We start from the raw sequence: 288358 nt of genomic DNA on the forward strand, positions 1-288358 counted from the left end.
CAGCTGTAGAACCTTTTGAGGATCTGAGGACCCATGCCAAATCTTTTCAGTCTCCTGAGGGGGAATCGGTTTTGTCCTGCCCTCTTCATGACTGTCTTGGTGTTCTTGGACCATGTTAGTTTGTTGGTGACGTGGACACCAATGCACATTAAGCTCTCAACTTGCTCCACTGCAGCCCTGTCGATGAGAATGGGGGCGTGCTCTGTCCTCTTTTTCCTGTAGTACACAATCATCTCGTTTGTCTTTATCACGTTGAAGGAGATGTTGTTGTCCTGGCACCACACGGCTAGGTCTCTGACCTCCTCCCTATAGGATGTCTCGTAGTTGTCGGTGATCAGGCCTACAACTGTGATCAGGAAAACCATCGGCTAACTTAATGATGGTGTTGGAGTCGTGCCTGGCCGTGCAGTCATGAGTGAACAGAGAGTACAGGAGGGGACTGAGCACGCACCACTGAGGGGCCCCTGTGTTGAGGACCAGCGTGGTGGATGTGTTGTTACCAACCCTTACCACCTGGGGGTGGCCCGTCAGGAAGTCCAGGGCCATTAGTCGTGTCTCATAATAAGAGCAGCCTACAGTCAATACCTGTTACCATACATCTGATTCTGTGGTCATTCATGCATACAGCAACCTAAGCGCTGGGCCAAATGAGATAAATGTCTGTGTGTGTGGATGCTGGCAGCCTGCTGCCTCCTGTTACAACTCTACTCCTCCTATCTGTCTTGCAGATGACGGCCTGAGATTAGATTACAAACACAGCACATTTTGTTAATTCACTAGCCATGTCAGTGACAATGCTAATTTGAATGGCATCTCATCTCCTTCTCCTCTTGTGTTGTGAATTTGACCAGCTTAAAAATTGAGAGTTAGGCAAAACTATGATATTTCTGTGTCTGGATACAGTGTGGTTTCCTGCAGACAAGGGAAACAGCAACCAGCAATGATGGAGTTATATCAGAAGGAGTCTGTGCGGTGGATGAGAAGACACAGCCAGAGTCTCCTTCAGGATCTCTTCTACATGGGTGTTCAAGCTGGGGACAGAGACACACCTGTAAGTGCATATGTCAAAGAGGGTGGAAAAATGTGTCTTAATTTATCTTAATTTTATCTTAATAAGTGCTTAATAAGTGCTAGAGGTGTCACTACAGACCCTGGTTCGATTCCAGACTGTATCACAATCGGCCGTGATTGGGAGTCCCATAGGGTGACGCACAATTTGGCCCAGCATCATCTGGGTTAGGGTTTGGCCGGGGTAGGCCATCATTTTAAACAAGAATTTGTTCTTAACTGACTTGCCTAGTTAAATAAAGGTTAAATAAGATGGAAAAATCTTGACGACCTGACATGTATGTGATTTCTACATCTTCCTACAGATACCAGTACAATCTGGAATTGCTAATAAGACTGTAGCTGCCAGCATCATCAGTGGGAAGAGCAAGCTTCTTCTGCTGGAAAGCCCTGACACTGTGGAAATCTACAGTGTATGTGACAATAAAACAGATCATTTTTAAAAATGTACTATTCTGTATTTACTGTCTTATTCTCATTATGACGGACCTAGTCATAGGTCAGACAGTTCTTCCAGTTTTGAAGGTGCATGTCTGAAGGATTCAAATCCAGTCTACCGTAAGGAGTGTAAGGACATATAACCAAAACATGTCAAAACAAATAATCAAACATCCTTTCCACACTAATTATAGTCTAAATACTCACTCTGGTCTCTTGGTTTGTTTCAGCTTTCACCATAACAGGTTGTGACATCATTTTTCACAGCTTAATAAACCAGTGGCGCACCCAGGGGTAGGAGGGACGGGACATGTCTACCTCCCTGCCATCACAGCCAAGGCCTCCAGTCTGGCTTCAGTCAGAGGCTCTCTGAGCGCTTCCTGCCCTTATCTGTACAGCGAACGCAGAGGATCCTTCTCTTCCATAGGCTCACAGAGAACTGCAGACTATAACAAGAACAAACAGGTAACTTTAGTTTATTTAGTAAATATTATCTTAACTCTATTTCCTGAACTGCATTGTTGGTTAAGGTCTTGTAAGTAAGCATTTCACCTGTTGTATTCAGCGCATGTGACAATGATTTGATAACTAATCTGACTGACTCATAACTGAGATACTGAGATGCATTCAAACAAATATGAGAAAATGTTATCTCTTTTTAAGATCACATCTCACCTTCGTCCGCTGTACCAGAGTAACCTAAAGGCATTGAAGGAGGCCAAGCGATCCAATGTCACCGTGACGATGACCTACCTGGGGTCTGCACGGTCACAGCAGGACGAGCTGAAAGTGCTCCAGCAGATCTGTGGAGGAGAGAACATCTGTGTCTTCAAGGGCTTGGTACAACCAGGAGGTAGGTCCCCTTAAATCCATACAGGGCTCTAAATTCACTTTAAAAAGTTAGAAGCACAAAATAGTATTTAGCACAATTTTTTTATTTATTTAAATTGATTATATAGCTTAGGCCCAAGCTTACATTAGTAACTATACAGGAGCCCCCCTTCTTCCAGTGCCGTCAAGTTACCAGGTATCTACCCCATTCATAGACGCTAACTAATTTAGCGTCTGTTGACGATAGTATCTTCTTTACCGGGGGAGTTTTGTTAGGAGCCCCGACTCTCGGTCTGAAAGTTAACACACATTGCTTGCGGTACTGTTTTGGAAATATTTTTTTAATTTGTATTTTATTTAACCTTTATTTAAGTAGGCAAGAACAAATTCTTATTTACAATGACGGCCTACCAATAGGCCTCCTGTGGGGATAGGGGCTGGGATTAAAAATACAAATAAATTAAATAAGAATATAGGACAAAACACACATCACAACAAGAGAGACAACACAACACTACATAAAGAGAGACCTAAGACAACAAAATAGCATGGCAGCAACACATGACAACACAGCATGGTAGCAACACAACATGACAACAACATGGTAGCAATACAACATGGTTGCAGCACAAAACAGGGTACAGACATAGTTGGGCACAGACAACAGCATAAAGGGCAAGAAGGTAGAGACAACAATACATCACACAAAGCAGCCACAACTGTCAGTAAGAGTATCCATGATTGAGTCTTTGAATGAAGAGATTGAGATAAAACTGTCCAGTTTGAGTGTTTGTTGCAGCTCTTTCCAGTCGCTAGCTGTAGCGAACTGAAAAGACGAGCAACCTAGGGATGTGTGTGCTTTGGGGACCTTTAACAGAATGTGGGTGTTGAATGTGGAGGATGAGGGCTGCAGTAGATGTCTCAGGTAGGGGGGAGAGAGGCCTAAGAGGGTTTTATAAATACGCAACAACCAGTGGGTCTTGCGACGGGTATACAGAGATGACCAGTTTACAGAAGAGTATAGAGTGCAGTGATGTGTCTATAAAGAGCATTGGTAGCAAATCTGATGGCCGATTGGTAAAGAATATCTAGCCGCTCAAGAGCACCCTTAACTGCCGATCTCCACAATCTAGCGTGGGTAGGATGGTCATCTGAATCAGGGTCAGTTTGGCAGCTGGGGTAAAAGAGGAGCAATTACGATAGAGGAAACCATGTCTAGATTTAACTTCAGCCTGCATGTGCTGAGAGAAGGACAGTATACCATCTAGCCATACTGCCAAGTACTTGTATGAGGGGACTACCTCAAGCTCTAAACCCTCAGAAGTAGTAATCACAACAGTGGGGAGATGGGCATGCTTCTTACCAAACAACATGACCTTTGTTTTGGAGGTGTTCAGAACAAGGTTAAGGGCAGAGACACTAAGAAAGCTTTGTTGTAGAGCGTTTAACACCAAATCTGGGGAAGGGACAGTTGAGTATAAGACTATCATGTGCATATAAATGGACGAGAGAGCTTCCTACTGCCTGAGCTACAGTGGGGAGAACAAGTATTTGATACACTGCCGATTTTGCAGGTTTTCCTACTTACAAAGCATGTAGAGGTCGGTAATTTTTATCATAGGTACACTTCAACTGTGAGAGACGGAATCTAAAACAAAAATCCAGAAAATCACATTGTATGATTTTTAAGTAATTCATTTGCATTTTATTGCATGACATAAGTATTTGATCACCTACCAACCAGTAAGAATTCCGGCTCTCACAGACCTGTTAGTTTTTCTTTAAGAATCCCTCCTGTTCTCCACTCATTACCTGTATTAACTGCACCTGTTTGAACTCGTTACCTGTATAAAAGACACCTGTCCACACACTCAATCAAACAGACTCCAACCTCTCCACAATGGCCAAGACCACAGAGCTGTGTAAGGACATCAGGGATAAAATTGTAGACCTGCACAAGGCTGGGATGGGCTACAGGACAATAGGCAAGCAGCTTGGTGAGAAGGCAACAACTGTTGGCGCAATTATTAGAAAATGAAAGAAGTTCAAGATGACGGTCAATCACTCTCGGTCTGGGGCTCCATGCAAGATCTCACCTCGTGGGGCATCAATGATCATGAGGAGGGTGAGGGATCAGCCCAGAACTACACGGCAGGACCTGGTCAATGACCTGAAGAGAGCTGGGACCACAGTCTCAAAGAAAACCATTAGTAACACATTACGCCGTCATGGATTAAAATCCTGCAGCGCACGCAAGGTCCCCCTGCTCAAGCCAGCGCATATCCAGGTCCGTCTGAAGTTTGCCGTGTGAAGTTTGCCAATGACCATCTGGATGAACCAGAGGAGGAATGGGAGAAGGTCATGTGGTCTGATGAGACAAAAATATAGCTTTTTTTGGTCTAAACTCCACTCGCCGTGTTTGGAGGAAGAAGAAGGATGAGTATAACCCCAAGAACACCATCCTAACTGTGAAGCATGGAGTTGGAAACATCATCCTTTGGGGATGCTTTTCTGCAAAGGGGACAGGACGACTGCACCGTATTGAGGGGAGGGTGGATGGGGCCATGTATCGCGAGATCTTGACCAACAACCTCCTTCCCTCAGTAAGAGCATTGAAGATGGGTTGTGGCTGGGTCTTCCAGCATGACAACGACCCGAAACACACAGCCAGGGCAACTAAGGAGTTGCTCCGTAAGAAGCATCTCAAGGTCCTGGAGTGGCCTAGCCAGTCTCCAGACCTGAAACCAATAGATAATCTTTGGAGGGAGCTGAAAGTCCGTATTGCCCAGCGACAGCCCCGAAACCTGAAGGATCTGGAGAAGGTCTGTATGGAGGAGTGGGCCAAAATCCCTGCTGCAGTGTGTGCAAACCTGGTCAACAGGTTTCTGTACCAAATATTAAGTTCTGCTTTTCTGATGTATCAAATACTTATGTCATGCAATTAAATGCAAATTAATTACTTAAAAATCATACAATGTGATTTCTGAATATTTGTTTTAGATTCCGTCCCTCACAGTTGAAGTGTACCTATGATAAAAATTACAGACCTCTACATGCTTTGTAAGTAGGAAAACCTGCAGAATTGGCAGTGTACCAAATACTTGTTCTCCCCACTGTATGTTGTTGATGTAAATTGAGAAGAGTGTGGGGCCTAGGATCGAGCCTTGGGGTACACCCTTGGTGACAGGCAGTGGCTGAGACAGCAGATGTTCTGACTTTATACACTGCACTCTTTGAGAGAGGTAGTTAGCAAACCAGACCAAAGACCCATCAGAGACACCAATACCCCTTAGCCGGTCCGCAAGAATGGAATGTTCTACCATATCAAAAGCTTTGGCCAAGTCAACAAAAATAGCAGCACAACATTGCTTAGAATCAAGGGCAATAGTGACATCATTGAGGAACTTTGAGGTTGCAGTGACACATCCATAACCTGAGTGGAAACCAGATTGCATACCAGAGAGAATACTATAGACATAAAGAAAGACAGTAAATTGATTATTGACATGTTTTTCCAACACTTTTGATAAATAGGGCAATAAGAAATAGGCCTATAACAGTTAGGCTCAGCTTGATCTCCCCCTTTAAATAAAGGACTAACCTTGGCTGCCTTCCAAGCAATGGGAACCTTTGGAGGAGAGAAAAGGTCAGAGATAGGCTTGACGATTATAGGGGCTGCAAACTTAAAGAAGAAAGGGTCTAAACCATCTGATCCAGATATTTTTTTGTGGTCAAGTTTAAGGAGTTCATTTAGCACCTCGGACTCTGTGACCGTCTGCAGGGAGAAACTTTGTAGTGGGGCAGGGGAAAAAGAGGGAGGAACATTGAGGCTAGTTGCATTAGCAGCTGTGGGAGATGAGGAATTGTTGGACGGGCAAGGAGGCATGGCTGAGTCAGGTAGGAATCCTGACTTAAAGAAGTGGTGATTAAAGAGCTCAGCCATGTGCTTCTTGTCAGTAACAACCACATCATCAACTTTAAGGGACATGGGCAGATGTGAGGAGGGTTTATTCTCCATGTCTTTAACCGTTTTCCAGAACTTCTTGGGGTGAGACCCACAGAGAGAGAACTGCTCCTTAAAGAAACTAACTTTGGCCTTCCGGATAGCCTGAGTGCACTTATTTCTAATTTTCCTGAATGAGTGCCAGTCAGCCTGAGTATGCGTGTGCCGAGCCTTTCGCCAAATGCAATGCTTGAGGTGGAGTATCTCTGCAAGATCACAGTCGAACCAGGGGTTGAACCTGTTTTTAATTCTAATTTTCTTTATGGGGCGTGTTTGTTAACAATATCACTGAAGATATAAAAAAAGAAGGTCACTGTGTGTTCATACAGTTCTGTCGGGTACCAACAACCAATATATATATATATATATATATTGAAAAAACAACCTTAGGATTGATTATAAAAGGAACATTTATTGTGTAACTAGGAGTCTCGTGAGTGCAAACATCCGAAGATCAACAAAGGTAAGCGATTTAATTTATTGCTTTTCTGACTTTCGTGACCAATCTACTTGGTGGCTAGCTGTTTGTAATATTTTGTCTACTGAGAGAAATGTTCTTACATAAACGCTTGGATCGCTTTCGCCGAAAAGCTTTTTTGAAATGTGACACGCCAGGTGGATTAACAACAACAAGCTAAACTGTGTTTTGCTATATTGCACTTGTGATTTCATGAAAATGTAATATTTGTAGTAATTTAATTTGAATTTGGCTCACTGCAATCCAGCTGATGTTGACGTAAATGATCCCATTAACGGGATGGGTGCATCAAGTTGTAAGAGCATTTCTGTTGCAGTATTCTTTTTGAATCCTGTGCTTTGTTTACGTGAAATGGGGAGTAGGTTTTGTTTCAACTCCCTGGAGACAGTATTGACCTGAGAGAAAATCGTAGCTGCTCAATGCATTTCATACCGACAAGCTTTTGTGTTGTTTTAGATGTAAAACTGATGTACTGACCAGGATGGCATTCTGTTCTAGCATTAGCCAGCCCAGACTATGCTGCAGGATATCTAATGCTTAAACAGACTGCCATTTTTGCTGTTAAACCACTTTAAGCACACATTAGCCTATGCTGCTGTGTGATCTCAAGATGCATGTTGTGTGCAGCACTGACACGTACACGACTCTTCTGTTGATTTAAGTATCAACACAGTGACTTGGTATTTGTCTGGTGATTATCTGCTCTTGTACTTACTCCTCTATTTGCCCAACTCTCTTGTCTTGCAGCTGGTCCCAATTTGCTCCCTATCACTACAGATCTGTAAGGTGGACCCTCCACCACTACACTGCTTATACTTTTCCAAAGCCTTCAGATCCGCAGACATCAATGGGTTAGGGCCAAGGGGGGGGGGGGGGGGGATATGGAGCACATTGCGACCAACTGATAGTCCTCACTAACTATCTGATCTAGTTTTGCACAATTCCGCTGTCACGCTGGGTCATTTTAATGTGAATTTGTTCATTCCTCAACTGTGGAAAATGAGAAATGCCTTGCAAGATCACGTCTCAAGTTTGTTAATACCAATAAAAGTTTTGAACTTACCTGATGCGCTGGAGTGCTAATTCTGTGTGTTTACCATTCACTGCTTTCTGAAAACCAACTGCTCCCTGTCCTTGTAGTGCCTCTCCATCCTTTCATGGAAGTTTGTGTCAATTGCAGGTGTATGCTACAACTCTTTAAATGTGATAAAGAATATATTTTCCCCTATGGCTGCTCTATGGCAAGGTCACAGCACATTCTCAACTGGTGGACCGCAGGTCGTAATCCCGACCCAGAATGGGTAAAACAAGGACTGCGGATCTCAATAAAAAAAGTTGGGTGGGGGGCATTCAGTCAGGTTTTGACTCCTAGTATCATATGAACACACATAAGCCATGGAAAATGTCTTGAATTGCATGAAATTAGCTTTAACTGCTACATTTTCCCTTCACTCCATGGCCTAATGTGTAGAATTACAGAAAATGAGCCCCAATGTTTTTTTTTCTCTCTGCCAACAAATCAACTCATTCATTGAATCAGATGGCTCATTCATCACAAAACCGACTGTTATTGCCAACTGCTTTAATGATTTATTCTTTGGCAAGATTAGCAAACTTTGACATGCCAGCAACAAACGCTGACACTACACATCCAAGTATAGCTGACCAAATTATGAAAGACAAGATTTGTAATTTTGAATTCCATAACGTGAGTGTGGAAGAAGTGAAAACATAATTGGTGTTTATCAACAATGACAAGCCACCGGGGTCTGACAACCTGGATGGACAATTATATGATAATAGTGGACGAAATTGCCACTCCTATTTGCCATATCTTCAATTTACTTGAAAGTGTGTGCCCTCAGGCTTGGAGGGAAGCAAAAGTAATTCCGCCACCTAAGAATAGTAAAGCCCCCTTTATTAGCTCAAATAGCTGACCAATCAGCCTTTTACCAACCCTTAGTAAATTGACTTTGGTTCATAACAGGGCAGCACGTCTGGCCCTTGGATGAACACAGAGAGAAAACATTAATAATCTGCATGTTAATTTTTCCTGGCTCAAAAAGGAGCAGAGATTGACTTCATTCCATTTATGTTAGTCACATGTCTGTGGAACTTGATCAGTTTATGTCTCAGTTGTTGAATCTTGTTGTTCATACAAATATTTACACATGTTATGTTTGCTGAAAATAAACGCAGTTGACAGTGTGAGGAAGTTTATTTTTTTGCTGAGTTCATAAGCATCCGGATTAGTGTCCCGTTCCTTGAAAGCGGCAGCTCTAGCCTTTACCTCGGTGCGGATGTTGCCTGTAATCCATGACTTCTGCTTAGGAAATGTACGTACTGTCACTGTGGGTACGACGGCATCGTCTATGCACTTATTGATGAAGCTGATGACTGAGGTGGTCTACTCCTCAATGCCATTAGATGAATCTCGGAACATATTCCAGTCTGTGCTTGCAAACAGTCCTGTAGCGTAGCATCCGTGTCATCTGACCACTTCGGTATTGAGCGAGTCACTGGTACTTCCTGCTTTCGTTGGGATTTGTTGTTATTCAACAACAGATGACTAGTTGTCATGCTAGTTTTGCTTGAGAAATATTGCACCAAACATCTTAGATGTAAAATTGCGCGACTAAGCCCTCCTTGGCAAAGATATCAAAATTAATGACAGATTTCTTGATTTATCTTAGATTGATTTGAACTATTTTGAGTAGTTCTACTGAGTATGTTGTTGATATGGTGTCTCAAGAGGTACAAACAGTAATATTGTCACTTTCTTTCTTGTTTTTCAAGCTAATGTCTTTTTAAATGTGAAGCCATGACCCAGACATGTGAGGGGGCTGTGCAATCGAACCATAGGGACATGCCTTCCCGTTCGGCTGCGGCAGTGTATCGAACCTTGCTATATGAGCCAAATTACAATTCCTACCAAGTGGGTTAACTCTATTGCCTTTCATGCCAGATACCTGGGTTTGCTTCCCTGTCCCACCGTTTGCTATAATACTCTTCCCATCTGCTCACACAGTACTGAATCTTTTGCATTTATCACAGTGGATGGGCTTGAGCATAAGTATCTCACAAAGCCTAAATATACACTACATGACCATAAGTATGTGGACACCTGCTCGTCGAACATCTCATTCCAAAATAATGGCCATTAATATGGAGTTGGTCCACCATTTGCTGCTATAACAGCCTCCACTCTTCTGGGAAGACTTTCCACTAGATGTTGGAACATTTCTGCAGGGACTTCCTGCCATTTGCAGGGACTTCCTTCCTTTTGTTTCCTTTCTCATTCTCACGCTCATCTTTTCCAGCAACTTTCAAATAGAACATGTTTACTTCAGCCATATAATGGTGTACGCCATCTACTGTACAGGTGGATAAAAAGATCCCAAATGGAAAAAATGTGGGATAATGTTATTTATTTTATTTTATTCATATTACATTAAAAAAATCAAAAAAATCCATACAAACTATCAATATCAACATTTGAATGAAACTAAATCAGCCTTCTTTTCTGTTCTAATCAGGTCCCTACACAGACTAAGAAGGATCCTGTGATGGCGGGACATTTCCTGGTGACAGTAGTCCTTGTAGTGCTTCTGCCGTTAAATCTTGGCGGCCCAAAAACTTCTCGGTGCAGATATGATGTCCAACTTCTTGGAATTCTTGGACACTTGTGCAGTACAATTAATAACTGTGGCTAAGTAGAATTCTTGCCACCTCCATATTTGGAGCATACAATCATCGAAGCTCTGCAGATTTTGTTGTGAGGATACAGAATCAATAGACCATTTATTTTGGTATTGCCCTCAGGTGGCCTGTTTCTGGTCTCAGTTTCAGGAATGGCTGAAAATCTAAAAATTACCCTAGAAATAGTACTGTTGGGAGATCTGGAGGGACCGTGTCAGGCCATTCCTAATATACTAATACTCTTAGTAAAAGTATTTATCTTCAACTCGCAGTCTGTGGATTCTATTCGATTAGATAGATTGAAATTGTATGTTGAAAAATACATAGTTTAAAGATATTTGGTGCATAGAAATCTGAAGAGGGTTTGCCAGCAGAGATAGATGGGATAGGCTGAGGGAAGCTGAGGGTTGTGATGTGTAATTGGAGAGTGGAGTTTCTGGGCGGGGGATAGAATGACGGTCAAAGATAAAAGTATACAAAATAAAGTCACAATAAAACATAACAAAAAGTAAGTTTGAATGACACTGCGGGGGAAGTGTTTTTACAGCTAATGCTGGTTTGCCTGAGGCTGATGCCGTGCAGGTGTTTGTACTCATGCATATACACACACTCATTCAAATGCACAAATGTGCACTTACACAGACACACACACATGTTAATAGTGCCATACATGCACTCAAACATATTCAGTTGGCCTTGCTGTTATGATTCTTGTTGTCCTTGATGTATTTAGTTTTTTGCATTGTTGTTTTCTGTTTTCCTTTGTCTTTCTCTCTTTTCTCTTTTGTTCATTTTATTGGTTATTGGGGAGGGTCTTGGGGGTGAGGAATGTATTTGTATTTATTTTTTATCTTACTTTCTCAGGGGGTGGGGGGGACTGTGGGAGGCGTCTCGGATGGTTGAGGGGCAGCTCTTGGGGAACTGTGTGGGGGGGGGGGGGGGGGGGCTGGTGGCCTGGCGGTTGGGAGTTTGGGAGTTTGGTTGGGAGTTTGGGCCAGTGGCTGATGGATCACTGGTTCGGGTCCCCGCTTTTGACCTTGTGGAGGATCTGTCGACGTGCCCTTGAGCGGGGCGTTGGCCCTGGTTGCTTCTGTGTGTCGTTCTGGATGGGAGTCTGTTGGATGACTCCCTCTCCTTTTGCTCTATATATATACACATGATTTGAGACCTTTTTGTTCCATTCTTGGACTTCACTGTTGTCCACTACTTTTTCTGGCTAACTGTACTCGACTTGCTTTCAGCTAAAAAAGACACTTCTGCTTCCGCCATCTCCCCGTGCCTCCTATCACCCCAAAGAACGGCGTTGCAGTTCGGAAAGTGGAGGCTTTTATATATTTCAAAATGGCATCCTGTTGGTCAGATTTTTTTCCGTTTACCATTCACATCATGTTTTGTTTTCTATTCCCATTGTGATTGGTCCCTGAATCTAGGCCAGTTTGAAATACATAAACCCTCCTTCAGTTCTTGGTCTGTAACACCTTGAGTTGATGATGACGGCTTCAATGTGCGCTGCTGTGCGCTGCTCAAATGATACAAATGTAACAACTCTTAGAATACGTAGAATTTTGCCATTATCTGGGTGAATATTTGTTAGGTGCACAGTGCTACCAAATCAATCAAATGTATTTATGAAGTCCTTTTTACATCAGCAGAGTGCCTTTACAGAAACCCAGCCTAAAACCCCAGACAGCAAGCAATGTCGATGTAGAAGCACGGAAAAACTACCTAGAAAGGCATGAACCAGTAGTATTCTACACCACTACCAAATCAAAATTCCTAATCACAGCAAGAATAGTTAGGAGCATATGCAACCAAAATGGTGTTGATTTTATTTTTGGGCTATTCAACTTAGTTAAAAAAATAAATAAAAAAAAACTGAATTTTACACACCACTTCTCTGTATGTGGAGTTCTCCCTATAGCGCTGCATCTCAATTATTTGGGGGAAAAACTGCGTCCTGTAGATGACACAGCCCTTCATCTTAAATCGAGATGCACCGTGGCTTATCCTGTTCTCATACTCCAGCCTCTCTGTGAGCTGTTTTTATGTGTGTGTCTCAGGGGAGTGGGAATAAAGGGGGTGATGGGGAGAGAACAATGTCTTACGGGTGAACCAAGGTAAAGTTTTGTAGCATGTAGACTCTTATGTTGAACTGATCCTCTTATGTCCCTTTATATCCTCACCTCTAACTCCCCTGTTCTGTCTCCTGTGTTCCCTCCTGCAGAGCAGTTCCAATGGGTCTCCCAGAGGCACCGGGGTTACCCCTTTAGCGGCACCATGTATGTGAACAGCCTCATCGCTGCTAGGATCAGCTCCTGCTGTGAGTACCGCTATGCCCTGGGCTTCCAGCAGGGCAAGAAGAGCTGCTTCAGACTCACCTGGCTGGCTGGAGGGATGCCCTGCTATAGGTGAGCATTCAACCCATAGATAGACAATATATTGATATTACATATATGATTCAACCTCTCTCAGATGATGGAGTAAGACTACAAATTAATATCATGTCAGCTCAACTTCTTCACTTACAAATTATTGTCAGTTTAGGTAAGCATGCAACCTAGTTTAAGCTTATTTATAGCCATTTGTTGGATTTTTCTGTTCGATTTCTCAAACAATAAACACACACAAAGCCAAACAAGCAATAAATAGTCAGTAGAAATTGCTTATATATGATGGGCTATTTCTGCTTAAAGGGATACTTCGGGATTTTGCCATGCTAGGAGATACCCATAGACTTCCAGTCATTGCGCTAACACTATTTAGCATTGGCTCGCAAACCTACCTCTAACTTCCTTCATACAGAGACATACAAATGGTATCCACTGTCCTCATTGCCAAAATCCTGAAGTATCCCTTTATCCTCTAGCCATCAATGTCACCGTTAACCAAAGCCCTGGTTATAACAACGTTTGATGTTTACTATAAAAACCTGAACACAGACTGACAGAAAGCGAGAAGATCCCTGCCCATGTCTTATGGCAGTGAGCAATGACTTTTACCCACTGTGTTCCTATTGACCGGCCTACAACAGGAATGTTACAAGTCACGTTCAAAATGTATTTTTCATTATTTTCAGATGTACAAGTTTCCGAAACAAATACAGCTCCTACCAGCAGCTGAACAATGGCACACAAGAGAACCTCAGTCTGCCTCCAGACCAAAACCCTGGCAATGGTATAAAGCACGGAAATGAAGGGCTGTCTCAAAGTCATCAACTTTCCTACTCATTCATCAACAATTCCTGTTTTTAATGTTCTGCGTGGTCCTCATTTCAGAAACAAACCCGCTGCCTCTCAGAAGTCTCTGTTTGAGCATGCTGTCGGCTATTTAAGAAACAAAGCACAGCAAACATTTTGAAAGTTATTTATTCAATAAATGACACATTCAATTGCATGATTTATTTTATTATTCTAATAGCATGCTATGTGTATGAATGGATTTAATATCTAGTCCCCACTAAGTTAGTTTTTTAAAAATCGCTTTGATACTACTTCAAAGGAATATGCTGAATTTTGAAAACTCGTACAAAACTCCAAACAGGTAACACTGTAGTCTTAGATTCAAAACCTTTCATTGTGTATTCATTTTGTTTGTAGACATCTTTCACCACACAGCCATTTATCCAAAACACAGTTTCACTGTGAAATATAACGAGAACATTGAACTATTCACCAAAACACAACATAATGACATCTTCGCAATTGAGTTATTTTTTAACAACCAGTTAATCCAATAGCACAAAATGTAAGATACTGTACATGTTTCAAAATTGCCCTTTGAATGTCGTATGCTACAGTACTGTAAATTACAGTACATTACACTGTTTTTCACATTAGGAAATACACTTGCACTACCCATTACAATTGACTGAACATCACTGTTCCATGTGTGATCGAAGGTTAGATCATTGAATGTAATCCAATGGGAGAAAAAAACAAAAGAAACAATGTTTAGCAGGCACGAGTTGGTGTAAAGCTTGTCTTTATCATTTGGCCACAGGTTCTCATCGTGCACTTGGGGAAAACATTTTGGCATGGCGAATCCAAGCCTGACATACAGTAGGTCTGGATTGAAATCATTGCATGCCTCCATCCATGGCCTGAAGGAGGGTGGTACGCTCATGAGGATAGCAATCATGCATCTTCCACCTCTATTGTAATTGTGTATTGTACTTGTGAAAATAGTACCAAAGCGATAAAAGAAAACTGTATTTGTTACATACGGTATATACGGTTTGTACATACGGTTTACGTTTACAGTACAGTACATTGTATGATGGCGCCGGAGAAGATGGCTGACGTTTTACATGCTCCTAACCTAATGTGTTTTTTGTTCGTTTTTTTCATTGTTTGTAACTTATTTTTTTAACTTATTCTGTACATAATGTTGCTCTTATGACCGAAAATAACTTCTGGACATCATAACAGCGAATACTCACCACGAACTGGCAGAAGCTTTTTTTTCCCATTAAATGAGTCCGACGAGCCCGACGTGAAGGACATACTGCTTTCCCGGGAACAGGCTCAAATCCCCGTCATTTGCATGAAGAGAAGACGGAAAAAAGAGGACGGAGGTCGGGCTGCCTTCTGAGAATTCTTAGGCGATCAAATAAACACCCACTTCCTTCCGTTCTACTAGCTAACATGCAATCATTGGAAAATAAAATTTACAACCTACGAGGAAGATTGAACTACATTAAAAACTGTAATATCTTGTGCTTCACGGAGTCGTGGCTGAACAACGACATTATCAACATACAGCTAGCCCTTTATGCGTTGTATTGGCAGGATAGAACAGCGGTGTCTGGTAAGACAAGGAGGGACGGACTATGTATATTTGTAAACAAAAGCTAGTGCACGATATCTAAGGAAGTCTCGAGGTTTTGCTAGCCAAAGGTGGGGTATCTCATGATAAGCTGAAGACCACACTAACTACCTAGAGAATTTTCATCTGTATTTTTCGTAGCTGTCTACATACCACCACAGACCGATGCTGCCACTAAGACCGCACTCAGTGAGCTGTATTCCACCATAAGCAAACAGGAAAACGCTCACCCAGAGGCGGCGCTCCTAGTGGCCGGGGACTTTAATGCAGGGAAACTTAAATCTGTTTTACCAAATTTCTATCAGCATGTTAAATGTGCAACCAGAGGGAAAAAAACTCTAGACCACCTTTACTCCAGATGAGTACAAAGCTCTCCCTCACCCTCCATTTGGCAAATCTAACCATAATTCTATCCTCCTGATTCTTGCTTACAAGGGACAATTAAAGCTGAAAGCACCAGTGACTGGGTCAATAAAAAAGTGGTCAGATGAAGGAGATGCTAAGCTAAAGGACTGTTTTGCTAGCACAGACTGGAATATGTTCCGGGATTCAAGGCACTTAACCCACTGTTCCTAGGCCGTCATTGAAAATTAGAATTAGTTCATAACTGACTTGCCTAGTTAAATAAAGGTCAAATCAATAAAATAAAATAAATATTATTCCGATGGCATTGAGGAGTACACCACATCAGTCATTGGCTTCATCAATAAGTGCATCGACGATGTCGTCCACACAGTGATTGTACGTACATACCCCAACCAGAAGCCATGGATTACAGGCAACATCCGCAAAGGGTAGAGCTGCTGCTTTCAAGGAGTGGGACTCTAACCCGGAAGCTTAGAAGAAATCCCGATCTGCCCTCTGAAGAACCATAAAACAGGCAAAGCGTCAATACAGGACTAAGATCAAATCGTACTACATCTGCTCTGACACTCGTCGGATGTGGCAGGGCTTTCAAACCTTTACAGACTACAAAGGGAAGCACAGCCGAGAGCTATCCAGTGACACGAGCCTATCAGACGAGCTAAACTGCTTCTATGCTTGCTTCAAAGCAAATATCACTGAAACATCTCATGAAGCATGAGAGCACCAGCTGTTCCGGACAAATGTGTGATCACTCTGTCCACAGCTGATGTGAGTAAGACCTTTAAACAGGTCAACATTCACAAGGTTGCAGGGCCAGATGGATTACCAGGACGTGTACTGCGAGCATGCGCTGACCAACTGGCAAGTGTCTTCACTGACATTTTCAACCTCTCCCTGTCTGAGTCTGTAACACCAACATGTTTTAAGCAGACCCCCATAGACCCTGTGCCCAAGAACACTAAGGCAACCTGCCTAAATGACTACCGACCCTTAGCACTCACGTCTGTAGCCATGAAGTGCTTTGAAAGGCTGGTCATGGCTCACATCAACACCATTATCCCAGAAACCCTAGACCCACTCTAATTTGCATACCGCAATAACAGATCCACAGGTGATGCAATCTCTATTGCACACCACGCTGCCCTTTCCCACCTGGACAAAAGGAACACCTATGTGAGAATGCTATTCATTGACTACAACTCAGCATTCAACACCATAGTGCCCTCAAAGCTTGTCAATAAGCTAAGGACCCTTTGACTAAACACCTCCCTCTGCAACTGGGTCCTCAGATCCTCAAAAGGTTCTACAGCTGCACCATCGAGAGCATCCTGACTGGTATGGAAACTGCTCGGCCTCCGATCGCAAGGCACTACAGAGGGTAGTGCGTACTGCCCAGTACATCACTGAGGCCAACCTTCTTGCCATCCAGGACCTCTATATCAGGCGGCGTCAGTGGAAGGCCCTAAAAATTGTCTAAGACTCCAGCCACCCTAGTCATAGACTATTCTCTCTGCTCCCACACGGCAAGCGGTACCGGAGCGCCAAGTCTACTGTAGGCTTCTAAACAGCTTCTATCCCCAAGCCATAAGACTCCTGAACATCTAATCAAATGGCTACCCAGAATATTTGCATTGCCCCCCCCCCCCCCCCCCCCCACCACCTCTTTTACGCCACTCCTACTCTCTGTTATTATCTATGCATAGTCACTAATAACACTACCTACATGTACATATTACCTCAAATACCTCGACTAACCGGTGTCCCCGCACATTGACTCTGTACCAGTACCCCCTGTATATTGTCTCGCTATTGTTACTTTACTGCTGCTCTTTTAATGACTTATTAATTTTATTTCTAATTCTAATTCATATTTTTTAAACTGCGTTGTTGGTTAGGGGCTTGTAAGTGAGCATTTCACTGGAAGGTCAACACCTGTTGTATTTGCGCCGCACGTGACTAATACAATTTGATTTGATTTGATCTCTGATCTTGTACATACAGTGCATTCAAAAGTATTCAGACCCCTTGACTGTTTCCACATTTTGTTACGTTACAGCCTTTATTCTAAAACTGATGAAATCCTTTTCTTTCCTCACCAATCTACACACAATACCCATAATGACGATGCAAAAACTGTTATTTTTTTATTTTGCCCCCCCAAAAGAAATCACTGAACTATATCACATTTACATAAGTATTCAAACCGTTTACTCAGTACTTTGTTGAAGCGCCTTTGGCAGAGATTACAGTCTCGTGTCTTCTTGGGTATGACGCTACAAGCTTGGCACACCTCTATATGGGGAGTTTCTTCCATTCTTCTCTGCAGATCCTCTCAAGTTCTGTCAGGTTGGATGGGGAGTGTCACTGCACAGCTATTTTCAGGTCTCTCCTGAGATGTACTTTGCTCCCTTCATCTTTGCCTCGATCCTGACTAGATTCTCTGTCCCTGCCGCTGAAAAACATACCCACAGCATGATGCTGCCACCACCATGCTTCACCGTAGGGATGGTGCCAGGTTTCCTCCAGACGTGACTCTTAGCAATCAGGTCAAATAGTTCAATCTTGGTTTCATCAGACCACATAATCTTTTTAGTGAGGATTGGCTTCCGTCTTGCCACTCTACCATAAAGGCCTGATTTGTGGAGTGCTGCAGAGAAGGTTGTCCTTCTGGAAGGTTCTCCCATATTCATAGGGGAACTCTGGAGCTCTGTCAAAGTGACCATCGGGTTTGGTTTTGCTCTGATATGCACTGTCAACTGTGGGATCTTATATAGACAGGTGTGTGCCTTTCCAAATCATGTCCAATTGAATTTACCACAGGTGGAGGAGACCAATCAAGTTGTAGAAACATCTCAAGGAGTATCAATGGAAACAGGATGCACCTGAACTTAATTTCGAGTCTCTTCTTAAAGAGTCTGAATACTTATGGTTTTTATTTTTAATACATTTGCAAAAATGTTGATAAACCTGTTTTCACATTGTGATTATAGGGTTTTGTGTGTAGATTGCTGAGGAAAAAACAAATTTTCATCCATTCTAGAATAAGGCTGTAACGTAATAAAATGTTGAAAAAGTCAAGGGGTCTGAATATTTTACAAATGCACTTTATATATATGGTTTAACTTACTGTGAAGAAAAATTATAATAGTCATCATCATAGTAGTATATTCAAACATTTATCATACTTTTTATGTTTCCACTTTACAGACATACATTTTCATTACAGTTGAAGTCAGAAGTTTACATACTCCTTAGCCAAATATATTTAAAAATGTAATCCTAGTATAAAGTCCCTGTCCCTGACATGACATAACTTTCTGGAATTGTTCAAGCTGTTTAAAGGCACAGTCAACTTAGTGTATATAAACTTCTGACCCATTGGAATTATGATACATTGAGTTATACGTGAAATAATCTGTCTGTAAGCAAGTGTTGGAAAAATGACTTGGGCCATGCACAAAGTAGATTTCCTTACCGACTTGCCGAAACTACAGTTTGTTAACAAGACATTTGTTGAGTGGTTGAAAAACTAGTTTTAATGACTCCAACCTAAGTGTATGTAAACTTCCGACTTCAACTGTATATTGTTCTCAAAATTTGTAGTAGACAAACCAGATGGAAAATCTATAGGTTTACCAAATGTTTACGTGATCATCAATTAAGAGCAGTTCGACTAAAATGTCTTTTAGCAAAAAGACAAGACAATCATATAAAAAATGTTGTGATAATTGTACTGTGAAAGGCAATTACTTTATTTAAAAAATCTTAATGTATTTCTTGATGAAACACTGATTTATTTTGGTGAAAAGTGACTGTATGATTTTGGGTTGTGTTTGAAACAACTGCCTCTTTGATGATCTATTTTGAGTTTTGTACTAAGAGTTGTGAAAATGTACCATATGCTGTACTTTGCACCAAAGTGATAAAAACTGTCCCATAATAATATGTCTTCTGTACAGGCACAGTAGTTGAATGTTGTCCCTCGTCTCCTATGTTTCTCCCAGCCAAACCAGAAACCAAGCCAAAGAAGGCTGTGAGGAGGAGAACTAGGAAGAACCTGAAGGATGGGAGCACTGGTAGCTGGTCTACAGACACTGAAGATCCTGCTTGTACCAAAGTGAAGGAGAACGTGAAGGCAAGGAAGCCCAAAAGACGCAAGAGCCAATCCCATCAGACAAAAGACATCAAGGACACTGCCAATGAGAGAGAGGACAGCAAGGCTCCAGCCAATCACAGAGATGACAGCAAGGCCCTGGTTAATGAGAAAGAAGACGGCAAGGGGTCAGGGTTCACAGGTAAGTGCGAGGACCTATCCCTGTCTGGCCCAGAGAGCAGAACACACCAGAAAAAGACCAGACAAGTTAAGAAGACCCCAGAGAAAGACAAAGACAATGCCAAGACCCCACAAAAAGAGTCCAATAACAGAGTCAACATCCCTGGTGAGTATTATTTTACTCTTTTCACCTCCTGTGTGTGTGTGTGTGTGTGTGTGTGTGTGTGTGTGTGTGTGTGTGTGTGTGTGTGTGTGTGTGTGTGTGTGTGTGTGTGTGTGTGTCATTCCTGGAGATGAGTGAATGGTTAATGGCAGAAGAGTCTGGCATCATGCTACTGTACTTTGAAGTTAAGATACAGATGACCCGCCATTAATCTTCATGAAGGTATTTCCATTTATGTACTTTGTGAGTTGGAAAGAAATTGGAACGAATCAGAGTGTTGCTTTTTAAAGATTCATTGCAGGATGAGGAAGCTCTGAGTAAGCAGAACGGGAAGAAAAATAAGGATTTGGGATCAAATGGGAAAAGCAGAAATGGGGAAAGACTGAAGGACTTCTATGAAGAATGTATGGAAATGAGCACTGGGCTGGACCTGAGCCCAAACAAACAGCACTGGTTCAAGGCAAACAGTGAGTAAATAAACCCCGGCTCAATACGGGCTGGTATACCCCCAGAGTACTTACTGTAACTGATTTATATACACTGCAATACACATATTAATGCGTTATCTAGAATATAAACCTAATATCCATGGTTTTCTGAATTGAGAATGATGAAGTGTTTCATGCTTACATCCACCACTTTTCCATTTCATCCTATCAGTGAACAGGTGGTGCATTATTTGATTTCCATGTCTGTGTGTCCAGTACTGGAAAGGCGGCGTCTGGAGAAGAAGTTGTCATCTTGTCCCAACCCCTCGGGCTCAGATGTGGAGCTAAGTGAGGAGAGTGACAGTGCTCTGCACCCTGACAGGCAGCCAGGGGACCAGGACCGAGCTGTGCTCAACACGAGTCAAACACACATCTCAACGATAGAACAAGATCTACAGGCCCAGGTAGGCTACATGATGTGAAATAAACAAGCTGTGATTATAGTAACTCTGTACACATGCTTCTAGGAAGTGAAAATCAACGGAAACAAGCACCAGAAATAGAAATGGTGCTAATTTGTTGAGAACAGGTGTAGAAAAACCATTAGAAGCTGCCCTTTGGAAGGTACTCCAAAATACACCTCATAATGACATGAAGCTAAATACATTACATTTACACAGTGCAGTTTGTCATAGGGCATCTGTCTGTGTTTGTTAATGTGGGGTCAACAGGCGCTGGCCTCAGATGATGAAGGAGCGTTCAGTTCAACCGCATCCATCATATGATCACCTGATATAGCATGCCGAAACAATCCACACAGTCTAGCAAGGTGGCCTGCTGCATGTGGACAGTGGCCAGACCATAACGTTAGTTTCTCAAGTTAGGTAGTGTCTCCCCCCCCTGTCTGGAGTGGCAGATCGGCGGGGTTTGCACTTTTGGGACTTTTCTATTGGTTCCATTGCAACAGGCAGATCTTAATGAAGCACAGTTTGAGTAAGTATTTTAAATACATTTCAAATAGTATTTGAACACAGGTCTGCTCACTCCATACCTACATACCTCCTTGGTCCATACCACCACTGTCCAAGTCAGATACCTGTCTAAGACATTCCTCAGTTATCCTCACAGACAAACAGAAAATGTCTTGATCCTCTGCTCACAGATTAAGGGTCCAGAATCTGTTTAATATCGATCAAATGTGACTGGGGTGCCGACAGGAATCGCTGAATTTATTGAACTCTGTGCCAATATGAGGAATTCCTGTCTGAATTCTGAAAAGTCTCAGTATTACATAATTCTAGCCAGAAGATATGGATTGTAATTCCTCAATAGGATGAGACAGATGTATTTCAGAATGTGCGCACTGTAGAACCTTCCAAAACACATAGCTGGATGTCATAAGTTGATGATGAGTTCTGCTTATTCTCTAAATCATATAACACAAACAACCTCTGACAGATCTAATGACAAGTCTAAATAGAAGAGGTATCACTGCCTACTCTCCTTGTCATCTCCCTAGCTGGACTCATCATGAGGGGGCTACTTTTTCATTCAATAGAAAGAAGAAAACAAATGATCTGCTTTCATTGACATCCGTCTCTCTGTTTTTTATCTCTCATTACTTTTCACTGTCTTTATCTCTGTCTCTAGCTGGATGTGATGATGCAGGTGTTGAACACGTCTGACGAGGTGGAGCAGCTGGTGCTGAGGAACACTGGCTTGACAGACGCACTCCTACTGAGCCTGGCCGCAGCCCTGAAGAGGAGCCCCTCGGAGGTCACATTCCTCAATCTCAACCTCAACCACCTCGGACCCCAAGGGGCCCACATCCTCCTGGACCTACTGGGGGCCAAGCCCCAGGTCAAAGGACTGCTGTGAGTCACTGTGTGAGTGAGTGAGTGAGTGAGTGAGTGAGTGAGTGAGTGAGTGAGTGTCTAGCCCCAGGTCAAAGGACTGCTGTAGGTGACATTCAAAGTATTTGTTTAGCTCCAGCTTGTATGTCATATTCATAAATCTGTGTCCTGTAAAAAAAAAAGAATATCTCTCTTTTTTACATAAATTGTTCTGTGAACGTTTCATGAGCCTAGGACATTGTGAATGAAGTTGACTTTTTGAAGATACAAGGTTTTTCCAGGACGCCAATGTCAAACCCATTTACCCATTCATGATCAGGACAAGTGTAGGCTCCATATCTCCCAACAAGATCCTGCTGTGGGCCAAGCCCTAGGTCAGAGGGCTGCTCTGACTGTGTCACGGAGCCTTTGATGTTTAGTTCCAGCTAATATGTCATACCTTTAGCAACTATTGCTTGACCCATGGACGCACAAGCATACACGTTATATCTCTCAAGAAGATATGTCAGGTGAGAATGCCCTCAGCGTTCCCTTGAAAAATAGATGTTTGGACCGCAAAGGGAAAACCTGGTAACAACAGGTGGACAACGGCGGCGGAGGGGATCGTTGCCATTTTATGGGTTCCTAACAAACTGTGCTGTTTTGTGTGTTTTTTTGGCATTGTTTGTAACTTATGTTGTACATAATGTTGCTGCTACCATCTCTGATGACTGAAAAGAGCTTCTGGATATCAGAACAGCGATTACTCACCTCACACTGGAAGAAGATTTTTTCTTTCATGATTCCGACGTGAAGGATAGATTGTTTCCCCGAGACCAGGCCCAAATCCCTGTCATTCGTGTGAAGAAAAGACGGAGGTACAGAGGGCGGAGATCGAAGTGCCTTGTTAAAATTGAATCGGCGGGTGGGCAACCAGCCCCTACCATCCGTTTTATTGGCCAGTGTACAATCACTGGAGAATAAACTGGATGAGCTCTGTTCGAGACTCTCCTACCAACGGAACATTAAAAACTGTATGTAATATCTTATATTTCACTTAGTCGTGGCTGAACTACGATACGGATAATATACAGTTGGCTGGGTTTTCTGTGCATCGACAGGACAGAACTGCTAAATCCAGTAAGACTAGGGGTGGTGGAATGTATCTATTTGTCAATAACAACTGTTGCGCAATGTCTAATATTAAGGAAGTCTCAAGGTATTGCTCGCCTGAGGTAGAGTACCTCATGATAAGCTCCAGACCACACTATCTACCAAGAGAGTTTTCATCTATATTTTTCGTAGCCGTCAATTTACCACTACAAACTGATGCTGGCACGAAGACCGCACTCAACGAGCTGTATAAGGCCTTAAGCAAACAAGAAAATGCTCAACCAGAAGCAGCGCTCCTAGTGGGCGGAGACTTTAATGGAGGCAAACTTAAATCTTTTTTACCTAATTATTACCAGCATGTCACATGTACAACCAGAGGAAAACAAACTCTAGACCATCTTTACTCCACACACAGAGACGCATACAAAGCTCTTCCTCGCCTTCCATTTGGAAAATCTGACCATAATTCCATCCTTCTGATTCCTGCTTACAAGCGAAAACTAAAGCATTAAGTACCAGTGACTCGTTCAATACGGAAGTGGTCAGATGACACGAATGCTACATGACCGTACTTACATATCACAATCAGAAGCCATGAATTACGGGCAACACCCACACCGTGCTAAAGGCTAGACTGCTGCCACTTTCAAGGCTGCCACTTTCAAGGACCGGGACAGTAATCCAGATGCTTATAATAAATCCTGCTATGCCCTCAGATGAACAAACAGGCAAAGCATCAATACAGGACTAAGATTGAATCCTACTATACCCGCTATGACGCTCATTGGATGTGGCAGGGCTTGCAAACTATTACGGACCACAAAGGTAAACCCAGCTGTGAGTTGCCCAGTGGTGCGAGCCTACCAGACGTGTTAAATACCTTTTATGCTTGCTTCGAGGCAACACTGAATCATGCATGAAAGCACCAGCTGTTCCGGACGACTGTGTAATCACGCTCTCTGTAGCTGATGTGAGCAAGACGTTTAAACAGGTCTACATTCACAAGGCCGCAGGGCCAGTTGGATTACTAGGACGTGTACTACGAGCATGCGCGGGCCAACAGACAAGTGTCTTCACTGACATTTTCAGCCTCTCCCTGACCGAGTCTGTAGTACCTACATCTTTCAAGCAGACCACCATAGTTCCTGTGCCCAAGAAAGCGAAGGTAACCTGCCTAAATGACTAACACATCAACACCATCATCCCGGAAACTCTATTTCTTGAACTGCATTGTTGGTTAAGGGCTTGTAAGTAAACATTTCACGGTAAGGTGAAATGTTGTATTCAGCGCATGTTAGGTGAGCCACTTCAAAGAAAAATGAAAATGTTAGTTGGAAGTTGTGATTGACGGCTGATTCTTCTTCTTCTCTACAGCTTGTTTGGAAACCAACTGGGAGACCCTGGAGTTCTGACACTACTTAGTGGACTGGCTCAACTCCAGGAGATAACAACGAGACACCCAATATCACTACCATGGATTGAAGACCCCCAGGTCCAGGGCCAGAACCCGTTAACACACTCAGTTGTCCCCCTCCCTCCAACCACAAGGGGCACTCTCTACCCCTTTTCACTGTTGGAGCTGGACATAGGAGGAAACGGGCTGAGCAGCAATGGCCTGAGGATGTTGACATCCTACATGAGACTCCACTCAAGACTGCAGTACCTGGGGCTGGCCCGGACCACTGGTGCGGACCTAGAGGCATGGCGGGAGCTGTTTGACTCTCTGAAGGGAAACGTGACCCTCAGCCATATTATCCTGGATGAGAGTAACCTAGGAGACCAGGGAGCCAGGCTATTCGCTGACACGCTGAGAGCCAATCAGAGCCTGAGGCAGGTGGATCTGGACAGTAATGGGATTGGTGAGGTGGGAGGATGTGAAATCATAGAGGCGCTGCTTTGTAGGACACAGTTTCCGCTGAGACACCTGAGTCTGGAGGGGAATGGTATCAGCACCGGACTAATGGGTAGAATTCAACAGGAAGTGAGATTTAACTGACAGAAACATGTTTTTTTGTGTGTTTTTTTTAAACATATTACAGAACTGGAATTTATCCAAAATGATGAACAATGTAGGGCACGGCGCATAGCACAAAAGAGGAACAGTCAAAATAGATGTTGCGGAAAAGACTAAATAATATGGATTTGTCTGACTATTTCTACACAAGATCAGCATCTAGCTACTGTACACGAGACTAGACTATTCTTCACTGTTAATAAATTACTTCTCACATCTATGTTGAATCATCTCAATTGGAGCTCAGTCAGTGTAAATTGCAGGTCAGTGGAATAAAACTGGAAAAACATTTGACTCTCTTTGCCAACTCACATGGAGGGCCTTTCCCTCTGCTACTGGTGGGCCTGATTTAAATATCTTTGTAGAGCTCACAGACATGGCCATCAGCTCAGCAGGTAGGAGTGCGTTGGGATTTAGCTAGGCTTCTCTGTGGTATGGATGAGACGTCAGAGAAAAGCCCTGTAAAGTAAGTCTTTCTTCCCAGAACCTGTGGTGAGGCCAGGCCAGGATGTTTACCTTGTGCTATTTTCTTCCCACCCTGATTTATTCACAAATGCTGCCCTCAGGACCACACTCTCCTCCTTGTTGACGCTTGTTATTCCCTAAAGTTTAGTATTCCCCTGGAAAATTTGGAGAAATATCCATATCTCGTTACCATGGTGATGCAAACATGAAGTGGCACAATTAAACAGTACTTCCTATTAGATACTAATGTAAAAATGTATTTCTACAGTATCTACTGTATTATTTTTAAAGGCAGGAATGAAGAAAATCGAATAAAAAAGAAATATATCCATCACATAATATATCCATAATTTTGTTGACATAATGACCAAACGTGTTTTGCGTGTGTTTGTGTGTGTCAATAGGGAGAGCAAGAGAGAGAGAGAGAGAGAGAGAGAGGGAGAAAGAGAGGGAGAAAGAGAGGGAAAGACGGGAGAGGGCAGGGAGTTCTTCCAAGATGCAGGATGTTTGGTTTCAGTAGGAAATGCACTTGACAGAGCAGCCTTAGGTGGACTGAAGGTGGAGTCATAAGAAACACACAAAGTCACTTGTCTCTTCGAGTGAAATGAGATGTTGGATAGTGGGAACATGAAGACCCTGTAATACAAAACATTTGCCCAAAATAAGCTGCTGGTTCAAATATACCTTTTTCTTTCCTAAAAAAAAAAGACACAATGCTTTTATTATATGTGGATCAAGATTTGAGGGGAAAAAGTCACATACATGTGGGAGTGTTCAGAGGGGCACACATTTAGAAATGTTAAGTAGAGCATTTGGATATGCTTTACATTATAGGGTGCTATTTACATGGTATTTACCTCGAAATTACACTTTAAAATGGTAATTACTCAATAATTACCAAATAACAACTTTTAAGTGATATTTGAGCTTAATAGACATTAGGTAAATGAAGACTTGCAAAACTTTTTTTGCAAGGCACTAACTGTTTACTGTTTACAGTGTGGTAGAATTTTGTAAAACTGTATCTTCTATCCTCTCTATCTAAATCTGAAATGTACACTATACACCGTATTTGAACCCTTTAACTGTCTCTTCTTGAAAAACATGTTCAGAAAAATATTTAATCTTAATTTCCTGTAACTAACAACTCAAATAAGAACTTCCAATAAAAAAAAAAATGTCTACTTGATGTTTATTTTGGAAATAACAGAGGGTCATTCCAGCAATGCCATGACAGAAAGTCAATTTGCATAGCCTTTTTACTAATCAACAATATTACAAAAATTACTTTAGGTCTGCGTCAATGGCTTATAGGTTTGTAATTAGGGTAATTTAGGGTAATTTTGTTTGTCCAAACATATTAGATTACATTGAAATTAATGCATTTCCAAGTGGTGTATAGTGCAATGTCCCTCAAAATGGTTTTCTTAAATTTCTAATGATCCAGACTACATTTTTAGATAAAGTGCAGTCTTGTATTACTATTCTATCGGCATTCTTTTATAGCCCACCTTCAGTCTGAATAATGATTAATTGACTCTGTGGGTCATGAAATGTAGTTTAACCTATTTATGTTGCCTAATATAGTGTTGTCAACAATTCAAATCATATTATTCACTAAAATAAAAAAAATTATATCAAAAATAAATGTAGCCTATTCTTAGTCCGCTGTACTTTCTACTCACATATGAACCGCATGGTTGAGCATATCTTACAAAAAGTATTGCTTTTTACACTTTCTACACTTTCTACACTTTCTACACGATTTGTTATCATATTCCTGCTCTCCAAGATCTCTACTAACAGGAATGGTGCAATATTTATCCCTCACCAACTGAATTCCTGCTGTCTTTGGTGACTGATTTTGAGTTTCTTTACAGCCCTCTAAATGGGCAAAGTTAGAGTGCCACAACATTGAACTGCAGCAACCCAAAAGGATACAAGTTATGTTTTTTTGGTGAAGGAGGGCTCGGGGAGTTGACCAATCAAGTTCAAGTGAAAAAAAAAAATAATATCCACTTCTAAATACATTGTCAAAACATGCTCTACCAACTGGTTGAGAATAGGGATATAGGGTTTAAATAGCTGTCAGTCAATAGATCATTGTCTCCGGTCTAAGAAAACAAACTTTTTACAAATCAAAAAGGGATTACTAAGAACTAAGCCAAACCAGGTCATGTATAGCCTACTGTAATTTCAGTGTTCTCAGTCCTTCATAAGTTATACAATACTTCCTTTCAGAATCAGACGAAAACAAGCACAAAATGTAGGCTATCAGAGAGAGAGAGAGAGTCTTGGCCCCGGTATGGACCATGGTATTGTTCTTTGGACCAACTGACATACTGAGAATAACTGTAGAATGACTGTATTCGTCTGATCAAAGCTTGTCGTCATAGTGATTACCCCCAGGCTCAGGGTCAGGGCTGCTGCCAATAGTTGCTCTGTTGAAACCAATCCCTCTATCCCTCCATTCCTCCATGCTTCTGAAACCAATCCCTCCATCCTTCCTCTGTAGTCCTCCTCCCCTGGCTTGGTTTCCTCTCTGCAGCCCCCGATAAGAATCCTTTATGAGCATCTATGTGGGCTGACAGAAGGATGGATGAGACTGACTGACTGACTGACTGGTGCACCTGAAGATTACAGAGCTTTGCTGAGGATTTCAGTTAGCTCAATTGGTTAGCGCAATATGTTTGTACAATAGCTCACACTGACAGGATGGTGTGGGAATAATTTTGGAATGTACACTACTGATCAAAAGTTTAATAACAACTACACATTCAAGGGTTTTTCTTTATTTGTACCAAATACGGCTATCTTCTGTATACCACCCCTACCTTGTCACAACACAACTGATTGGCTCAAACGCATTAAGAAGAAAATACATTCCACAAATGAACTTTTAAGAAGGTTAATTGAGATGAATTTCAGGTGACTACCGCATGAAGCTGTTTGAGAGAATGCCAAGAGTGTGCAAAGCTGCCATCAAGGCAAAGGGTGGCTATTTGAAGAATCTCAAATACAAAATACTTTTTTTGGTTACTACATGATTCCGTATCTGTTATTTCATAGTTTTGATGTCTTCACTATTATTCTACAGTGTAGAAAATAGTTTTAAAAAATAAAGAAAAACCCTTGAACGTGTTCTAAAACTTTTGACCGGTAGTGTATATCGTCTTGATCTTGTCCCGTCATGCTCTTTCAGTCATGATATACATTTTGTACAACTTTTGTTGTATCTTCACTGGGATATTATTTCAGTTCTGTGAAACTCCTCATAAATCAAATCAAATGTTAATTATTACCTGCTTCGTAAACAACATGTGTAGACCAACAGTGAAATGCTTACTTACGGGCCCTTTCCAATAATGCAGAGAGAAATAATAGAAAAATAATAACACGAGGAAGAAATAGCTACCCGGATGATTAACAGTAACTTACTTGGCTATATACACAGGGTAACAGTGCCGAGTCGATGCTCAAGGATACTCGGTAATTGAGTTAGATATGTACATATAGGTAGGGATAAAGTGACTAGGCAACAGGATAGATAACAAACAGTAACAGCAGCATGTGATGAGTCAAACGAGTTCAAAAATGGTCAATACAGATACTCCGGGTAGCTATTGGTTAACTATTTGACTAACTGTTTAGCAGTTTTATGGCTTGGGGATAGAAGCTGTTCAGGGTCCTGTTGGTTCCAGACTTGGTGCATCGGTACCACTTGCCGTGTGGTAGCAGAGAGAACAGTTCATGACTTGGGTGGATGGAATCCTTAACAATTTTTAGAGCCTTTTTCTGATACCACCTAGTATATAGATCCTGGATGGATATTGTATCACTTTGATGGGAAAGTCAAAAGATTGTTATGTTCTATTTCTGAACCATTTTCATGGTGGCACTATAGGGGCCTACTAAAATGCATCTGTGCTCTAACCAGCATAGCTTTTTTTTTTATACCTTAATCATCAAAGGGGTCATTCCTACTCTGCAGTGCCTTTTCTGTCCCCAGGAAATCTCACTAATTATTTAGTGTCAAATGTATCAGTTGACCTTTACTTCAGAAACACAAAAAAATGGATCTCAAAAGGAAATTGTATGCATTTTGAACACATTTTTTCAGTGGATGTAGGCGTTTTTGCCATGTCCCTGTGTTTTATTCATCAACTTCCATGAGAAAATATAAGTAATAAATTAATAAAATACTTCTGTCTTAATTATTTTATAGTCCTGGTTAAATTCTCTTATTTTATTTCAGGTTTTCTGTGTGTCCCTGATATCCCTTTCCACCCTGTTAGTTTGTTCTCCATTTAAGAAAACAACCCCTTCCTACAATGAAACCACATTCAGGAAGTATCATCATTTCTGTGGTGGGAAAACAATGGAACCCAGCTAAATAAATATGAACACTCATTTTTATCTTATTTTTCCATGTTTCATTTTTGTCTGTATGTCCCACAACTTAAATGACTGTCTCACTCCAATGCATTAACATTGTTTCTTATTGTTAAACCAGCCCGGTCAACAAGGAGAAGGACTGTAATCCGCTGACGAAAGATAAGACCTTCAGACTTTTCTGTTACAGCTGGACCCATATGAGTGACCCCCTTGTCTCCCCACCAATGTTATCTAAATCAGCCCTCAAACGAATACTGTAGTGTTACAAGGCTCATTCAACTGCTCTCTCTCGCTGCCTGCAGACCACTGTAATGTTATAAGGCTCTCAAGACTCTTTCAACTGCTCTCTCTGCCAAATACAGGGCCCGATAATAGATCCTCCATCTTCAAGGCATTTACAGGTATGCTTTCTATTTAATGCTTGGTATTGTATCTACAGGGTACAGTATTTGTAATTGACTTTATCATGATTACAGACATTACACAGTATGAAGTGAAAAATGACCCTGAAAGAAATGTAGCATCTTCGTAACAAACAAAACCGTCCTTTTTATAGACATTAACAGCCTCCATTCAATATAGGCCTCAACATAGCCTCAATCGATTAACAATTTTTCTACGTTTCAAATGGCAGATTGAGTGAGTGACTGAGTTAACATTTAGCTTCAGTTTCGTCAGTCAGTCAGTCTGCGCGCACGCACACACACACACACACACACAGGTCTCTCTCTGTACCTCTCTGTGCATGGATCCGTCTTACCTTTCATGGTTATGTCTGAGCTGGTTACACCTCTTTTGTCAATGTGTGGATGTCTGTCTGGGCAGCGGGTGAGAGTTTATGCCCGTAGTGAGTGAAATCAGAATTACTCTACAGTAGGTTTACAGTAGCAAAACACAGACATGTCAACAAGCTGACTGAGACAGGTTTAATGAGGTTTAGATGAGGAAATAAGTTTTGTTTCTTCCAGTAATTAAAATATTCTCTTAACCTTTCTCAGCCAACTGTAAACACTAGGATGCTATCAAACACTCAATAAAAGACAGACATAATAATGTGACTGTCCAGTGTGGTTAATAGAATATACCAATACCTTCAGACAACCATCCCATTCACAGCACCACCATAAACAAATAGTAGGGACCATAAGAGGACGGTTTGTGCCCATTCTTTGGTCAGTGTGGCCACTGAGGGTCAGTCAGCCCTCTGTCTCTGTCTCGGAACAGGAAAGGGTTCGGATGGAGTGAGTGTGTATGTGTGTGTGTTTGTGTGTGTGTGCTGTACTGTACTGTAGACCTGGTCTCTCCCAGTCCCTCCATTTAAAGAGCCAGTCAGTGTGTTTGTGTGTACAGAGGCCTGGAGGTGGTGTATAGACTAGTACCTGTGGCTGAACAGCAGAGCCTCTGTTGGGTCCGTTTGGGTTCACGCTGTACTGGCTCTACACGTACACCAGCCTCATTTGTTTTTGTCTGGTCGGAGCCAATAAGATGTTACTGGCATCGTTTGACCAACACATGTTGTTTACTTTCAACTCTAAATACTTATTTAACAAGTGTCGTGAAGAGCCAGCAGAGCCAGTGCTTAAGGTAGCCTATCAGTTAGTTGTGTAACAGTAAGGCATTCCTGTTTACCATTCAGTGGATGCAGGAATAAAACATGCAGTAAAAGTTTTCCATTTGACACTGTGTGCCTGATATTGCTCTGATATTAATAGGATGACACAAAATCGGGTAACCATTACGATGATATTACAGAACTCTTCCATCTCCCAACAAATGATAAAGTTCTCTATTCATCATGATCATCCTACTCATTCTCCTCCTCATCATAATCACCACAAGAAGAAAGATCTCCATCCAGTAAGTGAAAAATAGCTGTCCCATAACTGGCCCAGCCATCATAGAATAGCTAGAGGCCTAGAGGCCTGCCAGTGGAGAGGATGAGAGAAAGGGATCTATATATCTGTGAGATTTAGCGCTACAGTGAGATTTCTCCCGTCGGTAGGGCTGTTTATCTGCTGGGCACCCCACCACCAAGGCTCCGGCTGGGGAGGGATGAAGGCTCCGGCTGGGGCGGGTTTTGGAAAGATCTCACTGTACAGTGATTTATATAAGGGCTCCGGCTCTGTGTAGAGCGGTCAGAAGATGACGCACTGGGGTATTGTAAAACCAAAACAAATAGAAAATCCCATTGCACATCATGAAAATGGAGCTATTCTGTACTTGACTTCAGAGATATTACTAGATGGCATTTGGGGGATATTTGTTTGAAACAAAAAAGAACTAGTTAATCAATACCATTTTTTTTTAAATGACCACTGAGTGAAACGTGAAAATCTGAAATTGAGGCATGTCCCACTCCCGGATATGGGTGTTGGAAGTTTGTAAGCCACTTTGCCATTCATTTTCTATTCATGACCATATCCTAGTAATTTCACTGGAAAATGCCAGGGGCCTGTTTTACAAACAATGGCTCATGCGACTGTTTCATATTTGGCAAAAAGAACATGCTTTCAATGTACAGTAGTTTATTTGTGTTTGATCCGCCCATAAAATGTCACCACAGCAATCTCTATGACTTGGCAACTACATATATCTTCTGTCTCTCCATAAGCTACATGGGGCAATATATCAATGGCTATCTATCATGGGAACTTTTACAGACCTTCAAGAATTGCCTAAATGTACATATCAATATTTCAACATTTACACTAATAGTATTTGACAGTCATGTATTGTGCAACTAGTGGAGAAATTCTTTTTCACATTTGTTTTGATCAGAACAGGACCAGTTGAAGTCCGAAGGTTACCTACACTTAGGTTGGAGTCATTAAAACTTGTTTTTCAACCACTCCACAAATTTCTTGTTAACAAACTATAGTTTGGCAAGTCGGTTACTTATCATTAATTATAAGTCATTTATAAGTCATTTTTCCAACAATTGTTTACAGACAGATTATTTCATTTATAATTCACTGTATCACAATTCCAGTGGGTCAGAAGTTTACATACACTAAATTAACTTTGCCTTTAAATAGCTTGGAAAATTCCATAAGATGATGTCATGGCTTTAGAAGCTTCTGATAGGCTAATTGATATCATTTGAGTCAATCGGAGGTGTACCTGTGGATGTATTTCAAGGCCTACCTTCAAACTCAGTGCCTCTTTGCTTGACAACATGGGAAAATCAAAGGAAATCAGCCAATACTTCAGAAAAAAAGTTGTAGACCTCCACAAGGTGGGTTCATCCTTGGGAGCTATTTCCTGAAGGTAGCACGTTCATCTGTACAAACAATAGTACACAAGTATAAACACCATGGGACCACGCAGCCGTCATACCGCTCAGGAAGGAGAAGATAAACGTAAATTGGTACAAATCAATCCCAGAACAACAGTAAAGGACCTTGTGAAGATGCTGGAGAAAACAGGTACCAAAGTATCTACATCCACAGTAAAACGAGTCCGATATTGACATAACCTGAAAGCCGCTCAGCAAAGAAGAAGTCACTACTCCAAAACCGCCCAAAAAAGCCAGACTACGGTTTGCAACTGCACATGGGGACAAAGATCGTACCTTTTGGAGAAATGTCCTCTGGTCTGATGAAACAAAAATATAAATGTTTGGCCATAATGACCATCGTTGTGTTTGGAGGAAAAAGGGGGATGCTTGCAAGCCGAAGAACACCATCCCAACCATGACACACAGGGGTGGCAGCATCATGTTGTGGGGGTGCTTTGCTGCAGGAGGGACTGTTGCACTTCACAAAATAGATGGCTTCATTAGGAAGGAAAGTTATGTGGATATATTGAAGCAACATCTCAGGACATCAGTCAGGAAGTTAAAGCTTGGTCGCAAATGGGTCTTCCAAATGGACAATGAACATCGTCATACTTCCAAAGTTGTGGCAAATGGCTTAAGGACAACAAAGTCAAGGTATTGGAATGGCCATCACAAAGCCCTGACCTCAATCCTATAAAAAAATGTATGGGCAGAACTGAAAAAGCGTGTGCAAGCAAGGAGGCCTACAAACCTTACTCAGTTACACCTGCTCTGTCAGGAAGAACGGGACAAAAATCACCCAACTTATTGTGGGAAGCTTGTGGAAGGCTACCCGAAATGTTTGACCCAAGTTAAACTATTTAATTGCAATGCTACCAAATACTAATTGAGTGTATGTAAACTTCTGATCCACTGGGAATGTGATGTAAGAAATAAAAGCTGAAATAAATCATTCTCTCTACTATTATTCTGACATTTCACATTCTTAAAATAAAGTAGTGATCCTAACTGACCTAAGACAGGGAATTTTTACTAGGATTAAATGTCAGAAATGGTAAAAACTGAGTTTAAATGTATTTGGCTAAGGTGTATGTAAACTTCCAACTTCAACTGTACTTGCCAGTACCTATAGATGTCACGACTTCCCCCGAAGGTGGCTCCTCTTCCTGTTCTGGCGGCGCTCGGCGATCGTTTCGTCGCTGGTCTGCTAGCTGCCACCCATCCCCTTTTCCTTTTCTGTTTGTTTTGTCTTATTGGTTGCACCTGTCTCTTCTTTTGTTTTTTTGATTCAGTACTATTTAAGCCTGTTAGGCCCGCCTGTTTTTGTGCGGGCTTGTTTTCTGTTAGTCAGGTTGAGCGTGTAGTGTTCCTGTCCGTTTGTGCCCTGTGTTGGGTTGGACATTTTGTGATTATTTTTGCCTGTTGTTTTGGGCGTTCGCATTGGAAACCGAAATAAAGTCCGGTTTTCCCCGTTCCTCTGCTCTCTGCGTTTCACTCTGCACCCACCACTCCAGGCTTTGTGACAATAGTCTAGGAATGCTTGTAAATGAAATGATTTTGGGATGAAAGCGTTCACACCGCATTTACAGCACAACATGCCACACGTTTTGTAAGCAAACATAAATACTCTGTGTACCTTCCTGGCCTCAAAGTTTTTCTAAATTGAGTTAAACTACTGTTCAGTGAAGACTCTCTCCTTGAAGGTCCCACCTAGAGCCTTAAATTCAAAATAAATAAATAAAGGGCTGAATAAGGGTATGGTCCCACCCAACCCCTAATTTTCCTTGAGATCAACACCATGTGTGTTGTCAGTATTCAGTGAGCTCTGGTGAAGATTATGTCTTATACAGTAGATAGACTGGCCTTGAATCTGACTGACTCAGGGGGATGGAAAACCACAGAACACCCAGGTCGAACCTCTCAGTTGTGACATCATTCCCCCTTCCACCTCACACAGTGGGCACTCTTCTCCTGAACAAGTCTATGTGGAACGATATCAGCAACATTATTCTTAACTACATTGTTAAGAGCAGTATTATACACAATTCACATGCAACAGACCTTTTCTACATGACCCTCAAGAACAAGTTAGAGTAGGCCTAATCAAGTCCAAGACATATACTTCACATGAACAAATCTAAAAATGTACTTTAATACAAAAATGTATATGATATTATAATACACTAAAAAACACTAACACGTTAAGATTGGTCTCTGTCACCGATAGCCGTACATAATACAATTAAAATATTTTTAGTACAGTCATGGCCATATTTATTGCTGTCAATTTCAACACATTTTCTGGTATGTAGCCCCCTCACAGGAATGACCACACACACACATTAACCAACCACTCAAGTGCCGGTCTGCACACCGTTCTTCCCTTTCACACGTTCACAAGTAGGATCTGTTCATGAACCACAGACATCCTCAACACCTGGCATGCCTGGAATACCACCCAAATGGCGTCTGTATGGCTCCTCTGCAGACCAGATGACGTCATGAGATATTCACTTAAAATGTTCAAGTCTTTACTCTATTCCGGACGCACAAAACAAACATACAAAAATGCGTCTGAAAATGACAAATGACAACATGGTATTGTTCTTTTGTTCTTCATCAAAAGTCAAGGTACTAAGTCATTCTCGGAGGTGTGCTAATATGAACTGTACTTACCTCACGCATTCACCATAACACAAAACTCAGTATAGGCTTACACATCAATATTTTATATGGTAAGGTAAGAAGCCAAACTTTTTCACTCTGAATGAATAGATATTTTCTCCAAATGTGCTGTTTAAATGTATGGAATGGATAAACAGAGTGTTGCGTCGGGAGATGCCATACTGGATCCAGTTGTGTCCAGATAGAGGCTTTCAGCTGGGCCTAATTCCTAAAGACATGGGAGTAAAAACAAAAGTATCTCCGATAATCCTACAAGAATTCCCATTGTTATCATACTAACCTGACATGAAACGACTGCTGCATCTGATAGAAGATGCCTGGGGGGGTAAAATTAGACTAGGACGTGTAGAGATAACAATATCTAAAACTAAAAACATTGCATTTGATACGTTCCTTAAGCTCTAAACCTCAGCAGAAGCTGGTAATGATTTATGTGGACGTTGAGCAAGTTGAGGAAACTAAACTTCTTGGTGTCACCTTAGACTGTAAATTGTCATGGTCAAGGCATATTGATTTGATTGTTGTATAGATGGTCTGTCTGTGATAAAGAGATGGTCAGCATTTTTAACACCACAGTCGACCAAACAAATCCAGCACACTCTAGTTTGATCTAACCTTGACTATTGCCCAGTGATATGGTCAAGTGGCGCAAAGAAGGACCTAGAAAAGCTGCAGCTGGCCCAGAACAGAGCAGCAGATCTTGCCCTTCAATGTACACAGAGGGCTAATGTCAAAAGTATACATTTCTGTCTCTCTTGGCTCAAAGTAGAGGAGAGATTGACTGCTTCAACACTTTTTGTGATAAATATGAATGTGTTGAAAACTCCAAATTGTCTGTATAATCAACTTACATATAGCTTGGAGAGTCCACAGGTCCAGAACAAATTCAAGAAAACGTATAGTATTATATAGAGCCATGATTGCATGGAACTCCCTTCCATCTCATATAGCGCAAGTGAACAGCAAACCTGATTTCAAAAAACAAATAAAGTAAGACTTCATCGGCACAACGCCTTTCCCACATGTGGCCTAATTCCGAAAGTAAACAAAATTCCAATTCCACATTTTCCTCATTGAAAAGCATTGAAGAGAATTGGAATGGGAATTTCAGTGTACTTTCTGAATTGACTGTAATTGAAATGGATTTGACACCAACCCTGGTATGAATTGACATGTATGTGTAACTGATGATGCACAAACACGCACTCGACACTTTACACTCATGATTCTTTTTTTGTTGTATTGTTTATTTTTTTATTTGTGTATTTACTTGTAGTAGATGTTTTATATGTTTTATATATACACTACCGTTCAAAAGCTTGGGGTCACTTAGAAATATCTGTGTTTTCCATGAAAGCATATATGAAATGAGTTGCAAAATGATAGGAAATATAGTCAAAACGTTGACAAGGTCATAAATAATGATTTTTAATTGAAATAATAATTGTGTCCTTCAAACTGCTTCCGTCAAGGAATCCTCAATTCGCCGCAATTACAGCCTTGCAAACATTTGGCATTCTAGTTGTCAATTTGTAATCTGAAGAGATTTCACCCCATGCTTCCTGAAGCACCTCCCACAAATTGGATTGACTTGATGGACACTTCTTACGTACCATACGGTCAAGCTGCTCCCACAACAGCTCAATAGGGTTGAGATCCGGTGACTGTACTGGCCATTTTTTCTGCGTCTCACAAATGTTCTTCTTTGTTACTGAATTTAATTGAATTTATTTTTGGCAACAGACATATCCGAACACCTCAAACTTAGATTCATCTGTCCATAACACTTTTTTCCAATATTCCTCTGTCCACTGTCTGTGTTATTTTGCCCATCTTAATCTTTTATTTTTATTGGCTAGTCTGAGATATGTTTTTTTCTTTGCAACTCTGCATAGAAGGCCAGCATCCCTGAGTCGCCTCTTCACTGTTGACGTTGAGACTGGTGTTTTGTGGGTACTATTTATTGTTATGAAGCTGCCAGTTGAGGACTTGTGAGGTGTATGTTTCTCAAACGAACCACTCTAATGTACTTGTCCTCTTGCTCAGTTGTGCACCCGGGCCTCCCACTCCTCTTTCTATTCTGGTTAGAGCCAGTTTGCGCTGTTATGTGAAGGGAGTAGTACACAGCGTTGTACGAGATCTTCAGTTTCTTGACAATCTCTCACATGGAATAGCCTTCATTTCTCAGAACAAGAATAGACTGATGAGTTTCAGAAGAAACTTCTTTGTTTCTGGACATTTTGAGCCTGTAATCAAAACAACCAATACTGATGCTCAAGATACTCAACTAGTCTAAAGAAGGCCAGTTTTATTGCTTCTTCAATCAGACAACAGTTTTCAGCTGTGCTAACATAATTGCAAAAGGGTTTTCTAATGATCAATTATCCTTTTAAGATGATAAACTTGGATTAGCTAACACAACGTGCCATTGGAACACAGGCGTGATGGTTGCTGGTAATGGGCCTCTGTACGCCTATGTAGATATTCCATTAAAAATCAGCCGTTTCCAGCTACAATAGTCATTTACAACATTAACCATGTCTACACTGTATTTCTGATCAATTTGATGTTATTTTAATGGATAAAAAAATGTGCTTTCCTCACAAAAACTAGACATTTCTTAGTGACCCCAAACTTTTGAACAGTAGTGTAAGTCTGTAATGTCTATTAATTCATGTTTTAAATGTATGTACATTTTAAAGTTGTTGTCTTTTTCGTTATGTGTCAGACCCCAGGAAGACTAGGTGTTGCCATTGGCGTCAGCTAATGAGGATCTTAGCAAAAATCATCATCAGGCTTGTGACTGCAAACTTGTTGGATGCATTTGCAATGTTTTTGGGTGAGTTTCAGATTATGAGTGAGAAAGTAACGATCATACCCCCAAGACATGCTAATCTCCCCTGTTATTGGTAATGGTGAGAGGTTAGCATGTCTTGAGGGTATGAATTTTGACCTTTGTAACTCTCAATCATCATTATTTACGATTCATTCAGGATTATAAGTAATGGTAGAATCCACATTGACGTAGAAGTGTTTAGAAACATATTCTATTCTTATTTATAATAAAAGTGACTCCAAATGACACAATACATTATTTATCAATCATTTCAGGGCGGCAGGTAGCCTAGTGGTTAGATCGAATTTGTTCTTAACTGACTTGTCTAGTGAAATAAAGGTTAAATATTTTATATTTATTTTGGGCACAAAATAATCTGAAATACAACCAAAACGGACTGAAAATGTCACAAGCTTGATGCAGGAATATGGGACCAAATACTACATTTTTGACTACATTATTTATAAGAATCTTTAAGGGTATCAAAACCTTGACCCCTAAATTTTTGAGAAAAAAACAAAATCTCTTTCTCTGAGCAATTGTATTTATTCATTTCCCATTTTTTGGAGCATACAAATAGCTTAGTATTTGAACTATTTATTTTACACCGTCATTATTGCTCATCTTTATCAGGGGTGTCAATAATTTTAGATTCTGCTTTATATCAATCAAATTTAACTCATCAATTCTATACATGACTGGTCTAGTATGTGCATGTGATCCATATGGACACTGGACAGATAGGGCATATTGTTACTGGCCATACACATTGACTCTGTCTGCAGGAAAATTCTCCAATTTCCTGCAGACACGGAACTTCTAGCTTCCATTGTAATACCAGGGTATAAACGGCCAGATGACTTCCATTACTTCCCTAGTCTGGAATAAAGAATGATCAGAGAGTCGTCCACACCTGCCAATAGTTAAAGACAGGGGTTCCAACATGGCAGTCATAAGTGATTAGTGGTGGAAAATCAACTCATAAAACACATATATGAACTGGCCTCCGGGTCTTGGCCTTTCACTCTTTTGAAACCTGGTTTTACTGTATGATATTTGTTGGAGCTGTTTGCTACAGTGCCTTCAGAAATTATTCATACCCCTTGACTTATTCCACGTTTGTTGTGTTACAGCCTGAATTCAAAACGTATTAAATTATTTATTTTATTTTTCTTTCCGATCTACATGCAATATCCATAATAACAAAGTGAAGACATGTTTCTAGAAATGTTAGCAAAATGATTGAAAATGAAATACAGACATACAGTGCCTTGCGAAAGTATTCGGCCCCCTTGAACTTTGCGACCTTTTGCCACATTTCAGGCTTCAAACATAAAGATATAAAACTGTATTTTTTTGTGAAGAATCAACAACAAGTGGGTACAATCATGAAGTGGAACGACATTTATTGGATATTTCAAACTTTTTTAACAAATCAAAAACTGAAAAATTGGGCGTGCAAAATTATTCAGCCCCTTTACTTTCAGTGCAGCAAACTCTCTCCAGAAGTTCAGTGAGGATCTCTGAATGATCAAATGTCTACCTAAATGACTAATGATGATAAATACAATCCACCTGTGTGTAATCAAGTCTCCGTATAAATGCACCTGCACTAGTCTCAGAGGTCCGTTAAAAGCGCAGAGAGCATCATGAAGAACAAGGAACACACCAGGCAGGTCCGAGATACTGCTGTGAAGAAGTTTAAAGCCGGATTTGGATACAAAAAGATTTCCCAAGCTTTAAACATCCCAAGGAGCACTGTGCAAGCGATAATATTGAAATGGAAGGAGTATCAGACCACTGCAAATCTACCAAGACCTGGCCGTCCCTCTAAACTTTCAGCTCATACAAGGAGAAGACTGATCAGAGATGCAGCCAAGAGGCCCATGATCACTCTGGATGAACTGCAGAGATCTACAGCTGAGGTGGGAGACTCTGTCCATAGGACAACAATCAGTCGTATATTGCACAAATCTGGCCTTTATGGAAGAGTGGCAAGAAGAAAGCCATTTCTTAAAGATATCCATAAAAAGTGTCGTTTAAAGTTTGCCACAAGCCACCTGGGAGACACACCAAACATGTGGAAGAAGGTGCTCTGGTCAGATGAAACCAAAATTGAACTTTTTGGCAACAATGCAAAACGTTATGTTTGGCGTAAAAGCAACACAGCTGAACACACCATCCCCACTTTTAAACATGGTGGTGGCAGCATCATGGTTTGGGCCTGCTTTTCTTCAGCAGGGACAGGGAAGATGGTTAAAATTGATGGGAAGATGGATGGAACCAAATACAGGACCATTCTGGAAGAAAACCTGATGGAGTCTGCAAAAGACCTGAGACTGGGACGGAGATTTGTCTTCCAACAAGACGATGATCCAAAACATAAAGCAAAATCTACAATGGAATGGTTCAAAAATAAAGATATCCAGGTGTTAGAATGGCCAAGTCAAAGTCCAGACCTGAATCCAATCGAGAATCTGTGGAAAGAACTGAAAACTGCTGTTCACAAATGCTCTCCATCCAACCTCACTGAGCTCGAGCTGTTTTGCAAGGAGGAATGGGAAAAAAAATCAGTCTCTCGATGTGCAAAACTGATAGACATACCCCAAGCGACTTACAGCTGTAATCGCAGCAAAAGGTGGCGCTACAAAGTATTAACTTAAGGGGGCTGAATAATTTTGCACGCCCAATTTTTCAGTTTTTGATTTGTTAAAAAAGTTTGAAATATCCAATAAATGTCGTTCCACTTCATGATTGTGTCCCACTTGTTGTTGATTCTTCACAAAAAATACATTTTTATATCTTTATGTTTGAAGCCTGAAATGTGGTAAAAGGTCGCAAAGTTCAAGGGGGCCGAATACTTTCGCAAGGCACTGTATGTCATTTACATAAGTTTTATCACCCCTGAGTCAATACTTTGTAGAAGCACATTTGGCAGAGATTGCAGCTGTGAGTCTTTCTAAATCTCTAAGAGCTTTCCACATCTGGATTGTGCAACATTTGCCCATTATTATTATTATTTTAAAAATTCCTCAAATTGCTTGTTGGTCATTGTGAGGTAACCATTTTCAGGTCTTGCCATAGATTTTCAAGTAGATTTAAGTCAAAACTGTAATCACTCAGGAACATTCACTGTCTTCTTGGTAAGCAATTCCAGTGTAGATATGGCCTTGCATTTGAGGTTATTGTTCTGCTGAAAGGTGAAGTGGTGGAAAGCAGACTGATCCAGGTTTTCCTCTAGGACTTTGCCTGTGCTTAGCTACATTGTTTCTTTTTTATCCTGAAATTATTACAAGCATACCCATAACATGATGCAGCTGCCACTATGCTTGAAAATATGGAGTGGTACTCACTAATGTGTTGTATTGGATTGGCCACAAACATAACACTTTGTATTCAGGACAAAACAATGTATAGCTTTGCAAAATTATTTGCAGTATTACTTTATTGCCTTGTTGCAAACAGGATACATGTTTTTGATATTTTTTTTCTGTAAAGTCTTCCTTCTGTTCCCTCTGTCAATTAGGTTAGTATTGTGGAGTAACTACAATGTTGATCATTCTCAGTTTGCTTGCTCTCACGACTTACGTACAGTAACCTAAGCTATCACTCATCGCAAACTTACAGTGCTGAAACAAAAAACCCTCAACACTCAAAACCGAACTGCTCTGCTGTGCCTGCTCTGCTTCGACTTCTCGGACATTGCCTCCATTGTCTGCGAACTAAAAGTTTGAAGTAACAAAATCTACCATCAGACATGTAAGCTCAGACAGGTACATGGGATGTGCTCTTTCAAGGTGGTGTGCACTTTTCCTGGGATGCATCCCAAATGGCACCCTATTCCCTTTATAGTGCCCAGAGCTGGTCAAAAATAGTGCACTATATAAGGAATAGGGTGGCATTTGGGACGCAACCCTAGTCCTAGCTGGCTGTGAGTGGAGAACTGTGAGGGGCTCTGTGTGCTGGGAGCCCAGGCTCAGGAACGGGGGATCCAGTTGCAGGGAGCTGAATCAGCGCTCTGTTGGGGCTCGGCTGGACACTGTCACTGCGTGTTTGTTGAGGGCGGGTCAATGAGGACAGAGGAATTTCACAGCACACGACTGCAGCAGCAGCAGGGTAAGCAGTATCCGAAAGGCCAGCAGATGGCGACATTTAATCTGGATTGATGGTTTCATTTTACCGTCCAAACACATTGTATGCAGCCGGCAATACACTCGTATCCGTGTGGACTGGTTAGTACCTAAAACATTCCCCATTTAGGCTGCAAAGGCATCAATTTCCTCCTTAGATAATGTCAAGAAAGAAAAAAAACTGGGAAAACCTGCATACTTTCTTTATGAAACACCATTTTCCACCACCATGCTAGTGGCTAATAGTACTCCTGATGTTGCGCCCCGACTCGCATTCCTAGGCATTAGCCACTTTAGCATTTAATGGAAAATTGTGTTTTATAATGTCTGCATATTTCCCCCTTTTTTTTCACCTTCTCTCCAATAAATCTAGTCAAGGAAGAAATCGATGCCTTTGCAGCTTGAATGGAGAATGTTTAGGTTCAAACCGGTCCACGGGGTATAGGAGTGTATTGCCAGCTGCATACAATGCATTTGGATGGTAAGACTGAAACGACTCAATATCGCCATCTGCCGGCCTTTGGGCTAGGTAGGCAGCAGAGCTCTACTCTGGCTCCGGCTCACAGGCATGAGCGTACATACAGTACTGACTGTAGGTAAGGTGGGCAGGGAGGATAGGCAGCTATATGGCCTGGAACACTAAAAAGTCATTGAACAGCACAGGATACAATAGAAAATAAATCAAACAAATAATAATCATTTATTCAACTTCTCTAGCGCTGTTCATTACAAATATTATCTCAAAGCACTCGAAAAAGCAAAACAAACAAGAATCAAATAATACAGATATATGATAGAGTAGGTCTGGAGTACGATTTTGAGCCCGAGTTTAACGTTTTGGGTGTTTCAAGCCTGCAACAGATGGAGCGACAGTTAAGTTGGAACCAGAGGTAGGAGTTCAACAGGGGAGATGAGCATGTCCTCTGCAGGCAGGCAGCACAGTTCACTCTTCATTGAAGGCATCTCACAGGCACCTCGCCACCCGGCCATTTGACTGTGACTTCTCCGTAGCAATTGACTCTCTGGTTTTGTAGAACAGGATAAGGATGACAGGCAACTCGTAACTTCAGAGGAAATCTCCTGAGCAATGAAATCGTCACTGTCAGCTTGTCAGGCATGCATGGTAGTCCTCTTCCTTGGGTCGGGAGACCGTAGAAATAACCAAAAATTGGCTGGTGTACTGAAATCAAAATACATTATCTAACTAGCCTGGTACTGCAAGGACTAAGAAGGAATAAGGAGATACTTTTTTTTGTAGCAGGTATTGCATTTTTTTTTGTTGCTATATCTGTTTCTCTTTTACATTTCCCCTAATGTAAATGTAAATGTGCTGTGTTGGAGAGGAGTAAAACACCAAGGTGGCACCAGGCACCTTGTCCCAGACAAAACAAGTGTGCTGGGTAAACAAACAATCAGCCATCCAGCTGTCTACAGTCTAGACCTGTCACCTGGCCCATAAATAACTGGACAGCTGAAGACTACTCTTACCTATCCAGAGACAAGGCCAACCTCGACTCAGTAACATAGTAAATCCAACACTCACTTAGTATGATAGGTATGGTATGTATTAATTTGTGCATGTCCATCATCCATTTCACATGATATGTATTACAATTTGTATGATGTTATGAATTGAAATTCGTACAAATTGTTACAATTTGCAAAACGTATGATATGTTACGAATTCGAAATTGTTGTCGCTAATGTTAGCTAGGTGGCTAATGCTAACATTAGCTACGCTAGGTGTTAGGAGTTAAGGTTGGGGTTAAGAATTAGATTTAGGGTTTAAGGTTTAGGGGAAGGGTTATCTAACATACTAAGCTATGCAAAGTAGCTCAAAAGTAGTAAGTAGTCGCTAGTTTACTAATTAGCTAAAATGCTAAAGTTGTCCGTGATGAGATTCAAACACACAACTTTTGGGTTGCAAGTTATATGCCCAACCAACAACCCTATTTTCGTTTTTGCCTTATTATTAAGTACCCTTCTGTCTTGTGTAACCATCCCAAACATAACATATACTAATTTGAGTGTAATGGATTTACGTTTACTATGTTAAGTCTAGTCTATGAGACCAGGCTGACAAGACTGTTTCTGATGAAGTCAGAGGTCTAGGTCATGTATGGCACTAAATTAAATCTGCAAACATGGTCTACTTACTAAGGAAAAGTGCAAATGTAGAAGGTTTTGCTTTCCAAGCAAGACACACTTTCCAAAGAAATGTCTCTTCTTCTTTACACCATTCATGTGTGTTACATTTGTTTCCTCCTTCAATATCAGCTGAGGCGAAAGAAGGAGGTGTGTTTCTCTGAGTCCCGAGCAGAGAATTCCCTCACTCACTCCATGATATCTTGTATATTAGAAACGTCGGCGTACAAGGCGGTCACCATACATTCATTTCACCGTGCTCGTATGAGTGTGTAAGAGATTGTACTTCTCCCCACAGACATTTACCTGGTGTCGGTTCTTTCGCGCGGAAAAGTAACACTCCGATGGAGCTCTGTAGGTCGAAGTTTCTTCTATGTAAAGAACTCCCGAAGGAAGATAACGGAACGACATTGAGAAAGAAGGAAGACACGTTATTGATCTCTTATTACCGGTGCTTTTTTGGTTCCCTTTCGAAGTTATAAGGACCAGCTGCAATGGAAATGATTTGCGTATGTCTCCTGCCACTCTGGACCGTTGTAAAAACTCTCAAGAAAGAATGAAGTAACCGCTATGGAGCCGGACAATGCCCTGTACTCAAAACTCAAAACAGCTGGAGTTGGGGGGTGAGTACAAATTATCCAAACAAAACAGCTCTCCCCTTCATCTCTTATCTATCAGATTGATCAAGATTTAACTCACTTCTGAACATCTGTGCAGCTGTTTTAACTCCAATGCGTTTCCATACATTCCAGAAGAAATGCACGTGTACTTTCTTGAGAGCACACAATAATACAAAGTGGGAATCATGTCTGTGTCAATGAATGAATGATCCCTATTTTGTGATCCCAATGTGTGGGCTAGTCTTTTTCCTTACTATTTTCATTTTGGATTTCTCAGCTATGACATAAACACGTTATTTGTCTGAACTAAAAGCCTATATTTTAGAGTAGGGGTTCCCAAACATTTTTACTGAAGCCCCCCTTCCAGCATTGGGGATCTATATTTCTGTGGGCACAAGCACTGTTCATGACACAAACTGTTCACACCTCTCTTGTTGGCAGAGAGAACATTTTGCAGGTTTAAAACGTATTTCCTTTAATTCTACATATTTCGTCATGGGGTGCCGAGAACATCTAGCCGTTTTAAAGCAATTTTTTTGTAGCAATTCTATACATTTTGTCATGTCTAATGTGTATTCATGTGATATTTGAGTGACTCAAATATTATAACAAAATCTGGCTGACATGGGCTAGTTGATTTTGACATTTCTGACAGGTTATAAATAGCTCTCTAAGGCAGGGTTTCCCCAACTCGATCCTGGGGCTGATTCAAATAACCAACTCACAATCAAACTCGATCCTGGGACTGATTCAAATAACCAATTTACCATCTAACTTGGTTCTGGGGGCCCAGAACCGAGTTTGGGAAACCCTGCTCTAAGGTATGCACTGACGGACATGACAGGAGGAAAACTGGTGATGCACTACCCAATTTTGAAAATGCATTCTACTATTACAACTTTCAAGAGTCCGTTGAAAGCCGGAGTTGCTTTAAAAAAAAATACTGTTGAAGAAAAAGCCCTTTTAATAAAGCCATAATAACATTTGTCATGTGTCCTAGGCTACTGTTGAGGAGAGGCATTTTTGGGAGGGTCCGAAAAAGCAGGGTCCGAAAAAAATAGGATTTTTAAAAACGAACTTCATGCAATTCTACGTCATTTACATGATAAAAGACATGAGCTGAATCTTATTTAATACCACACAAATGACCGAAATGAGTGGCTACTCTGACGCTGACAAACTGAGATCAATCTTGAATTCAACAAACAATAGCCCAGGCCAATGAAGAGACAAAGAGATTGTACAATATTAGGAGTTAATGTACAGTAGGCTTCTACTCACTGTGATGACCGATGCACACGTCTTGGCAATAGCCTATCTCAAGATGAGCTGTGTTGTCGATTAAAAAATATATTTCTATTGGTTCACACGTCTTCTATTTTCAGCAGTAGCCATTTCCAAACTGTATGTTTTTTCCCAGGGGTTAAGATTTAGGTGTGTTAGGTGTTAGGTGTGTTTTGAAATTTGCAAAAGGCCAACAGACAGCCACAACCAACCATAGAAATATAATCCATAGATGGCAGTTCCTATTCAAGTCAGGCAGCTCTTGCTAGTATACCCATGAGTTTAATCGTCAAATTGCCAGGATAAGAGGATCCAAAACCCTCCTATGAATTGATTATATGTCTATGGCCACAACCGAACAAGTTGTATATTTGGCAAGCATGCTGGCCAATTTGCGGCCTTCCCGACTGTAGGCAACCAGTACATGCCAGAATGAAAGGAAAGTGGTGCATTTTCCTGGCATGGTTTAGGTCCACTTGTAGAATCTATGCCAACTCGCATTGAAGCTGTTCTGGCAGCTGGTGGTGGCCAAACACACTTTAAAATTGAATTTATGTTTGATTTGAAAATGTGTTTGGAGGGTCCATATGACGCAATTGCGGAGCCTCCTGAGGCATGCAGAGGCCAAATTGAGCTCCATACAGCATCGCCGTGCGCCTCCCAAATGTCGTAACAATGCGGAGGGCTCCGAATAGCTCTGCATTGACATGATTGGTTGATGGTAGGTGGGGGAGGGAGGTCCTGTATAAACACAAACTCACTTCCTTCACAGCAGCTCTGCCCTGCTTCGGGAAGCGCAAGAAGTATGAATGCCCTGACTTCTGCAGAGGCCGTATCCGCGTAAACTCTGTGGCTAAATTATGCTCTCTGGTATATTTTGAACATTGAGAACGGGCTCCTGTGGTTGCATAAAAAAATTATAATAAAAAAAAGAATGTGATTTATTTGATTTTATGTTTTGCCTCATGGGCCCCCTGTGTACTTGTGCCTGCCCCTGACTCAGACAATTGCCCAGTCACATTTATTTATTATGCAGTTTATTTAAAACCTTTTATCCACAGTTACCCACGTGTGCCCCTACCTCCTCTCCTCCCGCATCTGATGATTAGCAGGGCAGCAGCAGGCTGTACAATCATTGAGAGCGGGCTCCTGAAACATCTTGTGGGGTTTTTCTACCTCTTGGGCCCACCACGGGACTGGGCCCAGGGGCTTCAGGCCCTGGAAGGCCCTGCATTAAACCGGCCCTGCTTGCAGAAACATTGTTAGAGAAAAGTTGAATAGCCTGTGAAAAGTGTTCTGGATTCCAGTAGAGCTGGTGGCTATATACTATCAATAATTATTATAGTTATTAATGATAGCGATAACATATTTTGGATTTCAGACTGTGCATTGCAATGTCTAAGTAAGATACAACTTCCAATTAAAACATTTACTTTTGAAAGTATAAGCATTCCCCTTTTATAAACTCTGCCAATGGACTTGAAGTTGCACTCTCTTGCTTATGCAGTTGTGCACTGCTGCCAAATGAACGCTGTGGGAGTGAGTTGCTGGGATGGTTTAGAGCAGGGATGGGAAACTTTGATGGCGATGGGGGCCACAAAAAAATCTGAACTCATCATAATGGGCCGAAGTTGCTCGTGAGGTCTGCGTACCCATAAACACACACATTGTGAGTAAAACATTTTAGTGGCACCCCTCTTGACAGCAGAGAGACATTTTTTAGGTTTTAGAGTTTTTTTTTGTGTGTTTTGTTGTTGTTTTGAATTTTACCCCTTTTTCGTGGTATCCAATTGTTTAAGTAGCTACTATCTTGTTTCATCGCTACAACTCCCGTGCGGGCTCGGGAGAGACGCCATGCTTCTTAAAACACAGTGCGCATCCAACCCGGAAGCCAGCCGCACCAATGTGTCGGAGGAAACACCTGGCAACCTTGGTTAGCGCGCACTGCACCCGGCGCTAGGCCAAGTGTGCGTCGCCCCACGGACCTCCCAGTCGCGGCCGGTTACGACAGAGCCTGGACGCGATCCCAGAGTCTCTGATGGCACAGCTGGCACTGCAGTACAGTGCCCTTAACCACTGCGCCACCTGGGAAACCCCGTTTTAGAGTTATTTTTTAAGTGTGCTGCAATTCTACACATTTTGCCATGGGGCAGAGAGGAAGATCAGCTGTTTTCTAACTCATTTCCTGCAATTCTACACATTTTGCCATGAGGTGGAGAGAAATGTTTGCAGTTTTTAATATGATATCTGAGTGAAACTGCCAATCAAAATAGATGTGGGCACCCCCGGCCGGTAATTCGACCATGATAAGAAGTTTAGATAGCTGGCCGTTAAACTAATTTAGCAATTCGATTTTATTTTGCTGACATTGGCTAAGTGACTGACAAAACAAGATAAAATCTGCTGATGCACAATCACATTTCTAAATTGCACCTTGTGAATTATACTATTGTAACTCGCAACAGTAAATTGAGACTAGGGCTGTGCGGTGACCGTCTTACCGCCACACCGGCGGTCACGAGTCATGAAGGCAGTCAAAGTCCACATGACCGTTTAGTCATGGTAATTAGGCTTCTCCAAGCTCTGATGCTGCTGCTGGTCATTAGTAGCCTACCAAACCTGCTAACTGCCTCATACTCAGCATTCAATTGTCCCTCTTATCACTCTGACATCAATGCAAATGATTTCAAAAACCTAATCAAACAGTTCATGAGAGCCCATGAGCTCATGTTGTGCAACATTTCTACAGGCTATGCAATTGCGGGTGATGGCCACTAATAAAAATAGGAGGAGCCCATCATCTTTCTATAGGCTAGGCCTACTATATTTATTTCTCATCTTTCCTAATATTAAGCACATTGCTTATATTTACAACAGAAGTTTAGACTACCTGGCTGGCATGAAAATAAACCACGGGGAAATGGGTCCTCCATACGCTTTTAAGTGACGTATTTTTTCTCGTTGCCCCTGGTTCGATACAGGTGCATGATAAGGGTCCATTCTAAATCAAAACAATTGTCACACATATATTATTATGTAAAGACAAGATTAAATCAAGATTAGTCTGATTGGTGACAATATTAGCCTATCATTTGAGAATTATATATTATCACTTGTGAATGATGTGCAGCATAAGAAACAATGCCTTTTTTTGCGACTTGTTCGAATCATAGTTGCACACCTCATGTAGACTAGCCCATAGGCCTATATGTTTCAATAAGGTTTGTATCGCAACTAAAGTTGCCAAATAACTTCTTAAAATTAAGCACATTAGTCCGCTTTACAAGGGGTGTAGTGCCTAACTGTTATACATAAGCAGAGTGTGAGTTCTAAGTTTGGGGAAGATAATTTGACTATAAAAAGCACCTTTATAATACAAACATTACATACATAATTGTATTCGCGGTCACTTTTGATAATGCTGTTTTCCGCTAATGGAACATTCGCGCTTGTAGCCTACTACCATGTGCGCATTGCTGCGCGTATAATTAGAAGAAATAGCCTAATAGTTTATCAACATTTTAAGCTAAACGTTCTGATCTGTTGCGTCAGCCACATTGCATAAAAATGTTTTTGGGATGCTAGTGGTTGTATTAATTTGTGATCGCATTCCACAACTGTCTCAGACTATGTTTGGAATATTTATTGATTTTACAGAATAGAATAGATCGGCTTTTGTACTATGGGGGATAGTAGATTGACATAGGCTAGTGCTTTTGCTGTTCGCTAGGTCTACGCATCTTGTTGGCTGACGAAAAGTAAATGTGGACAGTTCTTCCAATATCTTCAATATGCACCTCGGAATTGGATAAGGACACGCGCAGTTGCGTCCTGGATGTGTCTGTTTTAACTTGTAGTCTGTGACAAAGACCCAATCACGTAAAGGAGAGCGGCGTGAGTGAGAGACAATTTGGATTGCGCAGAACACTCAGGGAGAAGGGCACAACGCAGCACTCCGGGTCGCAAGAGGCATATATTTTTTTTGAGTGCATTACAGCCACAAAGGGGATTCCACCGTGAAATTCGAGGCATTATCAAGTGCTTATCAAATTGTGAATAAGATACTTTTTGAGTGTGTACAGGCTGTGCAAAAAAAAACAAAGCAGAGCTCACGCCTTTCAAGCGACTTTTTTCAAGTCATCATTAGAGTCTCATCATGCAGCCTTGAAATGTATAAAAATCTAGTCATATAGCCCAACGTTTGTAGAACGACTAAAGTTACACGAATAACTCTAAATTAAGGATATAGGAGTACCTATTTATTTGTTAACCGCTCAACACAGAATAGCCGCATTTGTGCACTCCCTCAAATCGTTTGGAGAAAATATCTATATTTTAATTCATCTTTGTTCAATAATGTATTCTTCATACTATAAAATAATGCCACGGATTTATAAGCAAATCTTATCTGCTAAATTAACTAGTGTAGCCCACTGCCATTTGGCATTGCCACATCAGGACCTAACATAAGGACAACTCAGATTCTGTTCTTCTGAAATAGACTACATTTTCTTCATATCATGCTTCTTTAGACCGGTCTAAAATAAATATTTAATTTATTGTGAAGGTGTAGGCTATATTACATGGATTTATTATACTTTTTTAAATGGCTTGTATGCTATGTGTGAATCCAGGAGATGCTAAATGTGTTTATGTTAGTTAACGGTCAATTACTGTGAGAACGACAGTTATTTGCTTGACGGCTGACGAAATTTCGTGACTGCCACATCCGTAGTTGAGACCCTGACGGAGTTCGTAAAAAAAATCACAAAACAATGTATTCTTAAATCTCACTCTGCTGATTGGCTAGTTCAGTGAGTGGGTGGGGGAATACACAATTCATCAATGCATTATAAGCTCAGCAAAAAATTGAAACTCCCCTTTTCAGGACCCTGTCTTTCAAAGATAATTCGTAAAGATCCAAATAACTTCACAGATCTTCATTGCAAAGGGTTTAAATACTATTTCCCATGCTCGTTCAATGAACCATAAACAATTAATGAACATGCACCTGTGGAATGGTTGGTAAGACACTAACAGCTTACAGACGATAGGCAATTAAGGTCACCGTTATGAAAACTTAGGACACTAAAGAGGCCTTTCTACTGACTCTGAAAAACACAAAAAGAAAGATTCCCAGGGTCCCCTGAACGCGCCTTAGGCATGTTGCAAGGAGGCATGAGGACTGCAGATGTGGACATGTCCGTACTGTGAGATGTCTAAGACAGCGCTACAGGGAGATAGGACGGAAAGCTGATTGTCCTCACAGCGGTAGATCACGTGTAACAATACCTGCATAGGATCGGTACATCCGAACATCACACCTGCGGGCAGGTACAGGATGGCAACAGCAACTGCCCGAGTTACACCAGGAACGCACAATCTCTCCATCAGTGCTCAGACTGTCCGCAATAGGCTGAGAGAGGCTGGACTGAGGGCTTGTAGGCCTGTTGTAAACAACGTCGCCTATGGGCACAAACCCACCGTTGCTGGACCAGACAGGACTGGCAAAAGGTGCTCTTCACTGACGAGTTTTGTCTCACCAGGAGTGATGGTCGAATTCGCGTTTATCGTCGAAGGAATGAGCGTTACACAGAGGGCTGTACTCTGGAGCGGGATCGATTTGAAGGTGAAGGGTCCGTCATGGTGATGTGTGTCACAGCATCATCGGACTGAGCTTGTTGTCATTGCAGGTAATCTCAATGCTGTGTGTTCCAGGGAAGACATCCTCCTCCCTCATGTGCAGGCTTATCATGACATGACCGTCCTGACAATGCCACCAGCCATACTGTTTGTTCTGTGCGTGATTTCCTGCAAGACAGGAATGTCAGTGTTCTGCCATGGCCAGCGAAGAGCCCAGTTCTCAATCCCACTGAGCACATCTGGGAACTGTTGGAACGGAGGGTGAGGTCTAGGGCCATTCCCCCCAGAAATGTCCAGGAACTTGCAGGTGCCTTGGTGGAAGAGTGGGGTAAGATCTCACAGCAAGAACTGGCAAATCTAGTGCAGTCCATGAGGAGAAGATGCACTGCAGTACCTAATGCAGCTTGTGGCCACACCAGATACTGACTGTTACTTTTGATTTTGACCCCCGCTTTATTCAGGGACACATTAATCCATTTCTGTTAGTCACTTGTCTGTGGAACTTGATCAGTTTATGTCTCAGTTGTTGAATCTTGTTATGTTCATACAAATATTTACACGTTAAGTTTGCTGAAAACAAACACAGTTGACAGTGAGAGGACGTTTCTTTTTTGAGTTTTTTACATTCAAACTAGTTGTCACAACTCAGCAAACCTCAATGCCTTATATGCTTTTCTGCAAATATAAATGTTGAATGTAGTGTTAAAATATTGAATGAGGCAAAGGTGCAGAAAGCTGAGGATGTAGAAGTGACTATAGACGTAGTAAGTGTAATAAGCCTGTGGTCACTTGGTGACTTTCTGCTGTTATTGGGCGCTGGAGTAGCACTCAGTGTCTCCCTGCCTCCCTGGCTGCCTGGCTGGAATCTCCAGGCCTGCAGGTCATTGAGAGGCCTCACTCTGTAAGAGGAAACCGCAGAAGTCAATGAGTTTTTCAGATTGTGGACAAGTAGATGTGCCGTAACCACATACTGTAAAGCATTCTCATCCAGCTCAAGTACTCATTGCTGGCGAAACCAAATACAGGCATAACATGCACTTTTACACTTTGGTCTTGATGGATTCCAACACTTATCCAGGCTAACATCCAGGCTGAAAACTACTCAGTGATATTCCCAGTCCATCATTGAGACTCATCCTTTGGCCACATCCACTTTCCTTATCTTAAGTTTGAAGTACGTAGTCACGGTACTGAAAAACAAACTCACAGGATAATACAACCTCGTTATGTATGTGACGTCACTGTCTGACTCTGAACTGGAAGTGCTGACTGATGATTTAGTGTGTTGAGTTTCTTAGTGTTGATGTTTCCAGATGTTTGTCTCCCCCTGCCCTTTTCTTAGTTTTCCCCTTATCTTTGCTTCCTTGATTTCTAAGAACCATAGGCGGGGGTAATGCAATACAAGCCAATGGAGGCCTTAGTCAGAGGCTGTGTCACAAAAATACATTTTCAAAATGTTGTTACATTACAGCCTTAATCTAAAATTAAGGAAATTGTTTTTTTGCCCTCATCCATCTACACTCAATACCCTAAAAAGAGAAAGCAAAAACAGTTTTTTAGTATTTTTGCAAATGTATTAAAAAAAATGAAATATCAAATTTGCGTAAGTATTCAGAGCATTTACTCAGTACTTTATTGAAGCACCTTTGGCAGTGATTACAGCCTCGAGTCTTCTTGGGTATGACGCTACAAGCTTGGCACACCTGTATTTGGGTAGTTTCTCCCATTCTTCTTTGCAAATCCTCTCAAGCTCTGTCAGGTTGGATGGGGACCATCACTGCACAGCAAGTTTCAGGTCTCTCCAGAGATGATCGATCAGGTTCAAGTCTGGCCTCTGTCTGGGCCACTGTAGGACATTCAGAGACTTGTCCCGAAGCCACTCCTGCATTGTCTTCCCTGTGTGCTTAGGGTCGTTGTCCAGTTGGTAGGTGAACCTTCGCTCCAGTCTGAGGTCCTGAGTGCTCTGCAGCAGATTTTCATCAAGGATCTCTCTGTACTTTGCTTTGTTCATCTTTCCCTTGAACCTGACTAGTCTCCCAGTCTCTGCCTCTGAAAAACACCCCCACAGCATTATGCTGCCACCACCATGCTTCACCTTAGGCATGTTGCCAGGTTTCCTCCAGATGTGGCGCTTGGCATTCAGGCCAAAAAGTTCAATCTTGGTTTCATCAGACCAGCGAATCTTGTTTCTCATGGTCTGAGAGTCTTTTGGCAAACTCCAAGTGGGCTGTCATGTGCCTTTTTCTGAGGAGTGGCTTCCATCTAACCACTCTACCATAAAGAACTGATTGGTGGAGTGCTGCAGAGATGGTTGTCCTTCTGGAAGGTTCTCCCATCTCGACAGAGGAACTCTGGAGCTCTGTTAGAGTGACCATCGGGTTCTTGGTCACCTCCCTGACTAAAGCCCTTCTCCTGCAATTCCTCGGTTTTCTCGGGCGGGACTTGGTGGTTTCAAACTTCTTCCATTTAAAAATGATGGAGGCCACTGTGGTCTTGAGGATCTTCAATACTGCAGACATTTTTTGGTATCCTTCCCCAGATCTGTGCCTCGACACAATCCTGTCTTGGAGCTCTACGTACAATTCTTACGACCTCTTGGCTTGGTTTTTGCTCTAACATGCAATTGTCAGCTGTTGGGCCGACAGGTAATGTCCAATCAACTGAATTTCCCACAGGTGGACTCCAATCAAGTTGTAGAACTTTTCAATGATGATCAATGGAAACAGGATACACCTGAGATCAATTTTGAGTTTGACAGTAAAGGGTCTGAATATCTATGTAAATAAGGTTTATCTGTTTTGTTTTTTTATAAATGTGCAAAATGACAAAAAATCTGTTTTTGCTTTGTCATTATGGGGTATTGTGTTTAGATTGATGAGAAAAAAAGTTAATTTAATCAATTTTAGAGTAAGGTTATAACGTAACAAAATGTGGAAAAAGTCAAGGGGTCTGAATACTTTCCGAATGCACTGTAGTGCACTACTTCTGACCAGAGCCCTATGTGTTCTGATCAAAAGTATTGCACTATATAGGGAATAGGGGCTCAGATGCAAAGCAGTCAGAGGGAGACTAAGGGGGAGCAGTACTCACCTAGCCCCCCCTGTGGGTCAGATTATCTGCCATGTGGATAGGAAAGTTCCCCAGTGACTTGAACCAGCTGGATGGGCTTTGGGTAGAAGCAGTACTTCTGATGCTAGTGCTGCTTATGCTGCTGCCTCCATGGGTTACTATACATGAGATCTGACTAGGAGCAATAATGTCATAAACCACATATTTACTACTTAGAAACTAAGGATGAAATGAGTGCAGAAATGAATTTTTAAACCTTTTACAAACCCTGTTATAACCTATACTCTATGGCAGTGGTGTAAAGTATTTAAGTAAAAAGTATTACTTTTTTGTGGTATCTGTACTTTACATTGCTATTTATATTTTTGACAACTTTTACTTTTACTCCACTACATTCCTAAAGAAAATAATGTACTTTTTACTCCATACATTTTCCCTGATACCCAAAATTACTTGCTACATTTTGAATGCTTAGCAGGACAGGACAATTGTCTAATTCACACACTTATCAAGAGAACATCCCTGGTTATCCCTACTGCCTCTGATCTGGCAGACTCACTAAACACAAATGCTTCATTTGTAAATTGTGTCTGAGTGTTGAACTGTGTCCCTGGCTGTCCGTATATTTAAAAAACGAGAAAATTGTGTCATCTGGTTTGACATTTTAAATTATTTATACTTTTACTTTTGATACTTAAGTATATTTAAAACCAAATACTTTTAGACTTTTACTCAAGTAGCATTTTACTTTGTGACTTTCACTTTTACTTGAGTCATTTTCTTTTAAGGTATCTTTACTTTTACTCAAGTATGAAAATGAAGTACTTTTTCCACCACTTCCCTATGGATGAGTGTGTGTAACCATATTCTCTCTCTACCCCACAGGAGAACTCTGATACTCTGGACTATTCTCTATTGTACCTGTTTCCTGGGGCTTGCTCAAGCACACCCTGAAGGTGAGGTTTCATTATTTCATTCTGAAGTTTGGATTCAGAAATCCAATCATGTATTTTTATTGAGTTTTATTATAGCTGTACAGCAGAACATCGTATTGCGTATTGTCAGTGTCAAATTGGTACAGCCTAGTAAAAACACACTTGGAAAGTGCTGGGGCAAAACGTGTATGATTTACAGTAATGTAAAGGGGTGAAATGTGGACTGTAAAATGTATCATAACCCAGCTGAAACAGCTTTACTTCATTCAATCCTTCCAAACATAAGTCCTTTATCCTTTAACGTGTTTCGTGAAGTTGAGGATGAACTGTGACAGGGGTCTATCTATCTATCTATCTATCTATCTATCTATCTATCTATCTATCTATCTATCTATCTATCTATCTATCTATCTATCTATCTATCTATCTATCTATCTATCTATCTATCTATCTATCTATCTATCTATCTATCTATCTATCTATCTATCTATCTATCTATCTATCTATCTATCTATCTATCTATCTATCTATCTATCTGTCTGTCTGTCTGTCTGTCTGTCTGTCTGTCTGTCTGTCTGTCTGTCTGTCTGTCTGTCTGTCTGTCTGTCTGTCCGTCCGTCCAGAGGCTCAGCTGAAGCATGTTTATTCTGAGAGAGGCGACAATCCTTTCTCCAACAGTAGTTGCTATCTCCTTTACTTCTTTCTGGTGTGGAAGTGAAGAGATTGTGGAGACAAAACGCTCTCTGTTCTATTGTGGGAGTGGGAGATGTGTACTGAAGATTCTACGGGGATTGCATCTTCTGAATCTTCTGATATCCTTCCCTCTTCTGTCTCTGATGCAACGGCTGCGTTTACTGTGGAACTCTGCCAAGATGTTCTAATAAAGGATGTTTGTGAAGATCTGGATGTAATAGGGTCAAACCTAGAGTTTTGGCATTCACTGTCCCCCTTCCTATAACAGACTACTTACTCCTATTATGTTATTACATTTCATCTTGTATCTAGCAGACTGTAAAATAATCTCTCAGAACCATTATACAGATAATTGTAAGCTACAGTATCATGGGATATTCTGCTGATGAAGTAAGTTTTTGTTCTTGTCTTCAAGTTCAGCTTCAGTTTGATGTCCTTTCCATGTGTAGGGAGGTCTGTCCAGTGATCATGCCCTCCCTGCCTCCCACTTGCCTGCACATAGAAATGTCACAAATGCCACCCTACTCCCTATATAGTGCACCACTACGGGCCCTGGTCAAAAGTAGTGCTTCAAATAGGGAATAGGTTGACATTTGGGACGCTGCATAATGTACAGCCCACCCCCTTCCTTCCCCCCTAACATGACTTATGGCTCAACAGCCCTTAAGAATCATAGCTGCAGTGTCTGTACTGTTCTGTATTTCCTCTCTATTGTAGCACTATAATTCAACTCAGTGTTTAGTTGACTGTTGCCCACATTTGTTTTGCATTAGCCAAGGGGAAGTTGTACTTTCACATCTGAAGCCATGTACTGTAGTCTTTATGTGGGTCACAAAGAGGATTAATCGTTTCAACCACCTTACTTCAACCTGGTGCAGAGAGTTAAACATTTTGTTTGGGAGACAGATACAGAGATGGGGAGATTGATGAGAAAGATATATCACAGAAAGTGATTGGCATAAACAGCAGTCAAACTACTCCCTCCAGGGACAATGTGTGGTTTAGGGGCGGCAGCACTACCTCTAGACCAAGCTGCGGAAACAGGGGGTTGTTTTAATGCTGATCTAAGAAGTTTTAAACACCAGATTCAGACTTTATTGGCCTCCAACAGCATGGTACAACCACTGTACCTGGTGGTAACCAGATGGCTTATTACGGTACCATATCTCAGCTACATTACTGCATGTTAGACAGAGATGATGGAGAGATGATTTGTATAAAGCAATACACCATTTACTGTAGGTGAGCCATACACCGTTAAAAGTGTTTTGTAACACTACAACTAGTGGCAACTGAGCTGCCACCAATGTTAAGGAGACAAAACCTTAACTTTGCTAGTTGTTAAAACTCATAATCCTGAAATGTTCTGGAACATGACATGGTGTTGTAACACCACTTAATCAAGAGTTGTGCAATACCTTGCCAGAGATTGGGAAAGCTACTGGAAAATGTTGAAAACACTATTATGGTGTTTCAAATCCTGTCCAGTGCAGAATTACATCCCTTCTTCTGGAGTTTTCAAATACTGTAAATGGGAGTCCCTTCTCTTATTTCGTATTCCCCGCTCTTATATGGTGTGTCACACCGTGTGTGTTGATAAACTCCTCATTGGTAACACCAAAAGGTCAAAGGTTAAGTATTATTCTCAAATAAAAGACACCAGAAAAGATCGCTCTATGAAAATGCAAATGAATAAGATTGTCCAGGAGAATAATGAATGAGTACATATGACTTTTTCAAGACCTGATTTTAAAGCATCAAATCCTTTATTTTTTCTTTGCAAATTATCCAATGACAACAAAACATTAACAGGTCTTTCACATGGTATATTGATAAAGTAAGACAGTTCTAAAATCTGTAAGGCATTTATCATATTCTTCAAAATCAAGAGAATATGACAGTGGAGACTGCTGAGGGGAGGACGGCTCATAATAATGGCTGGAACGGAGTAAATGGAATGGCATCAAACCATGTGTTTGATGTATTTGATACCATTCCACTGATTCCGCTCCAGCCATTACCACGAGCCCGTCTTCCCCAATTATGGTGCCACCAACCTCCTGTGATGACAGAGTACCACAGTATGAGTCATAATACCCATAACACCTAGCGGTCAAACAAGAAAAAATGGATCCAATTGTTTTTCCACCATTCATTTTCCCAACAGGGGATTTAAGTAACACTTAAAATAAGGGCTGCGTTTTGTGTAGGCTTACCCTGTCGTGACATTTTGATAACCGTGTAAATCTCTCTAGGACAAGGTGACTTTTATCAATATATTCAGCTGTATTTACCCCCTAGAAACGAAATGCTAATTAGCTGCTAATGTGGCTATCATAATGAACTACAAAGGCCATGATGATCTGGACGAGACTGCCAAATCGAGGCAAAGGTTAGAATCTCTGGATTATCTATCTAATGTCAGCTAAGTTTAGTAATGAATACATTGGCTACATTTCTTTAACCCTCCTGCTGTGTTCCGGTCGAATTGGACCAAAGTTTTCTCTCTAAAAAATGTAGTTAATTTTATCTTGATTGTCATAAGGTTCCATGACTTTGTCCACACAGGGCATCTGAACACACAAAATACATTTGGATGATTTTCATTACATTTTGGGTGTTTTATTTAACTTTTGTACACATGTGGTGTTCCCGGTCATTAGAAATGAATGGGTGAGACTGCAATTAGTGTATAGAATTGAGTTCAGCCACATGCCCATTCATCAGATGGACACACTTCCTCTCCCAGACCCCCACACGCATGTGTGTTTGAACACACACACACACACACACACACACACACACACACACACACACACACACACACACACACACACACACACACACACACACACACACACACACACACACACACACACACACACCTCACTCCACTTCTTGGCTTCCATGGCAACCCCCACAGGAACCTTTCCCCAATAGAATCTTTCCTCCACTGGAAACACACCTGTTGGCATTCTCACAAACAATCGCAACATTGTTTCAATAATATATAGAACTTTTCTTGCAGCTCTGGTATATTAAGCTTTTTTGAGGCCTTGCTCACAATTCATTCTGTGGCAGCACAATGACTAAACAATATACTGTATGTGAGGCTCTTGATCATATCTTTGATCATGACACTGGTGAGGAGGAGAGAGTCCTTGTTACACTTTGACACAAAGTAGCCTGTGATAAATAGCACAAAATGTTTAATCTGAGCATATGTTATAGCCAAAATAATCCATACATTATGCTTTTTTTAAACTCAAAAACGAGTTGTATGAGCTCAGGTCAATGAATGTAATGTAATGTTAAAAATAAATTAAGTTGATAAAAATATCTAACACAACATTAGGTGATAATACTGTATATGTATTATTATGGATTCATAATCAGCTATAATGGGGCGCTCATTTTGGACCGGGAACACAGAATTCATTAACATGAAACGAACACAACAGGAGGGTTAAATTCACAATTTTGTGAACTGTCTCGTGCAAGTTTTAAATGGACACAATACCTGTGAGCAAAGGTGTCAGCTAGAGATGACGTGCAGGAGCTTGCAGGGATTTGCAGTCTTGCATGATGTCTACTTTGATGCTAATTAGCTTCATTAGCTTTAGATTAGCTTTATCTGAGAGTAAATAGAGTCGAATATATTGACAAAAGTCACCTTGTCCGAGAGAGATTTATCAAAGGTTATCAGGGTAAGGGTAAGCCTACACGAAACATCAGCCCTTATTTGAAGTGTTTCTAAAATTCCCTATGAGAAAAATGAAAGATGGAAAAACTATTGGAACCATTTCCCTGTTTGAACACTAGGTTTTATGGGTATTATGACACCTCCACTGTGGGGCTCTATGATATTCAGATATATTCATATATACATTATATTCAGATGTATTGAATCACAGTACAGTTGAGTTACATGATATGATTGACGATTAACAGTTCAGCAGTGGTGGAAAAAGTACCCAATTGTCATACTTGAGTAAAACTATAGATACCTTTAATAGAAAGTTACTCAAGTAAAAGTGAGTACTTTGGCTTGTCAGGGAAAATGTATGGAGTAAAAAGTACAATGTTTTCTTTAGGAATATAGTGAAGTAAAAGTTTTCAAAAATAGAATAGTAAAGTACAGATAGCTCAAAAAATGAGTTAAGTAGTACTTTAAAGTATTTTTGCTTAAGTACTTTACACCACTGCAGTTCAGTTGGCATTAGTCTGTGATCCTTGATTGGCTTTGGATAGGATGGACCAGCCGGTGGCTAATATGGTTTTCTGCAGGGAGAGCAATAATGACAGTACACAAATGCATAATTAGTAACTAACTGTTATAATATAAACTGCTAAATTAATATACAATACTTAAACATATCAATAGCAATATGCAAATACATAATGAATAAAGCTATGCAAATATAGCAACAAGATAACAATATTAATGTCAAAAGTGGGATGCAATAACATGTAGCATAGTAAGCCAAAGCTTAGAACAAGCTTAATTGCAGTGGCTATTTAGTGTAGCATGTAACATGTGGGACAAACATCAAACAATAGATAAAGCGCATTAAGCTAGTAGGAAAACAAGCCAGCAGTATTAACTACAAATCAGGGTTAATTTTTATTTAAAAAATGAATGCAAGAAAGGTTCAAACAATGACGTACTGTATGAATTTACCAGCCTACATGTAGCATCAACAAAACTGATCAATGAATCAAAATGGCGGCTTGACTTGGACTATTAGCATGCTACGCAAAACAAATGTTCTTGTTGAATTCCTTGTGAATTCCTTTTCGGTTGACTTCTTCAATGTGATACTCACGTTTTCCCTAAACCACAGGCACCTGGAATCTTCCACTTCAGTTGATCCACTTAACGCCATTCCAGTTATCACTCCTTTCAACAGCGCCCTGCTCCAGAGAGGAAAGCAAGTCACAGTTATTGTCCCCATTCGCATGGTGCGGAGAGCATGCTCCCTCTGGCAAGCCAGTAATAATAAAAAATTAAAAAATAGAAACAATTCCACTTCTCTTTCACCTACACAACATTTCTCAACCTCTTCTCCACCAGGAGGTGCCTGCAAACTTGCCTGTTTTTATACTTGACAATATAGTTTTTTAGTAGAGGGTTCATCTGCCTTCATGCCCGAGACTGGGGGAATTCTGAACAGTACAACAGAACAATGTTTGAAGTTCATATTTTAATCAAAACATTTGTTTTCTGATATGGGGGCCCAGGCTTTAGCTCAATGGGATTAACAAGTTCCTCACATGGAACGTGTGCTTGAATGGGTAACATTACAAAATGTGTCATCTTACTGCCCCAGAAGTCACCGATTAAATAAACTGTCCCACTTCTTCTCTGTCTTCTCCTGTTTCTAAACTGTGTAAATAATGAATAGGAAAAGTAAAGGTGGAATACCACAAAAATATTCTCCATAGGCCCTGTAGATGGGTTAGCTGACAACGTCACGGAAACGATACGCACGATTCAATGGGGCAGAAGTTTGTTAATTGTTGTGATTGTGGATGGCCAGATAGCTAAACATCAATGACAAGAAACTGCCACTTGGGAAATCGGGACTCGTTTCTGCTAGTTTCATCTTGTTTTTGATACCATATTTTGTTTAGAGTTATTTTGACTGATTTCGCTAGCTAGCTAACCAACAACTGTAACGATATAGTGTATTTGATAGACCACAAGTGCTCATTGTGCAAATGTCTTTATGTTTTCAATAAACATTGGAGACAAAATATAGTTTACATGTTGTCAACAATCGAAGTCAATCCCGTCTGTTTTGCCCCATAGTTGCACGCACACTGGTTTTGTTGCTAAACAACCAACCCATCTATTTAGACTTGAGAGAAGTTAAAGTATTCAGCGAAAAAAATATTGACTTAAGTCCATGGTCATGTAACAATGGTCGTTCAGTTCAACCGTTGATTCCTGAAGACTGTCTGAGTGGAAGTCAGTGTCGTGACAAGCAGATACAAATCCACCTTGTCACACAAATATCAGATGCCCACATTATGTATGTTACCTCATGCTACTTCTGCTATAACTTACATAGCCCTAAACATTTGGATTGTAACGTCATTTTAACCTCACAATGGGCCTGACAACTGTAGTAGCCCTATACTGCTCTACCAAGCAAAAAGACAGTAACTGCTCATGACGTGGAACTGAGAAAAATGGCTTTTATTTACCTTGGTTTCACAGTAACTTTATACAGTTACTGCTAACATGACCCCCATTTTCCCCAAAACACAATACAATAGAGGCAGGATATTTGTCCACATGATTAAGCATGCATTTAATGTAGGAAAAATGACATTAATTCATTTTCGACCAAAGTGAGCAGTTACTGCCTTTTTGCTTGTTATGGCAGTATAATTAGTGTCATTGTCTACCCTAGGAAAAGTATTCAGTTCCCAGTGTCTTCTTTAGGATTTGTTTGGTGAATCATGGGTTACTCTGTAATTTGTAACAAGTTTCAGTAAATTATTTTCGGTAGCATTTCTATGTTGAAGATTTAAACATAATTTGGTGCATTTTCCCCCGTATTCCATCCAGTTGGCTTAAGGTTTTAAATATATTACACTTGATCTTTCTTGAATAAGTTCCTCCATTTTTTTTGTTTTTCCTCTAACTTATTCTGTGCCTCTACGGTACAGTTTTTATTGCCATCTATCTGTACTATTAGTCCTTCTATTTCCTTTGTTAATATGAACTCTTTTGACCTAAATTGCTTTTGTTTCAAAGATGAGCATCGAATTTCATGGCCTCTAAAGGCACATTTAAAAGTGTCCCATACAATAAAGGGATCTGCTGTACCTAAGTTATGTTAGAAAAAGCACGTTATAAATTCTTCTGTCCCAGTTAAAAACATGTTATCATCCAATAGGCTTGGATTAAATTTACAATATCCTCTCCCATGTGGAAATTCTGTTGCCAGTTATTTGATGGTCCGACCGCATTATGTCCCCTATCATCACTTTTTAAACTTTTGGTGCCAGCGAGAATGGAATAAGAACGTTGTCAAGACGACTAGCTTGATTGAGCCTCCACCATGTATATCTCACTAGATCCAGATATTTAAGCCTCCATATACCCACTAGATCCAATATATCCATCTTCTTTATGTTGTTAACAAGTTGTGGAAAAATACTGGATGACAGCTCTGTCTCTTGATCACTGGAAACTCATGTGCAAACTGTAATAGCCTACAATAAGTTGTAAAATATTGATTGAAAATGATCATCATTCAATCTTTAGGCTATAAAACCATTTGCATTTATAAACAATTTGATTGTATGTGTTTTGATGCTGCTTTTTAGGTGCACTGAAACCGCAAATGTTTTCCACAACACTCTCTTACAAACACCAATATTCCGATTGAAGAACAAGTGGATGTTTCAGAGCACATCCATTCTGTTTTCAAACACATTCTGTGTATCATAACCCTTAAATTGGGTTTACATTCAAACACCCTCCAAAACACCAGATCTCAGCTTAGGTGCATTACTTTCCATGGTTTTATTTCACAACGAGGGTGTTTTGAGTCATGCTATTTTAACAGTGTAGAGCCCTCAATCTCAACTCTGGACCTTGAAGCTAGTTCCACTGCGTTTTTTTTTCCATTTTACCCCTCTGATCAGGGACTGATTTAGACCTGGGACACCAGGGGAGTGCATTAGTTATCAGGTAGAACAGAAAACCAGCAGGCTACGGACCTCGTAGGGTAAGAGCTGAATACCCCTGGTGTAGAGACTGGACTGGACTGTATCTGGTTTATCTCTGGTGTATCTGGTTTATCTCCTATCAGCTATTTAAACCCAAGTGAGGTGTGACAATGTTGTAACAAGTGTTGAAAGTTTTTTTTTTTTCTACAACAACTCATCTGATTTATTATAAACTTTCTGGACCATTTGATCTCCTGTAAGTAAAGCTGCTTTTAAAAAATGTATTTCTTACTAGCAGAGGCGGCACATAGCCTAGCGGCTAAAGTGTTGGGCCAGTAACCGAAAGGTCGCTGGTTCAAATAGCCAAGCCGACAAGGTGAAAAACCTGTTGATGTGGCCTTATGCGAGGCACTTAACCCTAATTTGCTCCAGGGGCTGTCATTGTAAATAAGAATTTGTTCTTAACTGACTTGCCTAGTTATATAAAGGTTAAATAAAAAAGATGATGGCAGATGAAACTTCAAACTTTCACTATGGAGTATTTATAGTCTTGGTTAAGGAGTTAAGGAGTCATGGTTGTCGCTAGAAATCATATTTGAGTTCAATTCACCTGAAATATGCACTGATTTGAAATCTGCACATATAAAATATTTATGGAATAACTAACACTTTAAACAAAGCACTGTAACTGGCATATGGTTACAACAATTATATTTAACCTCCATTCATTCCCATAAGATGTCATTAAATAATGGTACATCCAAGCTTCTGTAATGTTTCCACAATGCAACTTAATAACCCTTAAATCTGGCCTCCTCTTACAGTCAGCTCCAGTCCTCATCTTTACACTCTACTCAGCAGAACATATTATTTCCAGACAAAGAAAATATTTTTTGTTATTGTCTGCGCTGTAGATCTGTGGATATTCGTTGTTGTTTAAAGGTCCAATTTTCAAATGATCAACATTAAATCATTTCTGAGTAACAATTCGGTATTGTTATTGTTTTCAATGAAAATGGTAAAACAAAACAAAAAATTGCTTCTTAGCAAAGTATCTATCTGGAACTATCTGGGAGTGTTCTGAGTGTGGAGGGGAAAACTAAAAACAAGCTGTTATTGGCAGAAAGGTTTGGAGCTTTCTTTCTTATTGGTCTATAAACTAATTTAACGCCTGGTGATGTCACCAGGTAGGCCAAAACTCCATCCCACAAAAACAGGCAGAAATTTCAGGTGGTGTTTTCAAACAGCTCTTACACTAAAAGGGCATTATCATAATTTTCACAATTTCACAGTATTATTCCTATCTCATAGTATGGAAATATATACAGTACCAGTAAAAAGTTTTGACACACCTACACATTCAAGAGTTTATTTTTTATTTTTTATTATTTTCTGCATTGTAGAATAATAGTGAAGACATCAAAACTATGAAATAACACATGGAATAATGTAGTAACCAAAAAAGTGTTAAACAAATCAAAATATGTTTTATATTTGAGATTCTTCAAAGTAGCCACACTTTGCCTTGATGACAGCTTTGCACACTGTTGGCATTCCCTCAACCAGCTTCACCTGGAATCTTTTCCAACAGTCTTGAAGGAGTTCCCACATACGTTGAGCACTTGTTGGCTGCTTTTCCTTCACTCTGCGGTCCAATTCATCCCAAACCATCTCAATTGGGTTGAGGTTGGGTGATTGTAGAGGCCATGTCATTTGATGCAGCATTCCTTCACTCTCTTTCTTGGTGAAATAGCCTTTACACAGCCCGGAGGTGTGTTGGGTCATTGTCCTTTTGAAAAACAAATGATAGCCCCACAAGTGCAAACCAGATGGGATTGCGTATCGATGCAGAATTCTGTGGTAGCCATGCTGGTTAAGAATGTCTTGAATTCTAAATAAATCACAGACCATGTCATCAGCAAAGCACCACCAATCACACCTCCTCCATCATGCTTCACGTAGGGAACCACACATGCAGAGATCATCTGTTCACCTACTCTGCGTCTCACAAAGACACGGCGGTTGGAACCAAAAATCTCATATTTGGACTCATCAGACCAGAGGACACATTTTCACTGGTCTAATGACCTACCTTGTCACAACAGAACTGATTGGCCCAAATGCATTAAGAAGGAAAGAAATTCCACAAATTAACTTTGGCCAAGACTATAAAATGAGTTGATCCTGCAGCTGTACTTGAATACAATGAACACTGTCCACGAGGCATCAGAAAGGCATTCTCCATCTATTTTAGTGCATGAGTGATGTCTGGTATCAGAAAATTAATGCATTGTTCACAGTAAAACTATGCTTCTCAGATTTTCACTGCATATTCACTGTTGTTTTGCTTAAAGTGCGCCATGATTGATGGACCATATTGCCAGTCTATGACTTTGACAACATTTAAAAGCCACTACTGAACACGTTGTGTTACAACACGTTGTTTACATTTTGCAACTCAGAAGAGGCTTTCAGAAATCCTGTAAAGATGGCTGAACGTCAAGTCCACATCACTAATAAGCACTTCTTCTTTAGTGAGGGCAGACAGAAAAGACAAACATCATGATAAATACCATGCCATCTTGCTGTCACATCACACCTTTGCAACCAGTAATCTGACATCATCGTCTTTGTGTCTATAACATGCCTGTTTTGGAACACTTTTTAACCCTATTGAAATTCCATTCTCTGTCTAGACTGTCTGAATATGTTTTGCACTCCTACTGTATGAGATAGGGTCATTGTGTGATCTGTGGTGTGTTTCTTCTGGTTCTCTGTAGAAATATGACATTGTGTGATTTGTCGGATGGTGTGTTTCTTCTGCTTGTCTATAGATGTAGACATGGTGGGATTTCTGTGATCTGTGTGTCTCTGTCCTCTTTCTCTGTAGATATGGCCATTGTGTGATGTGTCTGATGGTGTGTTTCCTCTGGTTCTCTGTAGATGTGGATGTCTTACAGCAGCTGGGGCTCACGGGGACAAGGAGCGGAGGGGGTTCATCGTCCTCAGGGGCCCGTGCTGCTCCCCAGGGGGTCATCCCCTTTAAGTCTGGGGTCATCCTCACTCAGCGGGCCCGGGTCCAGGCCCCCCTGTCTACCATCCTCTCCACTGCCTCCTATCCCACCACCAACCTCTCTCTGATCCTCAGCCTGAGCTCCCACCGCATCAACAGCGCCTTCCTCTTCACCGTCCTGTCCAAGAGGAAGAGACTGCAGCTGGGGGTCCAGTTCATCCCGGGGAAGGTCCTGGTCTACGTTGGCCAGAAGGACTTTGTCCATTTTGACTATGACGTTCACAACGGCCTGTGGCACAGCCTGGCCCTGGACATCCGAGGCCAGAGGGTCTCGTTATATACTTCTTGTGGGAAGACTAGTGTACATGCAGATCTGCATTCTAAAAAAGAAGAGGCCCTGGATCCCGAGGGCTCTTTCCTCTTGGGTAAGATGGCCCAGAACTCAGTGCAGTTTGAGGGTGCCATTTGCCAGTTTGATATTTACCCCTCTGCCAAGGCAGCTCATAACTATTGTAAGTACATAAAGAAACACTGCAGGGAGGCCGACACCTACAGGCCTGTAAATCTCCCACCCCTGCTACCTCTGATCCCCTCAAACCCAAACTTTACTGTCACCCTCAACACTCCTCTGCTGTCGACTGAGGTAACCAGGAAAGTCCAGAGTCCTAGTCTGGTCTTGACTGGGGACAGAACCCGGACTAAGCTTGTTGTCCCGACCAGCCGCCCCACAGTGGCGCCAACCCTCTCTGTGCGTGAGAGTTTTGTCACACCAAAGTCTGGAACTATGTCCCTGTCCCTTCCTGCGACTGTCGCCCCGACAATGGCCAGGCCAGGATTAGAGCACCCCTTAATGGCCAAGACTCACACTGTTACTGTACCCCTCAGGACCAGCGGAACACAAACATCCCCAAAGCCAACATCCCGTGGCGACAGCAGTGCTAAAAAGAGCATGGCGGTGGAACCTGGTGTTAAAACCCCAAAGCCCATAGGGAGCAGATTGGCTGCTGCACCAACCCTTTCCGCCACCACCCGGCCACTAAAGAGGAAGCCAGACCTCCAAACCACGGCAGCATCCAAACAAGGCTCTTCTTCAAACTCAAACACCTCCGTCCTCTACATCCAGAGAAAGCAGCTGACCGTGCTGGCTGCAAAGAAACCTGAGCCCAGAGTGACCAGTGTGGAGGCTGTCAAACCCACCTTGTTTATCTCTGTCACTCCGCCTGCCACGGATGGCTTCCAAACCTGGGACCTGGAACCGACCCAGTTCTCACTGCTGGCTGGGCCGGGACCACCTGGACTAAAGGGAGAACCGGGACCAGCGGTAAGAACACGTTTTTAAATAGAGATGTGTGTCACAGGAGGTTGGCGGAAACTTAATTGGGGAGAACATGCTTGTGGTAATGACTGGAGCGGAATCATTGGAATGGTATCAAATACATCAAACACATGGTTTCCAGGTGTTTGATGCAATTCCATTTGCTCCGTTCTGGATGTTATTATGAGCCGTTGTCCCCTCAGCAGCCTCCACTGGTGTGTGTATGTACAGTATGTATATATTCAATGTACAGGAGGGACTCCTAACCTGCCTGGCATGTGTGGCAGCAGGCTGATGTTTTAAACTCTATTTCACACTGAGCTTTGGGAGCTGTTCTGTACTGTTCTGCCCCTAATCCCTTCTCCACCCATTACGTTAAACAAGCAGGGAGCTTGATGCTAAGTCGCTCTGTGGATGGCGAGGCGGTAGGGGGTTGGGTGGGTGGAGTAGGTTCGGCCCTCTTAAAAAGCCCCTGACACGAAGTCCTTCCATGGGTTACAGACATAGAAGTGCCCCCCCCCCCCCGAGCCCTGTCTGTATGGTGTCATTTTTAATAGTTAACCGTATTTCAGTTTTGCATCTGTTCAGTTTATTGGAACACATTGCATAGGCTTCATCTACAGTATCTCTTTTTTTAAATTTATTCTTCTATCTAGGAATTCAGCAGGAGCTCAGCAAAATGTGTCCTACCCTATAGCCTGCTCGCTAGCGCCCCCCTTATCAAGTATAATCGGCTTGTGGGCCAGTGCTAGCTACTCTTCAGAGTGTTGCTTGCTAATGTGAGATTTCCTTTTTAGCGAGATGGGTAGAAATAGTCGGGTCCACAGAAGTGCCCCGCCAGCCAGTGGTCTGTGTGTCTGAACTGAGGGCCTGACGCCGGGGTGAGAGATTCCTCCCAGAAGGGTGTGTGACTGTAGGAAGAATGGAGACCTTTAGAACAGGTTCAAAGGTCATGGTGGATGAAGCACCTTGGGACATTTGACAGCTTCGGAACCCACCATGCGTTGCATGAAGTGCTAATATGAAGGGCAAGGAATGCTTGGCTTGATGGTTGGGATTGGAATGGGATTTGTTGAGTGTGTTAAAATGACGATTCTGGTCCATTTTGTTGAGTTAAACCTGTGTTGGGATTAGAAGCCTGTAGTGGAGGTTATGGTGGAGGTTTTTAAGGTGAAGTGTCTTGGGAAGTGTCTTTCTCGTCTTGGGAAATCAATGAAAATTATAAATGGATTTCCAAGAAAGCAAACTCACATTCTATTAAGAAATTACCTTTTTATGACTCATGTCAGATGTTTGAACAGCTTTCAAAACTATAACAAGCATGACTGTCCAGCTCGTAACAGACCATTGATAGCTCATAGCGTGTAGGTAATTTGTTCTTGTTGGAACCTTGCAATGTTATGGTGCCCAGATGTGATTGCAGGCTTGAGGCTTTGCTTGTTTTGAAAGATCTCATGAAATGTGAGTTATCAGTCATTTCAGACACTTCTTGGCCTTCACCATGTGTCCCTATGTCATAGACTATTTCAGATGTTTTCATGTATTAATATTGTGGCGTCAAGATCCAAAGCGACCAAAAATATTCTCACAATGTTTTATGTTGATGTAGTAGATGATAACACTTGCTTGTGCTACTATGTCAATGTCTTCCCTTAGCTCTGTCCAAAGCTAAATCAAATATTGATCTCAGACCTTTTCAGACCATTCATTGTACTTAAAGTATGGCATAGCTCATTTTTGGATATATATATATATATATATATATATATATATATATATATATATAAAATGAACGTTACTTGTTATATTGAATACATGTACGCACATTATGCAGGCCCTGCTGTGAAGAAATTCACTAGCCTGGGGTACTGATGACATTTACCCACATTTTCCATTGTTAACTGTGGCCCAAAGAGCCTTGCTCGTGCTTCTGCAGTGAGGGCATCCACACTGCTATGTACGTCATAGCCACCTAAGGCTGTGAGAAACATGCTTATTGGAGAGCTAGCTGATGCAGAGCTGGATCCATCCTCCTCATGCTTGGTCAAGGTTGATATTACAAGGATCTAGGCCTAGTGTGTGTCTCCTCTTCTGGCATGATAATGTGTAAGAATGCCTTTCAAGTTCCACTGCTTTGAAACACAGGACCGTTTTCCTAGGTTTACACCAGCTAGAATAACTCTGTGATTTAGAATGGACAAATCCCACAACTACAATTTGTTTCTATTCACGTCAGTAGAATTATAGAGTAGACATTCTTCATAGCAGTGCAATTCTACAAATTTTGATAGAACTGTCGCCAATCTTCGTTTGAGGGCCTTGCTCACGTGTGAGTTTGTGACCGCCAGTCTGACTATTGTAGTCTTCAAACACTGTTGAACCCCACTGCGGTGCAAGCTTGGCATCTGTGAGGCTACACATGGGTCCTGGCATAGCCCACAGTGGTCTTTGATATATTCAAGCTGTCAGTGTCATTTCAACTGTGGACCACACCAGAGCATAAACAGTCTTCTTTCAGCACTCTAGTCCAGCAGTACTCTTCAAGAACAGGTCTCCTCAATGGGTACTTACAGGCTTGTTCGATAGAGACTTGTTTCTATATCTGTTTAAAGAAGTCTTAGTAGTAGTCTTGTGGTGCATTTTCAGACTCAGCTCCAACTCCGAAAAAAAGCCCCCCCAAAAGTTAATAGAAGTTAAAGTCTTAGTAGGGTAGTTAAAATGTCCAAATATCAACAATTCTGTGAAATATCAAGCCTTCTCCGGGGCAAGTCTGTTATATGTACACCATTAAGTTCCTACTGTATGTTAACAAAACCGAATGTCATATTAAGCTGTTTTTTTTCATTTCCTCTTTCCTCTGTGTTTTTATGAGCCTGGTGCTAGTGGAAATGTGGAAAAGGGAACCAAACCTAACATTTCAAACTAATAGTCTGTTCTGCTTGGATTTGCAGAGGCTGACCCCTCATTAGCAATGACCTTTGAGAGCTGGGCTAATCCATGTGTGTAATTGGTTTAAAGCTAGCTGATGCCCATAATTAACAAGAGTGGCTGTGGTTGGACTCGAGCAACGCAGGCCCTGGTCCACCGTCCAGGCCAGGACCCCCTGCTTGCTCCCAGCACAATGACTCACACTTCCATATCCAAGCACTGTAGTGGTTTTGGAACTGGTATGATATTGGTTTCAGTGGGAGTGAGCCGTAGCAGGTTTAACAATACACTCTCAGCAACTCTGCCAACATTTAAACCAAAGACCTAAGCTGTACTGAATGTAATAGCCTACACAGAATGGCAAGGAAAAGAACGAAGCCTTGTTTCGATATGCAATTTCTGAAAATGGGTTTTGAGGCTGCCAAGTATAGCAGTACTGGGTGGATGGATAGGTGTTTTACTGCCAACTTAATTAAGGCTAATGAAGGCAATTATCTTACCTAGCAATGACATGTCATTATGTGGATTGCATGTTACATTTCCAACTCTCAAGTTCTTTCACAACTCTTTTTATTCAAGTACTGTTCTCCCACGTGGATTCAATCAATCAATTCAACAGTTGGTTAGTGTTCTTACTTCCTGCTTTGATTCATTGACATCTTTTATTTTCCCTTTCCAGGGACTTCAAGGACCTCCTGGGAAGCCAGGGATGCCAGGGAAGAGTGGGTCACGGGTGAGTTTCTCTTTGTTGTATTCCTGATTCTCTTGGTGCACACTAAAACAGTCATTTTCAACCAGGAAGCCTATGACCCCTGTGGGAGTTTCAGTGGACCTCGAAATGAAAAAGACTGAGAACCTATGCACTATAACCAACGACAGACAAGCTTCATAAAAAAAACCTCCCATCCTTCACTCTTTCTTTCCATTCAGAATCACGTACTGTAGCTAGCTACATTCTTTATGCTAAGCACTGTGGATCCTGTTCCCTTGTCTGATCCATTGTACTGTCTATATTCCAACATCAATACATACAAATAACACCATTAGAATGGCGCTGGAGAGGATGGCTGACATTTTACTTGCTCCTACCTAACCAACTGTGTTATTTATTATTTTTTTTTTTTACATTGTTTGTAACTCATCTTTTTACTTATTATGTACATAATGTTGCTGCTACCATCTCTTATGACCAAAAATAACTTCTGGACATCAGAACAACGATTACTCACCACGAACTGGTAGAAGCTTTATCCTTTAACGAGTCCGACCAGTCCGACGTGAAGGATATACTGCTTTCCCGGGAACAGGCCCAAATCCCTGTCATATGTGCAAAGATAATACGTACAAAAAGGGAGAGGAGGTCGGGCTGCCTTCTGAGAGTAAAACCCCACTGCCATCCGTTCTATTGGCAAACATGCAATGTTTGGAAAATAAAATTGATGACCTATGTACAAGATCATTCCACTAACGGGACATTAAAAACCGTCATATTTAATGTTTCACCGAGTCGTGGCTGAAAGACGAAATTAACATCATACAGCTGGCGGGGTTTACACTGTATCGGAAGGATAGAACAGCAGCCTCTGGTAAGATAAGGGGTGGTGGTCTATGTATACAGTGCCTTGCGAAAGTATTCGGCCCCTTTGAAATTTGCGACCTTTTGCCAAATTTCAGGCTTCAAACATGAAGATATAAAACTGTATTTATTTGTGAAGAATAAACAACAAGTGGGACACAATCATGAAGTGGAACGACATTTATTGGATATTTCAAACTTTTTTAACAAATCAAAAACTGAAAAATTGGGCGTGCAAAATTATTCAGCCCCTTTACTTTCAGTGCAGCAAACTCTCTCCAGAAGTTCAGTGAGGATCTCTGAATGATCCAATGTTGACCTAAATGACTAATGATGATAAATACAATCCACCTGTGTGGAATCAAGTCTCTGTATAAATGCACCTGCACTGTGATAGTCTCAGAGGTCCGTTAAAAGTGCAGAGAGCATCATGAAGAACAAGGAACACACCAGGCAGGTCCGAGATACTGTTGTGAAGAAGTTTAAAGCCGGATTTGGATACAAAAAGATTTCCCAAGCTTTAAACATCCCAAGGAGCACTGTGCAAGCGATAATATTGAAATGGAAGGAGTATCAGACCACTGCAAATCTACCAAGACCTGGCCGTCCCTCTAAACTTTCAGCTCATACAAGGAGAAGACTGATCAGAGATGCAGCCAAGAGGCCCATGATCACTCTGGATGAACTGCAGAGATCTACAGCTGAGGTGGGAGACTCTGTCCATAGGACAACAATCAGTCGTATATTGCACAAATCTGGCCTGGAAGAGTGGCAAGAAGAAAGCCATTTCTTAAAGATATCCATAAAAAGTGTCGTTTAAAGTTTGCCACAAGCCACCTGGGAGACACACCAAACATGTGGAAGAAGGTGCTCTGGTCAGATGAAACCAAAATTGAACTTTTTGGCAACAATGCAAAACGTTATGTTTGGCGTAAAAGCAATACAGCTGAACACACCATCCCCACTGTCAAACATGGTGGTGGCAGCATCATGGTTTGGGCCTGCTTTTCTTCAGCAGGGACAGGGAAGATGGTTAAAATTGATGGGAAGATGGATGGAGCCAAATACAGGACCATTCTGGAAGAAAACCTGATGGAGTCTGCAAAAGACCTGAGACTGGGACGGAGATTTGTCTTCCAACAAGACAATGATCCAAAACATAAAGCAAAATCTACAATGGAATGGTTCAAAAATAAACATATCCAGGTGTTAGAATGGCCAAGTCAAAGTCCAGACCTGAATCCAATCGAGAATCTGTGGAAAGAACTGAAAACTGCTGTTCAGAAATGCTCTCCATCCAACCTCACTGAGCTCGAGCTGTTTTGCCAGGAGGAATGGGAAAAAATGTCAGTCTCTCGATGTGCAAAACTGATAGAGACATACCCCAAGCGACTTACAGCTGTAATCGCAGCAAAAGGTGGCACTACAAAGTATTAACTTAAGGGGGCTGAATAATTTTGCACGCCCAATTTTTCAGTTTTTGATTTGTTAAAAAAGTTTGAAATATCCAATAAATGTCGTTCCACTTCATGATTGTGTCCCACTTGTTGTTGATTCTTCACAAAAAATACAGTTTTATATCTTTATGTTTGAAGCCTGAAATGTGGCAAAAGGTCGCAAAGTTCAAGGGGGCCGAATACTTTCGCAAGGCACTGTATTTGTAAACAACAGATGGTGCACGATATCTAAGGAAGTCTCAAGGTTTTGCTCGCCTGAGGTAGAGTATCTCATGATAAGCTGTAACTCTAGAGAGTTCTCATCCATATTTTTGTAGCTGTCTACATACCACCACAGACCAATGCTGGCACTAAGACTGCACTCAATGAGCTGTATACTACCATAAGCAGACAGGGAAATGCTCATCCAGAGGTGGTTCTCCTAGTGGCATGGGACTTTAATAAAGGGAAACTTAAATCCGTTTTGCCAAATTTCCACCAGCATTGTAAATGTGCAACCATCTGACCATAATTGTATCCTCCTGATTCCTGCTTTCAAGCTAAACTTAAAGCAGGAAGAGCCAGTGACTCGGTTAATAACAAAGTGGTAAGATGAAGCAGATGCTGGAATATGTTCCAGGATTCTTCCGATGGCATTGATGAGTACACGACATCAGTTACTGGCTACATAAATAAGTGCATCGATGACGTCCCCCCCACATTGACTGTACGTACATACCCCAACCAGAAGCCATGGATTACAGGCAACATCCGCACTGAGCTAAAGAGTAGAGCTGCCGCTCGTCGGATGTGTCAAGGCTTGTAAAATATTACAGACTACAAAGGGAAGCACAGCCGAGAGCTGCCCAGTGACACGAGCCTACCAGGTGAAGTAAAATACTTCTATGCTTGCTTCGAGGCAAGTAACACTGACACATGCATGAGAGCAACAGCTGTTCTGGAGAACTGTGTGATCACGCTCTCCGCAGCCGATGTGAGTAAGACTATTAAACAGGTCAACATTCACAAGGCCGCAGGGCCAGACGGATTACCAGGACTTGTACTCCGAACATGTGCTGACCAACTGGCAAGTGTCTTCACTGACATTTTCAACCTCTCCCTGTCTGAGTCTGTAATAACAACATGTTTCAAGCAGACCACCATAGTCCCTGTACCCAAGAACACCAAGGTAACCTGCCAAAATGACTACCGACCCGTAGCACTCACGTCTGTAGCCATGAAGTGCTTTGAGGCTGGTCATGGCTCACATCAACACCATTAATCCAGAAACCCTAGACCCACTCCAATTTGCATACCGCCCTAACAGATCCACAGATGATGCAATCTCTATTGCACTCCACACTGCCCTTTCCCACCTGGACAAAAGGAACACCTATGTGAGAATGCTATTCATTGACTACAGCTCAGCGTTCAAAACCATAGCGCCCTCAAAGCTCATCACTAAGCTAAGGACCCTGAGACTAAACACCTCCCTCTGCAACTGGATCCTGGACTTCCTGATGGGCCGCCTCCAGGTGGTAAGGGTAAGTAACAACACATCCGCCATGCTGATCCTCAACACCAGAGCCCCTCAGGGGTGCGTGCTCAGTCCCCTCCTGTACTCCCTGGTCACTTTTGACTGCATGGCCAGGCACAGCTCCAACACCATCATTAAATTTGCTGCTGACACAACAGTGGTAGGCCTGATCACTGACAACGACGAGACAGCGTATAGGGAGCAGGTCAGAGACCTGGCCGTGTGGTGCCAGGACAACAACCTCTCCCTCAATGTGATCAAGACAAAGGAGATGATCGTGGACTTCAGGAAAAGGAGGACCGAGCACGACCCCATTCTCATCTACGGGGCTGTACTGGAGAAGGTTGAGAGCTTCAAGTTCCTTGGTGTCCACATCACCAACAAACTAACATAGTCCATGCACACCAAGACAGTTGTGAAGGGGTTACGACAAACCTATTCCCCCTCGGGAGAGTGAAAAGATTTGGCATTGGTCCTCAGATCCTCAAAAGGCTCTACAGCTGCACCATTGAGAGCATGGTTGCATCACTGCCTAGTATGGCAACTGCTTGGCCTTCGACCGCAAGGCACCACAGAGGGTAGTGCGAACGGCCCATTACATCTCTGGGGCCAAGCTTCTTGCCATCCAAGACCTCTATCCTAGGCAGTGTCACTTGGAAGGCCTTAAAGATTGTCAAAGACTCCAGCCACCCTGCTCATAGGCTGCTCTCTCTGCTACCGCGTGGCAAGTGGTACCGGAGCGCCAAGTCTAAACAGCTTCTACACCCAAGCCATAAGACTCCTAAACATCTAATCAAATGGCTACCCAGACTATTTGCATTGCCCCCCTCCCCTCTTTGCATATTCACTTTAATAACTCTACCTGCATTTACATATTGACTAACCGGTTCCCCAGCACATTCACTCTGTGCCAGTTTCCGCTGTATAATGCCTTGCTATTGTTATTTTACTGCTGCTCTTTAATTATTTGTTACATTTATTTCTTATTCATATTTTTTTAAGGTATTTTTATTGTTGGTTAGAGCTTGTAAGTAAGCATTTCACCTGTTTTATTCGGCGCATGTGACAAATAACATTTTATTTGATTTAATTTGATTAATTGTGACTTGAAACAGACAGGCTTTTTGAGCATTGAGCATTAAGTACTCAATAACATCTTTGGATTATGGAGCATAAATCATCCTAGGTTTAGTTTCCATTGGCTCTGATCACACTGTTTGTCTTCTGCCAAAGTATGCCTCTAAAGCTGGAGAACAAGAAATAGCTGTAACACTATGATAGTCAATGGTGCCTAATCCAAATGAGTGAGTGAAACCTAGTCATTGAGTTCATCGCATAAGGTCTTCAATGTATGGGGAATATAGGAGCAATTCAGTTAAAGAATGAGTACGTTATGCAAAACTGCGATAAAGATCTCTGGATTAGTACGGAAATACCATACTATCAGGTATTTATACAGTGCTAGTGCTTCATTTTCACTTTGCTTCTATGTTAGGTACGTCTACTATGTTAGGTACATATCTTCAGTGTGTTGGTGCTGGACATCGAATTCTTCACTATTGCCAGTCTTCTCCACTTGGGGACCTATTTTCAATCGTGGACTGCGTTTGAAAACAGTATAGGAGTTTGCTTGTTATTATGAACAAAAAAAACGTGTTGATGTTTTGTCTTTCTGACAGTTGTTGTTGTTGGGGTTAGACTCTCTGTGACCTAATAGGGTAATCATTTTCTCTGTAGCTGTTGAACTTTCAATCTAACCCATGTTAACCCATCAAAGCCATGTCATATTAAAATAGATGCTCAGTATAGACTTTAATCAGGATTAAATCCACCCCCAGCAGAGTTATATCAGTATCACATGAAACTAGTGGATCAGTGGATCAAGAGTTAATATGTAAGATCAAGCATCAGCTCTTCTCTTATTTGGCTTGTCAGGGATTTTCTATTTTAGAAAAACAAGATACTGTATCTTCTGTGTTTGGGATAAATAGATGTCAAGGATGGAGTACAGGAAGTGAGTTAAGAAAGAGACAGATGCCCTCTGGCTAGTTTGTACTGTATGTGCGTGTGCAGGAGCTACAGTACCTGCCTACTCTGTGAGACTGCTACTATGCCTGCCCTGTGTCTCTGGGCTGGGGGCTGGGACGAGGCCTCAGAGGGGTAGGCTGTGGGAACCCAATCACTTTAACTGAAGAAAGAGGGCTTTGTTCCCATCTCATTAAATTAATTTAAGAGCTAACCTAGTGCTCACTACCACCTCCCTCCAGTACACTACCTCCATACAGTTCATTCATGATCAAGAGCCTGAGACCACTCACTCCAATTCACTATGGAATGATTGATTCTTGAGTGATTTGGCGGTGCAATATCTTATACTATATGGGGCGGTCGAATCCTCAAATGTTCACTTAGTCATGCATTGATGTCAATGTGACTTAAGTGAAAGTTAACATTCGCCCCCAAGACTGTATGATGGCTAAAGTAAGTGGTTGAGTTTCTGCCTGCCTGTCAAGTGGATCTGGATATCTCTTCTCTTTGGCTCAGCAAACAGAAGCACAAAGGAACCACTCTGATGCTTCTAATCTGGACAAAGACATGATACATCGTTTAAATAGTGCAATGGCATTGCAGTAAGACACTGCTTCTTTTCCATGACCCTCGTAAACTTTCTGAAACTGTCCTTGATTGCTCTGGAAGGTGGATACTAATTATGAAAACGATTTTCACAGGACTGAAGCAAGTAGTGAAACCTAAGCGTTTAGAAGCCCTTGACCTCATTTGACCTTTCACCTTTGACACAGAGACGTGATATGTAATCTAGCAATCGTCGCTCAACACACAGGGAGAGAGCACACGTGAGCTGTCTAGACGTATAACTATCCCCCATTTATCTTCACAGCTCAGCTTCTGTAGTAGCGTTGGTGGCGGTCGGTGCTGTGTAAACGTGAGCAAAGTCACTAGCTTGCTAGCTCGCTAAGCGCTATCTCTTCTTGACAGAGAGGTGTCATGTCTGACTGTGGGTAGACAGTCTCACCACCTCCACCACTACCTCCTCCACCTCTTCCTCTTCAGACACGTGATAGCATCACACCTGCGTTCCTCAGCCCAGTCGTCAAGCCTGCAGGCGGCTAGCCGGCTAGCGCTCAAAGAAAGCCCTGCCTGAGGACGATATCACCCAGCCCTATAGGGAAAGGCCTGGTGCCTTGGCTGCAGTCAAAGGAGGCTTTGTGGTAGGGAACTGACCCTCAGTGCAGTGCAGACAGCAGGGGCAGCGTGAAGGTGGTATATTGTGTAGTTCAGTAGCTAGCAGTGCAGTAGCTGAAGTAGGCCTTGAATGGAGTGAGAGAAGGGCATTAGCATGATTGCTAATTTAATTATTACGCTCACTGTGTCATGAAGAAAAGACTGTAGAAAGGAAAGTGAAACTGAGTGTAGTGAAGCCTGGTAGTGCCACTGAAGAGGATGTCAAAATGATTGTTCCTGGGTCCAAATCAGGACATTGCTGTTCTTTCCAAGGGGAGCTGCCTATCAGTGGGTTCTGACAGAATGCTGATGCAGGTCGATCGTAGTGCCGTTCGGCACTGTACTGGCATTCCATTCACTGTTTATAACATTTGGGGTATTGTTCATACAGTACACACACATTTTCTTCCAGGAAAAACCAACCACTGCAATATTAAGTTAACTGTATTTAACAGTTTCATTATGTTACTTCCTTGATGTCATTTCATGTGATCTACATACTCTCCCCTTTTATTTCTAAACCCTCATGTTGTAGAGCACAATCGAGCGTTGAGAAGTCTGTTATCTGACTTCAAGTCATCTGGCTCCAGGCGTCATGTTTCTCTCCGATCCGTTTGGCCTCCGAGCGTGTTAGAATGTCTGTTCTGTATTAATGGGCTGTAAAACTGCTTTTAGCAGTGCAGTCTCCCAACTCTGGAACTCCCCCTCTCTCCTTGTCAGAACCTCACAATCGATATGCATTTTCAAGTCCACACTAAAGACACACCTCTCCATACAGGCTTAGCTGATTATCTGTTGTCTTAGCTTTTACTCTCTTGTCTAATTCACTTTCCTGGTTAGCCTGTCATCTTGTTTAGTGTTCTCCATTTTTTATTCTGTCCTAATATCTAATGTTTAGTGTACTTTGAATATACAGTGCATTCAGAATGTATTCACCTTTTTTCACATTTTGTTACGTTACAGCCTTATTCTAAAATGGATTAAATAATACATGTTCTTCATCAATCTACACACAATACCCCATAATGACAAAGTGAAAATAGGTTTTAAAAAAACCGAAACAAAAACAGAAATACCTTATTTACATAAGTATTCAGTATTCAGACCCTTTGCTATGAGACTCGAAATTGAGCTCAGGTGCATCCTGTTTCCATTGATCATCCTTGAGATGTTTTTACAACTTGATTGGGGTCCACCTGTGGTAAATTCAATCGCTTGATTTGGAAAGGCACACACCTGTCTATATACTGTAAGGTCCTACAGTTGACAGTGCATGTCAGAGCAAGAACCAAGCCATGAGATCGAAGGAATTGTCCGTAGAGCTCCGAGACAGTATTGTGTCCAGGCACAGAAAAACAAACAATTTAATACATTTTTGAATAAGGCTGGAATGTAACAAAATGTGGGAAAAGTCAAGGAGTCTGAATACTTTCCGAATGCACTGTACTTGCTTATTTTAATGTGTGATTTTATTGCTTTTTATCCTGCTGATTTTCTTGTGTATTTAAAGTGACTTTGGGTGTCTTGAAAAGCACTTAAAATAAAATGATTATTAGTAAAGTATTATTATGATTGAAGAATATAACACTCTACGCGTCACCCCTGTAAGAACCGTTGGTCCATATTGTAAACCTGGTCAGGCCCAGGCCAGGGTGAGAGAGTCAGGTGTCTCCACATATCTCTACCTTCCGATTACTTGCACCATGTGTAAACTAACCTGTTACTTTCTGCATGTGTGTCTACTTCTAACGATATTGTCTCTCCACCATTCTGTCTCTCTCTGTCTTCTCGTTCTCTCTGTATCTCTCTGTATCTCTCTGTATCTCTCTCTCTCTCTCTTTTCTTTCCCCTCTTTGTATTTGGAGATGATGATTTCCATATGTTTTAATAATGTCAAGCTAATGCAAATCCAGTGAGATGCACTGAATGGTTGAATAGAGAAAATCTGTAGATGAGCTTCTGGTAAGTGTCTCCATATGTCCAGCCAGTGTGCTGTGTGCAGCTATTGTGCTGGGCCTGGGGCTAAGGGGACAGGGCAGCATGTGGAGGTGAGAGTGAGCTGCTGCCTTTTCTGCAGGCTGATAGTAAAGCATAGATAATAACAGAGACAGGCGGGATTACTAAACCACACACTTGCACTTGGCCATCCCCTGTCTCTCCACTGTCTTTTTTTTGGTCTTTTGTCAGTCCCTCATCAGTCTCTCCTCTGTCTCTCCTCGTCCTCTGGATGTGGTTGAAATGAATTCCCCCTGTCTCTTCTCTCCTCCACAAAGGAAACCTGGGGAGTCAGCGGGTTTTGTGTTCAAGAATGCTTTTAGCTCATTTCTTTTCATGTACAACTAAATCAACACATTTAAGTCTTAACTTCAACTGTCATCCTCCCTGTCACCAGAGGTGTTTGTGATGGACATAACCCCAGCACATCCAACGCTGTCTAAACTCAGCAGTTCATCTCACTCCAACATAATTTAATATTGACTTTTTTAAATCAGGCTACTCACAAGACACCTTCACTATGCTATTTTCCAAAGGGTCCTATCTAGGGCTGTGGCGGTCAAAATGTTGTCAGCGGGTGATTGTCAAGCAAATAACTGTCAGTCTCACGGTAATTAACAGTAATTAACATAAACACATTTAGCATCTCCTGGCTTCCACACAATCAACAGATGCATACCTTTGGAACATTTTAAAAAGTCTAATAAATCCATGCAATATAGCCTACACCTTCCCAATAAATTCATTTATTTTAGACAGGTCTAAAAAAGCATGACATGAAGAAAATGTAGTCTATTTCAGAAGAACAGAATAGCATACTCTGAGTTGTCCTTATGTTAGGTCCTGATGTGGCTATGCCAAATGGCAGTGGGCTACACTAGTTCATTTAGCAGACAAGATTTGCTTCCGTGGCATTATTTTATAGTATGAAGAATAAAATTGAACAAAGCTGAATAAAATAGAAAGGATCTTTTCTACAAATGATTTGAGGGAATGCACACATGTGGCTATTCTGTGTTGAGCAGGTAACAAAGAAATAGGTCTTCGTAAAGGCTTAATTTGGAGTTATTAATGTAACTTTAGTTGTTCTACAAACGTTGGGCTATATGTTAAGACATTGTAAGGCTGCATGATGTGACTCTAATGATGATTTGAAAAAATTGCTTGAGCTCTGCTTTGTTTTTTTTTGCGCAGGCTGTACACACAACGTCAGTAAATTGACAACCCCTTCATAATGCCAAGAATATCACGACGGAATACCCTTTTCTTCTCCCTGAGTGCTGCACGCTCCATCCATCACGGTCTTTCTCACAGGCTAAAAGTGAAGACACACACAATCGGGATGCAACTGCGCGCGTCCTTATCCAATTCGAGGTGCATGTTGAAAATATTGGAAAAACTGTCCACGTTTACTTTTCATCACAAAACAATATGAGAAGGCCTAACGAACATGAAAAGCACTAGCCTATGTCAATCTGCAATCCCACATAGTACAAAGGTCAACCTATTCTATTCTCTGTGAGAGAAAAAATATTCCGAACATAGTTTGGGACAGTTGTGCGATGCGATAGTTCCCAAATTAATACAATCACTAGCATCCCAAAAACTTTTTTTACACAATGTGGGTGATTCAACAGATCAGAACGTTTAGCTTAAAATATTGATAAACTATTAGGCTATTTCTTCACGTTATAAGCACAGCAAAGGGCACATGGCAGTAGGCTATGAGCGCGAATGTTCCATTAGCAGAAAAGACAGTTATCAAAAGGGACCGCAAATGCAATTATGCATAGTCCTCATTTGGACTAATCTTCCAAGAGTCCTTAAACATTAAAATACAATTTATAATACGATCACATTTTCTCATATAACACACTGTTACGAACAGACATAATACACTGACATAATGACCAGATAAATACTCTTAACAGTCTAAAAAGATAGATTGATTCCTTCATTTTCCATAGTCCCGCACAACCTTCCAATGTATTATATTTAAATGGCTCTAAAGTATTGTTTGAATGTGTATATTGAAAGGTTTCTGGGTTGCTCAGATAAATTATTCAATTTCTTTAATGCTCTAAATCGAAATGTAATGCTTTTATTATAAAGGTGCCTTTTTATATTGAAAATGATCTTCCCCAAAATTGAAACTCACATGCTGCTTATGTATGCCAGTTAGGCTACACACCCCTTGTAAAGCGTACTAATGTGATTCATTTTAAGAAGTTATTTGGCCACTTTAGTTGTGATACAAACATTATGAAACATATAGGCCTATGGGCTAGGCTACATTAAGGGTACAACTATGATTGAAAAAGTCCCAAAAAAGGCATTGTTTCTTATGCTCGGCATCATTCTCAAGTGATAATATATAATTCACAAGTGATAGGCTAATATATACCCATCAGACTATTCTTCGTTTCATCTTGTCTTTACATACACTAAATAATATATGTCTTATAATTTGTTTTGATTTGATATGGACCATTATTATCAGGGTCAGCAGGAAAAAAAATACATGTCATCAATGCACTTAAATAGCGAATGGAGGTCGCTTTCCACCATGGGTTACCTTCATGCCAGCCAGGTAGGCTATACTCCTGTTGTAAATAAGCAATGTTCTTAATATTAGGAAAGTTGAGTAATAAATATAGTAGGCCTAGCCTATAGAAAGCTGATCCTCCTATTTTTAGTAGAGGCCATTACTCTGTTTTCTCATGCAATTGTATAGCCTATTGAAATGTTGCGCAACATGAGCTCACCAGCATCAGAGCTTGGAGAAGCCTAATTACCGTGAATTTGATTTCCTTCATGACTCGTGACTGCCGGTGTGGTGGTAATACGTTCACCGCACAGCCCTAGTCTTATCGATCCCTGTCCCTGTTGAATGGGCCCGACTTGGTTGGTTTGGAATTTATGTTCTGTTTCCCCAAAAGGACTTATCCTACCATTAATCACCGGTGGATTTATATCTGGTTGTTATATTTAGTTTGTCCCCTGCTAAAACATTTGGCAGGCCTGGTCCAAAAGGAGTATACATGTACCCACAGTTTGTGGTACAACTTCTGTAAGAGAGACAGAGTATCCACTGTGACTATAGGAATGGGTGACTGGCCTTGCCTTCACTCTTCTCTGTGAGCCTCTGGGATGCTGTTGGAAAAGTGATGAGGAAAATCACATCCATATGTCAACTCAGACAGGCAGGCAGGCAGAGAAACAGTCAGACAGACAGACAGAAATACAAAAAGACAGACAGGCATTGGCATATGGCCTACAGAGCACCTACAGAAACACACACAGAGAGAAAGAGCTCAGCTCTGACCAGAGAGTGGAAACTCCACACGCGGTAACATTACTCAGATAGGGATTCCAGTGACTCCTTTGAAACAAATGTGTGGTTGATGAACCCGTTTTCTCCTTAATCTTAATTTTCCTCAACATTGCGTCTTCTTGTTTTGCAGGGTCCTCCTGGTCCCCATGGAAACCCTGGTCGCCCGGGACCCCCTGGACTCAAGGTATGTATTTATTAGATTGGGCCAATATTAGAGGGACAATATAGAGACTGATATAAGTGACAGTGTATGGGTGAGAATGAATAGCTTCTCTCTTTCAGGTTCTCACCATGCTCTAAAATTGTCTGGAGTGCTTGGTAATGTACAGCCTCCAAAATAATTGGCACCCTTGATAAAGATGAGCAAAAAAAACTGTATAAAATAAATAATACAAATACTGAGTTATGTTGTATGCTAAAATAAATGGGGAAATTATATTATTTTATAATAATACATACGCGAGGAGTAAAATATTTTGTTTAACAGGTAATATATATATATAAAAAATGTTTTTATTAGATGGTCAAAATGATTATCCGGCACCCTCCCATTGCAACTTGTTAAACAAAAAATGTCTTTCTCTTAGCAATTGTATAGTATAAAAGAAGATATTACAATTTTTGGGGAGCATTCAATATAGCTCAGCATTTGTATTTAAGCAATAAGGCACGTGAGGCAGTGCTCTATTACATATTTTCATAAAATGTTTATTTTAATAAGTAATTTCACACAATTTCAATTTTCCACTAGAAGATATAGTGCGGACAAAAATCTGGTTGGTCATGTTGCTACAGACGCTATTTTGTGAAGTGCACCAGTCCCTCCTGCAGCAAAGCACCCCCACAACATGATGCTGCCACCCCTGTGCTTCATGGTTGGGATGGTGTTCTTCGGCTTGCAGGCCCCCACCTTTTTCCTCCTAACATAACGATGTTCATTATGGCCAAACAGTTCTATTTTTGTTTCATCAGACCAGAGGACATTTCTACAAAAAGTACGATCTTGGTCCCCATGTCCAGTTGCAAACCGTAGTCTGGCTTTTTTATGGCAGTTTTGGAGCAGTGGCTTCTTCCTTGCTGAGTGGCTTTTCAGGTTATGTCGATGTAGGACTCGTTTTACTGTGGATATAGATACATTGGTACCTGTTTCCTCCAGCATCTTCACAAGGTCCTTTGCTGTTGTTCTGGGATAGATTTGCACCAAAGTACGTTCATCTCTAGGAGACATATCGCGTCTCCTTCCTGAGCAGTATGACAGCTGCGTGGTCCCACGGTGTTTATGCTTACGTACTATTGTTTGTACAGATGAACGTGGTACCTTCAGGCATTTGGAAATTGCTCCCAAGGATGAACCAGACTTGTGGAGGGCTACAATTTGTTTTCTGAGGTCTTGGCTGATTTCTTTGGTTTTTCCCATGATGTCAAGCAAAGAGGAACTGAGTTTGAAGGTAGGCCTTGAAATTCATCCACAGGTACACCTCCAACTGACTCAAATGATATCAATTAGCATATCAGAAGCTTCTAAAGCAATGACATCATTTTATGGAATTTTCCAAGCTGTTTAAATGCACAGTCAAATTAGTGTATGTAAACTGCTGACCCACTGGAATTGTGATACAGTGAATTATAAGTTAAATAAACTGTCTGTAAACAATTGTTTGGAAAAATTACTTGTGTTTTGCACAAAAGTAGATGTCCTAACCGACTTGCCAAAACTATAGTTTGTTGACAAGAAATTTGTGGAGTGGTTGAAAAACGATTTTTAATGACTCCAACCTTAGTGTATGTAAACTTCCGACTATGCAAAAGGACTGGTCACAGATAGAACAATTAGGTTTAGTAATAAAAATCTTTGGACTGGTCGTCCGTTCTATACAAAACAGTTGCGATGCAGGCTGGGTAAAGTTCTTATCACTTGCGCTAGCCAACTTCAGCTAACTCAGTCACGTCATACATTGAACCTGGAATGACCATACACTAGCTGCATTTCTGTTTGTTTGAGTTTTTTTTTCTATTGGCATTTACTTGGATATGTCCAAGATAATGACGTTGATGTGTGATTTCGACTTTCTCAGAAAAGGTTGTCTTGTCTGGGCAATGTTCATTCTATCTGTGGTACTACAGAGATCGAAGTTCAAAAGTGAAACATTGTTTCCGAGGTCAGACAGGCAGACAGCGAGGCATACAGTATATTAACCCTGGCTGTACCAAACTAAATGCTAGGCTGGAAGCAAGGGTAAATAATGTGCAAGTTGAGAAAAATACAAGAGACTCTTTGGACAGCAACATGAACATGATATTCTTATGGAGGCACAGTGATAATTTTCAGATGGAACTGTTAGCAGACAAAATGTAGGTGTGTCTGTGATGGCCAATACTGCACGGCTTGGAACGCTGCTCGTCCAAGCAGCATCCAGGATCCAAACAACCAGATTTATAATATTGTTTGCTCATTTTTATCAAGGGTGCAAATACATTCGGAGGTTACTGTACTTGAATGACATCTTTGAATGTCCCTGGCATGTATAGCTAATGTATAGTTAATGTATAGATAGTGTATATATTGTTAAAATTCACTACATGTACACTCAGATCAGTCATAAAACATAGCCTACTGTTCCACACTCTCTGAATCATTGATGGATGGATAACTGCGAGACTGTTGACTGCGTCTTTTATGAATTCACAAGTAATAAGTTACTAAACTAGAATGGAAACATTTTCATGTTATTGTTCCATACTTAATCCTTATGGGCACATTCAATTTCAACTGGTATTTTTTCCACTCCATGTTCACAATAGTAAAAAGTTATCAATACCAGCCTTTGACTGGAGCCCATGTTCATACCACCATAACGCTTATTTATGTGTTAGAATGGAAGAAGAGAAAGCGAGGGAGAAGGAGAGAGAGCGACACAGAGAGACAGAAAGACAGTTAGAGAAAGTGTGAGAGCGAGAAGAACATAGAGAAAGAGAGATGCAGAGAGAGAGAGAGAGAGAGGGGGAGAGGGAGATGTACATTGTTACATCATGTCAATATTGAATTGAATTGAAATTGATTTGCGAGAGAGAGAGAGAGAGAGAGAGAGATAGAGAGAGAGAGAGAGAGAGAGAGAGAGAGGATATAGCGAGTAGTAGTTGAGCTGGCGCGTCACCAAAGGTAGTCCATCTCACTTTGACCTACTGTCAATTGAGATGGAAAAAGCTCATTTGTGTGCAACCCCTGTCCCTTTTGACACAACCCCAGTGCAATTACCCAGTATGTGGTCTTGTCCTCTTAGAACTGTGCCCGTGACACTTCTGATATAGACAGTGAGAGGGAGAAAGCTGACTTTTGTAGTTTAAGACAAACAATTAAACAACTTATTTTTTTATTTACAGTGGGTCCTCAAGTGTAAATAAACTGCTTCACTTGTTTTAAATTTCCTCTCTCCGATAAAAGAGAGTGATGGACAGTGAAATCCTACATTGTTCCCGAGTGTAGATGTTGGCACCAGTTACAACCTCCTTTCCCCATTCGTGTCCAGGTGAGGCTGGTCTGAGGGACATTTAAAGAAAGACCTTGTCTGTGTCCCAAATGGCACCCTATTGCCTATACATAGTGCACGACTTTTGACCAGGGCTCACAGGGCTCTGGTCAAAAGTAGTGCACTACAAGGATAATAGAGTGCTGTTTGGGACACGTGCCGGTTTTCATGCCAAGTTGGGGCTCATATGGAAATGTATAATTGTATAATTTAATTTCCACCATCAATGACCTTGTGGAATAATTGTATTATTTTGTGTCCGTTTAAGCCTTTTCACCGTTTTAGAACCAACAGGAGCGTGACTGTTACCTGGAGTACCTGCTGAAATAGGCCTGGTGCATTCAGAGGTGGAGATGTAAAATCGCTCCCCAACCTTTTTTTTTATTGTAGGCACACAGGAAAAAGTTGTTAACTGCCGGAGAGCATTCATAAAAGTTACTCACATACAGTGTTTGTTCAGAAGCCCAGTGTTTGTAAAAATCATTTTCCTTTTGATCCAATTCCTTTGAACAAACACAGATTTTACAGCTGGTTGCAAATGTTTCTGTGTTAATCCTTGAATGGCTCCATTAACATGTGTTGAAGGTTGTTTTCCTTTCCACCTGACTTGACCAGTCAAAACTCTGGGCCCTACTTATAAATGAAAGGTCATCACGAGGGCCCCTACAAGGGTCCTGACTTTATATGTGATTGAGGCCATAGATGAATAGCGTCCAACGTCTTCATGGTACAGTAGTAATATTTAAAAGTAAGCCCTTCCCAGTTCCCTGGAGTACAGCAGCAGTCAGACCACATCCCACTGCTGCCTGAAAAGGACAAGGAATGTGCCTGGTCACTCCCAATGGCTTTTTAGAGGCTTTGCTGTAAACTGAAATATTAATGGACTCTGTCTTGTGTAAATACAACTGCTACTATTGTGTGCGAACCCATTCCCTCCCTTACACTGCATGCAAGCATGTACTGTAATGTTTCCACTTTTCGTGTGATTAAACAGCATAGCTCAGCAGAGAATGTGTAAATGCACCATTACGTCAAGCTATTGCGTGCGTGTTCCGGATCACTAACGTTGACCAGCAGTGAGTACCGTAGGCCTTTTCATGTCAACTTTAGCGCCTGAGTTCTGCATGACGGTAGAGAACATGTAAATAAAGCCATTATATTTAGACCTAACATTGACTCATAACATTGAGTAGGCTCTTTAAGTCTAAGTATGAGGGAGAAATCAACATCCGGGCTTGGCCGAAGCAGCTTGCACCAAAACGTATCAGCAATTAATATTATTGAGGGGAGGTTTCCGGCCTGAACCTTCTTTAAATATTTCAGAAATCTACATCTGTTCGTTATTTGGAGACTAAGACGTCATGGGAATCAGCGGAATCTGTCTAAACTAAACCGTTTGTTTTTTGCTCTCTCTGTCTCTGTGTGTGTGTGTGTGTGTGTGTGTGTGTGTGTGTGTGTGTGTGTGTGTGTGTGTGTGTGTGTGTGTGTGTGTGTGTGTGTGTGTGTGTGTGTGTGTGTTCAAGGGACGAAAAGGAGACCCTGGCCTTTCACCTGGCAGAGCACCAAAAGGAGAAAGAGTGAGCATCTTGTGTTTCGTGTTTCACTGTGTCGTTCTCTGAAAAGGAGAGTGTAACACCGGATAAAGTAATAATACCGGATAATGTCATGATTCAATAATGTAATAAGTTATCTGTTACAGAGAATTTTACTTCGGTCATAGAGAGTTACTCGAGAAAATGGAAACACGCTTTGCGATAACCCAATTCTTTCAATTGTCCGATATGACTTACTGTTTTATCTGTCTTAGCTGGCATTCAGACATGTTCCATGACATCACTGGTTTTACATGTATTCGCTACTTTACAATTAGCCTGAGAATGAAGAGTATATACTGTATAAATCATTATTATCTTTATAGGGAGACCGTGGTGCTTCAGGACCCCCTGGACTGACTGGTCAAGTTAGCAGAAAGGTAGGAAACCACTTTACCCGTAACCCCGCCACACATGATACTGTATGAATCAGATTCTTCGAATGAGTACAGAGGACCACATTGAAGTGCACTAAATCCTACGCTACACCCCAACCCTGCCTGCCCATTCCTAAATCCCTATGAGCAGTGTTCAGCAGGAATTTCTCAGAAAGGACTGTTTAGGAGGACCGAAGCCAAGAGCATTTTTCTCACGGGATGTTTCTTCTCTTGTTTGGAGAGGAGCCTAACATTGTGCAGGCGTAGTAGTACTGTACATTAGTGCACCTGTGTTCAGACCGACTCTTCTTCAGGCTCACACTCTGGAATAGCTGGATTGGAATATACTAGCTGGGTTGTGACCTCATCGTCAATGCTTCCAACACGATGAGGGTGATTGAGGAGAGTCTTTTTTTGGGCGGGAATCAGTGGGAATCACACGCAGTATAAAATAAATGATGTAATTCCCTCTCTTTGACAATTGTCCTCAATACTCAGTAGTGTTCTGCTGAAATCTTAATGGCATTTTGTTATAGAGCTTGAGTTCTTTTTCATGTACTGTCTCAACTCAATTTACACACATCCTATTGCTAGTGTACATTGTCTTAAGATGCACTCCTGCGGGCTTCACTCCTGTCCTGCCCTTGCCCTGGGCCTGTAATACAGCTTAATCACTTACCATGGGAGACTATTACACACACTCAGGTGGGAAGAAGGAAATCTGCTCCGTGCCCACGTACACATACTCATCATGCACTGACAGGCATGCACGCAGGCGCATGCATGAGCAGATACGCACACACATACAACCACACACATAGACATGCGCACACACACACACACACACACATGCACTCGGAAACACGCAGACACACACACGCACACACACACACAGTTTATTCCATGTTAGGGATACAGATATTTGTTGACTAATGGAAAACATAATTAGCTGTATGGATTTTCACAAGACTCAACACAAAACTTTACTTTAAACATCATTGCAAAAAATATTACATTCAAGTTACCTGATTGCCGTACAGCAAACACATGTTATTCATTACCAGAAAATACAATAAAAGCTGGTGGAAAAAGACTTGGAGACACTACCTCTCCTAAATTACTGCTGGCAGGCAGTGATTCATGGTTATTCCACACATGGTCCACTGCCAGAGGGAGAAGAAATCTGTGAATGCAGGAAGAAACAGAAACTCTGAGTACAGTACAGCCAGGGGAACTTTAGGCCTCGAACCAACTGGTGCTGACCGGGGTTCAAATAGTATTTGTTTTCTTTCAAATACTTTGAGCCTATGGTTGAGTCTACCTGAAATGACAGATGACTGTACTATTTAACTTGAGGGCTGATCCGGGTGCTAATTTAGAAGTTATCACCGGCGCCGTAATGATCTGTTTAGCAACACACACAATACTCATGTAGTCTGTTTTGGACACATTTGTACGAGAGCAGTAAAAGTCTAAACCTGGCATAACAACAATCTGTTACGTAGTAGGACAAGCTGACGGTGAAAGACCATCTGGTCTAGGCTACAGTCAAGGTTGTTTCATTCACTCTAAAATAGACTCCAATCTAAATAGGGAAGAAGGGGGTCTCTTTCAGCTCTCTCTGTTGTTGCGTCCTAAATGGCTCCCTATTCCCTATTGCACTACTTTCTGAATGCCACCCTATTCCCTGTTGCACTACTTTTGACCAGAGCCTACATAGGGAATAGAGTGCCATTTGGAATGCTGCCTGTATGATGTGAGTAATGGAAAGAGGAGTTTATTGGAAAATAGCCGTTCCTTTTTTCCATTAAAGAGGTGACTGACAGTTACTATGTATGTTTTAAATTGCATCATTGCTGGAACATAAAACGATAGTTTGTAAAGCAATGACAATCTCACACTTTACATTTGTTGCAGTTAAATGGTGCATTTGTTACCTAAACATCTAGTCCCCCCCCCGCCCCCCTTGAAGTTGTACCCCATGCCCTTGTCCCTGGCAGAGCCTCTCCCTCGGTGGGAAACGTGTAAAAGATTTAATGGGCGAAGTTACCCTGCAGTCAGGGTTGTCTGGCAAATCAGAAGAGGCAGTCAGGCGGTGGGGAAACTGACACACTATGTAGAGCATCTGGACGGTGTTGGAGCTGCGCGCGTGTGTGTGTGTGTGTGTGTGTGTGTGTGTGTGTGTGTGTGTGTGTGTGTGCTCGCTCACATGGGTCTGGTCCTGGCCGACCCTGCCCTTTCCACAGCCAGCCCAGCCGTGATGGCATTGGCACGGTGGAATTATTTTTATTAGATACTAGGTATTTTTTCTACTAGACTTTCCTCTCGTATTCCAGACTATACGTAGGTGATGATCTGACACATTTGGTGGCTGGGCCTTGGTTAGGTTTCCTATTTCTTCAGGAAATGTTGATTTGTGCAAAATGACATTTTCTAAAAATCCCTCTCACAGTCAATATTGAATAGTGGGGATGAAAGAGTTGAGAATATGAAACCAGTTTCTCATTTAAAATATATAAATCCAATGGAAATAATATTTTCTGTCTGCTAAAGTTATTTTACTGCTTCATACAAGAGGGGTTATACAATACCTTACTGCGTCATAAGTATGCTGTTTGCAAAAAATCTTTTGCATTCTGCCTTGAAATTATAAAAATTCCAATGTATACCAACAGATGCAAAACTGGGCAAATGTTTGTAATAGGACCATGGATTACACATCCGCTAGTCTAATAAATAACTCATCTTGAATGAGAGAGTACCAATATTCCTCTCTGGAGCTGTGAGCCATGGCTATGTGCACGGGACTGCACATTCAGACACATGCTCACACACTGCTCCTCTGTCTCTCTGGCATGGACTCTCAGATCAGAGACTGCAGCATTTCCCTCCTTTTACTATACTCAGCTGTATGTCGCTGGCTCTGGAGCTCAGACGCATTCTTCCCCCCTTCCCTTGTCCATGGTTGTGCAGTGGCTCAGCCATGACTTTTTACTCTGCTCCAGGGGGCTGGGTAGTGACGCTTTTATAGAACAGAGTCCCAAATGGCAGCCTATTCCCTTTGTAGTGCACTACTTTTGAGCTGGGCCCGTAGGGCTCTAGTCAAAAGTAGTGCATTATAAAAGGAATATAGTAGGGTGCCATTTGGGACACAGGCGAGGTCTGCTGAGGCTGGGAAATTGTCATCTCTGTCTTCAAGTGCTGGCTGATTGGTTGCAGGGATTATTTGTAAAAAAAAAGAAAAAAAAAAGAATAATAATAATCTGTTGGGCCTTCTGTTTAGAATCACCCGTTGAAGACAACGACTGGGCTTCATAGACGTATCTCAACATCTCTGTATGTAAACTGTGTGTCACACCTGCTCCTGCAACGCCCTCTACTGCTATTCCTGTGTCTACTTGACCTGCCGCCTTCCCCAGTGCTCTTTCCCTCTCTCTCTGTGTGTGTGTGTGTGATTGTGTGGGTGGAGACAGGTGTGCTGGAGTCAGAGCAGATCCCCACCAGCTGCAATCTGTTCCATAATCAAGACCTCTACTAAACTAATACTCAGCCCTGCCACTTCCCGGCTGCCAGACCGTAATCTCTGCTCAATCAGTCTACGTTTCTAGCCGTTTGTTACTATGCAGATCCTGTTATCCTGTTATGCCTGTTTTCCTTGCCTGATGCTGTTTTCCTCTCCGCTACAGTACTGCCCGCTCTGACTCTGGTCCCTGTCTCCAGTCCCACGTCTCGTCATCCTGCTACTCTGTCCTGGATTCTCCTCCGGACCTGCTTACTCTGTCTCAACCCCTCTCGCTCCAGCCTCAGCCTCCGCACCTGGTTTCCAGCAACCCACCCGAGCTTCCCCTGACCTGCACTCCATCTTCCCCCTGTGTTTCAATAAATACCTTGGTTACGTTATCCCAGTCTCCTCGTCTGAGTCTGCTCTTAGGTTCCCCTGTTCCACTCCGCGTAACACTGTGGGACTTGGCAATATGTGCTTTGGTGTTTGGTGTATTTGTCTCTATGGTGGTGTTGGCATGCAGTGGTTTACTCAGTGTGGCTGCTGCTGCTGAAAGGCATGCTAATTAGCAGGAGCCTGCAGTGACAGCCACAGGCACAACTGAAGGGGATACATTCACTCACACATAAACACATAACACACACACACGCACCCACACACTCACATGCTTGCACGCACACACACACACACGCAGGGGATACACTCCTGTCTCTCTGTCTCCCCAGGAGTTTGTCAGCTAAGTACCTCAGGAGTCAGATATGCAGGTTCTGAAATAACAGAAGTGCCCTCAGTCTTGCTACTGCAGCTCGTTGTTTCCAAACTGTCCCCTGATACACTGATTGACAGTAGGACTCGGGGAATTTTCATACTACGGTTTATAGTATGTTTCTCAGAATAAGGTGTAAGGACCATCTAGTGTTAAAGCATGCCAAAGCCTTGTGCAGACAACTTATTGTCTAAAAGTATTGCACTTGTACACACTCTTAGAATTACGGGTGACTTGAGGAACCCTGGAGTTCTTCTAGAAACCATTGCAGTCACTGGGTTCATATTTGCACCTTTGGTTAGTTGAGGGGTTCTTAGAGGAATATTTTAATATTCCAATGTAGCAAGGGGTTCCTGGAGGAACCTTTTTGCTGGCGCATGCGGAGCACTTTGAATTTATTTTGCCGTTGGATTTGTTGCACTGCCAGACTCAGAAAAAGATGCAAATATGACGATGGCTTTATGCGATAGCTAGCAACTTGAAAACAATTACCCATTCCTATATGAGTACTATTTTAATAGCAATGTTGAATAATACAACATTGTCTGTCAAGCCAAGCAGCAGGTAGCCTGGCGGGTAGGAGCTTAGATCGAGTCCCCGAGCTGACAAGTTAATAATCTGTCGTTCTGCCCCTGAGCAAGGCAGTTAACCCACTGTTCCACAGGCGCAGAAGATGTGGATGTCGATTAAGGCAGCCCTCCGCACCTCTCTGATTTAGAGAGGTTGGGTTGAATGCGGAAGACAACTTGTACAACTGACTAAGTATCCCCCTTTCCCAATTATACTATATGACTTTAGCCTGTTTTAATTCCGAAAAGATTATTGTGATGGTAATGGAATTTGTTTATGAGCATAATTATTAGGTGTTGGCTTAGGTTGCAAGCTACAGTGCATTCGGAAAGTATTCAGACCACTTGACTTTTTCCACATTTTTGTTACCTTACAGCCTTATTCTAAAATGCATTAAACAGTTTTTTTGCTTCATCAATACCCCAAAATGACAAAGAAAGACAGGTTTTTATTTATTTTTGCAAATTTATAAAGAAAAAAAACCTAACATATCACATTTACATAAGTATTTCAGACCCTTTACTCACTATTTTTTTGAAGCACCTTTGGCAGCGATTACAGCCTCAGGTCTTCTTGTATTTGGGGAGTTTCTTCCATTCTTCTCTGCAGATCCTCTCAACCTCTGTCAGGTTTGGTGGGGAGCGTCGCTGCACAGCTATTTTCAGGTCTCTCCAGAGTTGTTCGACCTGGTTCAAGTCTGGGCTCTGGCTGATCCACTCAAGGACATTAAAAGACTTGTCCCGAAGCCGCTCCTGTGTTGTCTTGGCTGTGTGCTTAGGGCCGATGTCCTGTTGGAACGTGAACCTTCACCCCAGTCTGAGGTCCTGAGTGCTCTGGAGCAGGTTTTCATTAAGGATCTCAATGTACTTTGCTCCATTCATCCTTCCCTCTATCCTGACTAGTCTCCCAGTCCCTGAAAAACATCCCCACAGCTTGATGCTGCCACCACTATGCTTCACCGTAGGGATGGTTCCAGGTTTCCTCCAGACGTGACGCTTGGGGTTCAGGCCAGAAAGTTCAATCTTGGTTTCATCAGACCAGATAATCTTGTTTCTCATGGTCTGAGAGTCTTTAGGTGCCTTTTGGCAAACTCCAAGCGGGCTGTCATGTGCCTTTTACTGAGGAGTGGCTTCCGACTGGCCACTCTACCATAAAGCCTGATGGGTGGAGTGCTGCAGAGATGGATGTCCTTCTGGAGGTTTCTCCCATCTCCACAAAGGAACTCTGAGTGACCATCAGGTTCTTGGTCACTTCCTTGACCAAGGCCCTTCTCAGCTTGGCCGGGCGGCCAGCTCTAGGTAGAGTATTAATGGTTACGAACTTCTTCCATTTAAGAATGAGGGAGACCAGTGGGTTCTTGGGGACCTTCAATGCTGCAGAAATGTTTTGGTACCCTTCCCCTGATCTGTGCCTGGACACAATCATGTCTCTGAGGTCTACGGACAATTCCTTTGACCTCATGGCTTGGTTTTTGCTCTGACATGCAGTGTCAACTGTGGGACTTTATATAGACAGGTGTGTGCCTTTCCAAATCATGCCCAATCAATTGAATTTACCACAGGTGGACTCCAATTAAGTTGTAGAAACATCTCAATGATGATCAATGGAAACAGAATGCACCTGAGCTCAATTTTGAGTCTCATAGCAAAGGGTCTGAATAATATTGTAAACAACTTTTTTCAGTTTTTTATTTTTAATAAAAACAATTACCATTTTTTTCTTTGTCATTATGGGGTATTGTGTGTAGATTAATGATTTTAATTTGTAATGATTGAAATTTTTTATAAAGCCTGTAATGTAACAAAACGTGGAAAATGTCAAGGGGTATGAATACTTTCCGAATGCACTGTAGCTACAGTATCTTCAACCTAGCATACACTCTTACAATTGCTTGGTTGTTTGGATGAACCAACTGCTGGGTTGCAGGCATTGGGTCACTTAGTTGGGTTGTTTTATTTAAAAAGAGCCAGGTTGGGTTGTTGATGCTGGGTTATTAAGATATGACCCAGCGGGACAGATCAGAAGGCTGGAGGCGTGTCTTGGTAGGGGCATGGCTTTTATTTTTGGCCACCCGTGAGAGTAAATGTCCTGTTCATTTGTTATGTTGTATTGTCATCACATGTTAAGGTTGAACACCGACAGTTTTGTAGCTTACAGAAGAAGTGTCTGAGTTCCTCAAGAGCCTATGCAAATCCTGATGTTGGAATAGCTACCACTTTAATACTAAATGTAATCAACAATGTTAATAATATATTAGAATATGTAATATCCATAATTCAAGGATATTTGAAATTAGTAGTGTGCTGCACATAAAATCATTGTACCTGTGTAGCGTATACTGAGACAATTTCACAACCTTATGGCTGATTAATGGCCTGCTGTTTGTTGTTGTTGATTTTTTTGTTTATTTAATCCATAGCTTCTTAAATAATCAGTTTATGAGTTCCTTTACAAGCTAACGAGGTGAGGAATTTCCACGATGTAATGCTGAGGAGGGGCATGATTTCAGCACCCTGCAGTGCTGTGTGTGTGTGTGTTGTAGACTTACATAAGAAGTGTGATCATCAGAAACTCCATATCCTCTACCCGGGAGGTTCATATTACCATACTCTTTTTCCAGAGGGCTCTGATTGAGTACATGTGAGTCTGTATCTTGGTAGTATACAGCAATTGAAACGAAGCATAGCCTATCAGTACATATTATGGCGAGTTAGGTGATCAAAATAATAACCATTCAAAGTTGTCTAATGTTTTTCCTCTGCAGGGACAGAAAGGCCACCCTGGTCCCCCCGGTCAACCAGGAGATTCTGTGAGTATTCTGTTTTTCTATTGTATGAGAATGACATTTATCTTTCCTCAGTGATCATATCTTATCAATCATTTCTACTTAACAAAACATAAACATATAGGGCAGCTTCAACAATGCAGTTACATAAAACTTAGCATAATGAATGACATCCTCATGCGGTTGTACATATTTCAGTGGTTATTCTAACAGCTGCCGTCTTTCCGTCTCTGCTGGTGTTAATGTGTCTGTCTACCTGACTGGGTCTGAAGTTTGAACCACTGCTGTTAGAGTGGAATACATCAGACAAAAGACTCTCCATCTGTTTACCCAACAAAGCTAAAGCTATGGCTCGGCTGTCAGAACACATTGCTCCATGAAGACCAAAACATAAATTCCTGAAAAGAGAGAAGAAAAGAGAAAGGGAGGGAGGGAGGGAGGGAGGGAGGGAGGGAGGGAGGGGGAGAGAGAGAGAGAGAGAGAGAGAGAGAGAGAGAGAGAGAGAGAGAAGAGAGAGAAAGAGAGAGAGAGAGAGAGAGAGAGAGAGAGAGAGAGAGAGAGAGAGAGAGAGAGAGAGGAAACTAATTATTCTGAAGGGAGGATGTTACACATGAACACATTAGTACCTAAGGAATCTTGGCCAGAGAAATTTAGTTTCTGGCAGAGCTTAAAGTGGGCCAATTAGTCTGGACACCCTAAGGTCACTACTCCCCAAGATTCCTTAAAAAACTACAAATAGTGTTAAGTGTACTGAAGAATGTGCAATTTGTAGTGTACTATCAGAACAAAGAGCGTGGAGTTTTCACTGACCACATGGCCTGACCAGGGAAGAACATTGGCCTAGTTAAAGGGATACTTCAGGATTTTGGCAATGAGGTCCATTTTTATGTCTCTGTGTCCAGTATGAAGGAAGTTGCAGGTGGTTTGGCGACCCAATGCAAACCAGCCTTAATGCAATGGCTGGGAAGTACAGTTGAAGTCGGAAGTTTACATACACTTAAGTTGGCAACTACATATATCTTCTGTTTCTCCAAAAGCAACATGGGGCAATATATCAATGGCTATCTATCATGGCAACTGTTACAGACCTTCAAGAATTGCCTAAATGTACATATCAATATTTCAACATTTTACACTAATAGTATTTGACAGTCATGTATTGTGCAACTAGTGGAGAAATACTTTTTCACATTTGTTTTGGTCAGAACAGGTACAGTTGAAGTCGGAAGGTTACATACACTAAGGTTGGAGTCATTAAAACTCGTTTTTCAACCACCCCACAAATGTATTGTTAACAAACTCTAGTTTTGGCAAGTCGGTTAGGACATCTACTTTATGCATGACACAAGTAATTTTTCCAACGATTGTTTACAGACGGATTATTTCACTTATAATTCACTGTATCACAATTCCAGTGGGTCTGGAGTTTACATACACTAAGTTGACTGTGCCTTAAAACAGTTTGGAAAATTCCAGAAAATTATGTCATGCTTTAGAAGCTTCTGATAGGCTTCTGATAGACATAATTTGAGTCAATTGGCGATGTACCTGTGGATGCATATTAAGGCCTACCTTCAGACTCAGTGCCTCTTTGCTTGACATCATGGGAAAATCAAAAGATATCAGCCAAGACCTCAGAAAATAAATTGTAGACCTCCACAAGTCTGGTTCATCCTTGGGAGCAATTTCCAAACGCCTGAAGGTACCACGTTTATCTGTACAAACAATAGAATGCAAGTATAAACACAGTGGGACCACACAGCCGTCATAACGCTCAGGACGGAGACGCGTTCTGTCTCCTAGAGATGAAATTACTTTGGTGCGAAAAGTGCAAATCAATCCCAGAACAACAGCAACGGACCTTGTGAAGATGCTGGAGGAAACAGGTACAAAAGTATCTATATCCACAGTAAAACAAGTCCTATATCGCTATATCGACATAACCTGAAAGGCCGCTCAGCAAGGAAGAAGCCACTGCTCCAAACCGCCATTAAAAAGCCAGACTACGGTTTGGAACTGCACATGGGGACAAAGAATGTACTTTTTGGAGAAATGTCCTCTGGTCTGATGAAACAAAAATAGAACTGTTTGGCCATAATGACCATCGTTATGTTTGGAGGAAAAAGGTGGAGGCCTGCAAGCCGAAGAACACCATCCCAACCGTGAAGCACAGGGGTGGCAGCATCATGTGCTTTGCTGCAGGAGGGACTGGTGCACTTCACAAAATAGATGGCATCATGAAAGAGGAAAATTATGTGGATATATTGAAGCACCATCTCAAGACAAAGCTAAAGCTTGATCGCAAATTGGTCTTCCAAATGGACAATGACCCCAAGCACACTTGCAAGCAAAGTTGTGGCAAAATGGCTTAAGGACAACAAAGTCAAGGTATTGGAGTGGCCATCACAAAGCCCTGACCTCAATCCTATAGAAAATGTGCGGGCAGAACTGAAAAAGCGTGTACGAGCAAGGAGGCCTTACAAACTTGACTCAGTTACACCAGCTCTGTCAGGAGGAATGGGCCAAAATTCACCCAACTTATTGTGGGAAGCTTGTGGAAGGCTACCTGAAACGTTTGACCCAAGTTAAACAATTTAAAGGCAATACTACAAAATACTAATTGAGTGTATGTTAACTTCTGACCCACTGGGAATGTGATGAAAGAAATAAAAGCTGAAATAAATCTCTCTCTCTACTATTATTCTGACATTTCACATTCTTAAAATAAAGTGGTGATCCTAACTGACCTAAGACAGGGAATGTTTACGAGGATTAAATGTCAGGAATTGTGAAAACTAAATTTAAATGTATTTGGTTAAGGTGTATGTAAACTTCCGACTTCAACTATATATGGGTATCTGCTTGCAACTATCTTTAACTTCCTTTATACTGGACATAGAGACAGAAAACCAAAGATTTTTATAACTAAGCCAAATAGATCACAGCCTGACGTTTCCAATGGGAACAAATTAGTCATAGTGGGCAGAACAAGCAAGGAGGTGGGCAGAGCCAAGCACGAGCTTGCAAGATCCTATTGGTGCCTTCTAGCATGCATCTGCATATTTTCGTTAGGTCACGCCTAGTCTGTGAAGTGCGCGTGTGCAATAACTCAATTCACTTTTGCACTCCTTCCAAATAATGTGACTTTTTAAAACTTTTTCAAAGGGTACTCTACAAAACTTTGTCCACTCTGTTCATAACATATTCTAGTTTTGGGAACAGAAAACTGTATTGAGATCAAATGTTTCATCAATGAGGAAATGTGCAAAATGTGCAGAATGTGCGACCAAAATCCATATTGTTACGTTTTCTCTCACTACCGGCCAGCGAGCTTCCTCTCACTACCATATTTGGTAGTGAATGGAAATGCCAAGAGGATGCTTCACATTTATACATCTGGTGAAATATCTCTCAATGTTTTATCTATGATAAAACTGATTTCCAAAAATTCATCTGACTTTGAGGATATAGATAAAAGTTATTTGCCAAATTGCCAAAATCCTAAAGTATCCCTTTAAAGGTTTTCACTTTGGCCCAGAGTTCTTAGGGCTGGCACAATTACCGAATTGCAGTGTAACCGAGAGTTATGGACCGTCATGAAAATAAAATAACCGTCATAACCGTTAAAATACAGGATATACTGTAACATGGACTCTTAACAACGTGATGAAACTTTGTCTTCAGTTGCCTAGGCAATTCCCCCCCATGGGGTGGTGCACAATTAGCCCTTCATCGTCCGGGTTAGGGGAGGGTTTGGCCGGCAGGGATGTTGTTGTCCCATCACGCACTATTGACTCCTGTGGCGGGCTGGGCGCAATGCACGCTGACGCGGTTTCCAGGTGTAAGAGTTTTCTCTGACACATTGGTGCGGCTGGCTACCGGGTTAAGCGGGCATTGTGTCAAGAAGCAGTGTGGCTTGGCTGGGTTGTGTTTCGGAGGACACACGGCTCTCGACCTTCGCCTCTCCTGAGTCCGTATGGGGGTTGCAGCGATGGGACAAGACTGTAACTACCAATTGGGGAGAAAAAGGGGTAAATATATATATATATATAACTTTAGCCAGTTAGCTTGGGTGCTTGACTGCCATTGTAAGGTCAGAATGCTCAGATCAAACCTACTCCTCGGCCAGATCGAAACGCTCTGAATTTACAAACTCCCAGAGCACACTCCGAGCGAAATTTCGAACACACGCATAGATCAATAGAACAGGCTTGGAACCTCTAACCCTGGCAAGTTGACTGGTAAACTAATGGGTACACTTGCAATGGCTGCCTGGTATTGTGATGCAATAATGCCCATGGTAATGTAGAATGTTCATTCAAATGATGTTAACTGATGTGGCTCATGCAATGGAATGTATTTTTTGTTATGTCGAATTGAGTTGAATTAAGAAATCAGAGCAGATATTGATGGAAACTCTTCCTGCTTTTACTTCCTGATTTTAATTCCTGCTTTGCTCCTATGTGTACACTTGCACTGGGCGCCATTCCACCCATTATGGTATCATTGACTTGAGTGGGGACGGCCATTCTATTTCTATTGATGATATTTTTTGGCAATTTTTTGCCTATACTGTAGATATAGCCAATATCAGCAATGGTTCTGCTGCCTTCCAAACGCACTGCTGACCACACAAAGGCTCTTTATCAAGTGCCTAATTCCTCTTTCTCCGTTATTCTCTTCCTATACTACACAGATTCAATTCAAGGCCAGGGAAGCTGGAATTTGGAATGACACAGTTATTGTGGCATGAAACAGCTATTCGTCTCACTCCTTGTCTTCTGTCTCACTCACTCCTTCTTTTCTCTCTTTCTGCAGGGTGAGCAAGGAGCACACGGAAGCCCAGGGGCCAAAGGTTATCCTGGCAGGCAGGTGCAGTAAATCTAGTGTTGCAGTGTTGGTTTAGGGTCCACACACACCATACAGTACTTTTACAGAAAGGCTAAGCAGGGCTACACACACCAAACACACTCAGCCCATTTCAGTGAGTGGTTAGAGAGTGGCACTGGTATTGGGATTGGGAATGGAAACAGTACAACCTGTTGAGACTTTTATAGGTGATTGAAATAAAGAGAGTCTTTGGAAGAGTGACACACAAGTGTAAGACTGTCAAGAGCACCTGTGTGCGGATTAGGGTTGCACATTTTTGTTTGCTTATTGGTGCCCCTGGACTAAAATAAAGTGCCAAAGGCTTTTACTTAGTAAGCAATGCCTTTACTGAAAAAGTAATGTAACTGCAATTAAACTGTGATTAATGTAATCTGCTCCCTCAATGCAAAAACTTTTTCATCAGTCTTTAGGAGCTGACACTGTGAGTTTCATTCAGCGCTGCCTCTTTTGAGAAAGTCATTTGAAAACATTTGATAAAGTCCCTCATTGCTGAGTAGTATGTGGGTTTCTCTGCACTGTAAAACATGCTTCCTCCCTACTCTCCAGAACGCACATTTGTAAAGCCGCCGACAAAAACGTGCAGCTGGGAAATAGCTCTCAGCTTGGCTTGTTCACAATGTTTATAATAGCTTAGAGTTCAGGCCTGGGTCTTTGTTCCTTTGGTGCTCTAACTCTGTCACTGTTGTAACTCCCCAGATAGACACACACTTCACACACATGGGCGGGCACTCACACACTCGCACACACTGTTGTAACTCCCTAGCTAGATACACACGCCAGACTGATGGATTAGGTTTTAGCACCCCCTTTCCATCTGTAGACTGTGAATCACTTGAGACAGTCTAAATAGAGTCCATGTTCATTAAGGTCTGCTCATCTTCGAGATTACATCGAGATTACATAATGGAGACTATCACTCCACTGATCTGCATGCTGGTAAATACATCTTGGAATTATTTAGCCAACACCAATTGTTGTCAATCAGTTATTATGGTGAAAGCACTCATCACAAAGTCCAATCCACTTACACTTTCATCTGTACATTTAAAGTGTTGTATGCATTGGGGAACGCATTATCTAAATGCATTGCTAATGTCATTTTTATGCCTTTTTTTCTGTAGGGTTTACCTGGACCTGTTGGAATTATGGGGCCTAAAGGAGTCCGGGTGAGTGGTCGACAAATGATCATGAACAAAGTAACACCTCTGTACTGTACTGTAAATGGTTCGTCCTTTTTTCAAGATATGTCTTGTGCGCTGTTTGTTCTGTTTAAGTGTTTTAGTGCAATCCATCTGATATGTTAGCTCTTTGTAATCATGGAATGATATATACAGGATGAACCTACTTACTTAAAAGAGCCCTATTTGTTTAGATTTTTTATCATGTTCTGTTTACTTACAGTATAAATACACTGCCTATACAGTCATCACTAGAATATGTTGACTTCTCTCAATGGCCAAAGAGCATCACTGTCAGCCAAAGTGCCTGCATGCTCAACATATACATGTAACAGATTGACAGCAGACCTGGGTTTAAGTATTCATTGTTTTCTTATAAATAATTTAGCTACACTTCATTGAGTCCCAAAAGTGCAGAACCCATTCATCTGATACCCTAGACAGGCTGGGTCATGGGTTTGATTCCCGCTGGTGTCACCCATATGTAAAATGTTTGCACACATGACTGTAAGTGGCTTTGGATAAAAATGTCTGTGCTAAATGGCATATATTATCAAATGCTCAAAGTATTTGAACGAAAACAAATACTATTTGAACCCAGGTCAGATTGACAGTAAGGTGTATACAGACAAAGATAAACACCGTACAGTCAATTCCTCTGTTTTTACAGTAAAGTACACACCACTCTGAAGATGACTTTGTTCCAAATGTCTCTTGCCAATTGCTGTGTTAAATGAACTGTGAAAAGCATGTTATATGAATCAATAGAACCAGAGTGATCACATAAAAATAGACATTATATAAATGTCATTTGTCCAAGACAGCCCTGTTAACTCACCACCCAGTTAGCACATAACGTTCTTAGAGCATGGCGAGAGCGCAGTTGTCCTATGGTTATTTTGCATACAATCTTCCCAGAACTTTCTGGACATGGTGAAGGATAGTTGCTTGGCTTTGGAACATTATTAACACATTTAAGGAACTTGACAAAAAAAAACGTTATTTTCTTGTTATTTCATTACTTTAACAAAACGTTTCCTAAAAGTTCAAACATGGTTACATTTCATTTCAATGTTGGTAATGTTCTAGGAATGTTTTCCAACTAGTTTGTCATTGGGAATTCTCACTAATAGTTCAGTGTTAAGAAACAACGTTCTTCTGTGGGCATTTCAGTACTTCAGCATAACGTTTCCTACGTGTTTCCTCATGATTCTGATTAAAGTAATGTTCTTAAATTGTTCCGAGAATTTTAAGAAACAACATTCTTCTGTGGGAATTTTAGTACAATGACAGAACTAGCGAATGGTGTTTCCTTCGTCACATTGGTGCAGCTGGCTTCCGGGTTAAGCGGGCGGGTGTTTAGAAGCACAGTTTTGCGGGTCATGTTTCAGAGGATGCATGATTCGACCTTCGCCTCTCCCGAACCCGTTGGGGAGTTGCAGTGATGAGATGAGATTGTAATTGGATATCACGAAAAAGGGGGTAAAATACCAAAAATGTACTCAAATTAACAGCTTTGTATGCATAAAATAAATATGGCATGCTAGCGCTCTCCTGGTGGCGCAGTGGATTAATTCCATGGAAAGAGAACAGATGTGTTCAAATCTCACTGATGCTGTGTCACAATAAATACAAAAAATTGTTCACATGACTGATGCCTAAGGAAATTAACATCCATCTGTGCTTCCAAAAAGTTAACCCAAAACAAGCTAGTAGGGTTATTAAAAGTCTTAATGAAACATTGAGGAAGTTATTAAAAAAAACAAAAAAATAACATATAACTTCCCTTCTCAGAGTGTTAATAAAACATCCCAGAGTAAAATGTTCTCAGAACCTCCATGTAACTTAACTTTTTCATTTATTCCAGAACAGTCAAAATGTTCAATTCTGTTCTCGCCTTCTTTCACTTCTGTTTAAAAAACGTTCAGTTTCCCGGTCAGAAAATGGCTTCATTCCCACAACCAATGTGAAACCAAAAACATATGTTCCCACTTCCAAGGAACCAAATGTGCTAGCTGGGTATGATTACAATTGAGTTTTCTGTGATGATGTTGTTTTGATGTTGGTACAACAAGACATTTCAAGTACTGTACAAGCAATTAGCAAGGAAATGCTTTCTGTTTAATACTGTCTTGAATCACTTGTTGCCTGAATGTAAAGTGTTGTTGCTGATGTTGTTGTTGTTGCTTGTATAGCTAATCTGAATCTCAACATGGTCCAGTTCATGTATTTTTCCCTTTAACATTTGTATCACTCATTGTTCTTCAGTTCCCCTGTGACTCCCCCTGCTCTCCCCTCTCTCCTCCCTCTCCTCCCTCCATCTCTCTCACCCTCCATCCCTGAGCAGCCCCCTTGGCCCGGACTCATCAGAGATCCCTGACGTGAGGGTATGTGCCCTTGGACTACATCGTGGAAGGCAGCACCATGCAGTCCATGGGCATATACACTTGCCTCAAGGCTTGGTTCTTCATGAAGAGCCACCTGCCTGGAGCCAAAAGAAACTCCCAAAAATGACTAAAGTAACACTGATGGGATGATACCAAAGAAGAGATGTATAGCACTTCATTCTAATGTGTATTTTCTTTGTTCCTCATCCCTAATCCCTTTCAATCCATTCATCCTATCCCTTTCTTCACTTCTTTCCTATGCTCTAACTCGACCCTCTTTTCACCCCTCCCCCTTTCCCTTCCCTTCAATTCCACAACTCTCTTTGCAGGGTTTCATAGGAATCGCGGGGCTTTTTGGCCTTCCTGGACCTGATGGTGAGAGAGTAAGTAGTCCAGAATAACTCTTACTACAGTACTCAAAATAGGAATATGACAAAGACACTAAAAGCATTACATTCCAAGAAAGGTATGATTTCTACCTCTTGTAACTACTACTACTACTACTACTACTTCATGCATTAGCAATGCAAACAACACCCTACTGTACCTGTCTTAGTCCTATGGGGGGAAATGCACAATAGCTGAAAACCCTCCTATGGGCATTAGTTGTCAGTCACGATTGTCAGGTGTGACTCTTAGTGAGTTTAAACGCTTGTGAAGTGAAGGTGCTTACACTGGAGGAAATGCTACCAGTAAGCACGCTCCACCAAACCACCAAGAGATGACTGGAGTAGCCCTAGGCCCTTCTCAAAATATTTGCACAGGATCAAGCTCTGGTGGAATTCCAGCCATCCCTACTGTTTGGGATAATAGTCAGGAGCTAATACTAAGGAGCTGGAGCAAGAGCTGCTTCGGATTAGCCTGACCAGAACTCATAGACACATATTCCCAGAAGGACTCAGTCCAGTGGTGCAAAATTGTATAGTAGAGAGAGTCTCTTTGGACGTGTTTGATATTTGTATTGGTTTTAGTAGGCTATGTTTAAGAACCATTCCCAATCTACTTGTAAAATAAATATGAAATATTATTTACATTTTGTCTCCTCTTCTTGGTCTTTCTTCTCTTCTACCTTTCCTCATCTTCCTTCCTTCCTTCTTTCATCCCTATTTGTCTCTACCTCCTTAGGGTATTCCTGGTGATCGTGGCAAGAAGGGCAAGATGGGTAGGCCGGTAAAGTTTTCTCTCAAAATACCTTTTTATAACAATTCCAATACTTTGAAATCAACTGTTATTTTCTTCCATTCTCTGATACCTAGAAGTTGTAGGTCTAGGGTAGTTTAGTGGGCATGGCATGTCTATTATTCACAGGAAGTCTTGAGTGTGTATGGAGCCCTCTTGACTTTAGCCATACATCTGTGATTTATGTTGTGGTAACCTCCACACAACCAGAGGGGAAGATTTGTCTTTTCACTCTGGAGATGGCTGGCTACCCCTTGAGTCATAAGTCTGTATATTTCCATAGTCTATTCAGTATATAATTAGAAAATATAGGATGAGAGTTGGAAGGAGTACAGCTATGGCACCAATTGACACCATTGCCAAATATCCCAGTGATTATACACTGAACAAAAATATAAACGCAACATGTAAAGTGTTGGACCCTAATTTAATGAGCTGAAATAAAAGATCCCACAAATTTTCTCTACGCACAAAAAGCCTATTTCTCTCAGATTTTGTGCACAAATTTGTTTACATCCCTGTTAGTGAACATTTCTCCTTTGCCAAGATAATCCATCCACCTGACAGGTGTGGCATATCAAGAAGCTGATTAAACAGCATGATCATTACACATGTGTACCTTGTGCTGGGGACAATAAAAGGTCACTCTAAAATGTGCACAATGCCTCAGATGTTTTGAGGGAGTGTACAATTGGCATGCTGACTGCAGGAATATCCACTAGAGATGAATGTTGAATGTTTAATGTTAATTTCTCTACACTAAGCCGCCTCCGAACATCGTTTTAGAGAATTTGGCAGTACGTCCAACCGGCCTCACAACCGCAGACCATGTGTAGCCACATCAGCCCAGTACCTCCATATCTGGCTTCTTCACCTGCGGGATCATCTGAGACCAGCCATCCAAGCAGCTGATGAAACTGTGGGTTTGCACAACCAAAGAATTTCTGCAGAAACTGTCTCATAAACGGCATCTGCTTGCTCGTTGACCTCACCAGTCTTGACCTGACTTCAGTTTGACATCGTAACAGACTTCAGTGGGCAAATGCAAACCTTCAAAAGCCACTGGCAGGCTGGAGAAGTGTACCCTTCCCGGATAAATCCCGGTTTCAACTGTACCGTGCAGAAGGCAGACATCGTGCTGATGTCAACGTTGTGGACAGAGTGACACATGATGGGGTTATGGTATGGGCAGGCATAAGCTACAGACAACAAACACAATTGCATTTGATTGCTGAAAATGTGAATGCACAGAGATACCTTGATGATATCCTGAGGCCCATTGTCATGACATTCATCCGTCACCATCACCTCATGTTTCAGCATGATAATACACTGCCCCAGGTCTCTGTACAGAATTCCTGGAAGCTGAAAATGTCCCAGTTCTTCCATGGCCTGCATACTCACCTGACATGTTACCATTGAGCATGTTTGGGATGCTCTGGATTGACGTGTACGACAGCGTGTTCCAGTTCCTGCCAAGATCCAGCAACTTCGCACAGCCTTTGAAGAGGAGTGGGACAACATTCCACAGGCCACAATCGACAGCCTGATCAACTCTATGCGAAGGAAATGTGTCACACTTCATGAGGCAAATGGTGGTCACATTAGATACTGACTGGTTTTCTGATCCATGCCCCTACTTTTTTTAAAGGTATGTGTTCCCAGTCATGTGAAATGTATAATTTAGGGCCTAATGAATTGATTTAAATTGACTGAATTCCTTATATGAACTGTAACTCAGTAAAATCTTCAAAATTGTTGAATGTTGCGTTTATATTTTTGTTCAGTGTATGTAATTACATATGATTAACACCAAGTTCTACTTATTTATTTAATAATTTAATGTTGAACATTGATAACATTGAGATCTGAATGGCATTCATTCAAAGGGTAGTTCACAGAGCATATCTGTGTTTTGTATTTTGTTCATCTAAAGACTATTACAAAGTCCATTACATTGGAGCAATGTGGTGAAGGAACTTTTGGTTTTGGAATTCCAGAGCAGCTAGCCACAGACCAGGGAAGTATATTCATTGGCGCCTGCATGGGAATTTTCAATTCTCACATAAACATATTGAGTTGTGCTTACATGGAAAATCCTGATGTTCCTAATGACTTATATAATAGAGATATTTTTCCAAGCATAGCTTTACAATGGTACATGATGAAGTGGTTTATTAAACTGATGATGGTCATTGAACAAGAATTAAAGCTGGCAGAGAACAGCAATAGATGTTGAGGAGAGTGCTGCTTCAGCATTTGATGATGGCATCTATGTGTGTTTGTCTCTGTGGTGCCATACCAGCCTTTCTCTTTCTGCTTCTCATCTTCAGTAGCTAGTTTTGCCTCTTTACATTCAGTCCTCTGAACATCTTTTCACAGTAACTAGCGGAAGTTCAGTGGCACTTGCATATGACAGTTAATCAAATGTGGAATCAGATGCATTACCTCGCAGCAGAGGTCATACTACCTACAATCTACCTACAATCTACCTACAATCTTTCAAGTAACATCTTTGAGTTAAAAACAATGCAAGAGCTGAGGAGGAGTCATATTTTTTTGTTTAAACTAGTAAGCTCGTAGAAAAAATAGTTCCAAACGATTCTTTGGCTGTCTCCATAAGAAAACTTTTTGGTTACAGGGAGAACCCTCTGTGGAAAGGATTTTACATAGAACCCAAAAGGGTTCTACCTGGTACCAAAAAAAAAATGGTTATTTAAAGGGTTATCCGATGGGGAAAGCTAAATAACCCTTTTAAGCTCTTGATAGACTGTACTATTGGAGTTTTGGAGAGAAGTGCTGTTTTCCACATTTTCGATGGCATCACACTGCAGCAATTACCAGCTTATTACTTTCCCCCAGATCTTTGACTAATGCTTTACTCAAGATTGCCTGCCACAGAAACATTTAGACCATACATCTGAATAATATCTCATGTAATAGAAGTGCCTGTAAGATCTCCATAGCTTCATCTAATGTTACATTTTCCATCCCACTCTGTGGGGCTAGAAGACCTCTACTAATAGTGCCATTCATCATGCAGACAGTATATACTCTAACTACAGCGCTTGTCTCCTGTGGTGGAGAAAGGTGAACACTGAAGCTGAAGCAGTAGCAGGTTGTTGTTGACCTTGGCAACGGGACAAGCAGCACACGTTGAGCGTGTGGCCTAGCAGAACCCTCAGCCTCCCAGAGCCTTAGTCTAGCCTATCGGAGCATCACAGCTCTTGTTCTCTGATTCTATAATGGAACAGTTGGAGCCAGGAGGAGGAAAGGGAAGAGCCCAGTCAGCAGATTTAGAGCCAGGCCAGTCAGCCCCCAGGCTGGTTAGGGCTCCTGCCAGCGAGGCTCAGCGCAGCATGGAGCCCTCCCAAACACTCAGCCATGGAATTTCATGCCACCGCACGCAGTCTACTAGGAATGAAGAGACCAAGGAGCTTGTTTGCAGGGTGCAGCTTGAATTGTTGCTTGCTTGGGGTTTTATTCTGCGAACCTCTATGAAGGGGATGGAGTTTGTTAACTGAGTGCTGACTTTGTGTTTTGAGAATGTCAATGTATACTGATCAAAAATATAAATGCAACATGCAACAATTTTAAAGATTTTACTGAGCTACAGTTCGTATAAGGAAATCAGTCAATTGAAATAAGTGAATTAGGCTCTAATCTATGGATTTCACATGACTGGGAATACAGATATGCATCTGTTGGTCACAAATACCTTAAAAATAAGGTAGTGGTGTGGATCAGAAAACCAGTCAGTATCTGATGTGATCATCATTTGCCTCATGCAGCGCAACACATCTCCTTCACATAGAGTTGATCAGGCTGTTGATTGTGGCCTGTGGAATGTTGTCCCACTCCTCTTCAATGGCTGTGCAAAGTTGCTAGATATTGGCGGGAACTGGAACACGCTGTTGTCCACGTCGATCCAGAGCATCCCAAACATACTCAATGGGTGACATGTCTGATGAGTATACAGGCCATGGAAGTGCTGGGAGATTTTCAGCTTCCAGGAATTGTGTACAGATCCTTGATACATGGGGCTGTGCATTATCATGCTGAAACATGAGGTGATCGCGGCGGATGAAAGGCAAGACAATCATGATATCTCTCTGCATTCAAATTGCTATTGATAAAATGCAATTGTGTTAGTGTCCATAGCTTATGCCTGCCAGTAACTCCACTGCAACCATGGTGCACTCTGTTCACAAAGTCAACATCAGCAAACCACTTGCCCACACAACGCCATACACGTGGTCTGAGGTTGTGAGGCCAGTTGGACGTACTGCCAAATTCTCTAAAATGACATTGGAGGTGGCTTATGGTAGAGAAATTAACATTTAATTATCTGCCAATAGCTTTGGTGGACAATTGCATGCTCCCTCAAAACTTGAGACATCTGTGGCATTGTGTTGTGTGACAAAACTGCATTTTTAGAGTGGCCTTTTATTGTCCCCAGCACAAGATGCACCTGTGTAATTATCATGCTGTTTAATCAGCTTCTTGATATGCCACACCTGTCAGGTGGATGGATTTTCTTGGGAAAATAGAAATGCTCACTCACAGAAATGGAAACAAATTTGTGCACACAATTTGAGAGAAATAATATTTTTGTGCATATGGAAATTTCGGGGTCTTTTATTTCAGCTCATGAAACATGGGACCAACACTTTACATGCTGTGTTTATATTATTGTTCAGTGTATTTTGTCAATATGTACAGTAACAAAACAGTGGGAAATGTGTTAATCATACATTAACAAACACCCACTATGAGTATATTTATGATCATCATCACGGTGTTCTTATCTGCTTCCGTGTTGAACTGAATGTTAAGCAACATAAAACACTATAGTGCACTTTATGGAATACTGTAGCTTTGTGGATAATAGCCACACCAATGTGATTAATACTTGGAAGCCTAATATTCCAAGAACATTTTCTCACGGTCAACTCTGGGTTTGGGAAAATAATGGTATGTAATGGTTGGCCATGTCAATTATGGTCTAGTACATTCTATTTCTATTACTGCTATTTGGTTGCCTGCTGCGTTGCAGACTGTTGTGTTTCTATGTTTCTTCCACGGTGTGTAACAGCTCTGTGCTGTAGAGAGTGATAACATGTCTGTTCTCTCCTCTCTGTGTTTGTCTACTCAGGGGTTTCCAGGGGACTTTGGCGAGCGGGGACCACCAGGACCAGACGGAAACCCAGTAAGTGAAACAGCAGGTCTCCCCCTGTCACCTTGAACACCCTTGTCCATCACTCCAGACCTGGGTTCAAAAAACAGCCTATATTGTTTATTTCAAATACTTAAGCTGCACTTGGTAGAGTCTGCCTGGCACAATGGACCAACTGGAATAGTCCCAAAAGTGAAATGACTGCCCATCTGGCACTTCAGGCAGGCTCAATCAAAGAGAAAACAAATGCTATTTTAGGTTCAGCATGTCTTTTTGAAGGTTTCTCTTGTTGTTTTTATACAGTCATAGGTCTACTTTATTTAATACCTTTGTTTGGATTCAATGATTAGCAAAAACAACAGAAACTATCTCTTTACAGAATTTGAATGACTGATTTGCATAATTTCAATACAGCAGTTAAGAGTGCTTGATCACTTCATGGGTGCACTGAAGTAGTGAACCTGCACACCATGGCTCTTTGCTTCCAGGCAGTCCTTAACTCAACACACACACACACACACACACACACACACACACACACACACACACACACAAAATGTGTATGGGGAAAGACATGCTAAACATAAGTCACACGTGATGAATTGAAAATATGTAGACCTCGCACTGCATTTGATCTTACTTGTTTCTTTCTGGAAGTAAGACCTGAAGATTTTCTACTCCTGAGTCCTGAGCGGATAATGATTCCAGTCTGAGACTTTGTTACATAGTTAGTTATTAAGTGTTACCGTTAGCTACATAGTTATATGCCACAAGCCAATTCACTGTTTGGTCTTTGATCATTTATACCACAGCCCTCCACACCATGAAGGAGCTCTGGACTTAACATTTTTTGATTTTTTTATTTCACCTTTATTTAACCAGGTAGGCCAGTTGAGAACAAGTTCTCATTTACAACTGCGACCTGGCCAAGATAAAGCAAAGCAGTGCGACAAAAACACAGAGTTACACATGGGATAAACAAACGTACAGTCAAAAACACAATAGACAAATCGATGTACAGTGTGTGCAAATGTTGTGAGGTTAGGGAGGTAAGGCAATAAATAGGCCATAGTGGTGAAATAATTACAATTTAGCATTAACACTGGAGTGATAGATGTGTAGATGATGAATGTGCAAGTAGAGATACTGGGGTGCAAGAGGGTAAGTAATAATATGGGGATGCCGTAGGTGGGTGTGCTATTTACAGATTGGCTATGTACAGGTACAGTGATCAGTAAGCTGCTCTGACAGCTGATGTTTAAAGTTAGTGAGGGAGCTATAAGTCTCCAGCTTAAGTGATTTTTGCAATTTATTCCAGTCATTGGCAGCAGAGAACTGGAAGGAAAGGCGGCCAAACAAGGTATTGGCTTTGGGGATGTCCAGTGAAATATACCTGCTGGAGCGTTTGCTACGGGTGGGTGTTGCTATGGAGACCAGTAAGCTGAGATAAGGCGGGGCTTTACCTAGCAAAGACTTATAGATGACGTGGAGCCAGTGGGTTTGGCAACGAATATGTAGCGAGGGCCAGCCCACGAGAGCATACAGGTCACAGTGGTGGGTAGTATATGGGGCTTTGGTGACAAAATGGATGGCACTGTGATAGACTACATCCAATTTGCTGAGTAGAGTGTTGGAGGCTATTTTGTAAATGACATCGTCAAAGTCGGGGATCGGTAGCATAGTCAGTTTTACGAGGGTATGTTTGGTAGCATGAGTGAAGGAGTCTTTGTTGCGAATTGGAAGCCGATTCTAGATTTAATTTTGGATAGGAGATGCGAGTGTGAGTCTGGAAGGATAGTTTAAAGTCTAACCAGACACCTAGGTATTTGTAGTTGTCCACATAGTAGTGATGCTATTCTGTTGTCCAGAGTAGTGATGCTAGGCGGATGGGCAGGTCCGGGCAGCAATCAGTTGAAGAGCATGCATTTAGTTTTACTAGCATTTAAGAGCAGTTGGAGGCCACGGAAGGAGTGTTGAATGGCATTGAAGCTCGTTTGGAGGTTTGTTAACACAGTGTCCAAGGAAGGGCCAGATATATACAAAATGGTGTCGTCTGCGTAGAGGTGGATCAGAGAATCACCAGCAGCAAAAGTGACATCATTGATATATACAGAGAAAAGAGTCGGCCCGAGAATTGAACCCTGTGGCATCCCAATAGAGACTGCCAGAGGTCCGGACAACAGGCCCTCCGACTTGACACACTGAACTCTATCTGAGAAGTAGTTGGTGGACGAGGCAATCATTTGAGAAACCAAGGCTATTGAGTCTGCCGATAAGAATGCTGTGATTGACAGAGTCGAAAGCCTTGGCCAGGTCGATGAAAACGGCTGTACAGTACTGTCTTTTATCTATGGTGGTTATGATATCAGTTAGGACCTTGAGCGTGGCTGAGGTGCACCCATGACCAGCTCGGAAAACAGATTGCATGGTAGAGAAGGTACGGTGGGACTCGAAATGGTCTGTGTTTGTTAACTTGGCTTTCTGTGGACTCAGTGATATCTGGAGAAAGTGTGAACTATAACCTGGCGTGTTCATTGCACATTCATACGTTTGCTCATTCATTGACATGCTTAGAGACATAGAGTACCTGGTAACACTACATTTGAAGGGGTCATTATTACAAAGTAATAACATGTGTAATTACACTGTAACAAGTATTGTAGTTAATTGTAATAATTCATAGTTACACTATAAAAACAGCATGTAACTTGTGATTGTTACAATCTGTAATTACAGAGGTGTACAACATATGCGTGTTACCATGCTTTTTACATGTCGGCAAGTTTCCACTAAATTCACCAATTTAGTGTTTTGTTTCTTCTCGACAGGATCCGATTTAGTAACAACTTTCACAAGGTTGTAATCTCTTGTGGACAGTTGCACTGGGTGTCCAAGATTAGAAAGGTTGAAGGCTCCCTAGGCTATAATTACCAACCCGTAAATGTACACTCTTTAAAATCTCCACATTGTTGCTAGGAAGTTAACCCCAAAAGTGTATAATCTGGGTTAACTTGGTTGAGTTTTATAAAAACAGATCAGATATACGTCAACCTCTCTGACTGGGGGCTACCATACGGGTGTCATCCCAGATTGTACAATTAAAAATGTCTTATAATTCATGTTTATGTTTCCCATTATGACAACCTGAGTCTCCTTTACCATCCAAGTGGGAAGATAAACCCACTAGTACACCATAGAGTACTATCTGCATAAGTGAAATGTAATTACTAGTTGTTACACTTAATTTTAACGAGCTAAATCCTGTGTATCTTGAGGGGTACTTCAGTGATAATGCCAGGGAAGCCAATGTTTGGAGGATATTTTGTCCGTCAAGGGCCGGCAAACCGTGCCAAAATATCCTCCATACACCGGCTTCGAGGGCATTATCTCTTTTATATAACAGGTTACATATTCAAAAACGGTTCCGCTTTGGTTACAACCCTTTTTGGGGCTATATAGAACCCTTTTTTAATGGTTATTTTACATAACCTTTATGCAGAATGCTTCTATAAAGAACAAAACGAGCTGTGTCCAAACCACACCCTCAAATATTTGAATAAGCCGCCTCCCCTACATTTCAATTATCATTAAAAGAGTAAAGAACCCTTTTGTGACCTGTGAAGAACCATTGATCCTAGACGATAGTGCACATGTCTAGGCTAGCACATGTCTAGGCTAGGAAATCGACAACGATCTGTCTTCGTCTGTTTCTTTCTGGACTCTGAGACCTTATGGAAATCTGTGGTGGAGAAAAATAATGTATGACAATTTAGCAAATACACAACAATTAGCCTACTAGCTAGCTATAATCAGAGACGGTATAGAATCCTTCCTCCGATATGTCTGCTATCATTATTATCATGATTTCTATCATTTAGGGTTTAGGCCTATTGCTAGGCCTAGCTACAGTACATAGTTGTTATGGTTATTATACTAATAATGGTGCTTGCTCACATTAATAAACTAGCTAGTGTTTACATCAAAAATAAACTACTCATAGGTGAGTTACCACAAGTATACAAAAATCAAAACAAATTGCATGGAAAACCTACCTACTCTCTCCTGTGTGTACGTTTTTGTCTCTACCACACTTTGTGTATTTTGCAGCAATCTCTTATGTCTGCATTTTGCACATTACCTTCTTATTGATCCCAGTTCTTTGCACACTGTCACTAGGAGTCAGTGTAAACACAAATTGTGGGCATGATCGAGGTTGTTGTTATTTCGAGCGCATTACGCAGATGGGCAGATCTTGACGCGATGCCTTAAACTAACTTCCCAGTGAAAATCTCACTTTTATTCTATTCTTATTCTGTTAACTCATATCCAAATAATGTTGTTGACTAGTCCTATACAGATGTCGGATCTTAACTTGATCACTCTTTTTTCGCTGAGAATTTGCGTGATCCATCAGGAAATTCAGATTTGTGAGTGGCTGAAACTGAGCCGTTCTCTTTCTCTCCATGTGAGGGCAGTCAAGTCATTGAGATCCAGGCTTGCTATAAAAATAATGTTCTCTCTGGCTCGCTCAAATACTAGGTCTTGGTCCTATTACTGCAACATTCAAATGAACAAACATTTATCTGAAATGCAGCCATACATATCAACCATCCTTTTATATATCTTAATAACACAAGATAGATATTGGTCTCCATTAGGTTATGACATAAGTTGAGATGACAATACCAACCAGAGGGCAAACATATCTTGAAAGACTTGCAAGCAGGACACCGTCATCATCTTTTAGGGAGCGATAATGAGGTGACCAATAATGGTTGCACTTGAGATCAGCTGTGCGGGTGAATTTAGCGCATATTGATGGTTTAACGAGACATTAGCTGGCAATAATAAGGATGTTTCCTTTTGAGGCAGGATTTCTAGGTAGGATGTCAAAATTGGCATGTCCCAATCCCATGTATCCTTAGTCGGGAAAGCTATCCCACAACACTTAGAGGTGCAGTGAGAAATATACAATAATAATCATAATTAACATCGGACAGAAGTCCCCCTTGGGATAACATATTCCTGAAGAATAAGTAATAACTTTGCGAAATGTAGGTATAACGTTTATTTATTCACCAAATTGTGTTAAAATGTTCAACAAATGATTGTCATATGAATTTTTCCTTCAACTGTTGAGTAACTGTAATCACATTTTACTCCATTGCATTGGCGAGTGGTGCAGCGGTCTAAGGCACTGCATCGAATGGCGCCTCTTGCACTGCATCTCAGTGCAAGAGGAGTCACTGCAGTCCCTGGTTCAAATCCAGGCTGCATCACATCCGGCCGTGATTGGGTGTCCCGTAAGGTGGCGCACAATTGGCCCAGCGTCATCAGGGTTTTGCCAGAGTAGGCCATCATTGTAAAATAAGAATTTGTTCTTGCCTGGCTTGCCTAGTTAAATAAAGGTTAAATAACTCGACTCGTTTGGAAGTAAGACATTTTAACAACATTTGATTAAAAAAAACGTAGGAAATACAACCAACTGTGTTCTGTTTAGCCAGCCAAGTTATTTGTGAATTCTGGTGATGAGTCTATTATGCTAGCTACCTGCATGCAGTGTCTGTTTACCTAGTTAACGTTAGCTAACTTTCTCTTGCCACTTTCTCATCCCCTATTGTGTTGCACCATTGGGGTTGGTGTTACTAGTTAAAATTAGAGGCTAAGTTATTCGACTCTTACTGTAAACAACTATACCAAGCCTAAAAATGTACAAAATGGTGAACAAAACGATTGCACATTTAATAAAGGTAATTGTGGCTTCAGTGACTTGAACCGGCACTGAAATTAGAAATAGATTCACCCGTGTTATTTTTTTATAATGCAGATTTGTCAGGACATTGTAAAGTTCATTCTAAAATGCAGACGTGATTTCTGTCCCAGCGGATTGTACTCTGTGCAAGTCTTCACTATAGACAAAAATGTGTTGAATTATGGTTTTAGTCAAGATCTGGAACAAAAACCTGTAAACTCCTGTCCTGTCTATAAAAATAACCCATGGGTGTCAAGACTAAATTTGCCCTCATGTACTGAACAATTTATGAATGTTGGAGGTTAATTTCCTTTATATCCCCCACTTGGAAATGACTTATTTTGTACAATGGACGGTGTTTTAAGGACATACACAGACACAGGAAAACCAATACACATTTGAACTTTTATTCAATGACAAGTGTTGATGTCTCCACGTTTCTTTTTGGGGCTTGGGCATCTGGTGACTACAGTTCATCTGTCTAATCCCCGGCAAGGGGAGAGAAATGTATCAATAATATGACAATACTGTATTAATTTCATTGAATGTATATTCCTGTTTGATATAATTATGTTATAATTATAATTATGTTATCCTTTATCACATGCCTGTGTTTGTTTGATAGCCAATGCATTTAGCTTACTTTAGGATGAAGTAGCCTAGGCCTAATCTATTTAGATTACATCATATCACATTTCAATATTAGTTTTCAATGAATATACAACCATGTTATCTTGAACATTGGTGTCATTTAGTAATATGCTCGGTTGTGATCGTTGTATGAATTAATCACAAAGCAAGCCTACTCGTTAGAAAATAAAACAAATATTAACAGCTCTAATGCAATATTAGCTTTACATTGAAACACCACTATTCTGGCTATTAAACAGTCACTAAAATCTCAAAAAAATCATAGCCTGTATGATATCATGCATGCAAGCTTACCTGTCATGTTCAAAATGATGGAGCAGCAGACCTTATACCATAGGATAATTATTCTGGCCGGTATCAACTTCATTCATTAATAGGTACTGAGGAGATTGATTCTGTTACTTGTTATTCGTGTCAGATACAGTGGCAAAAAAAGTATGCGAACCCTTTGGAATTACCTGGATTTCTGCAGAAATTTGACATAAAATTTGATCTGATCTTCATCTAAGTCACAACAACAGACAAACACAGTCTGCTTAAACTAATAGCATACAAATGATTGTCTTTTTCTTGTCTATATTGGATACATCATTTAAACATTCACAGTGCAGGTTAGAAAAATTTTGTGAACCCCCTAGTCTAATGACTTCTCCAAAAGCTCATTGGAGTAAGGAGTCAACTAACCTGGAGTCGAATCAATGAGACAAGATTGGAGATTTTGGTTAGAGCTACCCTGCCCCATAAAAACACTCACAAAATATGAGTTTGCAATTCACAAGAAGCGTTGCCTGATGTGAACCATGCCTCGAACAAAAGAGATCTCAGAAGACCTAAGATTAAGAATTGTTGCCTTGCATAAAGCAGGAAAGGCTTACAAAAGTATCTCTAAAATTCAGTCCACGGTAAATCAAAGGAGAAATTTCATCACTGTTGCTACTCTCCCTAGGAGTGGCCGTCCTGCAAAGATGACTGCAAGAGCACAGGGCAGAATCCTCAATGAGGTTAAGAAGAATCCTAGAGTGTCAGCTAAAGACTTACAGAAATCTCTGGAAGATGCTAACATCTCTGATGACAAGTCTACAATACATAACACCCTAAACAAGAATGGTGTTCGTGGGAGGACACCATGGAAGAAGCCATTGCTGTCCAAAAAAGTTCGCAAAAGAGCACCTGGATGTTCCACAGCGCTACTGGCAAAATACTCTGTGGACAGATGAAACTAAAGTTGTTGTTTGGAGAAAAAAAGGCACAGCACACAAACATCAAAACCTCATCAATCAATCTGTGACTAAATGGGTCATATTAAAATCCAACATCTGTACTGGTATTTGTGGCCAAAGTAATAAATTGGAGAAAGAAATACTTCAAAAACCCCACCTCAAACAAATCAGTGGTCAATCAGTGGTCTACTTGCATGAATATTTTTTTATGACCTATATATGCCCACACCATTCTGTTGTTGGGGTAACATACTTAATGAAAAAAATGTAAGGAAAACTATTTCACTCATATTTTAAGTAATTATAAATAATATTTAACAGAAATCGGTAAACACTGGACAGTTTAATATACACATAATGCATCCCACCCAAAAGTGAGAGTGTTCTTCAATCGTGAAACCCTTGCAAGGTTACATGATGAAATAAGAGGTTGTCTTACGACCATTTTGTGCATTTATTAACCATTATTCAACCAAGCTTAATGGGCTCACAATTTGGCCAGCGCTGAATGACTATCTCACAATTTGGCCAGCGCTGAATGACTATCTCACAATTTGGCCAGCGCTGAATGACTATCTCACAATTTTATGAATAACTGTTTATTAAGAACCATAACTTTTTATTAATGTGTTAAAAATGTTTGATTGATGCTTAATAAAGTAATTCACCCGCTGTCAAGCCCTGCCATCCTTAGCTACAGTTGCTTTCAGACTCAAAAAATTGTGCATTCGGTTGCTATCGGAAACTTGAACAAGCATTCGTTGTTACATTTCTGTAATTACAGACTGCAATTACCACCAGTTACTTGTTGTTAGTTTAGTGTAACTATGAATTATTTAAATGATTTACAATACTTGTTACAGCGTAATTACATATGTTATATCTAATGTTCTGTCTAGCTCCCAGGGACTACCACTTAGAAGAAATATCAGTGCGGGCAGAGAAGCATGAGTTTGAACTTCAGTCAACTTTATAGAGTTTTCCCCGTTCGTAACACTATCAACGTTTCCCTTTACTGTGGGAATTGTGATCGAATCAACGCAGTATAATCCACTTTTAATGCAAAATACCAAAACAAAACGAACTGTGCAAGTTTAGTATGCAAAACTAACTATACAAGAGATTTTATTTTACAATCAAATTTATTTATAAAGCTCTTCTTACATCAGCTGATGTCACAAAGTGCTGTACAGAAACACAGCCTAAAACACCAAACAGCAAGCAATGCAGGTGTAGAAGCACGGTGGTTAGGAAAAATTCCCTAGAAAGGCCAGAACCTAGGAATAAACCTAGAGAGGAACCAGGCAATGAGGGGTGGCCAGTCCTCTTCTGGCTGTGCCGGGTGGAGATTATAACAGAACATGGCCAAGATGTTCAAATGTTCATAGATGACCAGCAGGGTCAAATAATAATCACAGTGGTTGTCAAAGGTGCAACAGGTCAGCACCTCAGGAGTAAATGTCAGTTGGCTTTTAATAGCCGATCATTCAGAATATCTCTACCGCTCCTGCTGTCTCTAGAGAGTTGAAAACAGCAGGTCTGGGACAGGTAGCATGTCCGGTGAACAGGTCAGGGTTCCATAGACGCAGGCAGAACAGTTGAACTGGAGCAGCAGCATGGCCAGGTGGACTGGGGACAGCAAGGAGTCACCAGGCCAGGTAGTCCTAGGGCTCAGGTCCTCCGAGAGAGAGAAAGAAAGAGAGAAAGAAAAAGAGAGAAAGAGAGAGAGAATTACTTAAATTCACACAGGACACCAGATAAGACAGGAGAAATACTCCAGATAACAGACTGACCCTAGCCCCCCGACACAAACTACTGCAGCAGAAATGCTGTAGGCTGAGACAGGAGGGGTCGGGAGACACGTCCGACGATACCCCCGGACAAGGCCAAACAGGCAGAATATAACATATAACACAGGCATATATATTGCATTGACAGGCACGACTCAGGCACGTTCTCTACACAGACCGGTGCACCTTAACTGCAGTAGGCCTATATGCAAATAGACCATTGCCATATATGGATCTATGCCATTCACTTTGAACTGGACTGTTTTTACAGCATCAGCGGTCGTGAGTAGATGCGCTTGTTTGGAGATCAAAGTGAGAGCTACATGTAGCGATGTGTGCACATTTCTACATGTGCTCATATCCTTTGCTAGTTAGTGAGTTATTAGCCCAGTAATAGATCATTTGTAGTCAACAATGGGGGAGGGATTGCTTCCTACAAGATAAAAAAATGTGTGCATTTCTAGACCTTTGAAAAGCAAGTCAGATAAAAAGCTTTTTTGTTGTTGAATAAGCTAAGGGTAGCATAATTTGTCTGATTCTCTGTAATAGTGCTATGGGAATAATGATGCATTTTATTTTGTAAAGTGGTTTCTTGCATCAAACAACACAACATTTTCAGTCACCTCTGTCAGTAGCTGAATTGGGGACGACTGGGAAAATCAGCTCACTGATGGACATGCTGTCTGTAGGCCAGTAGGGGGAACTTTCCCCTCCAAGCAATGAAGCGGATACTATACTTCAGAAGGGTCAAAAGGGGAATAATGTCTTCACCAAAGCAATTCCTTAGATCTCTATCCACACAATATCCTAGTTTGACATAGAGGCATGCGGTCCTTCATACAGATACATTTGCTCTCTTAGTTTGACCCTGACATCTCCTTGAGTGGCAGCTGTATCGTGATACTGTGATTGGCTGACCTCTGCGGACCTCTCCAACACCACGTGTCTTTCCAACCGAGGAGAGGGCAAGTTCCAGTTGGCTGAATAACCTCTCCTTCATAGTGAAGTTAGAAGAGGAGAGAAGGGTGGAGGGGTCCGGAAGGCCACACTTTAAAATTGGTCTGTAACACCTCTGGGTGTTATGGGTGGTAGCCATTGTTGCCAGAGGATTGTATATGAAGTATCACATAAATGAACAATATGTTTGAGCAAAAATAATAATATATATCAACAACAAAAAATTATGCTTGTAAAATCATTTGTGGAAAAAAAAGTAAACAAAACAGCAACATTTGACACATTTAATATACAAGGGTTCATGTGTATGACATGACTGAAACTATTGTCTCTCTTATATTATGACAGACCTGGACATAATCTGCAGCAAGATCTACTGTCTCTACATTTTCTTTTAACAAAATGCAGATTTTCTCCTAAATCCTGCAACTCGTTAATTAAATGTTGGGCAGTGGACTAGGAAGTGCGGCTCATTCTGTACTTCACCCAACCCACAGTGCTTACACAGTCTTTCTCCTTCTTTTGTTTTGCCAATGATTAGTGTATGTATTTTGATTAGAGATTTGTATTTCTTTTAAATTTGTTATTTGTGGTCGAATAGTTTAATTTAGCTGGTGCTTTTGGGCCAGTTGCTTAGGGTCACCAGAATTTGGTAGCTCTTTTCTCAATTTGCATTGCTAGGGGGAATCTCCCAAGTTCTGCCCTACAGACAGTAACGCATTACATGCATATATAATCACATGGGGGGGGGGGGGGGGGGGGGGGTTTAGCAGGATGTGGGAAAAAAATGGGCTTTTCATAAACCGATTTCATGCAGTTTACGTCATTTACATGATGGCCACATACGCAACTCTTTATGTAGGATGCAATTTTGGAACTTAATTTATAAATGTTTTCATATTTATAATCATTTGTTTTATCATGATTAAATTGTATATCATTGATATCATTGTAAGCCTATTTAAAAAAAAATCTAAACCAGTTCTTTAAATAGCCTATGCAGAACCTGTTTTGTTTCATTCCGTTCGCTAAATTAAGTTTGATCTGTCTTTTGAATTGTGTTTTCCGTATTTAGTTAAAGATAGTTAAGTAGGCCTGTTGTAAAATAAATATAATTAGCCTATTGCTGTCATTTGTTGGGTATGGTAGGCACTAGCCTTTTTTCACATTTGTGTGGAGAGACGCAGCGTGATTGGAGTTCCACATCTTTATTCCAAAGTGAAACTTAAGCAAAACAAAATATATCAACAAACGAACAACAAAACGTGACTACGTGGTGCACATTCACAAACACAAAACAATATCCCACAAACACAGCTGGGAAAAATATCTACTTAAATATGATCCCCAATTAGAGACAACGATTACCAACAGCCTCTATTTCGGAATCATACAAAACACTAACATAGAAAATACAAACTAGAACACAACATAGAAATTATAAGATAGAATGCCCCCTAGTCATGCCCTGACCTACTACACCATAGAGAAACAAGGTCAGGGCTATGGTCAGGGCTTGGTCATTTCTGAAATATAACTTGTTCAAAACTTCTTTGTTGTAAAAGTATACGCTGGGAGTTGGGAAGCAAGTTCAGGGAGTGACTTTTAATAATAAATAACACAAGGCCAAAAAAAACACATTTTGATAAAACATATTTATATATTTATATATGTTTATATATATATATGTTTATATATATATTTATATATATATATTTACATTCAAATGCCTCTCCTGTGAAGTAGTGACGCGCGACACATTTCTAGCTTCCTGGAACGGGTCACACACACACAAATATATATACATATGTATATTTATATATATACACATACATAACACACACACACACACACACACACACACACACACACACACACACACACACACACACACACACACACACACACACACACACACACACACACACACACACACACACACACACACACACACACACACACACACACACACACATACACATATACAGGCCACGGTAGGCTACAAAATAAACTTTCCAGTGACACTGACTCACCCAATGATGAATCCTAGGCTAATCAACGGTGATGGCCGATGCACTTGTGCCAATAGCCATCTCAAGATAAGCTACTTTGAAAAACAGTGCTGTTCGCTCAGAATCACTCAAAAATGTTGAAAAAAGTTGTTGGCTTCTACGGACAGATTGGTCTTCTCTTTTCAGCAGTAGGCATTTGACAGATTGACAGCCGCAACAAAACAAATAAATATAATAAATATAATCCATAGATGGCAGTTCCCATTCACGTCAGGACTGTAATAGAAGACCCCAGAAATGTTCCATTCACACAAAAAGCTTATTTCTCTCAAATATTTGGTACAAATTTGTTTACTTCCCTGTTAGTAAGCATTTCTCCTTTGCCAAGATAATCCAGCCACCTGACACGTGTGGCATATCAAGAAGCTGATTAAGCAGCATGATCATTACACAGGTGCACCTTGTCACACACAATGCCAAAGATGTCTCAAGTTTCGAGGGAGTGTGCAATTGACATGCTGACTGTAGGAATGTCCACCAGAGCTGTTGCCAGAGAATTGAATATTAATTTCTCTACCATAAACTGCCTACAATGTCGTTTTAGAGAATTTGGCAGTATGTCCAACCGGCCTCACAACTGCAGATGTCAACGTTGTGAACAGAGTGCCCAATGGTGGTGGTGGGGTTATGGTATGGGCAGGCATAAACTACAGACAAACACAATTGCATTTTATCAATGGCAATTTGAATGCACAGAGATACCCTGACGAGATCCTGAGGCCCATTGTTGTGCCATTCGTCCGCCGCCATCACCTCATGTTTCAGCATGATAATGCACAGCCCCATGTCGCAACGGTCTGTACAGAGTTCCTGGAAGTTGAAAATGTCCCAGTTCTTCCATGGCCTGCATTACTCACCAGACATGTCACCCATTGAGCATGTTTGCTCAATGGATTGATGTGTACGATGGCGTGTTTCAGTTCCCACCAATATCTAGCAACTTTGCACAGCCATTGAAGAGGAGTGGGACTACATTCCACAGGCCACAATCAACGTTATTCAAAGGAAATGTGTCGCATTGCATGAGGCAAATGGTGGTCACACCAGATACTGACTGTTTTTTTAAAATCCACGGCCTACATCTTTTTTAAGGTATCTGTGGCCAACAGATGCATATCTGTATTCCCAGTCATGTGAAATCCATAGATTAGGGCCTCATGAATTTACTGTATTTCAATTGACTGATTTCCTTATATGAACTGTCACTCAGTAAAATCTTTGAAATTGTTGCATGTTGCGTTTATATTTTTTGTTCAGTAGATATTTGTCACGCTTACTGCCCAAATTTCTGCCTTCACGACTGTAAGTGCTTGTAATATAACTTAAACCACAGCAATATTGTAGAAGCTATTGATCCTCTGTGGCTACAGTAAATAATGCTCGCTGGTGTAGTATTTTTAATGGTTTTATTAACGGTGAGGCAGGGGCAGTTTGTCCTCATTAATTTGTCCTCATTAATTGTTATCTTTTCAATGTTTTGGGTATTTCGTGCACAACAGGGTGCCAGGCTGAGGGGCTCTCAGTATGAAATAAGAGATTTATTGTGGTTTTCTTCCCCTATAGTATTGAGAAGTCTGCCACCAAGGTCTCGGGTGATTCTCTCCTTACTTTACTTTTAACATTTTTCCTTTGCCTTTAAGAGAGCAGACATCTATCTGTATGGTATATAATCTCCATTTAGATTTTCTATTGCTGATTTCTGTACTAGCTCTTTCCAAGCTTGCTCAGCTTTCTTTTTATTTCAGTTCACAGATCAAGTATCTCTCTCTCTCTCTCTCTACCTGGAGAGGATGTGGGCATGACACGTAGCAGTGGGGTAGTTACCGGGGACAACAAGCCCTTCTCTGTGTGTCGCGCCAGCCCCCCTTTCATCAGCCTGCCCTGACCCGCGAGATGGGAGCTGGAGATTACACAAACAGGGGGGGGGGGGGGGGGGGGGACAACACACACCAACACACACATTCTGAGAGCTAGGGTCTATCCCCTTCCTTCTACCAGAAGTGTAAGGAACACTGTGCCTCTCTTCTGCCTGTGTTTGTTTAGAATAGAGCCTATAACCTTAGAGAGAAATTCTCTCTCTCTCTCTCTCTCTCTCTCTCTCTCTCTCTCTCTCTCTCTCTCTCTCTCTCTCTCTCTCTCTCTCTCAGGGCGAGCTGGGAGCCCCTGGTCCTAATGGAGTGCCCGGGCTCATTGTGAGTATAAAAAGCCATGTGACATGTGCACTCTTAGAATTAAAGTGTTCCAAAACTGTCCCCATAGGAGAACCCTTTTTTATTTACAGGTAGAACCTTTTGGGTTCCATGTAGAACCCTCTGTTCTACATGCAGAGTGTCCTAGAGAGTGCAGTGGAGCAGACAGTGAAAGTGCACACTCTTAGAAAAAAAGGTGCTATCCAAAACCTAAAAGGGTTTTTCGGCTGTCCCCATAGGAGAACCCTTTTTTCTTTACAGGTAGAACCTTTTTGGTTCCAGGTAGAACCCTTTTTTGGTTCCAGGTAGAACATTTTGTGGTTCCATGTAAAACCCGCTGTGCTTCTAGATACCACTTTTTTTTCTAATTGTGCACCGTCACTCTCTGCTCCACTGCACTCTCTAGGACACTGATTGATTTGGGGATGCCTGTTTATAATTAAGCAATAAGGCCTGAGGGGGTGTGATATATGGCCAGTATACCACAGCTAAGGGCTGTTCATTTGCACGACGCAACGCGGACCGCTTGGATACAGACCTTAGCCATGGTATATTGGCCATATAACACAAACCCCAGGGATGCCTTATTGCTATTATAAACTGGTTACCAATGTAATTAGACCAGTAAATTACTGTTGTGTCATACCCGTGGTATACGGTCTGATATACCACGACTGTCAGCATTGCAAGGCTCGAACCACCCAGTTTATAATTTGTCTTGTTGATGATAAACAGATAAATATAAGTCCTACATTTTGCCATATACTCTTGCTCTATCATTCAACTTAACTACTGTATACATATGTTAGGAATGTGCATGACATAATTGTCCTACAGCTGTAGGTCTGCATTTCCGTCTACAGTGTTCTAAGTGTGTGTTCTGTGTGTTGTTGGTGGCAGGGAGACATGGGTCCTTTAGGGATGATGGGTTTGCCAGGACCATGTGGACTCAAGGTAACTGACCTACTGCTTTACTCACGTCTACTGTACATGCTGTTACAAAATGTTGTAAATGTAATACAATGCAGGAGGTGTCATAATCTCAAGAGGGGTTTCTCTCGGCGCAACACCAGGCCTGTTTGCTCATCAGTGATTGGTTCAATTTCAGGGGGTACCAGGAAATCCAGGAGAACCAGGACTGAAAGGTGATAAGGTGATCTGAATACCTCATTATTAGCCTACTGTACGTAAATAAACCATCAGATCAAGTTATGCATGCCAAATAGTCTCGTCCACTAGCTGGCTCTCTGGAGAGAAAGGTTACATGTGGTAAAACTACAGACATCTCTAGAAATCTGATTCAGGAACAGTTTAAAGACTTTCCGAAGCCTACAAGATGATACTCATCCTCAATCATTGCAAATTTAGAGCTTGGGCTTGCTATGTGCTCCATGTATCACATATATGTATAAGCTACTGAGAAATGTGTGCTTTTATTAGTAAAAATGCACATATTTGCTGAGCACAGCACGTGTATAACAATGGCAGATCTGCACTCGACAGGTCACCAGATGACATCCCTAGAGCTGCCTACTGGGCATACTGGATCTGCCTCATGCCCACAGCTGGCTATAGTACTCATCAATAGAGATGAGGATTTATAGTGTACATTTGTTAGTGTATTCTTAACCTTCTAACCTCTCATTCTTCAGGGTGAAGTTGGTCTTCCAGGGGAGCAAGGAGAGAATGGATTCCAAGGTGACAAGGTATTTCACTCCGCTACCACCTGACAGATGGTGCTGATGTTTGTCGTCTGAGTCTTTGTGTCTGGGTTTTAACTGTGGATAACTTCTTTTCACAGAAGTGCTCTCATTGTTTTACAGGGTATCCAGGGTTCACCTGGGTTGCTAGGTGTTCAAGGGAAACCAGGGCAACAGGTGAGTCCATTAACCTGTCGTGGCGTTGGATTGATTAATGTGACGACTGCTGTTCATCGAATGATTAACTGTTCATAATTACGTGATTAAATGAATCAGGTAATTATTAACTCACTAACCTGGGGCACCATGGGAAAGTTTGGCTTTATTGAGATTCTATTTCCCAAATTAACTCAACGAATATCAGAATATCGATTTTACAACAGTTGCTAATTAATTAATTTCCTCTACAGTCTCATTCTGAATGTCGCATAATCTGGGAATCTGCACAAACCTGAGTCCAACTAAATAAGTCTGTACCACAACAATTGAGAAGATTATTTATTTACTAACAAGCTAAAATGATAAATAAGATACACAGTCTAGGCTATTGATTAAAACTTACTACAATGAAACAGGTCCCTAGAAGGCCAACACAATATGACACTTGTTACACAAAATGGGGATTTCAAACAAGAGAGTGCATGAGAGAAAAGCACACTTAGGTACATTTGTAAACTATGCTTAGTTTAACCCTAACCTTGCCCCGAACTGCTGCTCTTATGGGTCAGAATATAATGATGTAATTATGTGTCAAAGTTCTCCGGTGGGGTATCTCCTCGTGGACCGAGTTATAACTTCTCCACTAATGGTGACACTTCTGTTTTTACCGGGTGTAACTCTGATTGTCCACACAATGGTAGTGTCCTTTCTCTTAGTGGTCTGGTTCCTCTCCCTTGTTCTGAAAGAGGGGTCTTCTGATGATGGCTAATCAGCCATATAGGTGGTTCCAGTGTGGGAATGAAAGCAGGGTAGACACATGATTCCTTGGAGAGAAAACCGGGTGGTCCTGCTTGAATTCACCCTTTTAGACACAACTACTCATCCGTAGCATAGATTGTTAAAAGGTTCCTTTGTCGCCTTCAACCTCGTGTTGCGTTTTGGGGTTACAACTAATCGAACCTTGGCTGCAGCTCGTGGTCACCTAGTCATAATGTTTATTCTTAACTCACATGTTTTATACCCTAGGGTCAGAAATGGGCGTATCCGCCTTTAGTGCAAGTTCTCTGGGCGTAACACAAGGTCTATATTTTACTCAGATCCAATTTAGACAACTAACTTCACATTTAATCTTTACAAAAACATTATATTTGATCTGGACATTTTCCACACAACGTACATTATGCAAACATCAGGTACATTGTGAAAACTCTTCAAGTTACAATGTTTTCATTATAATGTCGTCATTTAACTTTTAATACCATTAAATAGAGACATATCTGTGTACCTGGGACTATGTAAAGTATACTACTAGGTTATCACTTTTTAAATCTCTCCCCTAGGGGGTGACCGGTGACCAAGGACCTGATGGTATACCTGGCCCTCCTGGCCAAGAGGTAAGGATCTGCGTGTGGGTGGAAAGATTACACATGACCTATAACAAATCAAAAGTGATTTGTCACATGCCCCAAAAACAGCAGGTATAGATAGACCTTACAGTGAAATGCTTACCCACAAGCCCTTAACCAACTAGGCAGTTAAGAAAAAAATAGGTGTTAAGAAAGTATTTACTAAAAAAACTGAAGTAAACAATAAAAAAATGACAAATAATTAAAGAGCAAATAATTAAAGAGCAACAATTAAAAATAAAAATAACATAATGAGGCTATATACAGGGAGTACCGGTACAGAGAAACAGGTTAGTCGAGTTAATATGTACATATGTAGAGGTAAAGTGACCATAAGTAGGTAATAAACAAAGAGGAGCACCAGTGTAAAAATGGGGTGGTGGTATTTGGTTAGCTGTTCAGGAGTCTTATGGATTTCGGCTAGAAGCTGTTAAGAAGCCTTTTGGACCTAGACATGGCACACCGGTACCGCTTCCTGTGTGGTAGCAGATAGAACAGTCTATAATTAGGGTGGCTAGAATCTTTGGCAATTTTTAGGGCCTTCCTCTGGCACCGCCTGTATAGAGGTCCTGGATGGCTGGATGCTTGGCCATAGTGATATACTGGAACGTACGCACTACCATCTGTAGTGCCTTGCGGCCGAGCAGTTGCCGTACCAGGCGGTGATGCAAACTATCAGGATGCTCTCAGATGTAAAAGTTTTGGAGGACCCATGCCAAATTTTTTCAGTCTCCTGAGGTGGAATAGGCGTTGTCGTGCCCTTTTCACAACTGTCTTGGTTTGTTTGGACCATTCTAGTTTGTTGGTGATGTGGACATCAAGGACCTTGAAGCTCTCAACTACAGCCCTGTGGATGAGAATGGGGGCGTGCTCGGTCCTCCTTTTTCTGTAGTCCACAATCATCTCCTTTGTCTTGATCACATTGAGGGAGAGGTTGTTATCCTGGCACCACACTGCCAGGTCTCTGACCTCCTCCTTACAGTCTTTCTCATCGTTGTCGGTGATCAGGCCTCCCATTGTTGTGTCGACGGCAAACTTAATGATGGTGTTGAAGTTGTGCTTGGCCATGCAGTCATGGGTGAACAGGGAGTGCAGGAGGGGACTGAGCACGCACCCCTGAGGGGTCCCCGTGTTGAGGATCAATGTGGCAGCTGTGTTGTTACCTCCCCTTACCACCTGGAGGTGGCCCGTCAGGAAGACCAAGATCTAGTTGCAGAGGGAGACATTTAGTCCCAGAGTCTTTAGCTTAGTGATGAGCTTTGAGGGCACTATGGTGTTGAACACTGAGCTGTAGTCAATGAATAGCATTCTCACGTAGGTGTTCCTTTTGTCCAGGTGGGAAAGGGCAGAGTGGAGTGCAATAGAGATTGCGTCATCTGTGGATATGTTGGGCCGCTATGCAAATTGGAGTGGGTCTAAGGTTTCTGGGTTAATGGTGTTGATATGAGCCATGACCAGCCTTTCAAAGCACTTCATGGCTACAGACGTGAGTGCTATGTGTCGGAAGTCAATTCGGCAGGTTACCTTGGTGTTCTTGGGCACAGTGACTGCTTGAAACATGTTGGCATTACAGACTGGTTTAAAATGTCAGTGAAGACACTTGCCAGTTGGTCATGTCCTGGAGTACATGTCCTGGTAATCCGTCTGGCCCTGCCGCGTTGTGAATTTTGACCTGTTTAAATGTCTTAATCACATCGACTACGCAGAGCATGATCACACAGTCGTCCGGAACAGCTGATGCTCTCAAGCATGCTTCAATGTTGCTTGCCTCGAAGCAACCATAGAAGGAATTTACATTGGGAAGAAAAATTATGTGAACCCTTGAGAATTACCTGGATTTCTGCATAAATTGGTCATAACATTTTATCTGATCTTCATCTATCACAATAGTAGGCAAACACAGTCTGCTTAAACTAATAACACACAAACAATAATTGTTCATGTCTTTATTCAACACACTGTGTAAACATACACAGTGCAGGTTGGAAAAAGTATGTGAACCCTTGTATTTAATAAAATGTTGACCCTCCTTTGGCAGCAAAAACCTCAGCCAAACGTTTTCTGTATTTGCGGATTAGACCTGCACAACGGTCAGTAGGAATTTTGGACCATTCCTCTTCACAAAACTGTTTCAGTTCCACAATATTCTTGGAATGTCTGGTGTGAACCACTCTCGAGGTCATGCCACAGCATCTCAGTCGGGTTGAGGTCAGGACTGACTGGGCCACTCCAGAAGGCGTATTTTATTCTACTCAAGCCATTCTGTTGTTGATTTACTTCTGTCTTTTGGGCTGTTGTCCTGTTGCATCACCTAACTTCTGTTGAGCTTCAGTTGGCAGACAGACAGTCTTACACTCTCCTGGAAAATGTCTTGATAAACTTGGGAATTCCTTTTCCATCGATAATAGCAAGCTGTCCAGGCCCTGAGGCAGCAAGGCAGCCCCAAACCATGATGCTCCCTCCACCATACTTTACAGTTGGGATGAGGTTGTGATGTTGGTGTGGTTTGCCTTTTTTTCTCTCCACACATAGTGTTGCATGTTTCTTCCAAACACCAAAACTTTAGTTTAATCTGTCCGCAGAATATTTTGCCAGTAGCGCTGGAACATCCATGTGCTCTTTTGCGAACTTCAGACGTGCAACAATGTTTTTTTTTGGACAGCAGTGGCTTCTTCCATGGTGTCCTCCCATGAACATCATTCTTGTTTAGTGTTTTACGTTTTGTAGACTCGTTAACAGAGATGTTAGCATCTTCCAGAGATTTCTGTAAGTCTTTAGCTGACACTCTAGAATTCTTCTTAACCTCATTGAGCATTCTGCGCTGTGCTCTTGCTGTCATCTTTGCAGGACGGCCACTCCTAGGGAGTAGCAACAGTGCTGAAATTTCTCCATTTATAGACAATTTGATTTACCGTGGACTGACATTTAGAGATACTTTTGTAACCCTTTCCTGCTTTATGCAAGGCAACAATTCTTAATCTTAGGTCTTCTGAGATCTCTTTTGTTCGAGGCATGGTTCACATCAGGCAATGCTTCGTGTGAATTGCAAACTCAAATTTTGTGAGTTTTTTATGGGGCAGGGCAGCTCTAACCAAAATCTCCAATCTCGTGTCATTGATTCGACTCCAGGTTAGTTGACTCCTGACTCCAGTTAGCTTTTGGAGAAGTCATTAGACTAGGGGGTTCACATAATTTTTCCAACCCATACTGTGATTGTTTAAATGATGTATTCAATATAGACAACAAAAATACAATAATGTGTGTGTTATTAGTTTAAGCACACTGTGTTTGTCTGTTGTTGTGACTTAGATGAAGATCAGATCAAATTTTATGTCAAATTTATGCAGAAATCCAGGTAATTCCAAGAGTTCACATACTTTTACTTGCCACTGTAGCTCATCTGGTAGGCTTGTGTCACTGGGCAGCTCAGGCTTTGTAGTCCGTAATAGTTTGCAAGCCCTGCCACATCCGACTTAGCGTTCATCAATCACTGCAAATTGATGGTTTGTTGGAGGGCATAGTGGGATTTCTTATAAGCTTCTGGTTTAGAGTCCTGCTCATTGAAAGCGGAAGCTCTGCCCTTCAGCACCGTGCGGATATTGCCTGTAATCCATGGCTTCTGGTTGGGGTATGTACGTACGCTCACTATGGGGATGACGTCATCGATGCACTTATTGATGAAGCCAGTGAGTGATGTGGTGTTCTCCTCAATGCCATCGGAACAATCCATGAACATATTCCAGTCTGTGCTAGCAAAACAGTCCTGTAGCTTAGCATCTGCGTCATCTGACCACTTCCGTATTGAGCGAGTCACTGGTACTTCCTGCTTTAGTTTTAGTTAGTAAGCATGAATCAGGAGGATATAGTTATGGTCAGATTTGCCAAATGGAAGGTGAGGGAGAGCTTTGCACGCATCTCTGTGTGTGGAGTAAAGGTGATCTAGAGTTTATTTTTCCTCTGGTTGCACATGTAACATACTGGTACAAATTAGGGTAAACTGATTTAAGTTTCCCTGCATTAAAGTCTCCGGCCACTAGGAACGCCGCCTCTGGATTAGCATTTTATTTTTTGCTTATGACCTTATACAGCTCGTTGAGTGCGGTCTTAGTGCCAGCATCGGTTTGTGGTGGTAAATAGACAGCTACAAAAAAATATACATGAAAACTCTCTTGGTAAATAGTGTGGCCTACAACTTATCATGAGATACTCTACCTCAGGCGAGCAAAACCTTGAGACTTCATTAATATTTGATTTTGTACACTGTTATTGACAAATAGACACAAACCACCACCCCTTGTCTTACTGGAGGCAGCTGTTCTATCTTGCCGATGCACGGAAAACCCAGCCAGCTGTATGTTATCCATGTTGTTGTTCAGCCACGATTCGGTGAAACATAAGATATTACAGTTTTTAATGTTCCGTTGGTAGGAAAGTCTTGATCGGAGTTCATGCAGTTTATTATCCAATGATTGCACGTTGGCTTATATGACTGATGGTAGAAGCGGGTTACCGACTCGCCTTCGGATTCTTACAAGGTACCCCGACCTATAACTCCTACATCTCAGTCTCTTCTTCATGCGAATGATGGGGATTTGGGCCTTGTCCGGTGTCTGAAGTAAATCCTTTGTGTCAAACTCGTTAATTAAAAAATCTTTGTCTAGTACGAGGTGAGTAATGGATTATATTCAACCTGTTCTCTGGTTGTCCACAGGGTTTCCCAGGAGACATCGGCCCACCAGGTCACAACGGCCCTGAAGGCCCAAAGGTATGTATACTGGCACTATCTTTCTGCGTATCTAGTAGTGTACCATTGTCTTATGTCCGATGGTGCGATGATTCCATCTTCACACAGTTCATGGCAATGCGATCGGTAAGAGCGACACCATTTGTTTTAAAACATTGGTTGTGTACTTAAAAACCTCTTATGGATAGGGGAGACGCTAGCGTCTCAACTGGAGGAAATGGGGGAAATACAGTGCCAGATTAAAATAAAATGCTATAAAATTCAAACTTTCATTAAATCACACATGTAAGATACTCAATTAAAGCTACACTGGTTGTAAATCCAGCCAACATGTCAGATTTTTAAAATGCTTTTCGGCTAAAGCATAAGAAGCTATTATCTGATAGCCTGCACCATCTGCACCAGCAGTAAACAAAGGAGCTAGCATAGCAGGCGCTACACAAAACGCTGAAATAAAATATAAAATATGCATTACCTTTGACAAGCTTATTTTGTTGGCACTCCAATATGTCCCATAAACATCACAATTGGTCCTTTTGTTCGATTAATTCCGTCCATATATATCGAAAATGTCAATTTATAAAGCGCGTTTGATCCAAAAAAAAAACAGCTTACAAAAACGTAACATTTAAAACTACTTTTGTAATTCAACGTTAGGTGTTTTTAAATGTTAATAATCGATCAAATTGTAAACGGGGCAATCTGTATTCAATACAGGAAAGAAAAGAAACATCTTCACATCTTGCGCAACTCACAAAAGTGTCCCCAGTTCCGAGTTGGCCTACTTCTTCATAGCACAAAGGAATAACCTCAATAGGAACTGAAAATAGGTTCCTATTAAATATCCAACGGCAAAGACAATATAGGGAACAGAGAGGGGGGAGAAAAAAAATCTCAACAGTTAGTCCTCGGGGTTTTGCCTGCTACATAAGTTCTGTTATACTCACAGACATGATTCAAACAGTTTTAGAAACTTCAGAGTGTTTTCTATCCAAATATATGAATAATATTCTTGGCATGAGTAGCAGGAATTTGAAATTGGTCACGCTATTTATCCAAAAGTGAAAATTCTGCCCCCTTGCTTTAAGAGGTTAATTAACATCCTCATTTGGCGTAGTCGGCTGGATCAAGCACTTCTATGAGTAAGTGTTGAGAAGTGGTCTGGGAGGTTCAGTTGGTTTTTAGTGAATACAAAGAACGGTGGATGGCAAAGAGCAGGCGCATGGACATTTGAGGCCTTTTCTGGGGACTGTGGTGACTGCTGGGGACCAGTCCTGTTTTACTGCCAGTGGTGCATCATGGATAGCAACATGGGTTCCTTATGCAATCTAACATTCTGTATCATTCTCCTCAGGGGAAGCCAGGGAACAGAGGTTTACCAGGGCCTAGAGGAACAGCTGGACTAGAGGTGGGATTGTCTTTAGTGTTCTGTATTTACTAAATATGTCAAGATTTAGTCTTACTTTGGCTATGTATGTAGAATGTATGTAAGAGATAAGACAGAAATCTGGCATTGCCACATAGACCAGAGAAAATACAAAGTGTTTTTTTATGCATAGTGCTTTTGTCCCTGCCTTGACCCTCTGTCTCCATATTGTTTTCCAGGGCGATGAGGGGCCACTGGGACCACCTGGGTCAACAGGACCAGAGGTGAGTGCTAATTGGACAGCTCAGAACCAAAACAAGGAAGTCAGAAAACACAATATGGGTCACTCAGCACATGAAAACACCATCAAAAAGCCTGTTTCATAACAATGGCACTTCAGAGTGGGAGGCAATTTGCTGCAGTCCGTGTTTAAATCCAGCTGAATCACTATGATCTGGTTAGCTACATACCAGCAGCACTTGGCTAGATGTCAGTCTATTGTGCAGAAAATCTATTTTGATAGATGGCTCAACGCTTATTGTGCATTTGTGGCAACGGCTTGGTCAGTAAAATTGCTGTGCTACCACCACATGGTGCTCATCTGTGATACAAAAACAACACCATTGGAAGAGATGGGATTATAAACAACAAAGCTTTATGGTTTTAAACCAATGAAAATAAAGTCACTCATTTATGCACCTAGTCAGCTATCCCAGTTAGAGAATTATGATTTCTTTGAAATAAGAAACTGTCCAAATGTCTGCTTTCTGCATTCATTTTTAAAGTTGTTGCTTTTGGAACACTGCCATTTTGCTAAACACTGATAGTAAATGTCAAGCCTCATTAAAATACTGAACATTTTATTTAAAAAAACGTCAGTTGGAATGGCTGTTGTGAAATGATAACTCTTCGATCTCTCTTGTCTAATATTTTGTGAGCTTGTTAAGTCAAACTCCTCCAACGTAGACAGATAGATTTCCCATTCCTTACTCTAAATAATCATAAACAGCTGGATATCTATGAGGATAGACTCTCTCTTTCTCTTCTCCTAGATCCATTAATAAGCTAGGTCTGAAAGCCAAACCTCTGATTGTGTCAGTTAGTTTATGCATCCCAAATGGCACCCTATTCCCTATAAAGTGCACTACTTTCGACCAGGGGTCTAGTGGCCCTGGTCAAAAATAGTGCACTATATAGGGAATAGGGTTCCATTTGGGATGTAGACAGTAGCCTTGGATTCCACCGTACTGCATCTTCCTGCAGAGACATCCAATTTGCATCCATCATAGCCTGAATAGAGAGTTAATCTGGAGTCACCCAAAGTTCATACATCTGACTAAGCACATTAAATAACATCTGCCATCTCCAAAAGATGGAAACCACATCGAACTGAGTATACTGATTCAATATAACACATAACACATTTGATCCAATTATAGTTTAAAGGCCCAGTGCAGTCAAAATGACGTTTTTCTGTGTTTAAATATCATAACAGCTGATGAAACTGAGACTGTAACAGTGTGAAGAAATGTGATCCGTGTTATTTCCTGATAATTGCTGGTTGGAAATGCAATACAAGACCTTCTAATCAGCAGGTTTGCATGCACAGAAAGTTTGGCTTTCCATGGTAACATCAACATGCAGGAAATTGGTTAATAGGCCAATTCCAAACCTCTCTGCCAATTTATCCTCCCCACTCAGACCACTCCCAGACAGTCCTAGCAAAATTCTTGCTTGAGAAGTAGTTTTTTGGTAACAAAAAATTTTTTTTGCCCATTTTAATGGAAGTAGCTAGGTTTCCATACAATTGTCAACAGATTTTCAGAATATTCTAAAATCTGCATTAAGAAAACATTAGCATTTTCCCACCAGTGCTGTGTTTCCACCAAACTGTGTGCAATGAGGTAGTGAACACAACATTTTCTTTTTCGCTTTTGTTTAAAAAAAAATCTGAAGTTCAATGTGTTTCCATCGCATTTTCAACACTACCAATAGTTTTGTCAGAAAAACTGGTGCATTAAATAGCAAATGTGTCGACTCTGGTCTTGGCACCTGCGCTCCAGCCAGCAGTTTGCAGATACAGTGCAGGCAGCTAGTATACATGATGAGATTAGAATGGATAAGTGCAAGAATGTTTTTATTTGTCATACAGTAGTCAAGCATTGACCATCATGTCACCAGAATATGACCCCCGGAGCATCAAGCTCATCACCGTGCAGTTTCACCACCCTGTGAAGTTCATCATAACTTACATCTATAGCCCAATACAGTAAATTGCATTGTTTCCCAAGTCATGGTGGCAGGATGACACACCATACCATTGTGTGACTCCAAGTTTACTTCGACATGTGCAAATATTGATATAATAATCATCATAAAGGCTTTTCCATCGCCATTTATTGCATGATACATTTTACAGACACAAACAGATCCCACCGTGTCAAACGAACAAATTATCTGTTGGCATTTCTGAAAAAGTATCCAAATTCCCTGTTTCCATCACAGCTGTCGAGATTGTTTTTTTTTATGCGGTATGACTTTACTCGCATAAAAACTGTGGATGGAAAGAAACCTAGTTAGTAAAGCACTTATTTGTTACCCAGAAATTATTTCATATTAATATAAAAATGTCTGCATTGGGCCTTTAATACTGTAACGCATTAGGGAACTTTGATGCTGAATTGTTTATGAGTCATTGAAAAATATAGAGTGGGATAGGGACGTTTCTATTCTCGGCCAAGAAAAAGCCTTTAGCAAAAACCATACAAAAGTATCACAGATTTTTTTGAATGTTAAACTTTGACTATAGCGGAAGACATTTCACCAAATTTGTGTAAAAGTGCTTTGTTGGTGCTCTAAATAACTTTTTGGAATGTTTTCTTATCACTCATTCTAAATAACAAAGACATTAATCATGTCACTCACTGGTTTCAGGAAGACAAGACAGTATACGAATTAGTCCGTAAGGGGACACGTCTTGGACACACAATTGAGGTGTATGAAAGTATCATTGCAAACTTCCTCATTTGCAAATATCAATACAGACACACATCAAGTCTTGAATCTAGGTTCTACTTACCGTATTATGTGTAGTAATGTAGATTTGGTAGTAGTGACTGTAAGGTACAATACTGTGGTTCTACTTACGACACGACGGTAGTAGGCCTGATTACCAACAACGACGAGACAGCCTACAAGGAGGAGCCAGGCACTCTAACGGTGTGGTGCCAGGTAAACTCTCCCTCAATGTTAGCAAAACAAAGGAGCTAATTCTGGATTTCAGGAGGAACCAGGCTGGACACGCCCCCATCCTCAACAACGGGGCCGCCATGGCGTACATATCTCAGAGAAGATTAATGTAAAGTGTGCTCCCTCTCCGGCCTCTAGGTCACCAGGCTCCTCGTTATGGCGCACACCAGTCACCATCATTAGGCGCAACTGCGCATCATCAGACTCACATCAGACTCACCTGGAATGCATCACCTCCTTTATTATAAAAATTCCCTGTCTTAGGTCAATTAGGATCACCACTTTATTTTAAGAATGTGAAATGTCAGAATAATAGTAGAGAGAATTATTTATTTCAGCTTTTATTTCTTTCATTCCCAGTGGGTCAGAGCTTTACATACACTCAATTAGTATTTGGTAGCATTGCCTTTAAATTGTTTAACTTGTGTCAAATGTTTAGGGTAGCCTTCAATAACCTTCCCACAATAAGTTGTGCGAATTTTGTCCCATTCCTCCTGACAGAGCTGGTGTAACTGAGTCAGGTTTCTAGGCCTCCTTGCTCGCACACACAGTTCTGCCCACAGATTTTCTATGGGATTGAGGTCAGGGCTTTGTGATGGCCACTCCAATACCTTGACTTTGTTTTCCTAAAGCCATTTTGCCACAACTTTGCTTGCAAGTATGCTTGGGGTCATTGTCCATTTGGAAGACCCATTTGCGACTAAGCTTTAACTTCCTGACTGATGTCTTGAGATGTTGCTTCAATATTTCCACATAATTGTCCTGCCTCATGATGCCATCTATTTTGTGAAGTGCACCAGTCCCTCCTGCAGCAAAACACCCCCACAACATGATGCTGCCACCCCTGTGCTTCACGGTTGGGATGGTGTTCTTCGGCTTGGAAGCCTCCCCCTTTTTCCTCCAAACATAATGATGGTCATTATGGCAAGACAGTTCTATTTTTGTTTCATCAGACCAGAGGACATTTCTCCAAAAAGTATGATCTTTGTCCCCATGGTGGTTTTGGAGCAGTGGCTTCTTCCTTGCTGAGCGGCCTTTCAGGTTCTGTCGATATAGGACTCGTTTGACTGTGAATATAGCTAATTTTGTACTTGTTTCCTCCAGCATCTTCACAATGTCCTTTGCTGTTGTTCTGGGATTGATTTGCACTTTTCACACCAAAGTAAATTCATCTAAAAGAGACGCATCTCCTTCCTGAGCGGTTTGACGGCTGCATGGTCCCATGGCGTTTATACTTGCGTACTATTGTTTATACAGATGAACGTGGTACCTTCAGGTGTTTGGAAATTGCTCCGAAGGATGAACCAGACTTGTGGGGGTCTAAACAATTGTTGGAAAAATTACTTGTGTTAATGCACTAAGTAGATGTCCTAACTGACTTGCCAAAACTATAGTTAGTTAACAAGACATTTTTGAAGTGGTTGAAAAAACAGTTTTAATGACTCCAACCTAAGTGTATGTAAACTTTCGACTTCAACTGTATGTCACTCCCTTTGGTTCTGTTTATTTTATTAAAACACTCACTCCCTGAACTTGCTTCCCGACTCTCTGTGCACATCGTTACAGAATGACACCTCACCAAACGGAAGCGTCAGGGGGTGATTTTTTGGAGGTGATATCGGATCCGGGTGTCCGAACCGGAGCTACCTGGGAGGCCTCCGCTGGCTCGACGGGTTTCCATACCTCAGCTGGCACGATAGGCTCCCATGCCTCAGCTGGCTCGATAGGCTCCCATGCCTCAGTTGGTGAACAGGTTCCCGTGCCTTGACTGAAGCAACCAGGGAGATCTCAGCTGGCTCATCAGGCCCTCACGCCTCAGCCGGTTTGTTAGGTTTCTGTCTAAGCGGAGGCGACCGGTCGCAGAAGCAGAGGCGACCGGTCGCACACCTGTCACCATCGTTATGCGCACCTGCGCATCATCAGACTCACCTGGACAGCATCACCTCCTTGATTACCTGCATTATATATGTCACTCTCTTTGGTTCCTTCCCCAGGTGTCATTGTTTTTGTTTAAGATTCATGTCTATGTGCTGTTAGTGTTTCTAGTTTGTATTAAGTTCTGTTTATTTTATTGAAACTCACTCCTTGAACTTGCTTCCCGACTCTCAGCGCACATCGTTACAATTAATTATGTAACCACATGGACACCGTGGTGAAGAAGTCACGACAGCGACTCTTCAAACTCAGGATTCTGAAGAAATTCAGCCTGTCCCTGAGGGCCCTCAGTGTTCTACAGGAGCACCATCGAGAGCATACTGTTAGGCTGCATCACAGTCTAGGGTGGCAACTCCACCACTGTGAACCGCAATGCGCTTCAGAGTGTGATGCTTGCAGCCGAACGCACCATTGGGTGCACACTGCCTGTCCTACAGGATTCCTACAACACCAGGTGTTGCAGGAAGGCCAAGAAGATCATCAGGGACCCCATCTACCCAAGCCATGCCCTGTTCTCCCCACTTCAATCAATCTGACACGGGTAGTACAGGAGCATCATCGCAAAAAACTGGAAGACTGGCCAATAGTTTATACCCTCAGACCATCAGGCTGCTGAATAGCCACCACTAGTCAGCTACCTGCTCGCCCCTCCCCCTACTACTCCCCATATGGATTTTCTCCCCCACCCCCTTAACAGTCACTACTCTGCCTCCCCCCAATGGACATTTATTTATTCATCACTGCAACAGTTGTTATGATGTGTATATACTGCTATTTCTATTTAGATTGTTTTTCTTATTGCCATTTTCCTTATTTTATAAAAATTAGTCCTTCATGAGCTCGGAGTCTAAGATTTTCACTGTACCCTGCAATCACACCTGCAACCCTGTACATGTGACTATTAATCACTCTGAATCTGATGAAGTACTGTACTATGGTTCATGTTTGTCTTCTGTTCAGGGCAGACCTGGAAGGCATGGATTCCCGGGGGAAACAGGAACCGAAGGATTGAAGGTCAGATCCTATTAAAATGATGCACCATTCAACTGGCCGAGTGTCTCTCTCTCGCCATCCGCCTGAGTCTATCACTATCACTGTCGTTAAACATGGTCTCCCATGCTCTCTCTGCCTGTTTCTCTTTGTCTCTCTTGGCCTGTTTCTCTCTTTCTGTCTCTCTTTATCCCAACCTGTAAAGTCTTATTTAACTGTGTACATTTGACATACATTTTCTACTACCAGGTGAACTGCCCTCTCACCACATTCTCTCTGGCTGATCTGAACTTCAAAAAGGTCTGAATCTGTTGATACAGAATTAAATGAATGAAATGCTAATTCTGTCTTCTGCTATAGGGTGAGACGGGAATAACTGGAGAGGTCGGAAAGCTTGGAGAGAGGGTAAAGGCTTCTCTCTCTCTGTCTCTCACTGTTTGTTTACTTTACTCTGTGTGTGTGTACTGTGTACTCGGAGTCTCTCTCTCTCTCTCTCTGTTTGTTTACTTTACTCTGTGTGTGTGTACTGTGTACTCGGAGTCTCTCTCTCTCTCTCTCTCTCTCTCTCTCTCTCGCTCTCTCTCTCTCTCTCTCTGTTTGTTTACTTTACTCTGTGTGTGTGTACTGTGTACTCGGAGTCTCTCTCTCTCTCTCTGTTTGTTTACTGTACTCTGTGTGTGTACTGTGTACTCGGAGTCTCTCTCTCTCTCTGTTTGTTTACTGTACTCTGTGTGTGTACTGTGTGTGTGTGAGTTTGTGTTTTGCTTTTGCCCCACTGCTCCAAAGGCAATGGTGTAAGTACAGGACTTTGACTGTCTTTTCCTGTGTTGCTGTCTTTAGGGACTTGTGGGTTTTATCGGGCCTAATGGGGAGACAGGCCTAGCTGGAGAAAAGGTTAGATGTGCATCTTTACGTTAGACATTACAGGAAGATTTCTCATGTCATATATCTTATGTTGCCATATTGAAAGAGATTCTGATTCATATATGTTATTGTTCTACTTTCCCTGCGTGCTAAACTGGTTGAGATTATGCTATTACAGACAGTTGTAATCTGGTTCTAATGAAGCAATTTCAACCAGTTTTGCCTGCTGGGATTGCTTCCTGTTGATGTCTTGAGATTTACAGTGCCTTCAGAAAGCCTCTTGACTTTTTTCACATTTTGTTAAATTGAGATTTTTGGGTTACTGTCCAACACACAATACTCCATAATGTCAAAGTGGAATTATGTTTTTCAAAATGTTTAGAAATGTATAAAAAAATGTCAAGCTGAAATGTCTTGAGTCAAAGTATTAACTTCTTGATCCTACTTGAGACGCAGATGTCTCAACTAGGCACCTGGAAATGCAAATGCGCTACGCTAAATGCTAAATGTATTCGTTAAAACTCAAACCTTAATCAAAATTCACATACAGGGTATTGAATTAAAGCTACACTCGTTGTGAACCTAGCCAACAAGTCAGATTTTTAAAATGCTTTTCGGCGAAAGCATGAGAAGCTATTATCTGATAGCATGCAACACCTCAAAATGCCTGAATGCGACGTAAACAAAGACTTTGCTTATCCGGCGCTACACAAAACGCAGAAATAAAATATAAAACATTCATTACCTTTGACGAGCTTCTTTCTTGGCACTCCTATATGCCCCATAAACATCACTATTGGGTCTTTTTTCCGTTTAAATCGGTCCATATATACCCAAAATAGCTTTCTATGGAAGCTGTGTCATTCAGAAAAAAACATTGTTTTTAAACGCTGCGTCATTTTTTAAAATTAAAAAAGTTGACGATAAACTTTCACAAAACACTTCGAAATACTTTTGTAATCCAACATTAGGTATTAGTAAACGTTTATAATCTATCAAAATGATTACAGGGCGATGTATATTCAATAGCTCCTCGTCTGCAAATCAATGGCTGCCAATGTGCACATTCAAACCATCCTGGTGGAGACCGGAAGAAACGGAATCCTGTTAGTTGGATTTTCCAACAAAAAAGTCCATTGAAAATGACGACAATGGCGACATCGTGTGGAATCTGTATGAATTGCATGCAGATCCATAATACATTTTGTGCTCTTTTAACAACCCATGAAAGTGACTTATGGAAATTATTTTTAGCTTTCAGAGAGCAGTTTTTCTTGCGTTTTTCAATGAAACACACGATCTGTTATAGTCACAGCCGTGATTTAACCAGTTTTAGAAACTTCAGAGTGTTTTCTATCCACACATACTAATCATATGCATATACTATATTCCTGGCATGAGTAGCAGGACGCTGAAAAGTTGCGCGATTTTTAACAGAATGTTCGAAAAAGGAAGGGGTAGACTTAAGAGGTACAACTTCAGAAGTACAAATGTGCTTAACTAGTCACATAATACGTTGCAGGAACTCACTGTGCAATAATAGTGTTATGTGATAAGAAAAAAAAAATTAGAAAAAAGCAGACATTGAATATCCCTTTAAGTATAGTGAAGTTATTAATTACACTTTGGTGTATCAATACATCCAGTCAATACAAAGATACAAACAAAGGAAAACACTCAGGGATTTTGCCTTTAGGCAAATGCTGACTTTAAAACAGTTACAGAGTTTAATGGCTGTGAAAGGAGAACACTGAGGATGGATCAACAACATTGTAGTTACTGCACCATACTAACCTAAATGACAGAGTAAAAAGAAGGAAGCCTGTACAGAATAAAAATATTCAAAAACATGCATCCTGTTTGCAATAAGGCACTAAAGTAAAACTGCAATAAATGTGGCAAAGAAAGAACTTGAACCTGATAACAAAGCGTTATGTTTGGGGCAAATCTAACAACACATCCTTGAGTATCACTCTTCAGATTTTCAAGCATGGTGGTGGCAGCATCATGTTATGGGTATGCTTGTCACGGCAAGGACTAGGGAGTAAAAATAAATGGAATATAGTTAAGCACAGGCAAAATCTTAGAGGAAAACCTGGTTCAGTCTGCTTTCCAACAGACACTGGGAGACAAATGAACATTTCAGCTGGACAATAACCTAAAATTCAAGGCCAAATATACATTGGAGTTGCTTATCACGATGACATTGAATGCTCCTGAGTGGCATAGTTACAGTTTTGACTTAAATAGGCTTCAAAATCTGTCAAGATTTGAAAATGGCTGTCTAGCAATGATCAACAACCAACTTGACAGAGCTTGAAGGGTTTGAAAAATAATAATGTGCATATATTGTACAATTCAGGTGTGCAAAGCTCTTAGACTTACCCAGAAGGATTCACAGCTGTAATCATTGGCAAATTTGATTCTAACATGACTCAGGGGTGTGAATACTTATGTAAATTGAATATTTCTGTATTTAATTTTCAATAAATGTGCAAATAATTCTGAAAGCATGTTTTCACTTTGTCATTTTGGGCTATTGTGTGTCGATGGGTGAGGGGAAAAAAAGAAGATTTAATCCATTTTGAATTCAGGCTGTAACACAACAAGATGTGGAATAAGTCAAGGGTTATGAATACATTCTGAAGGCAATGTAACTATTACCCTGGGTTTCCCCTGACCTTGTGACCTGACTAGGACTAACTCCAGGCCCAGAGGTTTTCCTAGTCAGGTCATGTGGTCAGGAAAAACTCCTGGCCTTACCTATGTAATACAGGGTCCTTATAGTTATGTTTGTTTTCCCAGGGGGACCGTGGGGAGATGGGCTTGCCTGGACCGCCAGGGGAAAAGGGGGCGATGGTAAGGAGTAAGTCTGGACCCCGTCTGTCTTCCAAGGGGCATTCAACTCTATATGGGTCGGGTAATGTTCCATGTGGGGGTCTAGGGTTAGGACAGGGTGTCATGTGGGGGCTTGGCGATAAGGAATGGGGTACTAAGATAGGTATCACTGAAAAAGAGTTATGTATTGAGCTTGTATATCTTGTATGAAATTACGTTTTTGTTAGGTCATACTGGCCGACTTCATGTTGAGATGAACTGTAGTGAGAAGAGTATTTATGTTGGATCTAAGTGTGCAGAAGTTTCCAAATAAGTTATTTTTATATCTAATCTCAATACAAGCCTCTCAACTCAATACCCAGTATGGTAAAAGCAGAAACATTTGCTTACACAGCTGAAAGACAGCTGGAGGTGCATCTTCAGGTAACTGCCAAAATAATGGAAACAGTGAGTGATACAAGTATATTGAAAGCAGGTTCATCCACACAGGTGTGGTTCCTGAGTTAATTAAAAGCAATTAATATCCCATTATGCTTAGGGCCATGTATAAACATTTTGGGCTGGCCATTATTTTGACTGCCATGGCTATGCCCCCAAAGTATAACAATGCCCCCATCCACAAGGCACGATTGGTCACTGAATGGTTTGATAAGTCACCAGATCTCAAACCAATTTAACACTTATGGGAAATTCTGGGGTGGTGCCTAAAGACAGTGTTTTCCACCACTATCAACGAAACACCAAATTATGGAATTTCTGGTGGAAGAATGGTGTCGCATCCCTCCAGTAGAATCTATGCCAAGGCGCATTGATGCTGTTTTGGCTTGTGGTGGCCCAAGCCCAATTAAAACACTTTATGTTGGTGTTTCCCTTATTTTGGCAATTATCTGTGGTCACTAGAGATTCCATGGCACTTATTGTAAGAGTAGGAGTGTGAACCCCGGTGTCCTGGTTAAATTCCCAATCTGGCCCACATATCATCATGGCCAACTAATGATCCCCAGCTTCCAATTGGCTCATTCATCCCCCCTCCTATCCCCTGTAACTATTCCCGCTGTCGTTGCTGTATGTAGAATGTGTTCTCAGTCAACTTAGTTGTTTTTACTCAAGCTGTTTATTGTATGACAACTGGAGTAGGCCAGATACAGTATAACTCCGTACCTAAACTAACAAACTGTCCAGTCAGCCACATCATGCAGGCTAAGAATAGATACATTACGTCAAAATTGTTGAACAGACAACATATTGTCAATAGTCACCAGTTCACTTTCAGTATTATTTAGAGTATGTAAAAAAGGGGTTACATGGGTTTGAAGTATGATGGATGTCTTCATGGTGTTGTGGTGTTCTGTCTGTCTATCAGGGTCATCCCGGAACTCCTGGAGAGTGTGGCCCCTCTGGACCTCTAGGGATACCAGTAAGTAAAGCCTGCTCACTTTACCTTTCTGGGACCGGTTTCCCGGACCCAGATTAAGCCTAATCCTGGACTAAAAACAACTTTCAATGGAGATTTTTGTTGTTGTCCATGGAGTAGTCTTAAATTGGGTCTTTCAAACCGGCCCATAAGGTTATGGTACCATTTTAAACGTCCTGTGCCCTCTAGATTTACGAGAACAAACCCCATCACACCAAAACTACTCTAATATGCCATCCTTTGTCATTTGCATTTGGCGGTCTAAGGCACTGCATCTCAGTGCAAGAGGTGTCACTATGGTACCTGGTTCGAATCCAGGCTCTATCACATCTGGCTGTGATTGGGAGTGCACAATTGGCCCAGCGTCGTTCGGGTTTGGCTGGAGTAGGCCGCCATTGTAAATAAGAATTTGTTGACTTGCCTAGTTAAATAAAGGTTCAATAAAATAAAATACAGCATGGCAGAATGAACTCAGAAGCAAGACATCACTGCTGTAAACAGAAACTGAATCACAAACTGAATGAGACTTCAAGTTAGAACTTGTGTTCTATTTGGCACATCATCTTAGCATAGAGTGAGTGTAGTTTATTAAAGTGTCTTTCAAGGTCAGACTAGAACTCAAAGTCTACTACCCATTCTGGCTCCTCAAAGGTCTGTTGCCTTTCTTGTTTGGAATCCAGCTACGTAAACATAGCCAATAAAGGTCTGTAACGAGGCCCATATAGTAACACCGCTAAGTCCTTTTTACTCTTCGCTCATTTGGAGACCAAAGAAAATAGTTTTTCACACAAAGGGGAGGTTGGGAGAAATTCCTCCTAGCACATACCTCTGTTGATGGGGAGTGAGAGTGACAGTCATTCATTCAAACAGGCAGCTGTAAACGTTTCTTTAGTACCTCTGGCTAAAGCTAATGCAGCTCCCACCCTTTTGCCTTTATAGCATGTCTACATGTCTCTAGTCTCTTTACGCCGTGCACTGACATCACACAAGTTGTGGCAAGACATGCCGGACTGTCTCAGAGCCGCTTTCGCAAACTGCACGGAAGACAGCAGGCGAGTACTTTACTCTAAAAGGTGGAACATACTCTTCAACTTCTGACCAGGTGTCCTTTGAAAAGGACATGCTTCATCTCAATAGAATCTCTTTTACAAGCACGACTAAAACACATGTCCTTCAAGTGCATGATCTCAGCTCGTTGGTCATGATAGGGATGAATGGCATTCACTAGCATCCTGGAGACCCAGTCCAACTCTCATTAGTCAGTCCTGCAACTCGTCTCAGTGAGTGTTGTAACGTTATTGCCTTCAGTCATATAATTGTGTTGTAATGTTCTTCCTCCTGCAGGGCCAAGCCGGATCAAGGGGTCTCGGTGGGATCAGAGGAATCAAAGGCAGGAGGGTAAGGAATAAGGTTTCCTCTTTAAGCATCTGTACTTTCTGCTATGAATTGCTATGGTTGTCATGAACTTGCTGTGCAACACAAGGTGGCATTGACGTGGATCAGTGGTCACCAACCTTTTCTGAGCCAAGATCACTTTCGCAGTCAAAATGCCAGCCGAAATCTACCGCTCAAATAGTTTTTTTTAACATGACTTAAAAACTGTAACATTAACCGAATAAAACAGTTCTGTAGGAATGAGGTTTAGGCAGTAGGCTAAATACATTATCACAGCATATTGGCAATATGCCTGGCCTGTCAATATTGTTAAGTTCAGAGTGTCTCTGAACTTACAATGCCTAGCCCCAAGTCGTTATATATTTTTAAAAAGTATTGTGCATTTTGCTATTTGTCTCATGACTCCTGCATGCTTTGACTACGAACTTTCTTTACCCAACCGTGGGACAGACTATGTTTGTTCCCACACTCGGGACTCTGACTCTCTATTGGTTACACAGATTTTTGGCCTCCCATCCCATTCTAACCACTTCTCGCCGGCTTTGTATTCATGTTACCTGATGAAATTGCTGTACAATATGATCTTGTTGCCATCTGATGCACATTCAGATGTCATAAATCAACACTGTCCTATGCCGTGCCTTGATTGTATTACTGTTGATGATATCTGGAAATGTGCATGTACACCCTGGCCCATCTACAGTTGCTTGCCCCAATTCTGACTTGTGCTCTGATATCTGCTTCACTGATTTCTGCTCCAGTAAAAGCCTGGGTTTTCTGTGCCTTAACAATAGAAGCTTATTACCTAAAATTGATCAATTGAAAGTGTGAGTTCACAGCTCCAATCCAGATGTGTTGGTCATTACTGAGACGTGGCTGAGGAAGAGTGTTTTGAATACTGATGTTAACCTTTCTGGTTATAACCTTTTTCGACAAGACAGGTCTTCCAAAGGTGGGGGAGTGGCATTCTTTACCAAGGATTACCTTCAGTGCTCGGTTGTCTCCACCAAATCTTTCCCCAAACAATTTCATTTGCTGGTTTTATGTATTAAACTATCAAATAGCTCTTTGTTGACTGTTGCTGGGTGCCATCGTCCTCCATCAGCACCGGCCTGTACCCTACCTGCCCTAACTTCTCTTGGCCCCTTACACCAAGTCTGAATTTGTCCTGCTAGATGACATAAACTGCGACATGCTTAAACCACCTGACCTAGTCCTAAAGCAATGGAAATCCCAAAATCTTTCTCAGATTATTACCAATCCGACAAGGTATGACTCCAAGCACCCAGAAAAGACTCATCTTCTTGATGTTATCCTACAAATAATCCTAATAGGTATATGTCTGGTGTTTTCTGTAATGACCTTAGCGAGCACTGTTTTATAGCCCGTGTTCGTAATGGCTGCTCAGTGAAACGACCTGTCCTGATTTGTCATAGACGCTTGCTAAAAAACTTGAATGAGCAAGCTTTCCTTCATGAACTGGCCTCTGTAAAATGGTATAGAATCAGCTTGATCCCCTCTGTCAAAGACGCTGGGACCTTCTTTTTTATATTTTCAGTGGTATTGTTAACAAACACGCCCCCATAATGAAAATTATAATTAAAAACAGGTTCAGCCCCTGGTTCGACCGTGAGTCGAGTTACTCCACTTCAAGAATTCCATTTGGCGAAAGGCTCAGCACATGCATACTCTGGCTCTTGTTCAGGCAAATGAGAAATAGGTGCATTTAGGCTATTCGGAGGGCCAAAGTTAGTCACTTTAAGGAGCAGTTCTCTCTCTGTGGGTCTAACCCCAAGAAGTTCTGGAAAACTGTTAAAGACCTGGAGAATAAACCCTCCTCCTCACAGCTGCCCATGTCCTTTAAAGTTGATGTGGTCATTACTGACAAGAAGCACATGGCTGAGCTCTTTAATCACCACTTCATTTAAGCCAGGATTCCTATTTGACTCAGCCATGCCTCCTTGCCTGTCCAACATTTCCTCATCTCCCACCCCTTCTAATGCGACTATCCCCAATGCTTCTCCCTCTTCTTCCCTTGCCCCGCTACAAAGTTTCTCCCTGCAGGCAGTCACTGAGTCTGAGGTGCCAAAGGAGCTCCTGAAACATGACCCCCAAAAAACATCTGGGTCAGATGGTTTAGACCCTTTCTTCAAGGTGACTTCCCCTATCATCGCCAGGCCTATCTTCAAACTCTTTAACCTGTCTCTTCTTTCTGGGGAGGTTCCCATTGCTTGGAAGGCAGCCACAGGTCATCCATTATTAAAGGGGGGGGGGGGGATCAAGCTGATCCTAACTGTTATAGGCCTATTTCTATTTTTCCCTGTTTATCAAATGTGTTGGAAATCAACTGACTGGCTTTCTTGATGTCTATAGTATTCTCTCTGGTATGCAATCTGGTTTCCACTCAGGTTATGGATGTGTCACTGCAACCTTAAAGATCCTCAATGAGATCACCATTGCCCTTGATTCTAAGCAATGTTGTGCTGCTATTTTTATTGACTTGACCAAGGCTTTTGATACGGTAGACAATTCTGTTCTTGTGGGCTGGCTCAGGAGTATTGGTGTCTCTGAGGGGTCTTTGGTTTGCTAACTACCGCTCTCAAAGAGTGCAGTGTATAAAGTAAAGAATTATGCTGTCTCAGCCCCTGCTTGCCACCAAGGGAGTACCCTAAGGATCAATCCCTGGCCCTATGCTCTTCTGAATTTACATCAATAACAATGCTCAGGCAGTAGGAACCTCTCCCATCAATTTATATGCAGATGATACAGTCTTATACTCAGCTGGCCATCCCAGGAGTTTGTGTTAAAGGTTCGAGCTTTGATAACAAAATAGATCAGTTGATGTAGAACTTGCGAGGCACTGCAGAGCTTAAATTGAAATAATTCGCTTTTTTATTTTACTGGACTGATGGTATCTGCTTCTAATGGTGATGGTGCTTTCAAGACAACTGGGAACTCCGAAAATAACAAGATCAAATCATGATGTCCGTAATCGTCAGGTCGGAAAGTTGGAGTTCTAGAAAGATGCCAGAGTTTCCGACTTGGAATTCCGACTTGGAGTTCAAAACGATTTTTCCCAGTCTAATCTCGTTATTTCCGAGTACTCAGTTGTCTTGAACGCACTGAAGTCGGATAGTTCTGAGTTCCCAGTTGTTTTGAACACGGCATTAGTCTCAGCAGAGGGAGAGAGCAGCAGAGGGTCTGCCTCTCACGGTCCCTGCTCTCTCCTTCCTTTCCTCCGGTGATACTGACCAGAGAGATGGGACATCGTCTTTCACCTAATGGCGAAACTCAAGTTGCACCGAATCTGCCTCATGCGCAAATTCATGTTGTTCCTATGGCCAGAGAAAGTGAAGTATTCCTCAATATTAAAATAGACACGACGAGCTGCTGATAATAATACAAATGCAGGCTTATCGATACACTTGGCTACTAATTAATTGCAGCTGCAGCATGAGTGTTTTATGTTTTGGAATAGTGTTGAATAAAAACAGTGTTAAAAGTGCTGAATAAAAACTTTAACATGAACTTACTCATAAAAACAGCAGCTCTTTGCTGTATTGTTTGACAGTCTCTCTCCGTGGTCATGGTTTTAAAAGTTATCAAATCTTACGTAGGCTAGCATCAAACTTATCTGTGGCCGTGGTCCTGGAAGCTCTGTAGGCACGGTGATGTGAGCTATCCAATTGACCAGCGCAGTAAGCACCCACGATTTAGCCACAGAACTCCCGGTTCGCCAGGCAGGCGGAGTTTGTCTTTTCAGACAAATTTAAATTGTTCAAAATGGGTACAATTTGCTTACCCGATGCGCAGGGCTTCTGAATCAAGTGCACCTGCCACCAACAATTGTGATCAGCCAGTTAGCAACCACTGATTTAGATGGAAATCTGGACACAACATTCATTGAACATTATACTGTAGATATGCTAGTGTGAGAGAACCAATATAGTACAACAAAGTACAATATACTACAACATACTGCCTGGATAAAGGGTTACCTCACCATTTACTGCACTGTAGGACTGCTCAACTGTGTGACTGAGCTCTCTAATATGCATAAGTGGTATCATTTGGGGATATTGTTTAATCATTTTGCATAACTTGTTTAATATTCGAAGCAATCACAGATTGAATACTTAATAACCTATAATAGCCGTTAATTATAAAAAAGGTCTATAAAAATTAACCATAGAAGATCAATGCAATTAAACTCAGATGTAGCACATTAAGCGATGGAAAAGGGGCAGAGATTCTTTGGTGGTGAAACAATCTTCTTACAGTATATCAGTATTCACAAATCCGTATTCATAAAGTACCTCCAATACAGATTTACCCAAACCCTGCCAGACAGTGATATCCTTTAGATCAGCAAAGCACCACCAACAAAGATCTGCAATGACTCCAGAAGCCAGTACCACAACAGCCTGGGGAGAGAGATGATAGATTCAGTATGTGTCTGAGAAAGAACGAAGTAAAACAATCATATCTTATATAGGGCAGGGAAGTACCACAAACAAAGATCTGCCCTGACTCAGACCCTGCCAGATAATACCACAGCGGCACTGGGGAGAGAGATGAGACATACCATACTTCTCCAACAACAGATAACACTGTTTACGCAATAGCATCATTCCAAGTCCTCCTTTGTTAATTGTGTGTTTGCTGCATATGTTGAGGTTGGACAGGCGAAGCCAGTGAGGCTTTGAATTAGGTTAGAGAGGAACAAGGAGGTTATACATTCAGCTCTGTCGTGGACTCTAACCCCCTCTGGTGTGAGTTATCTTCATGACTCTTCAATCCTCAAGGGATGCATTTCGTTGAATCCTATGTGTGCAATTACCAAGCACATGTTGGCCACCTTGAATCATTGACCTCAACCGTACACCCAGTCTCTAAGACCAAGAGCCGTAGCATTCACAGAGATGAAAATGAACGAGGGGCACAGCAGTAACACATGGTCTGGTTGACTAGATACGATGCAGAACGAATCATGTCATTCCCTGTTAGTGGAGAGAATGGACCAGTGTCGTGAGGGAAGAATCGTCCGCGTCATGATCATCTCTGCTCCAAAAGAAACAGGACCGGCCATTTCCCATCAATCAAATGTATTTATAAAGCCCTTTTTATATTAGCAGTTGTCACAAAGTGCTTATACAGAAACAAAGCCTATAATCCCAGAGAGCAAGCAATGCAGATGTAGAAGCACGGTGGCTAGGAAAAACTCACTAGAAAGGCTGGAACCTAGAAAGAAACCTGAAGAGGAACCAGGCTGTGCTGACTGAAGATTATAAGAGTACACGTTCCTCTTCTGGCTGTGCTGGCTGAAGATTATAAGAGTACATGGCCAATAAGTCTAGATCGTTCTTCAAGATGTTCAAACATTCATGGATGACCAGCAGGGTCAAATAATAATCACAGTGGTCATGGAGGGTGTAGCAGGTCAGCACATCAGGAGTAAACGTCAGTTTGCTTTTCATAGCCAAGCATTCAGAGGTCAAGACAGCAGGTGTGGTAAAGAGAGAGAGGAGGGGGTCGAAACAGCATGTCCGGGAAAAGGTAGCACGACAAGGTAGCACGACTGGTGAAAAGGTTAGGATTCCATAGCCGCAGGCAGAACCACAGAAACTGGATCAGCAGCACGAAGGTGGATTGGGGACGGGGACAGCCAGGAGTTGTCAGGCCAGGTAGTCCTGAGGCATGGTCTTAGTGCTCAGGTCCTCCGGGAGAGGAAAGAGAGAGAGAGACAGATGGGAGAACTCAGCAAACTGTATGACTGTATTTACATTATTGTCTGTTCCTGTGCCATGCAGTAGAGTACCCTCATCAGCAGATGTACTGGACTGCTGAAACTCCCAAGATCACTGAAATGTCTTTGGGGATATCAGGGCTGTCCTAGCAGTACTATCTACTCTGAGCCCAATTCACTGTTGGATATGGCTCCCAGAACTATTTCCCCTGTGGCTATCCATCTATCAACTTTTCCAAGTATCAGAATAGTATCTAATCTCCTATGTACTCATGCTAGATGCCTGAAGCACATGGATAGAATTTCTTAAAATGTTTATCAAAATGAATAGGAATTTGTGAAACCATTCAATTATATGACTACATTTTTCCACAGTGATCCTAGTATGGAGCCGTATAGGCATTCACATCTAATAGGTAGGGTCAGATGGAAAGGTCGTGACAGGATTAGTCAGCAGTCAGATGGAAAGGTCATGACAGGTCATGATTAGTCAGCAGTAAGACTCTAGTCTTGTAAAGGTCATATGTTCTCTGTGTGACACTGTTCCCGAATGTTCAGTTGAATACCATGGTCATACAATAGCTGATCTTGGAAAAAAGAACATAGACATCAGTGTGCATTGTATAGGGAAAACCACGAGCGTTTACTGAACCAACCACAGTCACATCTCCCTCTGTCTCCAATAATACCTCTTTCTTCTCAGTAACCATGGATTTGTGTTTTTAAGCAATTTCCCAAATGAACACTGTCATTAGGATGGGAAGTGTGAACATTTAGACGTTTGTTAAAGCCTTTCTGACTGAAGTGCCCTTCATGGTGAAGAGAATACTTCATATTTCATCAATTAATCTCTCTCTTTCTGTCTCTCTTTCTTTCTCGTTTCTCGCTCCCCCCTCTCTCCTACAGGGTCCGAGGGGTCCTGATGGTCCAGCTGGGGAGAAGGGGTCAGTTGGCGGAAAGGTGAGGATGAAGTTCAAAGCTCATATGTCAAAGTCTACACTATTAATACAGTATTTCTGCTCCATAGCTCCACTTCATCTGACTTGACTCAGTTACTGAATGCTACGACCTTTACGGAACGCACTAGCCACAGCCAATGGAAAACATGGATACTGCCACAGCCGCGGGAAGATGTTTTGAGTTGGGGGAGCCTTAAAAAACCCATATCATGCAATTCTGTGTCATTTAGGCCTACGTGACAAAAGACATCAGAATATTTTTTTATACTACACAAATGACTGAAATGTGTGGCTACTCTAACACTGTCAAACAGATCAATACAAATGAACTGGTCTTGACCTGGCCCGGGCTAATGGAAAAAAGGGAGACGCAGATTGTACAATATTAGAAGAAAATATACTGTATATTATAGGCTACTAAATCAACTTTCCAGGGGCACTGACTCACCCAATGATGAAGATAGCATGAATATGCGTAGCCTAGGCTTTTGACTGGTGATCGTCTCAAGATGGGCCTGAGCTACTATCAAAATCAGTGAGTTGTGAAAAAAAATGGTAGCTTCGACTGACAGATTAGTCTTCTCTTTTCAGCAGTAGGCATTTGCTCTACCAAAATTGTATTTAGAAATTTGTGAAAGGCCTATTGCTATTCACTGAAAGTGCGAAGAGAATGCATAGAAAGAATCCATAGAACAAAAGTGCCCATTCAAGTCAGGACTGGCAGCCATTTTCAATGAACGCATGAGTTTACCAGTCAAATTGCCAGGGTGAGCCAAAACCCTTCCATGGATTATATTTCTATGGCTGCAACGCAACAAGTTGTTCGATATTTGGCCAGCATGCTGCCCAAATTCAGTCAGTGTTCAGACAGGAGTAATTATACAGTATAATTTGGCAAAATTATTTCAATTTATCAGGGAGTGCTGCAGTACCCTCAGCACCCCTACTTCACGTGGCAATGGACTGCAATGCGGCATTGGTTTAGGTCTTAAATTTATACCTAAATATGTCCATATAAGAGTTTTTCAATTGGCTTTGTTCACAAGTCTTTAAATAGTTTTGATTATTTTCAACATCTGAAGGACACTTTTTACTCAAGGGGGGAATCTAGGACAAGAGCTCTTATGTGTAAAGTGTGTAAAGCTGTAAGTGAGATTGACACGTGTTTTCTTACAGGGTCCTGATGGTCCACCAGGAAAATTTGGCTTCCCAGGGGAGATGGTACGTACAGGCAATTTCAAGATCCCTATGTTTTTAATAACAGTTTTTGCTCATACCCTCATACTCATGGCTATGTCCAACTCATGGGCTTTTGGGTATAGTCTTTCCTACCTTACTTTGCATGTTGACTTTGCACGCTTTACCCCTCATTTAGTGTTCACATCATTTCCTGGCTGGTAATGAACAGTGTAGGACTATGAGTGCCCATTCCTATCATGTTCAACTTGTTAACACATTTTCATTAGAGGTTCCAATGGCCCAATGGCTCATTTAGTTAGAGTGTGATGCTTTAAAGTTACAACGCTAAGGTTGTGGGTTTAATTCTTGTATGGGACATTCACACATACTAAATACATGAATTGAATGTTAACCGTGCGTCACTTTGGATAAATGTGTCTTCGGAACAACCATAATGTTTCCGCTTAATGACCATATTATGTGCTTGATATTCATTTCAACCCTTATTTCTCTCCATGTTATTTTGCTCCAGGGAAATATTGGGGAGCCCGGGGAAGCTGGGCCTAAAGGATTTCCAGTAAGTGATTGGGGCTAACAGAGTGCTCTTTTAGGTTAATCATGCCTTTAGGGTGGACACAGGTTGGAGGGGCAACCATTAGCAATGGAAAAAGAGAGGCTTGTGTGTAGCATGTAGGGCATGCAGTTGTATAACTATTCTCCACGTCGTTGCTGTAAATGTTTTCTCAGTCAACTTACCTGGTAAAATATGGGGGGAAATATACTGTATAAAGAATATGGGGGAAAATAAATAAAGAATATGAAGTTGAGAGTTGCTATGGGTTTGTGGACAAACATTAACTATGGGAAAAGAGAGTCTTGTGAGTAGCACTTAGTACATTAAAGCTGTGTATGAATAGGCCTCCCAAGTGGGGCAGCGGTCTAAGATCCGTCACTACAGATCCGGGTTCAATCCCGGGCTGTGTCGCAGCCGGCCACAACCGGGAGACCCATGAGGCGGCGCAAAGTTGGCCCAGCGTCATCTTGGGTTATGGGAGGGTTTGGCTGGCCGGGATGTCCTTGTCCCATCATGCTCTAGCGTGATGGGTGCTCTCCTGTGGCGGGCCTGGGTGCATGCACAGGACACGGTTGCCATTTGAACAGTGTTTCCTCTGACACATTGGTGTGGCTGGCTTCCGGGTTAAGCGAGCATTGTGTCAAGAAGCATTGCGGCTTGGCAGGGTAGTGTTTTGGAGGACGCATGGCTCTCGACCTTTGTCTCTCCCGAGTCCATACGGGAGTTGCAGCGATGGGACAAGACAAGACTGTAACTACCAATTGGATATCATGAAATTGGGGATAAAAAGGGGTGAGATGTGTATAGTGGAAATGGTCTGTCTTCCTGTGACCTTAGTTAAATGCTATCTGCATTTATAACAACTGGGTTTATATTATTTCAGGGTCGCCAAGGACTCTCAGGACCTCCGGGTGCCAAAGGAATAGCAGGAGAGCTGGTAAGTCCTTTTATGTCTAAATATTTGTAGGGTTTATCTGCCAAATCCTTGTCAGTCCTAAGTGTCTCTGGCCCAGCCAGGGATATGGGAGTTATATCCTGTGTTTAAATTCCTATAGAGCTCAACACTTAATGCCACATCAGGTTAGCGTTATATTTCACCTTCAAGCCAGAAAGCTGTCTTTGATTTCATTACTTCCCCTAACTTTGTTTACTGTATTGTCTCCATACAAATACCCTTCCTTGGGTGTCTTTCTACTGCTCCTCTACTTGAAACCAGGGGCTATTGGATCCAACCAACATCTTAGAGAGGAAGTGACTGGGGGAAATGTCCCAAAATATCTGCATCTCCATGTGTTGTAAACTTCGGTGTGCGTCTACAGTACGTCTTAATTCTGATACCTCAAATGGTGCAGCATCTGCTGGTTGAGTAGCCCAGGGAAGCCTAATCCTGCATTAATGGAGAGAGAGAGAGACAGTGATACTGTAAGATAAGATGATTTACTCAGAGCTTCCTGCAGAGGCAGAGAGGCAGCTTTATGTGAACATTGGTTTTTTTTTCTCCACCACATAGCCTACAAAAGCTTTGGCTCTGTGTTCTAAGTCTCTAGCAGTAGGAGCTGATCTGGATCTCAAGTCTAGATTCATTTATCTCCACCACTCCATGATTTACCCTCATTATCTTTTTTACATTTTTATCCTCGCTGCCTCTTTCGTGTTATAATCCTTGCTGCCTGTTTCACATTTCTATCCTTGCTGTGTTCCCTTACATTTGCTTATTACCTACAATGTACTTAGTTATTCCGGTGTAGTTTTTTTTTATCCGCAATGTACTTAGTTATTCAAGTGTAGTTACTATGATATAAGGGCTGCATAGGCCTATGTATTTTTGTGTTCAATCATCACTACACTGCCTCTGTCTTATCATCCTAGGGACCAACTGGGCCACCAGGAACAATGGGTCCCCTGGGACAGATGGGCCTCAAGGTAAGTTTCACCACACTCCATAAACATGCCAAACGGTAGTATTGTGGCTTCTATAGGTTATTGTAATTGCCCGTGTAGTGTGCCATTCACATAGGCATTGGTCATTGGAGCCTGAACACTATCTGTCTAATTTGATTGTCAATGGGGATTTTTCTATGACAGGGTCCCCCTGGAAAGGTTGGGGAGTGGGGATTGCCAGGAGAACCCGGAGAGAAGGTACGATAATACCCTCAACTGCTCAGAAAAATAGTTGATGTATTCAACAACACTTCTATCAAGGGGTCACTCAACATCTCACTTCCAATGCCCTAACTTACCGAACCAGTAAGAGTCTGTATATCAAACTACTGTATGCATGTCCATAGGCCACACAATCCATGTGCTTAGTGTGTTATTGATCTGTGTGACAGGGTGCCCTTGGACCAGCGGGAAACCTCGGAGAGCAGGGCCTCATCGGACAGAGGGTGGGTACCCCAAAGTTCACTTGTACCCATGTTGGTGATTTCTCTAGTAGTAACATTGGCCTTATTAACTTGTACTGAACCCTCCTCTACTTCAGGGTGAGATGGGAATCGATGGGGAGGCTGGACAGAGTGGACCAGATGGACCTAAGGTAAGAGATAACACTATGGTAATATGATCCATCACAATGACTAACTTGAGTTGAAAGTCTTGGCCAAGAGTTGACAGTCATTGTCTCTTTGGCTGTGTTTTCACAGCCACCCTAAGAAGGTGATATAAATCGGAAGTCAAAAGTCCAGATTCCATGTGGGTTTTTTTGTTTACACATTCTGGAAAAAATCAGATAGTTATCAGATGAACAAATAATTGGCAAAAGATCTGAATTGGGCTGCCTGTATAAACTTTGACGTCAGTGGACAATTTTGGTGCCACCCATTTTTCTCCCCAATGAGAAGACAGGCATGTCTCATCGCTGCAACTCCCGTACGGACCGGGAAAGAAGAAGGTCCTCCAAAACACAACCCAACCAAGCCGCACTGCTTCTTGACACAATGCTCACTTAACCCAGAATCCAGCCGCACCAATGTGTCGGAGGAAACACTGTGCACCTGGCAACCGTGTCAGCGTGCACTGCGCCAGGCCCACCACAGGAGTCACTAGTGCACAATGGGACAAGGACATCCCTGGCCTAAAAACCCTCCCCTAACCCAGACGACTCTGGGCTAATTGTGCGCCGCCCCATGGGTCTTCCGGTCGCGGCCGGCTGCAACAGAGCCTGGACTCGAACCCAGAACCTCTAGTCGCACAGCTACCACTGCGATGCAGTGCTTTAGACCACTGTGGAGGCCCTGCCAGAGTTGCACCCTTGTATCTCCAAATAGGATTCAGCCATGTGATAGCCAATGATTTGTAAATCAGAAGAGGGTGTTTTTATGATAACTTTCATTATTTCAATCAGCCATTCACAAGAGAAGGCGATTCAAACCTTTATTAGATCATCACAGCTATATTCATATGAAGATAATGAACTGTACTGTACACTTAGCTGGAATGACAGTTATTTTCAGTCAGACTCAAGTACTGTAGATGTACTGTATTCTGTTGACACTGAGTGAAAATAAATAGGCAGCTGGCCTATTTTGAGCTCTTCCGTCTGTCAGGAGTTCTGATAGAAATACAGTGGTGATTCAGAGAAGCACAAGGAGGTTTCATATCCATCTGAGCCAAGCTGCTGGATAGTAAGTGTTGAGTTGTGCATGAACACACGCACGCACACACACACACATACAGAAGCTCTTGCTCGCACACACGCGCATCATCATCCTCTCTCCAGCAATCGACATATTACCAATTGTCAGTCAAACGATGCAGGACAACTCTACTATGAGTGCAGTGGCTTAATGCCTTAAAACTCACAGATGCACGTCTGCACCATATTCAACTGCTGTTCACATGGAACACTTCTCCACGTCGGCCTTCAAAGTTATTTGAATATTTGTTACTACCACCAAGACCTACACCAGTGAAGTATTGTATCTGGTCACGGCTGAATGCATCTTCCCTATGGTTCTGTGCTCAGGGCGAGAAGGGTGACATGGGACCGGAGGGGGGTAAAGGAGAGAGGGGTGAGATCGGACTGAAAGGAAAGGAAGGGTCTCCTGGACCTCCTGGCTTAGTGGGCTTGAGGGTGAGTGTCCAAACGTAGGATTATTACATTCCTGAAATGTAACCTTACCTTTCCTGTACTTGATTCTCAGGTTCACGTAAGTCAGACTGATGACTTAACTCCACTGGTTGTCGGATGAACAATGTAGTCTACTATGTGCCAAATACTGTAGGATTCATAACACTTCTTTGTCTCTCCAACAAACAATTGTTTTACTTTCTTAAGAGTAGAAAGCAAACTGCTTATGACATTGTTCTAACCATTGCCTCGTCTTCGTCATATGTTATTATATGTTTATTGCAGTTCAAGTAATGGTCTATTGACTCATGTCTTCCAGGGTCAGGAGGGTAAACCTGGCAAGTTTGGTGAAAGAGGAAAACCAGGAGAGAAGGTATGTACTGTATGTCAGCTCAGTGCCTGCAGTTATTTAATAGGCCTCCGTCTGACACTCTCATTTAATTCCCTGAAACCTGTTAGTCATTTTACCATAGTCTTGTTTTGTAAAGAAAGTTTGATGACTGCTTGTAATTGTGGTCAACAGACATAAGGGTCAATGGCCTTCCAAGTCACCACACTATGATTAAAGTGCTCAGCCAATGGGCAGTTTTAAAATGGACAGTTGACGTAGTACATCTATCCACACACCACTTCCTAATGGCAGAAAGGTGACCTTGCTAATATTGTATGCCTGCTCTTTGGCGACCCTTCTCCAGGGCAGCAAGGGTCATATGGGTCACCTGGGAGAGACTGGGCCAATTGGTGAACAAGGAGAGGCAGGATTTGTCGGGCCGAAAGGATCGAGAGGAACCATTGGACCAGTGGTAAGGCTCTTCTACAGATCTGATTCTGATGTGGAGGTTTCTTAGTGTTGTAGGTCACTAAGACGGATCATGTGATGTTCACAGGGTTCCCCGGGTAGAATGGGCCAACAAGGCGAACCAGGCATGCCAGGATATGAGGTAAGAATGACCCTTATATCATTGAATTGGGTGTCTTCGACTCAATATTACTGAGATTTTTGTTGAATCTAGAAAAACTAAAGATGATTGATCAGTAGAGAGCATTGTCGTCTGTGATATTTTGTACAATAGGTTGCCCAAACTAAGTCAGAGGTATTGAGTTGTGCTCGATGATGACTTACACCATCTGTTATTTTAGGGCCACACAGGACGACAGGGCACACTGGGACCTCCTGGACCAAAAGGTGAAAAGGTACACTTCCCACAGTCCTGTCTGTTTGTAATAGCTCTCTCAAATTCTACTATCCAAGTGGGCTTGGACTCATGGCCTGTGACGGTTTGGGTTTAGTGATGACTGACCCAACACTGTCTGTTATTTTGTTTGTCTGTTCAATGGTCAATCCACATTATATCCCACATATCCTGTTATAACAAATTGGTATGGCTAGTCTATCCTGACTAGGTAGGTACAAAACTTTAGGGTTCCAGAGTTTCTCCTGGTCAGGTCAGTTGGTCAGGAAAACTCCTAGCCCTACCCATTGGTAATAGCTGCATGTGTGCATACACTGAGAGAGTCGATCTCACTGCCTGTGTTGCTGTTATAGTTTGATAATCCTGCAAGAAGTGATCAAATATAATTGTTTGATGGCATGCACCAAGGCACATCTCATTAACTCAGGGGACATTGGCCACAAACTGCTTTGGAATACTCCTTGTCATCATTATTCAGGAGATCAATCATGGTTCAGTTGTGATAAATAGGACTTCGATATTAAGCAGTTTGCTGTTTACCGATAATGATAAACTCATAATGACATTTGACAACCTTGCTTACTTTCTAATGAGACCCAAATTGTGCCACTGCTTATAAATCATTAAGTTTTGGATCCCTTCTCCCCTGTTTCCTCTTCTATATCACCAAGCACATACACAGCACATGCACTATATAATACTACAAGCATCCCACATCATTCATCAATCCCTGTAAAGTCACTGGAACGTTTAATGCAATCTTGATTCCATTTAATTGGAAGCTGCCGGTTTACTGTCAACAAAAGCCCTCGATTTATTTGAATACTCCATTGTTTTGGAATCCAATTAAATTTCACATAATTTCACCTTACACAGTCTCAAGTTCAAGTTTGAAGTTTAAATGTATTGTCCTGGAGGCAAATTGGTTCTGCAGCAATGATCATACATACAATGCATAAAAAACTACATATGTTTTCCTGTATATTTTTTTCCAGGGGGAACAGGGGGAGGACAGTAAGGTGGAAGGCCCTCCTGGTCCACAAGGTGACAGAGTGAGTTCCTCACATCATGTATCCCTCCGCCTACAGCAGTGTTTGGTGTTGGTGTGCTGCTGTAGCTAATTATCTATATGCTTCATTGTGTATGTTTCTCATCTGAAACAAGGGTCCTACTGGAGACAGGGGAGTCCGAGGAGAACCAGGTGACCCCGGATACTTAGTGAGTGGGACATCGTTTGACGTTATTCTTTCATTGGCCAGGATATACTGTATAAAATAGGGGTAATAACCAATCTAGTAAGAAAGTTACTTTACTTGAATAAACTTGCTTCATGCGTGGAAATGTTAACACACGTCTACTTCTCAGGGCCAGCCAGGAGTGGATGGAGAAAGAGGCAAGGCTGGAGCAACTGGACTACCTGTGAGCCAATGGTTATGTTTATGACCTGCTAACATGTGATTACTTACACTGACAGTATCCACATAAATACAGTATCCAGCTATTCATCATGTATGCATTCATATTGTAGGGACATCCTGGATCAAGGGGAATACAGGGGCCAAAAGGATCCAAAGGTGATCAAGTAAGGACAACAGACCTTGACAAGTAACAACATATCTGTAGTATCCAGTCTCATTGTATACCATAACACCTGTTCACTTCACATCATGACATGTGTTTGAACCAGACACAGTGTGATTGATTTTAACCTATGGTATGATGACATCATGTCACAGTTGGTTGTTGACTGTTGTGTACTCTGATCTACTCCAGGGTCAGAAAGGCAAATGGGGGAAGCGAGGTGAATCTGGGACCAAAGGACCACTGGTAAGTGGGACACCTAGTTTGTAAAGCAATGCAACGTGTACCTAATTTAATTGATTGATTCATTGATTGAATCAAGTCAAATTGTAATTGTCACATGCGCCGAATACAACCTTACAGTGAAATGCTTACTTACAAGCCCTTAACCATCAAAGCAGTTTTAAGAAAATAAATAAGTGTTAAGAAACTATTTACTAAATAAACTGAAGTAAACAATAAATAAAAAAAAATGTCTGGGTAGCCATTTGGTTAGCTGTTCAAGAGTCTTATGGCTTGGGGGTAGAAGCTGTTAAGAAGCCTTTTGGAACTAGACTTGGCACTCTGGTACCGCTTGCCGTGCGGTAGCAGAAGGAACAGTCTATGACTAGGGTGGCTGGAGTCTTTGGCAATTTTTAGGGCCTTCCTCTGATACCGCCTGGTATAGAGGTACTGATTGGCTGGAAGCTTGGCCCCAGTGATGTACTGGGCCGTACGCACTACCCCCTGTAGTGCCTTGCGATCAGAGGCCAAGCAGTTGCCTCAAGGAACTTGAAGCTCTCAACCTGCTCCACTACAGTCCCGTCATTGAGGGGGGCGTGCTCGGTCCTCCTTTTCCTATAGTCCACGATCATCTCCTTTGTCTTGATCACGTTGAGGGAGAGGTTGTTATCCTGGCACCACACTGCCAGGTGTCTGACCTCCTCCCTATAGGCTGTCTCATCGTTGTCGGTGATGTTGTGTTGTCGGCAAACTTTATTTATTTATTTTTATTTATTTTACCTTTATTTAACCAGGTAGGCAAGTTGAGAACAAGTTCTCATTTACAATTGCGACCTGGCCAAGATAAAGCAAAGCAGTTCGACAGATACAACAACACAGAGTTACACATGGAGTAAAACAAACATACAGTCAATAATAAAGTATAAACAAGTCTATATACAATGTGAGCAAATGAGGTGAGAAGGGAGGTAAAGGCAAAAAAGGCCTTGGTGGCAAGGTAAATACAATATAGCAAGTAAAACACTGGAATGGTAGTTTTGCAATGGAAGAATGTGCAAAGTAGAAATAAAAATAATGGGGTGCAAAGGAGCAAAATAAATAAATAAATTAAATACAGTTGGGAAAGAGGTAGTTGATAGGGCTAAATTATAGGTGGGCTATGTACAGGTACAGCTGCTCTGACAGTTGGTGCTTAAAGCTAGTGAGGGAGATAAGTGTTTCCAGTTTCAGAGATTTTTGTAGTTCGTTCCAGTCATTGGCAGCAGAGAACTGGAAAGAGAGGCGGCCAAAGAAATAATTGGTTTTGGGGGTGACTAGAGAGATATACCTGCTGGAGCGTGTGCTACAGGTGGGAGATGCTATGGTGACCAGCGAGCTGAGATAAGGGGGGACTTTACCTAGCAGGGTCTTGTAGATGACATGGAGCCAGTGGGTTTGGCGACGAGTATGAAGCGAGGGCCAGCCAACGAGAGCATACAGGTCGCAATGGTGGGTAGTATATGGGGCTTTGGTGACAAAACGGATTGCACTGTGATAGACTGCATCCAATTTGTTGAGTAGGGTATTGGAGGCTATTTTGTAAATTACATCGCCAAAGTCGAGGATTGGTAGGATGGTCAGTTTTACAAGGGTATGTTTGGCAGCATGAGTGAAGGATGCTTTGTTGCGAAATAGGAAGCCAATTCTAGATTTAACTTTGGATTGGAGATGTTTGATATGGGTCTGGAAGGAGAGTTTACAGTCTAACCAGACACCTAAGTATTTGTAGTTGTCCACGTATTCTAAGTCAGAGCCGTCCAGAGTAGTGATGTTGGACAGGCGGGTAGGTGCAGGTAGCGATCGGTTGAAGAGCATGCATTTAGTTTTACTTGTATTTAAGAGCAATTGGAGGCCACGGAAGGAGAGTTGTATGGCATTGAAGCTTGCCTGGAGGGTTGTTAACACAGTGTCCAAAGAAGGGCCGGAAGTATACAGAATGGTGTCGTCTGCGTAGAGGTGGATCAGAGACTCACCAGCAGCAAGAGCGACCTCATTGATGTATACAGAGAAGAGAGTCGGTCCAAGAATTGAACCCTGTGGCACCCCCATAGAGACTGCCAGAGGTCCGGACAACAGACCCTCCGATTTGACACACTGAACTCTATCAGAGAAGTAGTTGGTGAACCAGGCGAGGCAATAATTTGAGAAACCAAGGCTATTGAGTCTGCCGATGAGGATGTGGTGATTGACAGAGTCGAAAGCCTTGGCCAGATCAATGAATACGGCTGCACAGTAATGTTTCTTATCGATGGCGGTTAAGATATCGTTTAGGACCTTGAGCGTGGCTGAGGTGCACCCATGACCAGCTCTGAAACCAGATTGCATAGCAGAGAAGGTATGGTGAGATTCAAAATGGTCGGTAATCTGTTTGTTGACTTGGCTTTCGAAGACCTTAGAAAGGCATGGTAGGATAGACATAGGTCTGTAGCAGTTTGGGTCAAGAGTGTCCCCCCCTTTGAAGAGGGGGATGACCGCAGCTGCTTTCCAATCTTTGGGAATCTCAGACGACACGAAAGAGAGGTTGAACAGGCTAGTAATAGGGGTGGCAACAATTTCGGCAGATAATTTTAGAAAGAAAGGGTCCAGATTGTCTAGCCCGGCTGATTTGTAGGGGTCCAGATTTTGCAGCTCTTTCAGAACATCAGCTGAATGGATTTGGGAGAAGGATAAATGGGGAAGGCTTGGGCGAGTTGCTGTTGGGGGTGCAGTGCTGTTGACAGGGGTAGGAGTAGCCAGGTGGAAAGCATGGCCAGCAGTAGAAAAATGCTTATTGAAATTTTCAATTATGGTGGATTTATCAGTGGTGACAGTGTTTCCTATCTTCAGTGCAGTGGGCAGCTGGGAGGAGGTGTTCTTATTCTCCATGGACTTTACAGTGTCACAGAACTTTTTTGAGTTAGTGTTGCAAGAAGCACATTTCTGCTTGAAAAAGCTAGCCTTGGCTTTTCTAACTGCCTGATGGTGTTGGAGTCGTGCTTGGCCATGCAGTCATAGGTGAACGGGGAGTACAAGAGGGGACTGAGCACACACCCCTGAGGTTCCACCATGTTGAGGATCAGTGTGGCAGTTGTGTTGTTACCTACCCTTACCACCTGGGGGCAGCCGTCAGGAAGTCCAGGATCCAGTTGCACAGGGAGGTGTTTAGTCAGGGTCCTTAACTTAGTGATGAGCTTTGAGGGCTCTAGGGTGTTGAATGCTGAGCTGTAGTCAATGAATAGCATTCTCACATAAGTGTTCCTTTTGTCCAGGTGGGAAAGGGCAGAGTGGAGTGCAATAGAGATTGCATCATCTGTGGATCTGTTTGGGAGGTATGAAAATTGGAGTGGGTCTAGGGTTTCTGGGATAATGGTGTTGATGTGAGCCATGACCAGCCTTTCAAAGCACTTCATGACTACAGATGTGAGTGCTACGTGTCTGTAGTCATTTAGGCAGGTTACCTTGGTGTTCTTGGGCACAGGGACTATTGTGCTCTGCTTGAAACGTTTTGGTATTACAGACTCGGTCAGGGACCGAGTACACGAGTGCTCTGAGTACACGTCCTGGTAATCCATCTGACCTTGCGGCCTTGTGAATGTTGACCTGTTTGAAGGTCTTACTCACATCGGCTACAGAGAGCATGATCACACAGTTGTCCGGAACAGCTGGTGCTTTCAAGCATGCTTCTGTGTTGCTTGCCTCAAAGCGCGCATAGAAGTCATTTAGCTCATCTGGTAGGCTTGTGTCACTGGGCAGCTCATGGCTGTGTTTCCCTTTGTAGTAGGATTCAGTCTTAGCCCTGTATTAACGCTTTGCCTGTTTGATGGTTCGCCGGAGGGCATAGCGGGATTTCTTATGTACTAGAATGCAGGTTATGATACAGTATATATGCTTATTTCTGTGTATTTCCTAGGGTCCAGAGGGTCATCCTGGCCCAAAGGGAGTTGTGGGCAGAGAAGGCCTTGAGGGCCAGCCTGGAATGGACGGCCATCCTGGGAAAGACCGAGACAAAGGAGTAAAGGTAAGAACAGACAATAACTGTGTACTCCTCCCTGACTGAAATGACCAGGGCCTCATTTCCCAGAGCCTTTTTAGCATTAAGATCATCGTTAGAACCTTAGAATGTTTCTTTAGTAGCCAAGGTGTTTCCCAGAGCCTTTCTTTGGTAACATACTTAAATACTGTTGCACATCTACGAGTGATCCAGAACACTCATAGTGCAGCCCAAAGCGCATCGTTAGATGCTTTTTTGCCCTTCCACATCACTTTGTTCACAGAAGATCTCCGCTGAATATAGAATCAAGATATTTAAGCTATCCGTCTGACTGTGATTGCGAATAACTTCAGAACGAAGTTGACTAAAAATACAAAGTATTTGCAATTGCTACAAACAAGTGAAGGATAAAATGATGCTTCAAATGAAAACCGAGATGACTGCATTAATAAGTACATAGGCTACAATGAACCAGTATCTGGGCTTGAGGAGATCCTGACACCCAGGATCCTTCAATTCAAAGTCCCATTAACCTACTCTGCAGATGTTATAACATCAAAATACATTTGGTACTCACAAAAATATGGAGTTTCGCAGAGCAACTATAGTCATTATTGCCATTATGCATGGTATGTACTCACAAAAAAGGCTTGCCTCAATGTGTTTCATGATGTGTGCAATGATTTAGTGCACTATTATTGGGTAACCACAATAAGCTGCTTCAATAGCCTATTTGCAGCCATAGGTGGTAATATCTCTCTAGGAGCTGATTCGTTGTCAGTATTGTGGAATAGTTTTAATGTTATGGTAAGATTTAAATGGAGAAAGCTGATCCGAGAGCAGCACTCCTTTCTTTCGATCCTATCAATATCGAAGCATGGTCTAACAAAAGACTTAGCGAACGTTCTCTCTGCGTGCTCGTAAATATCAATGCATCTTAATGCTCAAGTTCTGTTTTCTGTAAGGCTTCAGTCACCATCAGCTCTGTGTGTTCACTCCTCAGGGTGAGCAAGGGGACGACGGAGAGTTTGGTATTATCGGCAAAGCTGGAAACCACGGTAAAACGGGCGTGCCAGGGCTTCCAGGCGATCAGGGCCTCTTTGGATCGAAGGTGAGAGAGAAGAGAACATGCTCCAATGAACTATAGAGACCCATCATGTTTATCATGTTAGACATTGTTTAAGGTGTTAAGAAAAAAGGAATATGCACTTTGCTTGTTATTCCATTACAACTGGTTTCTGTCCATGTGTGCGTGTGTCACAGGGTGAGAGGGGTCTCCCAGGCCAAACTGGACCTTTAGGGAAAAGAGGCCACATTGGTGGAATGGGGTTGCCAGGGAAACAGGGTCACCAGGGGCCCAAAGGACAGCCTGTGAGTAACATAGCAATAGTGCGGAGTCAGAGAAGAAGTTGCTCATTATGTAGCCCTGTTCAGTCTCACTTGACTGAAAATTCTTGGTCACCAAACCGGTTTGTCATCGTTTGCATCTGTAACTCAAAAGTTATTTGGTTGGTAATGAGTAATGACCACAGACTTATGGTAATGACTAGAATATGTGATGATGCTGGTGATAAAGATGAAGATGTATCCGTCTCTCTCCTCTCCTCAGGGTGACACAGGTGAATCAGGGTACCCAGGGGTTCTCGGAATGTTTGGACCAAAGGTACGCTACACTTCCCTCTGTTTTCATCTCCCACTTGAGTCACATGATCAAATGAAACAATTCATTAATCATCTATAAAGTTTCCCCCACAAGAATGACCTAATCCGTAAACGTGGGTGTGACAAGGCTGGCCGTCACCTTGTGCGCTTAAAGGCTTAAAACGTACACTGAGAATACAACTTGATTTATTGTGCAAAGGGTGCAAGATAAAACAATAACAGCTTGGCATTATCAGGTGCTAAAACAACAGCTCCCCTTTCAGACATGGACTCGCTAGAACATTCTGAACGCACCTGTTTTATGCTGTGGCATGAGCAATAATCTAATTACAGTCCCAGCAAAAAGTATTCACACCCATTGACCTTTTCCACATTTTGTGTTACAGCCTGAATTTAAAATTGATTAAATTGACAAATTAATTACAAATGAAAAGCTGAAATGTCTTGAGTCAATAAGTATTCAACCCCTTTGTTATGAAAAGCCTAAATAAGTTCAGGAGTAAAAATGTGCTTAATAAATCACATAATAAGTTGCATGGACTCACTTTGTGTGCAAAAATAGTGTTTAACATGATTTTTGAATGACTATCTCATCTCTGTACGCCACACATACAATTATGTGTAAGGTCCCTCAGTCGAGCAGTGAATTTCAAACAGAGTCAACCACAAAGACCAGGGATGTTTTCAATTATTATAATATGTTTTTAAATGTAACCTTTATTTAACTAGGCAAGTCAGTTAAGAACAAATTCTTATTTACAATGGCGGCCTACCCCGGCTAAACCCGGACTACGCTGGGCCAATTATGCGCCGCCCTATGGGACTCCCAATCACGGTCGGATGTGATACAGCCTGGAATCAAACCAGGAACTGTAGTGACGCCTCTTGCACTGAGATGCAGTACCTTAGACGGCTGCGCCACTCGGGAGCCCAAAATGCTTTGCAAAGAAAGGGCACCTACTTCTAGATGGGTAAAAATAAATAAATAAATATCCATTTGAGCATGGTAAAGTTATTAATTACACTTTGGATGGTGTATCAATACACCCAGTCACTACAAACTCCGTTGCCAGAGAGGAAGGAAACCGCTCAGGGATTTTACTATGAGGCCAATGGTGACTTTAAAACAGTTACAGAGTTTAATGGCTGTGAAAGGAGAAAACTGAGGATGGATCAACAACATTGTAGTTACTCCACAATACTAACCCAATTGATAGTGTGAAAAGAATGAAGCCTGTACATAATATAAATATTCCAAAACATGCATCCTGCTTGCAACAAGGCACTAAAGTAATACTGCAAAAAATGTGGCAAAGGAATTACATTTTTGTCCTGAAGCTTATATTTTGGGCAAATCAGCCAACAAGATGAGTAGGCCTAACGAACAGCAAAAGCATTAGCCTATGTCAATCTACTATTCCCATAGTACAAAAGTTGACTTATTCTGTGTGATAAAATAAATATTCCAAACATAGTCTAGGACAGTTGTGGAATGCGATAGATCCCAAATTAATACACACATTGGCATAAAAAAAACTGTTTTACGCAGTGAGGCTTACGCAACAGTTCAGAACTTTTAGCTTAAAATGTTAATACATTTCTACAGTATTTCTTCACATTATAAGCGCAGCAATGCGCACACGGCAGTAGGCTATAAACTCACGTGCTGCTTCTGTATGCCAGTTAGGCTCTACAGACCTTGTAAAGCAGATGAATGTGCTTAATTTGGCCACTTTAGTTGTGATACAAACCGTATGGGCTAGGCTACATGAGGTGTGATTCAAAAAAGTCGCAAAAAAATGACTTTTCCCACGGTTCATTTTCATGCCAGCCAGGTAGGCTATACTCCTGTTGTAAAGATAAACAATATGATTAATATTCGGAACGTTTAGAACTAAATATAGTAGGCCGAGCCTATAGAAAGCTGTTGGGAACCTCTTCTTAATAGAGGCCATCACTCTGTTTTCTCACACAATTGCATAACCTATAGAAATGTTGCGATATACATGAGCTCATGGGTTCTCATGAAGTCTTTGATTAGATTTTCGATTACATTTGCATTGATGTCAGAGTGATTAGAGGGACAACAGAGTGCTGAGTACCAGGCAGTTAGCAAGTTTGGCAGGCTACTAATAACCAACAGCAGCATCAGAACTTTGGATTCCTAATTACTGAGACTAAATGGTCATGTGGAATTTGACTGCCTTCATGGATTGTGACCGCCGATGTGGCAGTAATGCGGTCACCGCAACAGCACTGTTCCTGAGTGGCAGAGTTACAGTTTTGACGTAAATCTACTTGAAAATCTATGGCAAGACCTGAAAATGGTTGTCTAGCAATGATCAACAACCAATTTGACGTAGCTTGTAGAATTTTGAAAATAATAATGGGCAAATGTTGCACAATCCAGGTGTGGAAAGCAATATATATATATATATATATATATATAACTTCTCTCTTTCACTAATTGTGGTTGTTCTCTCTCTCTCTTTCTCTTCTCTTTCTCTCTATATACTGAACAAAAATATAAACGTAACACGTAAACTGTTGGTCCCATGTTTCATTAACTAAAATAAAGATCCCAGAAATGTTCCATACGCACATAAAGCTTATTTCTCTCAAATGTTGTGTACAAATGTATTTACAGTAGAAATACCGTGACGAGATCCTGAGGCCCATTGCCATGCCATTCATCCACCGCCATCGTCCCATTTTTCAGCACGATAATGCACAGCCCCATGTTGTAAGGGTCTGTACACAAAAGGTACTTCCATGGGTTGCTTAATCACCAGACATGTCACCCATTGAGACTGTTTGGGATGCTCTGGATCGACGTGTACGACAGTGTGTTCCAGTTCCCGCCAATATCCAGCAACTTCACGCAGCCATTGAAGAGGAGTGGGACAACATTCCACAATCAACAGCCTGATCAACTCTATGCGAAGGAGATGTGTCGTGGTGCATGAGGCAAATGGTGGTCACACCAGATACTGACAGGTTTTCTGCTCCACACCCCTACCTTTTTTTTGTTGAAGGTGTCTGTGACCAAGAAGTGGGCTGATATAAATACTATGCATGCCATTCTCTCTTGGCTAAGAAATTATGAGCAGAAAGACAAATTCAACCTCATCTTTCATCAAATCAGATGGCTTATTCATCACAAAACCATTTGATGTTGCCAATTATTTTTATGATTACCCTATTGGCAAAGTGGGCTAACTTGGCCAGGAAATACCAACAACGAACAGTGAGCCATCATATTCATGCACACAAAAGGAAATAATGAAAGAAAAGCATTGCAAGTTGGAATTTTGTAAAGTTAGTGTGGGAGTGGTGGAAAAATTATTGTTATCAATCAATCTTGACAAACCTCCTGGCATTGACAACTTAGATGGAAAGCTACTTAGGATGGCAGCCGACTCTATAGCCACTCCTATCTGTCATATATTTAATCTGAGACTAGAGGAAAGTCTTTGTCCTCAGACCTGGAGAGAAGCCAAAGTATTTCCGCTACCCAAGAGTTGGAAAGCGGCCTTTACTGGGTCTAACAGCAGACCTATAAGCTTGCTGCCAGTTCTTAGCAAATTGTTGGAAAAAAATGTGTTTGATCAAATACAATGTTATTTCTCTGTAAACAAATTATAAACAGACTTTCAGCATGCTTATTTATAGAGAAGGGCATTCACTGTCACAAATTACTGATTGGTTGAAAGAAATGGATACTAATAAGAGTGTGGGAACTGTACTGTTATATTTCAGTCCAGCCTTTGATATTATTGAACATAGCCATATTGTGGATTCAGAGGTATCTATCTAATAGAACTCAGAGGGTTTTCTTTAATGGAAGCTTCTCTCTTTCACTAATTGTGGTTGTTCTCTTTCCCTCTCTCTCTTTCTCTCTCTCTTCTGCTCTCTCTCTCTTTCTCTTTTTCTCTCTCTCTCTTTTTCTCTCATTCATTTTCGGGATGGAAAAATGTTTTAAGTATAAACTTAAACAACTAAAACCAGATATAAAGTATGTAGAGAAGATAATGGACGTATATATTTTTACAATATAATCTAGTGACAACTAACAATCACCAAAATAAAAGGAGACAGTCAGGGAGAATTGAAAATTCCCAAAACAATTAATTTAGCAGTATTAATTGTTTTATGTTTGAGCAAAAGAACACAGCAAAACTGGATAACATGGCAAAATGCATAGAATTGCAGGAAACTAGCTTTAAAACTGTAAAATGTTATCTCAACGCCATGGCACATTATATTGAATCGCAAGAAATTAGCTTTAAAACTGCAACATTTTCTCTCAGTTGCATGGCAAAATGTGTCGAGTTGGAGGCAGTTAGCTTTTAAACTGCAAAACAAATTCTCAGCTCCAGGGAGAAATTTGTAGAATTGCAGGAAATTAGCATAAAATATTGTCATTTTCTCTGCAGCGCCAAGAAAATGTTCTTTCAAATATAGCCACGCAACGGCCGACCACGCTCATTGCCACGCCTCCTACCACACCCCCTGCCACACCCACCACCTAAGCCCTTTTTTGATCCAGAAAAAATCCTGCAATGGTGAATGAATGAAACACAACAAACACATCTTGCTCTTGAATTAATACTTGCATAAACATTTAAAATAGTTAAATGTCTCTAGTGAAGGACCCTCTCCTTCTCAGTTGGCCAAAAATATGGTTCTGATAAAACAACGCCAAAAAGCATAACCCATTTTCAGTGGTAAATCAGAGATTGGCTGGAGATTATTAGAGAGTTTGAGAGGAATTTAAAGCCTCAAACGATTTGGTAGCATTTTTTGTTTTTGCCCTGAAAGGGATAAATCAGAATTAAAGACTGCTGCATTTGGACAGAAGAACGGTCCACAATAAATTAAACGCACCCACGCATAACGTCACTTAACATGCCATAACTTTTGTTACTCTGCTACTCTGTAGTGATGTTGCTCTGCAGGTGCTGGCCAGCTGAGAAAACAGAGACGTTAGCAGGCTTTACTGAACTTTTAGGCAGTAATTTAGTGTGTTGTATGACTGCCAGTGCTCCACTTGGAGATTTTCCTAGTGTTTCAGTTTGATATACAGTGTACCCACATTTACACAACAGAGGATGCTAAACAGATGATACACCCATATGGTGCAACCTTCCACTCATTTGGCCCATATCGTCATACTTCACATTCAGTGTGCATTATCAACATGTATGTTTGTCAACACATGTATTTGTATCCAACAAGTTCTCAGATTCATGTCAGAATTAGACATTAACCCATGTTCCTCAAACATCACATTTCGAAGTTGTTCCAAAGTGAAGTGTTGAAGGTTAAGTTTAGGCATTAACTCCGAATGGTTAAGGTAAGGGTTAAGGTTTGTGATAAGCTTAAAACAAAAATATCAAAAACAACTTTTTATCGCTGGATTCAAACTTGCAACCTTTGGAATCGGAAGACAGATGCTTCCCCGTCCACAACACCCTAGCAAAATCGAAACATGAATGAAGGTTAAAGCCCTCACTGTTGCCTCTAGTGGCCAGTTTCCACATCTCCTGACATCCTCAGACATGGATGGACGTTGAATACTGACTTGTATAACGAGTGACCTGGCTGTTGTATCTCCATAGGGACCTCCAGGAGATCTCGGCCCAGCCGGGATACAAGGACCAAAAGGGCCACATGGATTGATGGTAAGAAGAGAAAAGAAAAATGTGGACATTATGATCCTGATTTTTTACCTGTACAGCGAAAACTCTGGGCTGTAGCTGTAACTACAAAGCCATTTTTCCCCCCTGGTTAGGCCAGGTAAAATGATTCTCTGCCTAGTCAGATATCTACCTATACTTCTACTTTATCACCATGGTTTTTCTCTCTCTCCAGGGCAATGTTGGTGCCATAGGCCCAGTTGGTATCATCGGACCAAGTGGTAGTCCAGTATGTACATCATTAAATCTCATACCTTCTGATATGCAACACATGTTAACCCTCTCTCTTATTTGGCAATAATGGAGGGATTTCCCCTTTCTTTTCTCTCTCCCCATCAGGGACCCCAAGGTGACAAAGGGAGTCGAGGGGAGACGGTGCGTGTCCATATCTTTGATGAATCCGATCCCCTATAGACCCAGGTTTTGTCTGAAATGGCACTCTATTCCCTATATAGTGGGTACCATTTCGGACACAACCCATTGCTTAGTATGGAGAGCACACTACTTAAAGTACATTTAGCTTCGACGCCCAAAGCCATTTCCCTTAGTCCTCTCCTCTGTTGTGGAATAATTTCAGACAGTGAGAGATGACTGCTGGGCTGCTGCTTGATGCTGCTTTTGCTTCTCCTGGTAAAGGAGTTTAAATGATGAAATCCATGATATTGATTGGTCAAGACCAGTCCCCAGTTGGAGTATTATTGTCTAGTGTATTGGGGGTTTATTAATCCAATCGTGTTTCTGTTTATTTTCATAAACAGGGGGTGCAAGGACCAAGGGGCCTTCCTGGTCCACGTGGACCACCCGGGCCCCCAGTAAGTCCTTTGTGTTATTTATGTTACTCTTTGGCAGTGTTAACCTAATTTTAATATTAATTATTTTGTATACTGTACTATGACTGCACAATACATTAAAACGCACTTTCTATTTCCTTTGGTTTCTAGGGTCTCCCTGGTTCTCTGACATTTGTAAGTCTGCTTTACCCTTATGTTAAAACTTGACTGTGTCAGGAAGGATGAAGAGGCGTAAAAGTAAGTGTTCCAGGGTGGTCTTACTGTGTCATTTTGTCATCTCTTCCAGAGAAAGGAGGCTATTGGAGCTGCTTTCCAAGTCATTATTGATTCCCATGCTGCACTGAGGTCAGAGGTGAGTACTCTGTGAGATGATCCCTTGGGAATTCATCAATGTGGCCAGAGGATAATTGTGTGTGTTAATGTCGGTGTGTAAAATGTGGTGCACATCAAACATGGTGCCCGTTATATGGAGGTAGATGTACAAAACTGAAGTAAGTCTCTTACAAATCGATGATTATGGGCTACTGTAGGCTCCCCATATGTTGACTTTGTCTTCATACATTTTAGCACTATTATCTGCCTTATACAGAGGCAATTTATCTCCTATTGGTGCTGTGACCGTTGTCCTCATTCCATTCTAGAGTTACCATGTCATGGACCTGCCCATGTTGGACCACCAGGGTACAGAGATCTTCAAGACCCTCCACTACCTCAGCACACTGATCCAGAGCCTGAAGAACCCGCTAGGCACCCACGACAACCCAGCACGCATCTGCCGAGACCTCAAGGACTGTGAACAGAGGATGAACGATGGTAAGGAAGTTGGAACTAATGTCGACTGAAAGACATGAAAAGCTGTGACATTATTTCCACAGAAAAATATAAGGTTAATTTATTCAGTTACTAGGTCCTAGGGCCAATATTTTAACCTGCACATGACTCTGGGCTCATATGTGCTATAACTACGGCATAAACAATACGTCTATATACCTGACGAAGCTAGTGACACCTCTTCCAAAAGCACTACATCCTTGCCATAGCCCCTCAGAACTCAGCTGTCAATATGTGCCCACTCTGGTGAAATTACACTACTCCTGTATCCAAAATCCCTTTTCACTCAGTTTATTTTCCCTCCCTTAAGGCACTTACTGGGTCGACCCAAACCTCGGCTGCTCGGCTGACACAATCGAAGTGACGTGTAACTTCAGCAGCGGCGGCCAGACCTGTCTGAAACCCATCACAGTATCCAAGGTCAGCATCAACCTCTATTGCTCTCACTATCTGGCTCATTTGAATTTCCTGTCTTTTGTGGCTTTTTGACAAGCCCTAACCTTTAAGTTCAAATAGGATTTTGGGGGATTTAGTCATCTCGGCACCTAGAACCAAATCTTGCATGCCTGCTGGTGTTTCGTCTGTCACAAGAGACTACAGATGGAATTGTAACGGTAGTTGACGTTTGTCTCTGTCTGCAGCTGGAGATTGGTGTAGGTCGCATCCAAATTAACTTCCTCCACCTCCTGAGCTCCGAGGCAGTGCAACACGTCACCATCCACTGCCTGAACGTCCCTGTGTGGGCCAACAGTTCCTCCCTGGAGCCCTCCCCCACCGCTGTGCGCTTCAAGGCCTGGAGTGGAGACATGATCCAGGCTGGAGGACTCTTAGAGCCCCACGTTGTGAGGGATGACTGCTGGGTATGTTGACCAGTCAAAGATTGCTCTGCAACACTTTGCATAAATGCACCAGTATACCACGTAATAAGGATACTCTATTATTACTTATCTAACCAGAATGTAATTACCCAGTTGTACAGTGCCTTCAGAAATTATTCATACCCTTTGACTTATTTCACAATTTGTTGTGTTACAGCCTGAATAAAATAAAATAAAAATGTTTCACCCATCTACACACAATACCCCATAATGACAAAGTGAAATCATGTTTTTTTTGCCATTTTTATAAAATGTTTTGGAAATATCTAATTTATAGAAGTATTTCCATTCCCAAGTCAATACTTTGTAGAAGCAGCTTTGGCACCAATTAGACCTGAGTGTTTCTGGGTAAGTCTCTAAAAGCTTTCCACACCTGGATTGTGCAACATTTGCCCATTATTATTTTCAAACATGTTAAGCTCTGTCAAATTGGTTGTTGGTCATTGTTAGACACCAATTTTCAGGTCTTGCCATAGATTTTAGTCAAAACTGTAACTCAGCCACGCAGGAACATTCACTGTCTTCTTGGTAAGCAACTCCAGTGTATATTTGGCCTTGTGCTTTAGGATATTGTCCCGCTGAAAGGTGAATTAATCTGTGTCTGGTGGAAAGCAGACTGAACCAGGTTTTCCTCTAGGATTTTGCCTGTGCTTAGCTGTATTTTGTTTAATTTTCATCCTGAAAAACTCCCCAGTCCTTAATGATTACAAGCACACCTGTAACATGATACAGCCATCACTATGCTTGAAAATATGGAGAGTGGTACTCAGTAATGTGTTGAATTTGCTATATTTTTTACAGTATTACTTTAGCGCCTTGTTGCAAACAGGATGTATGCCTTGGAATATTTGTTTTGTCAGGCTTCCTTCTTTTCACTCTGTCAATTACATTAGTATAATAGAGTAACTATAATGTTGTTGTTCCATCAGGTTTCTCCTATCACAGCCATTAAACTCTGTAACTGTTTTAAAGTGACCATTGGCCTCGTAGTGAAATCCTTGAGCGGTTTCTATCCTCACCGGCAACTGAGTTAGGAAGGACACCTGTATTATTTCTGTAACTGGATGTATTGATACACCATCCAAAGTGTAACTAATAATAACTTCACCACGCTCAAAGGAATGGTCAATGTCTTTTTTTTTTTTACCCATCTACCAATAGGTACCCTTCTTTCTGAGGCATTGGGGAAAAAACCCTGGTCTTTGTAGTTGAATCTGTGTTTGAAATTCACTGCTTGAATGAGAGACCTTACAGATAATTGTGCGTGTGTGTGGGGGGTACAGAGATGAGGTAGACATTCAAAAATCTTTTTAAACACTATTTCACACAGAGTGAGTCTGTGCAACTTGTGACTTGTTAAGCATATTTTTACTCCTGAACTTATTTAGGCTTGCCATAACAAAGGGGTTGAATACTTATTGACTCAAGATATTTCAGCTTTTCATTTTCTATTAATTGGCAAAACATTTAAAAAACATAATTCCACTTTGAAATGGCGACAAAAATCTGAATTAAATCCATTTTAAATTAAGGCTGTAACAAAAATCTGAAAAAGTCCAGGGATGTGACTGAATACTCTCTGAAGGCGCTTTATTTCATATCAATCTGCAAATAGTGCAAAGCATGACCAAATACTGTTCAGTCTCTGCATTTTGTTTTATACTCCGTGCTCCAATATTCAAATTGTTTTGTTCTCTTATCTCAAAGATTTTCTAACCAGCAGAACTTCCTTGTCTTTCAGATCAAAGATGGCCGCTGGCACCAGACCCATTTCATCTTCCAGACCCAGGACCCCAACTTACTCCCCATCCTGAACGTGTATAACTTACCAGCCACAGAGCCTGGCTCGCACTACCACCTAGAGGTGGGCCCTGTGTGCTTCCTATAGAGGCCTGTTGTTATAGAAGCCCAAAATACATTACATACACAGCCTCCTCATAGGAGTGACTTAAGGGGGATGGTGGAGGTTAGGAGGGGCTCCCTGTCCCCATATACTGGGGCCCATCAGGAGATGAAGGGCAGGTCAGGTCCCTTACCCTGCAGCATATGCTCGGACTGCAGAAACAGAAAGGGGGCGCCATTGAGGGACTGACCAGGAGAAACTGCAGAGATACAATGGGGCATCTCGCACTATAGTTCCTACTGCCTGCCTGAGGAGAAGATATTAAACTTTGGCTTCTTTCAGGGACTTGTTTTACTGTTGCACAGTATGAGCCCTGAATGCCAGAGTGAGAGAAAATAATATGAAAATCTCTCTTCTGACATCACACTTGGACAACGTTTTTAAATTATTCCTTTTCATGGTCTGCACTCAACATGTAATGAAAGATGTATAAAGTAATAGGGAACGAATATACATACTATGCAGTACATCTTATCTTGTTAAATGTCACACATACACATATTATTTATATATGTTACGTGTATATCTTAATATAAAAGTGCAATAGACATCTCGTTCTGCAACTTTTCAAAGCAATTCAGGTTTACAGTGATCTCAAAACATTGGATATAATAGTATCATAACATTCAGGATTAGGAATAGTTCCTATCAGACATCCACAGGTGTATGCTTTCCAGCCATCTTCGCCTGCCTAGTCTGCAGGTGAGGTATGAATCTACTTGTACTTGTGACTTGGTGCAGAAGAAATGCCCACCAGGCTATGAAAAACTATTGCGTTCACACACACAAACATTTCGGATGTGCGTTTCCCTAGTCAAGTGAATTGAAGCTTGTAAGAGAGAGTGGATCCAGAAGAGTGTCAGTCTGTCTACCTCCCATCTCTCATCTAGCTGTGGTGCTTTCAACTGAGAAACAGAGATGACACCTGATACCTTGTGCTAAAATAATTAACCGACTCCCGTGGTGGGTCTTGTTTAATCTTGACAGAATATATCTACATGCCTTTTATACTTCAAAAGGGAATATTTTTTTATACATTACGAATGCAAGTAATTTAAAAAAAATCAAACTCACTTTTCAAGCTAACATAACAGCGTTTTCCCCCTGCATCATCATTGTATCCCCTTTGTCCGAGTCTGAAGCTATTATTGAAGATTTAGGTCTTGTTTTTATTACTTGTTGAATGTATATAATTATGCAAAGCTTTTTGTTGTATACAGTGGATCCCAACATGCTAATTTATGTTATTTAATGTCCATGGGTTTTGCGACTTTGTCATCTATTACACTTCCCATCATCAGAGCTTTTTTTTTTTTTGCATACATTTGGGGCTTCGTGGATTTCGTTATCTTTTTTCTTCTTCAAAACTGTACTGTATTTGGACCGTTTAATGCTTTTACACGTACTGTTTTACCTTATTGTTGATCATGTTTGTGATACTCTACAGACCAACCAACCATAAACTCAGAATACCTCTCATCACACAACTCAGAGCCCTCCATTTGCATTTCTTTCATTACTTTAACACATCTGAGTGAGACAGCAGATTTTTGTTTAGGTTAAGGGATAGATGTTAGTGGTTATAATGCTCATTCATTCATCTTTGCAGATCCTCTGTCTGCTTCAAAATATTGCAGCTTCTAGTTTTCACTTTCCTTTTCTTCAACATTCAGGTGTTCAATAAATATTTGAAACCCAAGAAGACCATTGTGATTTAAAATTGTTAGCTACAAAGACACCTTGAACGGAGTTAGTTTTCAATAAAAGTTGTCAATAAAATATTGAAATCATTATTATCATAGTGCATACACCGAGGCTTTTTGTTGTTGTTGTAAAATAGCGAATGTATTATTGCAACTGAAATATGAAAAGTTTTCCCTTTTAAAGTGTAAAAATTCTTACACTTCACATCTTCACCACGAGGGCACTCATGTTCCAGTTTGAAACCCAATCTCCCATCTAAGCGTACAGTCATGTTGAACACAGAAGAACTAAAGGATCTTGACATGATTTCACTTTTATAGCATACTAGGGCATACTATACATTTCATTATATTCTGTCTGTCTAGACTCAAAATATATATTTTTTTAAATGACACAAACCAAGGGAGACAGTTCAGGTTTGTATCGGCTGCCAGTCAATGATCATGTCACAGGATATTATCTTGGACACATGGCGTGGCGCCCCCCATCCACAGGTAGGTTGACCCCGGTAATGAAGGTGGCAGCATCTGACGCCAGGAAGGCTATGGCATGGGCCACCTCCTCCACTTCACCTGGTCTCCCCAGGGCGTGGGTCTGCTTACACTTCTCAAGGAACTGAAGGGGGAGGAGAGAGGAAAATGGAGAGAAAGAGAGACGGGGTAGTAGAGAGCAAGAGAGTGCGTTCGGAGAGACAGAAAGATATTGCATTATAACTAGGTGACTGACAACATTCTCTGTCATATAGTAAGCCATGAGCTCTCTAAACATTGACATTTTACAATATACAGTACATACATTTTGGAACGCCATCCAGTGAACACAACCTTGTAAAACAATGTGTTAGGTCCCTGTATAACATAGTAGGTTACCTGAGCATACTGCTCCTCATCCAGGCCTGCTCTCCTGTGGACATCTGTTATGATCACACCAGGACTGGAAGGGGAAAGACAACAGAGAGAGATAGAGATCAATATGGTCGTAATAACTACATAACAAATAATAATTAAGTAGCAAAACAGACTTGACATACCAGACAGAGTTCACTCGCACCTGCTTCGACGCTAGCTCTGGGAGAAATATGAGTCGTATGAGTATCTCCTTTATTTTCACCCACTATAATAATACATATTACAGAAAATAGAATGAAAAGTGAATGGGAGAAAAACAAATCATTCTTACCAAGTGCTATGCATCGTGTGAATTGGTCAATAGCGGACTTGGACATACAATAGGCAAGGACACCTGGGAACTAGAAACAAATGTACAATTGTGTGCATCAGAAATCATACTGGAATAGTGTCACAGGTGGGATCTCAGCTCTCCTGTTTGGGAATCCAACATCTTAACCATAAGGCTAGGAGTACATTTCCATTTCGGGCAGGATTATTTAAACAATTTTGTCAGAGGCAGGGCTACCTCATCAAGAGAGCATGAGTCTGACTTGCCTCCGCTACAAAAGAATGACACAGAAACACACACAAACCCCCGATGGTCTGGTAATACTTACTGATCGTTGCCCGTTGACACTGGACACATTGACAATAGAACCCTTAGTCCTGATGAGGTGGGGCACACACAGCTGAGTCAGATGGTACACTGATCTGTGGAATAACACAAACATTCAGAAAGAAAGGGGGGGGGGGACAGTCCAAGTAGAGATGTTAGTGTCTGACAAATACTGACATGATCTTCTCGTACATGATTTTGCATAACAATGCACTGCAATTAATAAACACAGAACATAGATTTCAGGCTTCATCTAATGAAAGCTTCTTTTTTAGTTTGCGGTGCCCTAGATATGTCATTCAAGGCCCTACGTTACATATAATCTTCAGTCTATCATGAAGTCTATTATTCAGGGTATTATAGGTCTGCTAATCCTACCTGACGTTGACGTTCATGACCTTGTCATACTGAGCCAGGTCACCTGTCTCAATGCTGCCCATGGCCAGAATGCCAGCACTATTGATCAGCACATCCAGCCGGCCAAAGTGGGCAATGGTCAGTTCCACTGTCTTCTTTACGGTGTCCTCGTTGGTCAGGTCCCCTGGTACAAGCAAGGGCTGGTGGGCAGCAATGGACAAATCATGTTACTCATTCATCACTTTTGTTAGTGTGGTACTGTCATAATACAGGCATTGCAATTAGGGGGGTTCGATATAGCTCGCCAAGGGAACTAGTGGGCGGATTTTACCAAGGTAAAGACAGTTTCAGGTTGGATATTTGACAGATATTCACGCTTCCAAACCTCAATAGCTTTCAAACCACTTGAGCCACAGGCTCCAAATAAGTGTCATGATGTTGGAAAAATTGCACACAACATTGCACAGGTCTTATTTTCACAATTTGGACATTAATTTGCTTTGCAATGCTAATAAACGTGGAAATGTGAGCAGCATTTTGTATTCCTAGTTGAATTAGTTAGGCAGCGTAAAAAGTACAAACTTTTTTTAACATTTTAATTTCAATAGCTCCTTGGACTGTGACCTACTGGACTCAAACAAGGTTCAGAATGTCCACTGACTACCCTCCTATATTGCACACCCTTTAGTTTGTCCATTGTCATTTCACATGTTTTTACATAAATTTTGTAAACTTCAGAATTTCAATAGCTCCTTGGTCATGTGACCTACTGACTTCAAACAAGGTTCAGAACGTCAAAACAGTGGGCCTGAACATTGCACACCCTTTTGTTTGTCCGTTTTCATCTCACACGATTTTACATTAATTTGCCTGCTCTGCCCCCCTGAAGGACCGTGTCACTTACACACCTATTCACTTGGGCCTTCCTGACCTCCAGGCAGACACTCCTGGCCTCTAGGCCTACACTCCCTGCCCACCTTCTCCCTGGGCCTGAGAGTGTATAGCTTATTCCCTGGAATTACAGACCTCCAGAACTATTCTCCCTACCCGGTCAACACCCCTCTCACTTGGCCTTAGAATATAGCTTACTCCCTGGAATTACTAAGATGTCTATTGTCCCGCTGTCAGGAACCATGTGCACCTGGTAACCCGAAACAGGCTCTTGGCACCTGGTAATTTGAAACAGGCTCTGTGCTCCTGGTAACCCACCCAAGTCCCCACTCCAACCTCCATGGCCTGAGTCCGACCGCCCCTGCTTGGAATCTGAGTGCCCCCTGCCTTGATGGAGGCCTCCTTGTGCACCTGGTAAACTGAAATAAGCTCTGGGCACCTGGTGACCTGCCCGCTTTTATCCACTCAGAGACGAAGTCCCCAACCCAACCTCCACAGCCTGAGTGCTGCCCCCAGTCCGTGTCCGGCCGCCCCTGCTTGGAATCTTAGTGCCCCCCGCCTTGGGGGAGGTCTCCTCGTGCACCTGGTAACCTTTTGACTTCCACAGCGAGTCCCAACCTCACTCACAGTCCCACCAAAGGACGGGCGACCACCACCTAGCCCCCAACCTATCCAGAGCCCCATGTCAATGTCTTATGCCTTCTACCCACATGCCTGGGCTCTCTCACACTCTGTGTCTGGCCTCTGGCCCTTCTCCGTGGACCTGGTAAACCGTAAGTAAAGGAGGAGGATGGTGGAGGAAGATGCCTTCCGTCCCCGACAAATGCTTGGATCGAGGGCTGACTTTCAATAGATCGCAGCGAGTGAGCTGCTCTGCTACGTATTAAACCCTGACCCAGAATCAGGTCGTCTACGAGTGATCAACGCTTGGTGAATTCTGATTCACAATGATAGGAAGAGCCGACATCGAAGGATCAAAAAGCCACGTCACTATGAACGCTAGGCTGCCACAAGCCAGTTATCACTGTGTTAACATTTGATACCTCCTGCTTAAAAGCCAAAAATTCAGAAGGATCGTGAGGCCCCGCTTTCACAGTCTGTATTCATACTGAAAGTCAAGATCAAGCGAGCTTTAGCCCTTCTGCTCCACGGGAAGTTTATGTCCTCCCTAAGCTCGCCTTAAGACACCTGCATTACTGTTTGACAGGTGCACCTCCCCAGTCAAACTCCCCACCTGCCAGAGGCTGTTCACCTTGGAGACCTGCTGCGGATATGGGTACGGCCTGGCGTAAGATTTACACCCTCTCCCCTGGATTTACAAGGGCCAGGGAGAGCTCACCGGACGGCACCGAAACCGCAACACTTTCCAGGGCTTGGGTCCCTCTCTCGGGGCGAACCTATTCCAGGGAACCCTGCACGTCACAAATAAACGAGAACTCTCCCCGGGGCTCCGCCAGCTTCTCCGGGATCGGTCGCGTTACCTCACTGGATGCCTCGCGGTGCCCGTTTCCACCAGTCCGTTGACATTCTGAAAGTAGTTTGAGTCCAGTAGGTCACATGACCAAAGAGCTATTGAATTACAAAGTTCATGTCAAATCATGTGAGATGAAAATGGACAAACTAAAGGGTGTGCAAAGTGTAGGTCCACTGAGTGTACATTCTGAACCTTGTTTGTAGTCAGTAGGTCACATGACCAAGGAACTATTGAAATGTTACATTTGGAAAAATTAATTTAAAATCGTGTGAGCTGAAAAAGGTGTGCAATATAGAAGGGTAGTCAGTGGACATTCTGAACCTTGTTTGAGGTCAGGACAATTGAAATTCAAAAATGTAAATAAATCATTTAAAATAGTGCGAGATGTAAATCCACCAAAAAAAAGTGTGCAATGTGTGCCATCGGGTTAGCTAGAACCCGTTTTTAAAGTTTTAGGGAGCAATGGTTATGTTAACTGCTGTTGGTGGACGTAAGGAAAGCTACAGGCGAATATCCAACCGGAGTCTATACCTCGGTGCAGATTTTGCACATTTTAATTTAGACCATTCTACTATAGTGACAACCCACCCACCTGGGCAGAAGGGCTGAACGTAGAACGTTATAGTTAGCTACTCTGTAACAAATACTACACCATGTCAGCGTAAATTATCTGTTACTTTGTATCAACATGACAATGACATGAATTGCACACTGGACTGTACCTCCGCAGCACCCAGGTCCGTGCACTGTTTTGCTATGTTGGTGAGGTTTTCCACGTCGCGCCCGTTCAATGCGAGCAAGGCACCAAGTTTAGCGAACATGATGCTTGTCCCTGCCCCGATGCCCGAGCTGGCACCTGTGATCAAAGTCACTTTGTCTTTCAAAGATGATACCTAAAGAGACAAAAAAAGAATGTAAACAAAAACATTAAGGTCCTGTGAAGATTCCATTTCGATATGCTGCTTGCGGCGAGTTTACAACAGATTTAAGCAAACAGATAAGGCAATAGGCAGCGTTTGACAGTGTGCTAATCTAACATGAGCATGCACAAATAATTCTGACTCACCTTAAATCCTTCCCCTGAAGCCATAACGGCGTTTAAATGACTACAACCAGGTTTAAATCTGTAAAATGTGTCAAGTTCACTCGTGGCAGTGTTTAGCAACTCCGTCCCAAGTTATTTACGCAGTTTTATGACGTCATCAAAATGAGACCATAAATGGCAGAATGTAGTTTTCTTTATGGATTTCACAAACGAAGGCGATTCAAGTTTATCATCATGATGGAAAAATTAAAACACACACTTTATTAAAAATACTTTATTTGGTACAAAATGTAAAAGACAAGTAATATTTCAAACCAAAATAATATTATTGGACTAACAGAGCTGCAAGCATTGATTTAACGAATGTGTTTAGAATCATAGCGTGTGTGTTGGCCCAATAGCAGACCTCTAGCACAAACATAGAAGCTAAAAACTAATTTTCATAGTTTCTTGTTCATTCTCCAATCAGAACGGTCTACTGATTATGGATGTAGCTTCAGGCGCGGGATATGTACGATTTGATTTATTTGACAAAATAAAAAAACATAATACAACCTCATGTGGATACAATGCATTTAAAAATCATAGAGAATGACACAAAAACTTTTTAAAACTTCTTTCCATTGTGGTCTTCTTGTTAACAGAATATATTATTCATAAATGAACAACAAATTAAATCAAATGGAGTTGAGGCAGTTCGGAAAAGTCAATATGGATTGAGCAGAGGGTGCATCGATGGTACAGTGCAGCCAATGAGAAAGTCAGACAAGCTAGGAGCTCTTTATCAGGGCCATCAGGGCCCATTGCTTTGTCCGACGTTCCCAGTTCCTCCATAGTAGCCGATCATCCGTTGCTGACAGTGTAGCACCCACCTGGGTGATGCTTTGAACTGAAGATATTGTACAACGCTGTGTACTATTCCCTTCACAGAACAGCACAAACTGGCCCTAACCAGAATAGAAAGAGAAGTGGGAGGCCCCAGGCCACAACTGAGGAAGAGGACAAGTGCATTAGAGTGTCTAGTTTGAGAAAGACACCTCACAAGTCCTAAACTGGCAGCTTCATTAAATAGTACCCACAAAACACCAGTCTCAACGTCATCAGTGAAGAGGTGACTCAGGGATGCTGGCCTTCTAGGCAGAGTTGCACAGAAAAAGCTATATCTCAGACTGGCCAATAAAAATAAAAGATTAAGATGGGCATAAGTACACAGACACTGGACAGAGGAACTCATCCCAGCATCCCAGAGTCACCTTTTCACTGTTGACATCGACACTGGTGTTTGCGGGTACTATTTAATGAAGCTGCCAGTTGAGGACTTGTGAAGCGTCTGTTTCTCAAACTAGACACTCTAATGTACTTACCTCTTCCTCAGTTGTGCACCGGGGCCTCCCGCTCCTCTTTCTATTCTGGTTAGGGCCAGTTTGTGCTGTTCTGTGAAGGGTGTAGTACACAGCGTTGTACGATATCTTCAGTTTCTTGGCAATTTCTTGCATGGAAAAGCTATAATTTCTGAGATCAAGAATAGACTGATGAGTTTCAGAGGAAAGTTATTTGTTTCTGGCCATTTTGAGCCTGTAATCGAACCCACAAATTCTGATGCTCCAGATACTCAACTAGTCTAAAGAATGCCAGTTGTATTGCTTCTTTAATCAGACAACAGTTTTCAGCTGTGCTAACATAATTGCAAAATAGTTTTCTATTTATCAATTAGCATTTTAAAATGATAAACTTGGATTATCTAACACAACGTGCCATTGGAACACAGGGGTGACTGTTGCTGATAATGTGGCTCTGTACGCCTATGTAGATATTCCATAGAAAACCTGCAGTTTCCACCTACAATAGTAATTTACAACATTAACAATGTCTACACTGTATTTCTCATCAATTTTATTTTATTTTAATGGACAAAAAAATAGCTTTTCTTTCAAAAACAAGGACATTTCCAAGTGACCCCAAACTTTTGAACGGTAGTGTATATGGAGACAGCACGTGGAGACTTGCAAGATGATGTTACAGGGCTCGATACTGATGTCTCTGAATGGAGAGAGACCTGGCACTCTGCATTAACATTTTACTTGACACAACCTTTACTTGTATTGTCTTTTTTATGATTCAATTGAATGGTATCAGTCTATATGGGGAGGAGAAACCCTGTGTAATTCTATGATAAGGAAACTCCTGTTGTATAAAGGACACCACACAGCAAGGTATGACCACTCTGACATGTTTGCCAAGGTAGCCACATTACCACCAGACAAAATGTAGACAGAAGCAGTGTTCTGCTAATATAACAATGTGCACCTTTCATCTTTCCTGGTCCAAGGGACCAGCCGATACAGATACTGTGCCTATGGTATTATGTAAAGGGTTGTTTATTCTACATGGACCTGTTACTACATTTTAATATCTACATAAATTCAGCAATTGCATTCTTCTCATATTACTCTGTGCTTCTACTGCATTGCTTGCTGTTTGGGGTTTTCTACATCTGCTCATGTAAAAAGGGCTTTATAAATCAATTATTCAAAGGTCATTTGCTGTCATTTGATTGCTGTTTTGTTTCATCTTGTGTTTGATTGTTGTGTTGCTGTGATCAGGGCACCCTTGTGAATGAGACCCTGATCTCAATGGGTTTTTTCCCTGAATAAATAAAGAATGAATAAATTACAAAAATCTTCCCCCGGCATCTCACCATACATCTTCCTGTAGTTATTAACCTGCAGGAGGTTTGTTTGTTGTGATGGAGTGGGGGGAACCTGCTGCAGGGGAAGTTCTGACAGATGGGTGTGTATTGGTGGTGTCAAGGAGACACCCAAAAAACACCCACATCAAACCACACCCCAAGCTAACTCACGTTTGGCTTCTGTCACGGCCGCCAGCATTTCTTGAGGAGCAAGCTAAAAAGATTGAGGCCAAAATTGACTGCCAAAAGGCAGTTCCCCGTTAAAAAAAAACTCCAAATATCTTAGAATTTCCATTCTGATAGCGTAATAAAACCTCCCATGAAAACTTTCAAGGAACCAGAGTCAAATGTTCTCAGAACCTTCTTGCAACTTAAAAATAAACATTCCCAGAACAGGCAAAATGTTCACTTCTGTTACCAGTCAGGAGTATATGGCTTCGTTCCCACCACCAGTTTGAAACCAACTCCACAACTTCCAAGGAAGCAAATGTGCTAGCTGGTACAGCTACTCCAAGTAGAAGCACGCTCTTTCAACTTGCTTGTAGTCTTGTTTTCTCCATACATTTTCCCTTACTTAGAAAACATCCCTGGTCACCGCTACTGCCTCTGATCTGACGGACTCACAAAAAAACACAAGCTTTGTTTGTAAATTATGTCTGAGTGTTGAAATGTGCCCCCCGGCTATCCGTAAATAAATAAAACAAGAAAATGGTGCAGTCTGGTTTGCTTAATATAAGGAATTTTAAATTATTTTTACATGTACTTTTTATTTAAGTACATTTAAAAAAAATACATTTACTTTTGATACTTAAGCATATTTAAAACCAAATACTTTTAGACATTTACTCAACTAGTATTTTACTGGGTGACTTTTACTTCTACTTTAGTCTTGTTCATTGAATGTTTCAATCATACTTTTAATAACACTGCTAGCTAAGGTTAACTGTTTTGAACTCCCAAGCACAGACAGGACACCAGGCTTCCTGTGTGCCTCCAGAGCCCAGTACGCCCTGTTCCTCCTCTCCGCACTCGCCCTGAGGTGTGTGTCCCCAGACCGGTATCACCAGTGCCGGCACCACGCACCAGGCCCCCAGTGCGCCTCCAGGATCCAGTACGCCCTGCTCCTCGCACTCGCCATGAGGTGCGTGTCCCCAGCCTGGTACCACCAGTGCCGGCACCACGCACCAGGCCTATAGTGCGCCTCGGCAGTCCAGTACGCCCTGTTCCTGCTCCTCGCACTCGCCCTGAGGTGCGTGTCCCCAGCCTGGTACCACCAGTGCCGGCACCACGCACCAGGCCTACAGTGCGGCTCGGCAGTACAGAGCGTCTGGTGACAGTACCCAGTCCGGGGCCTCCGGCGACGGGCCACAGTCCGGGGCCTCCGGCGATGGGCCACAGGTCAGTGTTACAAGAGCAGACTCAGGGTAAAGAAGGGGGGCGGCGTCCAGACCCAGAGCCGCCACCGAGGTTAGATGCCCACCCAGACCCTCCCATATAGGTTTAGGTTTGCGGCCGGGGAGGGGAGGGGTGGGGTACTGTCAAGCCCTAGCCTTAGTTACCTTTGTTTACGTCAGGGTGTGACGAGGGTGGTATGTGTGTTTGTGTATTGCCTAGGGTTTTTTGTATGGCTATGGGGTTTTGGTATGTCTAGGTATATGTAGGTCTATGGTGGCCTGAATTGGTTCCCAATCAGAGACAGCTGTTTATCGTTGTCTCTGATTGGGGATCCTATTTAGGTTGCCATTTCCATTTTGGTTTTGTGGGTTATTGTCTGTGTAGTTGCATGTCAGTACTCGTGTCGTATAGCTTCACGTTCGTTTTGTATAGTTTGTTCAGTGTTTATTCTTCCTTAAAAGAAGAATGTATTATCCCGCTGCGCTTTGGTCTAATCATTACAACGAACGTGACACGCAAACAAGTTTGGAGCTTAAAGCATGAAACGCACAGAGAATCTCACTGCCAACAGGTACTTATCTCAGTGGCAAAGAACTTCCCTTGTTAAAACAAAAGCGGTACCTGCTGGGTGCCGACCAATGTATATAAACCCTGGAATGCTATGTATTGGCCATTGAGAGGCTTTGAAGCCACAGCTAGGCCATATTGGCACTCACCAGTAGGAGCAGTCCTCCATAGGAATGAATGGAATTCTACAGCATTTACATTAAATGTTTCAAGGACAAAATTACATCTATTTAAAAAAAAAATTGTATTGGTGTATGTCTTTTGCACACTTTGTACAAAATAATAAAATGCAGTACTGCAGGATATTTCTTAACGTAGCTCTTTATTAGCTAGCTATAACTGGCATGTTCACGTATTGCCAAGCATGTTCACGTATTGCCAACCAGGATCAAACTACCCATGACCTAACCATTTGGGTGGTCTTAACCAATCATAGCACAGTATGATATGGAGGTAAAATGCATCCAATTACAATTCAGTATGTTTACACATATGAATATTACAGTGTGGTAATCTAAAAAATATATACTTTAAGGAAAATGTTAACTTTTTAAAATTTTGTATTGGTATGTTTAGGTCACATAATATAATTTCAAAGTGTGCATAAAGGTGTCTGTAATATAATAAATGTGGTAAAAACTAATGTAGACTTTAATAAATGCATTTGTATATTTTTTACAATGGTGAGAGTGCCAAGATGGAGGCACCGTGGCTTCAACACAACACATCATTGACCTAGTGTGTATATATAAATCATTGGTACTGACCCAGTAGTAAGGAACTACCGACTCTAGATTGCAGAATCTTTGAACTTCCGAGTTGGTTTAACGTTGGACCAGAGCAAACTTTAGCAAGACAGCTAACGAGCTTGTGTGTGCAGAGTAGTCTTTGTAGTTAATAAATCCAATGTGAAACGTGATAACTATAGTATCCTTAACTAGCATTGAAAAGGTTAATCCATCTCTCATCTCTCCCTAATTTCTGAATTATGCTTGTAACATCATCAGTAGGCTACAGTAATTTATGCTTCAGAGGGGAGGGGCAGCTAGCCTACACACACGCACACCCATGGGCAAAGATTTCTAGCTGGCAGGGAGATGCTGGAATAAGTTTCTGAGTGACAGTGAGGGCTTTGCATAGGTGCTTTTTTGTGATTTTTGTGGGACTGGAAAAAAATTCTGGAATGTAAAAGAACGTTATTAACCAGTTTCCATGCTTTTAAAATAATGGTTCAGTTCCAGAACAGTATAGATCGCTTTCATTTTCAATTCCTCAAATAATTTAGTTATTTTCCAGTTTTCATAGCATTAGCAATCAAGGGATTATATAGATTATTGGGTCTTTGCTGTGTGAACACCAAAGAGATTGACTGCCGACACTGTTCAGAGGTGCCAAGTACTGTCAGCAGGCAAACGTTTGACAATCGTACAAAAGAGTCTGAGTTTTAAATCAAATGAATAGGCGCGAGACCACAAACTCTCATGTGTTCTTTTCTTTTTACGGGTGATCAAATGTTTTTCTATTGCTGAGAACCATTGCTGCATTTACTAAACATCTTTGAAGTAAACAGTTTTAATCAATACCTTGTTTTACTATGTTATATTTAGCCTGGCACTGCCAGTAGCTCTGTGACAGTAACAGGACTACACCCTGTTTTGGAGTTCAGAGCTGAACCGATGGTGCTATGATGCAAAGACAACTACTGCCGCAACTCAAACTGATTCACAGATAGAGGAATATAAATACATATTTAGAACGTATATCTCAAGCTCTAGCAGCTAGCACATTTGGTTGTGGGAGTGTACATTTTTGGTTTCCTACTGCTTTTGGTAACAAATCCATAGCTTTTCTGACCGATAAATCTGAATGTTCTGGGAACTACACTTTTTTGGTTGCAGGAAGGTTCTGAGAACATTTTACTCTGGTCACTAAACGCTTTCTGGGGTGGTTTTTATTAATGTTCTGAGAACGGAAATTATAGGTTATTTGAAGGTTAATTAAATAACATTCTGGGAATCTTTGGGAACCAAATGTAAAGGTTATTTGGAGTTTTTTAAATAACTTCCTTAAAACTTTCACTAAATGTTACAATTAGACTTTTAATAACACTGCTAGCTTAACTGTTTTTAACTCCAAGCACAGACAGGACATATGGAAAGGAATTTGCTTAGGCATTAATTATGCAAACACATTCCTTTTTTATTGTGGCATTGGTGTCAGTGAGATTCCAAACCTATGATATTTTGCTCTCTAGCCATGGAATTAGTCCACTGTGCCACCAGTATGGAGCTAGCATGCTATGTTCTTTTTTACTCATGCAAAGCTGTTCATTTCAGTATATTCAAACAGACCCCATTTCAAAGGAAAGAAGCACTCATTAAGGTCAGGTGCGACCAATTAGTGGGTGCAGCCAACACACCTGAACACATTTAACAAGATCAAGGATAGAGTTGTGTTGACGCTGAGAACCGAATGCAAATGTTTTTAAATAACATTCTTCGAACGTTCTCTGAATGTTACTGTGTTGTGGGTTTTATCGAAAGTTTTCTTAAAACATTACTTCAAATAGAACCATAACGAAACCAGCAGAAAACATTGAAGTACTGAAATTCTCACAGAAGAACATTGTCTCTTAATGTTCTCAAACTATATGAAAACATGTCAAACCACTTGGCGAAGGTTCCAAGAACATTACCAAAAATGTAGGGAAAATTAAAGGAAACATTCTGTTAAAGTAATGAAACACCATGAAAATAACGTTTTTGTCAAGTTCCTTACATGTGCTGAGTGACACCTTTGGTTCTCTCTGTACACAAAGTACAAAATGTTCAAACATCAATTAGAAAATCTGAAATCCCTTTTTCGAAATAGTAATTTCATAACCATAGAAAGCCTCTTGATTTTTGCTCACTTAAATTTATCAAAACAAATTGATTCAGGAAACAAATGGTAAAATGAGACCAGTATGTGCATAATTACATTTATTATACTATCATTTCATAACAGGAATGAAAGAGTAAAGGAAGGGGAATGGTGATCATGTTTAAGGGGATAATTAGGATTAGACAGTTCACAACATTCATGTCATTTAAACAAAATAGCAAACTTATTGTCCAAAAGTGCTGAACAATTTGTTTTAAATAAATGTAATACTGCTGCTACACTACTGACTGCTAGTCACTGTGTCTGAATGAAAAGTTAAACTTGGGTTGTCAGTCAACAAAGTAATGAGATATAAAAACAATAGTGTCAAAATGACATGTTGGAAAGGATGACAAATAAGATTAAAAACAGAACTACATGAAACATACTTTCCTTCCATACTCTTAATTCAAGTGAGAACCAAAAGAAACCTTTAACATTGTTAAATCGGTGTTTCAGAATGTAACTAACAGAAGACATAGAAATGAATTGCCCCATGTGATGTATGATTTCAGATTTATTTTATTAAAAGTTTGACAATTTCGAACCAGCAATTCATATTATATTAAATGCTAATAAAAACCAGAAAACATTTTAAAAAGTATAGAAATATAAAAATGTGTGGTATAACAACTGTTAAATTAACATCAAAATACTGAGTGGAATAAACAAAAATGTCAACAAAAGGAGGATAAAATTGAATGGCAATTTCCTGAGGTTTTGGTGTACTGTACTAATAGCTGTCAACACTGAAGAAAAATGGAATGTCTAAGTGCGACTGTTCTTCAAATTAATATCATGAAGTATTGCTTGCATTTCATTTACCACTCAATAAACCTACCTAAAAATAGTGGCTTCAATAAGATTGATTTAGTGAGTTAGGATAGTGAGTGAGAGTAGATAAAAAAAAAAATTCAAATGGGTTTCCTTGGGATTACACATTGATTCACAGACTTCAACAAACACCCAGCGCACCAAATGCAGTTTCCATATTGAAAACTGCATTGCACAGGACATAAGGGGACAGTTTCTTCATGACACCCCACGCTTGATGATGGGCAGGACTCATCTAGGGTCGGTTTCCTAGACAGATTCAGCCTCGTCATGGAAAAAAAACCTCTTTCAAATTAGAATTTCCATTGAGACGGAGAATGCTTTTTAGTCCTAGACTAGGCTTAATCTGGTCTTTACTGTTAGTCTTGTCTCACTTTCTATGTAATCTAGCATTAATATGTACATAATTCCATTATAACATGCATAATGTCACTGAAAATACACCATGAAATTAGAGTTGATTGTCTACGCCAGCATTGCTGAGGACATTTGCATTGCATCATAACCTCCAATAACATAAATAGCCTACACATTGTGCTTTTTGTGCATTTGTCCGACGGTGTAATACAAGACTATCCTCTTACTGTAGATAAGATGATTTCATCCATCTAGTGCAATATATATGTTTAATAAATCCCTTTAAATCTTCTTGACTTCTTATTCACATCTCTCCTCCCATTAACTGACATGTGAAAATGTCCATGCACTACCTATTTAAAATAATCCCTTTTTCGGGGATCATACTGTATTAACCTTTGGCTAGAAGGAGCAAAGGTAGTACTGTAGCAGTTAGTGATTGACATACAATCCCAGGTTTACATAGCGATAGCCAGCTATGATTCCTATGAGGCATTTGTTGTACTTTTGTAAAAAGACCATATTTTGTTAATCTTGTCTTCATCCATAGTAATGCTCATTGCAGCTGTGTTATAATCCACGTTTCTGATGACAAGCAGGCTCCTCTTATTCATGTGTTTTGCTGTGTCAGAGGAATGCATTGACCTTGCATACCTCCCTAAAAGCTGTTGGAGTTTAAACATTTTACAGAAAATGAATAGCTCAATTGATAGCAACAGAATCACACATATTAGATTACTTCCCAAGCAAAGTAAATGTTTTTGTCTCGTCGGCTATAGAAGGTTGTAGCTCAGACTCAGTGTCATAGAGACAAACCAAATACATCCCCATATGCATCGGAGTCTCGTCTTTCCCATGTATTTTACAGCTCAATTCTAGCATAAAGCATCACGGACTAAAGCACCATTATAGATTGCTTTATATAATAGGGTCCGTTTTATTTTCTTAAAAATAAAAGGGTAGGTCTATGCTTTTTGCTATTTTCTTTAACAAAAGGTATGGCATACTCTCACATACCCCCTCAATTCGAGCCGTGGTTTTCACTTAACACACCAAGCCCTTCACTGACAGATGCTTTTAAAGAGTGCATGGTTGGTGGAGGAACTGGCCATCTATTTATAAGATCCTATGATTTCATCTGTCAAACAGGTAGGCCTACCTCTTTTTCTTAAATAGGAAGAAATAGGCTCCAACACAAAGCCCTCTTGTTAGTAAAGTCCAATTAAAAATGAAGACTTGAAATGAATTAGGCCTACTGAAATTAGCCGGAATTAAAAATGATTTTCAGAAGATATCTGACTCACCTCCTGAACTGCCACATTGCACAGCCATTGGTTAGATAGCACAAACAGGTTTTGGTCAGCAAGAGCAGGGCAGGGTTCTTGACTGGAATATCCATTGCAGTGTAGTCTAGTTTAATTTACACCACCAGAACAGCGCAAAACATTCAGGAAGTTCATTTTCTTACAAATATAACTTTGCCTTGTGCTTCTCCAAGCATGCACTTCATATAGCCTAGGCCTATAAGCAATGGATCATTTGATTGGGATCACAGCAAATAGACTATAGGTCACTTGAAATTGGGTGCCCAGAGGAGAATAAGGGTTTTGGGGCGGCATCGGGCACACATCGTTATATAGTAAGCAACTCATTCTAAAACCGAGAAAACATAATTTGATCAATTACAGGACTCGATAAAAAATAAATAATACTAAACCCTCCCCACACCTGAAATATAAAAAGCATGGCCCTGAGGCCTTCCCCCATTTTTCTCCATAGCCCCGTTCCGTAAATCTCCAAACATCCCGTAGCACCCTACAGAATCTGGATCAAGGGTAGTCTACTGCATTGTGTTATATAAATGGGTTACGATACGATATGACAGGATAATATACCCTGTCTGAATGACAACAACACTGCCCACCAGAAAATGCATCTGCTGGCTAATTATTTAAGTCCTTTCTCGTACAGGAATATTGCATTTGCATTTTGCAATCTCATATGCAACACATCTGATCTCATTCAATCCACACACATCGTAAAACGTAACACTTTTCCTTACCAATGTCCCTTTTACAACGGCATTTCACAACTGTTACTGCTGGAAAAAAGTAGCATGGCGGTGGGACATTAGCATAGATTCCCTTGAAAAGCAGCCCTGCAGTAGAGTACAGTCAAAGTGAGCAGGTCCTGCTCGGTTAGCGTGCTGTCTGGGTCTGTGTAGTCCTCCCCAGCCCTCCAGGGGCCCTTGCTGTTTCAACGGAGTGAACATCCACCTCCAACCCCCATCTGTTCAGGCCGTCTCCTTGTCCACCTTCCACAGCTGCTCCTTCACCTCGGTGGGCAGGGTGTTGAAGAGGTCCTCCTCCACCACCAGGCCCGTCCTCTTCAGCTGCTTGCACTCCCCCAGCTCTACGGGCAGACATTCCAGCCTGTTCCCCCTCAGCTCCAGCTGGATCAGCCCCGTCAGCTCCCCGAAGCGTGATGGCAGAGACGTCAGGCAGTTATTCCCCAGGTTCAGAGTACGGAGCTTCTTACACTGGAACAGCTCATTGGGCAGGGTCTCGATCTAAACGCGGTAGAAGTAGAAAAAAGGGAGAAGTCGGATAGAGAGATAATATCAGATGGATATGTGACAAACACTGCAATGTGTAAAACTGTAATTATCAGACAAAACATCTGGAGTTAAACCTAGTTATTACAGACTAAGAAAACCCAATCAAATAAATGAAACACAAATCACTGTGTTAATGCAATTTGATTCAGTTCTCAGATAAGTAAACACAACTACAGTACAGACAACACATTCCTCATAAATAATGAATCCAGAATAAATTGTATTTAAAACCCATCAGAAATGTCTAGTACAACAAACCAAAGCTGAAAATGAAAGCACTAACTCTGTTGGCTGTGACTGCCAGGTACTGGAGGTTCTGCAGGTACCCCACGTCTGCTGGGATGTAGGTGAGGTTGTTATGGCTCAGGTCCAGGAAGCGTAGCTTACGACAATAGAAAAGCTGACTGGGGATGTTATCAATCTTATTCCTGTTCAGATAGAGCCTCTCCATGTTGTTGAGGGTGCCGATCTGGATGGGAATGTAGGCAATCTGGTTGTACCAGAGTTTAAGGCAGACCAGACGGTGCAGGTGCTGGAAGCTGATGATCTCCTCGATAGTCTTCAGATTGTTGTCCTTCAATGATGACAATAATAATATATTTTATTCATACTTTTCAAAACACCCCGTGCCAGTTTCCTTGACACAGATTAAGCTTAGCCCTGAACAACAACAAAAAAGATTCAAAATGAGAATCTCCACTGAGCATGGTTTTAAGTGCAGGACTATAATTAATGTGTCCGGGAAACCAAAGTCACTTTACATAATTAAATCAGCAAGATGGACTAAAAACAAGAAAAATCACATTATATTTGCGAGAACACATAAAAGTACACTGAACGTAACAAACAGCAATGACAAACTTACCTTGAGGTCAATCTCCTGCAGGTTGTGCAGGCTGAAGATGGAGTGTGGGATGCGTTCCAGATCACAACGTATCAGCTCCAGTTCTGTCAGGTTCACCATCTTCTTCAGGCTGTTGAGAACCATCAGCTTGGTGCCCTCGTTGTTAACTGAGAGCTTCTGGAGGTGCACCCCCACATCCGTCACCACCTGAGGTAGCTTGGTCAAGTTGCTCTTTAGCCGGAGGACCTTAATAATAAATGCATTTAAATGTATATAGCATTTTTATAGTGTTAGAGAAAACTCAAAGCGCTATGTACGTAGACTGAAAAAAATACAAGGCAGTTCAAATAATAATAGGTGCTAAAAAATGCCTCACTGATAAGGACTATCGATGAGTGTGCTAGTCTGTAAAAGTTAATTTTACCTTGAGCCTCTTCAGCTCCCGTAGCCCATCAATAACAATATATCGATTGTTCTCTGCGCTCAGGTTCCCAGTCAAGTGTAGCTCGCTCAGGTTCTTCAAACTATAGATCCACAGAGGGATCTCCTTGATGTCTGTGAATTTGATGTGGAGGGACTTGAGGTTCTCCCTGAGGAAGGCCAGGGCCGGAGCCTCGATCTTAGCCGGGGTGTGGTATAGCCACATCTCCTTCAGGTTGACCAGCTGGGCGATGATGGGAGGGATGGTGATGTCTGGGATGAGCTCCAGCTTCAGCACCTAGAATATCATCAATAATAATACAAATAATAAATTTGGTCCGAAAGCCCAATAAACTGAAATGACCCACACAGGCAAGAGCAATGTGCGAGTTTCTGATTCTATCATCTAATTATTCCCATACACCTGCAACAAGCTGACTCATATGTGCGAGTGCTTTCCTAAACTGTACAACAAATCAAAGTTGCTACAGTGTGGACATAGATTTTTTTGTGTGACAAAAACAAGGCACAGCCAACAAGGAACACTGGTAATTCTACACAAACTACCTCCAGCTCTATCAGATCAAACACGGTGTCTGGGATGCCGCTCAGCATGAACAGGTGCAGCTCTAGCTTCTCCTGGGAGTTCTTGGTTATCCTCTGCCTCAGTTTGTCCAGAGTCCACTCATTGTTCAGGTTGAGCTGCCGCAGCTTGTTCTCGCTCACTTCAGACAGGAAGACGGCAAAGCGTTTGGAGTACAGCGGATCGTACTGGTCGATCATGTGCAGCATGAAAGCAAAGTCGTTCTTTACGTCCGGTATGTCGCTGTAACTGCTCTCCTCTCGTATCGACTCAAAGGAGTATTTCTTCAGCGAGCGCCGCAGCATCCAACAGAGGGTATACATGCAAATGAATCCATAAACCCCCACTAAGCTGATGTAGACACAAGCTAGGATCTTAAACAGCGTGGCCAGAGGATGAGCACAACGATACATGCTATACCCCGTGAGGTCCTCTAGATCCACACTACAGTCCACGCTGAACTGAATATTGTGCACATAATACCCTGTATAGCAGATAATCAAAATAAACTTAATGACTTTGATAATAGTCTGTCGGATGTAGAGCCTGTACACAATGTCTCCTTCTTCCACGTGTATGCGGAACTTCTTCACTTTTTCGAACAAGGCCTTTGCCTGTTCACCTTCTTTCTTATCCAGGACGCCCGTCTCTGTGCGATCCACAATACCCTGCTCCAGGCGAGACTTTGTCCTTTGGAGCATGGGGACGCTAGCCTCCACATCCTCGCTGATACACGACACTTTCTTATCCATTGAGCCATTCATCTTTATCGGCTTGGGGTCGCTCTCCTCCACCACCGTCTCAGACAGAGCCCTGGTGGTCCAGGGAGAGTCAAAACACTTCAGGAGAATCGACACAAAGTGCTCCAGTTTGGAGCTAGTCCGGGGGAACTTGAACCAGAAGTTACTGCAAGCCAGGAAGATAAGCGTGTGCAGTAGCACCAGGTAGGGGAAGTACTTGGCGAACCAGTGCAGGCGGTTCTCGTAGCAGACGGCGTCTACGTAGTTGTACTGGTGGCGGTCCAGGTTGTATTGGATCCCTTTTGGCTCCAACATCAGCGGGGCCGACAGGGTGGCATTGAAATACCTCCTGCAGGTCTGGTTGACCACCCACTTGCAGGGCAGGCAGATCATCTTGTCCTGAGTGACCTGCAGAACGAAACGAGAGGATTTTAGATACATCGAAAATAGCAAAATAAGCATTTCATTCCTGTGCATAAAACAAATTAAGTTTAATTTGAAATGTAACATGTGCTGGACAAAAATAAGACCAAGTGCATTGGAAAAAAAAAGGGAATATCCGCTCACGGACCTGCAGCGTGCCCCCGAACACGGCGATCATGAGCATGACGATAGAGATGTAGTCGGTGAAGACGTCCCACCATGGCTTCAGGATACGGTAGGCAGGCTGACAGTCTACAAAGTAACGCAGCTCAGTGATGGGGATCATGGTTTACCTGGGAAGAGGAGAGTAGTATGACATACAGTATGGCCATGTTTCAAAATGCACACCTGCGTTCACCAGTTCTTTCAAGGGTGAACTTCCAAGAACACCTGAGAGAGCATACTGTCTAGAATAGAGAACGCAGTGCTTAAAATCCGTTAAATTTGAAACGTACTTCGATGTGACAGACATAAACAGGAAACCGCATCACCACGCAGTCAGCTAGCTACATTTGTTTACACAGAATCGTTCTCCTCAGTACGTGTTAGTGAATTAAGCTGACACCGACCACAATCAATATTTTATGTGGGGTCCTCCTCTCACACATTACTTGGTCTGCTGCTCCATCGTTGTGGACGTATGACAGGTACGCTTGAAGCAAAAAATAAATAAAAGCTAAATAAACAATTTTGCTTACGGTTTAAGAATGATCAATATTCTGGCAATTTGTGTTTCACTATGAATCTAACATTACATTTCTAATGAGCAGGCTTTCAGTGCTAAATTCACACAACTATAACACCCATGCATATGATGTTCAAGCTAGCTTTGTTTTACATTCACTTTATACACTGATAACCAAATGATAGGCGATATGATGCAATACAACTAGATTAGAAGGCCACTTCATCCTAGTGTAAGCTAAATGCATTGGATACAAAACAAACACTGGCATATTAAAGGACAATGTCAACTTTAATCATATGCATGCATATCAAACAGGAATTACATTAAATAATTACACCATTGTAATATTATGAATGCCTTTCTCTCTCCTTGTAGGGAATTTGACAAATTAACTGCAGCCCCCAGATGCCAAGCCTCAAAACCAGAACTGTGGGGAGACATCAACACTTGTCATTTTTAATAAATATGGTCGCTTTTATTTGTTTTCCTGTAAATTGTAGACCACGAATAGTTGTACAAGGTGTTTGTGCAGGGCAGGAATAAAAACTTGCACACAGTGAAGTTCCCCTAGAAGAGAACTCATTGTATTTTAGAATGAGCTTCATAAGTTCCACGATAGAAAACAACATGTATGGATCTACTGTAGTGATGTTGCACACTACTTAATAAACTACTGACTAAACCCCTGGGATAGGGTGACTTTCCAGGTGGACGGCAGGTTTCCAAGTTCTTTACATGTGTCTAGGTGTTAGGGTGGGATGTGCTTCAACCTGAGGGGAACAGAGCAGAAACATAAGGGTGGGGTGGAGAAATTAACCTCACTGCTCAAATTTGTGTGCTGGGGTGAATTCCTTCTGCCGATTGTTAACGTTTCTTAAACGGAAAGGAACCTACCTGAATTTGTCCAATAGAATCTCGTTTTAGTTTGGACTCATGATCACACCCCTGGTTCAAGATGCTGAGAAACAACTACCTTTACAAATGTGCAATGGTTTTGTAAAAAAGTTTAGAATATTCATAGGCTTGATCAAGTGGTCACCGATTTACTTTTAGTTGATTATTCAACCCATTTTCTTAATATGCAAATGATGCAACACAAGAGGGGAGGGGAAAGTAACAAGAAGAAAGTTAACAGACACTACATTGAACAATAACGAAAGAAAGCAAAAATAACTTGGCTGGCTAGCAGGCCTAGATTGAACAGAACAGATCTAGCTGTATTTCCCAAGTTTTTAATCAGTTGTTGTTAAAATGTCTTAACTCCAAACCATCGGGCATGACATTTGTCCTGCCAAGCCAATGCCATGGAGTAAAATTAACGCATCAGTTGCTATCTGTCCCTGAAAACAAACAGACAAAAAACAAATTTGAATTTGTCATTAGCTGGCTAGCAAGTATAAAAATTCTGGATTAAAAAAAAATAAAATAAAAACTGTCTGGATCTTCACAATTGACATATTGCCGACTTCACGATTAGTTTGTTTAGTTGCTCATCTCTAAAACAGCTGATTAGCAAGACAAGATCACTTCTAGCTACCTATGACGTCTGACGAGAGTGGCTATCAGTCTGATAAACACCAGTGACTCAACATTTGAATTCAAAATTCATATGAAAGTAATTTGAACATTTTAACAATTTGTTGAATAAAAACACAAGACTTACAATTTACAAAAGTATTTCTTAATCCTCTGGAAATTGATCTCCCAAGCGGGACTTTAGTCCGCCATTAATTAAGAAGTTAAAAAAAAGGTGTTATGTGATAGCCTCCCCGCGAAAGGACCGAAAAAGTATGCTCCCATGCGTGCTTTATTTTCCAGACCTCCCAAGTACGCTTATGGAACTTCCGGTAAACTTAGTACATACTTGCCTTTTCACGTACTTACGTTTGGAATCACACTTGAAAAATGACAGTTGACGTCCGTACTCGCCTAATTTTCTAGATAGAAGACAAGTATGAATTTTGAAACAACCTGTTTCATGATCTGTTCAAGTTCTTATGATCAAATTACAGAATAGCAAAACATTTTCTGAAATACTTGCCATTTAGAATGGTGGGCTCCACCTCCAATTTGAAATACAATAACAAAAATATGGAAAGAGCCTATTATGCCATAAAAAAATGGTATGGGCATATGGAACACAGATTAGCTACTGCAATTAATAACAGGCTACATTCTTTAAGCCATTTAACACTCAAAATCAACGAAGTCTACCATTGCTTGCCTCTGGCATTATAAGAAAAAAAGAAAAGACAAGCATTCTACGTTGAATGAATGTGATGTGTACTACATAGCCGGTATTGGCAGCAACATAAATCAATGGCATCATGATAGGTCATCCATCAGAAAATACCAAATGATTAATTTGAAAGGTGTAGCAATGAAATGAAAAAAGACTGACAATCACGTGCATGGTCTAACACCTGAATCTCTGATGCATTACACTGGAGTTTGCTTTGCTATTGATTTCACCACTGTCAAGCAGGTCCAATTAATCTAACTCCCATAGGGCAGGTATTGGACAGCATTTTTATTACCCTGGCAAACACACACGTTGTCTCAGAAGACCAAAGTCAGTTTAGCAGTAATCTAATTTATAAGCGGTTAGATTAGTCATTTAAGTGTGGTCCACCTTGTAAATCACTTCAATTATAAAGAAAGAAACACTGACACCTTGATCAAACTGTCCCCGTGTGTGCCATCGTGCGCATGTTGATTGTCTTTCCCCACGAGACGCATGAATGACACAGAGGTTAAAACACCAAAACCAACTATATTAATTTGGGGAGAGGTCGAAGCACACATGAAACATTCATGAACATTTAGCGAGCTAATTTGTCCTGCGAGATAAACATTGGGTTGTTATTTTACCTGAAACACATTAGGTCCTTTTTAGGTGACTATTTGAGAAACCTATTTAGTTCGTTTTCTTTGATTAGTCTCTCCTCGTTCATATTCCAATCACCCACGTGGGTTAGTATGCTCGTGAAAACCAATGAGTAGATGGGAGAAGCGGGACTTGCAGCGCATCAAGAATCTCAAATAGAACCAAGATCTATTTTAGCGCCTGGCTATGGAGACGTCTGTTGCCGCGTGCAAGCAGTTTGGTTGAAATGATCGAATAACACGTATGAGTACATTTATTTTGTAGTGTAGGTAGTCTATCCTATATGCCCAGTATCATATATTTTAAAATAAATAAGACTAACAAAATCTGGAATAAAATACAGTAGAACATTAAGTCTCCATTTGTGAAAAGCTTACAAAATATGTCTTCTCTATTTAGGTGCTAGGCCTACAACTCAAAATCTTCAAAAGTTCTATAACAGACAGGCTGAAAAACCTCAGACATTTTACCATAAAAATCAAATCAAAATATCATGTGCCCTCCCCCCACGTGCCACTCCCTTCCAGAACATTATCTTCACAACTGTAACACTTCTATAGAAATATCTTCCGTTTTGGCTCGTTTGGTCCAAACACAAACCAAAAGCACGACAACCACCGTGCTCTCTATTCTTAGTCGTTTCCGATAATAATACCCAGGATATTGTCTTCAGTGGCCTTGTGGAGCACCCCAGCGACCTTCAGGACAAGATCCTGTTTACCTTAGGGGCTGGAGACAGCCAGCGCTGCCTCCTCTAACACTGTACCCCGTTTCTCCTACTCTTGGATGTCTCCCTGCTGGGAGGAACATTGGCTGTGCCTCGGGCCCTCACCTAATGGCCCTTCTCCTCTCGGGATGGTCATTAGACTAGGTTATATTTTCAGGAACATGTTATTTAGTTGTTTAGAACCAGTTCCAAAAACACTGCTGCAACTATGCCAATAAAGAATAAAGTACATACAATGCGGTAGGATTGAAGAATCCACATGTGCTTTCTTTATCGCCAACTCTGTTATTTGCAAAGTTTTTGGAACATTATCTAAAGAACAAATTCCTGAGAATGTAGGGTACCATCCCAGTCCCTCATCTGTTCAGCAAGGAAGACAGACAGAACAGACTTCCTGTGGAGATGAGAAGTCTGTCGCCTGCCTGGGCCCACCACAGCCCAGTCAGACCTCCCATATAAGTCTACTCCCACACAGAATGTCACCACAATTCAGCCCAATTCACCCTATTATGAGACCAGACATCCCATTAGAGTGCTGATAAAAAGCATTTAGTGGTAAGAATTCTTTCTACAGGGCCATTATTACCACAGTTAAATCAGCACTCGTCGAGGGACTGTATCCAAATGTATAACTCAACTTCCTATTATTGTGTAATACAAAGTACACAAGCATTCTGATAAGAATACTATAGAGACAATAGAAAACTGAGTAAATAAATATATGTCTAGGCAACATATCTGTGAGATTAGCCTGATTTATGTGAATTGTGCAGGTATCAAGACATCTGATGCGCTTACCACAGTGGTGGTAGTGCAGTGTTATCTGTACTCCAGTGCTTGGTGGATATCCCACTCGGTGTGTGCCCAGCAATCCTCATGAGCCCAGGTTTCTTTTATCTTCATAGGAATGGGTGGTTTGCTGATCTGAAAACAAAAGAAAAAGAGAAGTGAAGAATAATTAGGACTAGTAAGCAACTCTTTCATGATGTCTGGTAGCACTGGGGTTAGTTACCATATGTAAGTTAATACCTATCAGACAAACAGACTTTCAAATATTATATTTGTGTATAACACGAATAGCTTAAGCTTACATAAGTCTATCCCATTCCTTAAGAAAACATGTTAAGCACTTGAAGGGTGACACCATAACGTTGACATAGCTAAACAGGAGTTTATTCAGCAGTCTGATGATGTGAGATGAAGTTAGCAAAATCGGACAAAAGGATATAATTTTTATTAGACTATATATATATATATATATATACACTATTACTTGTAACGACAAAATGCAATTTTCACGGTGAATAGATAGCTGTCCTTTGTCTTGTCATTAAATTAGTGACAAAACTAGCTTAGCTAACATCACCATGCTCGCTGGCCAAGTCATGCCAGATTAAACCGGTCTCTCGCATTGTTCTATCAGTGGGGTCTATGGTGCGCAGACGATTGTGAAATTCAACCGCTAGCTAGCTATAGTCGACTGGTAATTAGCCAGTGTTTGATGTTATCATAGCAGCGATAGCGTGCATCACATTAGTTTACTACTGCAGCTAAAATAGCTAAGATGGTTAGATAGCTATATAGTTGGCTAACTTAGCTGTCTAGCTGACATTTGTCAGCATGTTTGTTAGCTAGCTAACATAGCCAGCACACGAACGTTCAATCGACCGGCATAAGTACAAACAACTCCAGAGAATTAAGGCCTGTGTTGAATATCGTTTTAGCTAACTAGAGTCTAGTTATTAGAAAACTTACTCAGTTTGGCTCCCCACAGGCTAGCTGCTAGCAGAAATACATTTTGGTGTGTCTAGCTTGTCTTCTGTTCATCTGTTGTCTTTATCAGAGCACTGCAGCCTGTACCTATACCAGTTTCCAATAGGTGGCAATAGTACGCTTTTTGTCGCTTGTCACACCATAGAAGAAGAAACATAAGCTTCTCCAGGAAATGCTCGATGGCTTTGGTTTTAGATGATCATAACCAGTGAGCTAATCCATGTTTTTAGCTGCTAACAATGCTGTCACTGAACAATTTGCGGATTATGTGCACACCACAGGCTCTTCAGCATTCACATACATTATTGGTGAACAGACAATGCGTATCTAAGGCTTCCTCTTTTTATGCAAAACTATACAGCAACTCGATCACCTTCACTAGCAGTAAGGACAATAGGCACAACAACGGCATAGATTTCAGATCACAGAATAAAAGTAAGGTGAAACATGTCAATTCACTGGAAAGGACTTTCTGCACAGCGTCTGTAAAGCTGAACTTTTAGAACTGTAGACAGTCTGTTTATATTGTAATTTTGTCCAGCCTCCAGACGAGGGAGTATCCTTCCAGATTATGGATTGGTGAGTGATCATATCGCATTTCTAACGCACAAACTATGTTTGTGCACACATACACACACAACCTATCCCAGCCTGGTCTCATAGACTAGACGTAATTTAGTAAATTTAAATCCGGGACACTCACATTAGTATGATATGTTATGTTTGGTATAGTTACATAAAAAGGTTACTAAAATGAAAGGAGGGTGGGTGTATAACGGCAATGTCTAGCAAACAAAGGTTGTGTGTTTTCGAATCTCATCACAGACAACTTTAGCATTTGATCTAATTAGCAATTTATCAACTACTTACATTTGAGCTACTTTGCAACTACTTAGAATGTTACCTAACCCTTCCCCTAACTTTAACCCCTTTAGCCAACCCTTCCCCTAACATTAATCCTTTAAACTTACCTGAACCCTAACCTAACGTAGCTAATGTTATCCAACTAGCTAACGTTAAACATAAAAATTGGAATTCGTAACATATCATACGTTTTGCAAATTATTATAATGTTTTAAATGTATTTGTAACATATTGTACATTTTGCAAATTCACAACCTATCATTCGAATTGTAATTCGTAACATATCACACAAAAAAATGGATCAAGGACATCCACAAATGAATACACACCATACAAAAGGTAACGTATCGTACTAAATGGAGCATCTCAGATTTACGTACATAATACGAAGTGCTCTGACACCAGGTTGCCTATTCCTATCCCTTTAGTTTGCTCACACTCATTGCATTCACATGTTGTCGAGGGCAGTTGAAAAACATGGCATACACGACACCAGACCCACTAGTTCCAATTTATTTACCCAATTTATTTACTAGTACCAATTTAAGTCCCTCATAGGCATGTCCTCCCTCTACCTCAGCTCATTGAGCACCTCTATCTCCTGAATGTTTTGGCATTCAGGTCCAAAAAGTCACATTCTGACCACTTCTACCATGGGCAAATATGTATAGGTTTCATTCAAATCAAAAGGGTGCGATCATAAAGTAATCAAATTCAAATGGAACAACCCACATGTGAGGACCACCCTCAAAAGGAAGATGCTCCCATCCCTCCTGCTAATTGGGATACTTTTGCAAATGTTTTGTTGTCTGAGTGAGGGAGGTGGTGTAAATCAAGAGGACTCGATATGTTCTGAAACATGAGATGTTGAGGATTATAATAAATACCGCTTTGATGTCATACAAGAAAACCACACACCTGTGAGTCCAAATATGCACTTAACATTTCCATATGATAAAACTCATACTATTTACGTTATCAACATTTATTATAGCTATGTTTGATGTACAGGTTCAATGATGACATGGCGTCAAACCTTGGGTTGTCCTAAACAGAATTGGCCTGTTTGTCGTATTGTGAAGAAAATTAGCTGCGGAAAAACTTTATTCTATGCAAACCAAAATGTGTTCAAAACAAAACGTGTCCTTGCTTTAGTTCCTTATTGGCACAGCTAGGAGAGCTAAAAATTAAAAAGGCAACTAATAGCTGAAGGTTCTTCTCGAGTAATCAATGTGCATTGAAATTGCTATGGAACTGTACAGACTTTGGAGAGGTGTGTGGCCTTGGAGACAACAGTTAGTCCTCTTACTCAAACTCCTGTAATTGCTTGGTCTTATGTTGCACCTACCCCACATTTTGTATTATTATTATGTTACTGAATGTATCCAGAGTATTTTCAGCTTTCTTTTTCAACAAATGCTGTGAAAAGTACAGTCAATGTAAAATGTACATAATTTCAACAGTGTAATGTTTGGATTCAGTCTTGTCAGGTGAACTGTTGTGTTCTCACCTTTACATGCTGACCAAACCGGCTCCGTACTTATGCGTATTGATTTTGTCTAGCCACACCAGATGCGTTCATGACATGCAGGTTAAAATACCAAAACCAACCGTGAACCAGCTATATTAATTTGGGGACAGGTCGAAACACACATGAAACATTCATGAACATTTAGCTAGCTTTAAAGTGCATTACCACTACCAGATGGACTGGAGTGTGGCCCTCATTCATCTTTCATTCACCAAAAAGCAGTTTGGATGAAATGATTGAATAACAACATATCTGCCACGCTGATCCTCAACACAGGGGACCCTCAGGTGTTTGTGCTTAGTCCCCTCCTGTGCTCCATGTTCACCCACAACAGCATGGCCGTGCACGACTCCAAAACCATTGCTAAGTTTCGTGACGACATGACGGTGGCAGGCCTGATCACCGATAACGTTGAGACAGCCTATAGGGAGGTGGTCAGAGACCTGGCAATGTGGTGACAGGACAACAATTTTCCCTCAACGTCAGAAAGAAAAAGTAGCTGATTTTGGACTACAGGAAACGGAGGGCCAAGCACGCCCCTATTCACACCGACGGGGCTGTAGTGAGGCTGAAAAGATTTGGCATGGGCCCTCAGATCCTCAAAAAGTTCTACAGCTGCACAATTGAGAGCATCTTGACTGGCTGCATCACCGCTTGGTACGGCAACTGCTTGGCACCCGACCGCAAGGCATGACAGAGGGTAGTGCGTACGGTGCAGTACATCACTGGGAATGAGCTCCCTGCCATCCAGGACTTCTATACCAGGCAGTGTCAGAGGAAATGGTAAAATACTCCAGCTGCCTAAGTCATAGACTGTTCTCTCTGCTACCACACGGCAAGAAGTACCGATACACCAAGTCTGGAAAGAACAAAACCCGGAACAGTTTCCACCCCCAAGCCCTAAGACTGCTAAATAGTTAGTCCGGGTAGCTATTTGGTTAACAATTTATTCAGACTATCTGCATTGAACCTTTCGCACTAAAATGTTTTGACTCTTCACATAAGCTTCTGCTTCTGTTTTTATTATCTATCCTGGTGCCTAGTCACTTTATTTCTAGTTATATGTACATAATTACCTCAATTACCTCATACCCTTGCACAATGGCTCAGTACTGGTACCCCGTGAATATATTAGCCAAGTTAGCATTATTCCTGTATTTATTATAACTTTTATTATTACATGTTATTACTTTTCAAATATCTCTATTTTCTCTCTCTGCATTGTTGTAAGCATTTCACTGTATTTTGCACCTGTTGGCAATGAAGAATGTGACGATTAAAATTTGATCTGATGAAAGAATATACACTGAGTGTACAAAACATTATGAACACCTGCTCTGTCCATGACAGACTGACCAGGTGAATCCAGGTGAGGGCTATTATCCCTTATTGATGTCACTTGTTAAATCCACTTAAAACAGTGTAGATGAAGTGGAGGAGACATGTTAAAGAGTGGGGGGTGCAATTCATACAGTTGAAGTCAGAAGTTTACATACACTTAGGTTGGAGTCATTAATACTCGTTTTTCAACCACTCCACAAATTTCTTGTTAACAAACTAGTTTTGGCAAGTCGGTTAGGACATCTACTTTGTGCATGACACAAGTCTTTTTTTCAACAATTGTTTACAGACAGATTATTTCACTTATAATTCACTGTATCACAATTCCAGTGGGACAAAAGTTTACATACACTAAGTTGACTGTGCCTTTAAACAGCTTGGAAAATTCCAGAAAATGACGTCATGGCTTTAGAAGCTTCTGATGGGCTAATTGACATAATTTGAGTCAATTGGCAGTGTACCTGTGGATGTATTTCAAGGCCTACCTTCAAGCTCAGTGCCTATTTGCTTGACATCATGGGAAAGTCAAAAGAAATCAGCCAAGACCTCAGAAAAAAATTATAGACCTCCACAAGTCTGGTTCATCCTTGGGAGCAATTTCCAAACGCCTGAAGGTACCACGTTCATCTGTACAAACAATAGTACGCAAGTATAAACACCATGGGACCACTCAGCCGTCATATTGCTCAGGAAGGAGATGCGTTCTGTCTCCTAGAGATAAACGTACTTTGGTGTGAAAAGTGCAAATCAATCCCAGAACAACAGCAACGGACCTTGTGAAGATGCTGGAGGAAACGGGTACAAAAGTAACATAACCTGAAAGGCCACTCAGCAAGGAAGAAGCCACTGCTCCTAAACCGCCATAAAAACAGCCAGACTACGGTTTAGAACTGCACATTGGGACAAAGATTGTACTTTTTGGAGAAATGTCCTCTGGCCTGATGAAACTGTTTGGCTATAATGACCATCTTTTTGTTTAGAGGAAAAAGGGGGAGGCTTGCAAGCCGAAGAACACCATCACAACCGTGAAGCATGGGGGTGGCAGCATCATGTTGTGGGGATGCTTTGCTGCAGGAAGGATTGGTGCACTTCACAAAATAGATGGCATCATGAGGGAGGAAAATGATGTGGATATATTGAAGCAACATCTCAAGACATCAGTCAGGAAGTTAAACGCTTGGTCGCAAATGGGTCTTCCAAATGGACAATGACCCCAAGCATACTTCCAAAGTTGTGGCAAAATGGCTTAAGGACAACAAAGTCAAGGTATTGGAGTGGCCATCACAAAGCCCTGACCTCAATCCTATAGAACATTTTGTGGGCAGAACTGAAAAAGTGTGTGCGAGCAAGGAGGCCTACAAACCTGACTCAGTTACACCAGCTCTGTCAGGAGGAATGTGCTAAAATTCACCCAAATTATTGTGGGAAGCTTGTGGAAGGCTACCCGGAACGTTTGACCCAAGTTAAACAAACAATTTAAAGGCAATGCTACCAAATACTAATTGAGTTTATGCAAACTTCTGACTCGCTGGGAATGTGATGAAAGAAATTAAAGCAGAAATAAATCACTCTCTCTACTATTATTCTGACATTTCACATTCTTAAAATAAAGTGGTTATCCTAACTGACCTAAAACAGGGAATTTTTACTAGGATTAAATGTCAGGAATTGTGAAAAACTGATTTGAAATATATTTGGCTAAGGTGTATGTAAACCTCCGACTTCAACTTTATCTACCTACCTATCTACCTACATACAAAAGTGTGTGGACACCCCTTCAAATTAGTGGATTCGACTATTTCAGATTATTCTACCACTTGGCACTGTGCTTACGCATGCTGTGCATAAATTCACGCACACTGTCAAGCAAACGTTCATATGTGCACTTTGCATGGAAATGATCCCACGCATGGTTTATGCACACATTTGTGCCTACGCACGGTTGATAAATGAGGCCCCTGGGCTCTCCAACCCTGTTCCTGGAAAGCTACTGTCCTGTAGATTTTCACTCCAACCCTCCTAATCTAGCGCACCTGATTCTAATAACTGGGGTTGGATGGAAAACCTGCAGAACGGGAGCTCTCCAGTTACAGGGTTGGAGAGCCCTAAAATAGACCCATTTTGAATGAACGATGGCACCATTTCACTTGAGTCCCTTTTCTAAAACCAATTTCATCAAATAGTATTTATGTAGCCTAACCATTTTAACAGCAATATTTGTCACAACGTATTTTACATTTATCCAGCCTTGACCCCCTAAATAGCATTCAGCAGCACAAAGCCTCCGTCAGTCCGTCTAGACTTTTAATTGGTTGTTTTTGTAGCATCCCAGACAGTTGTGGAATGTTGTGTTCCCTTCAATGTTGGAAAATGAACAGTTTGAATCCTGTCTTTTTATGTGACTGCCTGCTATCTGTGACAACCGGTGGAATGTTGTCTTCCATTCCATGTCATAAAACGAAAAGGTTGAATCAGTCATTGTAAGTGACTTCCTGCTTCTATTTCAGCTGGAGCTGAAGATCATGCACATAGAAGAGGGGACGGATAATGGGGCCAATCCTATGTTTCTTATGGAGTTGATGGAGATAACGAAGCTCTGGATGAGGCATAGAGCAAAGAAGAAACGGACAAGATAGGTGCCTCTATGAAAGGTGTGGGTTAAAATAATAATTTTACTCAGCCTACTTATTCTTCTTCATGAATATGTTGATTTGAATCTGTAGGAAGGGAGTTCAACAAAATGAATCAGTGTATTGTTTATTTTTTACAGTAATGGCTTTGATAAGCTTACGGGATGTGATTTTTGGAAATTGTACCATATTGCATTTCAATGCAAAATGTATTTAAACTTTTTTCTCCCCATTTACTTGCAGAGAAATTGAAAGACTTGACTGAACAAATAGATCTATCGCTGCACAAAGGTATGTTGCCCTCAGACACTAAAGTGTTATGTTTCTCTCCCTCCTACTCACTGTTCAGTCTTATGGTGTTAATTCAGATGCTTTCAGATGTGCTTGTGAGTCACATGGTTCAACTTTCTTTTCGCTTTTGCTCCACATACAGTTTTTTTCTTTTCAACAGGAGAGCTTCAAGCTGCCAAAGCACTTCTCGCCCAAATGAAATACTTTGCGAGCATTGAAGACAAGGTGAAGGAAAAAAATGTAAACTTTGTTGACTTTGTTTTGATACTTCTTGGGTCATTTTAAAGCTGTTTTGAAAGTCTTCAATAATTCTAATAATACAATTGGTATTTATTTATTTATTATGTACAGTATTTGTTAAAGTTTCAGGTATACTAATAAATGTCAAATATTAATAGGTTACACATTACCATAATTTTTGTGTGATGGATCAATTCAAAAGTCAATTATTGAGTATGTTAAAAATATTATATTATATGAAAAGCTTTTAACTCAACTATCTCCTGCGCAATAGATGTGTCCGTAAAGAATACCGTAACAACATTGGAGGGTTAAGCTGGTGTAGTAAAAGACATGCTCCGGTACTTGATGACGAAGAAAGTATTTTTAAACCTCCCACTTTGGGAAGCGACTGTTTTCTTAAAGCTGTGCCGTGCCTTTTTCCCTACATTTCTCCCCACGTGGGCCAGCCCCTAGCAATTAGAATTTCAGCCAATGAGCTTCAGCCCCTCGCATTTTGAGTGACAGCTAGCAAGAGGCCTACACAGCGTTATCCAATGAGGTTGCCGGGTGGGCCCAACGGCTCAGTGGACACAACAGAGAGGGAGAGAGAAAGAGCAATGATGTGGGACCACTTTTGCATTGTGAGTGCTACTTTCAGAACTAAAAAGTATACAAAAGTACCAGAGAATCTCTTTAAATTAAATGCATCATCAAATGCATCACTATGACAAACAGACATGTTATTGTCAGTGATTTAAATACTGCACAGTCACAAAGTTTACATATGATTATCTTGCCTATCAGTATAGCATTTGTTATTACGGCCTGTTGTTGAGTCACACGGGGTGATGCGAGTTGAGAATATACCCCTTGTAACCTGTAGCGGGAGACATACTTCCTTGAAAATACTGGAGGAAGAATAGCAGCACATAACTTTCTCTGCCTGAACCAAAAGGATGCCCTTCACATAATTAGAAAGATTGTGCATTATTTATGTATGCCACATATACAGTACCAGTCAAAAGTTTGGACACACCTACTCATTCAAGGGGTTTTCTTTATTTTGACTATTTTCTACATTGTAGAATAATAGTGAAGACATCAAAATTATGAAATAACACATGGAATCGAGTAGTGTTTAACACCAAAAAGGTGTTAAACAAATCAAATATCTTTTATATTTGAGATTCCTCAAAGTTTGCCTTGATGACAGCTTTGCACACTCTTGGTATTCTCTCAACCAGCTCCATGAGGTAGTCAATAATAATTTCAATAACAGGTGTGCCTTGTTAAAAGTCCATTTGTGGAATTAATGCTTTTGAGTCAATCAGTTGTGTTGTGCAATGGTAGGGGTGGTATACAGAAGATAACCTTATTTGGTAAAATACCAAGTCCATATTATGGCAAGAACAGCTCAAATAAGCAAAAGGAAACGACAGTCCATCATTACTTTAAGACATGAAGGTCAGTATTACTGATACAAGTATCCTGTGTGTGTATTTGTTTTATTTCCTTCTGCCCTAGTCACAGGTGTCACTCATCAGTCGCCACTGAAGACACACCTGCTCTTTTTCCCTTACCCAATCACATTCCCAGTCAGTTATTTTCCCAAACTCTCTATCTCTCTTTGGATTGAGCTATCTCTCTTTTGTTTTTGCGCCTACATGTCACATTTGTCCGTTATCCTGTGAGTATGTATTGTTGTGGTGTATCACTGTTTGTTTGTTGGTGGGAAAAGGGGATACCAAGCCAAATCGCCCATGGGCATACATTACCCAGTAGGAAAACATAGTCTAAATACCCTAGTTAGAACTGGGCGGACCACCCACAGTATTTTATTGGTTAGTTAGCTAGCTGTGCTTGAAGCTGGTAAGACTAGCTTAGGGTTTTTTGGATCTTTCTTTCCTTAGGTCCAGCTCAGCCCCCTCCCCCCCCATTACCGTGTGTTTAAGCAATAAAACCTTTAGTGTTTGACGGGAGATTTAGGTTGTCTGTTGTTTTTAGTTCTCACTGTTCCTTTTCACTGTTATGATTTGCATGAGATATGTTACGGGTCTCGTTTCCATCCCCCCTAGACTGCAGGGCCAAAGGGGCTCATAACAGTCAGTCAATCCGGAAAATGTAAAAAACTTTTAATGTTTCTTCAAGTGTAGTGGCAAAAATCAACAAGCGCTATGATGAAACTGACTTTCATGAGGACCGCCACAGGAAAGGAAGCCCCAGAGTTACCTCTGCTGCAGAGGATAAATTCATTAGCATTTACCAGCCTCAGAAACTGCAACCCAAATAAATGCTTCACAGAGTTCAAGTAACAGACCCATCACAAGCATGGAGGACAAGGCACACTTAATCAGCATGGCTACCAAAAAATTCTGCAGCGATACGCCATCCCATCTGGTTTTGCGCTTAGTGGGGCTATCATTTGTTTTTCAACAGAACAATGAATCAACACACTTCCAGGCTGTGTAAGGGCTATATGACCAAGAAGGAGAGTGATGGAATGCTGCATCAGATGACATGGCCTCCACAATCACCCGACCTCAACCCAATTGAGAAGGTTTGGCATGAGTTCGACCGCAGAGTGAAGGAAAAGCAGCCAACAAGTGCTCAACATATATGTGAACTCCTTCAAGACTGTTGGAAAAGCATTCCAGGTGACACTGGTTGGGAGAAAGCTGTCATCAAGGCAAAGGGTGGCTACTTTGAATAATCTAAAGTATATTTAGATTTGTTTAACACTTTTTTTTGGTTCCATGTTATTTTGTAGTTTTGAATGTCTTCACTATTCTACAATGTAGAAAATAGTAAAAAATAAAAACCCTTGAATGAGTAGGTGTCCAAACTTTTGACTGGTAATGTATATTATGTTAATCAGACATAAATAAAGATTAGCTGTTCAGGAGCCCTCAGATCGCCGTGTAATTGTTAGTTCATGAACTGCATATTGAGCCAGTGAAGCCGTCGCTTAGGGACCACTCCCAGACATTTGTTTTGAATTTGTTGTTTTTTCATCTGCAGTGGATTGAAGTGTGGAAAATCAAGCTTAAATGTATTCCCTTTTGTTTATTTATGCTTTTATGGAACTCCACGTGAATACAGATCTTGTTATGTGATTTGTCAGACTAAATGGAAAATGGACTAGTTTAAGAATGGCACTCAAGCAACTATTAGAACCAGAACCATAAAGATATAGTGACCAATTAATTTGTGAATGTTATGACATTCAACACACAATCTGAAACTGCTATTAAGGAACACAGTTTACTTTCTCAAATCGAAACGGCATGTCAAACGCAACAGGACTATTCTCATGAGCCCTGACTGTGATTCTCTGAGAATATCCTTCCCAACAGTTACAGGACTTGACTAGTTGTTTATTAAGCCTTGAACAACAATGTCGTGTTCCATTTGCCACTGTGGAGAAGCAGTTTCCCTAATACTGTTGGATTGACCGTGAATTAAACAGTAGGGCTTAACCCACTGAAGGGAGACTCAGCAGTGGCCTATTTATTATTCATGCTGTAATCAGAAGGCATCTACGGTGCCACTATATTAATGAGAAAATGTGATCCACCAACTCTCAGGCCACTGCTGTCTCCAAGGACTCTTTGAAATGTAATTTGAAAGAAAATGGAGGGGAGGGGTGAAGCAAAATTGACTTGGATGGGAATGCATGGTGGAATGAACTAGGTGCATGTGGCTTTAGATTTAAGAAAGGTAGGCTTAGCTATTGGCAGTGAGTGGGAAAGGAAATGGAGCAAAAATATCAAATGTTTTCCTGCTGCTTCATGGCATCTGGACTTAGTGGAAAGGGAAACCATTTGGGGACTGTTTGCTTGTCTATCTAATCGGTTCCTTGGTTCTAGTCGGTTCCTTGGTTCTGCTACTGGCAAGCTGAGGGTTATAACTGAAAGTGATACAACAACAAAAAAATTGATGGTCCTTGTAAGTTTCTCACAGAAATGACAGAAACCAAAGGTGAAACAGCCAATTATCAGCCTGGACCCAAAAATACAGATTCTGCCAGTGTGGCTCACTGTTTAATATTGGAAATGGTGGCAGAACAAGGAATGTAAAATTATCATATTCACTCATATAACTCTAGCTGACACTGCTGCTCCTTTTGGGGACCAATATTTGGTGAGTACAGAAGGTACAAGAGAACCCTATGATTGAGGTCTGGACCAATGGAGAATGAATTTGGTCCTTTTACTCATAACTGTGTGGTTGGTTCCTCACAGAACACCACCAGTCTTATTATCAGGTAATAGTCTATCTTCATCAGTCTCTGATTTAACAGCTGGGATATTTGTTACCTCAGCTACACAGCATGTTTGTGTTTTTATTTTGTGTGTGTTTTCATATTGGCATGTTTGCTAGCTACAAACTATTTAGCTAGCTTCTAGCCTAGGGTTTGATATACAATGTGATCTCGTAATGAACAGTGTCCTGATGAGAAGGAACATCTTTCTATGCCAGGCAAATTTGTGCATCATCAGCTAATTGTTATAGATGCATCCAAATGAATGTCACAAGAAAACAGCTTAAATATGCAGATACTTTGCTGTTATTCCGGCTGGAAATCAAATCCAAATTACATTTATTTATATAGCCCTTCATACATCAGCTGATATCTCAAAGTGCTGTACAGAAACCCAGCCTAAAACCCCAAACAGAAAGCAATGCAGGTGTTGAAGCACGTTGGCTAGGAAAAACTCCCTAGAAAGGTCAAAACCTAGGAAGAAACCTAGAGAGGAACCAGGCTATGAGGGGTGGCCAGTCCTCTTCTGGCTGTGCCGGGTGGAGATTATAACAGAACATGGCCAAGATGTTCAAATGTTCATAAATGACCAGCATGGTCAAATAATAGGTCTGGGACAGGTAGCACGTCCGGTGAATAGGTCAGGATTCCATAGCCGCAGGCAGAACAGTTGAAACTGGAGCAGCAGCACGGCCAGGTGGACTGGGGACAGCAAGGAGTCATCATGCCAGGTAGTCCTGAGGCATGGTCCTAGGCCTCAGGTCCTCCGAGAGAAAGAGAGAATTAAAGAGAGCATACTTAAATTTACACAGGACACCGGATAAGGCAGGAGAAGTACTCCAGATATAACAAACTGACCCTAGCCCCCTGACACAAACTACTGCAGCATAAATAATGGAGGCTGAGACAGGAGGGGTCAGGAGACACTGTGGCCCCATCCGATGATACTACCGGACAGGGCCAAACGGGAAGGATATAACCCCACCCACTTTGCCAAAGCACAGCCCCCACACCACTAGATGGATATCTTCAACCACCATCCTGAGACAAGGCCGAGTATAGCCCACAAAGATCTCCGCCACGGCACAACCCAAGGGGGGCGCCAACCCAGACAGGAAGATCACATCAGTGACTCAACTCACTCAAGTGACGCACCCCTCCCGCACCAGTAAGCCAGTGACTCAGCCCCTGTAATAGGATTAGAGGCAGAGAATTCCAGTGGACAGAGGGGAACCGGCCAGGCAGAGACAGCAAGGGCGGTTCGTTGCTCCAGAGCCTTTCCATTCACCTTCACACTCCTGTGCCAGACTACACTCAATCATATGACCCACTGAAGAAATGAGTCTTCAGTAAAGACTTAAAGGTTGAGACCGTGTTTGCGTCTCTCACATGGGTAGGCAGACCATGCCATAAAAATTGAGCTCTATAGGAGAAAGCCCTGCCTCCAGCTGTTTGCTTAGAAATTCTAGGGACAATTAGGAGGCCTGAGTCTTGTGACCGTAGCGTACGTGTAGGTATGTACGGCAGGACCAAATCAGAGAGATAGGTAGGAGCAAGCCCATGTAATGCTTTGTAGGTTAGCAGTAAAACCTTGAAATTAGCCCTTGCCTTGACAGGAAGCAGGTGTAGGGAGGCTAGCACTGGAGTAATATGATCACATGTTTTGGTTCTATTCAGGATTCTAGCAGCCATATTTAGCACTAACTGAAGTGTATTTAGTGCTTTAACCAGGTAGCCGGAAAGTAGAGCATTGCAGTAGTCTAACCTAGAAGTAACAAAAGCATGGATACATTTTTCTGCATTTTTGGACAAAGTTTCTGATTTTTGCAATGTTACGTAGATGGGAAAAAAGCTGTCCTTGAAACAGTCTTGATATGTTCGTCAAAAGAGAGATCAGAGTCCAGAGTAACGCCGAGGTCCTTCACAGTTTTATTTGAGACGACTGTACAACCATTAAGATTAATTGTCAAATTCAACAGAAGATCTCTTTGTTTCTTGGTTTCTCTGTTTTCTTTCTCTGTTTTGTCCGAGTTTAAAAGTAAAACGTTTGCAGCCATCCACTTCCTTATGTCTGAAACACAGGCTTCTAGCGAGGGCAATTTTGGGGCTTCACCATGTTTCATTGAAATGTACAGCTGTGTGTCATCCGCATAGCAGTGAAAGTTAACATTATGTTTTCGAAGGACATCCCCAAGAGGTAAAATATATAGTGAAAACAATAGTGGTCCTAAAACGGAACCTTGAGGAACACCAAAATTTACAGTTCATTTGTCAGAGGACAAGCCATTCTCAGAGACAAACTGATATCTTTCCGACAGATAAGATCTAAACCAGGCCAGAACTTGTCCGTGTAGACCAATTTGTGTTTCCAATCTCTCCAAAAGAATGTTGTGATCGATGGTATCAAAAGCAGCACTAAGGTCTAGGAGCACGAGGACAGATGCAGAGCCTCGGTCTGATGCCATTAAAAGGTAATTTACCACCTTCACAAGTGCAGTCTCAGTGCTATGATGGGGTCTAGAACCAGACTGAAGCATTTCTTATACATTGTTTGTCTTCAGGAAGGCAGTGAGTTGCTGCGCAACAGCCTTTTCTAAAATTTTTGAGAGGAATGGAAGATTCGATATAGGCCGATTAGTTTTTAAAATATTTTCTGGGTCAAGGTTTGGCTTTTTCAAGAGGCTTTATTACTGCCACTTTTAGTGAGTTTGGTACTCATCCGGTGGATAGAGAGCCGTTTATTATGTTCAATGGGCCAAGCACAGGAAGCAGCTCTTTCAGTAGTTTAGTTGGAATAGGGTCCAGCTTGAAGGTTTATAGGCCATGATTATTTCCATCATTGTGTCAAGAGATATAGTACTAAAACACTTGAGTGTTTCTCTTGATCCTAGGTCCTGGCAGAGTTGTGCAGGCTCAGGACAACTGAGCTTTGAAGGAATACGCAGATTTAAAGAGGAGTCCGTAATTTGCTTTCTAATAATCATGATCTTTTCCTCAAAGAAGTTCATGAATTTATTACTGCTGAAGTGAAAGCCATCCTCACTTGGGGAATGCTGCTTTTTAGTTAGCTTTGCGACAGTATCAAAAATACATTTCAGATTGTTCTTATTTTCCACAATTAAGTTGGGAAAAATAGGATGATCAAGCAGCAGTAAGGGCTCTTCGATACTGCACGGTACTGTCTTTCCAAGCTAGTCGGAAGACTTCCAGTTTGGTGTGGCGCCATTTCCGTTCCAATTGTCTGGAAGCTTGCTTCAGAACTCGGGTATTTTCTGTATACCAGGGAGCTAGTTTCTTATGAGAAATGTTTTTAGTTTTTAGGGGTGGGGAGGTTGCAGAGGTTGACTTGACTGTGTAAGCCGTAGTTGGCTAGCCAGCTAGCAATGGATAAGAACGTTGCCTGACAGCATGGCAACCAAATAAAAATAACGAACCACTGGGTTGCGCCCATAGATGTAGAACAGAAAGAATGAGCAACTGGGTCACGTCTTAGGCAATGGACTATCAATCAGGTTTGGTGGGAGGATGGAAAAGTTTGAATTTACTTTTAAAAAAAATTTTTTTTTTTTAAAAACATGTCATTTCTACCGGTGAATGTGTACTCGGGCAAGGGACCCGGCTCCACCACATCGAAAGGAAGGGACCCGGCTCCACCTCATCCCACTACGTTGTCCATTGTTTCTAAGGTGATGTACAGAAAGTTGGCTTTATCCCTTACATTATCTGCCACTGTTAAAGGTTCCATGCTGCCTCTAACCTATTATCTTATCACTTTCTGTTGTTATTTTCTTGAATATGGCATTACATGGCCTCCCCCACTTATTTTCTTCTCATGAATATGGTTCCATGCTGCCTCCAACCTATTATCTTATCACTTTCTGTTGTTATTTTCTTGAATATGGCATTACATGGCCTCCCCCACTTATTTTCTTCTCATGAATATGGCATTACTTCTTACTGAGTGCACATATGTCCTCTTTGCTATTCCACCCATCCCGGCTCTAGCCATGAGGCCCTGGACCCCAACACAGTGTTAGGCCAAAGAAGTGAACTCCTGCCAGCCCTAGACTGCACTCAAGCTGTAGTGCGTCTGTTCTGTTGACCCTGACCTTGTTGTGGAACATTAAACACAGATAGGAAGTTGTGGCTAATGACTTGTGATGGCAGTGGGATGATAGGATCATTGCATAAGGTTAACAAGTGGTTTGTCAGTGCATAATTTGTACTACCAGTGCCATCAAAATGGTGCCCTGTAGGCATAGGAAGCTTGTAAACATTGACATGCAGTGATATATGATAGGCGATCTGAATCTGAGCCAAACGCATTTAGATACAACTCATGTTCACTGTTTGTTGTGGGGTTGTTTTTCCAATTACAGTATTGAATAAAAAAAAAACATTACCACAGGGGTTCTATTGCATTCTCTATTGTATCTGGCTGCAGTTATGTTTTTATGTTGTGTAAAAAAATATAAAAAAACACTGTCCGGGTCTGTTTTCAACGTGAAGTGGACCTGGCTCACAGGTTGACATTTATTGTAATGAATCTTTATGCTAGATGAGCCAGCTGCAAAGTCAAATTGGCTATATCGTAAAAAGTCATGAAAGAAAAACGTGCATTTTGGTCTTAAATTAAAGTTTTCTTTTCTACAAGCAAATCTTTCTTTTTTTATGTAAATGAAATGTTATAGAAGGGTCCAGATACCGTTTTAGTGATTTCAATTGATTTTGAGAAACAAAAATCACCATCTCATCGTTGTGTAGTATGATGGTCCTGAAATAACATGAACCAAGGCTCCAAAAAGACCCAAATACGTCCTGTTAGAAACTAGAAACCTCTCAGTGTAGTGATACAGGTCTTTAGATGTTCTACACATGAAATGTCATTCCAAACTTTTTCCGCAACATTATATTTTATTTTGTTGTGACTCCAGCCGTTGCCCCTATCCTGCTGTTCCATTATCTTGTAGACTGAGGATCTCAAGTCTGTGAGGGTGCGCAGCTGAACACTGGAAACACTCCGTTTGAAATTTTTGACCTAAACATAACCAATATTCGTTAATTATAAATACCAAACTTGTTTTTGTGTGGATTCCACGACGCGGTTAGCTTTTAACAGTTAGAACTGGTATTTCTTGTCCCGGAATCCCGCTTAAGACCGGTTGAAGCCTGCTTGACAGAGCCGCTAAACTGATAGCCATCAAGCTGACAAAATGAGTCCCAAATGAGTTTTGCAATGGAGCCCTCATTGTCTGGAGAAATAAATTAACGGTTCCAGCACTGTAGAAGCTGTATCTACTACGCTTTGTTTCGAGACAAACTGGATCACTCAGAGTTCCAATACGGCAACTGTTTGCTTGCCGAGGATTATAGACTTGAGGTTGCTTCCTTGATCACGCAGGCCGCCAGCCTACTTAAGAAACCGGAAAAGGCAGAGTGGAATGTTTACCTTTTCAATGCCGGTGTCTGGACGGCGTTCGCACTTGTTGGATGCATATCTGCCTTGTCGTTATCCATCTGGCCAGTGTTGCCCGGAGCTCCCCCATCTGATAGCGGGGTCGAAGGAGCACAGCAAGAGGAGCAAGGCAATCAATGTTGGTCGCATGTCATGAGCCGGAGAAGCCGAAGCCAACTCATTGTGACGTTGGGTTGTAATGCTTCAGCAAATGTACATGATATCAGGGGCTTTGGTAGACACATGTAAGTAACCCAATTTTATGTCCCTCTAACTGCCCTGAATGCCTCTGCTGATCCTACAGCTATCGCATGCAGTAGTCATGTGCCTATGAACCAGATTTATGCTGTTAGCACTGAGGCAGTGTGCATTAGTAAGAAAGTCCACTGTGTGCAGCTCACCCTGCACTAACACAAATAACATGAGGATATCTACTTCTGCTAAGCTTCCCAGTAAAACAATGAAAACCAAGTAAGCATCCCAGAAGAAAAGTGCTCAAAATAGCCCATTTTAACATGTAGCTTAATCAATAATTTGCTAATAACAGATGCCATTCATATTCTGACTATCTCTGAAACTCACTTAGATAATAGCTTTGATACAGTGGTAGTAATACAATATTTTAAATGACTGAAAAGCCAATGGTGGAGGTGTTGCTGTTTATATTCAGAACCACATTTCAATAAAGCTTAGAGAGGATCTCATGTTAAATACTGTTGAAGTAATATGGCTACAGGTTCATCTACCTCACCTAAAGCCCGTTCTTGTGGGAAGCAGCTATAGACCACCAAGTGCTAACAGTCAGTATCTGGATAGCATGTGTGCAATGCTTGATAATGTATGTGATATCAACAGGTATATTTTCTAGGTGATTTCAATAGACTGGCTTTCATCAAGCTGCCTACTCAAGAAAAAGCTTAAAACTGTAACCAGTGCCTGCAACCTGGCTCAGGTTATCAGTCAACCTACCAGGGTAGTTACACACAGCACAGGAATGAAATCATCAACATGTATTGATCACATCTTTATTAATGCTGCAGAAATTTGCTTGAAAGCAGTATCCATATCCATCAGATGTAGTGATCACAATATAGTAGCCATATCTAGGAAAACCAAAGACTGGGCCTAATATAGTGTATAAGAGGTCATACAATAAGTTTGTAGTGATTCCTATGTTGTTGATGTAAAGAATATTTGTTGGTCTGTGGTATGTAATGAGGAGCAAACAGACGCTGCACTTTTATGAAATTGCTTATTCCATTTACTAATAAGCATGCACCCATTAAGAAAATGACTGTAAAAACGATTAAATCCCTGTGGATTTATGATGAATTAAAACATTGTATGGCTGAGAGGGATGAGGCAAAAGAAATGGCAAATAAGTCTGGCTGCACATCCGATGGCAGCTTCTCCAACATAATCCAGGTAAAGTCAGGAATTCCCCAGGGCAGCTGTCTAGGCACCTTACTTTTTTCAATCTTTACTAACGACATGCCACTGGCTTTGAGTAAAGCCAGTGTGTCTGTATGTGGATTACTCAACACTATACAGTGGTTCGTCCTTTAAAAGTTGCAGCGTACTGCAGTGCAGCTTGCATGGTGCTGCAGAATTCTATGGCACATTTTTTAAGTGTGAACCACTGGTACTATTAATGCTAATTAGTGCTAGTTTGACCACCAGAGCTATCTTTGATAGCCTTCAATAGTGGCTGCAGGCACCTGGGAGACCAGGGTTCAATTCCCCGACGGGGAGGAAGGAGTAGGCTGTCCTTGTAAATAATAATTTGTTCTTATTTGACTTGCCTAGTTAAATAAAGTTTACACTAAGAGCTTAACATTTGCACATCCTAATTTTCTAATTCTAGTCTAACCAATACCCAAACGGAGATTCAGTGAAAATAAAAATCTCATTGATTTATCAAGACCAGTCCACATGCTTGTCTCAGAGCAGCGTAAAATGGTGCTAAAATAGTTGTAGGCTATTGCTTCAAATCCTATTGCTTCTAACATGCTCTTTAAATAAACAAGACCTACACCACTTTTAACAGCACATAACTCAACACTAGTGAGACTCTTGTTGCCTACGGTAGGCCGACAGTATATCGAAAAATATGACATGACTCTCCGCCAATAATTACATATAGAGGATTGGAGGATATTTTTGTAATTCAGTGATATTTAGTCCCATAGTAATTTGTTATGGATCCATAACTAAATAAACATTTGCATTTTGAAAGAGTATTTTTATCAAATCAAATCAAATTGATTTATATAGCCCTTCGTACATCAGCTGATATCTCAAAGTGCTGTACAGAAACCCAGCCTAAAACTGCAAACAGCAAGCAATGCAGGTGTAGAAGCACGGTGGCTAGGAAAAACTCCCTAGAAAGGCCAAAACCTCTGGCTGTGCCGGGTGGAGATTTATAACAGAACATGGCCAAGATGTTCAAATGTTCATAAATGACCAGCATGGTCGAATAATAATAAGGCAGAACAGTTGAAACTGGAGCAGCAGCACGACCAGGTGGACTGGGGACAGCAAGGAGTCATCATGTCAGGTAGTCCTGGGGCATGGTCCTAGGGCTCAAGTCCTCCGAGAGAGAGAAAGAAAGAGAGAAGGAGAGAATTAGAGAATGCACACTTAGATTCACACAGGACACCCTTAAGGACAGGAGAAGTACTCCAGATATAACAAACTGACCCTAGCCCCCCGACACATAAACTACTGCAGCATAAATACTGGAGGCTGAGACAGGAGGGGTCAGGAGACACTGTGGCCCCATCCGAGGACACCCCCGGACAGGGCCAAACAGGAAGGATATAACCCCACCCACTTTGCCAAAGCACAGCCCCCACACCACTAGAGGGATATCTTCAACCACCAACTTACCATCCTGAGACACGGCTGAGTATAGCCCACAAAGATCTCCGCCATGGAACAACCCTAGGGGGGCGCCAACCCAGACAGGATGACCACATCAGTGAATCAACCCACTCAGGTGACGCACCCCTTCCAGGGACGGCATGAGAGAGCCCCAGTAAGCCAGTGACTCAGCCCCTGTAATAGGGTTAGAGGCAGAGAATCCCAGTGGAAAGAGGGGAACCGGCCAGGCAGAGACAGCAAGGGTGGTTCGTTGCTCCAGAGCCTTTCCGTTCACCTTCCCACTCCTGGGCCAGACTACACTCAATCATATGACCCACTGAAGAGATGAGTCTTCAGTAAAGACTTAAAGGTTGAGACCGTGTTTGCGTCTCTCACATGGGTAGGCAGACCGTTCCATAAAAATGGAGCTCTATAGGAGAAAGCCCTGCCTCCAGCTGTTTGCTTAGAAATTCTAGGGACAATTAGGAGGCCTGCGTCTTGTGACCGTAGCGGACGTGTAGGTATGTACGGCAGGACCAAATCAGAGAGATAGGTAGGAGAAAGCCCATGTAATGCTTTGTAGGTTAGCAGTAAAACCTTGAAATCAGCCCTTGCTTTGACGGGAAGCCAGTGTAGGGAGGCTAGCACTGGAGTAATATGATCAAATGTTTTGGTTCTAGTCAGGATTCTAGCAGCCGTATTTAGCACTAACTGAAGTTTATTTAGTGCTTTATCCGGGTAGCCGGAAAGTAGAGCATTGCAGTAGTCTAACCTAGAAGTGACAAAAGCATGGATTAATTTTTCTGCATCATTTTTGGACAGAAAGTTTCTAATTTTTGCAATGTTACGTAGATGGGGAAAAAAGCTGTCCTTAAAATGGTCTTGACATGTTCTTCAAAAGAGAGATCAGGGTCCAGAGTAACGCCGAGGTCCTTCAGTTTTATTTGAGACGACTGTACAACCATTAAGATTAATTGTCAGATTCAACAGAAGATCTCTTTGTTTCTTGGGACCTAGAACAAGCATCTCTGTTTTTTCCGAGTTTAAAAGTAGAAGGTTTGCAGCCATCCACTTCCTTATGTCTGAAACACATGCTTCTAGCAAGGGCAATTTTCGGGCTTCACCATGTTTCATTGAAATGTACAGCTGTGTGTCATCCGCATAGCAGTGAAAGTTAACATTATGTTTTCGAATAACATCCCCAAGAGGTAAAATATATAGTGAAAACAATAGTGGTCCTAAAACGGAACCTTGAGGAACACCGAAATTTACAGTTGATTTGTGAGGACAAACCATTCACAGAGACAAACTGATATCTTTCCGACAGATAAGATCTAAACCAGACCAGAACTTGTCCGTGTAGACCAATTTGGGTTTCCAATCTCTCCAAAAGAATGTGGTGATCGATGGTATCAAAAGCAGCACTAAGGTCTAGGAGCACGAGGACAGATGCAGAGCCTCGGTCCGATGCCATTAAAATGTAATTTACCACCTTCACAAGTGCCGTCTCAGTGCTATGATGGGGTCTAAAACCGGACTGAAGCATTTCGTATACATTGTTTGTCTTCAGGAAGGCAGTGAGTTGCTGCACAACAGCCTTTTCTTAAATGTTTGAGAGGAATGGAAGATTCGATATAGGCCGATAGTTTTTAAAATATTTTCTGGGTCAAGGTTTGGCTTTTTCAAGAGAGGCTTTATTACTGCCACTTTTAGTGAGTTTGGTACACATCCGGTGGATAGAGAGCCGTTTATTATGTTCAACATAGGAGGGCCAAGCACAGGAAGCAGCTCTTTCAGTAGTTTAGTTGGAATAGGGTCCAGTATGCAGCTTGAAGGTTTAGAGGCCATGATTATTTTCATCATTGTGTCAAGAGATATAGTACTAAAACACTTGAGCGTCTCTCTTGATCCTAGGTCCTGGTAGAGTTGTGCAGACTCAGGACAACCGAGCTTTGAAGGAATACGCAGATTTAAAGAGGAGTCCGTAATTTGCTTTCTAATAATCATAATCTTTTCCTCAAAGAAGTTCATGAATTTATCACTGCTAAAGTGAAAGTCATCCTCTCTTGGGGAATGCTGCTTTTTAGTTAGCTTTGCGACAGTATCAAAAAGCAATTTCGGATTGTTCTTATTTTCCTCAATTAAGTTAGAAAAATAGGATGATCGAGCAGCATTAAGGGCTCTTCGATACTGCACGGTACTGTCTTTCCAAGCTAGTCGGAAGACTTCCAGTTTGGTGTGGCGCCATTTCCGTTCCAATTTTCTGGAAGCTTGCTTCAGAGCTCGGGTATTTTCTGTGTACCAGGGAGCTAGTTTCTTATGAGAAATGTTTTTCGTTTTTAGGGGTGCAACTGCATCTAGGGTATTGCGCAAGGTTAAATTGAGTTCCTCAGTTAGGTGGTTAACTGATTTTTGTCCTATACCCCGCCTTGGGTAGACAGAGGGAATCTGGAAGGACATCAAGGAATCTTTGTGTTGTCTGTGAATTTATAGCACGACTTTTGATGGTCCTTGGTTTGGGTCTGAGCAGATTATTTGTTGCAATTGCAAACGTAATAAAATGGTTGTCCGATAGTCCAGGATTATGAGGAAAAACATTAAGATCCACAACATTTATTCCATGGGACAAAACTAGGTCCAGAGTATGACTGTGACAGTGAGTGGGTCCAGAGACATGTTGGACAAAACCCACTGAGTCGATGATGGCTCCGAAAGCCTTTTGGAGTGGGTCTGTGGACTTTTCCATGTGAATATTAAAGTCACCAAAGATTAGAATATTATCTGCTATGACTACAAGAAGGTCCGATAGGAATTCAGGGAACTCAGTGAGGAACGCTGTATATGGCCCAGGAGGCCTGTAAACAGTAGCTATAAAAAGTGATTGAGTAGGCTGCATAGATTTCATGACTAGAAGCTCAAAAGACGAAAACGTATTTTTTTTTTTGTAAATTGAAATTTGCTATCGTAAATGTTAGCAACACCTTCGCCTTTGCGGGATGCACGGGGGATATGGTCACTAGTGTAGCCAGGAGGTGAGGCCTCATTTAACACAGTAAATTCATCAGGCTTAAGCCATGTTTTAGTCAGGCCAATCACATCAAGATTATGATCAGTGATTAGTTCATTGACTATAATTGCCTTTTGATGTAAGGGATCTAACATTAAGTAGCCCTATTTTGAGATGTGAGGTATCATGATCTCTTTCAATAATGACAGGAATGGAGGTGGTCTTTATCCTAGTGAGATTGCTAAGGCGAACACCGCCATGTTTAGTTTTGCTCAACCTAGGTTGGGGCACAGACACGGTCTCAATGGTGATAGCTGAGCTGACTACACTGACTGTGCTAGTGGCAGACTCCACTATGCTGGCAGGCTGGCTAACAGCCTGCTGCCTGGCCTGCACCCTATTTCATTGTGGAGCTAGAGGAGTTAGAGCCCTGTCTATGTTGGTAGATAAGATGAGAGCACCCCTCCAGCTAGGATGGAGTCCGTCACTCCTCAGCCGGTCAGGCTTGGTCCTGTTTGCGGGTGAGTCCCAGAAAGAGGGCCAGTTATCTACAAATTATATATTTTGGGAGGGGCAGAAAACAGTTTTCAACCAGCGATTGAGTTGTGAGACTCTGCTTTAGAGCTCATCACTCCCCCTAACTGGTAGGGGGCCAGAGACAATTACTCGATGCCGACACATCTTTCTAGCTGATTTACAGTGCCTTGCGAAAGTATTCGGCCCCCTTGAACTTTGCGACCTTTTGCCACATTTCAGGCTTCAAACATAAAGATATAAAACTGTATTTTTTTGTGAAGAATCAACAACAAGTGGGACACAATCATGAAGTGGAACGACATTTATTGGATATTTCAAACTTTTTTAACAAATCAAAAACTGAAAAATTGGGCGTGCAAAATTATTCAGCCCCTTTACTTTCAGTGCAGCAAACTCTCTCCAGAAGTTCAGTGAGGATCTCTGAATGATCCAATGTTGACCTAAATGACTAATGATGATAAATACAATTCACCTGTGTGTAATCAAGTCTCCGTATAAATGCACCTGCACTGTGATAGTCTCAGAGGTCCGTTAAAAGCGCAGAGAGCATCATGAAGAACAAGGAACACACCAGGCAGGTCCGAGATACTGTTGTGAAGAAGTTTAAAGCCGGATTTGGATACAAAAAGATTTCCCAAGCTTTAATCATCCCAAGGAGCACTGTGCAAGCGATAATATTGAAATGGAAGGAGTATCAGACCACTGCAAATCTACCAAGACCTGGCCGTCCCTCTAAACTTTCAGCTCATACAAGGAGAAGACTGATCAGAGATGCAGCCAAGAGGCCCATGATCACTCTGGATGAACTGCAGAGATCTACAGCTGAGGTGGGAGACTCTGTCCATAGGACAACAATCAGTCGTATATTGCACAAATCTGGCTTTTATGGAAGAGTGGCAAGAAGAAAGCCATTTCTTAAAGATATCCATAAAAAGTGTTGTTTAAAGTTTGCCACAAGCCACCTGGGAGACACACCAAACATGTGGAAGAAGGTGCTCTGGTCAGATGAAACCAAAATTGAACTTTTTGGCAACAATGCAAAACGTTATGTTTGGCGTAAAAGCAACACAGCTGAACACACCATGCCCACTGTCAAACATGGTGGTGGCAGCATCATGGTTTGGGTCTGCTTTTCTTCAGCAGGGACAGGGAAGATGGATGGAGCCAAATACAGGACCATTCTGGAAGAAAACCTGATGGAGTCTGCAAAAGAACTGAGACTGGGACGGAGATTTGTCTTCCAACAAGACAATGATCCAAAACATAAAGCAAAATCTACAATGGAATGGTTCAAAAATAAACATATCCAGGTGTTAGAATGGCCAAGTCAAAGTCCAGACCTGAATCCAATCGAGAATCTGTGGAAAGAACTGAAAACTGCTGTTCACAAATGCTCTCCATCCAACCTCACTGAGCTCGAGCTGTTTTGCAAGGAGGAATGGGAAAAATGTCAGTCTCTCGATGTGCAAAACTGATAGAGACATACCCCAAGCGACTTACAGCTGTAATCGCAGCAAAAGGTGGCGCTACAAAGTATTAACTTAAGGGGGCTGAATAATTTTGCACGCCCAATTTTTCAGTTTTTGATTTGTTAAAAAAGTTTGAAATATCCAATAAATGTCGTCCCACTTGTTGTTGATTCTTCGCAAAAAGTTTTATATACAGTTTTATATCTTTATGTTTGAAGCCTGAAATGTGGCAAAAGGTCGCAAAGTTCAAGGGGGCCGAATACTTTCGCAAGGCACTGTACATGCAGAAGCTATGTTGCGCTTGGTGATCTCTGACTGTTTCATCCTAACATCGTTGGTGCCGACGTGGATAACAATATCTCTATACTCTCTACACTCGCCAGTTTTAGCTTTAGCCAGCACCATCTTCAGATTAGCCTTAACGTCGGTAGCCCTGCCCCCTGGTAAACAGTGTATGATCGCTGGATGATTCGTTTTAAGTCTAATACTGCGGGTAATGGAGTCGCCAATGACTAGAGTTTTCAATTTGTCAGAGCTAATGGTGGGAAGCTTCGGTGTCTCAGACCCCGTAACGGGAGGAGTAGAGACCAGAGAAGACTCGGCCTCTGACTCCGACTCGCTGCTTAATGGGGAAAACCGGTTGAAAGTTTCTGTCGGCTGAATGAGCGACACCGGTTGAGCGTTCCTACAGCATTTCCTTCCAGAAACCGTGAGAAAGTTGTCCGGCTGCGGGGACTGTGCCAGGGATTTATACTACTATCTGTACTTACTGGTGGCACAGATGATGTTTCATCCTTTCCTACACAGAAATTACCCTTGCCTAATGATTGTGTCTGAAGCTGGGCTTGTAGCACAGCTATTCTCGCCGTAAGGCGATCGTTCTCCTGTATATTAGCGACTGCAATTAGAAGGCATCATGTTAATGTTACTACTTAGCTTCGGCTGTTGGAGGTCCTGACGAACCGTGTCCAGATAAAGCGTCCGGAGTGAAAAAGTTGAGGAAAAAAAACAAAAATATAAACGGTAATTAAAAAGTAAAGTTGTCAGGTAGCAAAATAGATTGGCAACAAAACGCACAGCAACTCGAAAACAAGTCTGCAAGTTGTGACAGGAAATGACGTCCATTATTTTATTAACGAAAGCATAAAGATGCCATTATTAGTTATATTGTTACATTTTTTTCACATGCAGACTGGCACTAAGAACAGAACATCGGGAACGTTTCCCTCGTCAGCGCCATTATTAGTGCAATGCCCCTTAAAGTGTTGCCCATGGGCTAGGTCGGTCTTTTGTGCGCGGCTCTGTGGCCCATCCCATGCCCCCTGCCCTCGTGCCTTGAACCTTGCATGCTTTCAGTGGATATAGCTGGAGAACTGAAAGTCAATCCCATTGTGCGCCACTCGGGAGCCTTGACCAATATATATATTGTCCTTCTAATAACAGGGTTAATAATATCTGTGAGAATATCCAACAGGCTTTTATATAATTCTAAATTAATATTAATTGCTTTGTTTAAAAAAATATTTTAGATTTTATCAAATAATATAAAATTAGTGAGAAAAAGGCCATTCTTGAACATGTGGTTCTACTGTGTTATTGACTTGTTAATTGTTTACTCCATGTGTAACTCTGTGTTGTCTGTTCACACTGCTATGCTTTATCTTGGCCAGGTCGCAGTTGCAAATGTGAACTTGTTCTCAACTAGCCTACCTGGTTAAATATTTTTTGTTGTTGTAAATAAAGCCAGTTTGTTATTTAGAATGATTTATTTCTGTTTTTAGAGGGAGAGAAACCAAAAACCTATAATCATCTCATGGGTCTCCCAGTCGAGGGCGGCACGTGTATTGAACCAGCATCTGTAGCAACACAGCTTGCACTGCTATGCAGTGTCTTAGACCGTTGTGCCACCCAGGTGCTGTATAACGTGACGGTTGTGAGTGGCCTACAGTAAGAGCAAAATAAAATAATAAAACCTTAGTGTAACAACAGTTTTAGTAGGTAGTACTGAAGTCGTGCACAATTATCAGTTTCTATTTAGGTTTATGTCGCTCATTCATTATCAGACACCCAAAAGCATAATCAGTGCTCTAACTCCCCCTTGCGCTGGTCTGGAGCAATGAAGTTGTGACGCAGGGTACCGTACTAAACCACAAATTACCTCTAAGTCCCGCAGCATAATCGCAAAACTTTTAGTGGCGCAACCACTGTACATGTCAAGCTACTACAGCGACTGAAACAATTAACAAAGAGCTGCAGTTAGTTTCAGAGTGGGTGGCAAGGAATAAATTAGTCCTAAATCATTTTTAACTAAAAACATTGTATTTGGGGCAAATCATTCACTAAACTGTATTCATCACTACTTGCATTTATGAGAGGTATAGACATGTTGAATGCACCAAGCTGTCTGTTTGAACAACTGTCTCACAGCTCGGACGCCCATGCATACCCCACAAGACAGGCCACAAGAGGTCTCTTCACAGTCCTCAAGTCCAGAACAGACTGAGGGAGGCGCACAGTACTACATAGAGCCATGACTACATGGAACTTGATTCCACATCAAGTAACTGATGCAAGCAGTAAAATTTGATTTAAAAAACCAATAACAATACACCTTATGGAACAACGGGGACTCTGAAGCAACACAAACATATACACACCTGAAAACATACGCACTATACACACACATACACATAGTATTGTAGATATGTGGTAGTGGTGAAGTAGGGGCCTGAGGGCATACATTGTGTTGTGAATGTATTGTAATGTTTTTAAAGTTGAATGGCTGCCTTTCATTTTGCTGGATCGCAGTAAGAGTAGCTGCTGCCTTGGCAGCGGACAATGGGGATCCTTAATAAATACAAATATGAAGGCTGTCAAGGGGCTATTTCTTCCCATTTAAAACACATTCATATTGTCAAATCGAAATACAGCACAATCAGGCGCCTTTGTACACTGCAGGCTGTCTTTGTGAGTAGTGCATTCCTGGGGGAGGAGAGTGAGAGAGAGACTCACTGCAGCATGCTGGTGGTTCCTGTCAGAGTAATAAGCAGGACACGTTACCAGTTGGAATACACTGTGTGTGTGTGTGTGTGTGCGTTTGCTCTGTGACTCAGGCCCTGTCACTTCATTTCTAAATCCCCTTGCCTTCCCAGAACGTGTAATCACCCTCCAAAAACCAGTTGTTAGGCAATTACCCTTCCAAAATCTCCTATGTGTTCCTCTTGAAATCATATTGAATTACTACTTGATGTAGACAGCACCAATTAAAGGCCTTTGATGCTGTGGTAGGAAGGAAAGTGGCATGCAGGCACCTAACACCTTCTTGGCGACATTGTATCTTCACATCATACATACTAGGATACTTTTGGTTTAGAAAGACATCCTGGTTCTCTCTCTCCCTCCATTAGAAATGATCACAAGGTGACCTTGCTTTGCATTCCAATCAATAGAAAGATCTGATGAAATTCGGGCTGTACCTAAATTGATCCCTAACACTGCAAATTCAATAAGAACAAGTATCAAATAGCTGGAGTGGTGACTATCACAGTACCTCTTTCCTCTGAAGACTGTGTATTCCATATGGGAGCTCCGGGTCAGATTTTAATTAAAGATTGGCAGAGCAGCAGGCTTCTGGTGCATCTGGAAAATTCAGAGGGATCTAACAGTACTTCGACGTTCCATTGAAACCTCTGAGATATTGTTTGAACAATTTTTCCCCCAAGATCCTTTGAAGGTGATTGTGTGTGAATAAATACACAACCACCAGCCATTCCTTTGGTGTAGTGGTGTGGTAATCTCTTGCCCCTGGAGAGAGATTTCCTTTTTCTCTCCTTACCTTCTGACATCCTCTACCTACACATTATCTCACAGCGGTGTCAGTCGGTGGCTCTGATGTAGCCTTTTGAACCTCTTCTCTTTTCATGATGCTGTGTTCTTCATTGGGTATACTACCATTTAGTTTTTTATTGTATAATGCCCAACTAACGTTAGTGAGAATTTATCGCCATCCATCGGCCCTCCTAGTTGTTCATAGCAAATAGTTTGACTTGCTGTCTAACTATGCTAAATCTGAATTATTAATATTAACCTTGATTGGTTGACGCCAGTATCATAGACTGAAATATATTTGTACTGAGCTAAATTTAACTCAACTGATATCTAAACCAACTTGAAATACCCTGAAAAATCTACTCTTTTGTATATCATTTTGACAAACACCCCTCATAAGTATACAGCCAATGGAATCTTTGCTAACGAGCTGTGACGATTGTCCCATTGTCTGCATTAGAGATCCTAAGCTACTGAAATCTTACCTGTGCATTATTTCAAAGAGACATTTTTGAACTTTCAATTAGAAACATTTCTTGTATGACCTGGGGATGCATGATTCCCAGGTCATCTATCTCTGATTCGGATCAGGCCCTTAAATGTTTTACCTCTCCGTTTGACTCTGTTGCAGATAAGCATGACCCATATAAGAGATTAAGGGTAAAGGACAGGTCTACGCATGAATTGTCTGAAAGATTTCATGAAACAAACTTTGCTTGGGCTAAAGCTAGATTTGCTGATTCTACCTCTGACTGGCAGTCCTTCAGACATTTGAGAAATACGTGTCTTACTCTGGTTAGAAAAGCTAAATCAACATACTTCTTGAATTTTGTATCTAAGAGTGGTGGAAATCTATCTAAATTCTGGACAAATATTTGGAGAAAAAAAACCTCAATCCCCTCATTGCCCCAGCAGGTTATGACAGGCTCCGGTCCCATAACAGACAAAAAATACATTTGTGTTGCGGCAGGGTAGTCTAGTGGTTGGACTAGTAACCGGAAGGTTGCAAGTTCAAACCCCCGAGCTGACAAGGTACAAATCTGTCGTTCTGCCCCTGAATAGGCAGTTAACCCACTGTTCCTAGGCCGTCATTGAAAATAATAAATTGTTCTTAACTGACTTGCCTAGTTAAATAAAGGTAAAATATAAAAAAAAAAAATACCGTTTTGCCTCAGCTGGCCATCTATTTGTAAGACTGGTCTCTGGAAATACGTCAAGTTCCACTAGAGGGAGTCCTTTATTCACCTTTAAACAAATAGCAGAGAATGATGCACTTCCATGCACTTAGTCTTTTTTTCTTCTTCATTTGAACCATTTTGTGTCAATGATGTAAGTGCCTTGCAAAATATTGATGTAAAGAAATCTACAGTAGCTGATTCGCTTGATCCATTTCTACCCCCATCATTGTAGAACCTTTGACCCACATTTCTTATTTAACAATTGCTTCTGGTGCTGTCCCTAAGATCTGAAAGGCGGTGCATGTCCACCTCCTTTACAAAGGTGGGGATCCTTCTGACCTAGATAACTACTGCCCAATTTATAAACTATCTTGCCATGCAAAAGTATTAGAATCACTGGCAAACTCTCAGCTAAGAACTTTTTTAACTTCACATTATGTTCTTCGAGGGATACTTCAGGATTTTGGCAATGAGGCCCATTATCTACTTCCCCAGAGTCTTATGAACTTGTGGATGCTATTTTTATTTCTCTCTGTCCAGTATGAAGGAAGTTAGACGGAGCTTTGCGAGCCAATATTAACTAGCAATTAGTGCAATGACGAAGTCTATGGGTATCTGCTAGCATGCTGACTCTGTGCAATTAGATAAAGAACCTCATTGCCAAAATCCCGACGTTGTCACATTCTAACCTTAGTTCTTTTGTTATGTCTTTGTTTATAATAAAATTTGATTTGATTTGTTTTAGTATGGTCAGGGCGTGAATTGGGTGGGTTGTCTATGTTCCTTTTTCTATGTTTTGGGATTTCTGTGTTTGGCCTGGTATGGCTCTCAATCAGAGGCAGCTGTCAATCATTGTCCCTGATTGAGAACCATACTTAGGTAGCCTGGTTTCACTTTTTAGTTGTGGGTGATTTATTTTCCGTGTCAGTGTTTTGTTCCACACGGAACTGTTTCCGTTTTGTTTTTTCACGTTGTCGTTTATTGTTTTGTTCAGTGTTCATTATTCTTATTAAAAGCCAAGATGAACACTTACAACGCTGTGCTTTGGTCCTCTCCTTCATACGACGACCGTTACAGACGTATCCCTTTAATGTGTACCAATCTGGTTTTAGACCTGGACATGGCACAGTTTCAGCAGATACCCTTGTCTTAAATTATATATTAAATTGCTTAGATCATAGGAATCACTGTGCTGCCATATTTGTAGATTTATCCAAGACATTTGATACTGTCAACCATCCCCTACTCATTCAAATGTCTGAAATGGGCCTCAACCAGGCGTCTTGTAAGTGGTTTGGTGTTGAGTTACCTCGATAATACTAAAGGTGTCCTACAGGGGTCGATTTTGGGACCTGTCCTATTTACTATTTATATAAATAATATTGGTCTATCTGCAAAAACCTTTTACATTCATCTGTATGCAGATGACATGTATGTATGCTATTGCCCCTACAGCTGACCAGGCTATGTTGGAGCTGCAATCTGATTTTGTTTCCTTGCAGAAACATCTTGTTGATTGGTACTTAATGCGGGGAAAACTAACTGTATGCTGTTTTCTAATTCTCCGAAATATTTCAGATGTCTTACACACTTGGATGGTTCTTTCATCAAGCAGGTTCCTGCCTATACACATCTGGGCTTTTGGATTGATAATGATTTGACATTTTAAAAACATACGGATGAGCTAGCTAAGAAGCTGAGATTTAAAGTAGGCTTCTTTTATAGAAATAGATCATGTCTCTTCCTGAACAGCAGGAGGCAAGTAGTACAGTGAACTTTCCTGCCAGTTCTTGACTATGGTGACACCATTTATGCAGCAGCTACTACTCTTAAACCTTTGGATGCCGTCTACCATACCGCCCTTCGCTTTATCACAGGTGATTAGTTTTGATACGCATTACTGTATCCTGTATCAAAAGGTTGGCTGGTCCCTCATTAAAGTCCCATAGATCACTTTTTGTTTCCCTAATTTATTTTCTAAAGTATAAAAACATGATATACCAAACCCGTTCACAGGGTTGGTTAACTCTCTTGAGATTCCTCGGGTCTCCACCGAACTAGGTAAATATGATTTTAGTTTTAATGCTCCACATTTTTGGAACCACAGTTTAAAACCCTGATGATAAATGAGTTCAGAGGTGTGCAATTGCTTTGATTGACTTTAATAATTTGCTTATGATGCCTGTGATGTTCTAATATAATGCACTTGTTATTATATCTTGTAGTTTTATATTTAAGTTCATGTCCTCATGCAGGGCACCATTGAAAATGAGACCCTGGTCTCAATTGTGCTCCCCTGATTAAATAAAATGTAAATATAAATATCCATCAAATGGCCAAAGACAGGATAAAATACACATATGCACGCACGTATGCATGCATGGTCGCACACACACGGAAGCACGGACACACACGGACAGACACAAAAATGTCTAAGGTGCTTGTTAGCAGGTGTATGAGTTTGGTTAACATACTTTGAAGATAGCCTAATTAGTCATCTTTGTTTAAGGGAATGCATAAATGCCTACTGCTTATTCCAGACATGAAGGGGATGCATAGCCGATGTACAAAACATTAAGGACACCTTCCTAATATTGAGTTGCAACCCCCCGCTTGCCCTCAGAACAGCCTCAGTTCATCGGGGCATGGACTCTAAAAGTTGTCAAAAGCGTTCCACAGAGATGCTGGCCCATGTTGACTCCAATGCTTCCCACAATTGTATCAAGTTGGCTGCATGTCCTTTGGGTGGTGGACCATCCTTGATACACACGGGAAACTGTTGAGTGTGAAAATCCCATTAGCGTTGCAGTTCTTGACACAAAATGGTGAGCCTGGGACCTACTACCATACCCCGTTCAAAGGCAGATCAATCTTTTGTCTTGTCCATTCACCCTCTATATGGCACACATACACAATTCATGTCTCAATTGTATCAAGGCTTAAAAATCCTCCTAAAAATCCTCCTTTAACCTGTCTCCTCTACACTGATTGAAGAAGATTTAATAAGTGACATCAATAAGGGATCATACCTTTTCACCTGTATTCACCTGGTCAGTCTATGTTATGGAATGGAAAGAGCAGGTGTTCTTAATGTCTTGTACACTTAATGTTTTGTACACTTCAGTCAGTCTACCATAGTAGACTGACTGAAGTGGCTGATGAATCCTAATGTTGCCACACCACTTATTATTACCCATTCATAGTGGAAGTGAGACAATCTCACATTCCTCTCACAGTGTAAATGGTCTTGTCCGTGAAAAATTCAGAGCCGTGCCAGGTGTTTAAAACAAACATCCCCAAGGTTGGGGGGTGTGGCTCTTTCTCTCTCTCTCTGTCTGGTCAAATGAAATAACAAAATACATCAGCAATGTTTTCCATCCCTGCAATCTCTTGAGAGGGGGAGGGATTGAAGTGAACATGAATTTTGTAAAAAAGAAAGAAGAATCAAGGTGAAGAGAAAATATGTGAACAACACATACTGAATCTGCTTTTTCTTTTGATAAACACTGCGGTATAGCTCAAATATTTTGATACCTAAATCCCTTTCCGTACTTTTGGGAAGACAGGAGGGACGTGGTTAGCTTGAGGAATGTCACCAATTGTGCTTCTCCAGCAGCAACAAGAAAGCAAAGTCTGAAAACGCAACACAACAAGCTAACGCTGTAAAGTATCTCCAGTAGCACTAAGTGTGTGTCCCAAATGGCACCCTATTCCTTATAGTGCACTACTTCTGACCAGAACCCATAAGGCTCTGTGCACTATATAGGGAATAGGGTGTGATTTGAGACACACCCTAACACTCAGCAGCTCAGTCACAGCTAGAGGCTAATGATAACGTGTGTCTGTTGAAGAAGCAACAAGCTTGAAGCTTCCTTCCGCTGACAAAGTGCATTTGAAGTATAGGCCCCCACGCTACAAAGGAGCATCCAACACTGATCCCTACATCATCACATTTAAGAGGTTACAACATATATCTGTAATATCTTTTATATAGCCCAATCATTGCGAAGTTTGGGGGCATTGACTTTTAAAGGGTACGCATCATCAATCTGTCATTGTCGATTGACTTCTCCTGGAAGTCCTGGAACCGTTTCAGTCAGCGAATTAATCAAAATAACAGTTATTGCCAAATTACAGATGCCGGTTCAGAGATGGATTGCTTCTGGCTGACGGGAACAGACAGCTCTAAGAGTGATTAATTCTGCTCTACTCCAATGATTGGAAAAAAAGTAAAACTGAAGACTGAGCGAGCATCACCAGGGCTTCGTCACTTTCTTTCAGCATCCTGATTCTGCAGCACACTAGAAGGGCTAGAGCCCACATCCCACCCTCCTGGCACACACACAACCAGACCGGGGTTTCAAATAGTATTTGTGTTTTTTGAAATACTTCAGCTGCACTTGATTGAGATTGCCTGGTGTGATTGAGACACTGACATAGTCACAACAGTGCAAAGTCAGTCAAATCTGCCATTCTCAGGCAGGCTCAATCAAACGATCAAAGTATTTGAAAAGAGAACGAATACTATTTGAACCCAAATCTGCACACAACCCACAACTGTGAAGTGAGCAAACATGGTCTTGGCCACAAGGCTCAGAAAGAATGTGCAGGTCAATGGCAGAACACTTTCTCAAGGGCCTCAATTTGAGTGTTGACAGGATTGAGTTATGTGGTCACTGTCCTGTCAAATGCAATAACGGCAGCCAGGCAGAGGAAAAGCCCAAGGTTTTATTTTTTCCGTGCCGCCCCGTAATACATCAATTCAATACCTGCCGTGAGGTCTGACATGGCCATGTTCTCATAACATGATAAGACATGTCTCCACAAAGCTCGCACACACACAAAGTCCACACAGACAGGGGTATATACTGAACAAATAAGGTATGAGTTTTTCACGAATGTCATGGACTGAAATCATACATGTTATGCAGTCAGCAATCAACTCACAAGGTTTGAATTTAGAATCAAAGATCAACCACTAAATCTAGGACATTGAGGCAAAATTAGACTGCAATAATGCCACCTTTTCTCTTCCTCTCCTGTCACTTTGTTCTTATACATTCTCATCCTCCCAGATCAGTAACAGAAGGAGGACCAATGAAATCTATCAGCCTTTTGTGTTTATCGTGCTGTAAAGTTGCAGCAGAGCAGGGGCTATGGTTGGCATGGAAACAAGTGGCTGTAGGAAATGGTTACAGTGCTGTCTAACCATATTTACCTGGGAGCACCACATGCACAATTCATCAAGTAGTATGTTTACTGAACTCATACTAGTAGGCTCCCACCTGCTGACAAGCACCGCACAGAATTGTTTGTGTCTGTCCGTGTGTGTGCAGCCGTGCGTGCGTACATATGTGCTTGTTTACATATGTGCTTGTGTGTAAACAAACACCTGCACTGAAATTAATTAACTTAATGAACATGGAATGGGTCCATGCAACTTATTATGCAATTTTATTATTATTTATGCTTGCGATAACAAAGGGGTTGAATAATTATTGACTCAAGACATTTCAGCTTTTAATGTTAAAAAAAATACAAAAATTCTACAAACAAAATTCCACTTTGACATTATGGTGTGTTGTGTGTTGATCAATGACACAAAATCAAAATTTCAGGCTGTAACGCAACAAAATGTGGAAAAAGGTAAAAGGGTGTGAATACTTTCTGAAGGCACTGTACCAGGGAGCAGAGCTGAAGATCTGTAACAGAGGCATAACCCTTGGAAACACATATCAGATGGTCCTATAGCCACCATGCCATATTAGTATGACACGAGTGAGCGATTTCCCTTTAGATAGGCCGGCTGCAAAGTCAAAATTGGCTATGTTGTAAAAATGTGCTTTTTAGTCTACATTTAAGGTTAGGGTTATGCATTAGGGTTAGCATTGTGGTTAAGGTTTAGGGTTTGATTTAAAACCAGATTTTATGACTAGAGCTGCATCCAGAACAAGATTCATGACGAAAAACGCTAACCTTCTTGAGAGGTCAGAATTTCGTAGTGATTGCAGCGAAGGACTGTTTGTCCGGGTCGGCCCTGGGTGTGGGGCTTCGCTTGGGTATTAATATTTTGCTGCGAAGCCAGGATTTTAGGGCTCAAGGCTTATCCGTTGTCCCTTTCCCAACACCCCCATGGGGCATTTGTGATCTGCGGGGTATGCAGACGTTGTCCTCTGTCCTACGGATTTTGCATTTCTGACATGTTTTCCAAACAACCCACTGTGTGTAATAGGGGCATTCCAGAAAGCCAGATTTGACCCTGACCGTAAGACTGGCTATGTCCAGCCAAAGGGCCCCTCTCTCCTACTACCGCAAGGCTCATGGTACGGCCATAACTCTGTACAGCTTCCCGAGAGGAGCAGAGGTTGAGATCTGTGATGACACAGATTTCCTCCCATATACATAGCAGGGTCAGCTGTGCATTGACTTGCCATGCTCTGCTTGATAAGCCATAAGTAAGGTGGACATGTTAATAAGTGCTCTGGCCGAATGGGCTGCGGTTATGACAAATGGTAGCGGAAAAGTGTTAAGGTAGTTAGCCAAAGGGGGCTTCACCGGAGGGGGCTTATGGAAACCGGACTCATCCATACCCTACATGTTCAGGGTAGGGGAACCACTGGGGGTTAGTCTACTCAAAAAATACTTTTCCCAGGAACAATTTTACTTGATTAGGCAAGACGCTACCACCGGAATGCTAGGTTTGGTCGTGGTCGTTTGTGGTGGGAGTCTTCTCCCATCGTACAAATCCCTGCCTCCCCCTTGGTCCAGAGAGACATTGGGCCATTCGATTACGTGTTTGGCCGCAGCTTGCTTGCAGATGTCGATGAGCTTGTAATCCCGGCGGGGATTTGCGACCTCTTCACCAGCTTTGCGCTTGGCAAGGCGCCTGGGGACAGATGCAGGTGCCTGTGAAAGAGGAAGCGGGGGCTCCCCCTCCATCCTCTGGTTCAAAGTTGGAGAGGCTGCTATTAACATGAGCGTTGTCATCTCCTATCTCCCCTCTCCCGAGATCATGTCTTCAGTAAATTAAGAGAATCAAGGTTATGCATCACTTCTGCCCAGCTGGGTACAGTAGAGCTCTTGTCCCCTACCCTGTGGGGTGGCTCAGAGATGGGGGTGCCAGTGGAGCAGGAGTTGTCTTTTTTAGTATCCTTCTCCTGCTAACCTTAGACGGTGTGCTGCAGTTCAGACAAGACTCTGGGTAGTCGACTGCCTCTCGAGAATGCTCTCGTCCCAAACAGGCAAAGCAGAGAGGGTGGAAGCCTTTCTCTGGGATGCAAAGGCCACAGGGGCAGAGATGGGGCTCCGGTGCCTGGCTTGGGTTATCCTCACAAGGGGAAGCGGTAGCCATGACTCTGTGGAGTGGGCTCCAAACCTGTCATAAATGGCACACAGTAAGTCAGAGAGCACCGCAAGGTGGAGTTGCTGTACAGCCTAGAGGGTTTTCAAGACCGCATTACTGGAAGGTAGGACCGGTCAGCCTCTCCAGCAAGAGCGCTGGTAAGCTAGGTGAGAGAATAATACTACCGTGTAGGTAGAGAGAGCTAGTTCTAGTCGTGTGCTTTCGCTGATGCTTAGCTGTGCTGCCGGCTAGTCCTGGCATTTAGCTAGCTAGCGTTCACCTCGAGGGTTAATAGCCTAGCTATAGCAAGCGCACAGCAAGCAAAATCAAATCAAATTTATTTATATAGCCCTTCGTACATCAGCTGATATCTCAAAGTGCTGTACAGAAACCCAGCCTAAAACCCCAAACAGCAAGCAATGCAGGTGTTGAAACACGCTGGCTAGGAAAAACTCCCTAGTAAGGCCAAAACCTAGGAAGAATCCTAGAGAGGAACCAGGCTATGAGGGGTGGCCAGTCCTCTTCTGGCTGTGCCGGGTGGAGATAACACACACTGCACACTGTGCATTCTTCGTCAGCTAGCTAGGTTAGCTTAGTGTGGCTATCCAAATCTCAGAGGTCTCTTTCCTTTCCTCCACCTTGGTGGGAATAAGCAGCATGAATCAGGTAGCTAAGTTAGACAACTATTCGGCTACCAGCCAGTACTCTACACTGCACCTTAGATATTGCTGCCATATGTACAGTGCATTTGAAAATGATTCAGGCCCTTTTACACATTTTGTTACATTACAACCTTATTGTAAAATTGCTTAAATTATTTTTTACCTCATCAATCTACCCACAATACCCCATAATGATAAAGCAAAAACAGTTTTATAGACATTTTTGCAAATGTATTAAAAATAGACATAAATACCTTATTTACATAAGTATTCCGACCCTTTTCTATGAGACTCGAAATTGAGCTCAGGTGCAGCCTGTTTCCATTGATCATCCTTGAGATGTTTCTACAACTTGATTGGAGACCATTTGTGGTAAATTATATTAATTTGAAATTATATGGAAAGGCACACACCTGTCTATTTAAGGTCCCACAGTTGACAGTACATATCAGAGCAAAAACCAAGCCATGAGGTCGAAGGAATTGTCTGTAGATCTCTGAGACAGGATTGTGTCGAGGCACAGATCTGGGGAAGGGTACCAAAACATATCTGTAGCATTGAAGGTCCCCAAGAACACAGTGGCCTCCATTCTTAAATGGAAGAAGTTTGGAACCACCAAGACTCTTCCTGAGCTGGCCGCCTGGCCAAACTGAGCAATCGGGTGAGAAGGGCAGAGCTCCAAAGTTCCTCTGTGGAAATGGGAGAACCTTCCAGATGGACAACCCTCTCTGCAGCACTCCACCAATCAAGCCTTTATGGTAGTGGCCAGACAGAAAACACTCCTCAGTAAAAGGCACATGACAGTCAGTTTGGAGTTTGCCAAAAGGCACCTAAAGGACTCTGACCATAAGAAACAATTTTCTCTCGTCTGATGAAACCCAGATTGAACTCTTTGGCCTGAATGCCAAGCGTCTCATCTGGAGGAAACCCAGCGCCATCCCTACGGTGAAGCATGGTGGTGGCAGCATCATGCTGTGAGGATATATTTCAGCGGCAGGGACTGAGAGACCAGTCAGGATCGAGGGCAAGATGAACAGAGCAAGGTACAGAGAGATCCTTGATGAAAACCTGCTCCAGAGCGCTCAGGACCGCCGACTGGAATGAAGGTTCAACTTCCGACCCTAAGCACACAGCCAAGACAATGCAGGAGTGGCTTCTGGACTAGTCTCTGAATGTCCTTGAGTGGCCCAGCCAGAGCCCGTACTTGAACCCGACCTGAAAATGGCTGTGCGGTGACGCTCACCATCCAACCTGCCAGAGCTTGAGAGGATCTGCAGAGAAGAATGGGAGAAACATACTCAAGAACGCTCGAGGCTGTAATCACTACCAAAGGTGCTTCAACACTGAGTAAAGGGTCTGAATACCTATGCAAATGTGATATTTTTAATACGTTTGCAAAAATGCCTGAACCTGTTTTTGCTTTGTTATTATAGGGTATTATGTTTAGATTGATGAGGGGATTTATTTATTTCTAATACACTTTAAAATAAGTCTGTGCATGTAACAAAATGTGGAAAAGGTCAAGGGGGATGAATACTTTCCAAATGCACTGTACATAGTCATTGAACACTGGTCCCCTAAATAATGTTTACTTACTATTTGACCCACTTAATATGTACAGTATATACTGTATTATAGTCAATACTCATCCTATATACAGTGCCTTGCGAAAGTATTCGGCCCCCTTGAACTTTGCGACCTTTTGCCACATTTCAGGCTTCAAACATAAAGATATAAAACTGTATTTTTTTGTGAAGAATCAACAACAAGTGGGACACAATCATGAAGTGGAACGACATTTATTGGATATTTCAAACTTTTTTAACAAATCAAAAACTGAAAAATTGGGCGTGCAAAATTATTCAGCCCCCTAAAGTTAATACTTTGTAGCGCCACCTTTTGCTGCGATTACAGCTGTAAGTTGCTTGGGGCATGTCTCTATCAGTTTTGCACATCGAGAGACTGACATTTTTTCCCATTCCTCCTTGCAAAACAGTTCGAGCTCAGTGAGGTTGGATGGAGAGCATTTGTGAAAAGCAGTTTTCAGTTCTTTCCACAGATTCTCGATTGGATTCAGGTCTGGACTTTGACTTGGCCATTCTAACACCTGGATATGTTTATTTTTGAACCATTACATTGTAGATTTTGCTTTATGTTTTGGATCATTGTCTTGTTGGAAGACAAATCTCCGTCCCAGTCTCAGGTCTTTTGCAGACTCCATCAGGTTTTCTTCCAGAATGGTCCTGTATTTGGCTCCATCCATCTTCCCATCAATTTTAACCATCTTCCCTGTCCCTGCTGAAGAAAAGCAGACCCAAACCATGATGCTGCCACCACCATGTTTGACAGTGGGGATGGTGTGTTCAGCTGTGTTGCTTTTACGCCAAACATAACGTTTTGCATTGTTGCCAAAAAGTTCAATTTTGGTTTCATCTGACCAGGGCACCTTCTTCCACATGTTTGGTGTGTCTCCCAGGTGGCTTGTGGCAAACTTTAAACAACACTTTTTATGGATATCTTTAAGAAATGGCTTTCTTCTTGCCACTCTTCCATGAAGGCCAGATTTGTGCAATATACGACTGATTGTTGTCCTATGGACAGAGTCTCCCACCTCAGCTGTAGATCTCTGCAGTTCATCCAGAGTGATCATGGGCCTCTTGGCTGCATCTCTGATCAGTCTTCTCCTTGTATGAGCTGAAAGTTTAGAGGGACGGCCAGGTCTTGGTAGATTTGCAGTGGTCTGATACTCCTTCCATTTCAATATTATCGCTTGCACAGTGCTCCTTGGGATGTTTAAAGCTTGGGAAATCTTTTTGTATCCAAAAACCGGCTTTAAACTTCTTCACAACAGTATCTCGGACCTGCCTGGTGTGTTCCTTGTTCTTCATGATGCTCTCTGCGCTTTTAACGGACCTCTGAGACTATCACAGTGCAGGTGCATTTATACGGAGACTTGATTACACACAGGTGGATTGTATTTATCATCATTAGTCATTTAGGTCAACATTGGATCATTCAGAGATCCTCACTGAACTTCTGGAGAGAGTTTGCTGCACTGAAAGTAAAGGGGCTGAATAATTTTGCACGCCCAATTTTTCAGTTTTTGGATTGTTAAAAAAGTTGAAGTGAAAGTGAAAAGTGAAATATCCAATAAATGTCGTTCCACTTCATGATTGTGTCCCACTTGTTGTTGATTCTTCACAAAAAAATACAGATTTACATCTTTATGTTTGAAGCCTGAAATGTGGCAAAAGGTCGCAAAGTTCAAGGGGGCCGAATACTTTCGCAAGGCACTGTAACTACTGCTATACATACCTTTTCTATTAATATACTGTCTATACACACCATTCACATACAAATATATTTATAATCCGGACTCTGACATTGCTCGTTCTGATACTGCTTGTTCTGATTCAGTACGTCTTAATTTCTTGTTATTTAAAAATAAAAACTTTGGATTATGTGTGTATTGTTATTGTATTGCTAGATATTGTTGGAGCTAGAAACATAAGCATTTTACGAGAGCTAGCTGTGTGACGCTAGCTGAGCCAGTGTGAGCTCAATCTTCTCGACGAGAAGCTGCTGTCCTACGCTCGGTGGTAGAGTCTTTGATGGTCCACCTGTGAACAGGTAAGCAGAGGTCCAGGGCCCAGTTTCCCAAAAGCATCTTAAGGCTAAGCTCATTGTTAGAACCTTTGTAGGAGCGTCGTTAAATCTCTTAAATTGCGCTTGAAACCGCTCATAATCTAACGCCTGCCTAGGACCAATCGTAAATGCAAACATCTAAGTGCATTGTTAGATGCTTTTTTTGCCATCCCGCCTCACTTTATAAACAGAAGAACTCTGCTAAACATAGAATCACATGGTTTATCCATCTCTCTGTGACCACCGATAACTTCAGAACAAAGTTGACTACAAAATGCAAAGTTGTCAATGTCTTTAATTGTTACAAACAAAAACACGGGATGACTATATTAAAATATAAACAGTAGGCTATAGGCCTATTTCAATCATATTGAAATACATTCATGTTCAATCAATTGAGTTCTGTTTTGCCACTTGTAGGCTACTGTCTGTAATTTGTCTCAATATATTTCATGATGTGTAGCCTAACTTGTGTAGCCTAACATGCACAATCTGTGATTTAGTGCATTTTTATTGGGTAAACATTAGAATAAGCTGCCTCAATATTTGCAGCTGTAGGTGGTTATCTCTCTAGGAGATATTTCACATCAGTATTGCAAAATAATTGTTAAGGAAAGATTTGAATCGAAAAAGCTGATCTGAGAGCAGCACTCCCTTTCTTTCGATCCTATCAGTATCGATACATGCTCCTAAGATGCACTTCGCGACCCTTCTCTCTGCGTGGTGTTTTGGGAAACTAATGTTACATGTCCGGCCATTGTAGGAACAATGCATTGTTAAAACACTCGTAAGCCTAAATTCCATCGCTATCGGGAAATCAGGCCTTATATGGGAAGTGGAGTGGTCCACTATTGGCCGTTGCGCCTGTCTTTCTACGGCAGACGTGTGATTGGATCTTCCTAGACTCTGTCCCTAAACGGGGATGCTACCCTTAAGTGAGATCTAACGAGTAATTGAAAAATAGAACTGCTACTTCTATGAAAGACTCATGCCACCCTGTAAGAGAAGTAGGTTTGCATTCATGTACACTCCAATTACACATTTACATTTGCCTGTACTGACAGTCAGAGTTGGTAGGCATCTGAATAGGATTGTAGCACGACGTCGACGGCCCCTGACCTTCCATGTTAGGCAGTTTAATCCTCTGGCAGGTCCTGGATACGTCCCAATTGGAACCCTATTACCTACAAAGTGCACTACTTTGACCAGAGTCTTTTGACTATGGGCCCTGGTCAAAAGTAGCTCACTATGTAGGGAATAGGGTGGTGCCATTTGGGATGAAACCCCTGTCTCTGCTGGCTCTGCGGCATGGTGTTAACAATGCGTCAAGCTGGCAAGCTCTGTCACCCTTAAGGCTATATTGTAATGATTCACATGTGAGTCATTATAAAATAGAAGTTTGAGTACCCTGAGAGCGAACGGGTTGACAGGTTTAGAGAGGAAGCACCCTAATAGCATGCCTGTGGTATGTGTGTGTCTGTGTGTAGTGTCTTTATTTACATTATTAAAAGGGCATCCATCCTCCAGCTCATTGTGTTTCATTCCGTCCACAACCTTCCTTTGTGCAAGCTTCTTCTTCTTCTCTGAATGGCGATGGTGGTTAGGCAGCCGCCCGCATACATGAGCAGTGAATGCATAAGCGGGTCTATACCTCTCAACGGGGAAGCTCTCACAGAGACTCTCCGACAGGTCAGGTCTACTATGAGTCTGACCCACTGTACACTCAGGAGGAAATGGCAGAGCGGAGGGGTCAAAGAGTTTATGGAAGTCCAGACACACCGCTGAGGGATGGTGTGAAGTCTTTCAAACACACACACAAAACACACTACTGTAGAGCCTTCCTAGCTCTCCTCCCCACCAGTTGTTCTGACTCCCCTCTAAAGGTGTGCCTATGCCCTGAGTGGCACCATTTACATTTTCTAAAACATATTGCTATGGAAATGGTGTGTATTTTACAATGGGCAGCACGGTGCGTGCATACTGACTTGAGGTAACATCACATTCAGCTTGGCCAGAACCTTGGTGGAATCTTATGTGAGACTTTTCAAAGCAGACCCCTGAGCTGGCCCTCACACACACAGCATGATATGCATCACCATCACCTGGTGTTTACTGAGTGAAGTGGAGAGATGGAGAGACAGAGATAAAATAAGGAGAGGAGGAGGGAGAGCGAGACAGCGAGGAGGGATAGAGAGAAGGAAGAGTGAGAAGAGAGAGGGATAGACCAAGTGCTTAGAGAGCAGGGTAGAGAGAGAAAGTGAGAAGGGAGAGAGAGTGTGAGAGGGAGAGGAGCTTTGAAAAGAGGCAGAGTGAAGCCCTGATTCAATATTTATACTATAAGGGAAGACGAGCCTTCCCGAAGCCGTAATTAAATTGGCGTGTCATATTTCATTTTATTACAGAGCATTACTGGCAGGCAAATTATCCAAAAGGTCCTGTATCAAGTGGATTTCATTTTCTTTATGACAGTGAATTCCAGAGAGCCAAATAAATAAAATACCTCTACCTCTGCATTCATAAGGCTATTGTGGAGGTTTTGGAGTTGTTGAAGTATACCCAGGGGGGCTGCATAATACAACATAACAAGAAGCCTCCCAACTCCCTGTTGTAAAAATACAGGAAAGCTCAGGAGGGTGAATAAAATACATTTCATCTGAATAATTATTAGTGAAATGGTGCAACACACAGGGTATGTCTCAGATGGCAACCTACCCTATCCCATATACTAGTTCTATGGGTTCTGGTATTCTAGGGAATAGAGTGACATTTGGGATGTATCTACAGTTGACTGATTGAAACAGGATTCTGTTCTACATTCCACCCTCTGTATGACCACCGTCACACTGAATGAATAAGCATATTTATAAAGAAGCCCCATCTCAGAACAGATGATTATGATGCTGATGATTTTATTTAGAGGAGGGAGGGTTCTTACTCCAACTTTGTCTCCCAAGTTTACAGACAAATTGTCCCCTGTGCTTACACATATAATCTGATTGATAACTCAATAATAGCTACAAATGGCACCCTACCCACTGGGCACAGATGTCAGTTCAACGTCTAGTTTTGATTTACATTTGGTTGAGTTGCCAACTAACAAATATTCAACACAATATGTCACCCTGTCATTGGATTTAGGTTGACAGTTCAGTGAGTTTTTGCAAATCTAATGAGTTTTCCACATTGATTGAACATCATCACAATGAATTTTGGGGTTGAATGACGTGGAAACAATGCTGATTCAACCAGTTTTTGTCCAGTGGGTATTCCCTATATGGGTATTCCCTAAATAGAACCCAGTGGGTATTCCCTATATAGAACCCTATGGTCCCTGGTCCCTTTTGGTATTAGTTTCAGGTGTTGCCTCAGTATTACTGCAGCCTGCACTTCTGACAAATATATATTTTTCAGAGAACAACAATGTAGTTAATTAAAAGTTTCCCTTTTTGTCGATGCTTTGCTGTGCTGTACTGTGAGGTGCGGCGGCCACTCTCTCTCACAAACACTCCAAACCCCTGCTATGATACAGGACAGGAGAGGATCAAAGAGGATAAAGGAGAGTGGCTAAAGCCCAGCATCAGTGATTTTTTAACAAACCTGCAATCTTATACATCAACTCAAATGTATTTATAAAGCCCTCTTACATCAGCGTATATATCAAAGTGTTGTACAGAAACCCAGCCTAAAACCCCAAACAGCAAGCAATGCAGGTGTAGAAGCACGGTGGAAAAACTCCCTAGAAAGGCCAGAACCTAGGGAGGAACCAGGCTATGAGGGGTGGCCTGTCCTCTTCTGGCTGTGCCGGGTGGAGATTGAAACAGAACATGGCCAAGATGTTCAAATGTTCATAGATGACCAGCAGGGTCAAATAATAATAATCACAGTGGTTGTCGAGGGTGCAACAGGTCAGCACCTCAGGAGTAAATGTCAGTTGGCTTTTCATAGCCAATCATTCAGAGTATCTCTACCGCTCCTGCTGTTTCTAGAGAGTTGAAAACAGCAGGTTTGGGACAGGTAGCACGTCCGGTGAACAGGTCAGGGTTCGATAGCCGCAGGCAGAACAGTTGAAACTGGAGCAGCAGCACGGCCAGGTGGACTGGGGACAGCAAGGAGTCATCAGGCCAGGTAGTCCTGAGGCATGGTCCTAGGGCTCAGGTCCTCCAAGGGAGAGAGAATTAGAGAGAGCACACTTGGGGCGCTAACTCAGACAGGAAGATCACGTCAGTGACTCAACCCACTCAAGTGACACACCGCTTCTAGGGATGGCATGGAGAGCACCAGTAAGCCAGTGACTCAGCCCCTGTAATAGGGTTAGAGGCATAGAATCCCAGTGGAGAGAGGGGAGACTCTTGTTCTGTCACTCTTAAACCTGTTGAGTGTAGGGGGCAGTATTTTGATGTTTGGATGAAAAACGTACCCAAATTAAACTGCCTATTTCTCAGGCCCATAATCTAGAATATGCATATCATTGTCAGGTTATGATAGAAAACACTCTAAAGTTTCCAAAACTATAAAAATATTGTCTGTGAGTATAACAGAACTGATATTGCATGCGAAAACCTGAGGAAAATCCAACCAGGAAGTGGCTTCTATTTTGAAAGCTCCATGTTCCATAGCCTGCCTTCGCTCCATTTAAAGGGATATGAACCAGATTCCTTTTCCTATGGCTTCCCCATGGTGCGAAAAGTCTTTAGACATAGTTTCAGGCTTTTATTTTGAAAAACAAACTTTACGGATACTATTTGGAATTTTCGTCTGCGATGTCGTGACCGCTCGAACCTGTGGATTTCTGAACATAACGTGCCAACCAAATGGAGATATTTTGGATATAAAAATAATCTTTATGGAACATTTATTGTGTAACTGGGAGTCTCGTAAGTGCAAACATCCGAAGATCATCAAATGTAAGTGATTTAATTTATTGCTTTTCTGACTTTCGTGACCAATCTTCTTGGCAGGTAGCTGTTTGTAATATTTTATCTACTGAGAGAGATGTCCTTACATAAACGCTTGGTATGCTTTCGCTGAAAAGCTTTATTGAAATCTGACACACCAGGTGGATTAACAACAAGCTAAGCTGTGTTTTGCTATATTGCACTTGTGATTTCATGAAAATTAAATATTTTTTGTAATTTAATTTAAATTTGGCGCTCTGCAATTCAGTGGATGTTGACGAAAATGATCCCGCTAACGGGATGGGTGCATCAAGAAGTTAACAGCATGTATGTCACCGCTGTCATAAAAGAAAACAGACCAATAAAGCACTGAATGCAGAGTGGAAGAGAAAGATGGGGAGGAGGGAAGTTAAAATGGCTGCCATTTCCCTGGAGTTTTGCACACTATCTGGGAATGTGGCCAGTCAGTGAAATCTCAAGCCTTGCCAGCAATAAACACCAACAACCATTATGGAGTCTACGGGAACAACAACTGGCTCTAAGAGCTGGTGCCTAGGGGAGGGTGGAAGAGGCTGTGTGTTTGTACAAGAGTATGTGTGTGTATGTACATGCTTGTACATGCGTTTCAGGTAGGGCATGCTTGTGGTTGACAATAAAGAAAGACTCCTACTACCTGTACACAAAGACTCAGGAGAGAGGAAGGTGGCATTGATGGTGTGTCTGTGTCTGTGTGCCTGTATGTGTCTGTTGGGGAGGAAGGGAAAGCAGTCTGGGGTGGTAATTTTAGTTAACAATACAGGAAAGGTTCCTTGTGCCCAGCCTGGCAAAAAAACGTCAGGGGAGAGAGGGAGGATGGGAGTCTGAAATGTGTAAGGGACAGGGAGGTTCACAGATACAGACAGGAGAGAGACAACAGCGTACCTAGGGAGGCATGAAACATACTACCCTTTGAGTTGATACCAAAGAAAAATCTATCTGCAGTGCCTCTCCAATGTGCTGAGGGATATTCACTCTGCGCATGGCTTCTCGCCTTGTCAAGCTGGAAGGCCGGTGTGTATGTGCAAGTGCATGTGTGTGTGCGTATGTTTGTGTGTCTGTGTGCATATACAGTGTCCCTGTTCCCAAGAAAGCTAAGGTAACTGAGCTAAACGATTACCGCCCTGTAGCACTCACTTCCGTCATCATGAAGTGCTTTGAGAGACTAGTCAAGGACCATATCACCTCCACCCTACTCCAATTTACTTACTGCCCAAATAGGTCCACAGACGATGCAATCTCGACCCCGCCCTGTGCAACTGGGTACTGGAGTTCCTGACGGGCCGCCCCCAGGTGGTGAGGGTAGGTAACAACATCTCCACCCCGCTGATCCTCAACACTGGGGCCCCACAAGGGTGCGTTCTGAGCCCTCTCCTGTACTCCCTGTTCACCCACGACTGCGTGGCCATACACGCCTCCAACTTATTCATCAAGTTTGCGGCCGACACTACAGTGGTAGGCTTGATTACCAACAACGACGAGACGGCCTACAGGGAGAAGGGGAGGGCCCTCGGAGTGTGGTGTCAGGAAAATAACCTCACACTCAACGTCAACAAAACTAAGGAGATGATTGTGGACTTCAGGAAACAGCAGAGGGAGCACCCCCCCTATCCACATCGATGGGTCAGTAGTGGAGAGGGTAGTAAGTTTTAAGTTCCTCGGCGTACACATCACAGACAAACTGAATTGGTCCACCCACACAGACAGCGTTGTGAAGAAGGCGCAGCAGCACCTCTTCAACCTCAGGAGGCTGAAGAAATTCGACTTGTCACCAAAAGCACTCACAAACTTCTACAGATGCACAATTGAGAGCATCCTGTCGGGCTGTATCACCGCCTGGTACGACAACTGCTCAGCCCACAACCGTAAGGCTCTCCAGAGGGTAGTGAGGTCTGCACAATGCATCACCGGGGGCAAACTACCTGCCCTCCAGGACACCTATACCACCCGATGTCACAGGAAGGCCATAAAGATCATCAAGGACAACAACCACCCGAGCCACTGCCTGTTCACCCCGCTATCATCCAGAAGGCGAGGTCAGTACAGGTGCATCAAAGCAGGGACCGAGAGACTGAAAAACAGCTTCTAACACAAGGCCATCAGACTGTTAAACAGCCACCACTAACATTGAGTGGCTGCTGCCAACACACTGCCTCAACTCCAGCCACTTTAATAATGGGAATTGATGGAAATTGATGTAAAATATATCACTAGCCACTTTAAACAATGCTACTTAATATAATGTTTACATACCCTACATTACTCATCTCATATGTATATACTGTACTCGATACCATCTACTGCATCTTGCCTATGCCGTTCTGTACCATCACTCATTCATATATCTTTATGTACATATTCTTTATCCCTTTACACTTGTGTGTATAAGGTAGTAGTTTTGGAATTGTTAGGTTAGATTACTCGTTGGTTATTACTGCATTGTCGGAACTAGAAGCACAAGCATTTCGCTACACTCGCATTAACATCTGCTAACCATGTGTATGTGACAAATACATTTGATTTGATTTGATTTTGAGTGAGAGTGTGTGTGAATGTGTTTGTTTGTGTGTCTCTACTCATCTCTACTCATTATTCAGGGGACCATCTGGACGGCGGTGCAGCTGCCAGACGTAGGGGCCCGTAGCGGGCATTGGGGCACCTTTGGGCCAGGCAGCCTGGTAGGCAGCCTGTGCCCTGACCAGACCCTCTGTGGCACCAGGCATAACATAACATTATCTAGGTTACATTCCCCTGGAATGAACAACCACCCCGGGACTCTGATCTTTCCATCGGCCCGTTTAACCACTTTCTTTTGAAGAGGTATTTTTTCCCCCTTTCAGATATGGACGTAGGCTAGTGCGCATGCTCACACACATGCACACATGCAGCTTTTTTACATTTAAATTTCAGGACTTTTTGGGAAGTAAGAATGTATTCCCATTCAAAATCCTATTTTCCATAACCCAACCCTAAACTTAACTCTAACCTTAAACCCAAACCCTTCCAAAAAAATGCCCTACCTTGTCACGACATTCTGGTCCTGATAGTGTAGGAAAACATGTACACACTCACATACATATGCAGCAGTGAGTTCTATTAGACTATTCCCCAGTCGGCCTCTAGATGGCACTGTATGCTCAGAGGAGAAGCCTGTCTAGTCTGTACTTTACCTCTGTCTTGGATTCAATTATTCATTACATCCAGTACAAATATAGTTTGCTTTTTTGTTTATTATTTATATTCCAGGGCTCATGCTGTTTGGGTAAAATAGAAAGCCAGATAGTAATAATGCCACTGCGTGGCTGCCATAATTATATTTTGATAGACCGAATCAAAAAGATATCAGCTGGGTCCAGGAATACAGTGATGTTTAGTGCTGGATAAAGACACTGCAGATAGCAGGCAAGTGTCTGCAGCACCAGACTGCATTATTTCACCATTAATCTGGAGACGTGATTCTCAGATAATGTCTGGTATTGGAATGGCTTGATGGGGATGGATAGTTATCAATAATTCCTCATATGTGTTTCTTAGGCCATAATGGGGTGATAGTTTCTTCTGAACTGTGGCATCCGCCTTTTCCATAAATGTTTTCCAGTAATGGAGATGTACAGCTAACATTATGTGCATTTTAGGTGCTGAATTAGGTGCTGAATTAAAGGTTAAAACCCGTATTTACTGGAAATTGAAAATAAGTATTTTCGACATTGAAAATAGTTCTGTACATACAAATTTCAACTGCACATACATTCTCAATTAAGTAAGCGTAATTTTTCAAGCCTCTTAATATAGGAAAGAGGAGCCAGCTGAAGATTGCAACAGAACATTTAGAGTTACTCCCATCTGTCAAATGTACTTCTGTTAACTTTTTCAAAAGCTTTAAAACTGGCAGCGATAATGTTCAAAGTATTCCAACCTAGAAAATAAAGAACAATTCAACTACAATAACATTCTCATTAAAGGTAACATATTTTTTATCTTGCTATGATGGTGATATGTTGTTGTTTATCTTAGTTGAATGCACTGACTGTAAGTAGCTCTGGATAAGAGCATCTGCTGAATGACCAAAATATAAATGTAAAGCATGATGGATAGTATTTATTTATTCGCAGACCAGATCCAATTTTTTATTTTATTTTATTTATTTCACCTTTATTTAACCAGGTAGGCAAGTTGAGAACAAGTTCTCATTTACAATTGCGACCTGGCCAAGATAAAGCAAAGCAGTTTGACAGAACAAACATACAGTCAATAATACAGTAGAAAAATAAGTCTATATACAATGTGAGCAAATGAGGTGAGATAAGGGAGGTAAAGGCAAAAAAGGCCATGGTGGCGAAGTAAATACAATATAGCAAGTAAAAAATAAACACTGGAATGGTAGATTTGCAGTGGAAGAATGTGCAATGTAGAGATAGAAATAATGGGGGTGCAAAGGAGCAAAATAAATACAGTAGTGGGAGAGGTAGTTGTTTGGGCTAAATTATAGATGGGCTAAATTATAGATGGGCTACATACAGGTGCAGTAATCTGTGAGCTGCTCTGACAGCTGATGCTTAAAACTAGTGAGGGGGACAAGTGTTTCCAGTCTCAGAAATTTTTGCAGTTCGTTCCAGTCATTGGCAGCAGAGAACTAGAAGGAGAGGCGGCCAAAGTAAGAATTGGTTTTTGGGGGTGACCAGAGAGCTATACCTGCTGGAGCGCGTGCTACAGGTGGGTGCTGCTATGGTGACCAGCGAGGTGAGATAAGGGGGGACTTTACCTAGCAGGGTCTTGTAGATGACCTGGAGCCAGTGGGTTTGGCGATGAGTATGAAGCGAGGGCCAGTCAACGAGAGCGTACAGGTCGCAGTGGTGGGTAGTATATGGGGCTTTGGTGACAAAACAGATGGCACTGTGATAGACTGCATCAAATTTATTGAGTAGGGTATTGGAGGCTATTATGTCAATGACGTCGCCAAAGTCGAGGATCGGTAGTATGGTCAGTTTTACAAGGGTATGTTTGGCAGCATGAGTGAAGGAGGCTTTGTTGCGAAATAGGAAGCCAATTCTAGATTTAACTTTCTGAACAAATCATAGACGTCTACTCAAACAGTACAGTACGGCACAGTTTAGTACGGTACAGTACAGTTTAATAGAGTAGAGTACAGTACAATTGAGTACAGTACAATAAAAATCAAATCACATTTTATTTGTCACATACACGTGTTTAGCGGATGTTATTGCGGGTGTATCGAAATGCTTGTGTTTCTAGCTCCAATAGTACAGTAATATCTACCAATTTCACAATACACACAATACACATAGATCTAAAGTAAAGCAATTGAAATAAGAATATATAAATATTTGGGTGAGCAATGTCAGACCGGCATAGACTAAGAGTAGAATAGGATAGAATACAGTACATACATATGAGACGTGTAATGCAAAATATGTAAACATTATTAAAGTGACTAGTGTTCCATTATGAAAGTGACCAGTGATTTCAAGTCTATATAAGGCAGCAGCCTCTAATGATGGCTATTTAACAGTCTGATGACCTTGAAATAGAAGCTGTTTTTCAGCGCCTCGGTTCCAGATTTGATGCACCTAAACTGACCTTGCCTTCTGGATGATATTGGGGTGAACAGGCAGTGGTTGTTGTCCTTGATGATCTTTCTGGCTTTCCTGTGATGCGTTGGGCAGACCGCACCACCCGCTGGAGAGCCATGCGGTTGCGGGCAGTGCAGTTGCCGTACCAAGCGATGATACAGCCCGACAGGATTCTCCCAATTGTTTATCTGTAAAAGTTTGTCAGGGTTTTTAGGTGCCAAGACAGATTTCTTCAGCCTCCTGAGGTTGAAAAGACGCTGTTGTGCCTTCTTCACCACACTGTCTGTTTGGGTGGACCATTTCAGTTTGTCAGTGATGTGTATGCCAAGGAACTTGAATCTTTCCACCTTCCCCACTGCGGTCCCGTCGATGTGGATAGGGGGGTGCTCCCTCTGCTGTTTCCTGAAGTCCACAATCAGCTCCTTTGTTTTTTTTTACATTAAGTGAGAGGTTATTTTCCAAGCACCACACTTCCAGTGCCCTCAGCTCCTCCCTGAAGGTGGTCTCATCATTGTTGGTAATCAGGCCTACTACTGTTGTGTTGTCTGCAAACTTGATGATTGAGTTGGAGGCATGCGTGGCCACGCAGTCATGGGTGAACAGGGAGTACAGGAGGGGGCCGAGCACACGACCTTGTGGGGCCCTAGTGTTGAGGATCAGCGAAGTAAAGGTATTGTTTCCTACCTTCACCACCTGGGGTTGCCCGTCAGGATGTCCAGGACACAGTTGCACAGGGCATGGTTCAGACTCAGGGCCTCAAGCTTAATGATGAGCTTCAAAGGTACTATGGTGTTGAATGCTGAACTATAGTCAATGAACAGCTTTCTTACATAGGTATTCCTCTTGTCCAGATGGGATAGGGCAATGTGCAGTGCGATGGCAATTGTATCGTCTGTGGATCTTTTGGGGCGCTAAGCAAATTGAAGTGGGTCTAGGGTGTCAGGTAAGGTAGAGGTGATATGATCCTTGACTAGTCTCTCAAAGCACTTCATGATGGCAGAAGTGAGTGCTACAGGGCGATAGTCAATTAGTTCAGTTACCTTTGCTTTCTTGGGTACAGGAACAATGGTGGACATCTTGAAGCATGTGGGGACAGCAGACTGGGATAGGGAGATTGATTATGTCTGTAAACACTCCAGCCAGCTGGTCTGCGCCGCATGCTCTGAGGACACGGCTAGGGATGCCGTCTGGGCCAGCAGCCTTGCGAGCGCTAACACACTTAAATGTCTTACTCATGTCAGTCACGGAGAAGGAGAGCCCACAGTCCTTGATAGCGGGCCGAGTCGGGAATAACTATACTGTTTGTATTCGGCCATATTCCCAGTCACCTTGCCATGGTTAAATGTGATGGTTCGCGCTTTCAGTTTTGCGTGAATGCTGCCATCTATGGTTTCTGGTTAGGGTAGGTTTTAACAGTCACAGTGGGTACAACATCTCCTAGACACTTCCTAATGAACTCAGTCACCGTATCAGCGCATTCGTCAATGTTATTCTCAGAGGCTACCCGGAACATATCCCAGTCCGTGTGATCAAAACAATCTTGAAGCATGGATTCTGATTGGTCAGACCAGTGTTGAATAGTCCTTAGCACGGGTACTTCCTGTTTGAGTTTCTGCCTATAGGAAGGGAGGAGCAAAATGAAGTTGTGATCATATTTGCCGAAGGGAGGGCGGGGGAGGGCCTTGTAGGCAACTCGGAAGTTGGAGTAGCAGTGTTCGAGTGTTTTAGCAGTGCGAGTACTACAGTCAGTGTGTTGATAGAACTTCAGTAGCATTTTTCTAATATGTTCTTTGTTAAAATCCCCAGCTACAATAAATGCGGCCTCAGGATATGTGGTTTCCAGTTTGCATACAGTCCAGTGAAGTTCTTTGAGGGTCGTTGTGGTATCGGCTTGGGGGGAAATATACACGGCGTTGACTGTAACCGAAGAGAATCTCTTGGGAGGTAATACGGTCGACAGTATAGTTCAATTCAGTAGAGTAAAGTACAGTTTAGTTCTGTAGAGTACATTAAAATAGGGTATAATACAGAACACAAAATTTGCTTTTCAATAGTTTACTGTACTTTTGCAATGCACAAAACATGTCATCTCTTGACCCACCTAGACCCCTGCCGCGACCCTGTGGGTTCCGACCCACCGTTTGGGAACCACTGCTGTACTGTACTGTACTGGACTATACTATACTTTTCTGATTATTACTCAAGTCACAAATTTGATGACTTGAAACTCGACTTGATAGAAAATAAAAACTTGAGACTTGACTTGGACTTGTAGCCTCAAGACTTGGGATTCGACATTGACTTGAGACTTGAAATTATCTGGCCAGGTTTTGTAACTGTTACTCATTTTGTTGCACAGAGTCTCTGTGGATTACTCTCCACCCAGCCAGAGACAGTAGCAGCAGCATCGCACCTGCAGAAAAACAAACGTGCTAGTGAAACTCACACTCTGCCCTTTGATTGGACGAGCAAACTGTCAATCAACACAGGTCACATGGCTAGCACGGTGGTTCTCTAAGTGGGGGTCACAAGAAGGTTTTGGGGGTAATTTTTTTCCTATATATTTTAATAGGCTACATATAGCCTACCGTTTGTATTTTATATTTATACCTTTGCTTATCCGATTTGGTCACTAACATAGGCCTACGGCATTGCACCAAATTCTTGTTTCAAAAACATCTATTCTGTGCTTCAGAACCAAAACGTTGTGCATCTTCACTGTTGACCAATGACCAGTCATCAGCAATGGCACGCAAAGGCGGGCACACAAATCCAGATTAATGACCAAAAAGCACTTGTTTAATTTTTCCAGTTTTGCCTGGAAAAAACAGAGTAGCCTAGTACAAATGTACTGAGCCTGAGCAATTTTGATAAAAGCAATGGATATATGTTGCCCTAAGAGTGCAAAGTTGGTAGAAATGATTCACAGCTGTAATGGCTGCCAAAGGTGCTTCCACCAAGGGGGTGCAGACTTATCCAATTATGATAATTCAGTTATTTTCTTTCTTAATTTGGAAAATGTTCTATAACTTTCACTTTGAAAATGTGGAGTAGGTAGGAAAAATTAGATTAAAAATTTAAGGCACAAAATGTGAAAACGTTCAAGGGGGTGTAGAGTTTCTATTTGCACTGCATATCCACACACTCAAAATTAGGGTTCGTTTAAGGTACAGTGTGTCAGGACCCGGTTACGAACCCGGGTCTCCGGAGTGAGAAACAGTCACTTAACCTACTGAGCCACGAATAGTCGGCAGAACCCAGAAGATGAGGCAGACACAGCAGTACTTGAGACGGTGTATTTAATGAAGTAAAAAAGTCCTTCAGGAAAACATGTAACTTCACAACCTCAAAAGGAATTCCACAAGAACAAAGGTAATCCTCCAAGACAAAAAGGTAAATCCACAAGGTGGTAGGAATAGCATAAAAAAGCCTCAAAAGATACTCAAAAATAAATAAACAAGAACAAAAACAGAATTCCACAAGAGAGTCCACCGGGATCAACAAGAGTTCAGAATACTAGGGCTGGGTGCTAACATACAAACACAGAGCAAAGAACTGAGGAAAACTAAGGGTTTAAATACAATCAGGGGAAACGAGGCACAGGTGCAAATAATAATGAGGATCAAGGGAAAACAAAAGGTCAAAAAGCACAATGGGGGCATCTAGTGACCAAAAACCGGAACAACCCTGGCCAAATCCTGACAGAATCCCCCCCCTAGGAACGGCTCCTGACGTTCCTACCAGCTCTCTCGGGGTGGAGGGCCCTGAACCGACGAATTAGGTCAGGGTCCAGTATGTCTTTGGCAGGAACCCAGGAGCGCTCCTCGGGACCGTAGCCTTCCCAGTCCACCAGATACTGCCAGGACCGCTGCACCCGGCGGGAATCCAGTATCCGATGGACGGTATAAGCCGGCTGGCCTCCAATGACACGAGGCGGAGGTCTGTCTGCCGGGACAAGGGGAGAAAAAACAGGTTTTAATAAGGAAATGTGAAACGTGGGATTAATCTTAAGGGATCTGGGTAAGTGTAGGCGATAAGAAACTGGGTTAACTCTCCTGGCAACCTTAAAGGGACCGATGTATTTTTGGGACAGCTTGCGAGACTCCACCCGTAGTGGTAAGTCTCTTGTGGAGAGCCAGACTCTCTGGCCGGGGCGCAGGGTAGGTCCGGGACGGCGACGTCTGTTGGCTTGTTGTTGGTACCTCAGTGAGGAACGCATAAGATTAAGACGGGTCTTCCTCCACATAAGCCGACAGCGTCTGACGAACTTCAAGGCTGAAGGCACTCTGACTTCTGCCTCCTGGTCCGGGAACAATGGAGGGGCATAGCCAAACTGACACTCGTGCGGGGACATACCAGTGGAGGAGGAGCGCAAGGTGTTGTGCGCGTATTCGGCCCAAACAATGAAGGACGACCATGTGGACGGGTTGTTACGAGTCATACATCGGAGGGTGGTTTCCAGCTCTTGATTCATCCTCTCTGTTTGACCGTTGGACTCCGGATGGTACCCTGAAGATAGACTGGCAGAAGCCCCCATGAGTTGGCAGAAGGCCTTCCAAAACCTTGAGGCGAACTGGGGACCTCTGTCAGAAACCATATCTTGAGGAATGCCGAAGACTCGGAACACATGATTAATTACCAACTCAGCAGTTTCCTTGGCAGAAGGTAACTTAGTCAGAGGGACGAACCTGGCCGCCTTAGAAAACCTGTCGATTATGACTAGGATAGTAGTATTGCCATGGGATGGAGGAAGGCCAGTAATAAAGTCCAACGAGATATGGGACCAGGGTCTGTGGGGAACAGGTAAAGGGTGAAGGAGTCCTTGAGGGCGGAGGTGAGAAGATTTGCCCTGGCAGCACACAGGGCAGGCATTGACGAAAGTGGCAACGTCTTCTCTTATGGTAGGCCACCAGAACTTACGCTGGATGAACTCCAAGGTGCGACCTACGCCCGGGTGACAGGTGAGGCGAGAGGAGTGCCCCCACAGAAGGACCTGAGTCCTCACTGCCTTGGGGACAAACAACCGATTGGCAGGGCCTCCTTTCGGGTCCGGTTCGATAGCTTGAGCTCGTCTCACGGTATCCTCAACTTGCCACGAGATCGGAGCCACGATCTTAGCAGCAGGAAGGACAGGCATGTCCGTGTCATCTCGAATGGCAGGAGCGTAGACTCGGGACAGGGCATCCGGTTTGAGATTCTTCGACCCAATAGGTGAGGATAAACTGGAATCGATTGAAGAAAAGAGACCATCTAGCTTGTCTAGAGTTCAACCGCTTCGCCTGCTGGATATACTCCAGATTTTTGTGGTCCGTAAGCACTTGAAACGGGTGAGAAGCCCCCTCGAGCCAGTGTCTCCATTCCTTCAATGCCATCTTAACCGCTAGGAGTTCACGATCCCCCACATCGTAGTTCCTCTCAGCCGGGGTAAGCCGGTGTGAGAAGAAAGCGCACGGATGAAGCTTCTTGTCTTCACCCCTCTGAGACAGGACAGCTCCAACACCAACCTCTGAGGCGTCTACCTCCACCACAAACGGTTCATCCGTAGTCGGTAGTATCAGGATGGGAGCAGAGAGGACGCGCTGCTTGAGTCCTTGGAAGGCCGTCTCAGCTTCTCTTCCCCACAAAAACCTTGCATTGCCACCCTTGGTTAAAGCTGAGAGAGGGGCTGCCACCAAGCTGAAGTTCTTGATGAACTTGCGGTAAAAGTTTGTGAAGCCCAGGAAACGCTGAACTTCCTTAACGGATTTGGGGGTGGGCCAATCCGCTACCGCCCCTACCTTCCTGGGGTCCATTTGGACTTGACCGGGTTCCACTACAAATCCCAGGAATTGTACTCGAGATGAATGGAATTCACATTTTTCCGGCTTAACGTACAGATGGCTGTCTAGGAGGCGTTTGAGTACTTGTCTGACATGCTTTGTGTGTTCTTGAAGAGAGCTCGAAAAGATGAGGATGTCATCCAAGTAAACGAACACAAATATGTTAAGCATATCCCTAAGCACATCGTTTATGAGCGCTTGGAACACCGCTGGGGCGTTGGTCAGGCCGAAGGGCATCACCAAGTATTCATAGTGACCAGTAGGCGTGTTGAAAGCGGTCTTCCACTCGTCACCAGGTCTGATCCGCACAAGATGGTATGCGTTCCGCAGGTCAAGCTTAGTGAAAACAACTGCTTCCTGGAGCAGCTCGAAGGCTGTGGCCATAAGGGGTAGCGGGTAACGGTTACGGACGGTTATGGCATTGAGTCCCCGGTAGTCGATGCAAGGACGTAATCCACCGTCTTTCTTGGCCACAAAGAAAAACCCTGCTCCCGCCGGGGAGGTGGATGGACGCATGAGGCCTGCTTCCAGAGCGTCCTTGATGTAGGTATCCATAGCAGCTCGTTCGGGTGGAGATAGGGAAAAGATCCGACCCCTGGGGGGGCAAGTGCCCGGAAACAGTTCGATGGGGCAATCATAAGGTCTATGGGGTGGTAGCATGGTGGCCCTCTGTTTGCTAAATACCAGTTTGAGGTCATGGTAACACTCTGGAACTCGGGTCAGGTCGATGGATTCTAAAGACTCGGGAGTAGAACTCTGGGAATTCGAGAAAATACAAGTAGCTTGGCACGTAGGACCCCACTGCTTGATAGTGCCCACAGACCAGTCAATGTGAGGGTTATGGCTGTGAAGCCAGGGGTATCCAAGGACAAGAGGGAACTCGGAACAGGAGATCAAATGAAAGTTTGTCAATTCCTGGTGTTGTGAAACTGAAAGTCGCAAGGAGGTAGTGACATGAGTGACAAGTCCAGATCCCAAAGGGCTTCCATCCAATGTAGTAACCCTCATTGGGTCACTTAGAGGTTCAGAGGGAACGCCATTCTCCTTCGCCCAGACACCATCCATGAAGCTACCTGCGGCTCCAGAGTCTACCAAGGCTTGAAGGTGAAGCTTGTGATTGTCCCAGGAAAGGGTGACTGGAATGAGCAGACGGGAGTTGGACGGATGGGAGGAGGTTATGTTTCCCGTTACAGTTCCCCCCGGTCTGTACGGGACAGAGCGTTTCCCTGGAGCCCGGGACACGTGGAACGGAAATGGCCCGGTTTGCCGCAATATAGACAGCGTCGCTCCCTCATCCGGCGGTCTCTCTCAGCCTGGGAGATACGTCCAATCTGCATGGGTTCCGGTGGAGCCAGCGAGGATAAAGGTGGGGACTCGGAGCTGGGACTGATAGGGGCTAGAGGTCTACGGTTGAGTTCTCTCTCTCTCAGACGCTGGTCAATGCGTGAGGCCAACTTGATCAGGGACTCGAGATTGTCCGGTGGTTCCCGAGTGGCCAGTTCATCTTGGATAGTGTCGGAAAGGCCTTTCAGAAAGCACACCGTGAGCACCTCGTTGTTCCAGCCACTCGCTGCTGCTACCGTGCGGAACTGGATGGCATAGTCCGTCACGCTGCGCCGACCTTGGTGGAGAGTCAGGACCACTGCTTGGGCCTTGAAACACTCGTTTGAATTCCTCAGCAAAGGCAGAGTAGCTGGCACAGCAGGAATTATGGGCATCCCACACAGCAATAGCCCAGGCCAGGGCTTTTTCCGACAGCAGGGTGATGATATATGCGATCTTAGACCGGTCGGTGGGGAACGACGAGGGTTGCAGCTCGAAGGAGCGAGAACATTGGGTGAGAAACCCTTTACAAGCACTTGGATCACCTGAGAAGCGTTGGGGAGGTGGAAGACGAGGTTCAGCCAGGGGGTTAACTTCCATGGGTACGTGAATCTGAGGTACTGGGACAGGAACTGTTGCCGGGGTAAGTCGATCAGATATCTGCTTTATGGAAGTCAGCATCTCCGACAGAAGATGAGAATGTCTAGCCATTAAGGCCTCTTGCTGAACCAGGGTGGCTTTGTGGCGTTGGACAGTCTCCTGGTGGTGGGACAGCATGGCAACAAGGTCCTGGGAACTGGCTGCCTCTGGGTTCATTTTTGGCTCTGTGTTTCTGTCAGGACCCGGTTACGAACCCGGGTCTCCGGAGTGAGAAACAGTCACTTAACCTACTGAGCCACGAATAGTCGGCAGAACCCAGAAGATGAGGCAGACACAGCAGTACTTGAGACGGTGTATTTAATGAAGTAAAAAAGTCCTTCAGGAAAACATGTAACTTCACAACCTCAAAAGGAATTCCACAAGAACAAAGGTAATCCTCCAAGACAAAAAGGTAAATCCACAAGGTGGTAGGAATAGCATAAAAAAGCCTCAAAAGATACTCAAAAATAAATAAACAAGAACAAAAACAGAATTCCACAAGAGAGTCCACCGGGATCAACAAGAGTTCACAGAATACTAGGGCTGGGTGCTAACATACAAACACAGAGCAAAGAACTGAGGAAAACTAAGGGTTTAAATACAATCAGGGGAAACGAGGCACAGGTGCAAATAATAATGGGGATCAAGGGAAAACAAAAGGTCAAAAAGCACAATGGGGGCATCTAGTGACCAAAAACCGGAACAACCCTGGCCAAATCCTGACACAGTGTTGTTCCCTGGGGTACAAAAAGGTCAAAGGTACTATGGTTTGATATGAATAAGCTGTAGTTAGCTGCATCTTGAATGAATCTGAATGCCCTTGGCTCAATTATGTTAGCTCTATTTCTCATGACATTTTGGAACACAAACAGACAAGCATTATTCTCATATCAAGCTCTACAGCTCTTTATCTCTTCTCTCTAGTTTGGGGCTATTATAAAATCATTATGCATGAAACTACAAATTATGGGCAGGTGTGCTTCAGTAGCACACTGCTTACTTACCTAATTTGTTTTACTTCTACTCTGTAATTTACCAGGAAACAGATTTAAAAACTACCGGCCAGTTTCTGAGAGAATAATGTTGAGGTGCTACGAAACAAAATGAGTGAAGGGTAGGTTTTCTGGACACAGATTAAGCCTACCCACTGATCACAGATGTCAGTTCAACGTTTAGTTTTGATTTACTTTTGGTCGAGTTGTCAACTACCTTGAATATAAAAACATTTCACAATGTCATTGGATTTACGTTCATGACTTTTTGAAAATCCAATCAGTTTTCCACATTGATTCAACGTCATCACGTTTGTTGAAGTTACGGTAAACAAAGTTGATTCAACTAGTTTTTTCCCAGTGAGTAGTGATCGACAAGAACCATGTTGATTGGAGATTCTCCATCCATAGTGTATTTTAGTCCAGGACTACAGGGTTATATTATGGCAACGGAGGGGATGGCTGCCGCTTTACTGGTTCCTGACCAATTGTGCAATTTTTTTTTACCTGATCCTAACTTTGTTTGTACATAAAGTTTTGGCCATCGTTTCATATGACCGAAAACAGCTTCTAGACATCAAAACAGCGATTTACTAACCTCGATTTGGATCTATTTCAACCAATCGGAGGCGAAGGACATAATGCTCACCCAGACCATGCCCAAATCCCCGTCACTTGGAGGAGGTGGAAGCAGCCACATAGAGGTCAGCGTGCGGGATATCTAACGAGACTGCGAAGACGAGTGGATAAGTCACCATTACCTTAAGTTCTATTGGCGAATGTGCAATCATTGGAAAATAAACTGGATGAGCTCCGTTCAAGGCTATCCTGCCAACATGATCTGCAGAACTGTAATATCCTATGTTTCACCAAGTCGTGGCTGAACAAGGAGATGGAAATTATAAATCAAGCTGTTTTTTCTAGATCACCTCTACTCTACACAGAGAGATGCATACAAAGCTCTCCCTCATCCTTTATTTGGCAAATCTGACCATAACACTGTACTCTAAATTCCTGGATACAAGCAAAAACTCAAAACAGGAAGTACCAGTGATGCGCTCAATACGGAAATGGTCCTATGAAGCGGCCACTACAGGACTCAGTCGCTAGCACAGATTGGAATATGTTCCAGGATTCATCAGATGGCATTGAGGAGTTTACCACATCAGTCACTGGCTTCATTAATAAGTGGATCAACGACGTAGTCCCCACCTAACTATAAGCCATGGCTTACAGGCAACATCCACACTGAGCTAAAGGCTAGAGCTTCCGCATTAAAGGAGCGTGACACAAATCTGGACGCTTATAAATAATCTCGCAAAGCATCAATACAGGACTAAGATCGAATCCTACTACACCGGCTCTGACACTCGTTGGATATGGCAGGGCTTGCAAACTAAGACAGATTACAAAGTGAAACCCAGACGCGAGCTGCACAGTGACGCAAGCCTACCAGATGAGCTAAATGCTTTCTATGCTCACTTCAAGGCAAGCAACACCGAACCATACATGAGAACATCAGCTGTTCCAGACAACTCTGTGATCACCCTCTCCGTAGCCGATCTGAGTAAGACCTTTAAACAGGTTAACATTTGCAATGTCACAGGGGCATGCGGATTACCAGGACGTGAACTCAGAGCATGCACTGACCAGCTAGCAAGTATCTTCACTGATATTTTCAACCTGTCCCTGACCCAGTCTGTAATACCCACGTTTCAAGCAGACAACCATAGTTCCCTGCCCAAAAACGCCAAGGTAACCTGTCAAATTGACTATCACCCCATAGCGCTCACATCTGTAGCCATGAAAAGCTTTGAAAAGCTGGTCATGGCTCACATCAACACCACCATCCCAGAAACCCTGGAGCCACTCCAATTCGCATACCGCCCCAACAGATCCACAGATGACACAAGCTCTATTGCATCCCACTCTGCCCTTTCCCACCTGGACAAAGGAATCACCTACGTGAGAATGCTGTTCATTGACTAAAGCACAGCGTTCAACACCATAGTGCCCTCCCAAGCTCATCACTAAGCTACGGACCCTGGGACTGAACACCTCCCTCTGCAATTGGATACTGGACATTGACGGGCCACCCCCAGGTGGTGAGAGTAGGCAACAACACATATGCTACGCTGACCCTCAATACGGGGGATTCTCAGGGGTGCATGCTTAGCCTCCTCCTGTATTCCCTGTATACCCACAACTGTGTGGCCTCACACAGTTCCAACTCCTTCATCAAGTTCTCTGACAACACAACCCTAGTAGGCCTGATTACCAACAATGATGAGACAGCCTACATGGAGGAGGTAGGTACTCTGATCACGTGGTGCCAAGTAAACAACCTCTCCCTCATCGTTAGCAACACAAAAGGAGCTGATTGTGGACTTCAGGATGAACTAGGCTGGACACGCCCCCACCCTCCAAAATTGGGCAGCAGTGGATATGGTCAATAACTTCAAATTCCTCGGCGTACATGGAAGCTGAAATGGTCTAACCACACGGACACTGGTGAAGAAGGCACAATAGCGACTCTTCAACCTCAGGATGCTGAAGAAATTTGGCCCCAGCCACCCAAGCCATCCCCTGTTCAATCACTAAGACGCGGGCAGTGCAGGAGCATCATAGCAAAAACTGGAAGACTGGCCAATAGTTTCTACCCTCAGGCTAATGAATAGCCACCACTAGTCTGCAACCTGCTCCCCCATCCCCCCTGCTGCTCCCGCTATGGACATTCCACCCCCCTCAACGGTCACTTTCCTTACCTGCTTATCCCCCTATGGACACCCCCCCCCCCCCACATGCCCCCACCGCAATGGCATTAATCCCTGTTGCAGTTGTTATCACTTGGTCCCCACACCCCATCAATGGTCATGCTGCTACCTCTATGTTCTTTCCACCCCATCCCCTAAATAGTCTTTACTCTGCCTCTACCTCAATGAACATTTATTTATTCATCACTGATACAGATGTTATGATGTACAGTACCAGTCAAAAGTTTGGACACACCTACTCATTCAATAGTTTTTCTTTATATTTACTATTTTCTACATTGTAGAATAATAGTGAAGACATCAAAACTATGAAATAACAAATATGGAATCATGTAGTAACCAAAAAAGTGTTAAACAAATCAAAATATATTTTAGACTTTAGATTCTTCAAAGTAGCCACCCTTTGCCTTGATGACAGGTTTGCACACTCTTGGCATTCTCTCAACCAGCCTCACCTGGAATGCTTTTCCAAACATCTTGCAGGAGTTCCCACATATGCTGAGCACTTGTTGGCTGCTTGTCCTTCACTCTGCGGTCCAACTCATCCCAAACCATCTCAATTGGGTTGAGGTCGGGTGATTGGCCAGGTCATCTGATGCAGCACTCCATCTTGGTCATATGCAGCATCTCTCCTTCTTGGTCATTTAGCCCTTACACAGCCTGGAGGTGTGTTGGGTCATTGTCCTGTTGAAAAACAAATTATAGTTCCATTAAGCACAAATCAGATGGGATGGCGTATCGCTGCAGAATGCTGTGGTAGCCAAGCTGGTTAAGTGTGCCTTGAATTCTAAATAAATCACAGACAGTGTCACCAGCAAAGCAGCCTCACATCATCATACCACCTCTATGCTTCACGGTGGGAACCACACATGCGGAGATCATCCGTTCGCCTACTCTGCGTCTAACTAAGACACAGCAGTTGGAACCAAAAATCTCAAATTTGGACCCATCAGACCAAAGCACAGATTTCCACCAGTCTCATGTCCATTGCTCGTGATTCTTGGCCAAAGCAAGTCTCTTCTTCTTATTGGTGTCCTTTAGTAGTGGTTTCTTAACAGAAATTCAACCATGAAGTCCTGATTCATGCAGTCTCCTCTGAACAGTTGACGTTGAGATGTGTCGGTTACTTGAACTCTGAAGCATTTATTTGGGCTGCAATCTGAGGTGCAGTTAACTCGAATATTCCTCATGAGAGCCAGCCACCTTGTCACAACACAACGCAACGCATTAAGGAAAGAAATTCCACAAATTAACTTTTAACAAGGCACACCTGTTAATTGAAATGCATTCCAGGTGACTACCTCATGAAGCTGGTTGAGAGAATGCCAAGAGTGTGCAAAGCTGTCATCAAGGCTACTTTGAAGACTCTCGAATATAAAATATTTTTTTGATTTATTTAACACATTGTTTTGGTTAATACATGATTCCATATGTGTTATTTCATCGTTGTGAAAATAATAAAAAATAAATAAAAAACATTGAATGAGTAGGTGTGTCCAGACTTGACTGGTACTGTGTATATTTATATTTCTATTATTGTTTTTCATTATTTTACTTCACTTAGTCCTGCATGTTGGAACTCGGAGCCTAAGATTTTCACTGTACCCTGCAATCACACCTGCAACCCTGTACATGTGACTATTAAACACAGGTACCAAAAGGCTCCTGAATAGCTTCTACCCCAAATCTGTAAGACTGCCAAGCAGTTAATTAAACGGCTATCCGGACTTTCTGCTTTTCACCCCCTACCTACATGTCCATACTACTTCAATCAATCACCCCAACTACCTCGTAGTCCAGTACACTGACTCGGTACCGGTACTCCTTGTATATAGCCTGTATAAAGCCTCATTATTGTTATTTTGTGTTATTTTATTGTTACTATTTTTTTTATCTATTTGTAAAATGTTCTTACTTTTTAACTGCATTGTTAGGAAAGGGCTCATAAGTAAGCATTTCACGGTAAAGTCTTCACTTGTTGTATTTGGCGCATGTGCCAAATAAAATTTTATTTGATTAATCTATGTCCAGGAAACCGGTCCTACATCTACCACTGGTCCCATGGGGAGAGCCTCAGGGAGAGCTGGGATAGGGCCATATAATGCATATCACATGAGATCTCACAGACAGCCAGAGAACAGCAACACCACTGACAGACAAAGACAGAGAGTAGCAGGATCCTCTCCTAGTTTACATCCACGGGTGTCCATGCAGTGCCGTCATGCCTGTACAAGCCATGGAACTGCCCATACGAAATCCCATAGAGGATGGAGAGAGAATGTGTACAGATGCTCCTCACTCGGCTGAACCACATTGGTTGTCAGTTACGTCCTCACCCAGTAACGACTGGGTGCCATTTTCACTTACCTCTGTCTAACATCCTAACCTGTGAATCCATCCATCCTCCCAGCAGGCAGCTGGGAGTAAAACTCAGTCTTGAATATATACAGTATATACGTATGTCTTCCACCACTTGAAGCAACATTGTCCATTAGTCGTGGTGTTAAGAGTTCTGTGTGAGCTCTGTGTGATTTATACAAAGGCCTGAGGCAGGACAGAGGCTCCTCACCCAGCTGACACACGCTGGTTGTCAGTTACATCTGTCCTCCATCACAATCTGTGGATCCATCCATCCTCCTGGAGATACAAAGCAAACATACAGGTTGTAAAGCCTGGTAAAGCCTCTCCCCCAAGCCCACAGCATGGAGAACTAATTCGCACCTGGAGCCGTACACACGCACGACAGGGAGCAGGGATCTGGGAGCCAGCCGTCATTCTGGCACTTATTTACAGAGCCGTAAGGATGTTCTCAGCGCCTGGCCTGCTCTCTCCTCTAAACCGCGTAATGAGCAGTGGAGGCTCCTCAGAGGAGGAAGGATAGGACCATCCTCCTCAGTGAATTTTATAAAAATGTAAATAGTGAAACATTTTAAAAAATTTACCCATTTTAGATAAAACTATACTAAATATATTCATGTCACCAAATAATTGATTAAAACACACTGTTTTGCAAAAGGTCTACAGTAGCCTCAACAGCACTCTGTAGGGTAGCACCATGGTGTAACCGGAGGACAGCTAGTTTCCGTCCTTCTCTGGGTACATTAACTTCAATACAAAACCTAGGAGGCTCATGGTTCTTACCCCCTTCCATAGACTAACATAGTAATTATGTTAACTTTCGGAGGATGTCCTTCAATATATCAGAGCTCTTGCAGCATGAACTAACATGTTGTCCACCCAATCAAAGATAATTAATCTAGTACTGAAAGCATAAACTACAGCTAGTAATCCCTTAAGTGCATACAATGTGGTGAGTAGCTCAAAGAGAGATAAAGACAATTGAACAGTTTTTAATAAATACATTTCTTTAAAAATGAAGAATAGAGAGAGAGAGAGAGCGAGAGAGATTTAGTTGTATTTTTTACACTTTCACATACTGTAGCTAGCGAATGCAGCTAGCTAGTTTAGCCTACTCAAACACCTGGTTCAAACATAGAGGGATGTTATGTTAGCTAGCTGGCTATGGCTATCCAACACGGGAACTCTTCCAAGTCAAGGTAAGCTTTTTTTTAAATTAATTTGCCACGGGGGCCCGCCGGTGTAATTGCTAAACTGCTTGCCGACTGTACACTGTACTACATGATTGTAGCAGGTTTACTAATGTGTTAGTTCTAGCAGCTATGTTGACTGTGATGTTACTAACATCGTTAGCTGATATGGTGACAATGAAATAGGATGTGGTTAGCGGTTATAATATAATGGTTTGGCTTAGAATTTTTTTCGCCCGCCTGGTTACAGAGAGCTGATGTGTTGTGCAATGAAGTCAGAAGCGAAGAGAAAAGGTGATAGGAGGAGAGTGCATAGAATATAGAAGGAATTATACAACGTGTCACACCAAAATCTGTTTCATCTGTCTTTGTGATTGTCTGCCATCCTGCACCTTTGCCCCACCTACTGTATCTGGATTACTGACCTCTGCCTACCCTTGACCTGCTTTTTGCCTGCCTCTGTTCGATTAATAAACTGTTGTTACTTCAACATTGTCTGCATCTGGGTCTTACCTGAAACGTGATACAACAAGCAAAATGTTCCTGCTGTTTGTATGTGGCTGCTATGAAAGTGTGTTCAGGGGTGTAAGTGTGACCAGTGCTGTATTCATTCCGCCGATTCTGTTGAAAAACCTTTCTTAAACGGAAGCAAATGGAACAAAACGGGGATAAACAGTGAAAATAAATGTAACCGACCGCCACTGGTAATGACAGTGTGTGTGAGGTAGTCACTGTCTACTTGAATTAGAATAGGAAGTATGATCTATTGTTCACCAATTCAACCCATGGTTGAACCCTTTTATCTATCGCTCTTGTGGAAATACAGTATATTTATATCTCTATATCCACACTTCACATACAGTTTCTATTCCAACTCAAAGGTGCATCAAGTATGAACACGTTTAGCAAGTTTGAACTGTAGCACTATCTTCTGTAAAGATGGCGATATCATGATTCTAAAGTGACTCTCTGTATTTGCACTACTTTAGTTTCTTCTTCAGTTCAAAGAATTTGCTGACATATCTTCTGCATATGGAATTGAATACAATTTAGAAGAACATCTGTATCTCTTATCTGAGTGATCATCATCTGCCATCAATTCATTTTCCCGACAGCCACTCAATACTATACTGTTCGCAAATGAGCTCAGTACACTCCTCGAAAAAAGGGTTCAAAAAGTTGTTTTTAGCTGTCCCCATTGGAGAACCCTTTTGGGTTCCATGTAGAACCCTCTGTAGAACGGGTTCTACATGGAACCCAAAAGGGTTATCCCTGGAACCAAAAGGGTTCCTCAAAGGGTTCTCCTATGGGGACAGCCAAAGAACCCTTTAAGGTTCTAAATGGCACCTTTTTTTCTAAGAGTGTATCATTGATGCTTATTAAAAATGAAATATCTCTATTGCACTGCACTGAAAACAAGAGCAAGTTCTAAGATGCACATTCAAGTTCAGAAATTGAAAAGGGGAAAATGTAAATGACTTGTCGCTTTAAAAATGACATGGCTCATGAAATCAATTCATCACCAACAAAGCCATGACATGAGATTCCTGAACAATGTCTTAATCAAAGTGACAGGGCTGTAGGTTCAGCTAGACTATACACTCTTTTCAGCTGTAGCCAATAGGTTGAGCTATTTAGGTGATAAAGCTGGTGTTTGGAGGATATGTTGGCACAGGTGTTGCTAAGCACAAACACTGGCTCCGAGGGCATTAATACTTTTATACAACGGGTTACCAAAATATTCAAATAATGATTTACATTATTGATCACACAGACTGGGATACGTTCAGAGTAGCTTCAGAAAATAATATCGACACGTATACCGATACGGTGAATGAGTTTATCATGAAGTGCATAGGAGATGTTGTACCCACTGTGATTATTAAAATCTACCCCAACCAGAAACTGTGGATAGATGGGAGCATTCACGCTAAACTGAAAGCGTGAACCATCGCATTTAACCAGGGCAAGAAGACTGGGAATATGGAAGAATACAAACAGTGTAGTTATTCCCTTCGCAAAGCAATCAAGCAGGCTAAAAGTCGGTATAGGGACAAAGTTAAGTCCCAGTTCAGCAGCTAAGACACGAGATGTATGTGGCGTATGTGGCAGAGTCTACAGACGATCACGGATTATAAAATGAAAACCAGCCACATCGCGGACACCGACATCTTGCTTCCTTCTCTCACTTTGAGGATAATACAGTGCCACCGACGCGACCTGCTATCAAGTAATGTGGTCTCTCCTTCTCTGTGGCCGACGTGAGTAAGACATTTAAGCATGTTAACCCTCGCAAGGCTGGCAGCCCATATGGTATCCCTAGCCACATCCTCAGAGCATGCACAGACCAGCTGGCTGTGTTTACAAATATATTCAATCTCTCCCTATCCCAGTCTGTTGTCCCTACATGCTTCAAGATGGCCACTATTGTCCCTGTACCTAAGAAAGCAAAGGTAATTGAACTAAATTACTATCACCCCGTAGCACTCATCTCTGTCATCATCAAGTGCTTTGTGAGACTAGTCAAGGATCACATCACCTCCACCTTACCTGCCCCTCTAGACCCAATTCAATTTGCTTACCGCCCCAATAGATCCACAGACAATGCAATCGCCACCACACTGCACACTGCCCTGTCCCATCTGGACAAGAGGCATACATATATAAGAATGCTGTTCATTGACTATAGCTCAGCATTCAACAACATAGTACCCTCCAAGCTCATCATTAAGCTCGAGGCCCTGGGTCTGAACCCCGCTCTGTGCAACTGGGTCCTGGACCTCCTGACGGGTGGCCCCCAGGTGGTGAAGGTAGGAAACAACTCTTCGCTGATCTTCAACACTGGGGCCCCACAAGGGTGCGTGCTCAGCCCCCTCCTGTACTCGCTGTTCACCCATGACAGTGTGGCCAAGCATGCCTCCAACTTAATCATCAAGTTTGCAGATGACACAAGTAGTAGGCTTGATTACCAACAACGATGAGACAGCCTACAGGGAGGAGGTGAGGGCACTGGGAGTGTGGTGCCATGAAAATAACCTATCACTAAACATCAACAAACCTAAGGAGATGATCGTGGACTTCAGGAAACAGCAGAGGGAACACCCACCTATGCACATACAGTGGGGCAAAAAAGTATTTAGTCAGCCACCAATTGTGCAAGTTCTCCCACTTAAAAAGATGAGAGAGGCCTGTACATTTTCATCATAGGTACACTTCAACTATGACAGACAAAATTAGAAAAAAATCCAGAAAATCACATTGTAGGATTTTTTATGAATTTATTTGCAAATTATGGTGGAAAATAAGTATTTGGTCACCTACAAACAAGCAAGATTTCTGGCTCTCACAGACCTGTAACTTCTTCTTTAAGAGGCTCCTCTGTCCTCCACTCATTACCTGTATTAATGGCACCCGTTTGAACTTGTTATCAGTATAAAAGACACCTGTCCACAACCTCAAACAGTCACACTCCAAACTCCACTATGGTCAAGACCAAAGAGCTGTCAAAGGACACCAGAAACAAAATTGTAGACCTGCACCAGGCTGGGAAGACTAAATCTGCAATAGGTAAGCAGCTTGGTTTGAAGAAATCAACTGTGGGAGCAATTATTAGGAAATGGAAGACATACAAGACCACTGATAATCTCCCTCGATCTGGGGCTCCACGCAAGATCTCACCCCTTGGGGTCAAAATGATCACAAGAACGGTGAGCAAAAATCCCAGAACCACACGGGGAGACCTAGTGAATGACCTGCAGAGAGCTGGGAACAAAGTAACAAACCCTACCATCAGTAACACACTACGCTGATTTTTTTTCTCATTTTGTCTGTCATAGTTGAAGTGTTCCTATGGTGAAAAAAACAGGCCTCTCTCATCTTTTTAAGTGGGAGAACTTGCACAATTGGTGGCTGACTAAATACTTTTTTGCCCCACTGTATATGGGACCGCAGTGGAGCAGGTGGAAAGGTTCAAGTCGCTCGGCATACACATCACTGACAAACTGAAATTGTCCACCCACACAGACAGTGTGGTGAAGAAGGTGCCTCTTCAACCTCAGGCGGCTAAAGAAATTTGGCTTAACACCTAAAACCCTCACAAACCTTTACAGATGCACAATTGAGAGGATTCTGTCAGGCTCTGTCACTGCCTGGTACGGCAACTGCACCACCCACAACCGCAAAGCTCTCCAGAGTGTGGTGCGTTTAAAAAAAATAATTTTTACCCCTTTTTCTCCCCAATTTCGTGGTATCCAATAGTTGTAGTAGCTACTATCTTGTCTCATCGCTACAACTCCCGTACGGGCTCGGGAGAGACGAAGGTTGAATGTCATGCGTCCTCCGATACACAACCCAACCAGCCACACTGCTTCTTAACACAGCGCGCATCCAACCCGGAAGCCAGCCGCACCAATGTGTCGGAGGCTACACCGTGCACCTGGCAACCTTGGCTAGCGCGCACTGCGCCCGGCCCGCCACAGGAGTCGCTGGTGCGCGATGAGACAAGGACATCCCTACCGACCAAGCCCTCCCTAACCCGGACGACGCTAGGCCAATTGTGCGTCGCCCCACGGACCTCCCGGTCGCTGCCGGTTATGACAGAGCCTGGGCGCGAACCCAGGGACTCTGATGGCACAGCTGGCACTGCAGTACAGCGCCCTTAACCACTGCGCCACCCGGGAGGCCCGGTGCGTTTTTCTTAACCTTTATTTAACTAAACAAGTCTGTTAAGAACAATTCCTTATTTACAATGACAGCCTAGGAACAGTGTGTTCACTGCCTTCTTCAGAGCAGAAGAACAAAATTTTACCTTGTCAGCTCAGGGATTCGATCTAGCAACCTTTCGGTTACTGGCCCAATGCTCTAACCACTAGGCTACCTGCCACCCCATTACCAGGGGGCAAACTTCCCGCCCTCCGGGACACCTACAGCACCCGATGCCATAGGAAGGCCAAAAATATCATCCAGGACATCAACCACCCGAGCCACTACCTGTTCACCCCGCTATCATCCAGAAAGCGAAGTCAGTACAGGTGCATCAAAGCTGGGACCAAGAGACTGAAAAACAGCTTCTACCTCAAGGCCATCAGACTGCTAAACAGCCATCATTAGCACATCAGAGGCTGCCTATAGACATAGATTAGGATTCACTGGCCACTTTTAGAAATGGATCACTAGCCACTTTAATAATGTTTCCGTATCTAGCATTACTCATCTCAAATGTATAAACTGCACTCCACCCTATTCTACGGTATTTAGTCACTTTTAAATTGTGTTTCATATTGCATCACCTATTTCATATGTATATACTGTATTGTATTCTATACTACACCACTGACTGTTAAACAGCCATCTCCAGCACATCAGAGGTTGCTGCCTATAGACAGACTAGGAATCACTGGCCACTTTAAGGAAAGTAAACACTAGCCATTTTCAAAATGTCTCCGTATCTTACCTTACTAATCTCATATGTATAAACTGTAATCTATACTATGCCACTGTATCTTAGTCCAATGCCGCTCTGACATATGTATATATTCTTAATCCATTCCTTACTTAGATTTACGAGTATTTTGGGTATACAGTGCCTTGCGAAAGTATTCGGCCCCCTTGAACTTTGCGACCTTTTGACACATTTCAGGCTTCAAACATAAAGATATAAAACTGTATTTTTTTGTGAAGAATCAACAACAAGTGGGACACAATCATGAAGTGGAACGACATTTATTGGATATTTCAAACTTTTTTAACAAATCAAAAACTGAAAAATTGGGCGTGCAAAATTATTCAGCCCCTTTACTTTCAGTGCAGCAAACTCTCTCCAGAAGTTCAGTGAGGATCTCTGAATGATCCAATGTTGACCTAAATGACTAATGATGATAAATACAATCCACCTGTGTGTAATCAAGTCTCCATATAAATGCACCTGCACTGTGATAGTCTCAGAGGTCCGTTAAAAGCGCAGAGAGCATCATGAAGAACAAGGAACACACCAGGCAGGTCCGAGATACTGTTGTGAAGAAGTTTAAAGCCGGATTTGGATACAAAAAGATTTCCCAAGCTTTAAACATCCCAAGGAGCACTGTGCAAGCGATAATATTGAAATGGAAGGAGTATCAGACCACTGCAAATCTACCAAGACCTGGCCGTCCCTCTAAACTTTCAGCTCATACAAGGAGAAGACTGATCAGAGATGCAGCCAAGAGGCCCATGATCACTCTGGATGAACTGCAGAGATCTACAGCTGAGGTGGGAGACTCTGTCCATAGGACAACAATCAGTCGTATATTGCACAAATCTGGCCTTTATGGAAGAGTGGCAAGAAGAAAGCCATTTCTTAAAGATATCCATAAAAAGTGTTGTTTAAAGTTTGCCACAAGCCACCTGGGAGACACACCAAACATGTGGAAGAAGGTGCTCTGGTCAGATGAAACCAAAATTGAACTTTTTGGCAACAATGCAAAACGTTATGTTTGGCGTAAAAGCAACACAGCTAATCACCCTGAACACACCATCCCCACTGTCAAACATGGTGGTGGCAGCATCATGGGTTGGGCCTGCTTTTCTTCAGCAGGGACAGGGAAGATGGTTAAAATTGATGGGAAGATGGATGGAGCCAAATACAGGACCATTCTGGAAGAAAACCTGATGGAGTCTGCAAAAGACCTGAGACTGGGACGGAGATTTGTCTTCCAACAAGACAATGATCCAAAACATAAAGCAAAATCTACAATGGAATGGTTAAAAAAAAAACATATCCAGGTGTTAGAATGGCCAAGTCAAAGTCCAGACCTGAATCCAATCGAGAATCTTTGGAAAGAACTGAAAACTGCTGTTCACAAATGCTCTCCATCCAACCTCACTGAGCTCGAGCTGTTTTGCAAGGAGGAATGGGAAAAAATGTCAGTCTCTCGATGTGCAAAACTGATAGAGACATACCCCAAGCGACTTACAGCTGTAATCGCAGCAAAAGGTGGTGCTACAAAGTATTAACTTAAGGGGGCTGAATAATTTTGCACGCCCAATTTTTCAGTTTTTGATTTGTTAAAAAAGTTTGAAATATCCAATAAATGTCGTTCCACTTCATGATTGTGTCCCACTTGTTGTTGATTCTTCACAAAAAAATGTTTGAAGCCTGAAATGTGGCAAAAGGTCGCAAAGTTCAAGGGGGCCGAATACTTTCGCAAGGCACTGTATGTTGTGAAACTGTTAGATATTACTGCACTGTCGGAGCTAGAAGCACAAGCATTTTGCTACACCCGCAATAACATCTGCTAAACACGTGCATGTGACCAATAAATTTGATTTGATTTTACATATTTTCATAAAAAAAAGTTATTTTGATAAATGCATTCATACTATTTCATCCTTCCACAAGATATAGTCCCGACACAAATCTTGCTACCCAAACCGGCTGGTCGTTCGTTCTATCAGTTCGGTTGCCAAAGATGTGACCCAGTCGTTAAGTCTTTTTGTTCTGTATCTATGGACACAACCTAGTCGTTTGTTCTAAATGTTCTATTGCCATACTGGCTGCCAAAACTCTTATCCCTTGCTTGCTAGCTAGCCAACTACGGCTAACTTACAGTCACATCAAACAGTGCAGTCAGAATAACAACAAAATAGCTGCATTTGCATTTGTTTAAGCTGTTTTCTAGTGACATTTATCCATAACAATGAGATGATGATGTGCGATTTCACCTGGCATAGAAAATGTGCTCTCTCGTCAGGACACTGTTGTTCAGAGAAGATAGCCAACAACACAGATAACACAATCACTTCAAACTGAAGCTGGAAAGACTGCAAACTAGTTGCAAACTAGTTTGACCTGTTTTCTATTGATAGTTCTTTGTATCCATAAAAATTTGGCTAATTCATGATTTCGACTGGCTGAGAAAAGCTGCCTGTCTGTCTCATTCCGACATTCCGTTCATTACTATGCGAATTTGAATATTGAAACAATGTTGCAAATGTCGGCGAGACAGACAGCAAGGTTTATACAAATCTCCGTGGTTGAAAACTAAATGAAATGTGAGATAATGTCTAGATGCTTTTAATAGTGGAGATCAAGTTTATAAATTGCCTGTTTGGGCTGATGAGACAGTGGATTTTGCAGTCAGATGGAACAGAGTAAATAGGCATTTTAATGTCATAGATTTAGCCAGTGGTAACTTGTGGTATAGACACCAGCTGGAATGCGGTGTTAACCAATCAGCATTCAGAATTAGACCCACCCGTTGTATAAAGGTTGTATAAACGAGAAGTGGAGATGGCGTTTAGCTGAACCTACGGTCTCCATTCAAATGCCTTAACCATGTCTGAAGCAAAGTGACAGTGCATCTGGATGGAGAGCATACAGCTAGCTACGTTACAGCTATAAGTTCAGCTATATAGGCGGTCTTGTCTCCACTATTGGTTATAAGACAGCATGTACCTTGCTCCTCTTCTGTTGCTTATACCACAAGACAGAGTGGGTCTATATCGTTTTATTTGCCAGACTTACTTAGACTTTTCCTGCAAAAAGGCTATGTCTATTCCAGATGAGTGTCACGTTCTGACCCTAGTTCTTGTGTTATTTCTTTGTTTTAGTTGGTCAGGACGTGAGTTGGGTGAGTATTCTATGTTTTGTGTTTCTAGGTTGTGTTTCTTGTTTGGCCTGATATGGTTCTCAATCAGAGGCAGGTGTTAGTCATTGTCTCTGATTGGGAACCATATTTAGGTAGCGGTGTGGGTGGTTATTTTTAGTCTTTGTGTGTCTGCACCAGATAGAACTGTTTCGGTTGTCACTTTGTTGTTTTGTGTTTTTGAAGTGTTCAGTTTTCCATTAAAAAGATGAACACTAACCACGCTGTGCTTTGGTCCTCTCTATCTCCAGACGACAACCGTTACAGAACCACCCACCAAAAAAGGACCAAGCAGCGTGGTAACAGGCAGCAGCAGCAGGAGCAGCGCGATAAGGAGGAATGGATATGGGAGGACATTCTAGATAGCAAGGTTTGCTACACATGGGAGGAGATCCTGCCTGGAAGGGATCCACCTCCCATGGGAACAGGTGGAGGCAGCCAGGAGAGCAGAGGCAGCAGCTAAAGGGAGCCAGCACTTTGAGGGAACACGGCTGGCAAGGAAGCCCGAGAGGCAGCCCCAAAAATGTCTTTGGGGTGGAACACGGGGAGTGTGGCTAAGGCAGGTAGGAGACCTGCGCCAACTCCCCATGCTTTTTGTGGAGAGAGAGGGCGTTGTACCGGGCAGACACTGTGTTATGCGGTGGAGCGCACGGTGTCCCTGGTGCGTGTGCATAGCCCGGTGCTGTACATTCCAGCTCCTCGTATCGGCAGGGCTAGAGTGGGCATCGAGCCAGGTGCCATGAAGCCGGCTCTTCACATCTGGTCTCCAGTGCGTCTCCTTGGACCGGCATATATGGCACCAGGTGTCCCTGGTTTGCCAGCACAGCCCAGTGCGGGCTATTCCATCTCGCCGCACTGGCCTGGCTACGGGGAGCATTCAACCAGGTAAGGTTGGTTAAGCTCGGTGCTCCAGATCTCCAGTGTGCCTTCTCGGTCCGGTCTATCCGGTGCCATCTCCACGCACCAGCCCTCCGGTGGCAGCCCCCCGCACCAGGATTCCTGTGCGTCTCCAGAGCCCAGTACTCCCTGTTCCTGCTCTTCGCACTCGCCCTGAGGTGCGTGTCCTCAGCCCAGTACCACCAGCGCCGTCATCAGGCACTAGGCCACCAATGCGCCTTCAGGGTCCAGGACTCCCTGTTCCTGCTCCTCGCACTCGCCCTGAGGTGCGTGTCCCCAGCCCGATACCACCAGTGCCGGCACCACATACAAGGCCTACAGTGCGCCTCGTTTGTCCAGATTCGTCAGAGTCTCCCGTCTGCCCTGAGCCGCCAGAGTCTCCCGTCTGCCCTGAGCCGCCAGAGCCGCCAGTCTGTCCTCAGCCGCCAGTCAGCCAGGAGCCGCCAGAGTCGCCAGTCAGCCAGGAGCCGCCAGTCAGCCAGGAGCCGCCAGTCAGCCAGGAGCCGCCAGAGCCGCCAGTCAGCCAGGAGCCGCCAGCCAGCCAGGAGCCTCCAGAGCCGCCAGCCAGCCAGGAGCTTCCAGACCTGCTAGCCAGCCAGGAGCTGCCAGAGCCGTCAGTCAGCCAGGAGCTGCCAGAGCCGTCAGTCAGCCAGGAGCTGCCAGAGCCGTCAGTCAGCCAGGAGCTGCCAGAGCCGTCAGTCCGCCAGGAGCTGCCAGAGCCGTCAGTCAGCCAGGAGCTGCCAGAGCCGCCTGTCACACCAGCGATGCTGGAATTGCTCTTCAGTCCGGAGATGCCCCTCAGTCCGGAGCTGCCCCTCAGTCCAGTGGGGCCCTTTAGTAGGGTTGCCAGTCCTAGGTTGGCGACTAGGGTCGCCGCTCCTAGGAGGCCACAGAAGTGGACTAAGACTATGGTGGAGTGGGGTCCACGTCCAGCGCCAGAGCCACCACCATGGACAGATGCCCACCCAGACCCTCCCCTATAGGTTCAGGTTTTGCGGCCGGAGTCCGCACCTTCGGGGGGGGGTTACTGTCACGTTGTGACCCTAGTTCTTGTGTTATTTCTTTGTTTTAGTTGGTTAGGACGTGAGTTGGGTGGGTATTCTATGTTTTGTGTTTCTAGGTTGTGTTTCTTGTTTGGCCTGATATGGTTCTCAATCAGAGGCAGGTGTTAGTCATTGTCTCTGATTGGGAACCATATTTAGGTAGCCTGTTTTCTGTTGGGGTTTGTGGGTGGTTATTTTCAGTCTTTGTGTGTCTGCACCAGATAAAACTGTTTCGGTTGTCACTTTTTTGTTTTGTGTTTTTGAAGTGTTCAGTTTCCCATTAAAAAGATGAAAACTAACCACGCTGCGCTTTGGTCCTCTCTATCTCCAGACGACAACCGTTACAATGAGAGGTACAGTACAGTAGCTGGTCTAACCCACATATCACTAACCCAGATGGTCAAGATAAGCCTAGCTTGTTTATTCCTTCCAGTATGTGCTCTTTACTTCCCTCTCCTCTTTTCCTTTGTTTATCCTCTCTTCTCTCCTCAGGGTCACCGCATGATTGAAGGAGATTGTGTCCTTTGGATGACTCCCTAGAATTGAATCCTCAGAAACCAGAGATGTAAATGTGAGATATTTGTCTTACTCTGTACTGCTGACTGCACTAACATTTCCAAAAGGACAGCGTGGTGACGTTTTGGCGGAGTGAGCAGTGACCTATAGTGTCTGTAGGCAGGACGTTGGGCTCTGATGAATATACAGTGTCTAGGGTTCAAATAATATTCAAATAAATTTCAAATACTTCAGCTGCGCTTGATTGAGCTTTCATGGCTAAACAAAACCAATAGAACAGTCCGAAAACTGCAAACCGTTTCCATCTGATATTCAAGGCTGACTAGAGCAAACACTCAAAGTATTTCAAAGATTTCAAATAATACTTGAACCCAGGTCTGCATTGGCGCTGTCTGTCCTTCAGAGCCGACTTCTTCACCTGTTTAATTCATTGTCTCTTTTCCGTGATTTACCGACCGGAGCCCAGACAGGGAGGTTTATCTTTACCTTGCCTGTTAAATGAATTCCAAATGGCACGCTGTCCAGGTATTTGTCAGTGCATTTGTTATCACTGACAACCACAACCCCTCTTTATAGAAATATAAATCCGCCGATTCAATAACCAAGTACAACGCACGGTAATCTTTAGAAATATCACACCGGCCATCAGTTTTCGTAATGAGTTATCCAGAAAAAAACGCAGCATCAGAGTCGGACCAAGACTGCCATCTCCTATGCAAAACTAGAACAGCTATAAGTAAAGACTACAGCAATGTAGTTGCATAGTAATAGCATTGTAATATAATGCCCGTCATGGCTACTACACAGAATTGCTATATATTGCAATGTTCATGCATACTTAAGGATCCTAAATATGTGTTTGATTACGTTCACTATGGTAACTGGGATTTGTTCACATGGTACAAACAAACAAATCTAATCACCATCTGTAATGCATTTGCCCACAAACAATCCAGGGACGGAATGACTCGTGTTGTTGTAGAATGCCATAATGTAGTTCCATAGTTCTATAATGTAGCCCTGGGCAGGGTATCCATGAGCTTTTCCCTCCAGTTGCATCATATGGAATCCTGATGATAACACCTTGTGATCAAACAGAGACCCATGGGTGGGTGGTTGGCAACAGAGGTGGGACAAAGTCACTATTATTCCAGTCACAAGCAAGTCACAAGGTCCAATTCGAGTCCCAAGTAGAACGGATCGTCTCGAGTCAAGTCCAAGTCGTGCATTCTAAGAGCAAGTCAAATCAAGTTTTTTCAACTCAAGTCTCAAGTCAAGTAAAACATTATCTGTACAGGCAATGACTTGTTCAACTACAAATCTTTGTCTACTTATTGAGGCTACCAGACAGCCCTTTTCACTATTTTGTCTACAATTAATTTTGATTACTTAACACATTTTAACAACAAT

The 288358-nt window shown here is 42.1% G+C and overlaps 4 protein-coding genes and 1 long non-coding RNA gene across 5 annotated transcripts; 3 read left to right on the forward strand and 2 right to left on the reverse strand.

The window, feature by feature from the left end:
* The first annotated feature begins 943 nt into the window (after positions 1 to 943).
* LOC139412377 (uncharacterized) lies at positions 944 to 25512 on the forward strand. The gene is made up of 11 exons (XM_071159189.1): positions 944 to 1051; positions 1374 to 1481; positions 1774 to 1971; positions 2200 to 2359; positions 12742 to 12925; positions 13594 to 13691; positions 19712 to 20146; positions 20434 to 20610; positions 20848 to 21035; positions 22222 to 22445; positions 24891 to 25512. The coding sequence occupies exons 1-11, from the start codon at positions 944 to 946 to the stop codon at positions 25510 to 25512; spliced, it is 2502 nt and encodes an 833-aa protein (XP_071015290.1).
* Positions 25513 to 45693: 20181 nt separating this feature from the next.
* LOC139411179 (collagen, type XXVII, alpha 1b) lies at positions 45694 to 181847 on the forward strand. The gene is made up of 60 exons (XM_071157097.1): positions 45694 to 46086; positions 56965 to 57035; positions 68337 to 69727; positions 73329 to 73382; positions 85901 to 85954; positions 90821 to 90874; positions 91216 to 91269; positions 98869 to 98913; positions 103708 to 103761; positions 104901 to 104945; positions 107674 to 107727; positions 108470 to 108514; positions 113679 to 113732; positions 128289 to 128333; positions 129231 to 129284; positions 129439 to 129483; positions 129983 to 130036; positions 130154 to 130207; positions 131530 to 131583; positions 136307 to 136360; positions 137694 to 137747; positions 137945 to 137989; positions 143850 to 143903; positions 144240 to 144284; positions 144720 to 144773; positions 147549 to 147602; positions 148945 to 148998; positions 150340 to 150393; positions 157043 to 157096; positions 158272 to 158316; positions 158807 to 158851; positions 159732 to 159785; positions 160718 to 160771; positions 160934 to 160987; positions 161182 to 161235; positions 161331 to 161384; positions 162813 to 162920; positions 163237 to 163290; positions 163613 to 163720; positions 163805 to 163858; positions 164058 to 164111; positions 165106 to 165162; positions 165275 to 165328; positions 165476 to 165529; positions 165639 to 165692; positions 165884 to 165937; positions 169842 to 169949; positions 170926 to 171033; positions 171186 to 171293; positions 171532 to 171585; positions 177206 to 177268; positions 177459 to 177512; positions 177623 to 177658; positions 178042 to 178095; positions 178225 to 178248; positions 178361 to 178426; positions 178716 to 178887; positions 179216 to 179325; positions 179547 to 179765; positions 181525 to 181847. Exons 1-60 carry the CDS (start codon positions 46034 to 46036, stop codon positions 181669 to 181671), a joined length of 5190 nt encoding a protein of 1729 aa, XP_071013198.1. The 5' UTR covers positions 45694 to 46033; the 3' UTR covers positions 181672 to 181847.
* Positions 181848 to 183687: 1840 nt separating this feature from the next.
* LOC139411180 (3-oxoacyl-[acyl-carrier-protein] reductase FabG) lies at positions 183688 to 188822 on the reverse strand. Its single transcript, XM_071157099.1, has 8 exons — positions 188685 to 188822; positions 188341 to 188511; positions 185275 to 185453; positions 184898 to 184991; positions 184570 to 184639; positions 184421 to 184457; positions 184260 to 184323; positions 183688 to 184005 (listed from the first exon to the last, which is right to left on the reverse strand). The coding sequence occupies exons 1-8, from the start codon at positions 188706 to 188708 to the stop codon at positions 183847 to 183849; spliced, it is 798 nt and encodes a 265-aa protein (XP_071013200.1). The 5' UTR covers positions 188709 to 188822; the 3' UTR covers positions 183688 to 183846.
* A 7456-nt stretch (positions 188823 to 196278) lies between these two features.
* On the reverse strand, positions 196279 to 209220 carry LOC139411181 (leucine rich repeat containing 8 VRAC subunit Ab). The gene is made up of 8 exons (XM_071157100.1): positions 209112 to 209220; positions 208155 to 208280; positions 203203 to 203347; positions 201876 to 203039; positions 201313 to 201606; positions 200910 to 201134; positions 200328 to 200618; positions 196279 to 199996 (listed from the first exon to the last, which is right to left on the reverse strand). The coding sequence occupies exons 3-8, from the start codon at positions 203338 to 203340 to the stop codon at positions 199721 to 199723; spliced, it is 2388 nt and encodes a 795-aa protein (XP_071013201.1). The 5' UTR covers positions 203341 to 203347; positions 208155 to 208280; positions 209112 to 209220; the 3' UTR covers positions 196279 to 199720.
* Positions 209221 to 209287: 67 nt separating this feature from the next.
* Positions 209288 to 216201, forward strand: LOC139412094 (uncharacterized). The gene is made up of 4 exons (XR_011634664.1): positions 209288 to 209708; positions 215373 to 215516; positions 215739 to 215786; positions 215947 to 216201. It is a non-coding gene; the product is annotated as an uncharacterized lncRNA (long non-coding RNA).
* The last annotated feature ends 72157 nt before the right edge of the window (positions 216202 to 288358 follow it).

The sequence above is a fragment of the Oncorhynchus clarkii genome, chromosome 6 (assembly GCF_045791955.1).
Source record: "Oncorhynchus clarkii lewisi isolate Uvic-CL-2024 chromosome 6, UVic_Ocla_1.0, whole genome shotgun sequence".
NCBI classification, from domain to species: Eukaryota; Metazoa; Chordata; class Actinopteri; order Salmoniformes; family Salmonidae; genus Oncorhynchus; species Oncorhynchus clarkii.

Excerpts from the sequence above, each read along its gene's own strand:
- LOC139411181 (XM_071157100.1), bottom strand. The coding sequence starts at position 203,340 with ATGATCCCCATCACTGAGCTGCGTTACTTTGTAGACTGTCAGCCTGCC. Across the intron at positions 201,607-201,875 it reads TTGATCTGATAGAGCTGGAG|GTGCTGAAGCTGGAGCTCAT; the intron begins GTAGTTTGTGTA and ends ATGATATTCTAG. Across the intron at positions 201,135-201,312 it reads GGGAGCTGAAGAGGCTCAAG|GTCCTCCGGCTAAAGAGCAA; the intron begins GTAAAATTAACT and ends TTTATTATTAAG.
- LOC139411179 (XM_071157097.1), top strand. The coding sequence starts at position 46,034 with ATGGAGCCGGACAATGCCCTGTACTCAAAACTCAAAACAGCTGGAGTT. Across the intron at positions 158,852-159,731 it reads CTGGGCCTAAAGGATTTCCA|GGTCGCCAAGGACTCTCAGG; the intron begins GTAAGTGATTGG and ends ATATTATTTCAG. Across the intron at positions 159,786-160,717 it reads AAGGAATAGCAGGAGAGCTG|GGACCAACTGGGCCACCAGG; the intron begins GTAAGTCCTTTT and ends TTATCATCCTAG.
- LOC139412377 (XM_071159189.1), top strand. The coding sequence starts at position 944 with ATGGAGTTATATCAGAAGGAGTCTGTGCGGTGGATGAGAAGACACAGC. Across the intron at positions 1,052-1,373 it reads CTGGGGACAGAGACACACCT|ATACCAGTACAATCTGGAAT; the intron begins GTAAGTGCATAT and ends ATCTTCCTACAG. Across the intron at positions 1,482-1,773 it reads ACACTGTGGAAATCTACAGT|CTTAATAAACCAGTGGCGCA; the intron begins GTATGTGACAAT and ends CATTTTTCACAG.
- LOC139411180 (XM_071157099.1), bottom strand. The coding sequence starts at position 188,708 with ATGGCTTCAGGGGAAGGATTTAAG. Across the intron at positions 185,454-188,340 it reads CGGACCTGGGTGCTGCGGAG|CCCTTGCTTGTACCAGGGGA; the intron begins GTACAGTCCAGT and ends GCTGCCCACCAG. Across the intron at positions 184,640-184,897 it reads GTGTCAACGGGCAACGATCA|TTCCCAGGTGTCCTTGCCTA; the intron begins GTAAGTATTACC and ends ATTTGTTTCTAG.